The sequence below is a fragment of the Chionomys nivalis genome, chromosome 8, assembly GCF_950005125.1.
Source record: "Chionomys nivalis chromosome 8, mChiNiv1.1, whole genome shotgun sequence".
NCBI lineage: Eukaryota > Metazoa > Chordata > Mammalia > Rodentia > Cricetidae > Chionomys > Chionomys nivalis.
In genome coordinates, this window is record NC_080093.1 from 69,714,419 (window position 1) to 69,951,315 (window position 236,897).

Consider the following 236,897-nt stretch of genomic DNA (forward strand, 5'->3'; position numbering starts at 1 on the left):
TCCTCATCATTGTACATCTTTTTTTTAAAAATATGATTTGATCAAAATTTTGAGCATAAACATAATGTTAAGTTTTATTATTGCATACATATTTAATCATCAACACTGTTTTTTAGGTTTATTTTATGTGAGTGAGTGTTTGGCCTGTGTGTGTATGCAAGGACATCACATGTGTGCTTGATGCCTTTAGACTCTAAAGTTTAAAGGTCAGCAGAGGGCACCACGTCCTCCTGGAGCTGGCCTTACAGATGTTCGTGAGCCACGATGTGGTGCTGGGAACTGAGCACAGGTCTCTGCAAGAACAGCAAGTGTTCTTAACAGCTGAGCCATCTCTCCAGCCCCTAACATATTTATATCACTAAACATTTACATATTTTAGCTAATAATCTATTAACAAGGGAAAAAAGCGAAGCTCTTTCTGTCCAGCTTTTTGTTGTTGCTTTGAGATGAGATCTCACTATATAGACCAAACTGACCCTCCAACTCAGAGACCCTGCCTCTGTTTTCTGGGTGTTGGGATAAAGGTGTGCACTGCCATAGGTAGCTCTCAGACTTTTTAAAAACTTATTTATTTTGTTTTATTTGTATAAGTGTTTGCCTGCATGTATGTAAGTGAACCATGTGGATGACTGGCGCTCTCAGCGGCCAGCAGAGGGCGTCAGATCCCCCAGTAACTGACCATGAGCTGGTATAGGCATGCTAAACTGAATCCAGGTCCTTTTCAAGAGCAGCAAGGGCTCTTAACCTTTGAACCATCTCTCTAACCCTCTAGACTGTTTTTTGTTTTGTTTTGTTTTGGTTTGGTTTGGATTTTCCAGACAGGGTTTCTTTGTGTAACAGCCTTGGCTGTCCTGGAAGTAGTTCAGTAGACCAGGCTGGTTTTGAACTCACAGAGATGCCCTTGCCTCTGCCTGCCACGTGCTGGGATTAAAGGCGTTGTCATCACCGACTGGCTAGATTGGTTTGTTAATTAATACTTTGTTATAATTTGAAAGGTCATACGTTAGCCGTGTGTGATGACATACACCTTCATTTCAGCACCGGGGAGGAAAGGGGAGACAGCAGGACGTGAGCTTGAGGTTAGCCTGGTCTACACAGTGCATTCCAGGCCAGCCTGGTCTACACAGTGCATTCCAGGCCAGCCAGGGCTACACAGTGAGATCCTGATTTGAGAGGGTGGTAGTGGGGATACAATCACTCTAAGCACATTGACCCGATCTATCGACCGCTGCCTCTGACTCCCCTTAGTGCCCCGACCCCATCTCCCTCCAGATCCCAGTCTCTTTCTCCGTTTTTGTTATTCAGTTGGTGCTGCCCCTGTACGCATGGCGTGTGGTGGTCCACGAGGCACGGGAGAGTGACTTTCTCTCCTTCCCTCAGCACCTGTCTATCAACTTCCCTCAGCTCCTTCCATGGGGTGGGGTCCTTCAGTGATGAGAGTTGACTGGCTTGCTCCTCTGCAGACAACCACAGCTTCTGTGACCTCATATGTGCAGCAACCATATCAGGCCCAGACGCTGGCATTTTACAGCTCCCTTCCCTAATCTCTGACTCTTAAAGTCTTTCTACCCTCAACCTCACGGTATTTCCTGAGCCTTGGGTGGTGGTGGTTGGTATAGGTGACCCATCCGCAGCTGAGAAGTCAGGGTTATTTATACCCAGCCTTTGGCCAGCTGCGAGTCTCTGTATCAACCACAATCGGCTGCACAAAGAAACTCCTCTGCCTGAAGTGCCGGGCAGCACAGATCTATGGCTATAACCATAAATATTAAAATCCAGTTTGGCCCCCAGGTGTGGGGGTGCACACCTTTGATCCCAGCACTCAGGAGGCAGAGGCAGGCTGATCTCTGAATTTGAGGTCAGCCTGGTCTACAGAGTGAGTTCTAGGACAGTCAGGGCTACACAGAGAAACCCTGTCTCGAAAAAACAAAAACAAAAGCAAATAAACCAATAAATTATAGGTATATGTTTAAAAAGATAATATATATTATATAAGTATGTTCACATATATATTTAAAAATAACTTTTAAATCAGGGGACTTCCATAGACTTCTTCATACAGTCTTAATTTGGCTAACCACCTCCCTACCCTGTCCAAACCCCTTATCCCCACTTCAGCCCTGAGTTCACCTCCTCTCTCTTTCATGTCAACATTCTTCTGCTGTCTTCACTAATAGCTTTTTCTTGAGTTGGGAGATCGTAGGTTTCCCTGTAACTTTAGCATATACCTTCATTTTGGTTGAACCTTCCAAAACCTAATTCCCACCCCCAGGCCTGAACCTTTCCACCCCCAGTATCTCTCTCTCTACTTTAACTTTACCTGTATTTACTGTCCCCTCCCCTAGGTATCCACCTGGTGGTCCATCTCTGGTTTTCTGGCTCCCACATGTACTCTAGGTTAAACACACACAACAAGAGATAGACAGCGAGGAGCCACGTATGAGTAAGAATGTGTGGCGTGGCTCTGTCTTCTAGAGCCACTGATGTCAGTCTCCATGTCACCCTTACGACCTCATCTAAGTGCCTCCCAAAGACCCCACCTCCCAATACCTCAGCTGTGTAAATTTGGGGGGAAAGTTTTCAACACACTGGCTTTGGAGAGACACATTCAAACTGTGGCTCTCAGGAAGAGGAAGGGAGAATCTGGGGATATTTGTGGGGTTTCTTCTCAGTCCCTCATATACCTTCTTCCTTGACTAGCAAACCACTTTATAGCTAAAAACAAATGAGACACAAGAGAAGGTATTTGAAATTAAGAGAATGGTCTGGATGTGGCGGTGTAAGCCTTAACCTTAGCATAGAGGCAGGAACACAGGCAGGTGGATTTACACAGTGAGACCTTCTCTCGGAGGTCGGGATGGGTGAGAGGAATTGAATTGGGACTTGACTGCAGGTCTACGGCCAGGATTTTCCCAATGCATCACTACCAAGGCCTTCCGACCCAGGAGAGTGGGTCCGGCGACCGTAGCCATGCACTCGGAGGGAACTCCAGCAGGGCTGGAAGTGGGAGAAAACAAGGCCTCTTTGGTGCCAGAGGAATCAGCATTCCTGAAACTCACACCTCTCCCGGACCCTGGGGTACTGCGAGGGTCCCAGAGGAGGACAGGAGGCCTCTCCGGAAGGACTAGCTCAGCTAGGCCCCTCCCCACTCTCTCTGGCAGCCCCACCCCCAGCCTCAGCCTCTGGGAACATCGATCTGAACAGTGGTGGACACACTGACCGGCTGCTCCGAGTCACCATGGACCCTGAAGGTGACCTAAGTCTCGCTGCTTTGTCTCCCTGTCTCCCGTATCCCCTACTGTCTGTCCCTCTCCCGAGTGGACCCTCCCTCTTCTCTAAAAACCCCTTCCCTCTCTGGTCTCTCCTGGACCTTCTCAACCTCACTTCTCTCGAACTTGGTTGAACCCCCAAAGTTCTCCTCTTGCTTCACTGTTCCTTCTGTGTTGAGCCCTAAGGGCAGAACTTGGGGGATGGAACGGAGGAGGGTCGAGGTGCTGGGGGCAAATGGGCTGGTAGTGGGAACCTGAAAAGAGGAGCAGTCTCGGACTCTGCCCCTTGTTAGCCGCCAAGAGAAGCAGAGGCAAAGTCCTGTCTCATCCCCGCAGGGTGGGGGAGGGGATGAAGTCCGAGTCTGTGGTCCGGCCAGAGGAGTCAGGCTTTGGAGTCACAGCACCTGTTCATTGGGCAGACCTCACATCCTCTCCGCCTCCTTTTCTTGCTTCTGTAAAAATGACAATAGCATTGGGGATGGGATGCGGCTCAGTGGTCCAGCTCTTTCTTGCTCCTTGTGCTCAAGGCCCTGTGTCCCATCCTGGCATTTATGTGGCTCTTATTTAGACCCTTTGTGTTTCCTCTCCCTCCCTGGGGTCTCCTTCCCCATCCTCTGCCCTTCATCCTGGTTTGTACCCCTCTGGCTTGACCGTGGAGCCTGCTCTGGATCTAGCTCCGGCTAGCATTCCTGGAGCACCCTGTGTCGATCAGGCTAGCCTTAAACTCACAGAAGTTTGCCTGGCTCTGCCTCTCAAGTACTGGAATCAACACCATGCCCGGTCGAAACTCCGGGAAGTTATTTTACCCCGTCAGATCCTGGGTTTCTGCACCGGGAAGATGTTACAGGGATGCAGGAAAACTCAACCAACTTTGCAGATGTCCGGACCTCTCAGTAGCCTGTTTCTGGGTACCCGGCCCTTTGTGACGGTCTTGAATCAACAGTCCTTTGAGAACTGCTTTTAACTTACCAACAAGGAGACTGACCACAGTGAGATTAAGTATCTAGTCTAGGTGACACAGCGCTCAAGTGGCAGGGATGGGACTTTATGTAGGTCACTCTGAGGTCACCTCTAAGCTTTGTTCTAGGGAGGCCATGGTGATGTCCATGAGCATCTGTGTGTGTGTGTGTGTATGTAGATCAGAGGTTGATAAACTAGTAAACTTCTCTCTCTTTCTCTCTCTCTCTCTCTCTCTCTCTCTCTCTCTCTCTCTCTCTCTCTCTTTTCTTGAGACAGGGTCTTACTATGTCTTACTATGTAGCTCTGGCTGTCTTGGAACTCACTGTGGAGACCAAGATAGCCTCAAACTTACAGAGATCTGCCTGCCTCTGCCTTCTAAATGCTGGGATTAAAGTCGTGGGTCACTGATGTAGGACACCCTTCTGTATGCTGTGGATGTTTTATTATCATTGGTTAATAAAGAAGCTGATTTGGCCAATAGGCAGGCAGAATAGAGCCAAGTAGGAAATGCAAGCAAAGATAAAGAGAAAAAAGGGTGGAGGCAGGGAGATGCCGACAGCTGCTGGAAATGCAAGTGTGAGGTAACAAGCCACGAGCCTCTCGGCCAAGTATAGGCTATTAGAACTGGGTTAACCTAGTTGTGAGAGCTAGATTAATATAAGTAAATTAAATAAGAAAATAAATTAATCATAAGCCTGAGCTAATAGGCCAAACAGTTTGTAATTAATATTAAGCCTGAGAGTGGTTATTTGGGAACCAGCAGGCAGGAGAGAAACCTCCAGGTACAGGGCACTATGCTCGGCTAGTGACCAAATGACATTTCCCTCTCATTCTCCACCTTTTTTCTTTTTAGACTAGGTCTCTCACTGAATGAACCTGGAACTCACAAACTCGCCACTGAGCTAAAGGATCTGCTCCCCCAATACACACACACACACACACACACACACACACACACATTCAGTTTGTGAGAACTGCAGACCACTTTTGTGTGGCTCCTGGGGAGTTGATCAGATCTTTGTTCTGGTGAGCCAAGAAGTTTGCCCACTGAGCTATCTCTCTAGACCCCATCCTTGAATTTTTGAGGTTTTAAATTATTCTGCTTAAGACTTTGGGTCTAAGCCGGGCAGTGGTGGCGCACGCCTTAAATCCCAGCACTTGGGAGGCAGAGGCAGGCGGATCTCTGTGAGTTCGAGACCAGCCTGGTCTACAGAGCTAGTTCCAGGACAGGCTCCAAAACCACAGAGAAACCCTGTCTCGAAAAAGCAAAAAAAAAGAAAAGAAAAAAAAAAGACTTTGGGTCTGGGGCCTGGTGTGGTGCACACACCCGCGATGCCAGCACTCTTTGTTGTTTGAGACAGGATGTCTCTGTGTAGCCCTGTCTGTCCAGGAACTCACTCTATAGACCAGGGTGGCCTCGAACTCACAATCCATCTGCCTCCTGAGAGATTAGGTTCCACTTTTGGAGCTCCGGACTCTCCATCTCCATGTTTGGTGTTCTCCCTTCAGCAGCTCTTCTGATGCTTCTCTTCCTCCTTCGTCATCATCTTGAACGGAGATGGGGGATACCCACCCACTCACTTTATTGCCCTCTCGTATCCAGTGGTTACATCCCCTGGAGTTACTTCCGCAGCATCCCTGGTCGTTTCTTCTTGTTTGCCTCTTCCGAGAATCCTGTCCCCAAGGTTCTGGTACATTGCTGCTCACACATGTGACTCTGGGCTCAGCCAGAAGGTCGGTAAGGGCTAGTGGCCTGCGTGAAATAAGCGAGGAGAGGATAGACGAGGTCCAGGCTGGGGAGCCAGCAAAACAAAGGGGCCAGTCCAGAGCATGGCGGAAGCAGGTGGGAGTCGGGGTTATACCGGGCCAAGTGGTGAGTACCGCTGAGCCCATGCGAGCATCCTAGTGGCCAAGCACTGTCCCTGTGACTTTTTTTTTTGCTTTTTCGAGACAGGGTTTCTCTGTGGTTTTTTGGAGCCTGTCCTGGAACTAGCTCTTGTAGACCAGGCTGGTCTTGAACTCACAGAGCTCCGCCTGCCTCTGCCTCCCAAGTGCTGGGATTAAAGGCGTTCGCCACCACCGCCCGGCTCCCTGTGACCTTGAGAAGCATGCCCTGCTGTCACAGTTCATTCTGGTTCACTGCCTCTTGCCAAAGCCCTTTCCATGGCTTCCTAACCAAGAACCCTCGACACAGTTTAAATGTATGTCTGTGTCCGGGCAAGCATATACCATGGAGTGGAAGGCAGAGGACACCTTCCAGGAGTCAGTTTTCTCCTTCTATCGTGTGGGTTCTGGGATTAAAGTCATCAGACTTGAAGGCAAGCACCTTTGCACACTGACCCATCTCACTGGTCCCTAAATATTGAAATGTCAATCTTCATAGTATTTTCCAGTGAGTTCCTGTTGCTCAGTGAGCAGAACCCGGTTCTGAACTCTCCTCCAAGCCTGGTTCTGCCTGGCTCATTCCTTTTCTCTCGTTCCTTTCCAAGTACCAGAATCGCATCTATTAGTATCTACCACCTCTCCCAGATGCCTGTGGCCTTTCTCTGCCAATCGAACACTCCCTGGTCAAAGTTAACCTAGTCTCAGAGCCAGCCCCTTGCGGCCTCACCTCTGTCCTCACACTTCATTAGCAAATCTTCCTCCGCCCTCAAAGTATTTGTACCATTTCGCACTTGTGATGGGGGCTTTACTGAGCCCTATTGGGAAGTCATTTCTGTTCCCTAACAAGTGAGGGAGCATTGGAAAGAACTTGTCAGGAAGCTGCAGTGTGGACCAGCCTCTGTCTCCACCTGGTGTTCGCTGAATGAATCTACAGAAGCAGAAGGAAGGACAAAGCTGGAGTCTGTGGCTGGTGGCCAGGCCTTGTCTCAGACACAGATGGGAATTGTCCCCTGCCCTGACAACTGTCCCCTGGTGACACTCACTTTCAGAGAGCCCAAGGGAACATGGGGTGGAGTCAGGACTGCAATCCAGATGTTTCTGGCTCATACTTCAGGCCAGGAATAAAACCCTGCAATCTTGGGTGTCCCTTGAAGAACTCTGTATTGATGTGTCATGTGGTCTGGTCCACCAGTTTCTCTTTTCTGACTGGGAAGAAGTGCTCGCCTGAGCAGTCTGGTTCCCTAAGAGGACTGCTCCACTTCTGGGGCAGCCAGTGGCCCCCTGGGAGGGCCATCACCTTGGAGGATCCTTGCTCCAGGCAGCTTGGGTCCTTTGTCTACTGATTCCTATCTTCAGCCCTGTCTTTTCTGGGCTCCAAGGTGACCACAGGCACAACTCAGAGAAAAAGGAGGAACAAAATTGAGCTATATCTGTGACCATCCCTTCTTCGCGGTGGTGGAGTGTGTGAGTGACTCCCTGATATGGCCAGTCAGCTTATCCCCCCAGCCCACACTTCCCAGTTGTATGGCTTACACTGTTTTGTGCCTCCATTTCCTCGCCTGTAAAATGGGTATAGTTGTGGTTGTGAAGATTACATTGCAACCATTCTAGTGAGAATCTTTTTGCATCTGTTTGTTTGCGTGTAAATGTGCATATGCGCATACGTGTGTGGGGTGTGCATGCATGTGAAGATCAGAGGTTAATCGCAGGTGTCTCTGCAGGAGCCATTCACCTTAGTTTGGGTTTCCATGCCTGTTCTGTGCGTTCTGGGACTCTTCACGCTTTTATAGCAAGCGCTTTTGTAACTGGAGGTTTCTCTCCCACCTACCGGTTCCAAAATAATCACTCTGAGGCTCAATATTAATTACAAACTGTTTGACTTGTTAGCTCATGCTTATTATTAACTAGCTCTTACAATTTAACCCATTTCTATTAGTTTATATTCTACCACGAGGCTCATGGCTTGTTACCTCACATCTTGCTTCTCCAGTAGCTGTTGGCATCTCCCTTGACTCCACCCTCTTTCTCCCTCTATTCAGTTTGGCTTTTCCACCTGGCTATATTCTGCCCTGCCATAGGCCAAAACAGCTTTATTTATCAACCAATAAAAGCAATACATATTCACAGTGTACAGAAGGACGTCAGACGTCAGACTTTAACCCTGAGCCATCTCCCAAGGCCAGAATGAAGACACCAGAAGGAGACACTGTGCCTTCTCTTTGGCTGTGACATCAGTGAAATAATCATCTCTAAAAATTAGAATTTCCTGGAAAGCTTATGCCAAAGCTCAGGACTGAGTGTGTCTCCAGGAGGAGGCTGCTCTAGGCTACTGGTCAGGGCACCTTGCAGGAGGAATAGTGATAATGGGCAGGGCCACCCCTGACCAGGACTGCTTAGTTTACACGTTCCTCTCGCCCTGTGTTTAAATCTAAAGGTGGGCCGGGCGGTGGTGGCGCACGCCTTTAATCCCAGCACTTGGGAGGCAGAGGCAGGCGGATCCCTGTGAGTTCGAGACCAGCCTGGTCTACAAGAGCTAGTTCCAGGACAGGCTCCAAAGCTACAGAGAAACCCTGTCTCGAAAAACCAAAAATCAATCAATCATCAAAACCTCACATTAAGATCCCAAAGATGGTCCAGGCTGGCCTTGAACATGAAGTTCTCCTGTCTCATTGTCTATAGTAGCTAGAATTACAGGCTCACACCACCACACCCGAAACACCTTTTTATTTTATTTGTTAATTTCTTCTTTTTAAAGAAAAGGCCTCATATAACCAAGGCTGACTTCAGCTCTCTACATTGTGGAGGGTGACCTTGAACTTCTGATCCTCCTGCCTCTGTCTCAAATGCTGGAATTATAGGTGTGCTAGCGACAGGACCCAGGACTTGCTGCATGTCAGGCAAGCGCTCCACCAACAAATTAGCTGTACCCACCCCTGCCATGTCAATTTCATCAGAGTCTTATTCATTCCAGATAATCAATTAAAAAGGTAGCCCTTGAGAGGTCAGGTTTACTGCTGAGTGAAATTATTGTGGGCAGTGTAGGTGCCAAGGAGGACCGTCCCCGTGGATAACACGGCAAGGACTGCAATCTGTCCCTGGCTGACAGCTGTCCCCACCAGGCAGCTCCCTGCACCAGCCTGGCTCCCCTGGAAGCTCAGCCTCTCTCTGAATTAGTGCCTTCCCCCACAGCTGCCAATTAGGAGAGCCTGGCTATTCAGACCCACTCTGGAGATCCCTTGTGTTGGGAGTGTTAGCCAGTGGGGCTTAAAGAACAGCAGATGTGTTTGTTTATCCCCCCAAGTGGAAACTCTGTGAACAGAGTGCCCTACACCAGGCAGCCAGGTCCGCTCATCTCCCAGCCATCTGTGTGGGCGAAGTCTGGGGGCTGAAGCAGCTGGGTTCTCCTGAAAGCACTCACTGTGGAGAGAGAGAAGAGCCATCGCTGCCTCCTCCCACCTCCTCCCTCTCCCGCTCTGCTCTTTAGGAAGTTTCTCTTTCCCAGCCTCAATTTTCCAACTATAAATACGAAAGCTGCCGTAGTGTGGAGGACTGTGGGCAGGACCTAAGACAGCGCACAGCCAGTGAGTGCACCCGCGCGTGGCGGCCGCTGACCTTTCCAGACTCAGAAGCTCTGCTAGCGATTAGATTCCTGCTGTGCGTTCTACAGGGTACCCTAATTCCACCCCCAACCCCAGCGGGGGCCCAGGGATCAACATTTCTGCACAGCTCTGCACTAATTCTGTTGTGCAAGAGACACAGTGAGTGGAGCTGCAGCTCGGCAGTTAGAGCGCTTGCTGCTCCTGCAGGGGGCTGGGGGTCGCTTCCTAGCAAGCACACAGGGGCTCACAGGCTGCTGTGACTCCAGTTCCAGGGGCGCCAGTAACTTCTGGCCTCCGAGGGTCCATGTGTAGTGAACACACGTACACGGAGGCAAAACACGCATACACGTAAAGCAAATCTTTAAATGTTAGAATGGGAAATTCGCTTTGGTCCCTGCGCATCGTATTCTTGCGAGCCTAAGGCATGGGAGGATCAGAAGAATCTTTTGTTCTCACACTCAGTCTCCGGTGCAGCCCCTTATCCATCTGAATTTCCTGACCTTTTGGGAGGGATCAGCAGAAAGAAGCTGAGACCTTCACTGTTCTCAGCTGTGCTTGGGAAAGGGCCGAGCCTGAAGAATGAGGTCATGAATAACCCGTCAGACCTGTGCAATGAAGTCACTGAAAAAAATCTCTGAAGTAAGGGCCAGGGTGCAGCTTAGTGGTGGGTACTTCCCTGGCAAGCGAGAGGCCTTGGCTCCAGCCCTAGTGGTAAGGAGGTGGCTTCATCTAGACTTCTCGGCTCAGCTCCTTCTGGTCTTCCTCCTCTTTCTCCTCCTTCTCTCTCTTGACAGGGTCTCCCTCAGCAGCCCAGGCTGGCCTCAGGCTCTCTGCTCTCTTCATAGGTCAGCCATTGGGGCGCTGGGGTTTCTTGTTTCCTGAGTGTTGTCTTCCTGCTGCTGTTTGGAGCCACTGTTTCGTGTGGTTGGAGAATGGCTTGTGACATTGGTCACAGCACTGGTTCTTGTTATATAAGTCACGAGTCTCAGCAACTTCACTGAGCTGAACACCTTCATCACCCTAAACTACCCTGGCCATGTTAGTTCAGGCTCAGCTCCCAGCGTGCACTGCTCTGACTTTATCAGTTTGTCTTTCCTGGCGTTTTATATAAGTGGATCAGATGGTATTATATCACACAGCCACCGGGCTTTTAATTTTTTTTTTATATTTTTTAATTGCAATTTTATTTTTATTTTTTGAGACATTGTCTCCCTACATAGTCCTGGCTATTCTGGAACTTGCTATGTAGACCAGGTTGGCTTCAAAGTCATAGAAATTTACCCGCCTCTGTCTCCAGAGGACTGGGATTAAAGGCGTGCACCACCATGCCTGGTTAATATTTTTTAATTTTCAAAGTTACATTTATATATATTTATTTGGGTGTATAGAGTAGGAGTGGGCTTCTCCTTTTATTGTGTAGGGTCCTGGGATGGAACGCAGTTGGTTAAATTTGGTGGTGTGGCAGGCATCTCTCCTGAATGAGCTATTTCGCTGACCCTGGCCTCAAACTTTTTGTTTGTTTGTTGTTGTTTTGTTTTGTTGAGTCAAGGCCTTGTTATGTAGTCCCCATTGGACTGGAACTCACGGAGATCCGCCTGCCTCTGCCTCCCGAGTGCCGAACTAAAGGCGTGCGACACCACCTGGCTTTCTTTGCATAGTTTCTCTCCCTTTTCATTCATGCTTATTAGCATATATTATCTGTAGAAAATAAAGAGTTTCAGACATGACTACGATGCCCTTTGATCTTCGCCCATCACCTTGGCCTCCTCAAGCCTCCAGCTAGTCTGCATCTTCCCCCAGACAGCTTCGTTCAACTTCTGTGGTTTTATTTTTCAATCTAGACTCTGTATCTGGGAGAAAACACGCAGTGTTTGTCTTAACATGATTTCCAGTTCTAACCGTGCTCTGCAGATGGTATAATTTTGTTTTCCTTTGAGGCTAAAGCTTCCCTAAGCAGATATACCATGTTTTCTTTATCCATCCTCCTGTTGATAGGCCCTGGGACTGACTGGATGACTTGGAGATATTTGAGTAGGTGCTGCCGTGAGCAGAGGTTCGAACCTCACCCCTCTGAGCCTGGGATCCGGGCCCAGCCAGGATCTGCAGCAGTGACGTCCCAGTTCCTAATGCTGCTGCTGTATTTTAACATCTGTTCTCTCTCTCTCTCTCTCTCTCTCTCCCTCCCTCTCCCTCACTCCCTCTCCCCTTGGGAGAGTCAGTTTTTCCTTTTCTCCCTGTGGGACGCAGGGATGAGATGCAGGGATGAGACTTAGGCTAGGCGGTAGGCGTCTTTACCCTCCGAGCCATCTCGTGGGCTCTGCCACGCACTGCTTTTAACCTTCATATGCTGGGATGTGGGGGGACTCGGAACACCCAGGTACCTGGGATCCCCCAGCCCAGAATCAGCAGTTGATCTACGAGGAGCCCAGGCAGAGAGTTAAAACAGGCTTTCCAGATGACCCAAGCGAGCTCTGCTGCTCTGGGCCCTTGCTCAGCGCCTGAAGCCAGTGGTTCACAAGCGCCGCCTCCACTTCCTCACCTCACAGCGTAATTTTTGACTGTGACCTTGTGGCTGTTTCCATCACACATTACCCAGACTGCTTTAGCCGAGGCCTCTTAGTCACTAAGTTGCGAAGTCCAATGACCCATTTGCAGCTTCCACTTACCCTGCCCAAGCACTATTTATTGAATCTTCTCCCCACAACCCCCAAACATCCGCTCTTGATTCCTCTCTAGGCGTTGTCAGCCACACCTCTGCCTGCGCCCCCCCATGCTCAGACACCATGCCCACAGTCTCGCTACTCCTCACCCTGGCATCTTCCGGGAACAGACCCATCTACCTACTCTGTCTGGGCACCATCCATGTTTCTTGTGGGCGTCTACGTTAACACCTGCAGAAAACCACCGGTTCTCTCCCCAGCTGTGTGGTAAACAGGGCACCACGGCACCACACCGAGACTCTGAGATTTGGTTTCTTTGCTTTTAGAAATAGGAATGACTGCCCAGCAGTGGTGGCTCACATCTTTAATCCCAGCATTCAGGAGGCAGAGGCAGGTGAATGTCTGTGAGTTTGAGGTCAGCCTGGTCTACAAGAGCTAGTTCCAGGACAGGCTCCAAAACTACAGAGAAACCCTGTCTCAAAAAACAAAATAATGAAAAAAAAAAAGAAAGAAAGAAAAGAAAAGAAAAGAGAAAAAAAAAAAGAAAAAAATAGGAATGACCCCTGTGGGGAGGCTAAGATGAGGCAGCACTCTGTGGTACCCACTTGTCCAGGACTCCCCATGCCTGTCCCACCTTCTCCTGATGTTCCTCTTGCCCAAACTTCTGCTGCGATTGTGTTCAACCACTTGGAACACAAACCCGAGGCTTCGATACATAACAGCTGCCAGTTTAGCAAATTCCATCTCAGAAGTAGCTCTCACACCTGCCCTGCTCTCCCTTCCACTGCTGCCCAAGTTCAGGGCTTTACCACTTTCTGTTGGCTGCCTTGGCCTCCTTTGGGTGGCTGAGGTGACCACACTTCACGTCCAGCTCTGTGGGGGTTCCTGGGATCCACCCCGATTCCCAGGCTAAACGGACTTGGCTCACCTCCCATCTCTCCAGTGTCATTCTCGGCTTTTCAGCTTCAAATCCCTTCGACCTCAGCCACCTCTGCCTGCAAACATGACTCCTCCTTCCCGGGCAGACACTGCCACCTCCTCCAGCACCCACCACACTTGTGGGTTGCTTCTTCAGCCAGCACCTACTGTTTGCCTGACGACGTCCCTCGGAGCTTAGCAACCCATGGTCTCTGCACCATTATCCCTGTTACAGACAATAAAAGGCTGAGACACTGTTGAGACTCAGGTCATGCCCCGGAGTCTTTGAGCTGAGTCACTGCACCAAGTGGCCTCTCTGATGGCATGACTGCCCTGCATATTTGCTATAGCGTATGAACTTGCCAATATTTGGCCATTTTTACAACTTTCTTTCTCTCTCTCTCTCTCTCTCTCTCTCTCTCTCTCTCTCTCTCTCTCTCTCTCTCTCTCTCTCTCTCTCTCTCTCTCTCTCTCTCTCTCTCTCTCTCTCTCTGTCTTTCAACAGGGTTTCCCCCGTATAGTCCTGGCTGTCCTGAAACTCACTCTGTAAACCAGGTTGGCCTTGAACTCAAGTCCTTGAACTGCCTCTGCTTCCCAAGAGCTGGCATTAAAGGTGTGCACCACCACTGCCTGGATCATTTTTGCAAATTCATATAGCTCAGCCCACTGGGCATTTGGTTGCTTTATTATATATTTACTTATTTATTTTTGAGACAGAATTTTACACAATAGCCCAGGCTGTTCTGGACCTGACTGTGCATGTAGCCCAGGCTGCCCTCAGACTTGTTGAAATCCTCCTACCTCTGCCGGGCGGTGGTGGCGCACGCCTTTAATTCCAGCACTCGGGAGGCAGAGGCAGGCGGATCTCTGTGAGTTCGAGACCAGCCTGGTCTACAAGAGCTAGTTCCAGGACAGGCTCCAAAAACCACAGAGGAACCCTGTCTCGAAAAAAAAAAACCAAAAAAAAAAAAAAAAAAAGAAATCCTCCTACCTCCTACCTTACCCTCCCACATGCTGGGATTACAGGCTTGAGCCCCTAAGTGGCCCAGGCAACCAGAATACAGCTGAAGACCAGACAGGAGTGTGGTGCAGATTAGAACCTTTTCACCTAGCAGGGGTCTGTAGAAAGAGAGGAGTACGGTGATTGGGGCGGGGAAGGGGAAGGGCCGATGCTGAGCCAGCTGAGGCTCAGGCCTGAGAGGGGCAGGAAGACCCACCCACCACCATCTCCATGGCAGCTGCTCAGTCAATCGGGAGAGAAAACAACAAGCGGGAAGTGGGGTAAAGAGAAGAGAGAGTGGAAGGAGCAGTGATGGGAACTGGAGTTTCACAGTAGTAGAGCCGTCAACGACAGCAGCAGTGGTGGTGGTGGCGGCGCACGCCTTTATCCCCGCACTCAAGAGGCAGAGGCAGGCGGACCTCGAGGCCAGCCTGGTTCACAGATAGTTCCAGGACAGCCAGGGCTGTTACACAGAGAAACCCTGTCTCGAAAAAAACAAAGAGTGAGCATGAGGCAAGTGATTAGAACCGAATCATCCAGAAATCTGCCTCTAAGACAGGACTCTGAAGACAGTGTGGGCAAGTGGGAATTCACAGCCTAGGAGCACAGCAGGGGCCGATGGTGCAGAATTACTAACAGGAAGTCGTAGGGGTAAAGAGGCATTCTGGCCGCACCAAACTGAACAGAATTCTCAGCAAAACTGCGTTTCAGAGCAAAAGGGAGTCCAAAACTATTTGGGGAACTGGATGTAGGTGGCTCGCACCTGTAATCCCAGCCCGTGGATGCCTGGAGTTCAAAGCCAGTTTGGGTTCCAAAGTGAATTCCAGGACAGCCGGGGTGAAGGAGAGGGGGGTGCGGTGGGGGCGGGAGTCGAGGGAAGCCAATTGCATGAAGGTTGCAGCTCTTTGACCAACCGACAGGTGGCAGTGTTGCATCATGTCTGGGTCTCTCTGCAGTGGCCAGATTCTGAGACTAAAGGCTGCAAGGTCCTTTAGTTGGTGCCTTTGGAAGTGAAAGACCTTAGAGATACCATGCCTCTACCCTGACTCCCAACCACACATAACCGACCTAGTTTGCAGCCACGCTCAGACGTCTAGTTCTGAACCTGCAGCCGCCTTGCTGCCGTGTGCCCTCAGCCCATCTGCCTTTCCTACGTGGTCCTTTGCTGTAAATACCCGAACTTCCAACTTTATAATACCTGGTGTTTGTCTGTGAGTGAGGTTTGGTGATAGGAATACTTTTTAGAAGCTCAAGGCTCTGGTTTAGATCCCCACCATAAATAAAATACTTGGTGTTCCAGAGAAACCTAGGAGGAAAGAGATTCGAGCTCGTGGCCTGCTGGAGGGTTTCAGGGTATAAACAGCTAATCCTTCTGGGCAACACAGATGAATGAGATGGAGGCAGGCAACCTTCGGTGTGCAGAAGTCGGTTGACCTTGCTGTTAAATACAGAGAGCCTTGGTGGTGCATGCCACTAAGGAGGTGGTATGACTGGGAGTCCAGGCTGGCTATCCTGGGCTACCTAAGTAGAGCATGTCTCCAGAGGACAACAGGATATTAAATATCTTATCTGTAAATAAAGAGCTTCGGACCCAACAGCAGGTTTAGTACATAAAATATGAGACACCCAGTTACATTTGAGTTTCAAATAACAGGTCACGATTACTTACAAGCTGTTAAATGTGGAAGATGATCCGAGCGCCTACATACTTGGGTGTCATAACAAAGCAGAAGGGCAGCTGGCGGGAACGGGAAGAGGAGGCAGCTGCTGTTCAGGGTCCAGAGCTTTAATTCTGAAGAGGGAAGGTTATATGAGGTTAGTAAGACCACTGGGCTCAAATGCACTAGGAGGTTTGTCCCATGTTGTTTCTTTAACTATGAGTCAGTTAAAGTTAAAAACAGGATGCATGGCGGGAGATGACTTAGTGGCTGAGAGGGCCTGCTGCCATGCTTGGCAAACTGATTTAGAGTCTAGGACCTACATGCTTTTTTATAAAAGCATAGGCTGGAGAGCTCAGCCATTAAGAGCACTGCCTGTTCTTCCAAAGGTCTTGGTTTAATTCCCAGCAACCATATGGTGGCTCACAACCATCTGTAATGAGATCTGGTGCCCTCTTGAGGACTCAGGTGTCCTCATCAACTTAGACCATGAAACCCAATATGGACAAGTTCAACAGAACCGCCATATATGGGCTGCCCACGCATGCTTCAGCATTGCCAGGGTGTAAATTTCATTTCATTTTCACCTACATGCTTTCGAAAATAGATTTTTGCAAGGTATCTTTTGATCTCCACTCAAGAGCAATGACACCTGCATGTGTGCGCACACACACACACACAATAAATGCAAAAAAGATTTACCAAAAAAGGCATGGTTTGATAGGAAGGAGCAAATGCTCTGCTTCCACATTTCATCATCATCATCATATTATTATTATTTATGTATTTATTTATTTTATTTTAATTTTTTAAAAAATATTTTATTTATTTATTATGCATACAATATTCTGTCTGTGTATATGTCTGCAGGCCAGAAGAGGGCACCAGACCTCATTACAGATGGTTGTGAGCCACCATGTGGTTGCCGGGAATTGAACTCAGGACCCTTGGAAGAGCAGGCAATGCTCTTAACCACTGAGCCATTTCTCCAGCCCCTTTATTTATTTTTTAAGATAGGGTTTCTCTGTAGCTATGGAGCCTGTCCAAGCCTATCCTGGAACTAGCTCTTGTGGACCAGGCTGGCCTCGAACTCACAGAGATCCTCCTGCCTCTGCCTCCTGAGTGCTGGGATTAAAGGTGTGTGCCACCACCGCCCAGCTTCCTTATAAAATTCCTTGATGCTTGCTGAAAGTTTAACTTTAGATAGGTGTGGGCTACTTTTATTTACTCTGACAACCTGATCGGCTCCAGACCTAACCCTCTGCCCCAGCTCAATCTCCACTCTGATTGGCTAGTCCCCCGTTGACCATACTTTTGGACATTTTGCTGTCACCTCTGGCTACAAGGGAGGAAGTACAAGCCTAGTAGCCGTCTCTCTGGTTCCCCGCAGGCCTGAAGCTCCTGCTGCCCTCTACGACCCTAGCAGCCCTGGCGAACAGCTGGCTGCAAGAAGACTGCCCAAGCCTCAATTTTGCAGCCTTGGTCACTGGATCAGGTCCCGCACAGGCAGCGCTGTGGGCCAAATCTCCAGGGGTTCTGGCCGGGCGACCTTTCTTTGATGCCATCTTTACCCAGCTCAACTGCCAAGTGTCCTGGTTCCTCCCAGAGGGATCGAAGCTGGTACCTGTGGTCAAGGTGGCCGAAGTCCGGGGGCCTGCCCACCACCTGCTGCTGGGGGAACGGGTGGCCCTGAACACCCTGGCCCGCTGCAGTGGGATTGCCAGCGTGGCGGCGACAGCTGTGGAGGTGGCCAGGGGCACGGGCTGGAATGGGCATGTGGCGGGCACGAGGAAGACCACTCCGGGGTTCCGATTGGTGGAGAAGTACGGGCTCCTAATCGGCGGGGCTGCAAGCCACCGCTACGACCTGGGAGGACTGATAATGGTGAAAGACAATCACGTAATAGCAGCCGGCGGCGTGGAAAAGGTGAGTGCTTGGTTGAGCCGCCGTTCTCACTAGGGTCCGCTTCTGACCCTCATTCCAGTCCCTCTACCAGAGTCCCAGGGTCAGGGACGCCATCTGTAAATGGGGGAGGCCGACTTCCGTTTTGCGCTCCAGGGTCCAGTGCCAGGCGAGCCAACCTCACCTTTTCTCTGTCGGCCTCGCAGGCGGTGCAGAGGGCCCGGCAGGCAGCCGACTTCGCCCTGAAGGTAGAGGTGGAATGCAGCAGCCTGAAGGAGGCCTTGCAGGCAGCAGAGGCTGGGGCTGATCTGGTCCTGCTGGACAACTTCAAGCCTGAGGTGAGCGGGATCCGACTCCTGGGCAGGGTCTGTGCCGGGGAGGGGGTGGGAAGTTCTCACCTCCTCTCGGCTTGTATCTTACAGGAGCTGCACCCCACAGCGGCTGCCCTGAAAGCCAAGTTCCCCAGCGTGGCTGTGGAAGCCAGTGGGGGCGTCACACTGGGCAACCTCCCCCAGTTCTGCGGGACCCACATTGACATCATCTCGCTGGGGATGCTGACGCAGGCCGCTCCAGCCCTGGATTTCTCCCTCAAGCTGTTTGCTGAAGGTGCTACTCCAGTGCCTCATGCCCGTAGGACCTAAAGCCGGAAAAGACGCCACCAGCAGGCGACACTCTGGCTTGTTGGCCCTCTCAGGTCACACCTCTTTAGGTTCAGAGGCGACCAGACTCACCTGACACCTGAGCTTTCCACTAGCTCCACCAGCCCCGGCTTGTGTGACCTGCCGGGGCCGACTTTGATTTTGCTCGCCTCAGTTTTCTCATCTGTAAGATAGGTCTAATAAACGTTCGACCTTACTGAGCTGTGGACGACAGTTACTGCACACCGAGGGGCCAGTAAATGCTAGAAAGCAGTACTGCTCCCCTACTCTAAGACATAAACTTGTTTTCAAACATGGCCTTCTAGGAAGGTTGCCCCCTTAATAAACGGTGTTTCATAGCAAGACTCTGGCACTCGGCAGCTGACAGCACATGGCCTGTGTGGGCAGCTGGGGACATTTGACAGGAAGCAAGCCACAAGCACAGCCCAAACTCTCTGTCTGCAGTGTTGAGGATGGGGCATGCTCTGGCCTCAGCCCTCTTCTTCCCTCCCTCCTTTCTTCTTTCCTGCTCCCCCCACTCCCACCACGTTGCCGAGGCTGGCCTTGTACTTTAACTGTGTTCTCATGGGTCAGACCATGCCACCACACCTAGCTTAAAGTCTTTCTGCGTGTGAGAACTAGAAGCTGTGAGCAGCAAGAGGACACCGGGGAGAAATGCATGGAGGTTCTCTTTTTTAGACTGGGATCAATATCTTATATTTGAAGGTGGATGGCGTCGGGTTTGCCCCCTAGCTGTGACCCTCCTCCTGGCTGAGGCCTGAGGTGCTACCGTGACCTCACCTAAGCCTAGAATTTCTAAGGCAGTTCTAGGGGGAACACGGCCGTGAGAGGTCCCAGGTGCTGGTGGTCCGTGAGGTGACATTTCCCAGGGGCTCCCTCTGGAGCTTCCTCTGCCTCTCAGAGCACACATGTCTCACCCTTTGCCACAGAAGAGGAAAACTCAGTTCTTTCCCACAAAGGCCTGAGGTTGACTGAGAAATATTTCCTGCCTGGTGTCCCTGTGGGTGTGGAAGGGCAAACACTCAGCTCACTTCAGTCTGAAGCCGACAGATGGAGGCCTGCATCATCCACACCCCTGCCTTCGCTGGGCTGTGTGTCAGGAGGCCCAGAGTTTCTTGGCAGAGATACCAGGCAGAGCTGGCTGCTGTTCTGAGCTGAGGGACCGTTCTCATGGGCACGGCCTGTTCTCATGGGCACAGCCTGGACGTGCCGCATAGCACTGCACCCATTCTCTCTGACCCCCTCCTGGGTTCTGCCCTTCCTCTGGGGGCAGCATAGCCACACTCTTAGCAAGGTGGCCCAACCCCAGAGACCTACCCCAGTGCAGGAAACGTGGTCCCAGGGGTGCTCTATAACCAGAAAGCCCCAAATCTAGAATTCCAGGTGGCATCAGAGCCTGAGAGGGGCAGTGGTGAGGAGCGTGTATTAGGAGACCTAAACCCGTGCTCTAGAATCTAAAATTAGCGAGCGAGCTGGACCAAACAAGGGGTGGACTGTGCCCACGGCCTCGGTACTTCCTGCAATGTCACATCCACAGCCTTGCTGTTTTGTTTTTCTTTTAGGTGCAAGTTCATGTAGCTTATATAACTCATGTAGCCCAGGCTGTCCTGGAACTCACCATGTAGTCAATGCTTGTCTTGAGCTACTGATGCCTAACCCTTCACCTCCCAAGTGAAGCCACTACACTTGGCTAATGTTAAAATTATTATTGTTTTTTTAAAAATTTATTTATTATGTATATAGTGTTCTGGGCACCAGATCTCATTATAGATGGGTGTGAACCATCATGTGGTTGCTGGGAATTGAACTCAGGACCTCCGGAACAGCAGTCAGTTCTCTTAACCTCTGAGCCATCTCTCCAGCCCCATTATTATTGTTTTTAATGAACTCCGCCGTGCTGAATTTTAAGCTCAATTTTGAACTCGGAAATCCCTTCCAGGATTCTCTGAATCTGTGAACTAGGAAGGGATTCCATTACCAAAGGAAAAGAAAACAAAGGATTCCAGACAAGCCAAGCAGAACACACCCTCCTTGCCGGAGAGAGATGGGGGTGTGGGTTTCCAGGCAGAGGCCCAGAGATAGGTAATGGCTTGCAGTGTGTGCTGAAGTGGTCGGAGCTAGCCTTGGAAAGCCAGATGACTAGGGGATGGGCTGGCTCCAGACCACAAAATGGTAGGTCAGAGGCTTTGGACTCTGTCTCAACAACAATCAAGTACAAGCTAGAAAAAGAGACAAGCCTATTTTCAGTGAGGAGTCAGTCCTGCAAAGGAAGATGCCTTTGGAAAGGGGCAGGGTGGCTGCAGGGAGTTGCGGGAAGCGGCCTGGGAAGGCTTGAATGTGGGTCTTGCTGTGGAACAGGCTCCAGTCGAGCGGTGGTTCTCAGCCTTCCTAACGCTGTGACCCTTTAATACAGTTCATTGTGCTGTGGTGACCCCAACCATAAAATTATTCCCCTTGCTACTTCATAACTGTAATGTTGCTACCATTATGAATTGTCATGTAAACATCTGACATGTAGGTTACCCGATATGCAATCTCCAAAGGGGTCGAGACCCACAGATTGAGAAAGCTCTTAGCGGGCTCAGGGGGCAGAGAGGCTGGGTGTGGCTCAGGGGGCTGCAGGAAGGGGAGGGCAGAAGAGGGGTCTCCCGTCCCACTCGGTGGCTGGCTTCCTGGCCAGCCTGGGACTAGGGCTACAGCACTTCTCCAGCCGCCCCGTGCCCAGGGTGAAGCCATTTGACAAATGGCCGAGTTGACTTGCCCCGGCTGTGGCATCATCAGGGCAGGCTGGTAGGTGAGAAGGGAGAAGTGGGACTGAGTGCTCTGACCCAGATGTGCAGGTCCCACCCTCCAGTTGCTAATGAGGAGGTGTGGGCTGTGAGCATCTCCATGCTACCCAGAAAGACACTGAGACTCATGGGGTTGAGAGCGCGCCGTGGAGGGTACATTTCCACACAGTGGCGGGCAGAATTTGAAAGCATTCTTCACCCCTCCCCATGGGTGCTGGGCGCCGTTCTAGATGCTGCGTGTAGAGCAATAAGCAGGCAGAAATGTTTGTCCTTATGCAGGTTGTGTCTGGGCCCGGGGTTGGGGTGGAGTCGGGAAGAACAATGAAAAAGGAAAATTCTTACAAATGCCCTTGTGACCACCAGAGGGCAATGCAACCACACGGTTTGGGGATTCAAAAAGCCTATAGGCGAGTTGGCTAGGGACACTAAATACAGCGGCTATCTGTTCCCCAAGACTGGGCTGGTGATGGAGCATGCCTGTGTTCCCAGCTCTCACCAGACAGAGTCCGGAGGACTGCCTGTTCGAGGCCAGTCAGGTCCCCATAGCCTGTTCTAGTCCAGCTGATTGCAGACTGAGACCCTCTTTCAGAAGAGAAAGGCCTCGTGGCCTGAGCACCTGAGAAACTGAGGCCGGAGAATCACATTTGGAGGCCAAAATGGGCTGCATAGATCTTGTCCCAAAAAAACTGGGAACCAAACAAAAGACCCTTGGGCAGGGAGGGAGTAGAAAGCTGGCGGAATTCTTCCACCTAGCTCAGTCCTGTCACAGATCCTCACCCAACTGTCCAGGGTAGCCTGGAGGCATGTGAGGCCCAAGCTCCGGGGCAATTCACTGGAGCCTGTTGACCGCCCCTCCACTCTTTCACCTGCACGCTTGCCCCTCACACAACCAGTTGGCTTCCATCCACTCACCTGGCTACCCAGTCTGTCTGCCATTTGCCCTCCGGCCTCCCCATCCCACCCCCACGCCCCCGATCACCCAACCCAGTCACTACCTGAGGTTACCTTAGGCCAGAGCGGGAGGCCTTCCGTCAAGGACAAGAGGTCAAACTCAGTCAAGAAGGAACACGTGAGTTTTCACAGTGTTTACGTGCACAGGCCAGTGAAGGGTGGAGGCAACTGAAACCAGCAAGACCTTTTAGCAAACCAGCTTTCACGCTTAGAGACGATCTCCCTGTGGTGTGTTGACAGTCATGCACTGTTTATCGTAAGCCCTCGGCGGAGGTAAAACCTGCACACGTTTCTAGTCTTCCTGCTTTGGTGTCCCGAGTAATTGATCATTTTGGCCGCTCTGCTTTCTGAGGTCCTGAGCAGTGAAGCCAAACTGTGAATTACAGAAAATCTAGTCACTCGACCGTTGGTAAATTTGCACTAATCCCTGTGCACACCAGCTTTCTCCAGGTAGTGCGGACTGTGGACTGCCTTCGACACTTTCTGGCCAGTGAGAACCAGCACAGCCCTTGCAGGAGCTAGGGGATGAAGAGGTCACCCTACACCCCTAGTGTGGTGGGCTCAAGGCAGCGTCCTTCCCTGGGGCAGGAGAGCAACCCCAGGGCTGGAGAGCGACCCCAGGGCTGGAGAGCGACCCAGGCTTAACAAGGCGAATAGGAAGAGGCTGAGGTCCTATGCGTCAAGGCCAGCCTGGAGTGTGTGGAGAGCCGGTCAAAGAAACAAGGACTGGGGAGGTAGCTCTGTGATGGGGTGCATCCTGAAGGACATGAACACCTTTGGTGCACAGACACACATGCAGACAAAATATCCATACATATAAAATAAAATAATTAAAAAAAATAAATAAAACAAACATGAAAGCCTAGTGTTTGGCCTGCATGTATGTACATGAACCATGTGCATACCCGGTGCCGGTGGAAGCCAGATGAAGACATCAGATTCCTTGGAGCTGGAGTTACAGACAGTTGTGGGTGCTGGGAATTGAACCCAGGTCTTCTGGAAGAGCACCCAGCACTCTTAACTGCTGAGCCATCTCTCAAGTTCCTAAAACTGACTTTTTTTTTTAAATTTTATTTCCTTTTTTGATTAAGTCTGCTTTATGATTTCTGCTCTGCATATACACCTACGTACCAGAAGAGGGCGCCAGATCTCATTATAGATGCTGTGAGCCACCATTGGTTGCTGGGAATTGAACTCAGACCTCTGGAATGGCAGCCAGTGTGCTTAACCACTGAGCCATCTCTCCAGCCCAAAGGTGACTTCTTGAGTATAACACAGAGATGAATTTCATGAAAAGTTAGAACAGAGTCACATGATCAGATTTATTAAAATAAGGGATAAGGGTGGGTACAATGGCACAGACCTTTAATCCCAGCACTCAGGAGACCAAGGCAGGGAGATCTCTGCTAGTTTGAGGACAGCCAGGGCTATATAGTAAGACCCTGTCTCAAAAAATAAGATAAAGGAATAAATATGCATTTTGTATATAAACATGAACATTGGGAATGAGAAGGAACGTGCAGAGCAACTTAAGGAAAGACAGTATACACTGAAGTCTTGAGGCCCGAGAGAACTTAGCTTTGGCGGCTTTACAGCGACTCAGAGGGGTTTGTGAGCTTCTAAGTTACAGTTATTCAAAGCTGTCATTTCAAACAAGAATTAAAATCTTCCAACATGGCCAAACTCAGACTGTCAGGCGTGGTGACAAGCACCCTTAGCAAGTGAGTGGTTTTGCTGGTTCCTAGCTTGGTTTTTCTTTTTTTTTCTTTTCTTTTTTTTTTTTTTTTTTTTTTTTTGGTTTTTTGAGACAGGGTTTCTCTGTGGTTTTGGAGTCTGTCCTGGAACTAGCTCTTGTAGACCAGGCTGGTCTCGAACTCACAGAGATCCGCCTGTCTCTGCCTCCCGAGTGCTGGGATTAAAGGCGTGCGCCACCACCGCCCGGCCCTAGCTCGGTTTTTCATTTTGTTTTGTTTGAGACAAATTCTCACTATGTAGCCCTGGCTGACCCAAATCCACTATCCAGAGCCAGCTGGCTTCAAGCTCACAGAGATCCACCTGCCTCTGCCTCCTGAGTGCTGGGATTAAAGGTGTGTGTCACCAGGCCTGGCTAGCTTGTTGTGTTTTTTTTTTTGAGACAGGGTTTCTCTGTATAACAGTCTTGGCTGTCCTGGAACTAGCTCTTGTAGACCAGGCTGGCCTCGAACTCACAGAGATCCACCTGCCTCTGCCTCCCAAGGGCTGGGGTTAAAAGCATGCACTACCACCACCTGGTTTAGCTTGTTGTTTTTAACATCTTCCTTGGAGACTTCTGTAGGAAGATGAACATCTCTGTAACTAATTTTACCCCAAACTCAGGGGCCTCTTTTCCTTCCCATGTCTCTGTAATTTCTGTCCTATTTTGCTTCAGTCTGTACAATGCCAACGATTGAATTAAGATACGTACACATCACCGTCAATATTGACTTCTCCTTTCTCACTCCAATCTTTAACTCCATCCCCACCCCTCCCCAGCCTCCAGTCTTGGAGTCCTCCCTTCTATCTTCCACTCCTGTGAGTCAGGTTGTTTCCAGTGGTTTTACTCTGTGTAAACGAGAGCGTGACTTCTAGCCCTCTGCCTAGGTTCCTTATGCTTTGCAAATATTGACCCCTTTTCAAACACTGCTGGCAAATATTTTCTCCTAAGTCTATATTGTCTCTTTACTCTGTCCCTTTATGCCTGCTAATCTCCTATTGCTTGTCAGATAAACACCAGACCTTTGTATCATCCATAAAATGATGGTCATCTTGATGATGAGGAGTGTTCGGGCACACCTTAGTCATCCCTATCACCGAGGCAAGGCCTTCCTGAATAGCTTACCTTTCCTGAACAGTCTGGTGAATTCTGAGTGTGTCTAATCTGGCTGAGCTGCCCTGGCTTTGAGTCAATCCTGACACTGGTCTGGCTAATCCTGCAGGTGCCTCTTTCCCTGGCCTTGAGTAGCTTGCTTGCGTACACACACACACACACACACACACACACACACACACTTATTGATTCCTTGCTGGGCACTTGAGAGGAACCCTTTGAAGACCGGGGCTCCAGGCTGCTCAGCTCTGTCCTCTGGGGAACCATCTCAAAGCCTCCACGACTGTTCCCTGACCATCAGTTCTGTCTCCCTAGCTCGGAAAGTCCTCTGGGCAACTCCTCATTGGTTCCCTTGTTCCCTTTTTTTCTGGAGATTTCTTGCTCTGGCTATTGCTGATGGTCTGGAGCTTCCTGAATTGTGTCTTCGCTGTGGTGGTGGCAGAAATCCAGCTTCTGATGCTCCCTTCTGCCTGGAAGCCAGAGTCCCAGAATCCGGGAGTGAAATCGCAGAGAGTAGCAGTGTGCTCTCGGGATGAACACTGCAAACACACACTGGCTTTCCAGCCTCCAAAGCTTTTCTCCGTTGAATAGATGCCTCTTTGGTTTTCTCTCCATCTCCAGTCCCTCTACTTTTGCTATTTGGAAATTCTGTCAGGTATATATTGAATGAATTGATCTATCAGCTTTTTGCTTTTGTTTTTGTTTTGAGACATGGTCTCACTTTGTTGTCCTTGGCTGTCCTGGAACTCACTCTGTAGACCAGGCTGGCCTTGGACTCACAGAGATCCACCTGCCTCTGCCTCCTCAGTGCTGGGAATAAAGGTGTGCACCACCACTACCTGTCCATTTCCCGTTTTAAAAATCATTTTGTCGCCGGGCGGTGGTGGCGCACGCCTTTAATCCCAGCACTTGGGAGGCAGAGGCAGGCGGATCTCTGGGAGTTCGAGACCAGCCTGGTCTACAAGAGCTAGTTCCAGGACAGGCTCCAAAACCACAGAGAAACCCTGTCTCGAAAAAAACCCCCCCCAAAAAATCATTTTGTCTTATATCATAAAAAGTATTGAAAAATATTCTTTGCCGGGCAGTGGTGGCACACGCCTTTAATCACAGCACTCAGGAGGCAGAGGCAGGTGGATCTCTGTGAGTTTGAAGCCAACCTACTCTACAAGAGCTAGTTCCAGGACAGACTCCAAACTACAGTGAAACCCTGTCTGTAAAAAAGAAAAATATTCTTCTTGGATTCAATCCCAAATACCAATATTACTATTAAAATTATCATTATTACTTCAGTCTTTGGCGTCTGAGCAGTTGCATGCCGCCCAGGAAGTTTTGTGAACTGGTTAAGCCATTCCACTCAGGTCAGTGGCTCTTGCTCCGTCCCCTACCAAGGGGACATTTGGCATTGTCACCTTGTCACAGCTACTGGCTCTTAGCTGGTAGAGAAGCTTTAAAACACCAAGAAAGTTTGTCGCAAAGAAGAATTATCTGTCTCATCATGTCGCTAGTATGAAAGTGGGGGGCTGTGACCTGAGAGAGCTGCCCCCACTCTTACCACCAAAGGCCCAGACAAGGGGCTCTGCAACCCACTTGTGAAGCCTTTTCAGAAAACTTGTTCAGCTCCATGTGGAACAGACCTCTGGTTACTGTTTGACGTGATCCATATGGCCAAGATATATTTCGTTTGGATCATAGAGGTAAAGATTTATGTACATTAAGAAATTATTCTCTTACCTAATTTTACCTAGAAATCTATTTCTGTCTTTCTCCTAAAAAATCAGGCTGGGCGGTTGTGGCACACACCTTTAATCCCAGCACTTGGGAGGCAGAGGCAGGTGGATCTCTGTGAGTTCAAGACCAACCTGGTCTACAGAGTGAGTTCCAGGACAGCCAGGACTATAGAGAAACCTTGTCTCAAAAAACAAATAAACAAAAGCAAAAACAAAAAACCCAGAAAACAAACAAACCAAGAATTCAGAAAGATGAGCTGGTGCATGTCTATAATCCCAGCACTCGGGGATGGAGACAGCAGGATCAAGAGTTTGAGGCCAGCCTGGATGCCTTGTGAGAAGCAGGAGAAAGGTTTGGAGATTCTCAGGAACATACATTCTGTATGAACAAGGGGACCTGAGTTCAGATCCCTAACATCCACACAAAAGCCGGGTATGGAGGCATGACTCTATAATCCTAGCACTGGGAAGGTGGAGACAGGCCCATCCCCGGAGTTCACGGGCCAGCCAGCCTGGCCAAATTAGAGATTTCCAGGTTCCGTGAGAGTCTTGGTCTCAAAAAATAAAAAGGTGGGAAATGATCAAGAAAGATATCAACCTGTGGCCTATAGACACACATGCACATGCATCTACAAGCATATGCACACACATCTGCACAAGCATGAACATACATCAAAAAACTGAGACCATTTAGGGGGCGAACATTGTTGGTATTCTGTTTTGCGAGGGTTCGTGAAAGGAAAAGGTCCCAGCAGAATGAATTTTAGGTTTAGCCAAAACAGCAGGGGAGCCAGTTTCTGGCTAACTGACTGCCCCTTGCTTCACAAAAACTTTTTTTTTTTTTATTGTTACACAATTTACACCCTTAGCAAGCAATTTCTGCTTACTAAAACCTCTTATCTGGAGTTGTTTGAAGGAACCGTTTTTGCCCAGGCAATTTCCAGTCTAAGACTTCTTGGTTTGCCAACTTCTCTCATAACTAAGTTTTGCAGACTCTGAGCCCTTCAGGAAGAACCCCGGTGAGAATCAAACACCGCCAACAGAAGGTGCAGCAACCGTGAAGGCAGCTCAAAGCCCAGGTGACAACACGGGGGAAGTCAAACCAGAGGCAGTGTTCCCCCGGATCTCATGCTACAGAGCAGGCAGTCAGGCATGGCATGGGAGCCCGAGGCAGAGGGAGACGACCAGGAATGGCGTGGGCTTTGGAAATCTTATCAGCCAGCCCCAGGGACACACTTCCTCCAACAAAGTCATACCTCCTGATCCTTCCTAAACAGTTCCTACTGGGACCTAAACATTCAAATAGAGGGGCCTATGGAGGATGGGAGGGGGTCCCATCCAAACCACTACACTGATGTGGGCTGAATGTGAGCAGCTGCTTCATGTTCCTGAGACCACATTTCCCGGAAGGGACCACAGCCTCCTACTTGGAGATCAAAATGAATCCTTCCTCCCTCAAGTAGTTTATGTCTGGTATTTTGTCACAACCATATGACAAGTGACTAACGCAAGATACACTGTGAAGCCGGGCGATGGTGGCACACGCCTTTAATCCCAGTACTCGGGAGGCAGAGGCAGGCGGATCTCTGTGAGTTCGAGACCAGCCTGGTCTACAGAGCTAGTTCCAGAACAGGCTCCAAAGCCACAGAGAAACCCTGTCTCGAAAAACCAAAAAAAAAAAAAAAAAAAAAAAAAAAAAAAAAAAAGATACACTGTGAAAAACGGAGGGAGACAAGGCGGTAGTTAGGGAAGGAAGTGGGCAGACTAGGGGTGGCTTGCGATGGTGGGGGTGGGGCATGAAGCAAGCTTCTCTGAGTGTGTGTGGGAATAGCAGTACACCTGAGATAACTGTGAGGGAGTGGTTAGGTGTATCTAGGCGACTTGAGTTCAGGAGGGACCTGAGGGTATGATCACTCATGGAAAGGAAAGTGGCTGCAAGAACATGAAGCATTAGTCAAGGCATAGGTTTTACTTCAGGTTACAAAAACCCACGGTGGCAATGATTTATAGAATATAAAATGTTAGTTTTTAACATGCAATAGCACTAAATGGTGTTCCGTAGAACCTCCAGTTCTTTCCCTCTGAGAGTTCAGCTGTTTCTAAGATACTGCCCTCATCTGTGATCTTTTATACTGTGTCCAGATTCTAGAACGTTACATAGCTGTTCTTAGCCGCAATGGAGTCTAGCACAGTTACATAGCCATTCTTAGCTGCAAAGGATTCTAGAACAGTTACATAGCCGTTCTTAGCTGCAATGGAGTCTAGCACAGTTGCATAACTGTTCTTAGCTGCAATGGATTCTCGGAAGTGGAGCCTTTCTTTTGGGCAGCCATGAAGCCCATTACAAACAGTGCTGTTGTTCCTGCAGAATAATGGGAGGACAGATTTAGAGGGGCTCTATCTGCTGCAGCTGGAGGCAGGAACTCCGGGATCATTCAGGCAAGAGCAGCTGAAGTTGGAATCTGTGCGAAGACAGGGAGGGGCTATTCAAGATGAATCTCTAAGAAAGCAGACAGAAGAGGGGGTAGAGGGAGGAGCATACACCATAGGGTCACAAAAGCTGAGGGAAGAGAAGGTCTCAAGCTGAGATCAACACATCTAATGCCAGGCTGAAGAGACGGCTCAGCGAGTGAGGTGGCAGAAGAGTGTGAGCTCAGCCAAGAACCAAAGGTTAGACGAGAGTGATGATGACGCTCAGAGATTGAGAGCACTGAGCGCTCTTCCAGAGGACCCAGGTTCAATTCCCAGCACCTACACAGAGGATCACTGTCCTCGGGGATTTGATGCCCTCTTCTGGCCTCCTTGGGAACTGCACACAGGTAGTACACAGTCGTGCATGCAGGTAGAACACCCATACACATAAAATAAAACTTAAAAAAATAAAGTGGAGAGGGCCAGTGAGATGGATCAGTGGCTAGAGGAACCTGCTGACAGTCCTGATACACTGGAGTTCAATTCCAAGGACTTACAAGGTAGAAAGAGATAACCATCTCCTTCAGGCTGTACTGTGATCTTCACATATGTGGTGTGTGTGTGTGTGTGTGCGTGTGTGTGTAGTCTAGGAAAATAGTTTACATTAACTTCTGGCCTCCACAAGTCACATGCGTGCCTGTAATTCCAACATTTGGGGGAGTGAGGCAGGAGGATTGGTAGTTAAGGGCCAGCCTGGGCTACATAGTAGGACTTTGTCTTAAAAAACAGATAAGGGCTAGAGAGATAGCCCCGCAGGTAGGAGCACTCTCTGTTCTTGCAGAGAAGTCATGTTTAGTTCTCAGTACCCACACGTGGCTCACACCATCTGTAGGCACGCATGTGGTGCGAATTCATAAATACAGGCAAAGCTCTCATACACAACATAAGATAGATAAATCTAAAAAAGAAATTAATTTAAAAAAATACCAAACTGGTATTCTTCCCCTGGAACCTTTCCCACTCTTGGGAGTTCCTTCTCACTTTTATTTAGTAAATCTACGCTCAGTATGATGAAGATAAAGAAAACTCTAACAACTCCTCTCTCCTCTTCAAAGAGAAATTCTTCCAATTCATGTTTTTTTTTCTCATTTGAGAAGGAATTTTTTTTGTTGTTGTTGTTTTTGTTTTTCGAGACAGGGTTTCTCTGTGGTTTTGTTTTTTTTTTTTTTTTAAAGATTATTTATTTATTTATTATGTATACAATGTTCTGTGTGTGTATGTCTGCAGGCCAGAAGAGGGCACCAGACCTCATTCCAGATGGTTGTGAGCCACCATGTGGTTGCTGGGAATTGAACTCAGGACCTTTGGAAGAGCAGGCAATGCTCTTAACCGCTGAGCCATCTCTCCAGCCCCCTTCTCTGTGGTTTTGGAGCCTGTCCTGGAACTAGCTCTTGTAGACCAGGCTGGTCTCGAACTCACAGAGATCCGCCTGCCTCTGCCTCCCAAGTGCTGGGATTAAAGGCGTGCGCCACCACCGCCCGGCTAAGGAATTTTATTATACTGCTCAAACTAGACCTAACCCCTCGGGCCAGCCTGGCGACTAGCCTGGCTAGCTGGAGCTGCGGACCCTGGAGCGTGACTGGTTTCAGGTCTGCTGGATTTAATCCATTGATCAGCTGGCCTCCTCCCTCTGTCACATGCTTTTCCTGCAGAGATGTGGGCAAGAGTCTCTTCCCCTCAGACAGTATGCAGAATCCAGACCAAATAAACAAACTACCCCCCAAGTCCAGCGTGAACCTCTAGATTATTAGGGTTACTCACTGAAGCGGGGGTGGGTGAGAAAACATCTGCAGGCAATGAAAGACCCGCCTCAGCCTGGGGATAACTCGGGGCGCAGCACCGTGGACTGGCAGCTCCAGGAAGGGGTCCCCTCTTTCCACCATTGCTCATTACTGTTCTTGAGCTTCCAGGAGGAAAAGTCTCCACGGAGAGGAAAGAACTGTATGATGCCAGTTGCCTTAGGCCTGCATCTGGGCAGCTGCACATCCTGCTAAAAATGCTTGCAGAGCAACATCACTCACAGAGTGGGAGCCAGACAGTAGAGAGCCCGAAAGGGCCAGGTTACTAACATCTCCGTCCACCCATCCTTCCATCCTTCACTTACAGAACCTTCCCCGCCCGCTTCACAACTGGACACTCCCAATAAAGCACCTGTCCAGCTCTGAACTCCCTTATTGTTCAGTTAGAGTATGAGACAAAAAAAAAAAACAAAAACAAAACCAAAACAACAACAAAAACCCACAGAAACCACTTTTCTGAAGTCTCCAAGCGGATGGTTCCAGGGTCCGGCAGGGTCAGGTCAGGATCCAAGAGGAGGAGCCCTGCCTGGGTTTGCCTTCTACACTGTGATGCCTCTCCTGGGTTCCTACAATGTAGATGGATAGGCTCTAAACCCTGTCCCTTCTGTCTCCCTGGTGAACTGTTCTCTCCTCATACTAGAACCCAAAGCTCAGTCCTGTTTGCTGATGGCGAATGAGAAACAACTGTTCCCCAGCTCATGACTCAGAGTCAGAGCCCCTCCCTTCCGTCCTCCCCACCCCCTCTCATCCTTCCTTTCCTTTGAGACTAAGTAGCCCAGGTTGGCCTTGAACTTGGGACCCTCCTGCCTCTGCCTCCAATGTGCTGGGATTTCAGGCACGTGCCACCTCTTTTCTTTTAACTAGGAGCAGAATCTGAGGTCAATGTCTCCAGTAAGCAACACTGCCTCCTTAGGACTTCATCGTCCACGCTGTGTTTATTTTCATATTCTTGGTTTCGTTTGAGTCATGTCTCAATGCAGCATTAGCTAACCAGGAAATCATAGACCTCCCCCTGCCTCAGCTTCCTGTGTGCTGGGATTAAAGGTGTGCAGTAGCATGCCCGGTTTATTTTCATACTATCTTTTACTTGTGGTGAATAATAATAATTTTCCATTGATAGAGGCCATACCAAAAGAAAAAGATTCCTTTTAAAACAAATTTATTAAGCAAATAGTAAGCCAATTTAAGTAAAATTCTGCATAAAGTAAATAATAAGACAAGAAGTGGTAAACCTGATATGGCAAAATCTTCATATTCTCAACTGAAGTTTGGGAGCTCAGCCTTCCAAGAACTAGCAACTCACCTCCTATTGTTTCCTCGCCTAAAAGGGCAGTCAGTCATGGAGGCCACAGATAACTGGGGCTCCGTTTCCGTGGGATGGGTCATTATAACTAAGTCTGTCTTGTAGCAAGCCTGCCTTGTGGATCCCTTCAGCACGCTGGAGGGAAAGATGGCGGAGGCTGTGTTTGGGGAGTTTCTCTTCTCTGGGACAATCTTCACTTCCATATTGGAAGAAACTCAGTTCTTTTCAGTCCAGGCTTTCCTTAACATGAAAGAATAAAACTCCGTGTTCTAGGATGTATGCAGCCTAAGCCGACGGACAGAGGAACCTGTTGATCCTTTCTGAGTCTGTGTCCTGACTCTAGTCAAGAGATGGCCGCTTCAGCTTGGTTCAGCAAATTCCATGTTGCCATTGAGTGAACAAAGCCAAGGTTTGTATGTAGTCACAGACTCCTTCTGGATCTGGCCTCTGTTTTTTGCTGGAGGGCCTCGCAGTAGTTGGTGAGGATGGCTGGGCACTCTCAGGGGCTGTGTCTCCGGAGAGCAAGATTCCTGCCACCTCCCGCCCACATGATGGACACATAACCACCAGCACGGCACTCAATGTTGGTCCGCGTCCCACATGGGACCTCTTCACTCTAATACGGTGTCTTAGGTAAATTTGTACCCTGGCACGCCATCTTGAAACCTTCTGGCCCACAGTCAACTAGCCTTGCCGCCAATTCTCAGAGTCACAACCTGGGCAGTTTAACCAAAGCTGAACTTTAACGCAAGCCATGGCCTACAGGCTATCTACACTCTAGCCTGCACACCAGGCAGATGTCAAAGAGAAATTTCCACACAAAAGCCCTAGGCTTTAGGCAGGGCCTAGAGAAACATCTGGAGTGAGGTCCAGGCCTGAGTCTGGAGCTGACTCCTTTCAGCCCCTCTGAAGTGGAAGGCTAGTCTTACAGGCTCTGAGGATTCAGAAGCCCACACTGGTCCGGCCTTCCCTCTTCCAGAATGCAGAGATCTGTTCTAGTGTGACCCGAGGCTGGAGACCCCAGTCAGGCTCAAGGCTCCCTTGCCTCGTCCTCCAGGCCTTAGGGCTCCCAATCTGCATTCCAGCCTCTAGCCTTGTCTCGGGCTCAACCCAACTCACTAGGCCTGCGGCATGGAGCCTCTCAGCTTGGGTCTGAGGCCTCCAGAAGGTGCTTTGGGCTGGGACTTCCGGTGGGGTCTGGGGAGCTAAGGAGCTGGGAGCAGACTGTGGGATTGAAGGGGCTGGTGGGGCAGTTGCTCTGCCCTCCAAGGTTCCCCCAGGAGTCGGGGGATCTGGAGCCCTGTCCATCAGCAGGGGAATGGAGGAGCCATACCAGTCTTCAGAGCGCTCCCGGGCACTGTTTGTGGGCTCAATCCACAGCTCTCCTCCAGGGCGCCATACAAGGGTGGGTGCACGCCGACCGGGGTCTGGGTGCGGGCGACGGAACAGGCGTTCGGCCAGTACTGCCGTGGTTATGATGAAGAAGGCTACAAGAGAGGCCAGGCCCAGCATGATGGGAACGCAAGGACCACAGGGCAGTACTGCCCACATGGCCACCTCCTCTGTAGGCTCTGGGAGCCCCTCCGTGTGCCCTGAGGGCTGCCCAGGAGTTGTAGGCATCTGGGAGACTCAGTGGTGCAGAGGGACAACGGGTGAAGCAGGGAATGTCTCTGCTAAGAGAAGGAACGGGGAATCAGTGAGAATCGGGGCCCTGGATTTCAACACAGTTCTAACAACCTGACTACCTCACAGCGAGGCAGTGGGTGGACCACGTCTTGACTGGGACTGCAAATCATTGGCCTTCAGAACCTCAGGGACAGACTCGTGTGTGTGTGTGTGTGTGTGTGTGTGTGTGTGTGTGTGTGTGTGTGTGTTGTAGGGCCCAGTCATGAAAAGCTTCATAGAGTCCTGAGTCTCAGTAGTTTACCCTGGGGCAATACCTGATTCCAATAAAGACCACAAACTGAGACCACCCAGGCACCACCCAGGAACAGACCATCCAACCGCTGTAGATAGGATCATCTGCCAGCACACACTCACCAGGACACCCCTAGACAAATGTCAGCCAATCAGGGGTCCTGAACCTTAGAAACCCCTCACCCACACCTTTGCTGCTATAAAAACTCAACTCTAACTGAGCTCGGGGCTCGTTGATCATTTCTATACATTATACACACGGAGAGACCGTCTGTGTGTGTGTGTGTGTGTGAGAGAGAGAGAGAGAGAGAGAGAGAGAGAGAGAGAGAGAGAGAGAGAGAGAGAGAGAGAGCACGCTGGATCTGTTTGCCCATCTCCCCAGCGTGGCCACATTGAATAAATTTCCCTTTCCAGCTTCCATCAATTCGGCTCTTCTAATTGGCTTATTGAGGATGGTGGCAAGGCTAGAGAGAAGCAAAGGCGACCCAGAGAGGACAAGAATCAGCCAGGGGAGGCTGGAGAAAGAGCCAGCTGAGGCTCCCCTGCACAGGTCTTGCTCCCCTCCCAGGCCCCGCGGTCACAGATCAAGGTCTAGGCTCGGAGTCTTGCTTTAGTCTCAAGAAGTGGGGAGACGGAAATGAGAGAAACCCCCTGGCTGGCCTGCTCCCGCCTATGCGTACCCTCTCCTCCAGCCGCTCTGCTCCCGCCTGTGGGAACCCTCTCTTCCAGCAGCTCTGCTCCTGCCTATGCTATGCGTACCCTCTCTTCCAGCCGCTTTGCCACTTTCCTCGGAGCTGACCCAGCTGTTGGCCCTGCAGTGCTTTCGGCTGTACCAGGTCCGTGGGCTGAGCACCTAACCAACTTGTCCAGCTCTGCCCAGTCACTGACCTGCCTGCCTCCCTCGTTGGTGGTCGCCCACGTCTCTGGCATAAGCCCCCCATTTGCACTTGCTTCTGAACCCCTCACCTCACCTTTCACCTTGAGTCAATCTTGGATTTCTCGGTCTTCAGAGCTGTTAGTCCCAGTGCATGCCGGGAGGGTGTGTGTGACTATCTGAAAGGCCCTGGAGGCGGAAGGGAGGCTACCACCTGTTGCTGGGTGACTGTGCCCCAACTCTTCCTGCCCCCAAAGAGTGTTTCCAAGGCAGCCTGGGGATGTGGTCAGCGTGGTGAAGAAGCACTTCCTGAGTAAGGTGGGGTCAAAATAAGAAGCGGCTCTGCTGATGTCAGTCTCGCCCCAGAGCCGAGCTCAGACCCACCCAGCACAGTCTCCCAGAGGTGGGGAAGACTAGACACTGGGTCGGCTGCCCCCTGAGCACTGCGATGCAGCCTCCTGCCTGCTCCTTGGAGGGTGCACAGTCCCTGTTCCCAGCAGGACCCTCTGCAAGCCTGTCCTGCCTTGGAGCCCCTGCACCGCTCTGGCTTCATCCAGCTGCCTCCACACTTCTTGTTTTGTTTTGAGACAGGGATTCAAGATATAGCCCAGGTTGGCCTTGAATCCTCCTGCTTTAGCCTTCTGAGTGCTGGGATTTCAGTCCTGAGCCACCGTGCCTAGTCTCATCTCCATTACTTCTGATACCTAATAGATACATTGTAAACACTTCGAGAATACTGCCGCCTGCTATTTTGATTCCTGTTTTCCATTGCTTAAGTTAAAAAGATTAGCAATTTTTACGATTTTTAAGAAAGAAAGAAACCATTATTATATGATCCAAAGGTTCCGTGTATACATACATACATACATACATACACACACATACATACATACATATACATACATACATACATACATACATACACACACACACACACACACACACACACACACAAGAATCCGAACTAGTGGATGTTATTGTTGAGGCAGGATCTTTTTTTTTAATTAATTAATTAATTTATTTATTTATTATGTATACAATATTCTGTCTGTGTGTATGCCTGCAGGCCAGAAGAGGGCACCAGACTTCATTCCAGATGGTTGTGAGCCACCATGTGGTTGCTGGGAATTGAACTCAGGACCTTTGGAAGAGCAGGCAATGCTCTTAACCACTGAGCCATCTCTCCAGCCCCTTGAGGCAGGATCTTGCTAGATAGCCCAGGCTAACCTTGAATTCATGATCCTCTTACCTCAGTCTCTTGAGTGATGGGATTCTAGGTGTGTGCCACCATGCCCAGCTGTCCTTCTCTCCTTTACAGGTGTGTGCCACCATGCCCAGCTGTCCTTCTCTCCTTCACAGGTGTATGCCACCATGCCCAGCTGTCCTTCCCTCTCCTTCACAGGTGTGTGCCACTGTGCCCAGCTGTCCTTCTCTCCTTCACAGGTGTGTGCCACCGTGCCCAGCTGTCCTTCCCTCTCCTTCACAGCTGTGTGCCACCGTGCCCAGCTGTCCTTCTCTCTCCTTCACAGGTGTGTGCCACCATGCCTAGCTGTCCTCTCCTTCACAGGTGTGTGCCACCGTGCCCAGCTGTCCTTCTCTCCTTCACAGGTGTGTGCCACCATGCCCAGCTGTCCTTCTCTCCTTCACAGGTGTGTGCCACCATGCCCAGCTGTCCTTCTCTCCTTCACAGGTGTGTGCCACCATGCCCAGCTGTCCTTCCCTCTCCTTCACAGGTGTGTGCCACCGTGCCCAGCTGTCCTTCCCTCTCCTTCACAGGTGTGTGCCACCGTGCCCAGCTGTCCTTCTCTCCTTCACAGGTGTGTGCCACCGTGCCTAGCTGTCCTCTCTCCTTCACAGGTGTGTACCACCGTGCCTAGCTGTCCTTCTTTCTCCTTCTCAGGTGTGTGCAGCCGTGCCTAGCTGCCCTTCTCTCTCCTTCACAGGATTCTGTAGTGTGGGGATTGGAACCTGAGTGCCTTTTTTTTTCTTTTTCTTTTTGGTTTTTCAAGACAGGGTTTCTCTGTGTAGCCCTGGCTATCCTGGAACTCACTCTGTTGACCAGGCTGGCCTCAAGCTCACAGAGATCACAGAGATCTGCCTGCCTCTGTCTCCCAAATGCCAAATTTAGGTGTCTGAACTCACAGACACCCCCCCACACCCAACCATGCAAGTGTTCCCGAAAGGAAACAGGAAGTTACTCAATGAATATCTATCTGCAGCAGTGGCCGCTGGCCACGTGGGAAGTCTGAGCAGAAAGCTGCTCCTGCTGCAGGTTTTCAGGAATGAGCTTGATCAGGCTTAGAACCAACAGGACGAAAAACCTTTTCTCTCCATTGATTAAGGAACTGGTCTTTCACTGAACCTGATAGCAGGCTGGTGACCAAAAAACTCTAGTCACTCTCCTGCCTGTCCCCCAGACACCGAGTTTACAGATGTGTGCAGGCTTGGCTCTTTACATGGGTTCTGGAGGTCTGAGCTCAGGTTGTCCTGCTCACAGCAAGCACTCTTGCTCATGGAAGCACCTTCCCAGCACCCCGTGATATTTGTTGCTTGTTTTCAGCCTACTGTGCTTGCTGACTAAGGCCGGGAGCTTTCATGTCTTTGGCTTGAATCCTACTTCCCCAGTCTGGCCTCCCCTTCCTTTAGAGTCCTCTGCAACTCTAGACAGAAGCTGAAGCTCAGAGGCCCCAGCAGGAAAAACAGCTTTTTGATGCTCCCGGAAGAAGCAATTCACTGAGCATTTGCGGGGGGGTGGGGTGGGGGGGTGGGGGGGTGGGGGGGGCTGCCTACTGCTACCCAGTACGGGTTATTCTTTCCAGGCTTGGGTTTTCAGTGGCCTCTGCCTGACCCTATAACACACACAATGCCATGTATGCAGAAGAGGACTCGGACCGCCACATCTCTCTAGACTCCAGCTGCATGTGACAGCTTGACCAACCCGAGACTCTTCTCCCAATTTTGTTGGAGATGGATGCTCCAAAGAAAACATTATGCTTGGGGCTTGGATAGATAATTCAGTAGTTAAGAGCACTTGATGCTCTTGCAGAAGACACAGCTGTGCTGAGCAACTCACGGTTGCCTGTAATGCCACTTCCAGGAGACTCACCATCTCTGGCCTCTCAGGCACCTGCACACACAGACACACACATACACATAATTAAAAAGAAAGTAAATCTTAGAGAAACTGTAGGCTGGACTGGAGAGATGGCTCAGTCGTTGAGTGGTTACAAGACTTACAACTGCCGTCACTCCAGTCTCAAGGGATCAGATGCCCTTTTCTGGCCTCCTTGGGCACCAAACGCATAAATGGAGCACAGACAAGCATGCAGGCAAAACACTTAGACCCCTAAAATAAAATTAAAATAACAAAAAAAAGGAAAATATAGGTCGGATGTGGTAGCATGCACCTAGCACTTGGGAGGCAGATCCAGGTGGATATTTCAAGGTCAAGGCCAGTCTGATTTACGTAGAGAACTCTAGGCACCAATGAGAGTGACACAGGGAGACACTGTCAAAAAAGAAGAACGAAAGGGAGAAAGGAAAGAAGAAGGAAGGAAGGCTGTGTTGGGGCTGGTGAGGTGGCTCAGTGGGTAGAGGCACCTGCTACCAAGCCTGTCAAGCTGAGTTCCATTCGTGGAACCCACATCATAGAAGAAGAGAACGCACCCATCCAAGCCAACCTCTGAGCTCTACATGTGTACATGCCCCCCACATACAAAATAAATAAACAAAATGCATTTTTTTTTAAAAAGAAAGAACATGCTTAATCCTTCTTGGCAGGTGTGGGGAAAGGACCCAGAAACTGGACTTAAGGATAGCATGTATTTGCTGCTGGACCCTTGCAGGCCCTCCAGGCTTGTCTTCAAGAGGATCTGAGCCAATACAGGGTTCAGAACCTGGGGGTGTCTGAACTGGAGCTGGCCCAGTCCTTTGGACCACACAGCTATGTGACTTGCTGCTGCCAGGGTCCCCAGAAGTGTTCCGCCTGGCCTGACTCAGACTGACTGACTTCTAGGGAGGTTAGAGTTGTCTGAACTGCTTGAGCATGGGGGTGTCTTGGTGAATCTCCTCACATGAGCGCCTTGACTGAGCACTGCAGAGACCAGAGTGCCTCACTCTGACTCCAGACAATAAGCCGAAGGCAGACTTCGTGCAGCCCATTCCAGCTTGTCTCCTTGGAAACCTCTAGACCGGGACTTCTAAAGCTTTGTTTGCTGTTTCAGAGGAATTGTGGTTTGGGGTTAGGGAGTTCTTAGTTCAGGTATGGCGGGGGACAAAGACAGGCAGATTCCTGGAGTCTCTGGCGGTCCAGCCCAGTCTATTCAATGAGACTCGGGCCGGTAAGAACCTGTTTCATTACCTGAGTACACCAGGGGTTCCTCCCTCATCTCTGTGTGTCACGTGTGCACACGCACACATACACAGCTGTTTGGTATTTCCTTATTTTTTTTAAATTGATGTTTGCTTTGTTTTGCTAGTGTTCTGAAGTAGGGTCGTAATACGTAGCCCTGGCTGGTCTTAAACATCATCTCCTGCCTCAACCTCCTCCATGCTAAGATCATGAGTGTGCACCATGCTGACTGGCAACTCTTTTGTTTTGGGGGTTTGGTTGTTGTTTTTTTGGGTTGGGGTTCGAATCCACAAGTCTTTGCAATTAGGTAAGAACTCTATACTGAGCGGCATCTCCAGCCCCACTGACGTGTATAAATTATATATATATATATATATATATATATATATATATATATATATATATTAATAGAGAGCAGCGTATTTTCCTTCATTCATAGGCAGGGTGCCAATCAAGTTCTCTCTCCCTTAACCTCCCTCCCCATCCTTAAGCCTTCCCCACCAAGCAGTTTATTCATTTATTATTTATGTGTATAACTGTTTTGCCTACATGTATGTCTGTACCCCCATATGAGTGCCTGGTGTGTGCAGAGGTCAGAAGAACATGTTAAATCCCCTGGAACTGGAGTGAAGAATGGTTGACCAATTCTGGAAGCTTCACAGGCCTCCCTGACCTCAGACCCCCCGTCCCCCGCTGCTCCTCACCTGGGGACACCACAGATCCCCAGTGTGGTGGCTGTGGACTGTGGTGTGTGCACGTGTGTGTATATATGTATTTGTGATGCATAAAAAAAATGGTTGGCCAAAGGGATCTCATGGAAACCCCAAACATCTCAGGCTATTTCCAAAGGCTCTTGGCTGTTCTCCATAAACTGACGCTAAGGCCCAATTACTGAAGATAACTTTTAAATAGCTCATTAAACACCGAGAAGCCAAGCTGGTGCCTACCTAGAGCCTTCACACCTCCTGACTAGTGTTAATGGTTCTGGAAGGTACACTGTGTGCTACCAGAGGAGAAAGGTAACCATCAACCCAGCTACAAAGCCTGAGACCTGCAACAGTGACCTGCCTGCAAGACATGCGGAGCAATGGTGGCAGAAACGTTGTGGGAGTAACCAAACACTCTCATTGGAACTGAGGTCCACTCTGAGAAACAGAACCCACGCCCGACACTGCTAGATGGTCAAGAACCTGAGACTGGACAGGCTATGGCCTCGGGGAAAACAAAGTACTATTTATTGTTCTTCTAAAGGATCATGGCAGTAAAATGACTCCAAATGGCATTTGCAGCTCACTCAACCATCTCAGAGAAGTTTCTTCTTACAGCAGATGAGAATTATCACAGAAACCCACAGCTGGACAGTGTGCAGAGAATGAGAGACCTTGGAATAATCCATCCTAAATAAATGAGACGTATTCAGCAGACTCCTCCTCTCAGGGCTCAGAGATCAATTCGGGAGAGGAGGTGAAAAGATGGTAAGAGCCAGAAATGATAGATGTTGCCAAGGAAACAGTGGCTTCCAACATGACTGATACACATATGTCCTCACAGACTGTGACATCATATCAGGGTCTGCTCGGGTTTAATCCAGATGAGGTTCCAGTATTGAGAGGGCAAGGGCAGGGGCCCCACCACTAACCAAGACAAAACAATGGCACCATAAGCTTGGTCAAAAGCTCCAGGCTGGAGAGCTCACTGGTCCTATAGGGAGCCTATTGCTGTTGTCTTGCTAAAGGATGTAGTGTCCTCTAAATATTTCTGTTTGTACACAAATTAGTGCTTCCTTCAGTTTGGGTCAGGAAAGCTTTTCCCTGCAGTGGGCAGCAGTTAATGCAGAGACTCATAACCAATCAGAGCACTGAGAATAAGCGACGGTGGAGTGATTGGCCCTAAACAGGACATCTGTACCACACCCTGCTCCCAGGCTCAGGGAACTTGCATGGAGAGAAAAAGTTTAAGATATGGTAGGATGGGGAGACAGGCTATATTCCAGGTGTGACAAGGCTGTTGCCCCCCTGAGCTCAGATCAGCAGCAGTTAACCTGCCTAAGACTGGGGCCATTCACCCCATCATGCATAGGTGGGGTCACGAAGCCCCACCCCTCCCTGAGGAACTAGTAGCCGTTAGTGGTGGCAGGTGAGGGCCGGTTATACTTTCAGTGATGGAACCCACTGGTAAATAGCCCTTGCTTGAGCGAATAATTTCAGCTCCCTCCCCACGTTCATGCAGGCAGTACTAATCAAATGCATCAAGGGATCTGGGTTTGGGGGAAGAAGGGCATAAGAAAGAATAACGGGCCTTACATAGCAGGGCACACCTTTGATCCCAGCACTTGGGAGGCAGAACAGGTGGATCTCTGTACATCTGAGGCCAGCCTGGTCTACATAGAGAGTTCTAGGACAGCCAGAGCTACATAGGGAGACCCTGTCTCAAAAACAAACAAACAAACAAACAAAAAACACAAATAAACAAAAAGGAAGAGTAATGATGTTAGGTGTGTTGGCATACACCTTTAATTTCAACACTCCAAGGCAGGAGCAGACAGACCTCCGTGAGTTCAAGACCAGCCCGGTCTACATAACCAGTTACAGGCCAGCCAGAGATATATAGTGATACCTTGGACACTCTGTCTTCGCTTTCTGCCTCTCTGGATTTGTCTGTGCTGGGTATTTTGTACAATGGAATCATACGATATGTAATCCTTTAACACACTGGCTATTTTTTTATGACAAAATCTTTTCAGGGTTCATTCATTCTGTAGTACGTATGAGCTCTTTCTTCTTCCATTTCTTTCCTTTATTTTTAATTCTCTCTGTTTGTCTTTTTGGGCGTGTACATGTGTGAGTGCATGTATGTGTGCACATGTGTGCATGCCTGTGAGTGCAATACCCACAGAGGCCAGAAGAGGGAGTCAGATCCTCTAGATTTGTAGTTACAGACCTAGTTGTGAACTGCCTGGGTTGGTCTTGGGAACCAAACTCAGGAAGTGCTGTTAACCACTCACTGATCTATTCCTGCAGCCCCATTTTATTTGTTTTTATTTTTATAGAATATTCTATTATACGATATACTCCATCTTGTTTATCCAGTCACTGTTTGATGGACATGTGAGCGGTTTGCTTTTCCTGGTTATCATGAGTCCTGCAGTGAAAATTCCTGTGCATGTCTTGGTGTGGACATACTTTCAATTTACCTTGGTATGCTGGTTTGAAGGAGAACAGCTCCCATTGGCTCATAGATTTGAGTTCTTGGCCCTCGGTTGGTGGAACTGTTTGGGAAGTGTGGACTTGTTGGGGGAGGTGTGTCACTGAGAGTGGACTCTGAGTTTTCCAAAGTCCACACCATTCTTCATTAGCTCTCTGTTTCTGCCTCCCGCTCAGGCATCAGGTGTGAGCTCTCAGCTCCTACTCCAACACCATGCCTGACTGCTGCCATGCTCCTCACTGTGATGGCCATGGGCTCACCCTCTGAAACCATGAACTCCCAACAAGCTCAAAAGCCTCCTTCTTCTCTAAGTTCCCTTGCTTGTGGTTTCTCTTCACAGCAACAGAAAAGTAACTAAGACACTTGGGCGTGTGCCTGGGAGTAGAATTGACTCTATGGTGCCTTGGAGGCCCTGTGAGTGAGCGCATTTATAACAATCAGGATGACCCAGTTCCTGATTTACTCAGAACTCACCCTTCCCATCAACGACAGTTCCCGCATGTCCCCAGTCCCTACACAGAGTGACCCCCAGACTCATGCAAGAGGAGAACTGATAGCGGGTGTGAGAGCAAGGAATCAAGACAACCCTTCATGGAGTCTCTTGTCCTGGCTTGTCCGTGCTTTCCATTAGGGCGAAACCTTGAGCATCTATGTCTCTTTCTTTTCCATCTTTTTCTTCTCTGTCTGTTTGATATTTTAGTTTTGTTTTGTGTATATTTAGGGACGTGGTCTAAGGTAGCCTAGGCTGGTCTTGAACTTGCTAGTCAGCTAGAAATGACCTTGAACTCCTGATCCTCCTCCCTCTACTTCCCAAGTGCTGTGATTGTAAGCGTGCAACACCATGCCTGGATCTGTCCTACAATTTCTTCTCGAACACCCAGCTCCTATCTAGCTCAGTCCACTGGTGAGCATGGTGTGATGTGCCTGGGCCTCGCTGTGCATCCCTGGTGATGAGACACAGAAGCTGTGAGCATAAGGAGAGAGCTTGTGGTTCAGACGGCAACACGAGGAAAGCTGAGACCTTCAAACACAATGGTGGCGAAAGTGCTTTGCATTTCTGTAGACAGAGGAACATGTGGCCAGCCCTGAGTTCTTCCTGTGCAGAAGTCAGTAAGGCCCCCACCCTGGCGTCCTCTGAAAGGTACAACCTGATGGCAAGGAGGAGCAAAGGCAGGCTCACACTAAAGCCAGCAATTCTGTGTCTTATAGTTAGAGACTGAGGCATGGAGGGGTCCAGTGGTCTGTCTGGGAGGAACATTTATCCTGTGTCACCTGCCACTCTTCTGGTTTTAGGATTGAGCCCTCTGCTCTTGAAAAAACAGAAGAACCTAGATCTCATCGCTTCGAATGCCTCCTCTGCTGCTGATTTCCTGTCAGACCTGCCAATCACATGAAACATTTGGGCCTTCAGTAAGAGAGTCCAGGGACCTCCTGTATTTTCTTATCCCTTGCTCTGTAGTAGAGACTAGCCCAGCCAATAACTCCAGCCCCAGCCTGGGTCTTCCTACTGTCCGTGGGAATAAAGCCAGGGCTGAGCTCTGGAGAATTCTGTCACCACACAGGGTCTGCCTTGCTGTCTTCTAGGGTTGTTCCCACTCATGCAGTGGACAGAGCCCTGTCTGGCCCATTGTGTGGACACCCCGTTCTCTTGGAACTCACACACTGGACAGAGCCCTGTCTGGCCCATTGTGCGGACACCCCGTTCTCTTGGAACTCACACACTGGACAGAGCCCTGTCTGGCCCATTGTGCGGACACCCCGTTCCCCTGGAACTCATGCGCTGGAAAGAGCCCTGGCTGGCCCATTGTGTGGACACGCTGCTCCCCTGGAACTCAGGCGATGGACGGAGCCCAGCACGGATGACACTTCTCAGACCCCACTCCGGCTCCTCTAAGGCTGGCCTGACAGAATTACTTCCGTCTCTCACTCGGGCGGCACGCGCCAGCCTTATCTTCCGGCCACACTTTCCTCACACATCCTCTGCCTTGACCCTGGCTCCCATCTTCCTTCCGTCTTGTTGCCAGGTGGGGGCTCCATCTCCGGATGTCCCCACAGCAGGAAGACATGTCACTCTTTGTCCCCAGCACTGGCTTTTCTTACTGCTCACAGCTGGAACCAAGTGTGAGTCCGTGTTCCTAACACATTTCTAGGCACACCTGTATATTTCACTCAGTCCTGTGAAGTAGACTTAATTTCTCTTTTAACCACGGTCTTGTGCACGGTAGGCGAGTGCCACTGAGCCAAAGCCCCAGCCTTTTTCCTTCTTTTACTACCACAAAGCAGGCAGACATTTTCAGTAATTGGTCCAAAGTGACAGGAACGAACTTCAGCCTTCTTTTTTCTATGTCTTGATTTACTCTCATCTGACCCCAAGTGTCCACTCTCCAGGAGACCCTGGGCAGTGAGAAGAGCTGGGCTCCCTTGTGTCAGGAGAGACATGGGGAGGGCAGTAGAACAAAGCCGGCGGCATTACAGAAGCAATCTTTAAAATCCATATAGCTCCCAGAGAAAAGAGGGCCAATGGGTAGGGGCAGCATGGTGAGCAGTCACTGACAGAGACCCCTACACTGAAAGCCCTTACAGGAGCCTATGGTGTCAGCCAAGCAGATTTCCTGGGTGTGCTAACTGGTGGGTTCAGTACAAGTAGGCAAAATTCCAGGAATTACCACAGTGGCTGAGGGAGTCGCTGTGGCATACCTACCTAGACCAAACAGAGTGAGGGTGTCTGTGGGGAGAGTCAAATGGGCACCAAGAGGCAAGTGTCTGGATTAATCCCACCAAGGAACTGGGAGGAAGAGGAGAACAGGGCAGTGCCCGGGCAGAGAGGCCCTGCTTCTAGAAAGAGGGAGTTAAACATACTAATTGGATGGCAAGGCGTGAGAACACAGGAATTTCTGGTATTCTGAATCCTCTCACTCTGCCCTCTGGCACCTGGGTACCCTTCCTGCTCACAGGCAGGGTCAGCCCCGTGCTGTGCATGGCTGTGCCTGAGCAGGTCCCTGTGCTGTGAAGAATTACCCACTTGTGCCTGCCTTCGTGAACCCGTGAACCCTCTGGAGCAGGAGACCCTCAGTTTACACGTCCATCTTCCAAGGGCTCTCAGCCCGTGGAGCTCAGGCTGCCTTTGCCCGTGTGGTCGACTCTGTGGTTTCTAGAGCTTTGGGGCATTGTTCTTTTCTAAAGTGAAACGGTAAAGAGGGGGCCTGGAGAGATGCTCGTCAGTTAAGAGGACACACAGCATAGTGCTGGAGACAGTCTGTTACAGAGTAAAGTGGGGGCGCCTTCAGAAGAGGAGGGTGGACAGCGGCCAAAAGGGCGCAGAAGGGAAAACCGCTCTCACCGTGTTTCACCACGCAGCGTGAAGGGCCTGGACAGAGTGGGGGGGTGCGGGCTATAGCCTGCCTCCTTTGCTAGAACAAACAGGGAGGCAGAGATTGCTGCACAATAGTTTATTTGAGTCCAGGCTTGAGAAAATGCGGTAAAGACCATCTTTTCTGAGGGGCTTTTCCTATCTAGGTGACTGACAGACCTTTTTAGACCTTTTTAGGTGATCTCTCCTCTCTTTCTCTCTCTCTCTGTGCCATACCAACTCCAGTGTCGTCTCTGTGACATGACATATGTCATTATACCAGACGGGAGCTACGTGTCCTATGGGACTAGACTTCCTGGAGGTCAATGGCAGACAGCCTGGTATTGGCCGCCCTTGAGGCACAGACGGGATATGGGGTTTGCACAATCTCTTTTATAATAGTATATATATCTACAAGACAAGGGTTATCTCTTCAGGAACAGCTCTGGGATAAGGAAGCACAGTATGGGAATGTATAAGACTACAGCAGAACCTTTGTCATACACGGGGTGTATGATGAGCAAGGGAATAGATGGGTTAATGTTGATGGACAAAGACTGTTATATTATACTTTGAACTTTATGGATAGGCTTGCTAGATCCCAATCCCCATAGTGTCTGCTGCATAAGAAGGTACTAAAAAGTATATTTCAGCAGGTACAGAGAACTGATTAGGCTTATTTGGTCACTAGATGAAATAAAGGATTAGGAAGAGGAAGGGCCATGATAGTGATAATGAGACAGAAACTTTCTATTCTTAGATAAGATGAAACCACTTGCCTGAGGTTTACATTCCCAAGGACAAGATTTCCTCTTCTAAGGATGCTTTATGTCTAACACCTGTTCCTGATAATATACTTTTCTTAAATATCGCTGATGGGACTAAAAGAAGCTTTCATACTGTGCCAACCAATGACACATGACCTTCTGATTTGCTCTTTGTTTGAATACTATATAATGAAAACATGAATTCAGTAAAATCGCAGCAGATTCCAACCACTCTCTTGTGTGTTGTGTCTGGCTGTCATTCGCTGAACTTGTGCCTTCCTGTTACCAGGACCCTGCTTCTCCCACCGTCTGAGTGGCTCCCCTGAGCTGGTCCGTGGCACGCTCTCTCTCTCTCTCTCTCTCTCTCTCTCTGCTTTTTAAGACAGAGCTTCTCTGTACAGCCCTGGTTGTCGTGAAAATCATTCTGTAGACCAGGCTGGTCTTGAACTCACAGAGATCCACCTGCCTCTGCCTCCCGAGTGTTGGGATTAAAGGCATGCGCCACCACAGCCTGGCAAATGAACTCTTTAAAAAATTGTTCAGGCTTACATGATACCAGGCCTGCACCAGGGAGTTGACAGAATTTGATTGGCCTTGGCTAGAGTATAACTCAGTGGCGGAATGCTTGCCTAGTTTGAGTGATGCCCCAAGTTGTTACTGTAGTTTCCATTACACACACACACACACACACACACACACACACGGTTGGTCTTGTTTGCGCCTGTGTGCAGAAACTAGCACTCCTAAGGTTTTGTAATAGTTAAGAACTGCAGTCCCTGGCTCTTTAGAACACCATTTCCATAAGGTGTTCCTGCCCACTTCCAGCTTGACAGTTTGACCAGAGCCTTGCAATGCAGAGAACGCATTACAAGGAACCTTGAGGAAGAGAGACACAGACACAGACATGGGAAAAGACCAAGGGTGAGGGCTGAGCGAAGTCTCGGTAGTACGTGTTAGCTCAAAGGCCCTGCCTATTCACTCAACAATCACCTATGGCATCGGCTACCCTGGGCCAGATGTGATGCCTTCGTTTATACCGGCAATGCAGAGGTGACTCAGACAGGCCTGATATGAGTTTGGTTTAGTGGAGGAGTCCTCCATGTAAGCAGACAAATTACAGCAGGGCAATCAGAACCACAGCAGAGGAAGGCAGCTGAGGTGTGGGGCTGAGCCGAGAGCGGAGGAGGTGTGTGTGTGTGGGGGGGGGGGGGGTGAACGCTGGAGTGGACTGGAGCCAGGGCGTCTGAGGTAGCTGAGCTTAAAATAAGGGATGAGCAGAAGGTGGAAAACTAGGCTACCACACACCCGAGCTGGGGGGACGAGGAGATGAGAACAGAAGGCACTTTTGCTTGTGAGCCTTGTGTATTTATCGGAGTTGTTGAAGCTGAACGGAAAGGGAGTACTCGGGTTGTCTTTGTGACGAGACTCTTTGCTGTTCTGTGTCCGTCTGCCTGCTGTGTTTAAAAAGGAAGTAGAAAAGGCTTTTCCTAAACAGGAGACAGATCTGCCATCGTTCGGCAATACATTTATTTGGGCATAGTTTGTTTGGGGTTTTGATTTTCAGATAGGGTCTTTCTCTGTCCTGGAACTCCCTTTGTAAACCAGGATGGCCTTAAACACACAGAGATCCATCAGCCCTGCCTCCGAGGGCTGGTGTTAAAGGTGTGAGCCATCACGCTCCCTGCCTCTCCCTTTCGTCACACAGAGCAATAAACACCTTTATTACACGAGCTGCGAAGATGACTAACTTGCCTTTCTGGGATTTGATCTTGTGCACGTAGAACTCCAGCTCCTTGCCCTCTAGCACATAGGCTTCTGCTCTGCCAAACGGGCCCAGCCCTGAGACAAAGATGTCTGCTCTATCACACGGCCCAGTCCTGAGGCAATGACCGCCAGAAGCATGCCCTGCGATGCTCCTCCAGAAGACTGGACAAGGAGAAAACTACTTCCTGCCGAAGGCCTTCTTTTTCCTTTCACTATTTTTTTTTTTGAATTTTCTTTGATCAGTTTGTCTAAAATCTCTTCCTCCTCAGGAGCTCCTTCCTGCGGCCGAGGGGCAGTACACAGTGGGACTGCACCACCGTCAGTATTGTGTGCACCATGCAGTTCTCCACCAGGGTCCTCCCTGGATGCATGTCCATCCTCAACCTCAGTGATCCTTGATTTGTTGGTTCAGCACTCAGAGTCCAGAAGTTCCTACACGCATTCTCAAGGCGCTGGGTACTCCTAAAACTTGGACTGTGTATATGTGCTGTGGGAGCAATCTTAGCGTTGACAACAGGCTATCCCAGCTTACACTCTCTTTCCTGTGGGAGGATTTTTCTTGCCCCCGTCTTGCGGCACTTGTGGCAGTTGTCCTTAGAGATGTCCATTGATTGTCACTGGCTGAAAAGAGCCTCCCTCTTTCTTTTTCGGGAGGCAGAGGCAGGCAGATCTCTGTGAGTTCGAGGCCAGCCTGGTCTACAAGAGCTAGTTCCAGGACAAGAACCAAAAACTACGGAGAAATCCTGTCTCGAAAAATTAAAAAAAAAAAAAGATTTATTTTCATTTATGAGTGTGTGATTGTATGATATGTGGGACTGCCCATGGAGGCCAGAAGGGGGCGTCAGATCCCCTGGACCTGGAGTTGCAGCTGGGAGATGCCTGATGTGAACCAAACTCTGGGTCCCCCAGAAGATACTCTTAGCTGCTGACATGAATCATTAGTTGTTTTAACATTGTTTCTGAAAATTCTCAGAGAAGGCAGAAGAGCCTTTACAAGAGGACTTGGAAGTCAAAATTCTTGACTCTTAGGGGCTGAGAGATGGCTCAGTGGTTAAAGAACACTGGCACAGCCATCTGTGACTCCAGTTCCAGGGGATCTGATGCCCTCATCTGGACTCCAATGGCGCCAGGCACGCATGTGATGCAAAGACATATATGTAGGCAAGACTCTGATTCTAATACTTGATGTGGGATTCCCCTCTGTATGCTGTGAATACCACTGGTTAATAAAGAAACTGTCTTAGGCCTGTGATAGGGTAGAGTAGAGCTAGGCAGGGCAAACTAAACTGAAGGCTGGAAGAAAGGAGGCGGAGTCAGGAAGAAGCCATGGAGCCACCAGATACAGACATGCTGAAACTTTGTTGGAAGCCACAGCCTTGTGGCAATACCCAGATTAATGAAAGTAGGTTAAATTAAGATATAAGAGTTATCCAGAAATACACTTAAGCTATTGGCCAAACAGTATTGCAAATAATATAGTATCTGTGTGGTTATTTCGGGGTTGCGCAGCCAGGAACAAATAATACTTTGTTCTACAACAAATACTAATATTCAAGCTAATACTATACTCATATTCATATTAATACTATTACTATAATAATATTATACTCGTGCTACACTAATACTTATACTACACTAATATTAATACTCATTCTATATATTATTACTAATACTATACCTATACGAATTCTTGTCTCTCGGCCAGTGAGAGCTATAAACCAGAGCCAGGGGAGTGGATTTTTCTTTCCTTGACCATGTCCCTTTAATAAACCTTTTTTCATTTTCCCTCTCTGAGACTTCAATCCTTTAATTGATTAATTAATTAATTGGTTTTATGAGACAGTAGTGCTGGCTTTATGTACTTGACGCAGCTGGAGTCATTTGGGAACTGAGAACCTCAATTGAGAAAATGTCCTCCAACAGATTGGCCTGTGGGCAAGCCTGTGGTGCATTTTTCAGGTTGATGTTTTGTGTGGGAGAGCACAGTTCCCTCTGAGCAGTGCTACCCTGGCCTAGAGGTCCCCGGTCGTCTAAGAGAGCAGGCTGAGCAAGCCATGGGGAGCAAGCCAGCAGGCAGCACTCCATGGCCTCTGCATCAGCTCCTGCCTCCAGGTTCCTGGCTTGAGCTCCTAGCCAGATCTCCCTTGGTGAAAGACACTGACCTGAAATCCTAAAATAAAACAAACCCTTCCTCCCCAAGTTGCTGTTGGTCAAGGTGTTCTTATCACAGCAACAGAAACCTTAACAGAGATAGAAGCAAATGCAGCCAAGTCTCTGACTGGGGTTTCTTGACCCAGTTTGTGGGTTTACCTTTCTACCTTCTTCCAGATGGAAGGCACCAAAAATCATTACGTGGAAAGCCTGTGAAACCTCTTGGCTTCTTAAAACAGAAAAGGCCTTATTGTCATTTTGGGGGACTTGGGGAGTTCAAAATGAGGAATGATCCTTTTAATAAGGCTGGAACAACTTGCTCTGGTATTTCCAGTGGTAGACTAGTCCTCTGCCCACCTTGAGAAAATGATAGCAAACACTTGACTGTATTTGTACCCTTTTCAGGGATCTGAATGAAATCTAACTGCCAGGCTTCTCCCGAGACTGCCCCTCTGCTTTGAACTGCGTAGGATAAGGTGGGGTCTTGGTTGCACACCCTGGGTTTGTTGGAGATGGGGGAGACAGGCTCTTCCCACCTCTCTGATTGTGACTTCCCCTAGAGGAGGCACCAGACTGGTTAACCCCTCTCTTTCCGGGTGTCACGGGTCATGAACTACTTTCGCCATTTTCCCCTGGTCTTCTTGGGGCACCAGAATCTTGTTATGCTTTTCTGGAGCCGTCTTCTGTACCCTCCGCTTCTGCACAGCATGGGCATTTAAAAGTCCGTGTGCAGGGCACTCTACAACCACATTTACCCCACCTCGTGCCGCCCCGACTGTGCTCTACAGCAGGACTTTTACTCAAGGCTGGTTTTGTTGGTTTTGAGCCAGGGCCTCACTATCTGCCCTGCTGGTCTGGAGCCCACCGTGTACAACAGGCTGGGCTCCAAACAGCTTCTCAGACAGGCTTGCTAGAAGACATTTGAATGACTTCCACACAGTGCCGAACGTTCGCATTTGCTTCTGGAAGTAAAATCAAAGATGCTCGGCATCTGACAAACTATTTAGTCTAGTTCAGTTCCATTTAGGCATATGAGTGTTCGTGTATCTGTGTGTGTGTCTGCGCCTCGAGCATGGCCAGTGCCCTCAGAGGCCAGAAGAAGATATCGGACCCCCTGGAACAGGACTTACAAACAGTTGTGAGTCTCTCTGTGGGTGCTGGGGCTTGAACCTGGGTTCTCTGGAAGAACAGCCAGTGCTCTGTGTCTGGAAAGCTTAAAGGATAAACTGTGGGTTTTTTTCCTCAGTGCTTTGGGTTGAACCTGAAACCTTCCACATGCCAGACAAAGCACTGAGACACTGAGCTGTCTCCCCATTCTCTTTATTTTTACCCCTTTCAAATGTGCGAGTATGTGTATGTTTGCATACGTATGCGTGTGTATGTATGTGTATGTGTGTTTGTGTACATTCCTATAGAAGCCAGTGGTCATCCTAGGCCTGGAATTCACCAAGTAGGTTAGGCTGACTGGCCATCCAGCCCGGCGATTCCCCTGTCTCTGCCCCCCGTGCTGGGATTGTAAGTCATCCCATTACACTCGGTTTCCTTATGTGAGTTTAGGGATCAGACCTAGCAGTTTACTGGCCGAGCTATTGCCCAGCCCAGCTGTTTATTTGTTTGATATAGGATTCACTAAGTTGCCTGGGCTCACCTTGAGCTTTTCTTTAGCCTAGGGTAGCTTTGAACTAGTGATCCTCTTGGGTCAGCATCCCTAATATCTGGAATTACATGTAGACATTTCTGGTGGTTTTTGAATGGCAGGTCGCGCAGTGGGGAAGGTGTCTGCTGCCAAACCAATGCCCTGAATTGATCCCTACAACTCACATTGTGGAAAGGGAGAACTGACTCCCAGTGGTTGCCCTCTGACCTCCGCACAGGCCCTTACCACCACTCGTAAATAAATGTAATTTCTAAAAACCTCTTGGGGTTCTAACAAGAGAGCTTGGCCCTCAAATAACAGGTACCCAGTTAGGTTGCAGCACTTGGCTTTAGGAGGCTTTGAACTTGAGGGCTGACCTCTGAGAGTCACTCAGCCAGCGCTGCTCAGTTGCTGCCATGCACAAGCACCACCACCCCGCTTCCCCCCTCCCTGCTACGGATCATAGCTGTCTGGACAGTCAGACTGGAAGTCTGATAATATCCCTGTAACTGTTGGGTAAGGACCCAAAGCCACATCCTATCGTTGTGCTGCAGATTGAGCAAAAGGTCTATCCAAATTGGGAATTCTCCAGGCTAGGGCTGCTACCGGTGAATCTTTAGATTCTGGAAAGCCTGCTACAGCTGTTCACTTATCTCTTACAGGGATTCTGAATATGAGCCTGTGTAAAGTAGCTTAGTTATGAAACCAAACATTGGAATTCATATTTGACAGAATCTTGGCAAGCCTAAAATGGCTCTGAATTGTGTTTTAATTTTGGTTGTTGTAATATTGATTAAATTTGAGATCACCATGGAAACAAACCTCTAGGCATACCTGTGAGGGAGTTTCTAGGTTATACTGAAATGAGAAGACCCATGCTAAATGTAAATTGCACTATTCAGTGGACTGGGGTAGGGGGCTGAACACAAAATAGAAACAGAACCAAGCAGCAACTGGGTTGGGCAAGATGGCGTCTACCACCAATTCTGACAACTCAAGTTTGACTTCCCTGAGGTTCACACTTTAAATGGAGAGAACAAATTCCTATATGCTGTGGCATGCACATGTATGCAAGATAGATAGACAGACAGATAGATGATAGATAGATGATAGATAGATAGATAGATAGATAGATAGATAGATAGATAGATAGATAGATATGTGGGTAGGTAGGTAGGTAGATACGTAGGTAGGTAGATAGGTAGGTAGGTGGATGGATGGATGGGTAGGTACATATAAAAAGAACTAAGCACCAGCATTCATTCATTCATCGCTCTCTGCCTCCTGACTGTGGACACAATATGAACATTCCTACATTCTTACTTTCCCTGCATGAGAGACCTTATCCCCTGGGACTGTAAGCCAAATTACTTCCTCCCTTCTTTATGTTGCTTTTATCTGCTATTTTGTTGCAGCAATGAAACAGGTAACTAATTCAGTAATCCTTTTTTTAAGTTTACATTTGTGTGTGTGTCTGTGTTTGTGTGTGTGCGTGTGTGCGTGTGTGTGTCTGATGAACATGTGAGTAGATGCACATACACAGGTGTCCTTGGAGGCCAGAAGAAGGTATCAGCCCTGGAGCTGGAGTTACAGGAGTTCCCACGTGGGCGCTGGGAAATGAATTTAGACCCCCTGGAAGAGCAGCAAGCACTCTCAACAGCTGAGCCATCTCTCCAGCCCCCACTGGTTCTGCTTTTCAGGTGGTTTCCTTTTTACCACCCATAACCCTGAGTTACAGTCAGCCCTGCCCATTTTACCAACTGTGGGGAAAGTTGAGCCTTCTGTGGAGCTGCTCAGAGGACTACATTTTCTAGAAGGGTTACAATGTTAATTCTACTGATTCCAGAGTGTCATTTGTGGGGCTACAAATCACATCATCTACATACTGAAGCAAACTCTCCTCTTGAAGCTAGAGACCAGTTCTTCAGCTAATGTGTGCAGGTGAGAACAATCTCTAAATCCTAGAGCCAGCATTGTCCTAGTGTGTTGAGAGTTTCCACAGTACCAGGGTTAGTCCATGCACAGTCAAACAGCTATTGAGAGTTAGGATACAATGGGATACAGAGGAAGGCACCCTGTAAGTACGGTAAACCAAGCGCGTTTATGTGGAATCTAAGTTAAAATGCTCTAGGGATTTGGGATTACTTAGCGGGAAGAAGTCACTGGACTCAGGATCCTTAGGTTGGGGGCTAGTTGATTTCTCCATTAAGTGGTAGTGGTGGTGATGGTGGTTTTTCGAGACAGGGTTTCTCTGTGTAGTCCTGGCTGTCCTGGAACTAGCTCTGTAGACCAGACTGGCCTCCGACTCAGAGACTCACCTACCTATGTTTCTAAAACAAAAGGGAAAGAAGAAAAGGGAAACTCAGAAGAAACTCAAGACACCAACATCCTTTCCTCTTCCTCTCTGGACATCCCCGGGGCCAGACTTCTCAGGGTCCAAGCCTGGGTCCTTGCAGCCTGTGAGGTTAGGCTCAGTCATCATCCTCAACTAATGAGGGCTTAGCAGTTAAAATCACTGGCTGCTCTTCCAGAGGACCCAGGTTCAGTTCCCAGCACCCACATAATAGCTCACAAGCATGCAAAACTCCAGTTCTGAGGTATCAGACACCCTCTCCTGACCTCCTCAAGCACCAGGTACTCACATGGTGCGTATTCATACATGCAGGAAAAACACTTGTACATAAATAAACTAAGAATTAGTGTATAAGGGCTGGAGAGATGGCTCAGCGGTTAAGAGCATTGCCTGCTCTTCCAAAGGTCCTGAGTTCAATTCCCAGCAACCACATGGTGGCTCACAACCATCTGTAAGGAGGTCTGGTGCCCTCTTCTGGCCTTCAGGCATACACATAGAAAGAATATTGTATACATAATAAAAATAAATAAATAAATAAATATTTAAAAAAAAAGAATTAGTGTATAAGTAAACTACAACTTTTATAAAAATGAATATGAAGCAAACCACAATATTGAGCAGTGGAGAAAAGAGTTTTATTCTAAGCCAACGTACTGAGAAGAAAAATGAAGAGATGACTTCCTAAGTTCTTCTGGTTTCTAACATCAAATTTAGGTTTACATCAAAGGCAAGAGACGTGCATAACTAGGCAGTCCTGGCCAAGGTGTGGTCTCTTCCGTTGTCATTGTTACCACGGTGTGGGTTCCACTCTCTTGGGTAGGATGGTCTGAATAGCTGAGTGGAACCTCTTTCTGAAGACAAGCTCCTCCTTCTGCTGGCACCAAGCTTCAGTATTTTTTTTTCTCTTTCTCTCAGCTCAAGTGTCCTAGGGAAATTCCAGTTCCTATGGTAGCAGTTTGAATGGTTTGATAATCAGAAGGCGGGGATAAGCATCCCTTTAAAACACCTTCATTGGCCGGGCGGTGGTGGCACACGCCTTTAATCCCAGCACTTGGGAGGCAGAGGCAGGCAGATCTCTGTGAGTTCGAGACCAGCCTGGTCTACAAGAGCTAGTTCCAGGACAGGCTCCAAAACCACAGAGAAACCCTGTCTCGAAAAAGAAAAAAAAAAAAAAAAACCACCTTCATTCCTCCCAGGAGAGCTACATCACTGCCCTGTCTGCTCTGTTCTACCTGGAGAGGCTCTGGGAGTCCCTGAGGCTCCTGTGTGTGGGGACCTCTAAGCAAATGGACCACATCATATCTCTACAGTCATTTTAAAAGACACCCTAGGTCAGGTGTGGTGACTCACATTTTTAACCCACGCACTCAGGAGGCTGAGACTGGGCAGCCAGCCTGATCTACAGAGCTAGTTCCAGGTTAGCCAACGCCATACGGAGAAACCTTCTCTTGAAAAAAACAAAACAAACTGTCTTAGCTTGGGTTTTTATTGCTGTGAAGAAACACCATGACCTTATAAATGAGAACAATTCATTGAGGGAGCTTGACTACAGTTTCAGAGGTTCAGTCATTATCATGGTGGGGACATGGCAGGGAGCAGGCAGATGGGGCACTGGAGCTGAGAGTCCTAGATCTTGACCCAGAGGCAACAGGAAGTCGGCTGTCACTCTGAGGGAAACTTGAACCAAAGAGATCTCAAAGCCCGCCCCCAACAGTGACACACTTCCTCCGACAAGACCACATCTCCTAATAGTGACACTCCCTTTGGGGGCCATTTTCTTTCAAACCACCACGAGAGAGAGAGAGAGAGAGAGAGAGAGAGAGAGAGAGAGAGAGAGAGAGAGAGAGAGAGAGAGAGAGAGAGAAGAAAGGGAGGGAGGGAGGGAGAGAAGAAACAAAGAAAGAAACAAAGCAGCTTAAGACATAGATGGGTGAGTTTTTACAGAGATGTCTTCTCTGACAGCTGTCATTGTTCCATCTAAACCTGGAAGGGATGAAAATCAGTCAGGGGATGCCAGTTTCATCACCCATAGTTTATTAAACACTAGGTGGTCTCTGGAAACAAAACTCAGAATAAACTGGTCAATTAATCAGCAGTCAGAAAAGCTCGCCAACATATTCACAAGGATCCTAGAGAGTATCCCAAAGAAGTTGGGCACAGTGGTGCATGCTCATAAAATCCCCACACCTGGGAATTAGAGATGGGGTGCTAGGGGTTCATGGTCATCCTCATACTGAGTTTGAGACCAGCCTGGTCTCCATGAGACCCTGTCTCAAAAACCCTGAATTTGAAAACTAAAAACAAAATAGAAATCACTGGCAGTGAATGAGATAACTCAACATTGCGAGCTCTGTGTGAAGCCTGACGTTGTCCTCCAAGACCCCTACGCTGGTGTAGTCAGAACCTTGACTTATGCTGCAGGAGACAAGTTCAAGCCAAGTCAGAATGAAGCAAAGTTGGAGTTTTTTAAGCGAAGAGTGCAAGTCCAGAGGACAGAGTACAGGCTTAAAGAGAAGTACACATGTAAATGCCGTAGGAATGACCACAGGAGCTAGGCGTGGGCGTGGCCACATGTGCCTGTAACCAAGAGATGGAAGACAGACACAGACAGATCCTGAAAGCCTGCCTGGCCAGCCAACCTAGCCAAAATGGTGAGCGTCCCGTTCAGTGAGAGACCCTGTCTCAAGGTGACCAAGGCAGAAAGAGAGAAGGAAGACGCTGAATGTCCCATTGTGGAACAATCTCTTTGTGCACTATGAAGATGGGTCGCTCTGACTAGTTTAATAAAAAAAGCTGAATGGTAATAGCTAAGCAGGGTTTCCAGGGCAGAGAGGATGCTGGGAAAAAGAAGACAGAGACGCCGAGGTTGCAGAGTGAACAGCATTGGCAGTACAAAGTAAAAATAACCAAGTCACGTAAAACAACGTAGATTAAAAGATGAGTTAAGTTATAAGAGCTAGTTAGAAACAAAACTAAGCTATCGGCCAAGTTCTTATAATTAATAATAAGTCTTCATGTCTTTGGGGAACCAATGGTCCTGATGGAAAACTCTGGTACAAGGTCCCGCTTCAGTCTCTGCACGAGCCTGTCAGTGCATGTACCACATATATGCACTAGTCAGACAGACAAACAGACACATACAAACACAGTTAAAATATTTAAAAAAAACAAATAAGGGGCTGGAGAGATGGCTCAGAGGGTAAGAGCACTGGCTGCTCTTCCAGAGGTCCTGAGTTCAATTCCCAGCACCCACATGGTGGCTCATAACCATCTGTAGTGAGATCTGGTGCCTTCTTCTGGCATGCAGGCATACATGGAGGCTCAATACTGTGTACATAATAAAAAAAAAAAGAATCTAATTCCTTTAAAAAAAATAAACAGTAGTGGTATTTAGGTTGTATTCTTCAAAGAATATAGTCAAAGAATCCTACTCTACACAGGACATGACTGGTTAGCTGCTATTCTGTTTGTTTCTGGACAGCTGATCTAATGACCCTGTTTGTGGTACTTCTAAGAAAGCGGGTGTGCAGCTCCTAGGAACTTGTGAGATTCGATCAAATGAATCACGATTCTTGACTCTTGGCCAATGAGAAATGTACGGTAGATCCAAGAGTGGGAGGCACTGTTCCCTTTCCCTGATCCCCTCCTCTTTCCCTATCGTCCCATCTCGCCTCAGGCTCCACTCGGTGGACCGCTTCTCCTGTTTGATGAAATGAAGTCTTGCCTGTTCCTTGGATTGCAAATAAAAGCCAATTAACATTTTTGAACTAAATTCACTATTTTTACTTCCGATAGGGTGGGGAGGCAGATCCATACCATGGGGTCTGAGTTTGCACCAAGGGGATGAGGCCCGTTCTCTTGGAGAGACTGCCATCTCTGTGGCAGTTCAGGAGAGGGGAGAGGACTGAGTGAAATGGGAGGGTTATGCCACTTTTCCTATGCACCCCGTTTCTGCCTTTACTTGACCCATTCTGCCTTCCACTTTACCAAAATCCAGAGAGCATTTATTTCTTCACAGTTCCGACTAAAAAGACTCCTCACAGAGCAGCAGCCAAATTCCTAAGCCCTACTTCCCAGGCCTGCACCAGCTGCCACCACTGCACCAGCTGCCACCAGCTGCCACCACTGCACCAGCTGCCACCACTGCACCAGCTGCCACCACTGCACCAGCTGCCACCACTGCACCAGCTGCCACCACTGCACCAGCTGCCACCAGCTGCCACCACTGCACCAGCTGCCACCACTGCACCAGCTGCCACCACTGCACCAGCTGCCACCACTGCACCAGCTGCCACCACTGCACCAGCTGCCACCAGCTGCCACCAGCTGCCGCTGAGACATCACCTCCTGCTGGCTTCCTTTGCAGACTACCCATCATCCCACCCTCCTTGCTCTTCCAGATTCTAACACTCACCACCCAGGGCTTTGACACCCGTCTGGATCAGCAGTCACCCCAATACCTACCTTTCTCTTCCTCATCCCAGTCTTCCCCTTCTCTCGAGCAGAGATGCCTCCCAGGTCTTTGCTTCCCCGCTTCCCTAGTGCCCTCCACACTCTCACTCCGCCTTACAGCGTCATAGCTTTGACATATTTTATGGTAGCATCCATTTGTGCAGTTCCTCTCACTGGGAGAGAAGGTCTCTGAGGTGCGCTCTTGGCGCTCCTGCTACCTCTCCGACAAATGGGGCCTCCAACATAGGTTGAGCGAGTCTTTATCAAGAGGGCAGAGGAAAAGGAGAAATGCCAGTTACCCTGCCGTGGCAAATGGCTTTGGAAGGCATGGGCTATTCATTATGTCTAGGGGAAAGGAAAGACTATAAAGAAAGAACCTCAGAGTAAGAAATGCAGGGAAACATCCAGACATAAGAACTGAGACAGAAACGCAGGGAGCGCGGTGGACATAAGAAAACAATGGGAAGGGAGCCAGTGTTCTGTGCTTATCTTGAACTTGGAAAAAAGGAAAGGAGGGAGAACTGGAATCGTGGTGGCTGTCTGGCTCTGTTCCTGGGAGCCGTCACCCAGCAGCCCTGCCCTATTTCCGGCTCCTCAGGGCAGGACACCTGTGCTATCTGGGATGAGTCTCCAGTCCCAGATGGTAAGCCTGCGAGGAAAGGGGCAGATCGTCTGAATGTCTGACTGCTGCAGGTTGTTAAGGTTGTTGTTACTGCTTATTCTAGCCCCACCTAGGCTCCATCCTCTCTACCGGGATAGTCCTGACGACGCGGAGGGATCAAAGGGCCAGTCTAACAGGGCAAGCACTAGGACTTGTGGTCAGTTCTAGGGACTTTAGATCAAAAGAAATCAGTCCTGGAAGGAAAGAACCTAAAGAGAGGAGAAATCTACAGCATTGGTTCTGGTGCTGTTTCAGGCTGAAGGAGTGGGGCAATTGGCTCTGGTGGTCTACCACCGCGGTACCTAGAGGTCCTGAGGTTCTAAGTCTAGAACTCCTCACAGAGGAGGACTTGTATACTCTCAGCTTCCCAGATGCCCATTGGGCTGACTGTGTCTGGAGGAAGAGATGGGGAACCCACAGATTTAGAGCACACCTACAGCCCCAAGTTTCCCTTCTCAGAGAGAGAAGTCTTGAGAAGGGTCTGGACTAAGGATGGATGGATGTAAGCATAGAGAACAGACAACCCAGCCCAGCAAAATGTTGGCCACGGCAGACTGTGATATAGCTGTTCACTATATAAATGTTTAAACTCTATGAGTGACTTTTTCATAATAAGATGTTAACAAATAGAGAAAAATTGTCAGGCAAATATTTGGCACTGCTCAGTGTTGAAGGTGATTTTGTATTCTGGGAGAAGGTATATTACAAACGACTGAAGAAGGCAACATTTACCCAGCAGAAGGCAGGTCTCAGGCAAGAGCACCGACAGATGGTTTAGGGTAGTGAGAACCTCCCTCCAGGCCTCTTGGATGGCATTCTCATTTGCTTGTGTTTTCAGACAGAGTCTCCAACTGTAGCCCAGCCCAGTCACGATCTTCTTGCCTCAGCCCCACCCCACCCCACCCACCTCCCACCACCCAGCCCAGACCTTGCTCACACGAGCCACCACGTCTGGGTTAATTGCACTCTTGAGGGACGAGCTGCTTTTCCCATCCTTCAGCTGGACTTTAAACAAATTCATTCTGTCTCTTCACAAGTCTTCACTGTATCTAGAGTGGACCCCACCTTGCCATCTGTAACCCTTGGGAGAGGCAGGATAAGATGTTCCAGACCCTGCTTGACACCTGACCCCAAGAGGCTGGTCATGTTTGCTCAGCAGGTGAGGTTCACATGGTAAAGGAGAGGGGGAGGGCCACGACCTGGTATAAAGGCCTGGGAATTTCTAGAAGACCTGCACCTGAAGTTGCTAAGGGAAAGGTGAGTGGGTACAGGGGGTGGGGGGTGGGAATTCAAATCTGAGCTGGAAAACACAATGCAGGGCAGCAGTTCCTGGATGTAAGCTATTTTGGGGTGCAAGGATATCTGGTTTTGGCTAAGGGGGTGGATATGAGCAGATTTAGCTGGTGGAGACCGCTGTGAAACATGGACAAGTTGCCTGGGACCTGTTGTCGGAGCTCGTGCAAGCGCCTCCTGAAACCTCTCAGCCTCTTGGCTCCACCAGGGAGGGCTCATTGGACGCTGGTGTTGGTGCACCGTCTTCTTCTGCCTCCTTTGCTCCGGAGGGGCCACAGAGGCCTCACAGTTGTTCTTTGCCTTCATTTAGGAGTAGGGTGACGCTCGAGATTTAGCCATGCCTCAGCTAGCTCATAAACCATCTGATTTCAGAAAAGTCAGAACAGGGAGAACCAGAAGGATTAGGGGCCTAGAAAAAATATGGAAGGAACGGGACTGTCCATCGGCAGTTTTCTCTAGGCTTGGGGCTAGGTCTGAGGTGAAGCATCAGAACAACATGGCTCTGTATTTCCGGCCAGGGATTCCTGGGCAAATGAGGTTGGAAAGAAAGGAATGAGCCCTCCTTTCCCCTCTTCTTCCCACTGCAGCCTCAGAATGTTGGCCATCATTCTCTTAGCCCTTCTTTGTGCCTCGGCCTCCGGCAATGCCAGTAAGTGAAATGCCCCAGAACTGGCCATGGGACCATGGGAAGGCAGCCTGTGAGCTGCCACACATCAGGGCTGTCAGACACTGGTTGGGGTGGCAGAGGAAATGAGGGTAGCGTCCAGAGTATTTGTCCCTCCAAGCCTTTCTTTCTCCTCTAGTTCAGTCCAGGTCCTCCTCCTACAGTGGGGAATATGGAGGCAAAGGAGGAAAGCGGTTCACCCATTCTGGTAACCAGCTGGACGGCCCCATCACTGCCATCCGTGTCCGATCCAACTCTCTTTACATCACTGGGTGAGCGTCTTCATGTTTCTGTCATGTGGGACTTTACTAGGTTGGGAAAGTCTCATTCACTCTGGATCACACCTGTTTAAATGGGTAAGTCACAATGAAGTGGTGTGGACCCCAAGTCCAAGTCCAGAATGTGCTATTTAGTCCCCTAGTGCACATGATCTTGGCAAGTCACAACCCCGGACCCTCAGGGGCCTCACGTTACCTGGGCTGGATCTACACCTGAGATCTAAACCTCTTTTCAACGTTTCTTTCAAGCAACCTTAATCTTTGCTTGTTGTCTGTCCTGGGATAGTGCCATTCCTTCCTCTAGCTGGAACTTTCCATCACCTGCAGGGACAAATGTATTTCCTTTTAGTCCAAGTTCTGAACTGTGACGCGGTGCTGATTCGCCTGGGACACTTTCCAGTGTCTGAAATCCTCAGGCTTCTTTAAAGTGTGTGATGGGGGTGAGTTCAGACTCGCTGTCGGAGTGACTCTGAGAAATTTACCTTAGTAACTTACCACGAGCCAATTTGCTATCAAAATGAGAAGCTGAGATTCTCTGCGTGGTCTCCTAGAGCTCACACAGTCTTTGTGTCTTGTAGAACATGTCACCAGTTCAAGATACAACATAGAGACTAAGAAGACTTGATCTATATATAAAATGATTATATATAATATATTAAATATATAAATGATATATATATAATATACAATACATTTATTTTATGTTTGTGTGCATGTGTGGAATTGCTCAAGTGTCCCCTTGTACATGTGGAGGCCAGAGGGAATCTTCTGGGAATGGGTTCTCTCCCTCCACCATGTGGACCCAGGAGGTTGAACTTAGGTTGTTAGGCTTGGCAGCGGGCACCTTTACCAGCTGAGCTACCTTACCATCCATCCCAGTCTTGATTGTGATAACCAATGTGTTCCTTCTTCCTTCTCACCCCTGCCCCCAGTATCCAAGTGCGTTATGGCACAGTGTGGAGCGAATACGTGGGTGGCAAACTGGGAGACCTGGAGGAGATCTTTCTGCACCCCGGGGAATCCGTGATCCAGGTGTCTGGCAAATACAGATATTACGTGAAGCAGCTGATCTTCGTGACAGACAAAGGCCGCTACCTGCCTTTTGGAAAAGACTCAGGCACGAGTTTCAATGCTGTTCCCTTGCACCCCAATACCGTCCTCCGCTTCATTAGTGGCCGATCTGGCGCGGCCCTCGATTCCATCAGCCTGCACTGGGATGTCTACCCTAGCCAGTGCAGCACTTGCTGAAGCCCACCTTTCTCTCTGGCGGGGTTCTGTGGTGGGAGTGAGAACTCCCTTATCACCAAGTCCCATGCAAATGTACAAATAGCTTAATAAAAGTTTATGACTGAGACAGTGTTTGTTCATATCTTAATTCTAATAGAATTGTGTGAATCTTCTGAATTTTTTAATAATTTTTTTGAAAATTTGAGGCAGGGGCTGGAAAGATGGCTCAGAGGTCCTGAGTTCAATTCCCAGCAACCACATGGTGGCTCACAACCATCTGTAATGAGGTCTGGTGCCCTCTTCTGGCCTGCAGGCATACACAAGACAGAATATTGTATACATAATAAATAAATAAAAAAAAATTGAGGGGGCTGGAGAGATGGCTCAGCAGTTAAGAGCACTGCCTGCTCTTGCAAAGGTCCTGAGTTCAATTCCCAGCAACCTCATGGTGGCTCACAACCATCTGTAAAGAGGTCTGGTGCCCTCTTCTGGTCTGCAGGCATACACACAGAACATTGTATACATAATAAAATAAATAAATATAAAAAAAATTTGAGACATGATATCTCTACATAGCTCTGGCTGTCCTGGAACGCACTATGTAGACCAGGCTGGACTCACAGAGATCTGACTGTCTCTGCCTCTGGAATGCTGGGACTGACTAAAGGGGGCTGTGACACCACTGCCTCGGTACATCATTGCTCTTGAACATTAATCTGGAAAATGGGAGAACAAGAAAGACAAGTGCTAGAAGCTTTTCTTTACGTGTTATTACAAAATAGGACAAAATTATGCCTGTACCGACTCTTTCCCAGGAAAGCCCCTGAGAATTTTCCCAATAGGAGCTCAGAGGCTACGGTAAGGCTCAGCTATTCCAACTTTCGAAAAACCCACTCTCCAGCTCTCTTCTACTCCTGCCGTGGAAAAGTGCTTTCCTGCCCCAGATGTCACCGTCTTCCATCTACGTGAAGCCACTTGCTGTCCGTGGCAGGAATATTATCCTTTCTTCTTTCTGGAACCCACTTAAGTTCTAAAGTTTGCCATGGACTTCACCCTGTTGCCCTAGCCCAGATCCTCTTAATTTTACTCCCAAGCCTGGGTGTTTCTAACTTAGAGCTCTCAAAATTGAGACTCTTTCCTCAGGAAGCTCACACATTCCCAGTAGTGTGTGAACTCTATCTATGTTCAAAAAAGAAAAACCCCTGGCCTGACATGGCCGGTGACAGCTTTAATGGCAGCACTCAGGAGGCAGAGGCAGGTAGCTGTCTGTTAGTTCCAGGGCTACAGAACAAGACCCTATCTCAAGAAATCAAAAACAAAAGGGGAAATCCTAAGTGAGCCATGGTGGTGCATACCTGTAATCCAGAACTCGAGAGACTAGGCTAGCCTGGTCTACATAGTGAGTTCAAGGCCAACAGTTCTACATAGTAAGACCCTAAGAGGCTTCAGGAGGCAAAAAGATTGCCACAAGTCTAAGGCCAGCCAGGGGAACAGAGTGAATTCCAGGTTAGTGTTAGGATATTTTATTTGTATTTTTATAAATAACGCTTGCCTGAAGATCAGAATGCAAAGCTAGAGGCCAGGAAGTGGTGGCACATACCTTTAATCCCAGGATTTGAGAGACAGAGACAGACAGATCTCTGTGAGTGCAAGACTACCCTGGGCTACACAAGATTGATCCAGAAACAGATCCAGGTGGTGGTGGCTCACACCTTGAATCCCAGGGCTTGGGAGTCACACACCTTTAATCCCAGCACTAGGAAGATGGAGATAGGAACGTTATGGCTGGGCAGAGGGAGGAATATAAAGGGGAAGAGCCAGGACTCAGTGGAGTGTGGAGTCTGAGGATTCAGAGTCGGGATCTCGCACACTCGGTCTGAAGATCTGGTAGAGGCAAAAGGTCTCTCTAGTGAATGGCTGCTTTGCTTTTCTGATCTTCAGCTTGGACCCCAATACCTGTCTCTGGGTTTTTATTATTCGTGCTACAGGTTAATCTTGGATACTTTGAGACACTGTCCCAGAAACCTCAATGCATGAATAAATAGATAAAGGGGCAGGAGGGGAGCTTTCACTGTGGACATTCGTGAATATAAGGGGCTGCTGAGAATACGGGTCACTAGATAAATTCAGCAAAGATAGAACGTTACTTTGAAAATAATTCTTCAGATCCCAGTTCTGAGTTCTACAACACTAACAGGTTTAATGGGTAGCAGCATGGAGCTAATGAAGTCTGGGTTACAGAAGCATGCCACCACTTATATAATACTGTGGCTTCATACATGCTAAGTGGACATTCTATCAAGAGCCATGTCCCCAAACAGTTCTTTCAAACAGTTACATAAAGGAGATTATGCCATTGTCTTTTATTTATATGTAAATTACATAGCATGAAATTCACCCCTTTAAAGTATGCGATGTGGAGTAGGGATACAGTCTATGGTGTATGTGTATGTGTGTGTGTGAGTACATATAATGACATGTAATGAGTATGTGCATATGTGTGATGAGTGTGTGCTCACCTGTGTGGAGGCTAGATGTTGATATCACATGTAATAGATAGATGTTGATATCACATGTAATAGATAGGTGTTGATATCACATGTAATAGATGTTGATATCACGTGTAATAGATGTTGATATCACGTGTAATAGATAGGTGTTGATATCACATGTAATAGATGTTGATATCACATGTAATAGATAGGTGTTGATATCACATGTAATAGATAGGTGTTGATATCACATGTAATAGATGTTGATATCACATGTAATAGATAGATGTTGATATCACATGTAATTGATGTTGATATCACATGTAATAGGTAGGTGTTGATATCACATGTAATAGATAGATGTTGATATCACATGTAATAGATGTTGATATCACATGTAATAGATAGGTGTTGATATCACATGTAATAGATAGGTGTTGATATCACATGTAATAGATGTTGATATCACATGTAATAGATAGATGTTGATATCACAAGTAATAGATAGATGTTGATATCACATGTAATAGATGTTGATATCACATGTAATAGATAGGTGTTGATATCACATGTAATAGATAGATGTTGATATCACATGTAATAGATGTTTATATCACACGTAATGGATGTTGATATCACATGTAATAGATAGATGTTGATATCACATGTAATAGATGTTGATATCACATGTAATAGATAGATGTTGATATCACATGTAATAGAGTTCATATCACATGTAATAGATGTTGATATCACATGTAATAGATGTTGATATCACATGTAATAGATAGGTGTTGATATCACATGTAATAGATAGGTGTTGATATCACATGTAATAGATAGATGTTGATATCACATGTAATAGATGTTGATATCACATGTAATGAATGTTGATATCACATGTAATAGATAGATGTTGATATCACATGTAATAGATGTTGATATCACATGTAATAGATGTTCATATCACATGTAATAGATAGATGTTGATATCACATGTAATAGAGTTCATATCACATGTAATAGATGTTGATATCACATGTAATAGATGTTCATATCACATGTAATAGATAGATGTTGATATCACATATCTTCTGTTGCTCTCCACCATTTTGAATTTTTATTTTCTTCTTTCTTTTTTGTGTGCATTGTGTATGTTCAGATACACACACTTGTGCACATGTGTGCATGGGGAGCTCACAGTCATCATTGTGTCTTCTGTCACATGCCACCTTGTTTTGAGACAGGGTCTCTCGTTGAGCCTGAAGTTCACTATTTTGGCTGGGCTCTCTGCCCAGAGACCTCCCCAGTGCTGAAGCTGCAGGCATTCCAATGGCCACACCTGACTTTATGGAGGAGATTTGACCTCTGACCCTCTCGCTTTCACAACCATTCTTAACTTTTTTTTTTTTTCAAAAGACATGTATTTGAAGAATTTCCATTAGCCAGGTGGTTGTGGTGGCACACGCGTTTAACCCCAGCACTCTGGAGGCAGAGGCAAGAGGATCTCTGTGAGTTTGAGGCCAGCCTGGTCTACAAGAGCTAGTTCTAGGACAAGCACCAAAGTCACAGAAAATCCATGAGAAGAAGGAGGAGGAGGAGGAGGAGGAGAAGCAGGAGGAGGAGCAAGAAGAAGAAGAAGAACAACAACAACAACAATAACAACAACAAGAATTTCCATATATTTTAGAAAAAGAAGTTTTTATCAGTGTTTGGGAGACAGTTTGGAGGGAAGGTGCAGCAGGTTGCTCTTGCAGAGGACCTTGATTCAACTCCCTGTACTCAAAACACTCAACTGGTAGCCCACAATCTTTTCATGGTGTGGGGCAGAGGTGGGGGGGGGGCGTAGAAACAAGGTTTCTCTGTGGAAACAAGGTTTCTCTGTAGAAACAAGGTTTCTCTGTGGAACAGTCCTGGCTGTCCTGGAACTCTCTGTGTAGACCAGGCTGGCCTTGAAATCACAGAGTCCTCCTACCTCTGCCTCCCAAGTGCTGGTATCAAAGGCATGTACCACCACCACTGGCCAACTCAAAATCTTACTTCCAGTTCCAAGAGTTCTGATACCCTCTTCTGGTACACATGTAATGCCCGGACAGACATGTAGGGAAAATATTCATTCACATAAAATAAAATATAATACTTAGCATGGTGGAGATTGTCTTTGATCCCAGGGCTAGAGAGGCATAGTCAGGCAGATATCCATGAATCTGAGGCCAGCCTGGTCTACATAGTGACTTCCAGGACAGCCAATGCCACAATGAGAGACCTTGTCTTTAAAAAAAGCAAGCAACGCCAGGTGGTGGTGGCGCACGCCTTTAATCCCAGCACTTGGGAGGCAGAGGCAGGTGAATCTCTGTGAGTTCGAGACCAGCATGGTCTACAAGAGCTAGTTCCAGGACAGGCTCCAAAGCCACAGAGAAACCCTGTCTCGAAAAACCAAAATAAATAAATAGATAGATAGATAGATAGATAGATAGATAGATAGATAGATAGATAGATAGATTAAAAAGCAAACAACAAAAACACTCTATGCTCTGTGCTGATGCTTGCCCATAACAGGCAAAGTAACTTCATTTACAGTGGTATTGATGATGGTGGACTCATAACTGAGAATCAGAGACATTGAAGGCGTCTGTGAAAATCTCCCACCCCACCCCACCCCACCCCACTTCCAAAAGAAAAAGATAATGTTGTGGAATAATCCTCTTGTAAACTGTAAAGACTTGTCACTCGAATTGGTTTAATAAAACACTGACTGTCCAGTAGCCAGGCAGGAAGTATAGGTGGGACAACCAAACTAAAGATGCTGGGAAGGAGAAGGGTGGAGTCAGGAGATGCCAACCAGATGCAGAAGAAGCAGAGGATCAATGTGCCATGCTAATAAAGGTACCACCGTGTGGAGGAGCATGAATATAGAAATATGGGTTAATTTAAGTGTAAGTTAGCTAGTAACATGCCTGAGCTATTGACAAAGCATTTATAATTCATATTCAGCATCTGAGTCAATTATTTGGGAAGTGGCTGCCAGATATTTGGGAAAAGGCAGTCGGGAGAGAAACATCTGTCTACAAGAAAGTCTAGACAGGAGGTCACTGAAGTAAATCCTTTAAAATGTGATAAAGTGTAGCTCTTTATAACTGATGATTTCTGGTGGGTGGAGCACAAGGGGACAACATGGGACTCAGAAGTGTTCAAGGACTGGCCACTGGGAGTTGACCATGCTCAATGAGTATATGAACAGCACAAACTGGACTTGGTGAATTTAGGACAGGGGTATGGGGATGCGAGGGTGGACCCGGGAGGAAGAGGAAATGAGTGTGATTGGGGTGCACTGCATGAAGTTCTCAAACAATCAATAAAAATATTATGTTGGGGAGGAATAAATAAATAAACCTGTTCTGTTTTGCTTTGTTTTGGTTTTCGAGACAGGGTTTCTCCGTAGCTTTGGTGCCTGTCCCGGAACTAGCTCTTGTAGATCAGGCTGGCTTCAAACTCACAGAGATCTGCCTGCCTCTGCTTCCCAAGTACTGGAATGAAAGGCATGTGCCACCACGGCCCGGCTAATAATATGAATCTCAAGAACATTTTTCAGGGGCCCGTGGCTCTGGGTCTGATTCCCAGCGCTACATAAAGCTGAGTCAGCGCATCATTTCATTCTTGATTCCAGCTGGACTCCCCCATCTCCTCCAGCACACAGCTTAAAACTGGAAGAGTGGCTGTGGGCAAAGTAAATGGGCTGGTGGATGGGACATTCTTCAGAGAAAACCTGCTGGGTAGCAGAGCTGAAGCTGCAGTGTCCAATGTGGTAGTGGTGGGAGGTGGGGTAGGGTAAAGCTGCTGTGTGAAGGTGCAGCCCACCCAAGCTCACAAGCCCTAAGGGGTGCTGCCAAGGCATGGTGGACTGTCTCATGCAGATTCCTCAGACAACAGTTTCTTCAGTTGTCAGTGTGGCAATTTGGCAAATATTGATATTTTCTAAAACAAGCTTCAAATTTTGCTGTTCAAGACAATACATCCATTTCTGGCTAGAGTTAATGAGACCACTCTGGAGCTTTTTGTTGTGTCTTGTTTGTGAACCAGCTGTGGTGGTTCCCATAGCTCATATATTTCAATACATAGTCACCAGAGAGTGGCATTATTTGAAAGGATTAGAAGGATTAAGAGGTATGGCCTTGATGAAGGACGTGTATCATGGGGGTTGGCTTTGAGGTCTCAAAACACTATGCTAACCTCTATCTTTATCTACAGATCAGGATGATAGTTCTCAGCTACTGCTCCAGCATCTGCCTGCCTGCCACCATGCTTCCTGCCATGATGTTAATATGACTAAGCCTCTGGACCTGTAAGCAAGCCTCTGTAGACAGACTTTTCTTTGGGCCACCAACTCACAAAAAATGACAATGACTTTTATAATTAATTATAACAACTCAGCCTATAGTTTAGACTTATCCCACGAGCTCTTAAAACTTAAATTAACCCATTTCTCTTCATCTATGTGTTGCCATGTGATGCATGGCTTTTACCTGTCCTCCTGCACCTCTTGCTTTCTCCACATCTGGCTGGCATCTCCGTTCTTCTTCCCAGTGTCCTCTGTGCCTGGAAAACCTGCCTAGCTATTGGCCATTCAGCTTTTTATTAAGCCAAACAAAGTAACACATCTTCATAGTGTACAAAAAGGCTATTCCACATTTCCCCCTTTTTGTCTAAATAGAAAGGAAAGGTTGGAACTCTAATACAGTAAGAACAATTATCAGGTAAAAATGACATTAACAATGTCCAGTCCATCTGTGGTTGGCAAATTTGGAGAAAGTACACCATTATCCTTTCTTAGTCCAAAGTTATATACCTAAATCATTTTCTATCATAACTTGTATTACCATCTCAAAATTATCTTTTTAGACCTCAAAACATTCTCCTAAGTGAACAATTTAAACTTTTAAGTCTTTCAACCCCATATATCTTATACCCCCTTTGTGACTTTTCTCTGAATTTAGTAACAGAAAACTGTTACTATAACTAACTCATCATTGACTCTATCAGCAATCTGAGAAGGAGATAATATTACCTGAGTAAAAAGAAAATGCAGAGCAAACAACTTCTAAAACTATAGAATGACAGAAAAACCTGACTGCCTGACTCTCTGACATTAGGGCATCCATCTTTGGGCTGCAGGCCTAGCAATCCAATAGACTTTTCTATGAAGCAGGAATTCTGAAGGACTCTCCACTTTGTCTTAACAAAGTTCAGCAGCTGCTTTCTTTTGTGTCCTCCTTGTCCACCTTGGACACCATACTGTCAGCATTTGAGGCAGGGCAGTCTCTGCCCAAATGGCTAGTTTTTGTCACAAAGAAAGCAAACTGCATATGGAGGTTCTTCAATGTCCATTATCCTTTTTGAAGTAAATTGGTGCTGCCAGGAGCAGACGTGTCTCACTGTCATGAAAAGCTGTATGTTATTAAAACACCTTACATGTCATATTTCTGTAGATATCTGAAGTGTTTGAAGACCACCTGTATACATAAATACATCTTTCTGACCTTGGAAACAAACCTAACACAATTATAAGTATAATTGTTATAGGTGAATAACTACTAACCTGCTTTTCATTATTATCCTATATAGTTTGTAATAACTTTCAAGGATTAGAAATTTACATTACATTGTTAAATGAGCTGTATAGGTACAATAACTTAAGCAAGAGTAATATATAGGGGCTGGAGAATGTTTCCATTCGAGAATTCAAAAAAAGTAATAAGCAAGATTCCGAACAGCCTAGTTTCTGTTGCCACAGTAATGCAGTTAACCTAAAGTCAACAGACCATAACCACTCAATTCTTTACTGTGTTAAATGTGGTCCCATCCTGGAACTGTAAATAATGCCAAGCAATATCTTTAAATTGAGCTGGGCATAATGGCACAGAACTTTGATCCTGACTTTAATCCAGCCCTAGGGAGGCAGAGGCAGACCGTCTCTGTGAGTTTGAATTCAGCCTAGTATACATAGTGAGTTTTGGGATGGGCAAGGCTACATAAAGATACTTTGTCTCACAAAATAAAAAATAACCAACACTTTACATTGTAATACTCCTTTGAAAGATGGGCCATAATCTGTAAACCTTGGGTTTTGTTATTAGTTTTGTTTCAGGTCCTGATTTCTCTGTGTACCCTTGGATGCTCTGGAAATCACAGGTGAATAAGACTGGCCTTGAACTCACAGAGACCCGACTGCCTCTGCAACCTGAGTGCTGGGCTTAAAGGTTTCATCTGCTAAGGCTGGGCTTCTGAACCCTGGCCTTTAATACCAGCACTGGGGAAACAGACAGGCAGAACTGAGTCTACAGCCAACCTGGTCTACAGAGTGAGTTTCAGGACAGCCATGACTACACAGTGAAACCTCTTTTTCTTCTCTTCCTCCCACTTCTCCTTCTCCTTTGGTTTTTTGAGACAGGGTTTCTCTGTGTAGCCCTGGCTGTTGTCTTGGAACTCACTTTGTAGACCAGGTTCAGGTGAGCCTTGAACTGAAGAGATCGGGCTTTTTTATTGAAAAACAAAGGCAGAAACAGAAGGCCATGGTGGTGTCATTTAATCTGGCAGAGGCAAAGGCAGGGACATCTTTGTGATTTTGAGGCCAGCCTGTTCTACCTAGTGAGTTCCAGTGTTGCGGGATACAGACCTAAAGACCACCCAGCATGACCAAAATCCAAGTTGACAATCTGTAGTAAGCCGAACTGCAAATGCCTGGAGATAAACTCCTCGTGGAGAAGCCTCAGATGCATTTTTCAGGGAGCTTTTAAGGCTTTTAACCACAGAAAAACGACATCCCGGTTGGCAGTTGCAAGGGAAAGTAAAACAAGCAGTTTAACTGAAGCCAAAAGCACGCAGTTAGCTGGTGCATTTCAACCCCAAATTTCTAGAACAGGATTGGGTAATTTCCCACAGTAGAAAAGGGATGAGTGTGTCAATTTTAGGTTACCGCAGATAAACCTTTGCCCTGTACTCCGGGACAGTCAAGGCTCTATAGAGATCACGTCCGCTCCAAAAGGCAAAACTTGTATATTCAGCGCCGAGAACGTTAAGATAAAAGCAATCAAGGGCTTTCAGATTCGTAGCTGAGGAGGAAAAGTTTGCACTTTGCCAATTCCGTGCCTGTAAATCCAAAATCCTGAAGGTGCAGCACCCTTGGGTGCGCAACACTTAGTGACAGATGGCAGGGCCTATCCTTGGGAAGCATTACTTTCGGGACCCAAAGTGAGCCCAAGAAGGCGGAATTGTAGGGCGATATAACAGAGGCTTTGGGCAGTGAGAAGTCGTGACTGGTCGAATCTGATAGAGGGGTGGGGCCCGGGCAACTCAAAAGAGATGAACCGGTCCCGAAGAAAGGAGTCCTGTGGACGCTGGGGCTAAGGCGAGGCCGAGGCGGCAGGAGATGGCGGCGGCCACTTCAGGTGCGCGGGCCGGGAGGGCGAGGCGTCGCTGTGTGCAGCTTACGGAGTAGCGGTTGTCACGAAGAATCCGTGGGGCCGGGGTGCGGAGCGGAAGGCCGGGGGTGGACGCCGCAAACCCCATTCCTCCACTCCCAGCCTTAAGCCCGGTTGAGATCCGCTGCCCGGGCTCCAGTGCCCGTCTAGCGTCTGCACACTTTGTGCGCTGCCGTTTGCTTCGTCTGTAAAGCCGGGCAGCCGCCCCATCTGTGAGCACTGAGCAGTGAAGAGACCTGGTGTCTGGCTGCCCAGAGATCTCAGGGCATTCGCCTGGGCCGCCTGAAGGCTCTGCTCGGCATCGCTGTGAGTTCCGGCAAAGAGAAATCAAAGACTTGACCTTTCCCTCTATGCGTGGAATTGGATGCTATTTTCATGTTGGAAAGGCTGTCAGGAATTTCAGAATCGTTTCTAAGTGGATTTGCATATGCCTGTCTTTCCTTTCTTTAGACCAAATTCTAGTCTGTAACTGCTGTTTGCTCAGCCTTTGGGGGAGGCAGACTTAAGGAGAACGCCAAGCCCAAGGCACAGCTGCAAGCATTTATAATGAATCCTTTAATGTTTGTACAGAGATCCGAGATGGTAGCTGCTTTCAAGAAAAAGGTTTATTTTTATCTTGTGTGCACCTCCTGTGTGGATGCCCGCAGAGGCCAGAAGAGGGAGTTGGGTCCGCTAGGGCTGGAGTTACAGGTGTTGTGAGCTGCCTGATGTGTGCTGAGAACCAAACCCGGGTCCTCTGGAAGAGCAGTAGACTCTCTTAACCTCTAAGGCTCACCAGCCTCCTGTACTTGGACAAGAGGAAACAGACGTAATGAGCTAAGTAGCTTGTTCAGTCCAAGGTGACACAACTAGCCTGTACTGGGGGGTCTGTCCAGGGCCAGCCTCGACAAAAATACCTTTCTTCCAGAGTGGAGGCGTGAGAATTTAGAAATATAGTTAAAAATACAAAGACGCAAACAAAAATAATAAAATGCAGAAACAATAGGATAGTATCGGGAGGGAATTTCAGTGAGTATTGAAAATTCGCCATGTTTAATTTTCAACTGGTTAATATACCCCTGACTTCAAAAGGTAGGAGTAGAACAAAAGGACTGCATTAACATACAAATTAAAAAATCACAGGGTACCTTCAGCGCTCAAGCCCTTGACTCATGCCCTAGACCAAATACTCTGCAGGCAAACCACTGCCTGGGTGGAATCCCAAGTTATTTCCGTAAAGGGAATTGGAATTTAGTCGGATCCTTAGACTTTTGTTTTAGGTAGCAACCAACTACTTTAATACATCAGGAGCACAAGGTCTGGCAATTTGCTACACCCATTTACAATAGCCTAGAGAGAACAGAACTTTGATTTACAGCTAAGTGGGACCTTTGTTTGAGTTAGAAGCACCATAACCTAGTATAAATTACAAACAAGTTCCAAACTCTCTGACCTTTGGCTTCTTTGAGAATCCACAGGGGTCTAAATTCACACTCAGGCAATGCACTTTCCTTGATTATGCCCAAATACAGGCTGAGAGCCCCTGCGTCTGATACATAGTAAACATTGAAGTGTTTGAATGTAAGCTGCTCCTTTCCTAGAGGTGGCTACGATCATTTTCAAGCATTCTCATAAACTAATGTAATACGATGAAACTTGTAGAAGCTGAAACAAACCCTTAGGTATTTTGAGACGGCTTTTATTTAGATTTGTTTTGTTTGTCTGTTTTTTGAGATAGGGTTTGTCTGTGTAACTTTGGAGCTGTCTTGGAATTTGTTCTGTAGATCAAACTGGCCTCAAACTTACAGAGATCTGCCAGCCTCTGCCTCCTGAGTGCTGGGATTAAAGGCATGTGCCACCACCACCCAGTTTGAGAAGGCTTTCTATTAAAAGAAATGATAGTTCCACAGGCAGTGGTGGCCCACATCTTTATCCCAGCTCTCAGGAGGTACAGGCAGTCTGTAAGGTCTCTAAGTTCAAGGACAGCCTGGTCCACAAAGTGAGTTCCAGGACAGGCAGGCTTACTCAGAGGAAACCTTGTCTTAAAAAACAAAAACAACAATAAAAAGAAACATAGTGATAGTGAGGGCTGCACTTGTTCTTCCAGAGGATCTGGGTTCAGTTCCCAGCACCTCATGGTGGCTCCCGCCTCTCAGTAACTCCAGTTTCAGGGGATACTAGGGCATCAGACATGTACACGGTGGAAATACATACAAGCAGGCCAAACTCTCATACACATTAACAGAGAAATATGAAAATGGTGGTCAAAGCAGGTTTCAAGGTTTGGATAGGATTTACTCAACCTTGAAAAGGACCAAAAGACCTAGTGTTATTTAGATATAAAGAAGGCCAAAATGTTCTTTGATTCATTTTTCTCCTCTTAAAAGAGAGGTGTGGCCTGGGAAGATAGCTTGGTCAGGCAAAGTCCTTATCACAAGTTAGGAACTTTTCCTAACACAAGTTCTCTGCCAAAGCAAAAATCCCAATCAAGCCAAATCACAACAAACCAAATTAATAAATATCCAGGTTTGGGGGCTGGAGAGATGGCTCAGCAGTTAAGAGCATTGCCTGCTCTTCCAAAGGTCCTGAGTTCAATTCCCAGCAACCACATGGTGGCTCACAACCATCTGGAATGAGGTCTGGTGCCCTCTTCAGGCCTGCAGACATACACACAGACAGAATATTGTATACATAATAAATAAATAAATATTTTTTTAAAAAAATACAGGTTTAATGGGATTCCTGTGCTCTCTGGTGGCCTGGCGAACATGAACACGGTGGTGGGGGTGGGGGTACTTACTACGTGTTTCTTCTCTGGGAGCTCACATTAATACTCTCTGAGAGTGGTCCTGACCTGGCATGCTGGGATTTGGAGTCCAGACCAATACAACAAGCGAGGGCCTGGGGGCTATGCTACCAACTTAACATTCCAGACTCTTTGGATAGAGGGATGACAGGAAATTGAAGCAATAATTGTGACCAATAATTTAGGCTCTCTTAGGAAAAAGGGGCGTTGACTCAAGTCTGGCTACTTTCTGTGGGTATAGGGTGATGTGGGGAAGGGGAGAGCTAGGTGTTTATGGGTCCACACTCAGGGAGAGGTGTGGCTGGAAAGGCATCCCATGAACTGTCATCCCGGAGACGCCAGGCATCTGTTCCTTGGGGGAGGTGAGAAAGTAGGTGTCTAGGAAGAAAATATTGTTATTACCAAAGATGAGTGTGCCAGGATGAGGAGCAGGTAGGCCCTTCATTGTGGCATCCTGGAAAACCGGAGGGTGGAAGGTCCTGTCTGCTGGACAGACCAAGTGTCCTGAGTAGGTGCCCACTTGAGCCTGGAGAGATGGTACCAGCATGGGTGTCCCAAGAGCTTGGCAGCTGAGGGGGTGGTGAGGATTACCGTGTGAGGTCCTGTCCATCGAGGCTCGAGAGACCTAGGAGTTAACTGTTTGAGGAGTACTCTGTCCCCTGGGGAGAGCGGGGCAGGTTTAGGGGCATTAGGGTCCACTGGTGTGGGGGCAGGGAGACAACTGTCAGTGTGTGAATGGAGAAAGGATCTTAAAAGGGAGAGGTAGGGTAGGTACCCTGCCAGTGAAGGAGTTTGGACTGGGAGGTGATGGTTAAGGAGAAAGGGCCTGCCATAAAGCAGCTCAAAAGGGCTCAGGCCCAGAGGGGAATATGGGTGAGAGGTCCCGTGGGTATCTGTCTGGCTGACTGGTACAGAGGCTTGGCTGTAATGGAAACGTTAGGGATCCAAGGGCGAAAGAACCCCAACAAACCCAAAAATGAGAGAATCTGAGCCCCTGTGGTTGGAGGCTGTGAATCTCGCAGAGCCTGGACCCTCTCAGAGGTGAGGGTCTTAGACCCCCAACTAAGTTGAACACCTGAATATATCACTGTAGGAGAGCATAGCTGAGCCTTATTTGGTGAAACTTGATATCCCAGGGAACCGAGGAAGTTTCGAAGTGCAGAGGTGGCCTGTTGGGACAGAGACAATGTAGGACTGCAGAGAAGTAGGTTGTCCACGCACTAGAGGAGTGTGCTGGAACCTGTGTCAAAGTTTGAGAGATCTCGAGCCAGAGCTTGGCCAAAGAAATGGAGGCTGTCCTGAAAACCCTGAGGGAGAATAGTCCACATAAGCTCTCTGGAGGACCGGGAGTCAGGGTCCTCCCGGGTGAAGGCAAAGAGGAAGTATGAGTCAGGGTGTAAAGGGACAGTGAAGAAGTCATCTTTTAGGTCTAGAACTGTAAAGTAGGAGGTGGTAGGAAGGACATTAGGCAGGAGATTATAAGGTTGTTAACCACTGGGTAAACTGGAATGAGACAAAGGTCTTGAACCAGGCAGTAAGCACCAGAGGACTTCGGAAAAATTGGAGTGTTGCCAAGGTGAGTCGATAGGAATTAAAAGTCCTTGAGACAGGAAGACAGGTGATGACAGGGGAGGATGACCCAGGGAGAGGTCATGACGTGGCATGCTGGGATTTGGAGTCCAGACCAATACAATTCCCAGGCCTGGGGGGTGAGATGGATGTGAGGGGCTGGGGGCTACACCCCCAATTAACACACAGGACCCATCTTGCAGAACACCAGAGATTGACCTTTGGCCTCTGTGTCTAGATGCATTCCCACAGACACTAAGGGTTAAAGCCCACCACTGGTGTAACCCTAACATTCAGGGGCCGAGGCAGGAGGATTGGGAGCTCAAGGCAGCCACTGTCACAAAACAAAAATAAATATTTAGAAAGATAGAGTGGAGGTTAGGGAGGTGGCTCAGCAGCTAAGAAAATTGTATGCTCTTCAGAGGGTCCTGATTGGGACTGCAGCACCCAATGGGAGCCCACAACCATCTGTAACTCCAGTTCAGACGATCTGATCCCCTCTCCTGGCTTCCACAGGCACCAGGCACATATGGGTTGTCTAGAGTTAGCATTGCTGTGATGAAGCTCCATGACCAAAAGCAAGCTGAGGGAGAAAGGGGTTATTTGGCTTCAGTTCCACACTGTAGCCCATCACTGAGAGAACTCAGGGCAGGAACTCAAGAGGAGCTGCAACCTGGAGACGAGCTGCTGTAGAGGCAGAGGCCTTGGAGAGGTGCTATCTACTGGCTGTTCTTTGTGGCTTGCTCAGCCTGCTTTCTTATAGAACCCAGGACCACCAGTCCAGGGATGGCACCACCCATAATGGGCTGGGTCCTCACTATCAATCACTAAGTAAGAAAATGCCCACAGCTGGATCTTATGGGGGAATTTTCTCAATTGAGGTTCAGATGACTCTAGCTTGTGTCAAGTTGACATAAAACTAGCCACAACAGTGGTATGCAGACATAAGTACTATTATATAAATTTTAAATTAAGAAAAACTGACAGGTATTGATGGTTATGTGGAAGAAAGAAGACAGTTTAAAATTCCTAGTTTGGAGTCTGAGGCCTTAGTGAGGAACCTGTTGCAGAGAGCTAGGTGGGGAAGGTTTAGTGCAGGTGGAATTAGAGGCACCTCAGAACCATCCTAGAGAAGGTAGATGGTAGCTTGGACGAAGGACCTGCAAATTGGAGTCGGCTCTCTGCTATGAAGGGACTAAAGGGCATCATTGGCTTGAAGATGTTCGTTTAAAATGAGAATGAAGGTAATTGGTGTTGAGAGAAGGTGGCTGTTGCCTGTGAAGTGAATCTGAGCTGTCTCATCCAGGGTGACATTTATGCCCCATGAGCATGTGGAAGCGTCTGGAGACATGCTTTGCTTGTTACAACCTGGAGACGAAGACAGAGAATGCTGCTGAGCTCTAGTGGGTGTATGTGGAACAGTCTGCAGTGTGAGCCCCACAACAAAGAATTACACAACTCAAAATGACAGGGTGTAGGACATAGGACAAACATTTAACACCATTAACCTAAGGAATAATCGAAAGCTAGTAAAACAGTCAGGGAAATGGATGGCATAGAAAACAAGGGAAAAGGGTATCTCATAAGTGTGTTGAATCCCGGGGGCTGGAGAGGTGACCCAGAGGTTAAGAGCATTGGTTGCTCTTCCAGATGTCCTGTGTTCAATTTCTAGCAACCACATGGTGGCTCACAACCATCTATAATGAGATCTGGTGCCCTCTTCTTGTGTGTGTATACAAAGAAATAGAGAAGAAGAAAAAAGAGTGTTGAATTCCTTAGGAGGTCAGATAGGGTTCAGGCTGAGACTGAGTGTGCCTGCTGAATCTGGAGTATGAAGTCCCATAGGATCCTGGGTAGAAGCAAGCTGCTGAGATTAAAATCTGTCAAGAAAGAGAATAATAATCATAATAGCAACAACTGACATTGAGACTTGCAGGGCACCATGCTGAATGCTTTATATACATTTTTAGTCTGGATGGGATTTCTGTAATAAATACTGTTATTATTTTGTAGAGAGAAATGAAGTTTGGAGTGGCTAAGTGACTTTATCAGGGTTAGAGAACTGTCAGCCAGCATTGTCTTTGACTCCAAATGTCATCTGTATACACCGAACGGGTCTGGTAATTCGTGTGTGAACTTCAGAATTAGACCTCATTTGAAGCTTTGGCATTAACAAGCAGTTAAAGGAGGGGCAAACTGCCTAAACTGTGCTTCTCCACCTTCCTAATGCTGAGACACTTTAATACAGTTCTTCATGTTGTGGTGACCCACACCATAAAGTTTTTCATTTCTACTTTATAACTGTGATTTTGCTGCTATTATGTGATGCCGTAAAACAGTCCTACACCAGTTCAGAATTATTGATTATAAAAAATGGTTATTTATTTAAAAGGGAAAACTTAACAGATCATCCGTCCTAAACAACAGTCCTCTGAGAGCAAACAGGAAACAGAGTCTAGCAGCCAGAAAGGGAGAGCAAGAAGCAAGAGAGTGGGAACACAGTTCCTGCTGCTTTTTAAAATATAAGAGACCACGCCCAAGTGGGCTGGTATCTTAAAGACTGTTGGCTGAGGAACAGAATATGCTCCCACATCAGTTATGAATAATAATGTTATATCTACATTTCCCGATGGGTTTTTAGAGACTGCCATAAAAGGGTCTTTGACTCCCAAAGGGTCAGGCTCACAGGTTGAGAATCCCTGGCCTAAATCCTTCATTCTGTGCCTTTAAGTGGGAAGTAGGGGCTGTCAATAAAACAAAGCACTTACTAGCCTGTATCTAATACCATGTGCCTGTAATACCAACACTTGAATACTGAGGCAAGATGGTGCAAATTCTAAGCTACCTGGGCTACACAGTGAGTCCCTATCTCAAAAAAAAAAAGGAGGTCTCTGAGCTCACTTCGGAGTTGAGTTCTTGCTGTTCTTACTTTTTTTTTTTAAGATTTATTTAGTTAGTTAGTTTTACATTGTTTTTCTAGACAGGGTTTCTCTGTATAGCCTCTGCTGTCCTGGAACTGGATTTGGAGACCAGACTGGTCTTGAACTCACTGAGATCCACCTGAGTAGGTGACACTAGAGATTTAACTGTGCCTCAGATAGCCCATAAACCATCTGATTTCAGGGTAGTTTGGTTCTTACCATCAGAACAGGGAGAACCAGAGGGATTAGGGGCCTAGAAAAGATATGGAAGGAACGGGACTGTCCATCGGCAGTTTTCTCTAGGCTTGGGGCTAGGTCTGAGGTGAAGCATCAGAACAACATGGCTCTGTATTTCCGGCCAGGGATGCCTGGGCAAATGAGGTTGGAAAGAAAGGAATGAGCCCTCCTTTCCCCCCCCTTCCCACTGCAGCCTCAGAATGTTGGCCATCATTCTCTTAGCCCTTCTTTGTGCCTCGGCCTCCGGCAATGCCAGTAAGTAAAATGCCCCAGAACTGGCCATGGGACCATGGGAAGGCAGCCTGTGAGCTGCCACACATCAGGGCTGTCAGACACTGGTTGGGGTGGCAGAGGAAATGAGGGTAGCGTCCAGAGTATTTGTCCCTCCAAGCCTTTCTTTCTCCTCCAGTTCAGTCCAGGTCCTCTTATAGTGGGGAATATGGAGGCAGAGGAGGAAAGCAGTTCTCCCATTCTGCAAACCAGCTGAACGGTTCCATCACTGCCATCCGTGTCCGATTCAATTCATTTTACATCACTGGGTGAGCATCTTCTTGTTTCTGTGATGTGGGACTTTACTAGGTTGGGAAAGTCTCATTCACTCTGGATCACACCTGTTTAAATGGGTAAGTCACAGTGAAGTGGTGTGGACCCCAAGTCCAAGTCCAGAATGTGCTATTTAGTCCCCTAGTGCACATGATCTTGGCAAGTCACAACCCCGGACCCTCAGGGGCCTCACGTTACCTGGGCTGGATCTACACCTGAGATCTAAACCTCTTTTCAACATTTCTTTCGGGCAACCTAATCTTTGCTTGTTGTCTGTCCTGGGATAGTGCCATTCCTTCCTCTAGCTGGAACTTTCCATCACCTGCAGGGACAAATGCATTTCCTTTTAGTCCAAGTTCTGAACTGTGACGCGGTGCTAATTCGCCTGGGACACTTTCCAGTGTCTGAAATCCTCAGGCTTCTTTAAAGTGTGAAGCAGGGAAGTGGTGGCACAAGCCTTTAATCCCAGCACTCAGGAGGCAGAGGCAGGCGGATCTCTGTGAGATTGAGGCCAGCCTGGTCTTCAAGAGCTCATGCCATGAAAGGCTCCAAAGCTACACAGAGAAACCCTGTCTCGAAAAACCAAAAAAATAAAAAATATACATACAAATGATATTATATATAGTATATATCAAATATATAAATGATATATATAAAATATATAATACATTTATTTTATGTTCGTGTGCATGTGTGGAATTGCTCAAGTGTCCCCTTGTACATGTGGAAGCCAGAGGTAATCTTCTGGGAATGGGTTCTCTACCTTCACCATGTGGACCTAGGGGTTGAACTTAGGTTGTTAGGCTTGGCAGCGGGCACCTTTACCAGCTGAGCTGCCTCACTTTTCATCCCAGTCTTTATTGTGATAACCAATGTGTTCCTTCTTCCTTCTCACCCCTGCCCCCAGTCTCCAAGTGCGTTATGGCACAGTGTGGAGTGAATACGTGGGTGGCCAACAGGGAAACATGGAGGAGATCTTTCTGCACCCCGGGGAATCCGTGATCCAGGTGTCTGGCAAATACAGGATTTACATGAAGCAGCTGATCTTTGTGACAAACATGGGCCGCAAGCTGACTTTTGGAGATGACAAAGGCACCTGTTTCACCGCTGTTCCCTTGCACCCCAACACCTTCCTACGCTTCATTAGTGGCCGATCTGGCATTTTCATCGATGCCATCAGCCTACACTGGGATGTCTAGCCTAGCCAGTGCAGCACTTGCTGAAGCCCACCTTTCTCTCTGGCGGGGTTCTGTGGTGGGAGTGAGAACTCCCTTATCACCAAGCCCCATGCAAATGTGCAAATAGCTTAATAAAAGATTATGACTGAGACAGTGTTTGTTCATATCTTAATTCTAATACAATTGTGTGAAGCTTACTTCTGGATTTTTTTAATAATTTGTTTCAAAAATGTGAGTCATGATCTCTCTACATAGCTCTGACTGTCCTGGAACGCACTATGTAGACCAGGCTGGACTCACAGAGATCTGACTGTCTCTGCCTCTGGAGTGCTGGGATTAAAGTGGGGTGTGCCACCATGCCTTGCTATATATGCTGTTTCCAGATTGAACATTAATCTGGAAAATGGGAGAACAAAGAGAAGTGCTAGAGGCTTTTCTTTACATGTTATTAAAAAAAATAGGACAGGGGCTGGAGAGATGGCTCAGTGGGTTAAGAGCACAGGCTGCTCGTCCAGAGATCCTGAGTTCAAGTCCCAGCAACCATCTGAAATGAGATCTGATGCCCTCTTCTGGCGCGCAGGCATACATGGAGGCAGAATGTTGTATACATAATAAAAATAAATAAATATTTTAAAAAATAGGACAAAATTATTCCTGTACCAACTCTTTCCAAGGATAGCCCCTGAGAATTTTCCCAATAGGAGCTCAGAGGCTACGGTAAGGCTCAGACATTTCAACTTGCCAAAACCCACTCTCCAGTTCTCTTCTCCTTGGCTTGGAAAAGTGCTTTCCTGCCCCAGATGTCACCGTCTTCCATCTACGTGAAGCCACTTGCTGTCCGTGGTGGGAATATTATCCTTTCTTCTTTCTGGAACCCACTTAACTTCTAAAGTCTGCCATGGACTTCACCCTGTTGCCCTAGCCCAGATCCTCTTAATTTTACTCCCAAGCCTGGGTGTTTCCAACTTAGAGCTCTCAAAATTGAGACTCATTCTTCAGAAAGCTCACACATTCCCAGTAGTGTGAACTCTATCTGTGCTCAAAAAAGAAAACCCCCTGGCCTGACATGGTGGGTAGACAGATTTCATGGCATCACTCGGGAGCAAAGGCAGAGGCGGGTAGCTGTCTGTGAGTTTCAGGACAGCCATGTCTACAGAAAAAGACCGTATCTCAAGAAATCAAAAACAAAAGGGGAAATCCTAAGTGAGCCATGGTGGTGCACACCTGTAATCCAGAACTCGAGAGACTAGGCTAGCCTGGGCTACGTAGTGAGTTCAAGGCCAACAGTGCTACATAGTAAGACCCTAAGAGGCTTCAGGAGGCAAAAAGATTGCCACAAGTTTAAGGCCAGCCTGGGGAACAGAGTGAATTCCAGGTTAGTGTTAGGATATTTTATTTGTATTTTTATAAATAACGCTTGCCTGAAGATCAGAATGCAAAGCTAGAGGCCAGGAAGTGGTGGCACATACCTTTAATCCCAGGATTTGAGAGACAGAGACAGACAGATCTCTGTGAGTGCAAGACTACCCTGGGCTACACAAGATTGATCCAGAAACAGATCCAGGTGGTGGTGGCTCATACCTTGAATCCCAGGGCTTGGGAGTCACACACCTTTAATCCCAGCACTAGGAAGATGGAGATAGGAACGTTATGGCTGGGCAGAGGGAGGAATATAAAGGGGAAGAGCCAGGACTCAGTGGAGTGTGGAGTCTGAGGATTCAGAGTCGGGATCTCGCACACTCGGTCTGAAGATCTGGTAGAGGCAAAAGGTCTCTCTAGTGAATGGCTGCTTTGCTTTTCTGATCTTCAGCTTGGACCCCAATACCTGTCTCTGGGTTTTTATTATTCGTGCTACAGGTTAATCTTGGATACTTTGAGACACTGTCCCAGAAACCTCAATGCATGAATAAATAGATAAAGGGGCAGGAGGGGAGCTTTCACTGTGGACATTCGTGAATATAAGGGGCTGCTGAGAATACGGGTCACTAGATAAATTCAGCAAAGATAGAACGTTACTTTGAAAATAATTCTTCAGATCCCAGTTCTGAGTTCTACAACACTAACAGGTTTAATGGGTAGCAGCATGGAGCTAATGAAGTCTGGGTTACAGAAGTACGCCACCACTTATATAATACTGTGGCTTCATACATGCTAGGTGGACATTCTATCAAGAGCCATGTCCCCAAACAGTTCTTTCAAACAGTTACATAAAGGAGATTATGCCATTGTCTTTTATTTATATGTAAATTACATAGCATGAAATTCACCCCTTTAAAGTATGCGATGTGCAGTAGGGATATAGTCTATGGTGTATGTGTGTGTGAGTACATGTAATGACATGTAATGAGTATGTGCATGTGTGATGAGTGTGTACTCACCTGTGTGGAGGCTAGATGTTGATATCACATGTAATAGATAGATGTTGATATCACATGTAATAGATAGATGTTGATATCACATGTAATAGATGTTGATATCACATGTAATAGATAGATGTTGATATCACATGTAATAGATGTTGATATTACATGTAATAGGTAGATGTTGATATCACATATCTTCTGTAACTCTCCACCTTTTTGAATTTTTCTTTTTTCTTTCTTTTTTTTGCATTGTGTATGTTCAGGTACACACACTTGTGCACATGTGTGCATGGGGAGATCACAGTCATCATTGTGTCTTCTGTCACATGCCACCTTGTTCTGAGACAGGGTCTCTCGTTAAGCTTGAAGTTCACTATTTTGGAAAGGCTCTCTGCCCAGAGAGCTCCCCAGTGCTGAAGTTGCAGTCATTCCAATGGCCACACCTGACTCTGTGGAGGAGATTTGACCTCTGACCCTCTCGCTTTCAAACCAGCATTCTTAACCACATTTAGCCCCCCCCCCCTTTTTTTAGCAAAAGACATGTATTTAAAGAATTTCCATTAACCAGGAGGTTTAGCGCATGCCTTTAATCCCAGCACTCTGGAAGCAGAGGCAGGAGAATCTCTGTGAGTTTGAGGCCAGCCTGGTCTACAAAAGCTAGTTCTAGGACAGGCACCAAAGCCACAGAGAAGCCGTGTCTCCAAAAAAAACCCAAAATAATAATAATAATAATAATAATAATAATAATAATAATAATAAGAAGAAGAAGAAGAAGAAGAAGAAGAAGAAGAAGAAGAAGAAATCCATATATTTAAAAAAAGAAGTTTTTATCAGTGTTTGGGAGACAGTTTGGAGGGAAGGTGCATCAGGTTGCTCTTGCAGAGGACCTTGATTCAACTCCCTGTAGTCAAAATACTCAACTGGTAGCCCACAATCTTTTCGTGGTGTGGGGCAGAGGTGGTGGGGGCGTAGAAACAAGGTTTCTCTGTGGAACAGTCCTGGCTGTCCTGGAACTCTCTGTGTAGACCAGGCTGGCCTTGAAATCACAGAGTCCTCCTACCTCTGCCTCCCAAGTGCTGGCATCAAAGGCATGTACCACCACTACTGGCCAACTCACAATCTTACTTCCAGTTCCAAGAGATCTGATACCCTCTTCTGGTACACATGTAATGCCCGGACAGACATGTAGGGAAAATATTCATTCACATAAAATAAAATATAATACTTAGCATGGTGGAGATTGTCTTTAATCCCAGGGTTGGAGAGGCATAGTCAGGCAGATATCTGTTGAAGGAGCTGCGGGCAGCATTCCCACCCAGCTCCTGTCCACCTGGCTAGCTTATGCCCCAAAATAACAACACACAAATTGTATTCTTATAAACACTGCTTGGACCATTATATCTAGCCTCTTCTTGGCTAATCCTCATGTATTAATTTAGCCCATTTCTAATAATCTGTGTAGCACCCCAAAGTGCACTTACCGTGAAGATTCTAGCCTACGTCTATCCTGGGTTGGAGCTTCATCTCGACTGCCCTGGAGAAGAGCAGCATCGCATCTGAGCTCACTTCCTCTTCCTCCCAGCATTCTGGTCTGTTTACTCCGCCTATCTAAATTCTGCCCTATCAGATGGGCCAAGGCAGTTTCTTTATTGACCAATAAAATCCCACAACAGATATCCATGAATCTGAGGCCAGCCTGGTCTACATAGTGACTTCCAGGACAGTCAATGCCACAATGAGAGACCTTGTCTTTACAAAAGCAAACAACAAAAACACTCTATGGTCTGCGCTGATGCTTGCCCATAACAGGCAAAGTAACTTCATTTACAGTGGTATTCATGACTGTGGACTCATAACTGAGAATCAGAGACATTGAAGGCATCTGTGAAAATCTCCCACCTCACCCCACCCCACCCCACTTCTAAAAGAAAAAGATAATGTTGTGGAATAATCCTCTTGTAAACTGTAAAGACTTGTCACTCGAATTGGTTTAATAAAACACTGACTGTCCAGTAGCCAGGCAGGAAGTATAGGTGGGGCAACCAAACTAAAGATGCTGGGAAGGAGAAGGGTGGAGTCAGGAGATGCCAACCAGATGCAGAAGAAGCAGAGGATCAATGTGCCATGCTAATAAAGGTACCACCGTGTGGAGGAGCATGAATATAGAAATATGGGTTAATTTAAGTGTAAGTTAGCTAGTAACATGCCTGAGCTATTGGCAAAGCATTTATAATTCATATTCAGCATCTGAGTCAATTATTTGGGAAGTGGCTGCCAGATATTTGGGAAAAGGCAGTCGGGAGAGAAACATCTGTCTACAAGAAAGTCTAGACAGGAGGTCACTGAAGTAAATCCTTTAAAATGTGATAAAGTGTAGCTCTTTATAACTGATGATTTCTGGTGGGTGGAGCACAAGGGGACAACATGGGACTCAGAAGTGTTCAAGGACTGGCCACTGGGAGTTGACCATGCTCAATGAGTATATGAACAGCACAAACTGGACTTGGTGAATTTAGGACAGGGGTATGGGGATGCGAGGGTGGACCCGGGAGGAAGAGGAAATGAGTGTGATTGGGGTGCACTGCATGAAGTTCTCAAACAATCAATAAAAATATTATGTTGGGGAGGAATAAATAAATAAACCTGTTCTGTTTTGCTTTGTTTTGGTTTTCGAGACAGGGTTTCTCCGTAGCTTTGGTGCCTGTCCCGGAACTAGCTCTTGTAGATCAGGCTGGCTTCAAACTCACAGAGATCTGCCTGCCTCTGCTTCCCAAGTACTGGAATGAAAGGCATGTGCCACCACGGCCCGGCTAATAATATGAATCTCAAGAACATTTTTCAGGGGCCCGTGGCTCTGGGTCTGATTCCCAGCGCTACATAAAGCTGAGTCAGCGCATCATTTCATTCTTGATTCCAGCTGGACTCCCCCATCTCCTCCAGCACACAGCTTAAAACTGAGAAGAGTGGCTGTGGGCAAAGTAAATGGGCTGGTGGATGGGACATTCTTCAGAGAAAACCTGCTGGGTAGCAGAGCTGAAGCTGCAGTGTCCAATGTGGTAGTGGTGGGAGGTGGGGTAGGGTAAAGCTGCTGTGTGAAGGTGCAGCCCACCCAAGCTCACAAGCCCTAAGGGGTGCTGCCAAGGCATGGTGGACTGTCTCATGCAGATTCCTCAGACAACAGTTTTTTCAGTTGTCAGTGTGCAATTTGGCAAATATTGATATTTTCTAAAACAAGCTTCAAATTTTGCTGTTCAAGACAATACATCCATTTCTGGCTAGAGTTAATGAGACCACTCTGGAGCTTTTTGTTGTGTCTTGTTTGTGAACCAGCTGTGGTGGTTCCCATAGCTCATATATTTCAATACATAGTCACCAGAGAGTGGCATTATTTGAAAGGATTAGAAGGATTAAGAGGTATGGCCTTGATGAAGGACGTGTATCATGGGGGTTGGCTTTGAGGTCTCAAAACACTATGCTAACCTCTATCTTTATCTACAGATCAGGATGATAGTTCTCAGCTACTGCTCCAGCATCTGCCTGCCTGCCACCATGCTTCCTGCCATGATGTTAATATGACTAAGCCTCTGGACCTGTAAGCAAGCCTCTGTAGACAGACTTTTCTTTGGGCCACCAACTCACAAAAAATGACAATGACTTTTATAATTAATTATAACAACTCAGCCTATAGTTTAGACTTATCCCACGAGCTCTTAAAACTTAAATTAACCCATTTCTCTTCCTCTACGTGTTACCATGTGACGCATGGCTTTTACCTGTCCTCCTGCACCTCTTGCTTTCTCCACATCTGGCTGGCATCTCCGTTCTTCTTCCCAGTGTCCTCTGTGCCTGGAAACCCTGCCTAGCTATTGGCCATTCAGCTTTTTATTAAGCCAAACAAAGTAACACATCTTCATAGTGTACAAAAAGGCTATTCCACATTTCCCCCTTTTTGTCTAAATAGAAAGGAAAGGTTGGAACTCTAATACAGTAAGAACAATTATCAGGTAAAAATGACATTAACAATGTCCAGTCCATCTGTGGTTGGCAAATTTGGAGAAAGTACACCATTATCTATCCTTTCTTAGTCCAAAGTTATATACCTAAATCATTTTCTATCATAACTTGTATTACCATCTCAAAATTATCTTTTTAGACCTCAAAACATTCTCCTAAGTGAACAATTTAAACTTTTAAGTCTTTCAACCCCATATATCTTATACCCCCTTTGTGACTTTTCTCTGAATTTAGTAACAGAAAACTGTTACTATAACTAACTCATCATTGACTCCATCAGCAATCTGAGAAGGAGATAATATTACCTGAGTAAAAAGAAAATGCAGAGCAAACAACTTCTAAAACTATAGAATGACAGAAAAACCTGACTGCCTGACTCTCTGACATTAGGGCATCCATCTTTGGGCTGCAGGCCTAGCAATCCAATAGACTTTTCTATGAAGCAGGAATTCTGAAGGACTCTCCACTTTGTCTTAACAAAGTTCAGCAGCTGCTTTCTTTTGTGTCCTCCTTGTCCACCTTGGACACCATACTGTCAGCATTTGAGGCAGGGCAGTCTCTGCCCAAATGGCTAGTTTTTGCCACAAAGAAAGCAAACTGCATATGGAGGTTCTTCAATGTCCATTATCCTTTTTGAAGTAAATTGGTGCTGCCAGGAGCAGACGTGTCTCACTGTCATGAAAAGCTGTATGTTATTAAAACACCTTACATGTCATATTTCTGTAGATATCTGAAGTGTTTGAAGATCACCTGTATACATAAATACATCTGTTTAACCTTGAAAACATGCTTAACACAACTACAAGATTAATTGTTATAGGTGAATAACTACTAACCTGCTTTTCATTATTATCCTATATTGTTTGTAATAATAACTTTCAAGGATTAGAAATTTACATTACATTGTTAAATGAGCTGTATAGGTACAATACCTTAAGCAAGATTTATATATATATATATATATATATATATATATATATATATATAATGTTAAACAAAAACAACCTCAAATTTTTATCAATATACAAAAATTCATACCATTGTAAAATATTTAAGACTAGTAGTAGTTGCTTTTTTAGTTTACAAGTAGATTCAATAATCTATCCTTTTATCCTGTCATTTCTCTATCCCCTTTTTTCTTTACAAAATGAAATCCCTGAATCTAATTTCCTCTGTTTAGCTTTTTTCCTTAGCATTACTAATAACAACTTTTAACCAACCCCATAAATGATGACAAACATCCATAACCCACTGATTGACCAAAAGCCACCTACCCTACTTCTTGGGAATGGGGGTGTTGTGTTCTCTAGACTGCTTCCTGTTTCTGGGGGCATTGGTTGGGACACCCTGACAAAATTAGTATAACGGTCAAGTCCTGGGTAGAATAGTCTGTGAGCTGAACCATGTCAGCCATGAAACTCCCAACTCCCACCAGGTTTAACCATGCCTTTAACCCCAGCATTCAGGAGGCAGAGGCAGGTGGATCCCTGTGAGTTCGAGGCCAGCCTGGTCTACAGTTAGTTCCAAAAAAGGCTCCAAAGCCACAGAGAAACCCTGTCTCTAATCCCCCCCCCAAAAAAAAAATAAAAGAAAAGAAAGAAACTCCCAACTCCCTTGCCTTCCTTTTTGAATAAGGTCACATGTACTTCAGGTGAACCTGGAGCTCCCTCTGGAGCTGAGAAGGATCTTAAACTTCTGGATCATTCTGCTTCCACCTTTCAAAGTGCTGGAATTACAAGTATGTGCCACCATACTCGGTATACACAGTACTGGGAACCAACCACAGATGATAGCCTTGCTTCTCCGCATCACTGGGTCCCTCCATCTTAACCTGGTGTGATTGGTGGTCCCTCCCCTTTCCCTCCCCTGGCTATTTCTTGAGTGATGACTTGCCTCTCAAGTGTGGCTCCAAAGAGCCTGGACAGTGAAGTGAAATGGTTGGATACTCCAGGGATGTGGCCAACACCCCAGCTTTCCCAGGTCCCGCAAAGATGAATGATTCCCCCAGGTCAGCAGGAAGCATCCTCATCCCTGCCTCACCTGCTACCCCTTTCAATGCCTCACCTTTTATAATAAAAAGGGAGGGGTTAGTATTCAGGCACCTGCACTGGCCTGCCCTTAGGGTCCTGACAGAATACATCCCCAGCTGCAGCCACTAAGAGCAGCTCCTCTGCACATTCACTAGGGCCCTGCCCACCTCCTGTCTCTGTTTCCTGCTCTGCTTCTGTCAGGTTCTCCTTCTCTCCCTCCTTTCCCCAGAGGCCGGTCTCCCCTGTCTCTGTCCCCCTTTCTCCATCCCCTTCCCCCTAATAAAAACCCCTTCACATCTGCTCTGCCGCATGGCATCTTTCTCTCTCGCTGGTTTTTAAATTATAACACTGGGTATAGTGGCACACGCCTTCAAGCCCAGCACTCAGAAAGCAGAAGCAGGCAGATATCTCTGTGAGTCTGAGGCTACCCTGGTCTTTATAGACAGTTCCAGGACAGTCAGAACAACATAGTGAGACCCTGTCTTGAAGTAAACAAACAAACAAAACACCCACAAAAAAAGCGTTTTTATATTGAAAGATACAAATTATACATGCAGTACAGCGTAATGCTTTGATATATACTTACAATATGGAATGATTAAGAAAGCAAATCTGGGGGCTGGAGAGATGGCTCAGTGGTTGAGAGCACTGGCTGCTCTTCCAGAGGTCCTGAGTTCAATTCTCAGCACCCACATGGTGGCTCACAGCCATCTGTAATGAGATCTGGCGCTCTCTTCTGGTCTGTAGGCAAACATACAGACAGAACAATCTATATATAATAAATCTATTAAAAACAAAAGAAAAAAAAGAAAGCAAATCTATGCTTGCATACTGTATGTGTGGTGAAAACATTTAAAATCTTTTCTTTTGCCAGGTGTGATGGCTCGAACCTGCAATCCTAGCATTGAAAGGCTAAGGCAGGAGGGTTGTTTAGAGTGTGAAGCAAATCTGGCCTACATAGTAAGATACAATTCAGCCTGAGGTACTGAGTGAGACCCTGACCCATTAAAAAAGAAGAAGAAGGAGAAGGAGGAGGAGGAGGAGGAGGAGGAAGAGGAGGAGGAGGAGGATGAGGAGGAGGAGGAGGAGAAGAAGAAGAAGAAGAAGAAGAAGAAGAAGAAGAAGAAGAAGAAGAAGAAGAAGAAGAAGAAGAAGAAGAAGAAGAAGAGAGAAAGGAAGAAAGAAAGAAGCCCAGACCTCGCAGTTCATACCTTTAAGCCCAGCACTCAACACGGAGTTAACTGGGTCTCTGTGAGTTCAGCCTGGGACAAAGAAAAAGCTTGTCTCAAAAAACAAAAACAAAACAAACAATAACAACAACAAAAAATTCAGAATGATGGAAAGTTTTTACAACATCAAACAGAAAGTTTCCATTCGAGAATTCAAAAAAAGTAATAAGCAAGATTCCGAACAGCCCAGCTTCCGTTGCCACGGTAATGCAGTTAACCTAAAGTCCACAGACCATACATAACCAATCAGTTCTTTACTGTGTGGAATGTGGTCCCATTCTAGAACTGTAAATAATGCCAAGCAATATCTTTAAATTGAGCTGGGCATGGTGGCATAGAACTTTGATCCTGGCTTTAATCCAGCCCTAGGGAGGCAGAGGCAGAGGCAGACTGGTCTCTGTGAGTTTGAGTTCAGCCTAGTATACATAGTGAATTCTGGTACAGGAAAGGCTACATAAAGATACTTTGTCTCACAAAATAAAAAATAGCCAACACTTTACATTGTAATACCCCTTTGTGGACAATAAATCTAAACCTTGGCTTTTGTTATTCATTTTTGTTTCAAGACTGAATTTCTCTGTGTATCCGTGGATGCTCTGGAACTCACTGTTGGACCAGGCTGACATAGGACTCAAAGAGTCTCGAGTGCTGGGATTAAAGCTATGAGTTGCTAGGCTGGGCTTCTAAACCCTGGCCAGGCAATGGTGGTGCACACCTTTAATCCCAGCACTGGGGAGGCAGAGACAGTCAGAACTGAGTCTACAGCCAACCTGGTCTACAGAGTGAGTTTCAGGACAGCCATGACTACACAGTGAAACCTTTTTTCTTCTCCCCCTCCCACTCCTTTCTTTTTTTTTTTCTTTTTCTTTTTCTCTTTCTTTCTGTCACAGGGTGTCTCTGTGTAGCCCTGACTGTTGTCTTAGAACTCACTTTGTAGACCAGGTTCAGGTTAGTCTTGAACTGAAGAGATCGGGCTTTTTTCTTGAAAAACAAAGGCAGAAACAGAAGGCCATGGTGGTGTCATTTAATCTGGCAGAGGCAAAGGCAGGGACATCTTTGTGATTTTGAGGCCAGCCTCTTCTACCTAGTGAGTTCCAGTGTTGCGGGATACAGACCTAAAGACCACCCAGCATGACCAAAATCCGAGTTGACAATCTGTAGTAAGCCGATCTGCAAATGCCTGGAGATAAACTCCTCGTGGAGAAGCCTCAGATGCATTTTTCAGGGAGCTTTTAAGGCTTTTAACCACAGAAAAACGACATCCCGGTTGGCAGTTGCAAGGAAAAGTAAAACAAGCAGTTTAAGCCAAAAGCATGCAGTTAGCTGGCGCATTTCAACCCCAAATTTCTAGAACAGGGTCGGATAATTTCCCACAGTAGAAAAGGGATGAGCTTGTCAATTTCAGGTTACCACAGAGTAACCTTTGCCCTGTCACTCCGGGACAGCCAGGGCTCTATAGAGATCACGTCCGCTCCAAAAGGCAAAACTTGTATATTCAGCGCCGAGAACGTTAAGATAAAAGCAATCAAGGGCTTTCAGATTCGTAGCTGAGGAGGAAAAGTTAGCACTTTGTCAATTCCGTGCCCTGGAAATCCAAAGTCCTGAAGGTGCCCTCGGGAGCGCACCAAGGTGACAGATGGCAGGGCCTATCGCTGGGAAGCGTTGTTTTCGGGACCGGAAGTGAGCCCGAGAAGGCGGAATTGTAGTACGTTATAACAGAGGCTTCCGGTAGTGAGAAGTCGTGACTGGTCGAATCTGAAGGAGAGGCGGGACCCGGGCAATTCAAAAGAGAGAAGCGGGTCCCGAAGAAGGGAGGCGTATGGACGCTGGGGCTAAGGCGAAGCCGAGGCGGCGGGAGATGGCGGCGGCCACTTCAGGTGCGCGGGCCGGGAGGGCGAGGCGGTGCAGCTTACGGAGTAGCGGTTGTCGCGAAGAATCCGGGGGGCCGGGGCGCGGGGCGGAAGTGCGGGGGTGGACGCCGCAAGCCCCTGCCCTCCACTCCCCGCCTTAAGCCCGGTTGAGAAACGCTCCCCGGGCTCCAGTGCCCGTCTAGCGTCTGCACACTTTGTGCGCTGCCGTTTGCTTCGTCTGTAAAGCCGGGCTGCCGCCCCATCTGTGAGCACTGAGCAGTGAAGAGACCTGGTGTCTGGCTGCCCAGAGATCTCAGGGCATTCGCCGGGCCGACTGAAGGCTCTGCTCGGCATCGCTGTGAGTTCCGGCAAAGAGAAATCAAAGACTTGACCTTTCCCTCTATGCGTGGAATTGGATGCTATTTTCATGTTGGAAAGGCTGTCAGGAATTTCAGAATCGTTTCTAAGTGGATTTGCATATGCCTGTCTTTCCGTTCTTTAGACCGAATTCTGGTCTGTAACTGCTGTTTGCTCAGCCTTTGGGGGAGGCAGACATATGGAGAACGCCACGCCCCAGGCACAGCTGCAAGCATTTATAATGAATCCTTTAATGTTTGTACAGAGATCCGAGATGGTAGCTGCTTTTTTAAAAAAAGGTTTATTTTTATCTTGTGTGCACCTCCTGTGTGTGGATGCCCGCAGAGGCCAGAAGAGGGAGTTGGGTCCGCTAGGGCTGGAGTTACAGGTGTTGTGAGCTACCTGATGTGTGCTGAGAACCAAACCCGGGTCCTCTGGAAGAGCAGTAGACTCTCTTAACCTCTAAGGCTCACCAGCCTCCTGTACTTGGACAAGAGGAAACAGACGTAATGAGCTAAGTAGCTTGTTCAGTCCAAGGTGACACAACTAGCCAGTACTGGGGGGTAGCGTGGGGGTTTAAATTCACACTCCAACAATGCACTTCCTTTGATTATGCCCAAATACAGGCTAAGACCCCCTGCGTCTGATACATAGTAAACATTGAAGTGTTTGAATGTAAGCTGCTCCTTTCCTAGAAGTGGCTACGATCATGTTCAAGCATTCTCATAAACTAATGTAATACGATGAAACTTGTAGAAGCTGAAACAAACCCTTCGGTATTTTGAGAAAGCTTTTATTTATAGTTTAGCTTTGTTTCGTTTTGGTTGTTTTTTGAGATAGGGTTTGTCTGTGTAACTTTGGAGCTGTCTTGGAATTTGTTCTGTAGATCAAACTGACCTCAAACTCACAGAGACCTGCCAGCCTCTGCCTCCTGAGTGCTGGGATTAAAGGCATGCGCCACCACCGCCCAGTTTGAGAAGGCTTTCTATTAAAAGAAATGATAGTTCCACAGGCAGTGGTGGCCCACATCTTTATCCCAGCTCTCAGGAGGTACAGGCAGTCTGTAAGGTCTCTAAGTTCAAGGACAGCCTGGTCCACAAAGTGAGTTCCAGGACAGGCAGGCTTACTCAGAGGAAACCTTGTCTTAAAAAACAAAAACAACAATAAAAAGAAACAGTGATAGTTAGGGCTGCACTTGTTCTTCCAGAGGATCTGGGTTCAGTTCCCAGCACCTCATGGCGCCTCCCACCTCTCAGTAACTCCGGTTCCAGGGGATACTAGGGCATCAGGCATGTATACGGTGGAAATACATACAAGCAGGCCAAACTCTCATACACATTAACAGAGAAATATGAAAATGGTGGTCAAAGCAGTTTTCAAGGTTTGGATAGGATTTACTCAACCTTGAAAAGGACCAAAAGACCTAGTGTTTTTAGACATAAAAAGGGCCAGAATTCTTTGATTCATTTTTCTCCTCTTAAAAGAGAGGTGTGGCCTGGGAAGATAGCTTGGTTGGGCAAAGTCCTTCTCACAGGACCTAAGTTTCATCCCACCTTGGGGAACACCAGAGGCTGACCTTTGACCTCCATGCCTCCATGCATTCCCACAGACATGTAGGGTCCACACACTTGAAGATGAGTTAGAGCCCACCACTGGTGTAACCCTAACATTCAGGGTCTGAGGCAGGGGGATTGGGAGCTCAAGGCAGCCACTCTCACAAAACAAAAATAGATATTTAGAAAGATAGAGTGGAGGCTAGGGTGGTGGCTCAGCAGCTAAGAAAATTGTATGCTCTTCAGAGGGTCCTGATTGGGTCCGCAACACCCAATGGGAGCCCACAACCATCTGTAACTCCAGTTCAGACGATCTGATCCCCTCTCCTGGCTTCCACAGGCACCAGGCACATATGGGTTGTCTAGAGTTAGCATTGCTGTGATGAAGCTCCATGACCAAAAGCAAGCTGAGGGAGAAAGGGGTTATTTGGCTTCAGTTCCACACTGTAGCCCATCACTGAGAGAACTCAGGGCAGGAACTCAAGAGGAGCTGCAACCTGGAGACGAGCTGCTGTAGAGGCAGAGGCCTTGGAGAGGTGCTATCTACTGGCTGTTCTTTGTGGCTTGCTCAGCCTGCTTTCTTGTAGGACCCAGGACCACCACTCCAGGGATGGCGCCACCCATAATGGGCTGGGTCCTGCCTATCAATCACTAATTAAGAAAATGCCCACAGGGGCTGGAGAGATGGCTCAGAGGTTAAGAGCAATGCCTGCTCTTCCAAAGGCCCTGAGTTCAATTCCCAGCAAGCACATGGTGGCTCACAACCATCTGGAATGAGGTCTGTGCCCTCTTCTGGCCTGCAGGCATACACACAGACAGAATATTGTATACATAATAAATAAATAAATATTAAAAAAGAAAATGCCCACAGCTGGATCTTATGGAGGCTTTTGTTTGTTTGTTTGTTTTTTGAGACAGGGTTTCTCTGTTGCTTTGGAGCCTGACCTGGAACTAGCTCTTGTAGACCAGGCTGGCCTCGAACTCAGAGATCCGCCTGCCTCTGCCTCCCATGTGCTTGGATTAAAGGCCTTTGCCACCACTGCTTGGAGGAATTTTCTCAATTGAGGTCCCCTCCTTTCAGATGTCTCTAGCTTGTGTCTAGTTGACATAAAACTAGCCACAACAGTGGTACGCAGACATACATAATATTAAATATTAAATAAATTTTAAATTAAGAGAAACTGACAGGTATTGATGATCATTTGGAAGAAAGAAGACAGTTTAAAATTCCTAGTTTGGAGTCTGAGGCCTTAGTGAGGAACCTGTTGCAGAGAGCTAGGTGGGGAAGGTTTAGTGCAGGTGGAATTAGAGGCACCTCAGAACCATCCTAGAGAAGGTAGATGGTAGCTTGGACGGAGGACCTGCAAATTGGAGTCGGCTCTCTGCTATGAAGGGGCTAAAGGGCATCATTGGCTTGAAGATGTTCGTTTAAAATGAGAATGAAGGTAATTGGTGTTGAGAGAAGGTGGCTGTTGCCTGTGAAGTGAATCTGAGCTGTCTCATCCGGGGTGACATTTATGCCCCATGAGCATGTGGAAGCGTCTGGAGATGAAGACAGAGAATGCTGCTGAGCTCTAGTGGGTGTATGTGGAACAGTTTGCAGTGTGAGCTCCACAACAAAGAATTACACAACTCAAAATGCTAATAGTACAGAAGCTGACAGGGTGTAGGACATAGGACAAACATTTAACACCATTAACCTAAGGAATAATCGACAGCTAGTAAAACAGTCAGGGAAATGGATGGCATAGAAAACAAGGGAAAAGGGTATCTCATAAGTGAGTTGAATCCCGGGGGCTGGAGAGGTGACCCAGAGGTTAAGAGCATTGGTTGCTCTTCCAGAGGTCCTGTGTTCAATTCCTAGCAACCACATGATGGCTCACAACCATCTATAATGAGATCTGGTGCCCTCTTCTTGTGTGTATATACAAAGTAACAGAGAAGAAGAAAAAAGAGTGTTGAATTCCTTAGGAGGTCAGATAGGGTTCAGGCTGAGACTGAGTGTGCCTGCTGAATCTGGAGTATGAAGTCCCATAGGATCCTGGGTAGAAGCAAGCTGCTGAGATTAAAATCTGTCAAGAAAGAGAATAATAATCATAATATCAACAACTGACATTGAGACTTGCAGGGCACCATGCTGAATGCTTTATATACATTTTTAGTCTGGATGGGATTTCTGTAATAAATACTGTTATTATTTTGTAGAGAGAAATGAAGTTTGGAGTGGCTAAGTGACTTTATCGGGGTCAGAGAACTGCCAGCCAGCATTGTCTTTGACTCCAAATGTCATCTGTATACACCGAAGGGGTCTGGTAATTCGTGTGTGGACTTCAGAATTAGACCTCATTTGAAGCTTTGGCATTAACAAGCAATTAAAGGAGGGGCAAACTGCCTAAACTGTGCTTCTCCACCTTCCTAATGCTGAGACACTTTAATACAGTTCTTCATGTTGTGGTGACCCAAACCATAAAGTTGTTTCATTTCTACTTTATAACTGATTTTGCTACTGTTATGAATAATAATGTTAATATCTATGTTTCCCGATGGGTTTTTAGAGACTGCCGTAAAAGGGTCCTTTGACTCCCAAAGGGTCGAGGCTCACAGGTTGAGAATCCCTAGCCTAAATCCTTCATTCTGTGCCTTTAAGTAGGAAGTAGGGGACGTCAATAAAACAAAGCACTTACTAGCCTGGATCTAATACCATGTGCCTGCAATACCAGCACTTGAATACTGAGGCAAGATGGTGCAAATTCTAAGCTACCTGGGCTACACAGTGGATCCCTATCTCAAAAAGAAGGGGCTAGAGAGCTCACTTCAGGGTCGCGCTCTTGCTGTTCTTCCTTTTTTTTTTTTTTTTTTTTTTTTGGTTTTTTGAGACAGGGTTTCTCTGTGGCTTTGGAGCCTGTCCTGGAACTAGCTCTGTAGACCAGGCTGGTCTCGAACTCACAGAGATCCGCCTGCCTCTGCCTCCCGAGTGCTGGGATTAAAGGCGTGCACCACCATCGCCCGGCTTTTTTTTTTTTAATTTATTTATTTATTTATTTTTTTATTTTTGAGGCAGGGTTTCTCTGTAGCTTTGGTTCCTGTCGAACTAGCTCTTGTAGACCAGGCTGGCCTCGAACTCACAGAGATCCGCCTGCCTCTGCATCCCGAGTGCTGGAATTAAAGGCGTGCACCACCACCGCCCGGCACTTTTTTTTTTTTTTTAAGATTTATTTAATTAGTTTTGCTTTGTTTTTCTAGACAGGGTTTCTCTGTATAGCCCCCTGCTGTCCTAAACTGGATTTGGAGACCAGACTGGTCTTAAACTCACTGGGATCTACCTGCCTCTGCCTCCCAAGTGCTGGGGATTAAAGGCGTGCGCCACTACCACCTGGCTGTTTTAGATCTACTTATTTTGTTATTTTTATGTGCATGAGTGTGTTTACCTGTATATATGTATCTGCACCACAAGAGTGCCTAGTGTTTGTGGGGTCAAAAGAGGGCATCAGATTCTCCTGGACTGGACTTAATAGACAGCTGTGAGCTGCCACATAGGTGCTGGGAATAGAACCCTGAGACCTCCGCGAGACCGTTAAGTGCTCTTAACTGCTGAGTCGACTCTCCAGTCCCACTTGCTGTTCTTACAGAGGACCTGGGTTCAATGCCCAGCTTCCATGTGGAGATGGTGGCTTATAAACCACCTGTTGGCACATATACCGTGCATATACATCCACACACTCAAAATACTCATAAAATAAATAAATCGAAAATAATTCAAAACAACCCACCAAATAAATAAAACTGGATTTCTTTTTAAATCAAGTACCAGAAGATAAGCACTTTTATGTGAATTACATTTATTACAACAACCCCAATGAGTAGGTTTTTTGTTTTGTTTTGTTTATGTTTTTGAAGACAGGATTTCTCTGTGTAGCCAGGCTGTCCTGGAACTTCTCTGTAGCCCAGGCTGGCCTCCCGAGTGCTGGGCTAGAGGTGGTGGCACCTGTGCCTCTGTACATTTTCGCCTGTGTCCTCCGCTTTCAAGCTGTCATACGTCGGATGCACAGAGCGTAACGTTTGTCAGATGAAGGGCAGAGGCCTGAATTCGAAATAGCTCACCTGCTTGTATCTATCTTATTGTTTCCCTTCCCTTTAAGAGGCATCCCTGGGCCTCCCGGCAAAGTTGGCTCCCGTTTCTCTGTGCTTCCACCAAAATTTAACACTGAAAACTGGTCTCTTCCAGGAGCTGGTCGCTGCTTAAGCAAAGGAGGGACTAGCCGGCGCCCACCTCCAGCTCGAGTAAGGGTGGCTGTACGACTGCGGCCATTTATGGATGAAGAAACAAAAGCAAGCGAACCCTCCTGTGTACGAGGCATAGACAGCTGCTCTCTTGAGGTAGCCAACTGGAAGAAATACCAGGAGACACTCAAATATCAGTAAGGTTCAAGCTACTCCTCTATCTAGGCCTGCTCACTTTATCACTTTCCCAGTTCCTGAGATCTGTCTCTCAGGATCCTACTCCTTGCTAGGCCAATCTTTGTTCCCCAAACCTTCATTTGATGATTTAGGTGCTCGTGGTATACAGGTGAATACTGAAGACAAAGACCAGAGGTTGAACTGGATGTCAGTCTTGGGGAAAAGGGAGGAAGGAGCAGGTGTAGCCCCAAACAGGTTCTAGAAAATACATAGAAAGGGTAGGAAAACAGATGTGGTAGCCAATCCAGAGAAGACCATGCAGATTTGGGAATGGCACCCATGAGAGCAACTCCTTAAGGGAGTCCATGGGATTTTAAAGTTTAAACTTGGCCTGTAGTCTGGCAAACCACAGCCCACAGGTCAAGTTCAGTCAGGAGTCCTTTATTTTTTGTTTGTTTGTTTTAAACAAGGTCTCATAAAACACAGGCTGAGCAGGGTGGTGGTGGCGCACACCTTTAATCCCAATACTCAGGTGGCAGAGGCAGGTGATCTCTGAGTTCGAGGCCAGTCTAGTCTACAGAGTGAGTTCTAGGACAGCTAGAACTGTTAAACAGAGAAATCTTGTCACAGAAAAACCAAAGACAAACCACAGACTGGCCTTGACCTCCCAGTTTTCTTGCCTGAGGCACCTTCTGAGTGCTGGGAGCTCAGGTGGTGTGGCCTGGCCTCTCAGACTTTTCTATAAATAAAGTTTATCATTTATTACACAATAGAGCTGTTTGACTAGTAGCCTTAGAGTTAAGTGATTTTGAAAGGTCCACGTGGTCATGAAGCCTAAAATATTTGTTGTCTGGTTCTTTATAAAAGGGTAGTTTGCTCCAGTTGTAGGTCCTTAATAGCTTGGCTTCCTTCCTTCCTTTCCAGCCTTCTCTTGCCATGGTGTAGTGAACAAGCTGTGTTTGAATCTCGACTGGCCTTTTATCTGCCCTGTTAAAGTGCCACCTAAGAGAAAGGTTGAGAGGCCGTTTCACACCGTGTTATGACTCTATTACTGGGGATATATAAACAAATGTCTACTCACCCCAGAATGGGAACCAACCACAGACCAAAGTAAGGACGCCAGCAACGTCCAACTCGGTGATCCAGTGCGTTGTATTGGGTTTCCTTACAGGAATAAGTAAGTTACTACAGGAGCACAAGTGACTCAAAGATAGCTGCATCACCAAAGCTCAGCCCAGGATAGCTGACAGCTCACACAAGCTAGGGACCTGGAGATCACTGTGCAGCCTGCAGGCAGTGAGCCTCTTCCAAGCTGCTCTGCTAGTCTGAGAGTGACTCTCAGCAGCCCTTACTGCTGTACATGCTTGGGGAGGGAGGTGCCTCGTTTACCTGGTCATTCTTAGGACTTCCTGAACTTAGGCTTCCCTCCAAAATGGAAATTGCTGCACAAAGCACCATGTCTTGTTTCTGTATTCTTCTGCTTGGCAGCGCTTCCTTGCCCAGCAAAATCATTTATTCCTTCTAGTGTGTTCTTATCTTCGTCTCCTGAATCGTTGCAAAGTATGGGTATCTGATTGCAATGTGAAATTAATTTTTGTTTCCTATTATCAGCACAGTGACTGGAACACAGTAGATTTTCCAGGAACACTTTCTAGGTCTTTGTTCAAGAAATGGAGCAGAAGCCGGGCGGTGGTGGCGCACGCCTTTAATCCCAGCACTGGGGAGGCAGAGGCAGGCGGATCTCTGGGAGTTCGAGACCAGCCTGGTCTACAAGAGCTAGTTCCAGGACAGGCTCCAAAACCACAGAGAAACCCTGTCTCGAAAAACCAAAAAAAAAAAAAAAAAAAAAAAAAAAAAAGAACTAGTTCCAGGACAGGAACCAAAAAGCTGAGGAGAAACCCTGTCTCAAAAATAAAAAAAATAAAAAAAAGAAATGGAGCAGCACCTTCAAAGCCAGCATCATCTAGGTTTAGGGTGTCAACCTAACACCCTACTAATGCCCTGCTTTTTCTGCCTGCAGGTTCGATGCCTTCTATGGGGAGAAGAGCACTCAGCAGGACATCTATGTCGGCTCAGTACAGCCTATCCTAAGGCACTTGCTGGAAGGGCAGAATGCCAGTGTGCTTGCCTATGGACCTACTGGGGCAGGTGAGAAGCCAGAAGAGAACTATACATGAGAAGGAGCCAGGGAAACTGAGAGGAAAACCTCACAGCTTCCTCTGTTCATTCCCTAGGGAAGACACACACGATGCTGGGCAGCCCAGAACAACCTGGAGTAATTCCCAGGGCTCTCATGGACCTCCTGCAGCTCACAAGGGAAGAAAGTGCAGAGGGCCGGCCATGGGACCTTTCCGTCACTATGTCCTATTTAGAGATTTACCAGGAGAAGGTGAGGAGAAACCCTGTCTCAAAAATAAAATAAAAAAAAAAAAAAAAAAGAAATGGAGCAGCGCCTTTAAAGCCGGCATCATCTAGGAGTGCCTTCCAGAGCATGAAGCTGCACTCTAGATATGTAGGTATCTAAGGAGGTATATGTAGTGAGAGCTGGCAAGGTGGAGTGGGCTATCAGATGGAAGAGCTCTGACAGTCCAGTAGAGACAAGAACCCTAATCCCTGTGAAGCAAGCACCCTCCTCATGGAGAAATGGCCTTCCTATCACTGCTCAAATAGGTATTAGACCTCCTGGATCCTGCATCAGGAGACCTAGTGATCCGAGAGGACTGTCGAGGGAACATCCTGATTCCTGGCCTCACACAGAAGCCAATCGCTAGCTTCTCTGACTTTGAGCAGCACTTCCTGCCAGCCAGTAGAAATCGCTCTGTGGGAGCCACCCGGCTCAACCAGCGCTCTTCCCGCAGTCATGCGGTACTCCTGGTCAAGGTAAGGCCACTCCAGGAAGAAGGGCCCGCCCTGGGAAGCCCCAAAGCCTAAGCTCAGTCTGGGCCTCTTGCTCTTCCCCTAGGTGGATCAGCGGGAACGTTTGGCTCCATTTCGCCAGCGGGAAGGAAAACTCTATCTTATTGATTTGGCTGGTTCAGAGGACAACCGTCGCACAGGCAACCAGGGCATTCGGCTAAAAGAGAGTGGAGCCATCAACTCCTCCCTCTTTGTACTAGGCAAAGTGGTGGATGCATTAAGTCAGGGTCTCCCTCGTATACCATACCGGGACAGCAAGCTCACTCGCTTATTGCAGGTCATGTCTACCCATATTGGGCCAAAGGGGACTAAAGGCGTTAGGGTAGTGGGGACTGTCGACAAGGAATAAGAAGGCTGGGAGTCTGAACCATACTCCAATTCTTACCCCGTAGGACTCTCTGGGCGGCTCAGCTCATAGCATCATCATTGCCAACATTGCTCCTGAAAGACGTTTCTACCAGGATACAATCTCAGCGTTAAACTTCACCGCTAGGTCCAAGGAAGTGATTAACCGGCCTTTCACCAATGAGAGTCTACAGCCTCATGGTGAGGACAATTGGAGTTTCCCCAGACTGCTGAGCACCAGCACTGAGGGACCATTCTGACCCTCCTTACTATCCCTCCAATCTTCTCAGCTTTGGCACCTGTTAAGCCGTCTCAGAAAGAACTGCCAGGCCCATCAGAGGCAAAGAAAGCCAAAGGCCCTGAAGAAGAATCAACTGGGAGCCCTGCATCTGTAGCAGCTCCAGCCCCTGCCTCCGAGAAACTGAGGTGAGAGTCAGGTCTTCCCTGCTGCATCTCTATAGCTGTAGGCTAACAGGAGGTTTAGCCTGCCAAATCCTTGAACCTTTCCCCCAGTGAATTCACTCTAAGACCTAAACTCGCCAAAGGGCCAAATTGTCACCCTGGATAAGAGCAAGCTCTGAAATGGGGCTCATCAAACTTAGACCCTGACCTTGAAGATTCTCTTTTAGGAAATGGGGAGCCTGAGTTTATAAAAAAAAGCCAGGTAGATAATACAGAAGAGAATGGCACCAGGCAGTTAATCCCTTATCTTTAATTCCAGCAGTCAGTAGGCAGAGGCAAACAGATCTCTGAGTTCTAGGCCAGCCTGGTTACAGACCAAGTTCTAGGATAGCCAAAGCTATGCAGAGGAACCCTGTCTCTAAAAACAAAACAAACAAACAAACATACAGAATGGCTTGTTCTGTGGAACTTGGGAGGAAAAAATTACTTGTGCTGTTTACCTACACTTTCTGCTGCCGTTCTTCTGTGACTTGTGTGTAAAGAACAGGACATGACCCATCCCGTGTCTTTAAGGAGCTAGTTCGGTGTAGCACAGATAATCTAACTAGGCATTATGGGAAAGACAGTTTTCACCAGGGGTGAGGGTGAAGATTTCAGACAGAACAAAGATGGCTAGAAGTTACTGTGCTCAGATAGCCAGGACTGCTGGAACAAGACTCTTGTTTATACAGCCCACTGGACAAAGGCTTCTTATGCTAAGTCTCTAGTAGCTGTCGTATACCTGCTAACGAGGACCTCTTCTGTGGAGCTTCCCCCACTTGTTTCCAAATGGCTAATTGCTCAGCTCTTACTCTTTAGTTCTTCTTCATGTGTACATGTTTGTGGCATTCATGTATGTGTGTACACACACGTGGAGGCTGGAGGTCGATGCTGAGAATCTTCAATCACTCTTGTACCTTATTCTTTGAGAACTCCCTGTTGTGACAAGTATCCCTAGCCTGCTTGCGCTTGGGGCATCCCGAGTCTGCACTTGGCATTTATGTGGACTCTACAGATCCAACTTTAGACCCCTTGCTTGCAAAGCAAGTATATTAATTGCTGAGTTAGCTCCCTAGCTCTTTTTTCTTTATCACACACAAGTGCTTCCTAGACAGAGCAGAATGCTAGGTCCCTAATGTGTGGCATCCAGTGCTTATTAGCTGCTTTTAACCTAATATTCTGGTATCCCTGAGAGTTATACTCAGAGGCTAGTTAACTGTTCCCAACAGATGACACCAAGTTAAGGTGTGACAAAGGTAGTCCTGCTCTGCTGGAGGTGATGAGAGAGGAGGGAGGTGTGTGAGCAGTCCTTTTTCCTACTCAGCCTCTTAGGGAAGCTACGCAGTATGGACCCAGCCACGTTGGAGAGCCTCCTGAGTTTGGATCGTTTGCTGGGCTCCCAGGGGAGCCATGGGACACCTCTGCTGAACACTCCAAAGCGAGAGCGGATGGCGCTCATTAAGACAGTGGAGGAGAAGAACCTGGAGATTGAGGTACCTGTTCAGAAGCTGACCTAGTATTCTAACCAGCTTAGAAATGCATTACTTATGGCTAGAGAAATGGCTTAGTAGTTAAGAGCACATTGTTCTTGCAGAGGACCAGAGTTCGATGTCAGGCAGCTCACAACTGCCTAGAACTTCCAGCTTCAGAGAGTCTACATCTCTCTGACGTCTTTGGGCACATACACAGACACAAGTACATACACATAATTACCTGTGACTTAGCAGTTAAGAACACTGGCTCGCTGGGGGTGGTGGCGGGTGCACGCCTTTAATCCCGCCACTTGGGAAGCAGAGGAAGGCGGATCTCTGAGTTCAAGGCTAGCATGGTCCACAAAGTGAGTTCAGGACAGGCTCCAAAGCTACAGAAAAACCCTGTCTTGAAAAACAAGAAAAACAACAAAAAAAAAGACTGGCTTACTTTCTAGCGACCACATGACAGCTCCCGACTGCCTATAATAACTCCAGTTCCAAGGGATCCAACCCTGTCTACTGACCCACAAGGGCACCAGGCATACATATAGTTCACAAATATATGTGCAGGCAAAATACCCACACACATAAAAATATATAATCTGCCTAGAGGCAGGCGGCTCTTTGTGAGTTTGAGGTTGGCCTGATCTACATACCAATTTCCAGGCCTGCCATGGCTACATAGTGAGACATTGTCTCAGAAACAAACAAACAAAACCCTCCATTTCACAAGACTTCCTTGCTTGAAGACTTATTCTGTCTCTAAGTAGCCCCCTGATCATATTAGAATACCCTTAGTTATTTTGAACTCTGTCTCCTCATTGGTTCTCCTACTGGTCCTACATCTATCCTCTTGGACCTCAGAGCTCTGCCTGCCCACCTTCCTAATCCGCTGCTTTGGGACTGGAGCTGAGTCATATATTCCCATGATCCTTCCCAACAGAGGCTTAAGATGAAGCAAAAGGAACTGGAGGCCAAGGTGCTAGCCCAGGAAGTGCAGGATTCAAAGGATAAAGAGAACACTCCGACAGTTCTCCAGCCCCTTTCCTCTTGTACAGACACAGTGGCGAAGCCCCTGAGAAAGGCTGTGGTGATGCCCCTGCAGCTGGGTAAGTTTAGTCCCAGGGTCTGGGCTGACACAGCTACCTCAGAAGTGAAGAGATGTAAAGAGCAGCTATCCTCTTGTCACTCACACCCTCCCCCTGGGTCTGAAGAAGCCCTGGGTGCTTGTCATGCCAGTTAAAGACAGCAGGGTCTTGGCTGAATATGGTGGCACACACCTGTGATCCCAGCACTCAGAAGGGTGAGGCAGAATGGTTGTTCTAAATCCTAGGTTAGCCTTGGTTATAGAGTGAGACCCTGTCTCACTTGGAAACAACAAAACCTCAAGGTTGGAGAAATGGGAGGGAGGGAGGGAGGAGGTTGCCTGTGCCCTGACCAGTTCCTAATCCTGCTTTCAGTTCAGAAACAGGCAGAGTCAAAGATCCATATTCTGAAGAGAGGCCACAAAAGAAAGGTGAGCCCCACCCCGCGTTTCCACTTGGGGACGTTTTACATGCAGTGATGGATAAAATGTGTATCTCAGAGTGGGTATCCATCATTTGTGAGTTTCCTTTGTTTGATGCCCCTTGCACTTGGACTTGCTACTGAATTAGATCTAGTATGTAGTCTAGCTTCCACTCTCTCTAAGCTGTAAGAAATTTAGGGAAAATGGCAGGCATTTAAGAATCTCTTAAGCAGAATGGTCTTCACACAAAATGAACACTAGTTGAACTGCCCCAAAACTGACAAGCTGGGGATATTAATTTTTTTCTCCTGTACTGGACATTCAAGAACAGTAGGCACTTCCGGTGCTCTACTGCTGAACTGTGGGCTCCTCCGAGTTACTTGATGTGTGCATTCATAGTCATCGAATCTTCACAGCAACCGAGAATTATACCAGTCCTGCAAAATTAGTACGGGGTGGGGGGAAGGTGATGAGGTGTTCGCAGTCATCCACAGACCTTTGCTGTCATTTCTGTTATGTTACCTCATAGCTGGAGCCATCAATTGCGTCCAAGCCTGTGGAAAAGGTTGAGGACTGCTGGGAGCTCCAGATTAGCCCAGAGTTACTGGCACATGGGCGCAAAAAATTATTGGATCTGCTGAATGAAGGCTCAGTTCGGGATCTGCGCAGCCTGCATCTCATTGGCCAGAAGAAGGCCCAACTCATCATGGGCTGGAGGGAGCTCCATGGCCCCTTTAGCAAGGTAACAACCTAGGAAGGCAGGTGGAGAGGGGTGCCCCTGCTCTCTGTCCACCTCCTTCCTACTGACGCTGTCCCACTAGGTGGAGGACTTGGAACAGGTAGAAGGCATCTCTGGAAAGCAGGTGGAGTCTTTCCTGAAGGTAAGAGCATCTCTGCCCTTCTCTACCAGCCTGCAGGCTGTGCCCCGCCCCACCCCGCCCTAGCCCAGCTGCTACACTGACGCATTTATGCTTCCTTTGCAGGCGAACCTCTTGGGCTTGGCTGCAGGCCAGAACTGTGACACCTCCTGACTACCAGCTCTTCACACTCCCTTTTCCTTTTAAAACCCTTGTATAATGATGTTTTTATTGTAAATACAGTTTTTATTCCATGCTTGAGCCTGGTTTTTAGGGATGGCAGGGCTGGGGAGGGAGCCACAATTGGCCTTGGGATCAGGATCACGCTCTGCGGGGATACTTATCTGGGCGCCATCTTTGGGAAATCCCGAACTAGTCCAAGATTGTAAATAAACCACTGGAATTGGAAGGGGACGGTGGCCTAGATGAATCAAAAAGCTGAAGCGAAAGCCTAAGAACAACGACCGTTAGGCGGGCACGCGCTTCTAGCTTAGCCCCGCCCCACTGTAACTCCCTGGGCGCGCTCCCCATTCTGCACAGAACGACGTCGGTGTTGTGTGCGCGTGCGCGCGGAATAACGGCTGCTGGCAGAGGGAAGTGGGGGGTGGAAACGTTGAAGCGGGGGAAGAGAAGCCGCCTAGTCTCCCGCGCGCCCACCACCTGCACCACCGCCAACCAATCAGCAGCCGTCTCGAGGGTCTCGCGCTCGGGGCGACTCGGGCTGCTGGGTGGCTCCCCCCGTCCCTCCTCCCTCCAGAGTCCCTCCCGTGCCTCCCCCTCCCGCTGGCCCCGCGCGCACCCGCGCTCGCGCCCGCTCCAGCCTCTTGTGTGTCCTCGCGCCCCCCGCCCGCCCTCCGGCGCGCAGTGTGCTCCGCTCCCCCACCCTCTTCCCCCCTCCCTCCCTGCGAGCCTCCTCCCCGGGTCCCCCTCCCCCCCCCCCACCGCCTCCTCCCGCCCCAGGGTGAGCGCGAGCCACCTCCCTCCTCCCTCCGCCATGGATCCCAGCAACTGGAGCAGCTTCATCTTCCAGGTAACAACCCCCGCCCCCCCCCCGCCCCTGCCCCCCTCCCACACCCCCTCCTGCCCGCCCTCCCGTCCCACCCCCCCCTCCGCGCGCCCGGTGCGCGCGCAGCTGTCCCCCTCCCTCCCTCGCGCCCTCCCCCGCCCTCCCTGAGGCGCCGGCTGGGCGCGCGCGCGCGGCGGGGGCCGAAGCTGCTCCCTCGCTCCCCCCACCCCGCCCCGCCAGGCTCCAACTGCCGCCACCGCCGCCGCCGCCGCCGCCCGGGCCCCCCGCCCCCGGCCCCGGCCCTCGGCCCCGCGGGGCCTCTCGCCCCCACCCAGGGGGCGTCACCGCCGCCGCCGCGCTCCGCGCCCCACAAGACGCCCTCCTTCCCTCCCTCCCGCCGGCCGGGGTGCGCGGGCGGCGGGGCGGCCCTCGGGCCATGCGTTCGGCTCGGCCCAACCCGGCCGGCCGGGGGCGGCGCCCCGAGCCCGGGCCCCGCGCGGCCCGTGCCCCCGGCTCCCGCTGAGCTCCGGGGGCCCCACTGTGGCCGAGGCCATGTTCCCCGTGTTCCCTTGCACGCTGCTGGCCCCCCCCTTCCCCGTGCTGGGCCTGGACTCCCGGGGGGTGGGCGGCCTCATGAACTCCTTCCCGCCACCTCAGGGTCACGCCCAGAACCCCCTGCAGGTCGGGGCTGAGCTCCAGTCCCGCTTCTTTGCCTCCCAGGGCTGCGCCCAGAGTCCATTCCAGGTGAGTAGGGGCCGGGCCGGGCGGGCAGGCGCCGACCAGCGACCGCGGCCCACACGGCGCCTTGTCTCTGCAGGCCGCACCGGCGCCCCCACCCACGCCCCAGGCCCCGGCGGCCGAGCCCCTCCAAGTGGACTTGCTCCCGGTTCTCGCCGCTGCGCAGGAATCGGCCGCGGCGGCTGCAGCCGCGGCGGCGGCGGCCGCTGCAGTAGTTACTGCACCCCCAGCCCCTGCTGCCGCCTCCACCGTGGACACAGCGGCCCTGAAGCAGCCTCCGGCGCCTCCTCCGCCACCCCCTGCCGTCTCCGCACCAGCCGCCGAAGCCGCGCCCCCTGCCGCGGCCGCCACCATCGCCGCTGCCGCCGCGGCAGCCACCGCTGTTGTCGCCCCAACCTCTACAGTCGCTGTGGCCCCTGTTGCATCTGTCTTGGAGAAGAAGACAAAGAGCAAGGGGCCCTACATTTGCGCCCTGTGCGCCAAGGAGTTCAAGAACGGCTACAACCTCCGGAGGCACGAAGCCATCCACACAGGAGCCAAGGCTGGCCGGGTCCCTTCGGGTGCTATGAAGATGCCCACCATGGTGCCCCTGAGCCTCTTGAGCGTGCCCCAGCTGAGCGGGGCCAGCGGGGGAGGGGGAGAAGCCGGGGCTGGCGGAGGCACAGCCGCCGTGGCGCCCGGTGGCGTTGTGACCACGACTGCCTCTGGAAAGCGCATCCGGAAGAATCACGCCTGCGAGATGTGCGGCAAGGCCTTCCGCGACGTCTACCACCTGAACCGACATAAGCTGTCGCACTCGGACGAGAAGCCCTACCAGTGCCCTGTGTGCCAGCAGCGCTTCAAGCGCAAGGACCGCATGAGTTACCACGTGCGCTCACATGACGGCGCTGTGCACAAGCCCTACAACTGCTCCCACTGTGGCAAGAGCTTCTCCCGGTGTGCAGGGGCCTCGGCTGCCCACTAGGCCGATGGTGGGGGGAGGGCAACGAGGGGGCCTGTCTTTGCCTAGTGGGGAGGCGGCTCCCGATGCTGGGGACGGGAACCACTCCCAGGGAGGAGGGAAGTGAGCCTCGTGGTTACTGGGAGCAGGGGGTGGTACTTTAGAGGAGGTGGGTCCTTGAGCTGAAGGAAAGCTGCCTCCGGGCCGAGATGGAATCCCGGCTTGAGGGATTTCCTGCCTAAGGACTGAAGCTCTAGGGGAAAACGCTGGGGCTTTTGGAAAGGCACTTTGGAGGAAGCTAGGCAGATTTGAGGCACACCTCACCTTGGAACCTTAGCCCTAACCCCCCTCCCCCACCTCAACATATCCCTAGGCCGGATCACCTCAACAGTCACGTCAGACAAGTGCACTCAACAGAGCGGCCCTTCAAATGTGAGGTAGGAAGGCCGCTGCCTCCTGTCCTGGTGTTCATGATTTTGATCCTCACTGTAGCTGTCTGAGTTCAACCTCTCAGACCCCCTTTTTCTCTCTCTTTTTGCCTTTTCACTCCATTTTCGCATTTCTCCTTCAAGGCCTGGTCATCTCACGCCCATTTCCTACAGATCAAAGACCCCCAAGGCTCTGATCCCTTTATCTTGCTCCCTTCTCTCTACTCCCCGAAGCTTTAACTCTCCTGTGACCCCCCCACGCCCTCCCCCCCAGAAATGTGAGGCAGCTTTTGCTACGAAGGATCGACTCCGGGCGCACACAGTACGACACGAGGAGAAGGTGCCATGTCATGTGTGTGGCAAGATGCTGAGCTCGGCTTATATTTCGGACCACATGAAGGTGCACAGCCAAGGCCCTCACCATGTCTGTGAGCTCTGCAACAAAGGTACATGCTAAGGGATGGCAGGAGAGCAGGGACAAAGTGGGGTGGGTGGGCACGAAGCTGGTGTGGTCACGGGTGGGGGTTAAGGGCGCTGTAGCCAAGAGCTCGTGGCATGTAGCAGAGCCCTTTAAGAACTAATGGAACTCACTAAATTCTGTGCCCAGAGTCCATCTCCTGGGTGCGCCTGGGGAGAATGAAGTGGGACATGGTTGATTTGTGAAAGGAGGGCTCAAGAAAACCCGTTCCCAGGGTTTCAACTTCGCAGCCACAAGTTCTTGTCTCCAGCTCCTGGGGCAGGTGGAGCATGCAGCACGGGTGTAGCAAGCACACACCCTGCCCAGTAGCAGAGAGAGCTGTTCTCAGTGTGGGTGGTTCACTAAATGAGCTGAGACCGGGGCACTGGAGAGGGGGACACAGCCGTCTCTACTGAGAGTCAACCCTTCAAAAAGCTAGGCAACAGTGTCCTGTCGAATGGGAGGTCTCCCGGCTATGGGAGAGGATCTCTGTAGAATACTGTTAAGGATCAAAGAACAGGCACCGTTTAAACCAGGCCCCAAGCTCAGGGAAGGGCTATGTCCCAGTGGAGTAGTTGGCCCCAGCCTACCAAGGATGTGGTGGGAGGAGGACAGTGCCATGTGAGGAGGGTGTCCCCAGCCTAGGAGAACAGCCCTGTCTCTGGGGTCTCCACCAGGCTGACCCCCACCCCCCATCCCAATCCACCCCCCATAGGCTTCACCACAGCAGCATACCTGCGCATCCACGCGGTGAAGGACCATGGGCTCCAGGCCCCGCGGGCTGACCGCATCCTGTGCAAACTGTGCAGCGTGCACTGCAAGACCCCTGCCCAGCTGGCCGGCCACATGCAGACCCATCTGGGGGGGGCCGCCCCTCCTATCCCGGGAGATGCCCCCCAGCCACAGCCTACCTGCTGAGGGGGACCCCTGCACCCACCAGGCAAGGCGTGGGACATGGCTGGGGGGGCAGGATGGGATGTGTGGGACAAGGGAGTTCAAAGGGCCCAATAGGGGATCTCAGGAAGGCCAGGGATGCCAATCTGTCACTCAGCTTAGGGAGACTTGGGGTCCAGAGAGGGCAGTACAGAATTGCTATCGGGGTAAGCAGGCAGGCCAAAGCCTCTGGGGGCCAGATAGGAAATGAGTAACGGCTGTGTCCCAGGGGAAGTAGGGAAATAGTTGGAAAGTCTGGGATATGGAGTATGTTTCTTGCCATTCAGGTTGTGCTGTGATCCTTGGTGTTTCTCACTGTAGGTACTGGTGAGGTTTGTCCAATGGCGGCAGCGGCGGCAGCAGCGGCAGCAGTGGCAGCCCCTCCTACAGCTGTGGGCTCCCTCTCTGGGGCAGAGGGGGTACCAGTGAGCTCTCAGCCGCTTCCCTCCCAGCCCTGGTGAGCTCCAGGTTGATGGGGAAGAGGGGAAGAGTGGAGGAAAGCTCTTCTTGGTACAGTCTCCTCTTCCCACCAACTCACTGCTCTCCGTCAGCCACGGAGCCTCCAGACAGAGGAGGAAGAAGGAATTCACTAGGTTTTAACAATGTTTCTCCTGCTCCTTTCTTCTCCCTATCAGAGCTGACCCTACAAACACCTGTCCCCTAAGTTGTGTTGAAGTCCCTTGGACAGTGAGCAGGGGTGGCAGAGGACAGCAGCAGCCACTGCCCTCAACCTTTAACCCCTTGCCTTTCCTCCCAGGGATTTGTGAGCCTTTCCCTAGAAGGTCCTGTGCTCTCCTCCTTGAGTCCCCTCTCCTACTGTCTGCTGCCCCTTCCTGGGGAGTTGGTGCTTTCTTTTTTTGTTGTTGTTTTTTTCCCAGGGGGAGGGAGGAGAGAGAGGAGGGGGATTAAGATTCTGTCCCAAAGGAAGGATACAGTGGTATTGAGGAGCAGAACCAGGGAAGGCAGAGGGATACTTTCAGCAAGGTGGAGTGACTAAACCCTAACATCTACTGGAGTATCTCCAGGGAAAAGCCAAGGGGAGCATCAGAAGGAGCCACTAGGGCCAGAGGCAGAACAAGAGAGATGGAATCTTAGGGGGCCAGGGTAAAGGAGGAGAGCCAGGGACAAGAGGTGCTTCCTGGGGGTGGGGGAATGCAGCCACGGTGTCTCCCCCTTCCCTCTTCCACCCCAGCTCCAGCCCTGGTCTTTTCTCCTCTTTCCCACAACAGAAGCTGTGGCCCTGGCCATGTCATCGTGTTCCTGTGTCCCTTGCATGTTTCCCCCCTTCCCCTCCCTCCTTTTGCGCAGACCCCATTACAATAAATTTTAAATAAAAATTTGTCTCTGGGTTCCTAAGTTATCTTCACCATGCCCCCCCCCCCATTGTATGTGCACCTCACCTCTTGTAGGGAGAAGAGGGAGCTCTTTGCTGGCTTTCATCTTTTCTCAACTTTTCTTGCCCTGCAAAATGCTGACTCCGCTCCTGAGGTACAGCCTCTAGATAGCACCGATTTAGGGTGGACCCAAGAATCCTGAGGCTGTGGGGAGCAATTTCCAGGTCTCTAGGGAATACCCACTGAAGATTTGTGATGCCCAAGCTGGCTATTCATGCTATCCTCCCTTCCAAAACCCAGCAGCAGGCTGTATAGAGCCCCGCCAAATGCCTGCACATTTAGATCCCAGAGGCCATGGTTGGCGCAGATGCAGAAGCCATTGGATAAACTATTCAGTTCTACCATGGTGGTCATGGACTGCTTGCCCTACCCATTCCAGTGTGGCCCAGCGCATCTGCCTAGCTTGCTGGAATTTCTTTCTGGGTTTTGTTCAGACCTTTCCATAAACCCTCCCTTAAGCTTTTCATCAGGCATTGCTGTTGCTTTCCTGGAGTAGCAAGGCTTCAGTTCTGCAGGCTCCCCTCTCTTGAAACCCGACGCGGTACCCCTGCAGCCGCCCCAGACTTAGAGCTGTCTCCTTAACCCATCTTTGCTGCTCAGGGTGTCTCCTCCCAGTCTTCACTGGTCGGCCTCCTCACAAACCCAGGTCTCTGCCAGGATCCCCCGGTGACCGTTGGCGGGAGGGGCCGAGGACTTGGGAAGGGGGTGCCCCACCAGGAGATGCGCGTGAGAAAGGGCAGGGAGGGGGCTCGAGTGGTCCCCGGGCTGGTTACCCAGGTAACACAGAGCTGGCACGAGGCTCCCTTGTGCTGTCCGGGAGGGGCAGGAGGCGTGCTAGGGGCGGGGGCGGCGCGGCAGCAGTGCAGCTTAGGGGAGGGGACCAGAGAAGAAGGGCCGAGCAAACCCGGAGGAGAGAGGAGGGGAGATCCGCCACCTCCCTTCATTGCTCACAGACTTGTTCCCTCCCGGTCTGCGGCTGCTGCAGCAGCAGTGGCGGCGGGACGCAGGAGCAGTCCCGAGGTTGGCAGCGGATGAGACTGGGACGAACTGAGGCCGCTGGTAGGAGTGGACGACAGACAGCTGGGTGGCATGGGAATGCAGGTGCCAGGCGAACTAGAGGGTGGTGCTGGGTGCGCCATGCCATCGGGAGAAGATCCCCTCCCCCTCGGCCTCTCTGAAGGCAGCAAGGGAACCCCTAAAAGAAGGGCTGAGAAGGGACGGACAAGATGCTAGGTCTCTCTAGAAAGGGGCGGGGAGGAGGTGTGTGGGGGGATATTTGAGCCCAAATGCGCAGCAGGAAAACCCTGCACTGCTCAGGTGGCGCCCAGAAAGGAGGGAAGGGCACAAAAGGAACAGAATGTGTGGGGTTCTCTGTCTGCCTGTTGGAGTGTCGGTTATATGCACAGATTTTGATGAGCTGGGGTACCTTCGAGGTGGGATTGGAGAGTCTGGGTCTTGTTGGCTATGTTGGATGGATTCAGGAACAGACCTAGGGCGGTTCTGTTTAAAAGGGGATTGTCTTCCCGGGACTCTCCAAGCAGACTTTAGGTAGAACACTTCTCCACTAAGGGTGTCCCACCTCAAAGCAAAGGGAACTCCAACTTTTCCTCCTCTCCATAAGGACAGTACAGGCTAGCCTTGGCCCTTGGTGATGAGAGCCCTCTTCCTCCTCACCAAACCTGTCTCCTCCTCTTCCAGGATTTGCCACTGTCACTGCTGTTTCCTCTTCCCCACGGGCCCTCTCCTATCTCCCTTCTCTAAGATGGCAGCCAGCAGCTCTGAGGTCCCTGAAATGAAGGGGGTAGAAGATAGTTCCAAGACCCAGAGAGAAGAACCTGATCATTCTGAAACTGGACTAGGTCCTGCCCAGGTTGTAGCAGAGATTCCAGACCAGCCAGAGGCCCTTCAGCCAGGCCCAGGTATCACTGCAGCCCCTGTGGACTCAGGGCCTAAGGCTGAGCTGGCCCCAGAAACCAGAGAGACCCCAGTTGAGGCCCCCGAAACAGCCCAGGTCACAGACCTCAGTTTAAACCCAAGAGAAGAATCCAAGGCCAGCCCCAGCCCCAGCGAGGCATGCCAAGAGCCAGCACCCAAGCCAGATGCGAGGAAAGAAGCCGCAGCAGAGCAGGGGTCTGAGCCGCAGTCTGCAGCCCCTCCTGAGTCAGTCTCAGAGCCTGCTTTCCAGTCAGACCCTCAGCCAGCTCCCCAGCCTTCTCCTAAACTACCCCTTCAGCCAGAGGCCCCCACCCAAGAGGACCCTACCCCTGAGATCCTGACGGAAAGTATAGGGGAAAAGCAAGAAAATGGAGCAGTGGTTCCCCTTCAGGCTGGTGATGGGGAAGAGGGTCCAGCCCCCGAGCCTCACTCGCCACCCTCAACTAAAACACCACCAGCCAATGGGGCTCCCCCTCGTGTGCTGCAGAAGCTGGTCGAGGAGGACAGAATAGGAAGGGCTCATAGTGGGCACCCAGGATCTCCACGAGGTAGCCTGAGCCGCCATCCCAGCTCCCAGCTGGCAGGGCCTGGGGTGGAAGGGGGTGATGGCACCCAGAAACCCCGGGACTACATCATCCTTGCCATCCTGTCCTGCTTCTGCCCCATGTGGCCTGTCAACATTGTGGCCTTCGCTTATGCCGTCATGGTGAGCCCCAAGGGACCCTGGCCCCAGGGATACTGTGGCTCCCAACTTCCTGCCAGTGCCAGAAGAGAGCCCCGATAATGACACCTTCCCTCACCTCTCTCTGCATGGATCCCACTTTCTGGGCCTTTGCTTGCCTCTCCCCAGGACCTAACCTTCCAAGCCGCTCCTGCTCTGCCCCTTCAAGCGAGGGAGGGGGACTAGAAAGATGTTTCCTATAACCTTGCTGACCTGTGCCCTCTTCCTCCTGCATTCCCAATCCTTCCTTTCTTAACCCCACGGGGCTGACCTCCTTCCTCTGGACTCTCACCTGATCCCTGCTGGGCCGGCTCCTGCTGACCTGGGCCATGATACCTCCAAACCCCTCACCCTCACCCTAGTCCCGGAACAGCCTGCAACAGGGGGACGTGGATGGGGCTCAACGTCTGGGCCGAGTAGCCAAGCTCTTAAGCATCGTGGCGCTGGTGGGGGGGGTCCTCATCATCATCGCCTCCTGCGTCATCAACTTGGGCGGTGAGTGGGGGTCGGGGACAGGAAAGGGAGGAGTGGAAGGGTTGACAAGGGCAGCTTTACTAACCCCTGGCCCTGCTCTCTCCTGTCTGTTCTCCCTATTCCTTTGTCTCTTCCTGTCTCTTTCCCTGTCTGTCTTTCCCTCTCCTCTCCCACAGTGTATAAGTGAGGGGCTCTGCCCTGCCTTCCAAGACTTTTCTTCCTGTTGGGAGCTGTCTTGGGTCCATCCCTATCCTGGGGGATGCCCAGTCCATGGCCCTGGCCCCCATCCCTAGGGACCAAGGGAGCCTGAGCAGCCTTGTTTACAGCTTATGTCCTGTTCCTGCATCCTGCCAGGCTCCACTGCCAGCCATTGGCTTCCTTTCTCCCTGCACTTTTGCCTGCGGATCTCCCCTCCTGCCTCTTGGCCTCCCTAACCCTGCACTCTGAAAAACCTCTCTGCACTTCTGGAAGCCTCCTGAACATCCAAATTGTACTCCGCACCTCTGCATCCCCCTCCCCCCAACACTTGTTCCTGCCTCTGGAATCCTCTGCACTTTTAATTAACCTTGACCTCCTAACTTTCATTGTCTTGGTATCTAACCCATTCTTCCCTTCCCTTCCTTAACACCTTTTCCCCTTGCCACATCCCCTGACCCCTTCTGCCTTCTCATCTCCCCATCTTCAACCCTCCTGCCACCATTTAGTCTGCAAAAACTGCAGTACTTAGGTCAGGCTGAGGGAGGAAGGACGGTGTGGGAAGCGGACTGCCTAACTAGGGGCTCTGACTGTTCTCTGCTGGGGACCCCCCGGGCCCAGACCATACATACCCTGACCCCAATCCCTAAGGTGCCTATTGGGTCGCAAAGTTGGCCAACCAGGCCTCTCCTGGGGGACTTGCACCAGAGTGGAAGTCCTTATTCTGAACATCCAGGGGAGATATGAGTGCCGCAGTGGCTGAAGGGTCATCCTGAGTTGACATGCCCATTTGGGCTTAATTATAACCTGAGTTTCCTGTTTGAAGGTCTGAGGGGTTTGGGCCATTCACTTGCTTTGTAAACAGGCGTATTTGAAAAGAAAAAGAAAAGGACCAAAGTTCCCAGCTACAGGGAGCGAGGGAGGGGTGGAGGAGCTCTGTGATTATTCTCTAAGAGGATGAGGGAGGTTTGTTGCACGTGACAGCCCTCTGAGGAGGCAGGGAGCCAGCTGCGATGCATTTCGGAGTTGGTGGGGGTTTTTGTTTCTTTAAAAAAAGTTGGGGGAAACTAAAATTCCTTTTAAAAACAATTAAACTGAGTCTCCCTTTTTGTATGCTGAATGCTGCATGAGTTTTAAAACCAATAAACAGAGAATGCATGAGACTCGCCTCAGTTGGTCCCTGTGTTCGTTTGCAGAGCCAAGGCACTGCTTTCTGGCAGGCACTAGTGAACGAAATACGCATGCGCTGCCGCAGTGGCCATCTTTAGTGTGGGCCGAAGCTAGTGATGCCTACGGGCCTACCGCACATGCGCAAGCTTTCTCTTTCCTCTTTCGAGTAGCTTTGAGTGGAGTCTCCGCGCGCCATTTCTCTGCGCCTGCGTGCTGCGACCCTGCGCAGCCTGGGAGGCGGGTTTTAGCTCCAGGTTTGTACGGCCGCTGAGTTGACGCGAACTAGGTCTGCGAGGTCCAAGGAAATGACTCCCGTCCCGGTGTTGGAGAGGGCGATGTGAAAGCGAGAAAACAGACCCTTCCCTTTCCAGCTCCGAGCGTGGTTTCTGCGGGTCCCCGGGAACGGCAGGATTCTGGATTTGGATCCGTGGGGTGGGGTCTGTCCTTGCCGGGATCTGAGCGCCCCCTCCTGGGGACGGTGCTCTGGCCGCAGTCAGTGTTGGACTGACTGCTTGCAGATTTCGTAAAACCCAGTGGGATCGCAATCCTTTTGGGGAGGCACCCTGGTTTGGTACTCCAGACTCTCCTATATTGCTGGGCTTCCCTAGTGCTCTATGTCCTTGGGCCATGGAACCATTGCAGGCAGCACAGCGGCGCCTCTGTCTGAAGAAGGGGAAGTGACTTCCGGCCTCCAGGCTCTGGCGGTGGAGGACACCGGAGGTCCCTCCGTCTCGGCTAGTAAGGCCGAGGAAGAGGGGCAAGGAGGTCAGGAGGAGCCCGGGCGTAAGGGATCCAGGGCTGAGGAGGCACTAGAAGCTCCCGGCGCTGCGGACGACGAGCGCGCCGAGGGAGAATCCGAAGACTGGTGCGTGCCCTGCAGCGATGAGGAGGTGGAGCTGCCGGCCAATGGGCAGTCCTGGATGCCCCCACCCTCCGAAATCCAGCGACTCTATGAACTGCTGGCAGCCCAAGGTACTCTGGAACTTCAAGCAGAGATCCTGCCCCGCCGGCCCCCTACTCCTGAAGCCCAGAGTGAAGAGGAGAGATCAGATGAGGAGCCGGAGGCCAAAGAGGAGGAGGAGGAAAAGTGAGGCCATAACTTTAAACGCTGTCCCTGGGACCACTCTCCTAAGCACAGAAACTGGAGGGAGGGGAGAGCGGTAAAGGACGAGCCAGCAGGCGGGGGTGTACCTGTAGGTGTTTGGGAGGGCCTCCCTCACCCTCGTTCTCTGTTCACCCTGTCTCAGGCCGCACATGCCTACAGAATTTGACTTTGACGATGAGCCCATGACACCGAAGGACTCCCTGATTGACAGGAGACGTACGCCAGGTACGAGTAAGAGGGAAGAATTGAGGGGAGGTAAGGGGCTTCTGCGTACCCCAGAGTGGTACACCAGCTGCAGGAAGGAGCAGACACGGTGGCAGGGTCGCTGGCTTAGGTCAGTGCTTACTTCCCTGGAAGAGACCCACAGACCTTCCCACCAGATTTCCTGTTCCTTTCGTCTTCCCAGAAATCCAAAGTCCCCTGGTCATTATTGCCCAGAACACAATTATGTAGTGCTGTGTCCATCACCAGCACTGACCCACTATCCCAGCTCATGTGCCTTCCTAGAATTTACTCTCAGAGTCATTAAGTTCTCTCCCAACTGGTCCAGCCAGCGGCAAGTTCCATTATTAGCTCCACTTCTACAGATCTACCTCTAACACCATCGCTCCCTTGCTCCACAGTGTCCACAGTCTCCCTGCTTCTGGCTCCGCTGCCAGAGTAGTCCCTTTAGGTGAAGTCCTGTCATTTCTCTGCTTATAGTTCTCCAGACGATTCCACTGTAGGGAGGACGAGCATGTCCAGGGAGAGTCTGTCTGTCCGCTCTCCACCCCAGTGCCCCAGGACCTTTGCACACACCCCCCAGCCTCCCCTGCTAGGTATGTCCCCTAGGCATCGCATTATGGGGGTCAGTCATCTGTGTTTGGCCTAGCCTGAAGCATTAGCTCCTCTGTGCAGAGGCCTAACATAAATGTGCCCAACAAAGTCTCTACGAGTGGGGGCAGGGAGGTGCTCACTGCCTCAATCTTGTCCTGTTTTTCCTACCTTCTTAGGGAGCGCAGCCCGGAGCCAGAAACGCGAGGCCCGCCTGGATAAGGTCCTCTCCGACATGAAGCGGCATAAGAAACTAGAGGAACAGATCCTTCGGACTGGGAGAGACCTCTTCAGCCTAGACTCAGAGGGTCCCAGCCCTGCCAGCCCTCCACTCCGATCCTCGGGGAGCAGTCTCTTCCCCAGACAGCGGAAGTACTGACTGTTGGCTGCCATGGCCTGCAGGTGCAGACCTTTACTGCTGGGTGTGGCCAGCCTTTCCCAGCCCAGACTCTGGGAAACTTGTCACCGAGGAAAGCCTCAAGCTCCCAGTGCAGTGCCTTGAGGGAGAGTGTGTTCTGTTGAATGTCTCCCTGCAGTTCTAAGCTGGGTTTGCTGAGTCTTAATAAAAGATACAGAATGGTCTTTTCTTAGCAGAGACTTCCACTGGACCCAGGCAATTGTTCTCACTTGGGCGGAAACAGCTGTATTCCTCCACACTGGGATATTGAAGTCAGATAGGGCAACAGTGTACCCAGCCATCACCATAGCGACCTCCGCTTAGGTCCTCCGACCCTTCTCAGTCTCAGTCCAGTCCCACCAGATGGTACTGAGGCAGAAATTGCTGCTGAGTGTGGACCCAGCCCTAGTGTCTTCAGAAGCAGCCTGGTGGGGGAAAGGATCCAGTTGCAGGGCCCTTTAAATCTAAGCTCCACCCCTGCCTGTCCAGCCCTATGGGGAAGTCATCCCCAGAGTTGGTGAGGGAAATTCCAGCGGGCAGCAGCCAGCTAGCTACACAGCTAAATGTGAGTATGGGATTGCCCGCCCCGGGCAGGACCCCCAGAGTAGGTGTTTGGCCCATGACTCTCTAATGCTCCTGCTCTCCAGTGCCTTTGGGGGGGGGGGGGGGCAGAACCCCTTAGTTACAAAGGGCAGGAAGGAGGGTGTTGGCAGCTCTGCCTTGGGAGGTTTCACTTTCTAGTACTGTTCTGGGTTTTGAAACGCCCTGCCAATATCATCCCCCCAAACCTTAAGCCTCCCTGATTGGAGGTGAGGGGTACTTTGGTCAGGCCCAGCTGCACACATGTATAAGCGACCTGCTCAGGAGGCTGAAGCAGAAGGATGCCTTGAGGCCAGAAGCTCCAAGCCTCATGTGGGAGGCCCCCACCTTTTTGTTTCTGGTTTGTGTCGTTGGCTTTTATTTTTATGAGAAAGGGTCTCCTGTTTCCTAAGTGGTCCTGAACTCTCTCTGTAGCCCAGGATGACCTTGAACATCTGATCCTCTTGCCTCCACCTCTTGAATGAATGCTGACAGAGATGTCTGCTACCACTACCAGTTTTGTTCGGTGCGGGGCCTCAGACTTAGGGCTTCATGCATTTTAGGCAAGGACTCTACAAACTGGTGGATGGGGTGTAACTCAGCTTCACTACATAATCACATACCCAAGACCCTGTTTTTAGCCCTGAGCACACTTTTTTTAACAAAGAAAGAAAGAAAGAAAGAAAGAAAGAAAGAAAGAAAGAAAGAAAGAAAGAAAAGAAAGAAAAGAAAGAGAAAAAGAAAAAGCAAACGGGAGAACCTTGCCAGACACAGTTCACGCCTCTAATCCCAGCACTTGAGTTGCTGAAGTAAGGGTCTCCAGAGGTTTGTGGCCAGGCTGAGTTACATAGTGCTACCCAGCCTGAGCTACAGTGTAAGATCCTGTCTCAAATAACAAAAGCCAATTAGAAAAAGTTACAGCTTCCATTCAGACTCCATCTTTGATCTTACTTCCCTGCCCTCACTCCCTGAGGACTCAGGCTCTGCTTTCTCTTCTTGAATGACTGACATGTGACTTGACCCTCTCGGTTCCCTTCTCTACCAGTTGTAGAAGCTTTCCTGCTGCCCTGTGCAGGGCTGTGCCAACAGAACCGGCCTTGGCCAGTCACTTGAGCACTGGCTAGCAGGACCATCAGAAGGGTAGCTTGATTTCCAGAAGGTACAGAGTTTAGTGAGGACAAGTGTCTCTGGGAAAGAGAAAGTGAGAACAGTAAGCTCAGTTAGACAACCAGCCTGTGATTCTGGGGCCTTGGGATCTCTGATTGGAGCCCAACTCTGGTAGGAGATGGTAATTGAGGCAGCTAGCTGTTCTCAGCTTCCTACCTGATGACCCTTGGGGCAGAGAAAAGGGCTGGCCATCACAGGAGCACTGGATGGCTCTCCCGGAAACTGTCTTCTTTATGCCTTTGGTATATATCTACCCTGCCCTGAGGTGGGGCCGTTGGGCAGGACAGCTATTACCTTCTGTGCCTAGGTGCTGGTTGCTCAGTCCTCCTGTGGTGAATGCCCCACTCCCAGCTTCTCGTGTAGCCAGGGCACTAGTTCAGGCTATGGAAAATGCTTTTACCTTTGAATGTCTATTGGTGTTGTTTCCTGAACAGCAACAACCCCACCCATATTCTCTGCGTCCCATGGCCTCACAAGCCATACTGCCTCTAGTGATGGTGACACGGACGCCTGCCTGGTCAACCTTCCAGAGCAGAATGACTGAGTTAGACCCTGATGGCTCAGGTTACAATGAATCAGTCAAAGATGTTTAACCCGTGGTGGGTTGGGTTACTCCAAGTAGGAGTTGGTTATGCCTCAGATCCAAGTTCCAGTAAAGCCTGGGAGACAGTGTGGATAGGCTTAAATGTCAGCCAGAAGCCAGATATGGGGGAGCATGTGAACCCCTAGTCTCATCTACTTGGGAAACAAAGGCATGAAGATTGTTTTATCCCAAGTTCAAGGCCAGCCTACCAGCAAAATAAGACTCTTAAAAGGGGCTGGAGAGATGGCTCAGTGGTTAAGAATTATTCAGTTTTCTTTTAATTTTTCTCTATATGTTGGTTTTCATGTATGAATTTAAAACTGTTTTTTTTTTTTTTTTTTTTTTTTTTTTGGTTTTTCGAGACAGGCTTTCTCTGTGGTTTTGGAGCCTGTCCTGGAACTAGCTCTTGTAGACCAGGCTGGTCTCGAACTCACAGAGATTCGCCTGCCTCTGCCTCCCGAGTGCTGGGATTAAAAGCTTGCGCCACCACCGCCCTGGCTCAATGGTTAAGAGCATTGCCTGCTCTTCCAAAGGTCCTGAGTTCAATTCCCGGCAACCACATGGTGGCTCACAACCATCTGTAATGAGGTCTGGTGCCCTCTTCTGGCCTGCAGACATACACACAGACAGAATATTGTATGCATAATAAATATATATATATATATATATATAAAGACTCCTTAAAAAAAAAAGACTCTTAAAAAACAGAGTATTTGTGTTGGTGGGGGGGGGGCAGTGGCTAGAGAGATGGCTCTGGGGTTAGGAGCACTGTTCTTTCAGAGGTCCTGAGTTCAATTCTCAGCATCCACATGGTGGTTTACAATTGCTTTAACTCTGAGGGATTGGATGTCCTCTTCTGACTTCCACAGCCACCTGTTCCTCATATGTACACTCACAGACTGAAAAGTTAAAAAGAAAAAAAGAAAAAGAAGAAAGTCCCAGGCAAGAGTTGTCCGGGAGAGAAAACTTGGCCCTAGATAAGAAGTTCTGAGCCCATTCTACTCTACACACTCACCTTTGGTGATTGGCATTTATTTGTAACATCTTGGGGGCAAAGTTCTGGGCTGGCAGAGCACCTTGGCACATGATGAGGCCACCAAGCTGTCCCCCTACCACGAAGTGACCTAGTGAACTTTGGTAGCGTTAGCTTAAACTAGGAAGTGCAGGGCAATTGGAACTATTATCCACAGGAGGGAGGCTATTCAAACTGGAATGTCACAGGGCGGGTATGAGGATTCAGGTCATTGTCAATGAGCCTCACAGTTGGCTCAGTGCTACCCTGGATCAGATAGCCCCAAAGAAGGGAGGAAAAATCTCTGCACTCCAGATGCCGTCTGGCTTGTTGAGCTTGGTGTGCTTAGGATGGATGCTCCCCCAACAGGTGATGGCTGTGCGCACCTTCGGAGGCAGAGGCCGTCTGATCTCCGTGAGTTTGAGACCAGCTTGATAAACAGAGCAAGTTCCAGGACAGCCAGGGCTACACAGAGAGACATCCTATCTCAGAAAACAAATAAACAAAAAGATGGGTTTCTCCACCACCACCCCTCTGGCCACAAACCTGTAGCTTCAGGACAGCCATTTTTCAGTCCTGCAGAAGTTCCGTTGCCAGTCGTTCAGAGCCACGGTAGCTATGACAGAACCCTGATAGACATTTCCTGCTGCTGAGGTTTTGTTTTGGTTCTTAGAGACAGGGTTTCCCTGTGTAGCCCTGGCTGCTCTGAAACTTTCTTCCTTCACCAGGCTGGCCTCCAACTCAGAGATCCACCTACCTGAGCCTCCCAAGCTCTGGAATTAAAGGTGTGAGCCACCACACCTGGTTCTGGTGTGTTTTTAAGATAGAAGCTTTGAGTACACTCAGCTAACTGAAACTTGCTACCTGGCTCAGTCCTTCAAACTGTAGTCTCTGCCTACTTCCTGAGTGCTGGGATGACAGGTCTGAACCCCTAGGCCCAGCTTCCCCCACACCCTGACATCTGTGTAAACCAGGCTAGCCTGGACTAGTGGGGTCACCTTCACCTCCAGAGTGGCTCTCAGTCTTTGAGACATTGTAAAGAATGTTTAAAAATATTGGTGCTCAGACCCTACCCTCTACCAAAAAAATCCAAATCCCCAGATTTATAGGGCTTTAAGAATCTCCGGGGGACATAGCTTGGCTGCTAAGGGCCTGCTCCTGCTGAGGACCCAAGCTAACTCCGGGCACTCGCATGTATATAACCACACACAGATGCATCCAAGGGTCCTTAACCCTGGCTTATTATTTATTTTGAGTCAAGGTCTCATTATGTAGTCCTGTTTGACCTGCAACTCACCCTGTAGACCAGGCTGGCCTCCACCTCAGAGCCAGGTATATTGTCTCCAGAATATTGAGGTTAAAGTCAAGTGCTACCACGCCCAGCATACCGCTGTCTTTTGAGGGCCGTGACTTAACGGAAATAAAAACCTGGAACTGTACATATTATCCAGTAAGCCACTAGAGTCTGCGCCTGGTCACGAATCCCGTGCTGGGGACATAAGGGCTGTGTGGGCTCCGAGGGACTTGACTGGTGGTCTTCGCGGAAGACGCAACTGTGGGGCGTGGCAGGGGCGTGGACAGGGGGATGAAATGGGATCCTTTTACTGAAGCAAGGGCTTGGCTTCAGAACAAAGCCTGAACCTAGCCTGATTAACTTTGAGGGAGGCTCTTGCTGAGTCACCGAGCTGGGAGAGGCTCTCAGGCCCCCTGACTGTTCCCAGCTGGGGTGACAGATGGTGGAGAGGCCTCAGTCTTGGGGAGTGGAGCATTGTACAACGAGGAGCCAATAGCGGCTGTGCCTGGAGCTGACCCCCACCTCAGAGGACTTTCTACAGCGCCCTTCTTCCAGGTGGGGCCTCCGAACCCTGCTGGTATCCCAGGCCCTTCCTCTTGTCCCATCTGGTTTCCTGGCGAAACCTTTCCAGTGTCCCTGCAGAGGAGCCCCTGGAGAGTCGCTCTGCATTGCTGTGCCCCTAGGGCTTGGTTAGGCTGGCAGTGCAAGGCTAACCAACCTCCTTCCTCACCAACAGACAAGCGAGGGTTGAGCCCTAATGCCAGGTGGGGAAGGAGGCCCCAACCACACCCCTCTCTGGGTTAGGAAAACCGGGCCTTGAGCCATGTGTCTATTCTCAGTAATAAACACAGCACTGGTGAAAAGCCAGACTTGGCTCTGAGTGCTTTCTGTACAAACACGCAATCACAGTGCCGGGAAAAGACTGCCGGTCAGGACAATTTTGTCATTGAGGAGGCAGATAGAAGAGCAAAAGCCTTGTCTAAGGTCGCCCACTGGAATGTGGTGGCGCACGCCTTTAATTCCAGCACTTGGGAGGCAGAGGCAGGCGGATCTCTGTGAGTTCGAGGCCAGCCTGGTCTACATAGTGAGTTCCAGGTTAGAGAAAGCTATTCAGAGAGAGAGAGAGAGAAAAAAAGTTAGAGTCACAGTTTTTGTGGCCCCAACCTTCCAAAGCCTTGAGCGTTGCTCCCCTAGAACAGGGCTCCATTTCATGTCCTGGAGCAGCTTTCTAGAAAAGAGGCCAAGCACAGCTGAGGGCTCGAGGCAGAGGGATGAGAGTGGGCACAGAATCCGGAAGACGGAAGGCAAGCACTGAAACCGGAACAACTACTCCAGAGAATTAAGAAACTTGGCCTCCTATGAAAAGGGAGCCTAGGAAAACATCTGGGTCAAATCCCAACACGGCTGCAAGGTTAAAGAAGGAGGCAGTGTGTTAGTTACTGTATGTGTTGCAAAATCCCCACCAAAGCAGCTTCTGGAAGGACTTGATTTTTTTCACCATTTGAGGTTAAGCAACACAGCATCCCTCTTGCGTGAGAAGCATAGCAGAAAAGCTTGGAATGGAAACTATAACCCTGGGCCAGGGAAGGACTCAGTTTAAAGTGCTTGTCCTTTAAGTGAAAGGTTCCGAATTTAGTCCCCAGCACCTAAGTAAAAGCTAAACTCTGTGACTACAAAGTGAAGACAGACAAATCCCTGGAGCTTGGTGGTCGGCTAGCCCGCTGGAACTGGCAGCCTCGGATCTTCCCAAGAGGTGTTTTGGTTTGTTTTGTTGTCTCAGAAGAACCAAGGTGAGACAGGAGAGATGAGGTGAAGGTCCTTCCTGCTAAGCATGATAAATTGAGTTTGAGCCACGCGGTGGAGGTGTTGTGTGGTGTTTTACGCTTTTGGCTTTTTGGGGGGACCCACCACCGAGCTCCCAAAATAAATCACACATGGAGGCTTATTAATAATTATAAATAAATGCCCAGGCTTAGCTTGGCTTATTTCTAGCCAGCTTTCCTTAGCTTAAATTATCCCGCCTCCCTTTTGCCTCTAGGCTTTTTCCTTTTCTTGTTTCTGCACATCTTACTCCTTGGCTGACTGTGGCTGGCCCTGACATCCTCTTCTCCTTGTTCTCTCCTTGTTCCTCCTTGGTTTTTCTCCTATTTGTCCTCTCTGCTTGCCAGCCCCGCCCATCCTTGCACCTGTCTCTCACTATTGGCTGTTCAGCTCTTTATTATTAGACCATCAGGTGTTTAGACAGGCAAAGAATTACAGCTTCAGAGTTAAACAAATGCAGCATAAACAAAAGCAACACAGCTTTACATCATTAACCAAATGTTCCACAGCATAAACAAAACTAATACATTTTTTTAAAAAAATTTTATTGATTTTTATTGAGTTCTACATTTTTCTCTGCTCCCCTCCCTGCCTCTCCCCTCCCCTTCAACCTTCTCCCATGGTCCCCATGCTCCCAACTTGCTCAGGAGATCTTGTCTTTTTCTATTTCCCATGTAGGTTAGATCTATGTAAGTCTCTCTTAGTGTCCTCATTGTTGTCTAAGTTCTCTGCGATTGTGGTTTGTAGGCTGGCTTTCTTTGCTTTATTTTTATTTTTATTTTTTTATTTTTTGAGACAGGGTTTCTCCGTAGTTTTTGGTTCCTGTCCTGGAACTAGCTCTTGTAGACCAGGCTGGCCTCGAACTCACAGCAATCCACCTGCCTCTGCCTCCCGAGTGCTGGGATTAAAGGCGTGCGCCACCACCGCCCGGCATCTTTGCTTTATGTTTAAAAACCACCTATGAGTGAGTACATGCGATAATTGTCTTTCTGGATCTGGGTTACCTCACTCAAAATAATGTTTTCTAGCTCCATCCATTTTCCTGCAAAATTCAAGATGTCGTTATTTTTTTCTGCTATGTAGTACTCCATCGTGTAAATGTACCACATTTTCCTTATCCATTCTTCAGTCGAGGGGCATTTAGGTTGTTTCCAGGTTCTGGCTATGACAAACAAAGCTGCTCTGAACATAGCTGAACACATGTCCTCGTGGTACAATTGAGCATCCTTGGGATATATACTCAAAAGTGGTATTGCTGGGTCTTGAGGAAGGCTGTTTCCTAATTTTCTGAGAAATAACCACACTGACATCCAAAGGGGCTGTACCAGCTTGCATTCCCACCAGCAATGCAGAAGTGTTCCCTTTACCCCACAACCTCTCCAGCATAAATTGTCATCAGTATTTTTGATTTTGGCCATTTTTACAGGTGTAAGATGGAATCTCAGAGTTGTTTTGATTTGCATTTCTCCAATGACTAAGAATGTTGAGCATTTCCTTAAGTGTCTTTCAGCCATTTTAGATTCCTCTGTTGAGAGTTCTCTGTTTAGGTCTATACTCCATTTTTTATTGGATTAATTTTTTTTTGATGACCAATTTCTTGAGTTCTTTGTATATTTTGGAGATCAGACCTCTGTCTGATGTGGGGTTGGTGAAGATCTTTCCCCATTCTGTAGGCTGTTGTTTTTTCTTGTTGACCATGTTCTTTGCTTTACAGAAGCTTTTCAGATTCAGGAGGTCCCATTTATTAATTGCTTCTCTCAGTGTCTGTGCTATTAGGGTTATATTTAGGAAGTGATCTCCTATGCCAATGCATTCAAGTGTACTTCCCACTTTCTCTTCTGTGAGGTTCAGTGTGGCTGGCTTTATGTTGAGGTCTTTGATCTATTTGAATTTGAGTTTTGTACATGGTGATAGATATGGGTCTATTTTCATTCTTCTACATGTTGATATCCAGTTATGCCAGCTCCATTGTTAAATATGCTTTCTTTTTCCATTTGATATTTTTTGCTTCTTTGTAAAAAATCAGGTGTTCGAAGGTGTGTGGATTAATATCCGGGTTTCTTTCAGTTCCATCAGTCCTCCTGTCGGTTTTTATGCCAATACCAGGCTGTTTTCAGTACTTTAGCTCTGTAGTAGAGTTTGAAGTCAGGGGTTGTGATGCCTCCAGAAGTTCTTTTATTGTACAGGATTGCAAAACTAATACACCTTAAAAATAATTTTCAAAAAAAAAAATAATAATTTTCCATGACAGGAAGGAAAGAACCAACTTTACTTTCATAAGTTCTCCCGTGACTGTCACATGTGCACAATGGCACACACACCCACGAAATAAAATTTAAGAAATTTCAAAAAAAAAAAAAAAGGTAGTAGCCATCACCTGAAGATAACACCCAAGGCTGACCTGTAGTCTCCAATGCACCTGTACACACCCCAAACAACAAACAAAAACACTTCGTCCTGTATGGTTTTCTGTTGCTGTTTTGTCTTTTTTGTCTTTTTGCCTTGAGATAGGGTCTCATGAACCCCAGGCTGGCCTCAAACTTGCTGTGTAACTAAAGCTAACTTTAGACTCCTGATCTCCTTCTGAGTGCAGGGACTGCAGAGGGAAGCCACGTGCCAGTCTCTGTGGTGCTGAAAATTGAACCCAGGGCTTCAGGCATCATAGGCAACCACTCTACTGACTGAGCCATGTCCCTGGTCCAACCCAAGTCTTCTGAATCCAGGTCCCTAAGCAATGTTGCCAGTGTTTCTAACTACCTTTAAAGAAAAAAAAAAGACCAGCCTGGGATGTAGCTCAGTGCCAGAAAGAGAATTTGTCTAGCATTTGTGAAAATCAATCCTCAATTCTGTCAGAACAATTAAAAATAGTAACAACAATAATACAATTTTTTTAAAAAAAGAATCAGTCATTGCCTCAGAGCTCTGGTTCCGATAACAGCACATCTTGTGCGACCCCGAGTGACTCATAGTCTCTGAGTCACAACTACTGAGCGCTACAGTATCCAAATGGCAACACGGCATCAAACAGTCACAATGGCCTGTTTAAATTAGCTTTTTTGTTTTGTTTTGTTTTCAAGACAAGGTTTCTCTGTGTATAGTTTTGGAGCCTGTCCTGGAACTCATTCTGTAGACCAGGCTGGCCTTAAACTCAAAGAAATCCTCCTGCCTCCGCCTTCCCAAGTGCTGAGATTAAAGGCGTTGTACCACCACAGCCCGACTCAACACTAGTAGCTTGTGTTAAATTGACAAAAGATTAACCAGGACAGGAAGTAGTGAAGCTCAGTGCCCAGCTTGTGCAAACAAGTCATAGGTTACATTCTCAACTCTGCAGAAGCAAAAATGCTTTGCCCAAGCATGGTGGAGCATGCGTGTAACTCCAGCACTCAGGAGGCTTAAGCCGGGAGATGGAGACTTTAAAACCAGCCTAGGCTAAATGACAAGATTCAAAATCTTATCAAAATGAATGGGAAAAAAATCCACTTTATTTTCTCAGATGCACTAACCACATTCCAGATGTTCAATAGAAGCACATATGGCTAGTCCAGAGACAGAAGACAGAATATTTCCAGGCACAGGAGAGATGGCTCAGCAGTTCAGAGCACTTGCTACTCCCGCAGGGAACAGGAGTTTGTTCCCAGCACTGATATTAAGCAGTCCACAACTGCCTGTGTCTCTAGCACCAGGAAATCCAAAGCTCTCTTGTATTCTCTGCAGCCACTGCACACACACGCATGCACACGCATACACACGCACTTGGAAGAAAGGAAGGAGAAAGAGTTCAGGTATAGTTTCTGGATGAAGGCTCTGTATTGCCTCGCAAACTTAATTGCCTTAATTGTCCAAAGTCCAAGGGGTGCTGGGTATAAAGATGGGCAGTGGTAAGGGTGTGTGACATTCACAAATAAGCCAAGCACTGAATGAAACCACCTGGGATTCAGAGGTAAAAAAAAAAAAATGGAGTGGGAATCATGTAGTGGTGGTGCACACCTTTAATCCCAGCACCTGGGAGCCAGAAGCAGGTGGATCTCTGTGAGTTCGAGGCCAGCCTGGTCTACAGAGTGAGTGCCAGGACAGCCAGGACTGTTACACAAAGAAACCCTGTCTCGGAAAAAAAAGGGGGGGGGTAGTGGAGTGGGTAGATACCGACTGCCACCATTGCCTTCTTTTTTTATATATGGTGGATTACATTGACGGATTTTTGTATATTGAACCATCCCTGCATCTGTGGGATGAAGCCAACTTGATCATGGTGGATGATGGTTCTGATGTGTTCTTAGATTCGATTTACCAGTATTTTATTTAGTATTTTTGCATCAATGTTCATGAGTGAGATTGGTCTGTAATTCTCTTTCTTAGTAATGCCTTTCTGTGGTTTGAGCATCAGGGTAATTGTAGCCTCATAAAAAGAGTTTGGCAATGAATGTTCCTTCTGTTTTTATTTTGTGGAATAATTTGAGGAGTATTGGTATTAGTTCTTCTTTGAAATTCTTGTAGAATTCTGAGCTGAAACCATCTGGTCCTGGACTTTTTTTGGTTGGGAGACTTTTGATGACTGTTTCTATTTCTTCAGCAGTTATGAGTATCTGGTCTTGATTTAATTTTGGGAAGTGATATTTATCCAAAAAGTTGTTCATTTCCTTTAAGTTTTCCAATTTTGTGAAGTACAGATTTTTGAAATATGACCTGATGATCCTCTGTATTTCCTCTGTGTCTGTTGTTATGTCCCCCTTTTCATTTCTGATTTTGTTAATTAAGATTCTCTCTCTGCCTTTTGGTTAGTTTGGATAAAGGTTTGTCTATTTTGTTGATTTTCTCAAAGAACTAACTCTTTGTCTCATTGATTCTTTGTATTGTTTTCTTTGTTTCTATTTTGTTGGTTTCAGCTCTCAATTTGATTGTTTCCTGCCATCTAGTTCTCTTAGGTGAGTTTGCTTCTTTTTGTTCTAAAGTTTTCAAATGTTCTGTTAATTCACTAGTGTGGGATTTTTCTTTATGTAGGCGTTTAGTGCTATGAACTTTCCTCTTTACACTGCTTTCATTGTGTCCCATAAATTTGGGTATGTTTTGTGGTCATTTTCATTTAATTTTAGGAAGTTTTTAATTTCTCCCTTTATTTCTTCCTTAACCCATTGATGATTCAGGTGAGCATTGTTTAATTTCCATGTGTTTGTGGATTTTCTGGAATTAGTGTTTCTGTTGACTTCTAGTTTTAAAGCATGGTGATCTGATAAGGTACATTGGGTTATTCCAATTTTTTTGTATTTGTTGAGGTTTGTTTTGTTACTGAGCATGTGGTCAATTTTTTGAGAAGGTTCCATGAGGTGCTGAGAAGAAGGTATATTCTTTTCTGTTTGGATGGAATATTCTATAGATGTCTGTTAAGTCCATTTAAGTCATAACATCTGTTAGTTCCCTTATTTCTCTGTTCATTTTTTGTCTGATGACCTGTCCAGTGGTGAGAGGGGAGCGTTGACGTCTCCCACTATTAGTGTGTGGGTTTTTTTTTTTTGTTTTTTTTTTTTTTTTGGTTTTTCAAGACAGGGTTTCTCTGTGGCTTTGGAGCCTGTCCTGGAACTAGCTCTGTAGACCAGGCTGGTCTCGAACTCACAGAGATCTGCCTGCCTCTGCCTCCCGAGTGCTGGGATTAAAGGCATGTGCCACCATCGCCCAGCTAGTGTGTGGGTTTTAATGTATGATTTAAGGTTTAGAAGTGTTTCTTTGACATATGAGGGTGCCCTTGTATTTGGGGCATAGATGTTCAGTATTGAAATTTTCTCTTGATGGATTTTTCCTGTGACTAATATGAAATGACCTTCTTTGTCTTTTTTGACTGATTTTAGTTTGATTTTAGTAGGATAGCTACACCCGCTTGTTTCTTAGGTCCATTTGATTGGTATATTTTTTTCCCAACCTAACTTTACTCTGAGATGTCTGTCTTTGAGGTTGAGATGTGTTTCTTGCACGCAGAAGACATTTGCCTTCTTTTCCTCTCCTCCCCAACTCCTACTGTGGCAGCCTGACAGTGGGAGCTGGGGCATCCACAGACCGGAGAGCCAAAGAGGGTGAGACTAGAGAGGGCTTTGCCACTGCATTATGAATCCACCAGCTGCATGGGAGTGGCACTTGGGTCTTTTCTGTGATGGGGGCCACTTCTGAAAGGTTCACCTCAGGGCTCCTTAGAGCACAGGAAGGGGGAGGGGTGCGGATAAACATCTGAACACAGCCAGGACAAAAAGCTGCTTGATGCTGGAGAAACCAGCAAGCTTCACAGAGTCATGGCTCCCTAGCGTGTGCTGGACAAGGCTGCATAGTCCCAGCCTGATCGGCTTGCCCAGCTTGGCCTGCTGCACCTCAGGAACTGGGAACCTTTGATCCACAGGTAGTGTGTGGGGAGTGGCCTGGACTGAGGGAAAGGTGGCAGTACCTCTGGGGTAACTGAAGCAAGCAGAGGTGAGGTCCAGGGTGGGGCAAAGAAGAGGAGAAGCAGGTGTGGCAGAGCCTACCTTTCCTTCCAAGACACTGAGACAGGAAGACCATGAGCTCAGAGTCAGCCTAGGCTATAGAGTCCGACTACCTCAGAAGTGGGGCAAGGCAGGAAGAGGGCGTAGGAGGAGCAGCAGCAGCGCTGAAAGTCGGCTCAGAGGCGAAGAGTGCGTGCAGGGAACTCAAGTTTGCGTCCTAGCACCCACATTGGATGGCTCACAGTTACCCTAACTCCAACTCCAGGGGATGTGACACCCCTCTTCTGACCCCTGTAGGGCACCAGGTACACATACATACATGCAAGTAAAACATTCATACACATAAAATAAATCATATATACGTATGTATATATATACATATATATATAAAAATTAGGAAAAAAAGAGGGGCTAGAGAAACGGCTCACTTGAGCACTTACTGCTCTTGTAGAGGACCCAAATTCAGTTCCCAGCACCCATGTGGTGGCTCACAACCACCGTTAATTCTAATTCCAGAGGATCTGGCTTCTGGGGCTTCTGCATACAAACACGCGGTGCACATAAACTCATGTAAGCAAATACACATGACATGAAATAAAATATTTTATTTTTTAAAAAACAGAAGAGGAGGAAGTAGGAGTGAATTGCCCTGCCTTGTCCCAAATGCCCTGTGTTTATCTTTTGTCTTCTTCACCTGTCCTGCTCCATGCTGCAATCAGGTTTGGCCGGGGCTTGGGATTCACCATGGCAACTGAAGAGGCCATCATCCGCATCCCTCCATATCACTATATCCATGTGCTGGACCAAAACAGCAATGTGTCCCGTGTGGAGGTTGGACCAAAGACATACATCCGGCAGGACAATGAAAGGTTGGTGCGGAGCTGTCCCAGTTAAGGAGAGCCTGGCTGGCAGGAATGACCCTTGCCTGGGTGGCTGAGAGGCTTCTCTTGCTTTTGCTGCCTCCATTGGAACAGCATCCTGGGTCCTCACATCCCTTCTTACATCACAACAGGGTACTGTTTGCCCCAGTGCGCATGGTGACAGTTCCCCCACGCCACTACTGCATAGTGGCCAACCCTGTGTCCCGGGACGCCCAGAACTTGGTGCTGTTTGATACCACAGGGCAGGTTCGACTTCGCCATGCTGACCAGGAGATCCGACTGGCCCAGGACCCCTTTCCTCTGTACCCAGGGGAAGTGTTGGAAAAGGTACTTGGCTTTCCTCCCTTGAGCCAAACTCTATCTGCTCTGCCCCTGCTCCTAGGGCTCCTCACTGCCTTCTGATGGGAAAACAAAGGGCCTGAGCCACCATCACAGCCAGACCCTCGTCCACGTTGTCCTCAGGCCTGAGCCCCCGAGCAGGGGAATCTGCTGAAATTTCTTTAATAGTTCTCTCTTTACCTTCTTGGTTTATTTTTATTTTTTTTTAATTTTTTTTTTTATTTTTCGAGACAGGGTTTCTCTGTAGCTTTTGGTTCCCATCCTGGAACTACCTCTTATAGACTAGGCTGGCCTCGAACTCACAGAGATCCACCTGCCTCTGCCTCCTGAGTGCTGGGATTAAAGACGTGCGCCACCACCGCCCAGCTGCCTGCTTGGTATTTTATACCTTTAAACTGATTTTCTACAGACATGTGCCTTTTATACTACCATTATATTTTACTTACTTATTTACTGGGTGTGCATGCATGCTGTCGATTGCATGTGGAGGTCAGAGGATAACTTGCAGGAGTCAGTTCTCTCCCTCTGTCATGTGGGTCCTGGGGTTGAACTCAGGTCGTCAGGCTTGGCAGCAAGTGCCTTCACCCCTGAGCAATCTAGCCAGCTCCCTTTTAAACTGTTCCCTTTTTACAGTGCTAAGGATAGAACTTAGGGCATTGCGTATGCTAGACAAGTGCTTTCTGTCCACAAGCCCTAATCAGTGCCTTTCGCTCTTGAGTGCCTAATGGCAGGACTCCGGGAGAGCGCAGAGATACACACAGCTAGGGGGAAGGACAACACAGGGAAATAATGAGGGGTCAGGGGGATGTCACAGCAGGTAGAAGCATTTGCTGCACTTGCCTGTTAACCTGAGATCCACTCCCCACAGCCGTGCTGGGAAGAGATCCGCCTCCTGTAAGTTATCCCCAGACTTCTGAACCTGCATGATCATTCGTGCACATCAACACTCACATGCACGCGTACACAGAGAGAAATAAATACAATAAAAAATTCAATGAAACTAAAAATAATGAGGAATGGTTAAGACAGCAATCCTTAAAGAATCCGAGTGAAGTTTAGCAGTGGTGGCGCACGCCTTGGCCAGCCTGGTCTACAGAGTAAGTCCAGGACAGCCAGAGCTACATAGTGAGACACTGCCTAGAAAAACAAAAAACAAACAGAAAATCTATTCCCTTGTCTTAACTCCGACTAGTCAAGTCCCGGTCTAGGTGAGGGGAGCTTGAAGCAGTAGGTGCAGAAGCCCTGTGCTTAGTAAGAAGTGCTAAGTTCATTACCTAAGCCCTGGAGTGAGGAGCAGAGCTTTCCATCCCTGCCTCACTTTAACCGCTCCCCCCCCACACTCAGACCGGGAGGGCTGGGGTGTCACAGAGAAGGGTCGTCCCATCTTGAATCAATATTCAGCCTTCCATGGTGCCACCTTCTTTGAGGCTGGCAGCATTTGCTGATGGCATGAGAGACATTTTCTGATTCAACCTCCTCCTCTTTTGCTGTGACCATGACAGCTGCTTGGCCTTTGCTTTTTGTTTTGTTTTGTTTGTTTGTTTGTTCTTGGTTTTGTTTTGTTTTTGAGAGAGTCTTACTTTACCGTGTAACCCTGGCTTGCCTAGAACTCTCTGTAGACCACACTAGCCTTGAACTTGTGGCAATTCTCATGCCACGGGCTCCCAGATTACAGGTCTATATAGCACCATCTCCAACTCCAGGTAATTTTTTTTTTAAAGAACAGGATATTTTATTATTATTATGATGGTGGTGGTGGTGATGGTGGTGGTGGTGTGTGTGTGTATGTGTGTGTGTGTGTGCACATGAGCACACACTGATAGAGTACATGTGCAGGTCAGAGAATAACTTGCAAGAGTTTGTTCTCTTCTCCACCATGTGGGTCCTGGGGATCAAACTTGGGCGGTCAGACTTAGCAGCTTACACTCTGAGTTACACACTGAGCTACCTTTTCAGTTCCCTCAGATTTTTGTTTTATTTTGAGATAGTAATCCTGGCTAGACAGAAGGCAAAGATTCACCTGTCCAATGGTTTCCAAGTGTTGGGATTAAAGGAGCATGCCACCACACCTGGCCTCCCCCAGATTTTTAGAATCTAATGAGACTTGTCAGGTTGGAGGGGTGCATCCTCTTCCTTCCTTCCTTCCTTCCTTCCTTCCTTCCTTCCTTCCTTCCTTCCTTCCTCCCTCCCTCCCTCCCTCCCTCCCTCCCTCCCTCCCTCCCTCCCTCCCTTCCTTCCTTCCTCCCTCCCTCCCTCCCTCCCTCCCTCCCTCCTTCCTTCCTTCCTTTCTTTTTTTAGGTTTTTCAAGACAGGGTTTCCCAGTAGCTATGAAGCCAGTCCTAAACTTGCTCTTGTAGATCAGGCTGGTCTTGAACTCACAGAGATCCACCTGCCTCTGCCTCCTGAGTGCTGGGATTAAAGGCATGCGCCACCACCGCCCTGCCACATTAGTTCTTTGTAGGCTTTTACTAATGACCCTGTGAGTCTATTTCTAGCTGTCTATGGCTTTCTCTCTCCTGTCTACTCTTTCTTAGCAACCTGTACTTGATGTCTCTAAGTTACTCCTTCACAAACCCCTCTGGCCCCACATCCCACCTGCACTGAACTCCTAGGACAAGCCCGGCATGGTGGTGCCTGCATGTCATCCCAGCATTTGGGAGGCTGAAGCAGGAGTTCTAGGCCAGCCTTGTGTCTGCTGTGTCCCTATCTCTGCTGCTTTTACATTCTGTCCTGACCTCCTGTGCACCCTTAACTACTCAGGGCTGACTTGTAGCACTCCTGGCTGAATCTTCTACAACAGCCTATTTTCAACATCTGAACCCAGCTACTTCCTGCCCTTAGTTCTCATCCTCCATACCCTCAGTATCACAGCGTAACCATGTGCCTAAACTAGACACCTGTGGGGGAATGGGGGACAAACTGGAAAGAGATGGTGGGGGCAGCCAGTGGACTGTTAGGAAGATGTTACTGCTATCCCAGTGGTTGACAGAGGGAACATGGCAGGGAGTCACCATGGCTTTGCCATGCTGCAGACAGGAAGTGACAGTGAGCTGTGCTGGCACGTGCCTTGGAGAGCAGAGGCAGGATGTGGTGACTTTGAAGACAGCCGAGGCTAGACAGAAGCTGTCAGGGGGTCTGCCTTTCTCAAGCCCGATGTGAGGCCAGGGGTGAAGTGACCTCTGACCTCCTGCAGCCCGGCCAGTCTGTCATAGGGACATGTGCATTTCTGGGGCTCATGTCTTCACTCCATTCTTTAACAGCTGTGAGGGCTTGCCCCACCCCCAAACGTGTCTGCACCTTCTTCTTGCCTGCCTCTTTTAGAATATTTCCAAAGACAAAATCAAGCCATATTTATAGAGACATGTCTACAAACTTTAAGCTTAGCCGGTTTTTTGTAAGGCCTCCCCTTCCTGCTGGAGGGGATCCTGTGAGCATTAGGTCACCCTGAAAGCGAAGCCACAGGATTAAAACCTGCTTTGTATTGCACTTACTATAGTCTTACTTTCTTTTTCTGTTTGTTTTTGAGAGAAGGTCTCGTGTAGTCCCAGCTGACTAGAACCTGCTGTGTAACTAAGGATGATCTTGAACTTCCGCTTCCTTTGTTGGCATTTCAGGCGCTGTGATTATAGGCATGTGCCACTATGCCCAGCTTTATGTTTGTACTTTCAGATTCTCTCTAGAGCAGTGGTTCTCAACCTTCCCAACGCTGCGACCCGTTAAGACAGTTCCTTGTGTGGCGGTGACCCCCAGCCATAAGATTATTTCATTGCTGCTTCGTAACTGTAATTTTGCTACTGTTATGAATTGTAATGTAAATGTCTGATATGCAGCCCCGAGGGGTCACGACCCACAGGTTGAGAATTGCTGTTCTAGAGCATCAGGTCCTGCAGTTGCCATGGTTCAGCATCCGAGCCGTCTTCCCAATCTTTTACTGGTTCTTCTCCTTACTCTTGTCCTCGGTAGACTTGAGAACTCTTTTTTTTTTTTTAAAGATTTATTTATTTATTATGTATAAAGTATTCTTAGTATTCTGCATGTATGTCTGCAGGCCAGAAGAGGGCGCCAGATCTCATTACAGATGGCTGTGAGCCACCATGTGGTTGCTGGGAATTGAACTCAGGACCTTTGGAAGAGCAGGCAGTGCTCTTAACCACTGAGCCATCTTTCAGCCCCAGACTTGAGAACTCTTGCTCATCAGTGCTGACATCCTCGTCAGATCTTTAGGTCGGGTGGCCTAGGGTCCACCCCACCTTGTATATTCCACTATGGCTTTAATGGAGATGCACAAAGATACGCTGTGGGGGTCCGATGTGTAGCTCAGCGACAGAGCCCTTGTTCAGCGTCCTCAAGGCCCTGGTTTCCATCCACAGCGCTGCGGACCTCCCAGCGGCTGAGGCCGTGGGCTCTGATCTCCAGAGTATCAGCACAGCCCGAACACCCCAACTTTTTTCCCTGTAGGACATCACCCCGCTGCAGGTGGTCCTGCCCAACACTGCCCTGCATCTTAAGGCCTTACTGGACTTTGAGGATGAGAATGGAGACAAAATCATGGCGGGCGATGAGTGGCTGTTTGAGGGGCCTGGTGAGTTACAGCTCCGTCTTGTGGACTTTGTCTGGGCCAGAACTTCCTGCCTTCCTACCGTAACCCCAACATCTTTGACTGCCAACATCGGCTTTCTCCTCCTTCCCCAGGCACCTACATCCCCCAGAAGGAAGTGGAGGTCCTGGAAATCATTCAGGCCACGGTCATCAAACAGAACCAGGCGTTGCGGCTGCGGGCCCGGAAGGAATGCTTTGACCGCGACGGCAAGCAGAGGGTGACAGGTGAGGCCAACAAAGGGCATAGCTGGCAAGTGGGCAGGAAGAGCTCCCTGCAGGGAAGCAAGAAAAATAGTGTGAAGTCAAGCCAGGGTTCTCCCTGGTGTCTGTCTGTCTGTATGTCTCTATCTGTGGGGATTTTTTTGGTTTTGGTTTTTTGGGTTTTTTAGACAGGATTTCTCTGTAGAGCAGGCTGGCCTAGAACTCAGAGATCTGCCTACCTCTGCCTCCCGAGTGCTGGGATTAAAGGCGTGCACCACCACCCAGCCTGTCTCTGTCTTTCACTGTTTGTTTTTATTGTTGATTTTAAAAAACTATACCATTGGGCTGGAGAGATGTCTCAGTGGTTAAGAGCATTGCCTGCTCTTCCAAAGGTCCTGAGTTCAATTCCCGGCAACCACATGGTGGCTCACAACCGTCTGTAATGAGGTCTGGTGCCCTCTTCTGGCCTGCAGACATACACACAGACAGAATATTGTATACATAATAAATAAATAAATAAATAAATGAACTATACCATTACTCTATTATTTATTTATTTATTTATTTATTTATTTATTTATTTATTATGTATACAATATTCTTTCTGTTTGTATGCCTGAAGGCCGGAAGAGGGCACCAGGCCTCATTACAGATGGTTGTGAGCCACCATGTGGTTGCTGGGAATTGAACTCAGGACCTTTGGAAGAGCAGGCAATGCTCTTAAGCGCTGAGCCATCTCTCCAGCCCCCCATTACTCTGTTTTTATGTGTATGAGTGTTTTGTCTGCATGCATGTATGTCTGTGTACCACTTTATGTCTGGTGCCCACGGAGACCAGAAAAGGGTGTCAGATCCCCTGACACTGGAGTTACAGACAGTTGTGAGGTACCATTTGGGAGCTGGGAATTGAACCCAGGTCCTCTGGAAGAAGACCCAGAGCTCTTATCCATAGAGTCAGCTAAGAGGTTGCCCAGGCCTATTGTTTTTGAGACGGTATCCCATGTATCCCCAACTGACCTGGTAGTCATCCTGTAGTCCAGGATGGCTTCAAACTCATGGCAATCCTTCTGCCTCGGCCTCCTGAGTGATGGGATTATAAGTGCACCACCACGCCTGGCTTTTTGTGGTGTCTCTTGAGCTGGTGAGTCTGCCTGTTGCTTCTTTACACCTGCTTCCAGGCTACCTCTGCCCTAGCCCTGATCCTGCAGTCACACCATGATCAGACAAGATCGGGCACATTCAGGGTGGTATGGCTGTAGACATATCACATCATGATAACAGTCTTACCCGCCCCCATTTTTTGTTGTTGTTGTCGTTTTTGGTCTTTTTGTTTGTTTGTTTTGTTTTGTTTTTTCCAAGACGGGTTTTCTCTGTGTAACAGCCCTGGCTATCCTGAAACTACCTGTGTAGACCAGGCTGGCCTCGAACTCACAGAGACCCACCTGTCTCTGCCTCCTGAGTGCTGGGATTAAAGGAGCGTGCCACCACACCTGGCTATCCTCCCCACTCTTTACCCCAAACTGTGAGCAGTAGCCACCTCTTACCTGGTTCTAGATCGAAAAGTGAGATGTTCAAATACATTGACCCGATATTGGGTCAAAATGATAGATGGTGTTTTATTGAACTCCCTGACAGCTGCGGGAGTCTGCTGGTCCCATTTTCTCCATGGCAAGACTGAGGCACTTGCCTAGGGTATGTGGCCAGGCAGGGGGAGACTTTGACTTGCTGCTGGGCATGCTTGCTGCCCCAATAAACAAAATGACATTCACAGACCTAGTAGGGGCCCTTCTGCCCATTGCAGGAGAATGGAAAACCAAGTCTTTGGTGCTTAGAGACAGCGTCACAGGGTGTAGCTGTAGCAATGACTTGATATTCTAGAACAGCCTCTGTGGTTTTTTGGTTTTGGTCTTTTGAGATGGGTCTCCCTATGTGGCCTAAATTGCCCCCAAACTCCTAATCCTCTCACCTTGACCTCATGAGTGCTGGGATTATGGGTATGTGCCAGCCTCTAAAAGGTTTTTGTGGTTGTTGTTGTTTTAATTCTTCTGGGATAGAAGTTCGTTTCCCTCTGGTCCCATAGAAAACACTGGCAGCAAGGACCTGGGGTTGGTGGCACATTTTTGTCCTGTCGCCTAGGCTGTGTTGAGAAGCCATGGTGAAGGCTAGTTGTGCTGACTCCTTCCTGCTCACCACCTAGGTGAAGAGTGGCTGGTCAGGTCTGTGGGTGCTTACCTCCCGGCTGTGTTCGAAGAGGTGCTGGATCTGGTGGACGCTGTGATCCTTACAGAGAAGGTCTGTGCTCTGGGTGTGGGTGAGGGAGTTGGCTAGGTGGTGCTCAGAGAGGCAGACAGTGTGCAAGGAAGGGAGAAGCAGCATTCTTTAGGTCACAGGGGGGAAAAAAAGATCAGGTCTCCAGAGGACAGCCCTGGAGTACCCTTCAGTGGTAGGAATTGTCCCTGGGAACTGGGATCAGTTAGCAGCCTGTGGTGTTCCCAGATCCACAAATACCCTGTGTTTCCTCCTGCAGACAGCCCTGCACCTCCGGGCCAGGCAGAACTTCAAAGACCTTCGGGGAGTGGCCCACCGTACTGGGGAGGAGTGGTTAGTGACAGTCCAGGACACAGAAGCCCATGTGCCAGATGTCCATGAGGAGGTGCTGGGGGTCGTACCTATCACCACTCTAGGACCTCGACATTACTGTGTCATCCTTGACCCAATGGGACCAGATGGCAAGAACCAGCTGGGACAGAAGCGTGTTGTCAAGGTAAGCGACAAGACCCTCGAGCGACAAGAGGCCTTCTCATCCGCCTCCCTTCACTTCTCCTGAACAGCACACACTTCTAGAAACACCTTTGTTGTAAGGAGGCTGCTTGTTCATTTCCTGGCCATCCAGACTCCTGAAATAATCATACAGAAAACTATAGTATTTAAGTTGCTGCTTGGCCAATCACTTAAGTGTATTGCTAACTAGCGCTTTCATCTTAATTTAACCCATTTCCATTATTTTATATTTTACGACGAGACTCATGGCCAACCAGCTGGCAGCTCGCATCTTTCCCCTCTTGTGGCTACATGGTGTCCATCTTCTTTCTCCCAGCATTCAGTTTAGTCCCCCCCCATCTCTATTCTGCCCTGTGCAGGCCCAGGACAGCTTCTTTATTCATTAACCAATAAAAGCAGCACACAGACAGAAGGACCTCCCACACCACAGCTTCAGTGCTTTTGTACGCTTGGTTAATATTCCTGACTTACTGTCCTATTTGGTTCCCCTAGTGACCTGGGTTTCCTCTCCAGACCTTATGTACCTGTTACTGTTTCTGGGAACTTCTGCCCTGCCTGAAGTTCCTGGAATTTGCTCCTCAATGTTCCAGAACTTTTGTCTTCTGTATAGGACAAATCTCACAACTTCCCCACTCTCTGCCCTCCTCTCCATTCCTCTCCTCTCCCCTGTCCTCCCCTTCCTTGCCCTCCCCTCCCCTCCTCTCTCTTGTCCTCCCCTTCCCTCCCCTCCCCTCTCCTGCCCTCCCCTGCCTCCTGCGGGAGCTTAACTGGCTACCTCTCTCTGCAAAGGCAGGGACTTAGACAGTTCAGGGCTATGTGGATGAGATTTCTGCAGAAGTTACTCAACTAGACTATTGTCACAGCGCCTTGGAGATAATATGAAAGCAAAGCCAGAAACTAGTTGTGTTTCGATGGACTGGGGGGCAGGCGGTTAAGGCAGAAGGATCAGGAGTTCAAGACCCATCCTGGGTCACCCTAGATACATGAGAAAATGTCTTAAAAAAGAAAGAAAGGAAGGGAGGGAGGGAGGGAGGGAGGGAGGGAGGGAGGGAGGGAGGGAGGGAGGGAGGGACAGGGGAGGTAGTGGAAGTCAAAACAACCGTTGTGGAACATGGTGGTACACACTCTTAATCCCAGCACTCGGGAGGCAGAGACAGGCCAGTCTCTGTGAAAACAGCCCAATGCCTATCACTGATGGATGGACTTTTAAAAGGTGGCGTATCAATATGGTGGAATGTTAAAAGAAGTAGTTCTTTATACCACAACAGACAAAGACTGAAGACACAGCTAAGTGAAAGAAAGCAGATGCGAAAGACTAGCTACTGTATTATTCTATATATGTGAACTGTCCAGAGCATGTAAATCCAGAGGCTCAGGCAGTAGATTGGGGGTTGGTGGAGTGGTTTCTTCCCAAGGTGATATAAATATTCTAGACAGGGCTGGAGAGATGGCTCAATGGTTAAGAGCACTGACTGCTCTTCCAAAGGTCCTGAGTTCAATTCCCAGCACCCACATGGTGGCTCACAACCATCTGTAATGAGATTTGGTGCCCTCTTCTGGCCTGCAAGCAGATATGCAGGCAAAACACTGTATACATAATAAATAAATAAATCTTTAAAAAAAAATATTCTAGACGGATGCAGTCGAGACAGGCGAGTGATTCTGAATCTCCTCACGTGAACTGCTTACTCTCAATACTTAAACTTGTGGATTATATTGCAATAGAAACACAGCTCAGCTGGTAACCTGCTTGCCGTGCAAACATGAGGACCCGAGTTCAGTGCCTACTTCCCATGTTTTAAAAAGCTGGGTATAGTGGCATGCACTTATCGCAGGGCTGGGGCTTAGAGCCAGGAGACCTGTGAGGCTTGCTGCCCAGCCAGCCTGGTCTAGTCGTTGAACTGCAGGTTCCAGTGAGGGACCCTGTCTCAGAAAACCAGGTGAGGCTGGCTGCAAGGGAGGTCAGTGGGTAAAGATGCCTCCAGCCGAGACTAATGATTCAAGTTCATTTCCCACAACCCGTTTGATAGACTGGGAAAACTGACTCCTGCAAACTGAACTTTGACCTCTATGTGTGTGCCATTGTATGCAGGTGTACATGTGTGTGCACACACACATACAAAATATTATTAATGGGGATAAAGTAATTTAAACATCAATTTTTTAAAAAATTAACTGGCTTCTGAGGAGTGGCATCTAAGGTTGACCTCTGACCTTCACTCATAGCCACGCACCCACACCCACACATACATATACCCACCTACACACACACACACACAACACAGTGTTCTTTATCCACAAGCCCCACATCTACAATTAAACCAACAGCAGATCAAATTTTTTTAAGAAAAATGGCATCTGAACAGAAAATATGTAGCTTTTATTATTTTTCCTAGTACAGCCTTTACATGGTATTTTGTATTACCAGTAATCTACTTATGATTTATGACTTAAAGCTCACAGGAGGTTGTCTGGGCTACATCCATAAGGGACTTAAGTACCAATTTGGGGTTTTTAGGTGACAAGTTCTAGAACCCATTATCCCAAGACAAAGAGAGAAGTCTAAATATTTCTTTAAAATATAAGCTGAACCAGGTGGTGGCGGCACACGCCTTTAATCCCAGCACTCAGGAGACAGGATCTGTGAGCTCAAGGCCAACCTGATCTACAAGAGCTAGTTCCAGGACAGCCAGAGCTACACAGCTAAACCCTGTCAAACCCTGTCTCAAAAAACAAAAAGAAAAAAAAAAAAAAAAAACCATATATATATATATGATGAGTCAGGTGTGGCACACACCTGTAACACTCAAGAAGCTGAGGCAGGAGAACTGTGAATTTGAGGCCAACCCGACCTACACAGCAAGACCCCGTCTCAAAGAAGGGGAGAGAAAAAGGCTAGTGAAGTGTGTATCTGCTGTCCCACCCCTTTGGGAGCCTGATACAAGAGTCTAGAAGTCCAAAGCCAGTCTGGGAAACATGGCTAGGTCCCACATCACTGACACCACCACCAAACACCATAGGTGGCAGGTCAGATTTGACCCTATGACCAAAGTTTTCCTACCTTCAAATTCCACCATATCAAGAAAACAGACCATGGAGAAATGAAAAGCAGCAGTAGGCTAAATATATATCATTTCTTTGCGGACATTTTATATTCTTCGGGGATTTTTTGGTTTGGCTTTTGTGACAGGGCTCTTGCTTTGTCACCCAGACTGGCCTTGGATTCAGGATGATCCTTCTTTACTTTCCCAAGTGTGGAGATTACAGACGTGGGCACTGCGCTCAGTTTAGGGAAAAATCTCATCTGTTTAACCCGAGGACCTAGGTCTCGACTGTCTACAGATTTGACCAGGTGATCTGCCGGCATTCATCCGGACAGACAAACAGACAGGGACTATGATGGGGTTGTGCTTTGCACTTCTGTCTTCAACACAAGCCCGACACAGCATGTGGGAGCTAGTGCCACCAGAAGACCTGGCTCAAAGTCGTGCAGAGGTGGCAAGCCAGAAGACCGTATCAAAGCAGCGTGGTTCTGCTATAGCCGGAATGCACCATGTCCTAACCTCCCCTCTCTCCCACTAGGGAGAGAAGTCCTTTTTCCTGCAGCCAGGGGAGAGGCTGGAAAGAGGCATCCAGGACGTGTATGTGCTGTCAGAGCAACAGGGGCTGCTGCTGAGGGCACTGCAGCCCCTGGAGGAGGAGGAGGACGAGGAGAAGGTCTCCCACCAAGCCGGAGACCGCTGGCTCATCCGCGGGCCCCTGGAGTATGTGCCCTCTGCGAAAGTGGAGGTGGTGGAGGAGCGCCAGGCCATCCCTCTGGACCTAAATGAGGGCATCTATGTGCAAGATGTCAAGACCGGGAAGGTACCAGCTGGGGGATGGGAGGTGCCAGCTGTGTGCCTTCCTCGGGGCCAGCAGGTGCCGCTGATGGGAAGAGGCAGGTTGGGGGAAGGCGCCACGGCACACGCAGCAGCTGCCAGGTGGCTGTCTGGCAGATGCCAGGCCTTTTCATGCTCCATTTGCCATCTCTGTGCTAAATATCTAGTTCTACATTTCAGAGCCTCCAGCTGGGAGAATGAACTAGGCTTTAGGACCAGGGTTCCGCCCTCCTACAGATGTGGACCTAGCACAGAATTCTCACTGAAACATGGCCCACGTCTCGGTAGACTCTCCTTTTGCTGCTTCACCTAAAACTTTGACCTCAGTTTGGCTGAGGACTACATTGCCAGCCTCTTTCCCTGAGAATCTAACGAGGAACAATTCAGCGGCCAAGCCGGTGTTAGTGTGTATGAGGTGCTCCCTAGGGTCCCATCTGTGACCGTGATGCCCACCATCCTGCTCCATTAAGGAAAATCCTAGAAATAATATCAAGCACTTACTACATACCAAGTGCTGTTCTTTGAACTGGCCTTGTGGACCCTCCTCATTGTCTATCCCCCAGATGGCCCATTATGCAGATGAGGAAAGTAAAGCATGGGCAGAGCTTGAGAAAACACCCAGCAGATGGCAACCAAGCCTGTAGAGACCGCCTTTAGCCAGGATACAGTGCTGCCCCTGGGCAGGATCCGCTCAGGACAGCTAGGGGTGACGTTCTCTCTCCTATCCTCTCTGAAAACACCTTCCCTAGGTGCGGGCTGTGATTGGAAGCACCTACATGCTGACCCAGGACGAAGTCCTATGGGAAAAGGAGCTGCCTCCCGGGGTGGAGGAGCTGCTGAACTTGGGGCATGACCCTCTGGCAGACAGGGGTCAGAAGGCCACAGGCAAGACCCTTAAGCCCTCCGCTCCAAGGAACAAGACCCGAGTGGTCAGCTACCGTGTCCCACACAATGCAGCCGTGCAGGTGTACGACTACAGAGCCAAGAGAGCCCGGTGAGCCAGTGGAAGGCCTCTGCGGGGTCCTCCGGGATGCTCTCGGGGAGTCTGACCTCCGCCTCTCTCTGCAGCGTGGTCTTTGGGCCTGAGCTAGTGTCCCTGGATCCCGAGGAGCAGTTCACAGTGTTGTCCCTGTCTGCCGGGCGGCCCAAGCGTCCCCACGCTCGCCGCGCTCTCTGCTTGCTGCTGGGACCCGACTTCTTCACTGACGTCATCACCATTGAGACAGCGGATCATGCCCGGCTGCAGCTGCAACTTGCCTACAACTGGTGAGACCGCGGACCCAGGGGGCAGCCTCAGGAACAGGGAGGGACAGAAGGCAGCCCTTGATGCCCTAGGACCAGAAGGAAGCTGGGAGTTTCGAAAATATGGGGAGCATATGGCCTACCCTTCTAGATGAAGACTTCAGGGCCCCAGTAAAGGGGAACTACCCAACCACACCTCTATCTTTTATCAGTGCAAGCTGTTTTTTGATTCTGTCTATCTATGTATCTATCTATCTATCCATCCATCCATCCATCCATCCATCCATCCATCCATCTTTGAGACAAGGTTTCTCTATCCTGGAACTCATAAATAGAAATAGACCAGGGTGGCTTCAAACTAACAGAGATCGGCCTGCCTCTGCCTCCCTGGGGCTGGGACTCAAATCATGCATCACCACTCCCAACTTCTGCAAGATTTTTTAAAAGAATAGTTTTTTTTGTTTTTGTTTTTTAAAACAACCAATGGATGTGAGCAGTGTGAACATGTAGCCAGAACACACTCAGGAGGCAGAAGCAGGGGATCGGGTATTCCAGGCCAGTGTCAGTGAAAGAGCTCAAAGCCACCCTGCGTCTCCTGTGTGAGGGCCTGTCACCGGAAGTCACCTGGAGAAATGGTGTTCTCCAGTGTCTGGTGAACAGCTAGCACCGTGACCAAGGCAGATAGGATGCCTGCCTAGTGACAGTTAAGAGCACAGATCCTAGAGCTATCCTGCATGATAAAAGTTTTGGCTTGCTACTTATGGTGTGACCTTGAATTTAATACCTCTAACCCTTCACTTGCTCTTCTGTAAAATGGGAGAGCAGACGTCTCCACTGTAGGGACTCTGAGGATTTAGCAGGAGCATAGGTGCTTGCTGGGCACAAACTCACATCTCCCTTGTAGGAGCTGCTGCTGTTCAGCCCCAGAGGATGGGTGCTGAAACCCTGCTCAGAAAGGGTATCATTTCTTGTGGGATAATAGCTTCCCCTCTCTGGGTCTCCTTGTTCACAGGCACTTTGAGCTGAAGGACCGGAATGACCCTGTAGAGACAGCGAAGCTTTTCTCCGTGCCTGACTTTGTGGGTGACGCGTGCAAGGCCATTGCATCCCGAGTCCGAGGGGCTGTAGCTTCTGTCACCTTTGATGACTTCCATAAGAACTCAGCTCGCATCATTCGCATGGCTGTTTTTGGCTTTGAGACATCCGAAGACACGGGTCCTGATGGCACCCTCCTGCCCCGCGCTCGTGACCGGGCGGTCTTTCCCCAGAACGGGCTGGTGGTCAGCAGTGTGGATGTGCAGTCTGTGGAGCCAGTGGACCAGAGGACGCGGGACGCCCTTCAGCGCAGTGTCCAGCTGGCCATTGAAATCACCACCAACTCCCAGGAGGCAGCAGCCAAGTGAGTGGTGCAGGGAGCCAGGGGAAACATCTCACTGGTGCCGTGACCCGAATACGGTGGCATTCACAATGGTCTGCTTGCTGCCATCTGTCCCCAAGGGTCTATTCTCTCCTCAGCATAACTATTAAAACAGGAAGACATTCCTGCTCCTATGGCGTCCCACTCTTTCCAGGGCCCTCCAGGCTCTCCAGGAGAATTTGGCCTCCCTGTCCTCAGCCTTCAGCTTGGTCCCTCCTTGGACCTTTGGAACTTCTTTCTGAGTGTACTTTTTCAGCCCCAAGGTCACCTCCTTGGAGAGCCCCTACTTTCTCTTGCAACTATTTTAGTGGCCTCTTTCTCCACTCATCCACTTGCTCATCACTGTCTGAGGGCATCCTCGCCTGTTTTCTTCCTATGGGAGAGTCCTTCCAGGGGAAGCAGAAGCATCAGGCAGGCCTGTCTTCCGCAGGCCTAGAGCCACACCATGGCCACTTGCCGTTTGCTCATTGTTCTGGGCCCAGGTGCATGTTGGGTGCTGGGGAAGGGGAAAGGTCAGTCTCCACGCCAGGTGCTCCTTTCTCAGCTCTGGCCCCGCATTAGCATCTCATCTGCTCCTCTTCTTACCCAGGCATGAGGCTCAGAGACTGGAGCAGGAAGCCCGTGGCCGGCTTGAGAGGCAGAAGATCCTGGACCAGTCAGAAGCTGAAAAAGCCCGCAAGGAACTCTTGGAGCTTGAGGCTATGAGGTGGGTGGAGAAACAGAAGTGGAAAGACTGAGCAGTCTGAGGGTCTTGGCAAAGCTGCCGGCTCAGAGGTGGGAGAGAGAGGCAGGCAGAGCATGCCTCCAGGCAGAAATCAAGACTCCAGAAGGGCGGAGGATATGGCTTAGTGGTAGAGCCCTTGCCTGTCACGTACAAAGCCCTGGGCTTCATCCCCCGTACTGGAAGAAAATTGAAACATATGGTCAGCAGGACGACACACTGGGTAAAGGCACCTGCTGCCAAGTCTGAGGACCTGGGTTCCCGGGACCCTCATAGTGGACGGACAGAACTGATTCTCACAAGTTGTCCTCTGACCTTCATACCTGTGTCATGAGGTCCCCCTCAAGTCCCTGAGTGGGTGGGCTTCTCTTCTAGACCTTCCCCAACTCTTCCCCCTGCAGCATGGCTGTGGAAAGCACGGGAAATGCCAAGGCAGAGGCCGAGTCCCGTGCGGAGGCTGCCCGGATCGAAGGAGAAGGTTCTGTGCTGCAGGCCAAGCTAAAGGCAGAGGCGTTAGCCATTGAGACTGTGAGTTCAGGCTGCTGTTGGAAGGGTGCCATTGGGCCTGGAAGAGGCCAGTTCATCAAAGGCCCTGAAACCCAGTGGGATACTGAGTAGGTAGCCGGACACAAAGCGGGCGGCCCAAGCCTCCAGTGGTCTGCAGGGACTTCTGCCCTGTAGCTGTGTGCATTCCCAGAAGGGGATTACAACCATTCCACAGACAGCGCTGAATGCTGCCCTTTGTTGTGTGTTTTACATCCATGACCTCATTTCATGCTTGAGGTACATGTCACCTCCATTTTACCCTGAGGCTTGACTTCGGGGAGTCCTTCCTAAGAGTCATTAGCTAAACAGTGGCATGACTGAGGTTTGCACCTGCCATTCCCTTCTGCCTCGGTTCCCTCCGGACTGGGGCTTGGGGGACTTGCTGGACAGTTCCTGGGCTACATGACCTCAAGCTAGCCTGGTCTCCCCCTTCCAGGAAGCTGAGCTGGAGCGAGTAAAGAAAGTACGAGAGCTGGAATTGGTCTACGCCCGGGCCCAGCTGGAACTGGAAGTGAGCAAGGCGCAGCAGCTGGCAGATGTGGAGGCAAAGAAGTTCAAGGAGATGACGGGGGCTCTGGGCCCCAGCACCATCAAGGACCTGGCTGTGGCTGGGCCAGAGATGCAGGTGAGAACAGAGACACAGGAGGGGGTGGGTGTTTGCCTTGGAGCCGAGAAGGCAAAAGACAAGCACATTTGGGGTAATGTTGGTGGACGGAAAGGGGTTTGTTTGGGAGCGAGCTGTTCCTGTCACCTGTCACTGACACTGAGTGCCATTCCATCACCAGGCACTGTCCTGGACCCTGCAGAGCTAGCATTGTGAAGGGGACAGTACAGGGTGAGACTTCAGATCCTCAGAGAACGTCAAGGAGGGTGATGCAATGAAGGGGATGGTGGCTCTTCAAAAACTACTTGGTTCACAAGGGCCGCTCTGAAGGCTGGCCCCCTAGGGAGGAGGCAGCTGAGATAAAGAGCCAGTTTCTGAGGTGTCTTCGTGCCTGACTTTCTCCTCCCACCCCGCAGGTGAAACTTCTTCAGTCGCTGGGCCTGAAATCCACTCTCATCACAGACGGCTCTTCTCCCATCAACCTCTTCAACACAGCCTTTGGGCTGCTGGGGCTGGGGTCTGATGGTCAGCCACCAGCGCAAAAGTGACGTGGCATGCAGGCCCAGCTGGAGAAGGCTGCCCCTTGCCAGGCCCTCCTGCTCCAGGCCCTTTGAAGCAGCCACACTGTGCCTTAGGTCAACACTAACTGTCCCAACAATGGATAAAATAAAATGATCATTTTGGAAATTATTTTTTCTATCACCTCTAGCCTGGGCGATAAGGGAGCTTACTGGCCAAGAGAAGATGCCCCTCAAATCTTGATATAATTACCGGAGACTGTGCTGGTCTCCAAGGAAACAGGGGGAAAACTAGCCTGAAGCTACAATGTTAAGGATGCAACCCCAAAGCCTTCCAAGCCTGCTGTCCACAGACTGTAGACCACGGCTTTCTAGAACCCAGGTAGGGGAGGGTGGTGCTGTGTAGGAGAATTCTGTCGGACCAGGACAAACTGGGACCACTCCTGCACATGTACCCGTTTGCAGTGGTCCTTCCACGAATCCTGGCCATTCACTGAGTCTCCCTCGGGCTGCAGAGCCTGCCTCGGGCGCAGAGCCTGCCCAGCCTGCCCCTGGAGACTCTCCTTTGGCGCCACCTGCCGGCCTCACCTTGTAGCGCCTGTAGCGCCGGCAGATGTGCCAGGCTACACCAGGCATCTGTGTACTTGTTCCCGCCTAGATACGGCTATTAAACAGGGGAAGAGGACCCCGCTACAGACAACAGGGTCTAGAGCACACTCTGAAGCCTCTGGTCTGGGCTCTTAAGGAGCGTTAGGGTGCCCTCTTTCCTATCTGCCCCCCAAACTTTATCTAAACTTGTGAAGGGCTTTTATTTGGTGAAGCGATGTGGGCTCTGTTTGGAAATACCAGTGGGGGCTCCAGGCGTGCCGGTTTTATGCCAGGTGGGGTTTTAGATGTCAGGCCTGCCCCGTCACCACTGTGGAAGTCAAATGATCCGAGAGTAGAGAGAAAACTTTGTCCCCATTTCCTGTGTGGCTCTGAAGGGGACTCAGCCTCTCTCATCTCCTCCCACTTGTGAAATGGGCCCGTGGTTTCCCAGTTAAGCAAGGTTAGCGGTATTGTTTTTGTTCCTTTTTCCTCACAGAGCCTCCTCTCACGAGTCTTGCTTCTTCCCCAGGTGGCTTCTGAGGTGCATTTGTGTGGTTAGTATCTCTGTTAAAGCCTGAAGTTGATGAGGCCAAGGGTCTGTCTGTAATAACCCTAGCTCTGGGCCATTCTGGCTTGGCTGTGTGTGAATCCCTAGCCCCGCCCTCCCCAAGCTTTTCCTCAGAACTAATTAATTTAAGGTTCTTCAGCTGGTACCTGCTGTCTGTTCCGTGTTGTGTGTTACCGCGGGCTTCCGGGGATTACCACGGGCCTCCGGGGACCAGTGAGCTTGTACACGGCAGTGTTTCTTCAGGCCTCAGCTATCGGCTCCCAAAGCTGTCCTTTGAATGTGCAGCACCTTGGAGAACTTCACCTGTTCATTGCCTCTGTCCCTCCAAGTCACCAATCAAAATCTGTGACTCCCTTCTCTTCCCCGCCCTTGTGATGTTTATGGGAAAAGACCCTCTGTACCTTCTCCCCATGGTAGAGTGTTAGGAAGGACCCTCACTGCAAATGCACCATCGCTAAATGATACCCCAGCATTTCCTTCCTCCTTTCCCTTCCTCGATCCCTTTCTCTCCCCACCATCCTGCCCCCCTCTCCTTTTTTTTTTTTTGTTTGTTCATTTTTTGTTTTGTTTTGTTTTTCGAGACAGGGTTTCTCTGTGTATTTTTGGCTGTACTGGAACTCACTCTGTAGATCAGGTTGGCCTCACAGAGATCTGCCTGCCTCTGCCACCATCACCTGGCTCCTTTCTTTCTTTGAGACAGGGTCTGACCATGAACTCACAGTCCTCCAGTCTCACTGTCCAGAGTGTTAAGATCACTGGCATGTGTCACCTGCTGTCCCCCAGCTCCCCCTTCCCTGTGTAACCCCGGATCAGAGGCTTGCTGCTGAGGGAGACCCCCGCACGTGACCATTCCCATTTTAGACTGCAGTCACAGCCCCCAGGGAGGCCTGTCCCCCATCCCCAACTATCTTCTCCTAGCTGCCGTCCCTTCAGAACAACTATTCATGCCTCCTCTTCTCACCTCCTCCTCCCCTGCCCACTCTTTCTCACCTCTCTGAAGAAAATAGAAGCAAACTGGACAGGAAGGCTCTCCCTCCCAGCAGCAGACTGAACAGCTGAGCTGCCCGTGCTCACCATGGTGCCCACCAGGGATCCTCACCTCGGGCCCTAGACCCTACCCATCTTGTCCTGAGAGTTGACTCTTAGGCCCATCATCTCCTGCCTCGGCAACCAGCAATTCTTCCTCTTTTGGGCCCCCATTATCAGCCTTGAAATCCTTCAACTCTATGACACATAAAACAGGTAGAAGTCATTCCTTGTTAAGAGCATATGAGTCTGAGTTTGGATTTCAAGTACCCACAAAAAATAAAGTAAAGGGCTGGAGAGATGGCTCAGCGGTTAAGAGCAGTGACTGTTCTTCCGGAGGTCCTGAGTTCAATTCCCAGCAACCACATGGTGGCTCACAACCATCTGTAATGAGATCTGGCGCCCTCGGGCCTGCAGGCATCCATGGAGGCAGAATGTTGTATACATAATAAATAAATAAAATCTTTAAAAAAAAAATAAAGTAAAATGAAATAAAATAAAATACCACTGTGGTCGTGTTGCAAGGCTGTAACCCCAACCCTGAGAGTCGGAGACAGGATTGCTGGGGTTAGCGTAGCCACAAAACTGCAGGCTGTAGACCCTGTCTCAAGGGAATACGATGGGGTTGTCTTCCTCTGACCTCCACACACGTGTGCATGCATCACGCGCATGCACCCCACAAAAAACAGAAGTGCTCCCCGAGTCCTACACCCCTTCCTGTCTACCTCTCCTCTTTTTCTTCCCAGCAGATTTCCCCACTCCTCACTGGTTTTACAGACTGTCCTCAATAGTGCATCTCCACTTGTTTGTTTTTCAAATTAGAGTTTTTCTGTATAGCTCTGGCTGTCCTGGAACTCACTCTGTAGAACAGGCTGGCCTTGAACTCCCAGAGATCCACCTGATCTGCCTCCTGAGTACTGGGATTAAAGGTATGTGCCACCACCACCCAGCCTCTCCACCTTTTTTTTTTTTTTTTTTTTTTTTTTTGGTTTTTCGAGACAGGGTTTCTCTGTGGTTTTGGAGCCTGTCCTGGAACTAGCTCTTGTAGACCAGGCTGGTCTAGAACTCACAGAGATCCACCTGCCTCTGCCTCCCAAGTGCTGGGATTAAAGGCGTGCGCCACCACTTCTTTATAAACATATACACACACATATACACACAATTTATTTATTTACTTATTGAGATAGGGTTTCTCCGTATAACAGCCTTGGTTGTCCTGGAACTAGCTCTGTAGACCAGGCTGGCCTCAAACTCACTGAGATCTACCTCTCTGTCTTCCAAGTGCTGGAATTAAAGGTGTGAACCACCACATCTGGCTAAAACAAAAACAAAGAAACCACCTTTTATTTCTGTCCGTGTGTGTCTGTGTATGCTGAGCATGGGTGCCTGGGAGGCACTGGGTTCTTTGGAGCTGCAGTTATACATGGCTGTGAGCTGCCTGGTATGGATGGGGGCCAGGACTGGGTGCCGATCCTCTGTAAGAACAGCAAGGACTTCTCCTTGCTAAGCCATCTCTCCAGCACTCAGGGTGGTTTCTAACTGCAGCATGAAATGGAGACTTGAGCACCCAGAGGATCAGCAGACTGGGAATAGCCATTGCCTTCCCTCTCCAAGACAAGGCCGTTGCATGGAATGCGCCTCTGCTTACATGAGGTTATTTATTCAGCCTGAATGAACATAGCTGATTTCTAGGAAACTATTACTATCATCCTTCTGTACCCAACATGGAACCCAAGATCTGTGTCCACCCATAAAAATACCAGTGTAGTATTTGTGTATAACCTACATAATGCTCACACACACTTCAGATCAGCCCTACATTCCTGCAGTGTCTCATCATGCAGATGCTACGGAGCTAGCTGGTATACCGTGTCATACGGGAAGAATGACAGAAATAGTGTCTGGACGCAGCCAGAAGACACGGAGTTTCTTTCCCAAATATTTTTCATTCAAAGTTGGTCAAATTCCTGGGGAATCCCTCATATCTTGAGGGCTGGCTAAATTGCACACACGTGACTCCACTCTATTCCCTAGACCAAGTATAGACCCGAGGACTAAACTCCAGACTCCACCCCCTCCAGATCAAGGGCCACTATGTTCTAGGCTTAAATGCCGGCCCTGTGCCTTGCAGGTTCTTCCAGAGTTCAGTCCAACCACTGAATGGAAGACCAAAGGTCCCACACTGACTTCAGGCTCAAGAGACACAGGGGCCCGCTCTTCTGTGCAGTGATAGCCCTGTCAGGCTCCATCCTGCAACAGGGCATCCACCCTCTCCTTCCCATTCCCCGTGAGGAGTGCAGTTAGCTGTGCTCCATACGGCAAGGCTCCTAGTGTCACCATAAATGGTTAGAGCCAGAGCCCTAGAGCTAGATGGGGCTGTGGGAGAAAGGACTGCGGGACTCCGAAGACCCACTGGGTGGAAGCGACGGCTACCTCCAGGAGGACCCCCTCACCCGATCTCCCGCCTCCACCAGAGCAGGCCTGATGGGGTCACTAGACCACGTGAAATGAGATCAGCTTTGTGTGGGTCAGCATTCTCTCCAGTCGGTCCAAGAGCATCCTGCACGCCCCCAAAGATGAGAAGAGCTACCAGCGCTGGCATTCAGTCATGGCAGGACCTGGTCACATCAGGAAGCGGACAGTCCATGTCTTAGAAGCCTGATGACGTGAAACAGCAAAGAGGGCAGGCTCTGAAGCCAAACCGGCTTCTTCACCCCCCTCCGCACCGCCCCCCAAAGACGAACACATCCACAGTAGCCATCTCATTCAGAGAAGCGTGGTTGGAAGATGAAGCGCGCATGGAAACAGCACTGTGAAGTGGTAGCCCACACACGAAATGAATCTTCACAGAAGAAAATAGAAAGGCCTGATGTCCGACTGAGCTCCTCAGGTTGCTCAGCTGGCTGTTGGGGCCTCAACTCTCACCAGCTCCCCTACATCCCAGCACTTAGTGTTCCAGACACGTGGATCAAGATCTATTTCAATCTCTCGTGATCTCTGGACGCCTGCCTCTGGGCTGTTTATTCTGCCAAGAGCAATCACTACCCCCGCCCCATCCCCCACCGATTCTCACCAGCTATCTACTTAAAATATCAACACCCCATCCTAATGGATGTAGTGGCACATGCCCAAATTGAAAAATCTAAAGTCAGGAAGGTTTTGAATTTGAGGTGAGCCTGGGCTGTATTAAAAACTTCAAAATCACACCTGAATGTCAGCTTCCCCAAACACAAGCTGGGTGAAACAGCCAAGCTATGAAGAGGAAGGAACAGGCAATGCCTGACAACCCCAACCTGGGGTCTCACACTACACGCCCAATAGACTTAAAAAAGGAAGTGTGACAGGCTTACTGGTGCCTGCACGTAGTAATCTTAGTAGGTGGGAGGTGGAGGCAGGAAGATCAGGAGTTCAGGGTCATCTCAGCTTCCCAGAGCAATTGAGACCAGCCTGGGCTACAGGAGACCTTGTCTCAAAAACCCAAAACAAAGCAATCTGGTGCCAGGTAGTGACACCCGTAGATCTGGTGACTGAGGCAGGAGACTCATTTGAACCTAGGAATTGTGCCAAAGCCAGCTAGGATACAGCAATACTGTTTCAAAAAATTCAGTGGGTATGGTGGCACATTCCAGCACTCAGGAGGCAGAAGAAAAGAATTAGGAACTCAAGGTTAGTGTGGGCTACAGTGAGAACCCACAGCCGGGCGGTAGTGGCGCACGCCTTTAATCCCAGCACTCGGGAGGCAGAGGCAGGCGGATCTCTGTGAGTTCGAGACCAGCCTGGTCTACAAGAGCTAGTTTGGGATAGGCACCAAAGCTACAGAGAAACCCTGTCTCGAAAAAAAAAAAAAAAAAGAGTGTAAACCCAGGACCTATGGGCCAAAGCAGAAGACCAGGAGTTCCCGAAAGCACGATGGGGGTGGGGGTCTATGCTATAGGTGGCCTAAGGACCATGCTGAGAAGACCATCCATCCATCTTTCCATGAGTATTTATTAAGCAGCTACCATATGCCAGGCTAGTTTTCACTCTAGACAGAGACAAGAAAGACGTACGTCTACCCTCAGGAAGTTTACATTCTTGTGAGGGTAGAAAACACCAAGGTTACAATGAAAGTGGCCAGCCAGGGACATAGAGCAAGGGGGCAGAGACACTGTTATAAACGTGAAGAGCCAGCAGGGCTTCTCTAAGGTCACTGGGATGACAGGGAGGAGCCAGCCACCTTCTTTGGGAAAAGCATCCAGAAGGATCTTTTATACCCAGTTCCTTTAACCCTAGGCCCTCATCTAAGAATGTCTCAAAGTAAACAAGTCCAAAAAGTGTGAAGGTCCCCCCTTTATTATGGAGGCTTCCAAAGCAAGAGGACAGGATAGAGGAGTCTGCCTCAGGGAGGATCTAGCTGGCCCCTGGCCCCTTCCCTCCCGGGCCTGGTACCCCAGGCTTCCTTGGCCCAACGGCATCAGTCTGATTCTTCTGCCTTTTGGGAAACCTGGGACCCATACGTCTCTCTCCCTCACGTGTCCCCAAAATCTCAGGCCAGGCCAGACCCCAGGGCTGAGCCAGCGGGATGTGTGGCAATACCCAATCCTCAGACAGGCGTCCTGGAGCGCCAGCGGGATGGGCGGGGCCTCCTGAGCACTCTTCCTGCTTTGCAGAGCTGGGTCCTTGGGGTCACAGGCATGGGTCTGGTCCTCAGGATTAAAGACAGTGACAACACCCAGCCGAGGCTGACCCCCATCCCAGGAGGTTAGGGAACACACGAGAAAGACATGACGCTAGGACCTCTTAGGAGGAGGAAAGGAGCCGTGTGGCACAGCTGATGCCCAGGGCAGGCGGGCAGCAGGGGCGGGCGTGGATCATTTCTTCTTGGCACGGTCTGCCGCATCCAGAGCAGCCATGTTTCGCGCAGCTGTGACGAGGTGGATGACACTAATGGTGGACTTGAGCAGGGCGATGGGAGCCGTGATCCAGAGGCCCATTCGGAAGAGCCCCACAGAGCCAACTGTGGGAGACAAAGAACAGTAGCAGGGGAGATCGAAGCCTTTCTCCCCAGGCAGGGCAAGGTGGAACCTCACCGCCACCCCCTTTTCCTACCTAGCGGTCCCTCGGAGAAATTGAACAGGTACAGGAGGCAGTAGAAGAGCTCATTTCCAGCACACAGGGTGAACAGAGCAGGCTGCACATAATACAATACAAGGCTGCCTAAGATGCAGGGCCATGTCCCTACGGTAACCCACAGGGACTTCTGCCAGACAGGAGAATCTCAGCCAGCTGCACACTCCACCCTCCTGCAGACATCTTCAGCCTCTCTCCCTCTCTCCCTCTCCCTCTCTCTCTCTCTCCCTCTCTCTCCCTCTCTCCCTCTCTCTCCCTCTCTCCCTCTCTCCCTCCCCCCCCCCTCTCTGTCTCGTCTCATTCTCTCTGACGCCAGGAGCCCTCCCTCCAGTTCTCCTTCACCATGCCTCAGCCCAAGGACCACTGCCACTTAGGCTTAGACGGCTGTGTCAGCTCTCCTGACTGCCGCCCAGCCTAAGGCTCTCCGTTTCCACATCAGGTAGGGGAGGGGCAGGAAGTGCTCACCCTAGAAGTGTAGTAAATGCGAAGCACAGGGTTCCCAGAGAGGTCGATCATCTTGTGGCTCTCACTGCCTCTTACCACAGAACTAGGGGAGAATATCGCCAAGACTTCATGAGCTCTCACTGCCACTACATCCATCCATCCATCCATCCATCCCACCTACTGCCTCTACTGTCCGGCCGAGCCCTATCATTCCCCAGGTGGCAGTCAGGATTAAATGTCCCACCATAAGCACCCATGCTGCTCTCCACCTTTGGAGCCAGGCCAATGCTAGAAATTGCTTGGACCACCTGTACAACAAGCCCACTCAGAAATAGCCCTCACCCAGGGACCTTTCACAAAGCAAAAATTGAAAAAGAGGCCTCCGCTAAGGACAGAGGCATGCTGGTAAACAATTCTAGCACTCAGGAAGCAGGAGTGGGAAGACTGCCATGAATTTGAGGCCTGCCTGGGCACACACTAAATTCTAAGCAAGCCTTGGGCTGCTCTCACAAGAGGCAAAGAAAAAGGAAGACACCTCCCAGGGAGCCCGAATCATCCCCCCTCTCCCTCCCACTGTAATATCTTCCCCCCCATCAGCATCTCCAGCTTCAAAGCAGACCTGTGCAGATGCAGCCAGTGGCTGGCCACGTCTAGGCTCATGCTGAGCTGGAAGAGAAGAGTGGCCCGAGGGTACAGCAGGGCCAGGTTGACCAAGAGACACATGGTGGAACAACGGTCTGTCAGCATGTCAAGCATGGCCCCGAACCGGGTTCCTGACAAATAATTAAGTTGAAAATATTAAGTTGGAAGGGACTGTTTGGTCTATCACTCAGGGTCAAATATGAAAGGAATTTTAAAATGTCTACCATCTACTGCTTGAGAAGGAAGGTAGGCTGCTGTCAAGAGATCTCGGAGAGGCCAGAAGGACGGGATATGAGGACAAGGAATGAGGAGGCCATGGCTGTGGCAGGAAAGCTGTTGGCGGAGCCAGAGAAGCCCCATCCTCAACTCCTCTAACCCAGAACCAAGCCCCCCAAAAAGGCAAGCAGACCTCAAGCCTCGGGGGCAGTTTTAGAGGTGGCTCTGGAGAACATATTAATGAATTAGTCAGCAATCCAAACACCACCTGCTTCCCCCACCCAGCTCCAACCCCTTCCGGTGTCCCTACTGTCTGTGACTAGCACATAGTAGTCCCTAGTAAACACTCGAAGAATAGAATTTTATTTTCTTATTTATCTTTTGTTTTATGGTATGAGTCTTTGCCTTCATATATGCATGTACACCTGTGTGCCTGATACCCACAGAGGCCAGAGACAACACTGGACCCCTGAAGCTGGAGTTATAGGTGGTTGTAAGCCACCATGTGGATTCTGAGAACTAAATCCAGGTCCTGTACAAGAGCAGCTAACATTCTTTTTGTTTGTTTGTTTGTTTTGAGACAGGGTTCACTGTGTAACAGAACTGGAACTCTACTTGTAGGCCAGGCTGGCCTTGAACTCACGGAGATCCACCTGCCTCTGCCTCCCAAGAGCTGGAAATTACAGGCCTGTGCCACCACCCAGCCAAGCAATAAGCATACTTAATTTATCCTCTGAGTCATCTCTCCAGCCCCAATGACTTTTATTTTTGTAGGATTTTGCTGTGTACCCCTGGTTCACCTGGTACTTAATATGCAGTCTAGTCTAAGAGAACTTTTGACTTGGAGCAATCTTTCTGTCTGCCTCTCCAGGGCTGGAATTACAGGCATGAGTCACCACGCCTGACCCGAAGGGAATTTATCCAGAGAGACCTCTTCCATTTACACCACTATGCCCAGTTTAGGTCACACTCTTCATAAACCGTGAACAGCCCTCAAGAGCAGGCTTAAGTTCCCCCTGCAAATCCCTGTCTTGTTTTCTTAGAGACGGGTATGGAATACTTCTGAGGTCCTGGGAAAGCAGGAAAAGGGAAGGGGGCTGTTGGGTCCCCAAGCAGCGGTAGTGGTAGAATTCTGTCACCTTGATTAAGGGCTCGAGCTGCGTGTCCATCGAAGGCGTCCAGAAGTCCACTGAGCAGATAGAAGGAGGAGGCCGTGAAGGGGCAGCAGGGCATGAAGTAGAAGGAAATGATGGCGAAGACAATCCTGGCATAACCTTGGCATGGGAAGGGAGAGGGACAGGTTGTGATCGGGGAGCCAGCTCATGGTCCCTCGCCCTCCGCTGGTGCTGGGGCCGCAGAGAGCACTCACCGATGAGGTTAGGCACAAACAGGAAGATATTTTCCTCTGGCATCTTGGCGGCTCCCCTTGTCGTCCTGGTCCAGCTCTGGAGGTGCAAGGACTTGTCCCAGTCTCACCAGTGCGGCCTCACCTTTCAGCCCGGGACATCAGCCGCTCCACCTGAGCCCTGGGCCCAGTTTCCCCGCGCGATCCCAGCTGTTAGAGCCCGCAGGGTGCCAGGGCGCGGGACACCCCTGGGCGCAGTTCCCGCACACCTGGTCTTCCAATGGGCAGGAGCTGCCGTCTCCAGCAGCTGGCCCCGTTGCTGGCTGCGCAACTAAGCTTACTCTTCTGTCGGGGACGTTAAGAGCATCGGAGGAAGGAGAGAACGGCTTTTAAATATAAATAAATTAATTAAATAAATAGTAGCTGGGCCCCTTTAAGGCTGGCCTGCTTCCTTTTCCTGCCGGCGTCCTTTGGCTTTGGCACGTACCAACCAACGCACCGAGAGAGGGGTGGGTGCCGAGAGCCATCCGCCAAGGAAGGAACTGCCAAGGGAGAGGCAGAAGAGACCTGAAAGGGAACCTGCATTCTGCATTTTACAGAGGGCACAAGCTCCTGGAGGCAAAGGTACGGCGGTGAGATCCCGACGTTCCGACTCTGAGCCTCCCCGAGAGACGGCGTGACTTAGTACAGCCCACATCGCTTCCCCCGCCCGCTACGGCCGCGGCCGCGGTTGCTTTCCCGGACCCAGGCTGGGAAGAGGTGGCTAGAGAGGCTCGGGGCGCGCCTGCCGCTTGCTTCTAGCGCCGCCCTGGTGGTGGGAGGGTTAGAGCCCAGGTTCCGCCCTACGTCATCTCGCAAATGCCTAGAAATAACGCTGGGGTCACCACCTCCAAGGAGGAACCTGGAGAGCAGCCGTGGTACCCTAGGAAAATGTCTTTAGTTCTAGAACCACTAGTCTCCTAGCAACGGAACTATAGAACCTCCGCAAACATTTAGGTCTTTATAGCAACCCGGAGCAGCGTTTCCCTGGCTCTCCCTCTTTCCAACTTTCCTCCCCAACTCCAACTCCCTATCCCCTGAGGCCCAACATAGGGTCTCTCCTTAGACCTCTCCGTATCCCCTCCCGCCGAGTAGCCCAAGATTTCATCAGCCAGGTCGGGGGGCTGCATGTTGGCTGCCTTGCCTTAGGAAGGGCCTTGGCAGAAAAGAAGAAGGAAGGGCGTTGGATGGAATGGGGGAGAGAGTTATTCTGAGAGCCCTTCCCCTCAAAGTTGTAGGCAAAACAACCAACTTTTTCAAGGACAGGACTGAGACGGTGTTCGAGTTATAGGCGTGGACTAAACCTGGGCCCAGGGAATGGTGTGAGATGGGGTCTGGGAGGAAGTGGGCTGGTTCCTCAGTCTTAACAGAAACTTTGTTTCCAGGGTGATGGCATCCACATCTGCCAGGAACAACGGAGAAAAAAAGGACAGCTGGCCATCTCAAGCTGCAGCCGCCTTAGGTGGAGGGCAGGTGAACAACCATGGGATGTGAAGGAGGAGAAGGGAAGCTAGGCAGGTACTCTGGTTCCTAACCACGTGCCTTTGTCCTTAATCCCGAAACCCCACAGACTGCGTCCAGGGTCCAGGGCCTTCCATCTCAACCCGCTAATACCAGATTTCTCAACCGCAGGCCAGCAGCCTGGAAGACACCAGACCTGTGGGAGTTTGCAGACTCAGTTCTAACTTCCTTTCCAGAAAGTCTCATTATCCCGGTCTGAAGAATTCCTGAGCCAGATCAGCGCAGAACTTACAGATGAAGCACTATTTATTGCTCGCTCCCAGGTGAACTCTGCGCCCACCAAGGAAATGCAAACAAAAGACCAAGGGACTCAGATATCATCTAAACACGGTGAGCTCTCTCTTCATCTAGGGACCAGTTCCTGACCTCCCAGGGAATCTGCCCATTTTTTCCACCTCAATGCCAGTCCTAGGCACAGTGCCCCCTTACCCTCTACTCATTCTTGCTAGCCAGCGGCCCCCTTATCCCCATCCACTCTAGTCCCAACTCCTTCTAACCATGGGGAAAGTCACTTCTCTGACTGGGGCCTCTCTTTCCAGTGGTCTTCACCAAGACCCGCGGCACAGACACCCGGTGAGTGACGCTCTGCCCAGGGAGGACGGTGAGGGTGAGGAGCCTGCAGGGGTGGGGTGGGTGGGGGTGGGGGGCAGGAAGAGCAAGGGTTTATAACATCTCAGCAGGGCAGGGGGGGTTTTGAGCCATGCTGATCTGTTCTGTTTCTTCCTGATCCTGCATTTTGTGATTCTCAGCCTTCTTTTTTCTTCTGCTGCCTCCAGCTCTGACAGAAATCGCAGCCGCACCAAGGCACACCTTCTGCCATCTCCTCGTGAAAAGGTTTGTGTGAGGTCATTCAGTTACAGAATTTCCAGTGTCCACTGTGTGCTGCTCCCTGTGTTTGGAGTCTGGGACACAGAATGCACAGGATAGTCTCAGCCCTTGAAGAATTCAGGGCTTTGTTGGTTTGTTTTTGTTTGTCTTACTATGTAGTTTAGTTGGCCTGAAATTTGCTACATAGGCCAGGCTGGCCTTGAACTCACTAAGTTCCACCAGCCTCTGACTCGTGCTAGGATTAAAGGCGTGCGCCACCATTCCCAGCAGAATTCAGTTTAGAATGAGGCCAGGCCAAACTAATGGCTGATGACAACATAATATGGAATGCTACCACCTAAGAAGAGAAACCAGTAAGACTGTGCCTCATCCTCAGGTAGGCTAGGAAGGAAGGTATGGAGCTGCCCGAAGTAGGAATTTACCTAAAGAAGAATTTGCCAGGGAGGCAGCCCTAATATAAGTATTCTAAGCAGCAGGGATTGTGTGACCCAAGGCATAGATAGGTATCTTAGTGAGATTGTAGCAGCTTGTATGCTCTAGGGCCTGCCAGGCTTGGTGGCACGCGCCCTCAGTCTCAGCACTCTGGAGGAGGAGAGGTTGATCTTGTGAGTTCAAGGACACCTTGGTCTGCATAGTTAGTTCCTGTACACTCAGGGCTACAGAGAAAGACCTTGTCTTAAAATAAACAAATTTAGAAATTTAGAAATTATATATATGTAACATACAATACATGAGAGATAATAGAAATATACAATATATAATAGAAATGTATGGGGAAACAGATTTTTTTTATTTGATTTTTCGAGACAGGATTTCTCTGTAGCTTTGGAGCCTGTTCTGGAACTAGCTCTTGTAGACCAGGCTGATCTCGAACTCACAGAGATCCACCTGCCTCTGCCTCCTGGGTGCTGGGATTAAAGGTGTGTACCACCACCACCCGGCTGGGGAAACAGAAATTTAAAAATTTAAAAACAGACAAAGAGGCTGGAGAGATGTGGCTCAACAGTTAAGAGCATTTGTTGATTCCCCAGAGGACCCAGGTTCAATTCCCAGCACCCATACCCATATAATGGCTCACTACTGTCCCTAACTCCAGTTTAGGAGATCTGATGCCCTCTTCTGGTCTCCACAGGGACCAGGCACAAAAGTGGTACTCAGATCTATCTGCAGGCAATTTAAAAACCATTTAAAGCCTGGTGTGGCTCACACCTTTAATTCCAACATCCAGGAGGTAGAGGCAGGGGGATCTCTGTGAGTTCCAGGTCAGCCTGGTCTACACAGTGAGTTTCAGGTCAGCCAGGGTTATATAAACCCTGTCTCAAAAAATAAGTAGATAAATAATAAATAAAACTTCAATATAAAAAGTAGACAAACCAGTCAGTGGTGGCACAGACCTTTAATCCCAGCACTCGGGAGGCATAGGCAGGCAGACTCTTTAAGTTCGAGGCCAGCCTGATCTACAAGAGCTAGTTCCAGGACAGGCTCCCAAGCTACAAAAAAACCCTGTCTTGAAAAAAACCAACCAACCAACCAAACAGCAGACAGATGTAGGATGGAAGTGGATGGACGAGCTGAAGGAGCAGCAGGCACATGTTGAGTGGGAGAATGGCTCTGTTGACTGAGCATGTGCTAAGCACCTGCTGGATGGCAGGAAGCACTGTCCTGGGGTGCAGCACTGAGCAAAACAGAGCCCCCGCTCTCCAGAAGTGGGAGAGGAAAGATAAGTAGGGGGAGACAGGTGAGTAATGAATGCGGAGCAGGTGGATGGACCTGAAGGATGGGGAAGGAGCGATGGATAGATTTGACATGCATGGACGGAAGGAGGATGTCGGTGGGTGTGTGCGTGGAGAACTGGAGCATGGTGCTCTATTCCGGATGGTCTGTGGTTTTGGATGGCTGTGCGAAGGAAGGGGAGACAGACTCCTTGAGTGTGGAAAGCCGACAGCTCTCCCTCTCTTCCAGGGAGTGCTCCCCAATAGCCTGACGACTGGAGGATGAGTTCCGCCCTCCCCAGTGCTGCTCTCTTGGCCTCGCCCTCCCCCACTTTGCCCCTCAGTGAAAGCCTCAAAGCCCCTCCTTTGCAACTGGCTAAACACCTCATCTCGGGAGGAACTCCTGCTCACCAGCAATGCCACCTTTGAAACCAACCAAGTCCTCTGGACCAGCTGCAGGACTCTCCATCTTCCATGGGCAATCATACTACTGAGGAAAAAAAGTTTTAATAAAAGAGCCAGGGACCCTCCCTTCCCCTCCAACATCAGGAGTGTTCTGGATGGCTTCTGGAGGGGGCGTGCTTTCTTCCAGAGGGCCATGGTGCATGTCAGCGTATTCCTGGAATCCAGTTGTTGGCCACCTGCTGGACCTAAATCTGTTCTCTAGCACCTTGTGGCTAGCTAGCTACCGCATGCAGGGAGTCACTCTGCTGCCAAAGGAGGGCCTTCGCTGTCACTTTGGGTTCTGAGGACCAGGCTCTGCTTCTTCCTCTGAGCTTTTGGGAGTCTCATGTCTATGAGAACATGCTGACTTGTTGCCAGACAGAAGGTGAGGTAGAAGGCCGGAAGAAGCTTGGCCACTTCTTTGGCCGTCTGAGAAAGTCCATTCACCTTTCTCAATCTAAATAGAAAACTGAGTGGCCTGGCAGTGATGGTACATGCCTTTAACGCCAGCACTTAGGAGGCAAAGACAGGTAGATCTCTGTGAGTTCGAGGCCAGCCTGGCCTATAAGAGTTAGTTCCAGGACAGCCAGAGATAGATAGTAAGACCCTGTTCCAAACAAAACAAAACAAAAAAAACAAGCCTGTGCTGTAGCAAGACCATCTAAAAACAATAACAACAAAGGCAACACTCCACAGAAGATCAGCAGGAGAAAGAACAACACAGAATACATGAATGAAGCCAGGCGGTGGTGGCGCACGCCTTTAGTCCCAGCACTTGGGAGGCAGAGGCATGCAGATTTCTGTGAGTTCGAGGCCAGCCTGGCCAGCAAGAGCTAGTTCCAAGACAGGCTCCAAAGCTACAGAGAAACCCTGTCTTGAAAAGCCAAACAACCAAAACCAAGAACACATAAATGTATACAAACATTTTCAAAAGGGGAAACTGCTCATGGAGTGAACGGAAGGCTCACTGCTCCCTGGGTCTGTGAAAAGGTGTGGACAGTACGACTCTTCTAACTGGGGGAACCTAGCAAGAACTAGCGGAGAGGTCAGTTGTGCCAGCCAGCTCGCTACAGGGGCTGAGCCTCAAGCCGGGCTTGTTTTGAGACAGGGTCTCACTATGTAGTTCTTGCTGGCTTGGAACTCGCTATGTAGGCCGGGTCAAAATCTGCCTGCCTCTGCCTCCCAAGAGCTGGGACTATCAGTGCTTACCATCATCCCTTTGGACTCCGGGCCAGCACGTGGGACACTGCCCAGTTTTGGATTTGCATTTTCCTCCAGAGAGCTTCCGTTTCCCCAAACCCACTCTAAGAGGGCTCCCCAACACTTGCCCCAACACTTTCCCAGACTCACCAGCTCAGTTACAAGTGGCAACTTTCTGTTTATTGCTCAAAAACGAACTCAGAAGCAAAGAAAGGTGGAGAGAGAGTGGGCGGGGAGACACAGGGAAGGGATGGGACTTGGCCCACCCCTTCCTCCATCCTCACCCTCGAGGCCCAGCAGTGGCCGGACATCTGGGGGTAGGGAGCCTTCATGGCCATGGGGATGGTAGTACTAGGGGACAGTTCTTGAGTGGGGCCCTGGGCTGGAGAGGCCCCAGGAATTGCAAGGGGCTGAGTTCCCTTCCCTGGGTCCAGAAGTCAGTAGGATCAGGGGGACAGAAGGCCCCTTGTTTGGCAACTAAGAAGAGGCGGCTTTGGGCGGCAGGATGCTGGTTTGTTTACTGTAGGGTCTCCAGGGCCATCAAAGCCCCCTCATGGGACGGGAAGACTATTTACACAGCAGGGGGAGGGAGCCAGAGACCAGGTCCTATGCTCCTCACTGCCCATAATGGCAAGAGAATGGGGCAGTCCTGGGTCCTGCAGACTTAGACTCGGGGTTCAGATGGAGACTTCGTACTCCCGTGTATCCTGAAGACAGAAAAACAGATAAACTGGAGTGAGTGGGAGGTAAAGAGGCACCCACAAGGAGGGGCAAGACATATCTGAGCTGAGACTGGTGGTACCAACCTGTAATTCCAGCTACTAGGGAGATGGAGGCAAGAAGAGGACAATTCAAGGCAGGCCTGAGCTACAGCAGTTCCAGGTTAGACTGGATAACTTAAACTCTTTCTCAGAAATCAGAGAGGATTGGAGAGCTCGGCATGATGATACATGCATTTAATCCCAGTACTTGGAGGTAGAGACGGGGGGTGGTGTCTGAATTTGAGGCCAGCCTGGTCTACATAGAGTTCCAGATTTGCCAGGGCTTCATAGAGAGACCCTTGCCTCAGAATAAAAGAGGGTGAGACACTAGAGACGCCACCCAATGCCTAGAGCCTGCCGACAGCTCACAGGGCGCTAATCTCCAGTACCACACACACAGAAAGACCATGTTATTCTGAGACAGGGTGTCTCTGTATAATCCTGGATGTCTCGGAACTCTCGAGGTAGAACAGGTTGGCTCCAAACTCAGAGATCTGCCTGCTTCTGCCTCTAGATTAAAGTCGTTGAGCCACCGTGTCCAGCAAGACATTCATATTTAAATTAATATGGGGATCTGGAGAGATGGCTACTTTTTCAGAGGACCTAGGTTGGGTCCACAGCATTCACATGGTGGCTCACAACTGTCTGCAACTCCTGTTCCGTGGGGTCTGATGCCCTCTAGACTCTGAGGGCACTTCATGTACTTGCTATAGACAGGCAAGCATAAAACAATTTTGTTTTTGTTTTTTTGGTATAGGGTTTCTCTGTGTAGCTCTAACTGTCTCAGAATTCACTCTGTAGACCAGGCTGACTTTGAACTCACAGAGACCTACCTGCCTCTGCCTCCCAAGTTCTGGGATTAAAGGTGTATGCCACCACTACTGGCTACAATTTAAAATTTTTTAGATTTTTTCTTTTTTTCCCCTTTATTTATTAGTTTTTTTTTTTTTTTTTTGAGACAAAATGTCTCTGTGTGTAGCTCTGGCAATCCTGGAACTCACTTTGTAGACCAGTAGACCAGGCTGGCCTCAAACTCAGAGAGCTCTCCCTGCCTCTGTCCAAGTGCTGGAATTAAAGGCGCGTGCCACCGCAGCCCAGCCAGAAAATGTTTTCTAGTAAAGATTCCAAGTCAGGCTTGGTGGTGCACATTTTAATCTCAGTACTCAGGGCATAGAGACAGGCAGATCTCTAACTGTTCCAGGCCAGTCAGGGCTACATAGAACCCTGTCTCCTAACCCCCAAAAAGAGAGAATCCTGGGTTGAATCTAGCTAATAGATATGTTCGGTTTCTCCAATAGTACCGTACCATGTTAGAAAGGCATTTCTGAAATGCCTTGAATGGGGGAGGATTTGGAGACTGGACCTAAGTGCCCACTATGGATTTGAGCTGCATCCTGTAGACGGGCTCTGGTCCTCCACTTAGCTTCAGACATCACCGTCCCCTATGGCCCCCACACAGCTTGCTTTGACTGTCGTCATGACTTCTGTAGGCAACTGAGTTTGAAATTTCCCAAAGAGATCACGGAGACTTTGGGAGAAGATTATAAAGTCCTGGGGGGAGATGGAGCTGTAGCTGTCTCAGCAGATGGGAGGGACTCACCCCAGCTTCATATAGTGGGTTGCTAAAGTCTGACTCCACGGTGATGGGACTGTAGGAGTGGGAACCAGAGAAACCAAAAAGCGATTTTCCTTGCAGCCTGGGAAAGGGAGAGGACAGCGGGCTTATGGTGTGAGTCCATGAACTCCTTTCCCTGACTCCCAGGTACGACCCCTGCCCTGGCCAAAGGTCAGGGTCAAAGGTAGGGTACTTACTTGGTGTAGTAGATGTAAACGCCACTGCCAAGGACAATGACCAAACCTAGGGGCAACAGGATGGCCAGAGCAAGGTTCCCACCCTCCAGCTGCCGTGATGGGTCTGTAGTCTGGGTCACTGGGGAGGGAGGAAGAGTAGCGAATGAGGGAAGGCTAAACCCACTCCTGGGCTCTCCCAGCCTCCTGCCCTGGGTCCTGAACCCTCTGGGGCCTGGCCTCCTGCCCCCAGCCTCGACCTTGCCCTCCCAACCTGGCCAGGCCTGGTCTCCACCTGCGCCCTCACTGACCTTCCAGTTTTCGGTTGTCCAGGAGCTCCTCATAGGCCACTGCAGGGAGAGGAGGGGGAGGGGGGACGGGGTCTGAGCCAGGGAGGGAAGGAGACTGGGGAGAGGGCCGAAGCCCGGTGCGGCTGGGCTGCACAGCCTGGGTCTCTACCCTCTGTTTGGTCTATACTTGTCTTTCCCTGTGTGTGTAGAGGCCATGGCGGTTGGTGGGCCAGAGCCTGTCCTCCTCTTCCAAACCTACTCAAGATTCAAGGTTCCTGGAGAGTCTATTTCTCACTGATAGCAGAACCGAGGCCTTTGTGGAGAGGCAAAGGGGCTTCTATACCAAGGCCCCCCGCTACATCCCTCAGATCTCCCCGGGGTTTTCCAGTCCTGGCTGTGAGAATGAGCCCACACATTAGGGCACTCGGCAGTCAGCCATTGGTCTTGAGTTTCTACCCAACTCTTCTATCTTATGCCACTCCCCAGATACCGATATGCCCCTTCTGCCCTGTTTGCCCAGGCACCTTTGCAGAGGGGGGGCTGGCTGGTCCACTGAGAGGGGTGACCGGGCACACAGGTGATGGTGACCTCGCCGATAAGCTCAAAGCCCTCGTAACAGAAGAAACGCAGAGACTCGCCGGCCTGGTAGTGATGCTTGTACAGTGTCTGGTAGCCGTTCTCGGGGACACCGGGGTTCAGGCACGGCTCGTACTTTACTGCAGGGAGTACCGGGCCACACGGCTGCTTAGAAACTGGGCAGGGCCAGTCTGGGTTCCCCGGTCTTCCCTTCCTGGGGTGCCCCCCAAACTTACAGGCGCATTTGGGGACTCGATCGCTCCACTTGGGTGTTCCTGTGTCCCGGCTGTAGCAGGTGAGCACAGCTGCCCCTTCCAGGCTGTACCCTGGTAGACAGCGATACTGGACGTGGGAGCCGACTGGGAAACCGGCATCTGAGGCCGTCCGGTGGCCATTGGTGATCTCGCCAGGGTCAGCACAAGTCATAACTGGTAATAGAAGGGAAAGGTTAGGGGAAGCAAGGGTCTTAGGGCATTGCCTGGAAATGGGGTTGATAGAGGCCCAAGCTTCCAGCCATCTCCTCAGGACTGTCTTGTCCTCCTCCCACCAATTCCTTAGTGTGAGTCAGAAGACTTCAGAGTCAATGGATTTGCCAAATTGATGGTGCAATGCTCTAATTCCAGCACTCTGGGACTAAAGGAAGGAATATGAACTCCAAACCTGCCTGGCCTAAACAAGTTCCAGAACAGGATACCCTTGGCTACAAAATGAGATTGGGGTAGGGGTGCGATCAGTGTGTTTTTTTTTTTTTAAATATTTATTTATTTATTATGTGTACAATATTGTGTCTGTGTATGCCTGCAGGCCAGAAGAGGGCACCAGACCTCATTACAGATGGTTGTGAGCCACCATGTGGTTGCTGGGGATTGAACTCAGGACCCTTGGAAGAGCAGGCAATGCTCTTAACCTCTGAGCCATCTCTCCAGCCCCGCGATCAGTGTGTTTTATATTTCTTTTCTTTTCTTTCTTTTTTTTTTTATTTTTCGAGACAGGGCTTTTCAGACAGGGATAGCTTTAAACTCATAATTATTCCGCCTCAGCTTCCCCAGTGTGAGGATTACAAGTGTGTGCCACTATGCCCAGCCTTTCTAAAAGATAAATAAACAAAGCCTCCAAGCTCCTGCAAAGATCATACCAAAATAATAGTAATAATACTCCTCTGAAGTAAATCTGTCTCATTCCTGGGTGAATGAAGCCATAATCTTGCTACAAAGCTGCTGCATGCGCATGCTCAGGCGCTGTGTGAAATGCTGCCTCTGCCCTGTACAGTCCCCTGCTCCCACCTCATTCACAGGAGAGCCGAAGCTCAGAGATGTTAAGCACTCTACCCCAGGCCGTGCCCTAGTTACCACTGTGTAACAAGCCTAGCTGCTATGTATCTCTCTCCTCCCAGGTCTGAGACCCTTCAGGGTAGGAAAGAGGAAGGAACTGGTCCTATAACCACAACCCAGCTAGGCTTCGACGACTGCATTAAAGCAGATCAAATCCACTGACAAGCCTTGGTTCTAACAGTGAGAGTTTGGGGGTGTCTAGAGGAGAGCTAAGAGTTGATGGGACAGAACCAGGGGGCAATTTGGTGAAACCTGGTAGGGGTGGAAGGGGCTTGGGCCATGATGAAAAGTGAATTGAGCACAGGATGAAAGCAGTCTGAACTAAAGGGTATGTATGAGCGTGCGTGCGTGCGTGCGTGTGTGTGTGTGTGTGTGCGCGCGTGCGTGCGTGCGTGTGTGTTTGTGTGTGTGTGTGTGCGTGCGTGCGTAGCAATTTCAAGGCACTGAATGTGATGGGACCTAAAGGACATGGGGGTTAGGGCTAAAGACCCAGGCAGGATTCAGGGCGAAGGGATGGCATTCAGTAGGAACAGGGAGGAGCCAAGTCTGAGCGGAAGGATTGGCTTGGGGAGGGGCTCTACTCACTCTTTTGGCAGGCAGGTGGAGCGGCGCTCCAGGATAGATCCCATTGGCAAGTGAGGATGTCTGATCCCAGGAGTTCGTAGCCAGGTTCGCACTGGTAAGTGAGCACTGTGCCCCGGATAAGGTCCCCGTGGGATGCCGTCCTCCAACCCCACTCAGGAGGTGGCAGCTCGGGACACGTATCGTTCCTTGGGACTTCTGCAGTGAAGATGGAGTGCACTTCCAGTCTCCGAGGGCCTCCGCCGGTGGCCCCTTCCTGCCAGACCCCTGGCCATCCAGAGCCCTCGCCTTCCATACCTTTGAAATGTAATACGAAGCCCTGGCCTAGACCCGGATTTGGGGGCCCAGGGGGCGCCTGAAACTGCAGAGTGAGATCGGGTCCGGAGGAGAGGAGGCGGCGGCGCGGTTGAGGTCCCCGCAGCTGGGCCAGGACTCGAGCGCTGGGACCGTCCCCATCAAACAGTGTCAGCATATCCCCTTCGCGAACATTCAAACTGCAGTGAGGGAGGGGTCAGAGAATTAGGTGAACTACGACTCGCCCATCTCATCCCGTTCTGCCCAATCTCCAACTCGCTCTTAACCAGCCCGCCTCTGAATTCCTCGCTCTCTCAATGTTGACCAGTTTAGGGTTCCCTACAGGTTCCAGAGGTGAGTTGAGTTATTCTCCAAGTCCCTTGAACCCGGGTCTCCCACCTCTGTCCTACACCCACTTGATGTCTTCTTTCTGAACCCCAATGTACCCACAGAGTTTTGTATGAACTCAGACGAGCCAGTTGGGCTCCGAGTGCATTGTCTCACACATCAGATGGAGCCCAGCACCCATCGCCCAAGCTACATGGCCCTAACATACATTTCAACTTGGAGCAAGATGCGCTTCTCTTCCTGGACGTGCAGGCCCCACACGCAGTCCTGGCCAGGGCTATAACTCTGGGGCCAGTCGGGAGAGAGGACCACACCAGCCGGCTCGGACAGCTCTCCTCCACACATGGCTAGGGAAGAGGTGTCAGGTTCAGGACCCACACGGGCATGCGACCTCCATTCGCCACAGTCCCCATGGGGCTCAGTGCGTCACCTCAACAGGCTTTTTGCTGTGAAGATTTCTTGTCATATCTAGGTTTTACTACTACCGTTTTTACAGCCCTGCCCTTAATTAACCCTGTCCACTTTCCAGCTTACTCGCCCAACTGCGACTCAACCCAATCCAGTTCTAGCTCTAGAAGCCTTTTGGGTCTGAGCCTGAATTCATAATAAGCCCAGCAATTGCTTCCCCCAAGAAAGCAGCCTCTGAAGGGCGGAGCTTTGCCCAGGCTTTGGGTTTGGTTTTTGTTTCTTAACTGTTATTTTCCAACTTATTTATTTATTTATTTTATCGGTGTTTTGCCTGTAGGTTTGTCTGTGTGAGGGTGTTGGCTCCTGTAGTCACAGACAGCTGTGAGCTGCCATGTGGGTGCTAGGAATTGAACCCAGGTCCTCTGGAAGAGCAGTCAGTGCTCTTAACCACTGAGCCATCTCCCCAGTCCGCCTTTGGATTTATTAGGTCTTAATGTTCACTCAGATCTCCTTCACAATTGCCTTCCAGAGGTCCCAACTTCAGGGGCAGGCAGTCTGTAGGCTGAAGGACTCTGAAATGTAGAAGACTCACCCTTACAGGCTGGCTCTGTGTCATTCCAGTGGGGTTCTGTGGGATCCACACATTCAATGGCATTGGGGGGCCCTGGCGGCTCCAGAGCATATCCTGGGAGGCATGAGAAGGTGGCCAGTGCCCCCGGGCGGTACTCGGGGTCTGTGGTAGTCACATTGCCATGTGCCAGGAAAGGGGCGAAGCAGCGATCCTCCTCAAAAGCTAGAGAGGAATTGGTCACGAAAGGTAAGCATTAGGACAGGCTCAGGGACCTCATGTTGGGCACTTGGGCTGAATTTGGGTGTTGGTCAGCCCTACATGGACTTTTCTTGAAGTGGTGGTCTCACTATATAGCTCAGGCTGACCTTGACTTTGAGATTGTCCTGCCTCAGCCTTCCAGGTGGCTAGGACCATGCACCCACCATTCCACAGATCAGGACATCGTCAGACAAAAAGCCACCAGCCCAAGGTCACCAGGAGGCAACCACAAGAGCCAAGTTATAATCCTGAAGGGTTAGTTCTCATCCACAGACATCTGGCTTTGGAAACAGCAAGGTGCCTGCGGAGGGGTGTTTCTGGAGAACTGGCTTGCGTGGGTGTGTTCTAGCCTCAGAAATAACAGTTGGATTGCGATCATGCACAGTGTCGCTAGAATCCCAAACTGCAGCTAGTGCAGAAGCTGCTCAACTATTCCTGAGGACCAAATCGGACAAATGAACATCTCTAGAGCACTTTTTTCTGCCCGTGCGATTGTGTCTTATCTACAAAACCACCTACGATGCGGGGGTGGGGTGGGGGAGAGAAACTAAAGCTCACAGCACAGCAGTGCCCTCCCCCCCAGGGAGGTAGATTGGGATTCTCACCAAAGGCAGAGAGCTCTTAGCACTTCCAGACCCAATCAGGGGCTGGGGGTCTACAGATTCACTGTTATATTTCCTAACTTGACGAGGTATCATGTGTTAATCCTGCCCACCTATTGGGGCCCAGTGCCAATTCCACTTACTGGTAACCCATTCAAAATCATGCCCTTCAAATCTGTGAGCATTTCCTTCCCATTGCCCCTCCTTCTCTCTGTCTTCCCAAGATGTGGTTTCTCTATGTAGCCCTGGCTCTCCTGGAACTCACTCTGTAGACCAGGCTGGCCCTGAGCTCAGATATCTGACTGTCTCTGCCTCCCAAGTGCTGGGATTAATTAAAGACGTGCACCACAGCCGGGCGGTGGTGACACACGCCTTTAATCCCAGCACTCGGGAGGCAGAGGCAGGTGGATCTCTGTGAGTTCGAGGCTAGCCTGGTCCACAAGAGCTAGTTCCAGGACAGGCACCAAAGCTACAGAGAAACCTTGTCTCAAAAAACCAAAAAAAAAAAAAAAAAAAAAAAAAAAAGATGTGCACCACCACTGCCCTCTGGTCCATTGCCTGCCTATTGCTATTGCTTTTATAAATACTCAGTCACGCTGTTTCTCAAATGCATCATTGCCCCTTCCCCCGAGCTGTTCTCCACCTTCTTCTCTCTAGTCATCTGCTTAACCTCCATCCTGGAAGGCCACACCCAATGCCTCTTCTCCTATCATCACCGATTCCTTCTCATCCGTCCAACACCATTCTTCTTCCTTCTGGTCACAGCTTATTTCCTCTCTCTCTCTCTCTCTCTCTCTCTCTCTCTCTCTCTCTCTCTCTCTCTGTCTTTGAGACAGGGTTTCTCTGTAGTTTTGGAGCCTGTCCTAGAACTCACTCTGTAGACCAGGCTGGCCTCGAACTCACAGAGATCCGCCTGCCTCTGCCTCCCGAGTGCTGGGATTAAAGGCGTGCGCCACACCGCCCCGCAACTGCTCTCCTACTTTTATTAGTGCCTTGCCTACTTCGAGTACACGAGGCTTAGTTGGAACTAAGCAGAGATAGCCATGCTATGCAGACCTGCCATAGTATTCCCTGACTTAGTTGAACTTAATCAAGTTGATAAGAACCTTTTCTGGAATTGTTGCCAAAGCTCTCCTGAGCATTTCCTCTCTCTGGTGGCGTTAATAGTCTCTAAGTCTGTAGTCAGATTCACCACACTGGGAAAGCCTGCATGGGAATGAATTCACTGAACAGTAAAGAACTGAGAGACAGGTAATTGTTGGCCTGGCTGTATGCTCGACCCAGCCATATCTGAAACTTAACCAGAGGAGACTACTTGGAATGAGCCGGTGTCCCTGTGAAGGGATCCCTATCGGGTGTCGGGAACCAAACACAGAGGCGAGTGAGCATGGAGGGAGGATGTGCTGACTATTCCTAGTGGGTCCTAGTGTGAGGGAGAGGGAAAGGTGTGGGGGTTGGGCACGGCCAGGAAATGAGACCTTTACCTTCATATCGGAGGCTGAGCAGCAGGGGATTGGCTGGTGTCTCTGAAAGCAGTTCAACATAGAGGGACTGGGCATCACTGATGAGACCACGCTCAGGGACATCATCCATGTCAGAGTCATAAATCACGGGGGACAGGGGACTTCCCCCTGAGCGCACCATCAGCCTGGGATGAACAGAAGGACGGTAGGTGCTTTTCTGCCCCTGAAGCCGCCATCCTGCCCGCCCTCCCGGCTACCTTTAAGCTGTTGTTATGTTAGCATATGCTGACCCACGCCACGCGTTCTGCTAAGCCCCAGCACATTTTATCTTGTTTGATTCTTACAAGGACTCTGAGCAGACGCCATTGTTACCCCTCCCTTTATAGATGAGCTACAAAGACACAGAAAGACTTGGTGCTCAGCCTGACAGCACACACTAAAGCAGCAGAGAAGACTGAGGAAAATGACAGCACACACTTTTATAGCACTTATCATGCCCTAGAACCACTTCAATTATTTTACATATCTTAATGCGTTTATTAATTAAGCCTTTGGAAGGGGGCTCTTATCTCCTTCTACCAATGAGAGAGAACTGAGGTTCAGTGAGGTGCCCTGACCCATCTAAAGCTGCATAAAGTTGCACACTCTGGAGTTGACACAAGGATCCATCCAATGTCACCTGACTCTCTGCTGTCCCAGCTTTTCAATGCAGCGACCTCCAGCCCAAAGCCCAGATCCTCACCGGTCATTGTCCTCATCCAGAGAGACTCTCTCGAAATGCAGGTGTAGCCGGCGTCCCTCAGCTGCTTCAATGACCCAGCGGCAGGTAAGGTTGGGCCCTGCGGCTCCCCCAGGCTCAGGGGATACAATGCGACCCAGTGTGGCATTGTGGATGGTGCCCCCACAAGATGCTGTGGACAGAGAAGGAGTAGGAAAGCTTCAGTCCTCTTCTCAGGCTCAATGCTAGAGCCTGGGGGCTACTGGCCAGGGATGGCCTTTGTCCCGTGCATTTAGCAGAGGGACAGGACCTTCTCCAACTACTGTCTAACCTGAAATAGAACCCTATGCGTGGAAATCCTGATAAAATGAAGCCTCCCAAAAGGTGGGCACTTTGAGACAGGGAGCCTCAAAACTGAAACTCTCAGACGAGAAGTTAGAAATCCCCAGATGGAGTGCATTTCACGCTTGGTGGAGGGCCACAGGATGAAGACTTAAGGACCAAGATCTGCCAACCAGGGACCCAAACACGATCCACTGGAGTGGAGTCTCCAAAGGCAGGGCATCGAGAGTGGTAACAGGATGGCAAGCACCAACTGGGCATTTCAAGATGAAGCCCAGGCCGGGCGATGGTGGCGCACGCCTTTAATGCCAGCACTCGGGAGGCAGAGGCAGGCGGATCTCTGTGAGTTCGAGACCAGCCTGGTCTACAGAGCTAGTTCCAGGACAGGCTCCAAAGCCACAGAGAAACCCTGTCTTGAAAAAAACCAAAAAAAAAAAAAAAAAAAAAAAAAAAGATGAAGCCCAGACTAGACTGGAGATTCCCTAAGGATGGAGACCCTCATGGTAGAGCACTCTAGGGAAGACACCCTGACGGGACTCTGCATCTAGAAACTTCTTCAGTATGGCTTCTCCCCAGAGACGGAGACTCTCCAGCTCAGTCCCCCTCCCCCAGGACAGAAGTGTGCACAAGACTCACCTATGCAGCTCGGGGGTTCACCAGTCCAGGCTGGCCGTGTACCATTGAGGCAGATAAGCATCTCCTCACCCTGCAGCTGGTATCCCGAGTCACAGTGGAAGGTGGCAGTGCCCCCGGGATGCAGATCCGTCACACTCACATCCCCGTGGGCTGGCCGGGGTGGGAAGCCGCAGCTCAGAAGGTATGCTGCATGGGTCAAGGAAGAGGCAGAGGGGCTGCGGTCTCACAGCCATTCCCTGGTGCTCTACAAACCCTCTCCTGCTCCCAGGGGCAAACAGGCTCATTGCCGGGTGCACGCTGGGGCAAACAAACTGCTGACACTGGCTCCCTGCCTCAGGAAAACCAACAGTGCTCACTCTGGTCTTTGTAATTTGCCCCCTTTGGTCCTTCTTTTTATAGGTAAACATTATTTTAGAAACTAGTCTTACTGGCTGTTTGACCTCAAGCAAATCAACTGACCACCCTGAAACACTACCAGCACTAATAATAAACGGCATCTGCGAGATGGTTCAAGTCCCGAGTCAACTTACACAGTTTTAGAGGTTGGCAGAGAGGGCATGACCCACTTTCTTTCTTGTTTGCTTGTTTGTTTTTCGAGACAGGGTTTCTTTGTGTAACTTTGGAGCCTGTCCTGAAACTCACACTATAGACCAGGCTGGCCTCGAACTCCAGAGATCCACCTGCCTCTGCCTCCTGAGTGCTGGGATTAAAGGCGTGCGCCACCATGGCCCAGCCATGACCCGCTTTCTAGGAGAGGATGCTGAGCCCCCCGCCCCCCGCTTATGCTCTGTGCTGTTTTCTTTCACAAACCTTCTTGTATGGAGGTGCAGCCAGTTTTCAGTCAGGCCAGCCCCTGACTGACCCCGCTGATGGAGCATTGACTCTGTCTCCTTGAGAAGCTGATGTGTCTCTTGCACTGAGAACTGTGGAACTTCCTTTTCTGCACCTACTTCCTTGTACCTCAAGTTAGGACAACAATGACCTGCTCGTCCACATGCAGGTCACTCCGCCCTCTCATAATCTCTCCCTGGTGTCGCGTCCCCTCTCCATATCCTTCACAGGTATATTGCTTGCTTTTCTCTCAAAGCCTCTTAAGGTTATTTTTGGGGCCTGGGTGGGGTTGGTTTGGTTTTGAAACAAGATCTTGTTGTGTAGCCCAGGTTAACTTCAGTTTCTCAGTCTTGCTATCTCTGCACCACCATGCAAGGCCGTGCCTTGGAGGTGCAGTCCGGCTCTACTCAGCAGAAGGCTTTGGTTTCCCTGACTGTGAAGCCTTCAGTGATTCTGTCAGAGACTTATCCCTTCCATATTCCAAAAGTCTTCAAGCATTTACCTGGCTGGGCTGTGGGGCAGACAGGAGTAAAACGAAACACAAAACAAACCCATACCTTACCTTTCCATGGACCCTAGACTGCTAAGATGAGCACATATAAAACATCCATCCAAAACCCAGCAAGTTCGCTAAATGCCAGCCCTCTGTGGCCAACAGAGCCAACTCCGAATGCTCTAGCTTGATATTCCAGTCCCTTCCCCTGCCAGGTCAAGCCCAGTCCTTAAGTTAGTGCTCGGCTCCTGAGCCCAAATGTCCTACAGGATGGCCGGGCTTACTATTGCACGCAGTCTGCCCCCCTTTCCTTCTGGTGATGCTAGAGAAATGTTCCACCATGAACTATACCCCCAGCCCTTGGGATTTTTGTTTTGTTTTTGAGAGAGGGACTGATTATGTAGCCCTGGCTAACCTGGAACTCTCGACATAGACCAGGCTGATCTTGAATTCACAGAGACCTATCTGCCTCCGCCTCCTAAGTGCAGGGATTAAAGGCGTGCACCACCGACACCTAGCTACCCTTTGATTTTTTTTTTTTTTTTGAGACAAGATCTCACTATGTAGTCTAGGCTAGCATTCAGAGCGCTAGAATTACATGTATGTACCACCACAGACAGATGACCTCCATATTTTTTTGCTCACCCTTGTGCTTATACATGCAAGGATTTCTGGCCTCTCTTTGATCTTTCAAAGAGTAACTTGAGTAGCACGCCTTCTGGGAAGCCTTCATGACTTTCCCTGCTCCTATAAGGTCTTGCCTGTGTTCAAGTCTACATATGTAATTTTCTTCACTTTTCTTTCCTTTTCTTTTCTTTTCTTTTCTTTTGAGACAGGGTTTCTCCTGAGTTTTGAAGACTGTCCTGGAACTAGCTCTTATAGACCAGGTTGGCTCCAAACTCAGAGATCCGCCTGCCTCTGCCTCCTGTGTGCTGGAATTAAAGGCATGTGCCATCACAGCCCGGAGATATGTATTTTCTTATCACGTTACCTATTTTCTGTTATCACTATGAGACAGAAGCAATGCTTGAGCAGATTGATCTCACACGGGAAGGGGTGTCACCCACCAATAATAATAATTCTCATCAGTAAGGATTGGCCTGAAATCTAAACAAAAACTTTAAAAGCAGGGTTGGGGATGTAACTTATTTGGTAACACCTAGCTCTGAATTAACGAGGCCTATAACCCCAGCCCTGGGGAGGTAAAGGTAGGAGAATCAAAAGTTTGAGGCTATCCTTGGCTACATAGTGAGTTCCAGGCCAGCCTAAGTTACCCATGACTCAGTCTCAAAACAAATAAAACAAAACGTGCAAAGGACCCCACCCAAGGGCACTCACACAGTTGTCCCTACCCTCGTTTTAGGAAGGAGCGTAGGGCAGGGACTTGGGCAGCTGATTTCTGACTCTGCCAGCTGTCTCAGAAAGCCCTGTGACCTCAAATCTTTTCCCTCCCCTGAGAGATGGAGCTGACTTGGTCCTCTCTGGGTTACTGTGAAGAGCAGTGGTTGGGGGAGGACTTTGCACACGGGCAAGCTTGCTGGGCTCTGCTGGCCCTCTGCACGTGAAGCCACAGTGAGAGCAGGTTGAGAAAGGCTTAAGTAGTGCCTGTGTCTTAAAGATGCCTGCAGGAGCTGCAAATAAGGGAAGACCAGGGCAGGTAATGAAGTCCCTTTACGCAATAGCCCTGCTCCCCTCCATGTTCCACTTAGCCTGAGAGTCCTAGTTTTGATGCCCTAGGGAAATGACTGCTTAAAGGAGCCAGTGAGTAGCTGTTTTTCCCCATCTGATGTCCAGTCCTTGACTCCCAAGGCAGACGTGGCTTTGCCTCCAACAACCAGGTCCCTGGCACCAAGTACAAACGCCAGCTCACTGGTCTCTCCAATAGGTCTAATGGTGGGAGCTTCTGCCTGGCACAATTTACCCTCAGAGCCTGAGGAAGGGGTATATACTGCAACCTGGATAATACACACAAGGAATCTGGGAAAGAGGAGGAAGTACATGAAACCAAGTGGCTGTGGCTCCTGTCTCTGAAGAGCACACGGAGGGACCTTAGAGAAGACAGCCGTGTCTGGAATGGGGACATTGGCTGAGTTCCTTAGGTCATGCTCATATATGTGTGCTAGAATGTGCATGTGCACTGTGAGAGGGTTCCCACACACGCACACACAGGATAGCACAGGTACATGTATAGCTTGTCTGTGTCTGGAAGCATGAAACACCCTCCCCGCTTCCTGCCCTAGAAATTGGGAGTTACCAAAATTACAAACCTAAGAGTGTCCCTTTTCTGCTGGTGCTGTTTCCACTGTCCACCTCTCCCCTGCAGAGGACACCCTGCCTGTCTCCCTTCATTGCCATCTCTGCTTTGACTGTGGTGGCACTGGCTGACATCTCTGAGAGTTGACTGTGTTCCAGACACTGTTTTAAATGCTCCACAGGTACTAACTCATTTGCTCTTCCTAGTAACCCTTTATGCTAAGTATTACAGCTTCTGGTTTTCAGATGAAGCCTCGAGGCACAGAAAGGTAAAGAAACTAGCCCAGGCCACACAGTGCAGACAATTCTACCTTCCATGCTGAAGTGCTTCACCCTTCAAAGGGTCACATTTCTCTCCTCTCTGGGACTCAGAATGTGAGTCTCCATCCATTAGACAGTTGCTTCTTTCTCTTCCTTCCTCCCACCCTTTCCCTGGCCAGCTCACCCTGGAGGTCTCCTCTTAGTCATCGCCTCCCCCAAGAAGCCATTCCTACATTCCCCAGAAAAAGCTCGGTCCCTTTTGATACCTGCTCCTCTTGCCTGAGTTTCTTCATAATCCTCATCTCTGACACAACCATTCCGATTATTTATGTTTCTACCCAGATCCTCAGCTCCTTAAAAACAGACTTATTCATTCTGCTCCCCAAGGCTAAAGCAGAGCCTGGTATGAAGTAGGCACTCAGTAAAAAGTCATTGAACCAAATAAATAAATTGCTGCTTGGATGCATTCACACCTATCTACAGATCCATGAGTGTGTGAGAAAATAGACATGCATGCCTTTTGAGGGTCCCGCCCACATAGGATCCCGAGCAGGAGCAAGATGCTCTCAGTCCCCTGAGTTAGAAGGGCCCTGGAGATGCCTTCTCTACCCTATGTGGCTCTAGTCCCTCTAGTGGCACTTCAGACTCCTCACCCTGATAGTGAATCCTGAAGCCATTGCCCCTTGGGACCCGGGGACTCTGGAAATGCAGAAGCAGCCGGTTTGTTGGGCTCCGAAGGACTTGTCCTTCTCCCAGCATGGAGGAATTAGCCAAGAGTCTGGGGGCCAGGCCTGGGGATCCCCCACCGGCTAGCACCAGGAGCTCCTCCTCTTGAGACAGGTTGAGTGTCTGCACCTAAAGAAGCCAGATACAGGCAGGCCAGGGCAAGTTAGCAGGGGAGGGGTTAGCATGACAGCCTAAGCCCCCATCCTCTGGGAAAACCAGCCATGTTGCAGAACTCTAGAAGAGTTTTCGAGATAATCTAGCTCAGAAAACAGCTTCACAGTCCCCAGGCCAGACTTAGGCACACTCAGTGGGCAGACACCAAAGAAAATTACCTGAATCTCAATGCCATAGCCAGGGTAGACATGGATACTGTAGGTGCAGTCTAGGGGTTCCATAGAGCGGCTGGCACTGCTCCCCAAGTCCGGAGACTCCACGAACCCTTCCCCCTCAGAGATGTTGTTATTGCACAGAACTAGAGAGAGAGAAGTGGCTTGGACTGAGAAGTCCTGCGTACTTGCCCTCCTGGGGGGCTAACCATCTTCAGTGGTCGCCTGTATCCCCCAGCATCTGTCTCCATCCTTACCCAGTGCTTGCTTGCTACCCTCACTGAGACTTTCCTTCCCCCACTACAGTACAGACAGATGGAAGCCCATGAGCCCATGGACATTAATACTGGCCTTTTGTCATCACTAACCACAAGCCCTTTCCTACTGGTACCTAAAGCTCCTTCTCCCACACAGTCCCCCCATCCATCCCCACATGGGGGCTTCCATGCCCTTTCCATTGCCTCACCTGGGCTAGTGACAGTAGTGGTGACAGTTGTTGTGGTGATGATGGTGGTGGTGGTTTCCTCCTCTCCTCCCTCGCGCCTGAGGGGTGGGACTGAGGAGGCGGGGCCGGGCGGGGGCGGGGCTGTAGTTCCAGGGGGCGGGGTCAGCAGTTCTGGCGCGGTGGGGCCTGCCCCCCTGACCCCCTTAGGGGTGACAGCTGTCGTCAGAGGCCCTGTCCCTGGCTCAGTGGCACGTGGCAGGGAGGGTGCTGCAAGAGTCTGGCCGACTGGAGGGGTGGCTAGTGTGGGGTCTGGGTCAGATCCTGAGATAGTTTGAGGGTAGTCAGAGCACAGGAGCAGCAAATTGGCCCATGGGGGTGGGGAAATGGCTTAGAATGAAATGGAAACCCCAAAGCCTCCCCACAAGGTAAAGGCCCCCATTTATTCCTTACCCACCCAGGCTCCCCACATTCTCTCAAGATTTTGCAAAGCTCCCTTTCTTTTTCCACCACAGCCTCGACAGTCCCCTTGAGCATCTCCCCACCCCCAGATCTGGCTCTCTCCTGCCTACCCCTTCCTCTCATCTCCGTCTTTTTCTCTCTGGAGCCTTCTTCTGCTTAGTATTCTTATTGCTTTCTGCTTTTATGAGCGATCCTCAATCAATTGCTGGTTGTACATTGCTCTTTTTCTCCCTATTTTTGTGACTCTGGCTCTCTGAACTCACATATCTCTACACATACATGACCTTCTCTTAACTGTCTGTTCATCATTCTGTTCCTGTCTCTGGATCTGTCTAGGGACAGTTTTGACTCTTTCTTCTCTTGTCTGCCCCTGAATTTCATTGGCTTCCTAGGGGGTCTTTCTCTCTCTGAACTCTCTGCCTGACTTTCCTCTGACAGGCACCCCATCTGCCGAGGCATCGTCTCTCCTTCTACTTTTATGCCACTTTGGAGGTCTCACCCGGCAAGAGGCCAATCTCTGGGCCCTTCCGCAGCAAAGCTCCATGGAGCAGCTCAGCCAGGTCCTCAGAGGCCACAGTGGGAGTCTCACTTCCAGGTTCTGGGATCATCTCATCCTCCTTCAGGGGCAGACCTAGGAGGTGAAGTCTTATGAGTCTCTCTCTCCATTCCCTTACATCCCCCTTTCTCTGTAGAGATATTTCCCAGAGCACTTCTTAGTGGACACTCAAAGGGTCTTAGACTGGGCTGAGAGCCAAGATCAGAAGAGATGCTCTAATCTGCCCTCTCCCTCATACAGCCCCTGCTCCCAGTCTCTGGGTCTTCAGTAGGAGCCTTAGTTACTACTAACCCTGGACAGCTCTAGCTGAACGTGGGAGCCCGGCCTTTGGGACTGCTCCCTATTCTCCCCAGTGAAGCATTCCCCAATCCCAGAACTCGGAGGAGAGTCTGATAGCACCTCCCAGACCTTCTCTCCGCAGTGCCAGCTTTCTCTCTGGGTTTCTGCCTCTGCAGACCTCCCCCCCCCCCCCGCCCGTCTCTGTTGCCTTCTCTAGAGTCGGGTTGGGGGATCACAGTGCAGTCAGGGATTGAATATCCCTGCTTGTGTTCATCTTTGTCCATATGTCCAAGAACATTTGTGTGTGCATCGCCTGGCATCTCTCCCAGCACCTCCATCTCCCACCCAGGTACCCTGGCTGCTTCTACCGCCTCCGCAGACATCCACCCAACTTCCCCTAGCTCTTCTTCCTGAATTTAACCCCTAAGATACAACTAAAAGCTCTCCTTATTCATTCTCCCACCTCCTTAATATTAGGAGTTCAAGGGCTCCATGTACCAGTCAGAAAGCCTCGGCTTGCCCCTTCCGAGTCAACTGTGCCCCTCCCCTCCCCCACAAGATCTGAAGACTCAGTATGTTCAGAGAAAGGTGGAGGACCCCTCAGGGCCTTCACAGGGCCCACCCCCACATGTTCTTACCCTCAATCCAGGCACAGCTCAGCAGAATTAGGAACAGCAGCTGGGAAGGCGGTGGGTGCTGGGCCTTGGGAGTCCCCATAGCGACTCACCCTAATCTCTTTCCTCTGTAGCTCTTCTGAATAATCTAGTTGTCACTTTCCTTCCGCGTCCTTTTATCTTTCCCTTTAATTTTGTTTTCCTGCTAAGGGGTAGCAAAGGAAGACAATTTTTCTCCCTTTGGGATGGAGGAGCAGAATTGGCCTAGGGGTTGCCTGGAGTCCGCCCCCTTTAGCTCAATCTTTATCCTTGGCTCTCCGATCTATGGCAAAGGGGGGCGCGGCTCCCGCTGCGGGGGGTGGGGCCGAGAGGGCCGAAGGTTATCCCCTTGTTCGGGCGCTTGGGTCCATCGGGATGGATAGATAGCCAGCTGGGGGAAGTGGGAAGGGAAAGGCAGCTTCCGGAGGCCCAGGGTGGGCTTGAGGATCCAGAGGGTCCTTACGGGGTTCTAACGGGTCTTGTCGGGGAGAGGAAGAGGGAAGGGGTTGCGGAACCAGGGAAGCCAAAGCTCGGCCACTGGAGCTGCGGGAGGGAGAAGCTGAGAAAGGTGTCAAGCCCACGTCAGATCCTGGGGACGGGCGAAGGGAGGGGCCTGGGATTTATTCGCCGATGAGGGAGGAGGAGGAAGTGCAGATGGAGGAAGGAAGGATCCCGAGCCAGGACCGTAATCTGCACTCCGAGGCCCCTAGGGGAGCAAAAGGAAACTCTGGTCCCAGTAGTAATTAGGTTCTCTCCCGGCGCCATTCCAGCACATCTGGAATCTGCACCTGGTCTTCCCAGGGAGCCGAGGGGGGCAGCAGCTTGGTTCGCGCCTTCCTGGCCTGTCCAGTATGTCCTCTGTTCACACCCGGACCTCCCCGAGGGCCTTCACTGTGTCCTTTATAGAAACTCAGGTGGGATGGGCTCGCCCCTCCCCCAGGGAAAAGAGGAGGATCTACATTGTAAGGAGTCTGAGGGGTACGGATTGAGGGCCCTCCTCCTGCACACGACTTGACAGCGGCCTGTGGCCCGGTTCCTGCCACTCGCGATCTCCCGGCTCTGCCTCGCAGCCAGCGGGCGCCCTTTCAGCACCACGGCGCGCGGACAGCTCCTCGGCCCCGCCTGCGCGGGCGAGCCTCGAGGCCGGTGATTGGCTGAAGCGGCTTTCCCGATCCCGCGTCCCGCTCGGTGCTGGCTCTGGCGAAGCCAAGCCCTGGGTAAGGGGAGTCACAGGCCGACCTCTCCAGGGACCCGCAGGCCTACGGCCCACCTCGCAGTCCGGGAGCACCGGCCTCGCGGCGGGTCAGCGTCCTCGCCCCGCCCCCGAGCCTGCCCCGCCCTTCTTTTCGCATTGCGGGGCCGCTGGAGGTTGGCACTGTGCCCCTGTACCCCACGTGGCGCTCGGTCAGGGCTGGGGGTGGGGGTCTAGAGAGGCCAATCTAGAGAGAAGTCTCCCCTCCCCCCCAGGGCTGTGCTGCGGCTGCCTCTGGGAGGGGTCGTGGGTAGCTAAGCAGAGAGGGCTGCGGGAAGGAGTGACGTCAGGGTGAGTGGGCGCCCAGGAAGGGGTGTGTAGGAGACCGGGAACCAGAGAGGACGGACCGGAGCAGGTCGAGGGGGAAGACAGGACAAGGAGGAGGAAAGAGGAAGGAGAAAGAAGCCGCTACGGAGTGGGGTTGCAGGTCTGGTTGGAGTAGGGACTGCTGTTGCCAGGGGAACTAGAGAAAAAAGACGGGGTAGATTAGGGAAAAGGGGGGGCAGGAGTGCAGTGGAGGGAGGAGCGGTGAGGGGGAGATAGAGGGTGGAGAGAGAGGAGAAGCAGAGGGAGAGGAGACAGAGAAGGAGAAAGAAGAGAGGGGTCATAGAAGAGGACTAGAGCCACCTCAGAGTGGAGACAGTCAAATAGAGAAAGAAAAGGAAGAGGAGAAAGGGAGAACTAGAGGGAAGTGAGGGAACCGGCTGTTGAGTGGCCTGCAGGAGGAGAGAGGGAGCAGGAGTAGGGATGTGGAAGGGCAGGAACCAGGAAGCAGTCATCGAGGGGACAAGGGAAGAACTGGGGGGACCCGGGAGCTGGGGTCTAGAAGATGCAGGCCCCTTGGCCAGGGCCTCTTTGCCTATCGTGTTTCCATGGCCACTGCCTCTAGGTTCCTCAGCTCTTACGGTGCTCCTGGGAGCCCTCACTTCTCTGTTCCTTTGGTACTGCTACCGTCTGGGTTCCCAAGACATGCAGGCCCTGGGGGCTGGGAGCCAAGCTGGAGGTGTTAATGGTGGGCCTGAGGTATGCTCTCAGATGGGCCCAAGGGGCTCTGGGGATCCTGGGGAAGGACCCAGGGCAGAAGGTCTAGTTAGCCGGCGACTTCGGGCCTATGCCAGGCGCTACTCCTGGGCTGGGATGGGCAGAGTGAGACGGGCAGCTCATGGAGGTTCTGGCCTGGCAGGAGGGACAGGGCTCCTGGGCATTCAGCGCCCAGGCCTACTTTTTCTACCAGACCTGCCTTCGTCCCCCTTTGTGCCACGTGATGCCCAGAGGCATGACGTGGAACTCCTACAGAGCAGCTTCCCCGCCATTTTGCGGGACTTTGGGGCTGTGAGTTGGGACTTCTCAGGGACTACCCCTCCGCCTCGGGGCTGGTCCCAATCCCTGGCCCCCGGGTGCTACCAGCTCCTGCTGTACCAAGCAGGCCGGTGCCAACCCAGCAACTGCCGGAGGTGCCCAGGAGCCTATCGCGCACTGAGGGGGCTGCGGAGCTTCATGAGTGCCAATACCTTCGGCAATGCTGGCTTTTCCGTTCTCCTGCCTGGGGCCCGGCTTGAGGGCCGCTGTGGACCCACCAATGCTCGGGTTAGATGCCATCTGGGTGAGTATATCCTGTCCACAATCCTTGCCTTCGCATTTTCTCCTTCCCTACCCTTTTCTCTGGCCATTGGATCTTTTTGCACTATGGTTCCCATCATGCCTTTCTTCTCAGAATCTTCCCCAACCGGATCTCCTGAGTTCCACTTCCATACAAGCTATCCTGTCAGTGACGACTTGCAGTGTGTTCCACACTGATTCTCACTCTTCCCCACCCCATTTTCTTTCATTGAAAAGAAATCCTCATTGTAAGTGGTCACTCTCAGAAACCCAAATTTAAACTATAAGGAGAAAGCCTTGAGGAAGGAGCAGTGGTGCACACCTGTAATCTCAGCACCTGGGAGACTGAGGCAAGCCTGGGTCTGGACATTCTTTATTGACTTAGTTTTAGGGAGTACAGTGAGACACTCTAGCCCCTCCCCCATCCCGATTTGTTTTTTGAGATAAAGGCTCTTACTATATAGTTCTGACTGGCCCCAAACTCACCAAGATCGTCCGTCGTCTACCTCCTGAGTGCAGGGATTGAAGGTGTTCACCATTACATTTGGCCTACTTTATCTAGGCTTCTTCACTGATAAGTAACAATGTTAGTGAGACATTAGGTAGACAGACCTGAAATTTTCTTTTTAACGTTCTGGCTCGCCCTGAATCTCTGTTGTGCATCAGATAGATGTGTCTTATGCTTTGGGGCACCCTGGCCTCACAATCAAGTCCAGATTCCCCTCCCCCACTCACAAAGGCTTTCTGGGTGCTCCCTGAAGACACCATGAACACGTTAGACTTTTATCTTAGTAATGTTGAGAACACTACTCAGTCTTAAGGACTTTTCCAAATGCCACCTCTGGAATGCCTTGTTTGCTGTCAGAGTTGGCTCAGTTTTCTCAGCACACTTGACTGAGGTCAGGCTGGAGCCAGTGGTTATACCACCTGGGAGAAGGTTCTGGAGCTGAACTGACAGAAAGTCCAGGAGACTGCTCAGAGGAGCTTTTTTCCAAATGTCATGTGGCTTTTTTTTTTTTTTTTTTTTTTTTTTTTTTTTTTTTGGTTTTTCGAGACAGGGTTTCTCTGTGGTTTTGGAGCCTGTCCTGGAACTAGCTCTTGTAAACCAGGCTGGTCTCGAACTCACAGAGATCCGCCTGCCTCTGCCTCCCAAGTGCTGGGATTAAAGGCGTGCGCCAACACCGCCCGGCGGCTTTTGTTTTTTTAAGACAGGGTTTCTCTGTAGCTTTGAAACCTATCCTGGAACTAGCTCTTGTAGACCAGGCTGGCCTCAAACTCATGGAGATCCGCCTGCCTCTGCCTCCCGAGTGCTGGGATTAAAGGCATGCGCCACCACCGCCTGGCTGCCACGTGGTTCTTTCAGCAGCACTTCAGTCTTAGCATCCTGCAGACAGGGCTGTGTCGTCAATGTACCCCTGGCACTTTTGAGGACCACAGCCCCTTCCTGTAAGGCCCACTGAGTAGGTAGGCTTCCTGAACACAGCCCCTTCCTGGAAGGCCCACTGAGTAGGTAGGCTTCCTGAACACAGCCCCTTCCTGGAAGGCCCACTGAGTAGGTAGGCTTCCTGAACACAGCCCCTTCCTGGAAGGCCCACTGAGTAGGTAGGCTTCCTGAACACAGCCCCTTCCTGGAAGGCCCACTGAGTAGGTAGGCTTCCTGAACACAGGCAGGAGAGGTAGATGCCATTCTCTTCTCACAGGCCTGAAGATCCCCCCTGGCTGCGAGCTGGTTGTTGGTGGAGAGCCTCAGTGCTGGGCTGAAGGGCACTGTCTCCTGGTGGACGACTCCTTCCTGCACACAGTGGCTCATAATGGTAATGGGACTCATTCTGCTGGGTTGGGGCTAAGGGACCAAAGAGCTGAGGAGTTCCAGTCAACCTTGACTCAGTGGTACCATTTTGGTGCTATATAGCCTTGGGCAAATCATAGCTTCTCTAATCACCTATGGGGCATCTGCCTTCCTTACCAAGTGATTGTATATGGCTATCAGCACAGGACTATGAGCTACTGTCTGTGTTCCTGTCCAACTCTTGCTGTGGGACCGCAGGCATTCACCTAACCTTATGTCTCAGTTAGCTGGTATACAGTGTGCCCATTTTAGGCACAGAGTTACCAATAGAAAGTTCTAACCTGGTATTAGAATGCTGGCACTTACCTGCAAACTCAGCACCTGCACTTAGGAGGCTGAACCAGAACAGTGAGTTCAAGGGCTGGGCTACGATGAGACCCTGCCTTAAATGAACTAAATAGTGGCCAGGGCCTGGCACTGTACTGCTTTCCTCAGTGTCTGATAGGAATGCCTTGGCAGAGCATACTTGCTATCAGCTGCTGTCTCCATCCCTATGTGCCCTAGGGTCCCCTGAAGATGGGCCTCGAGTGGTCTTCATTGTGGATCTCTGGCACCCCAATGTGGCTGGGGCTGAACGCCAAGCTCTTGACTTTGTCTTCGCGCCAGACCCTTGAGAGAAGTGGCTCCCTTCCAGCACCTGAGCTGGATGCTGCTGCACCCAAGGACGGCTTGCGTGGTGGTCAGGACCTCCTTTCCACTAGGAGGGGGCAGCAGGGTGTGACTTACTCTGCCAACACTGAAATACAAATCTGGAATCCTCTCCACCTCCCGCCTCCTTCCTTCCCAGTTACCAGTCCCAGATTAGGGCTCAGGGCTGGGGCTCCTGTTTCTGCCATGCTAACAGCCAGACATCTTCCTTAACGCAAGCCATCTTCTCAGCCCTCACCCAAGAGTCAGCAGCAGACCTTCAGCTCAACTTTATTCCAATAATTTAATAGAAAATTAAAATAATAAATAATATGAACCAGATCAAGACAGCCGAGCTGGTACAGGTCCAGGCCAGCCTAGTACAAAGTTAAGGAGGTAGGGGATGGTGAGACAGGAGGGTGGGGGCTGCTCTGTGCAAGGGCAGAAAGCAGCTTGGAATGTGGCTGATGGTCCTCAGGTCTCTACATGTGTTTTCAATGTATTAACAAAAGAGAAGGGGGATTCTGCGTCATTCTAAACCAAATGGTAAGAGAAAGACAGCAGAACAAGAATGTGGAAAAGGGGTGGACGCTGGCTTTCCGAAGAGCCCCACCTGAGGGGATGCTGGAATGTACCACGTTGTCAGCAGCGAGTGGCAATGACTGGAAAGAGCCTCACTGAACATAGCATGCAATGAAGGGAAGAGGGAAGACCCGCGACTTGGCCAGCAGAGCCGGGGCAAAGGGAGAGAGGGACTGGGTCCCAGAAGCAAGAGGAAGGCAGGAGAAAGATCAAAGATCAGTCCTTGAAGACAATCTGTTGGCCATGAGGACGCTCATCGTGGGTGATATGGCGGCGGACATGAATCCTCCGGACACGGTGCTCTCGGTTCTCTTCATCATCCCCTCGGCCTGCCCCACCACCTCCAGCTGCACCCCCTGTGGCCTCCAGGAGAGCTAGATCTGGGCCACGGGGAGTCTCATAAATCAAGATGTTCAGTGTCTCCTCGAAGATCCGAGCCTCGGGGAACTCCACCTGCAAAAGGCCAGCAACCTGTAGCTCCTACCCTCTGGCCCAGTCCCACAACCCTTCCCCAGCAGCTCCTCTGTGGTCCCCTCCAGGCCTGAAGGCAGGCAGTTATCCTTCACTGCCCAGTCTCTTGGAATGCTCTTTCATGTATCAAGTCCTGAGTACTGCCACTATCCCGGGGGCTGCTCTGAGCATCAGGAATACAGCAGGGATAACAAATGCTTGTTCTCAGCAGCCCAAAAGTCTAGGGGAAGACACACACACTTCCTAAAATATACATTAAGTCAGATGATGACATTAAAAAAAAGAAAAGAAGGAAAAAGGGATGAGAATGGCCTTTCCCAGGAGTGTTTCATCTTTCAAGAGAGTTCAGGCAAGGCCTTGCGGAAAATGTGGTGTTTGACCACCTTGAGAGGGAGGAAGGAGACAGAGAAAATACACTGAGGAGCAGCAAGGAGGGTAAGGGTTTGGTCAGGAATTTGTCTCAAATGTCAAGACAAAGCGATGAAGAAAAGCATGGGAATGAAGTATGAAAAGAGGCATTTTACTGGGCAGTCTTGGAAGGAAGGATATAATGAATACAGCTTGCCTTTCCTTCTTTGCAGTATTGAGGACTGAACCCAGAGGCTCAAGAATACCGAACCAGTTCTACTGCTGAGCTATACCCATACCTGTATTTGTTTAATCCTGAATTAATTAAGATAGAGTCTCACTAGGTTGCTCAAGATGATCTTAAACTTGCAGTCCTCTTGCACAAGGCCAGCCAGTATAACTGAGTAAAACTGCCTCTCAGTTGAGTGAACTCACAGGGGTACCCACCATGCCTTTCCCTTAAAATACATTCTATCCGCTTGTATCTTCCTAATTGCGGGGGGTGGGGGGGGACTTCTTGAAGCTGAGGTACCTATTTCATTCCTTTGATCAATGTTTCTTAGTACTTCCACTAAGTCACAGGTACCAGGCTAACAGTAGCTAGGGGGCATCAGAAAGGAAAAGCTGCAACACTGCTCTGCAGCCATTGTCCTACACTACACTACAACACTGTGTCAACTAAAAAGGGAGTTGACCAGCTTTGTCTGGGGCAATTATATTGAAATCTCATGAGCAAAGGTGTCCAGAGAGAAATGATGCTTGGCTTGGGTCTGAAAGCCTAAGTTCACTAGCTGTCAGGGAAAAGGGAAGGATTCTCATCACATCCTACTGAGGACGGACTTGCACTGTTCAACATGCCCTGTCTGTGGTTTGAAGTCTGGGGCAGTGCCTAACACAGATTGGGTACTGGCTGGTCAGTGGTGGCACATGCCTTTAATCCCAGTAGAGAGGCAGGAGGCTCTGTGAGTTCTAGGCCAGCCTGGTCTACAGAGTGAGTTCCAGGACAGCCTTGGTTACAGAGAGAAGCCCTATCTTAAAAAACAAAATAAAAACAAACAAAATCAACAACAACAAAAACCAATCATGCTCTATCTAAACAAGGCCAGGGGCTCAATCCTAGCACCAAAACCAAAGCAAAAAAGAGTGGGGCTCTAATCTCAGCCTTATTTCATGGGCAGAAAAATAGAGGTCACTGAAGTGAGACTTACCAAGCTATACAGCCCTGGTCCTAGAACTCTGGTCCTTGATGCCCACCAAAGATCCTGCCCTTGCCTGACCCACTGATTTGCCTCTGTCCCAGGTCCTACCTCCCACCCCTCCCTGATCCCCTCTGACCTTGGTTTGCTTCTTCTCCGTAGCATAGACTATGGAGGTGCAGCACACTTCAGCGATTTTTCGGCCCTGCCCATAGAAAGACCAGCAGCAAATCTCATCCCCCAGGACATCCTTGAGGAAGAGCAGCCGGCCGTGGAAGCGCAGGGCCAGTTTGTCAAACAGCTCGATGTTCTTCAGTAAGTTGTCATCTGAAGTGCTAAGGAGCAGGGTCCATCAGGCCTTAGGTGACTGGCTGTCTTCCCTCCCTCAACTCCCACAGAGGGGCCCAGATTCCCAGCACTCCAGCCCTGCCCTGCAGGGGACTTCCAACTGTGTAGGCCTCTCTGAAGGGAAGCATCTGCCAAGAAAATCACCACATGGCAGAGGCTCTGGTGTGGGTCTTCAACCAGGCTGTCAGCTTTGCTACATTCTAACTGAGCAACATTAAGCAGGTTATTTTGTCCCTTAGTGCCACAGTATCATCTCTACATGGAGATCAACACTTCCTCAGAGCATTGGGAGAGTGATAGTCAACAGATACACTGAGACCAATCCCGTTGGAAAATAAGGAGCTAACTTATGCCAGCCATTATCATAGTCTTGGCCTAACCCTCCTTTACTGATGGCAGGTGGCACAGCTGGAATGGGGCATTCAAAAGGCAGGCATTCTGTGGTCTCTTCATGTAACCATAATCCTCTAGGAGACAGAAGCAGAGCCTGCTCAACCCTAGGATTCTGCCCAGTGCATGGACACACGCAGATGCACCCATGTCTCTGCCCATTGTGTGGACACATGCAGACACACCCACGTCTCTGCCCAGTGCATGGACACATGCAGATGCACCTATGTCTCTGTTCATTGCGTGGACACATGCAGACACACCCATGTCTCTGCCCAGTGCATGGACACATGCAGACACACCCACGTCTCCCAGCTCTCACCTGGTATAGGAGTACTTGTTGTTACTGCGGTTGTGCAGAAGTTTCACCACAGGCTACAGGGGAAAGCCGAAGGAGAGTGGAGTCAAGAGAGAACAGCAACCTTCAGTCCCCCTCCCCCCTTCACGACAGGGCTCCAGGGCCTCACCTTGGAGGTGCTGGCCAGGAGCTGCTGCTCTTCCCGGGGAGATGTCACTGTGGGGATGAGGCACAGTGGGGACAGGTTCTCCCGTTTTTGCTGAGGAGGAAGTAGAAGGTGATTAGTGGTACAACACGCGTTCACTCACTCCACTTAAATAAAGGCCTTCTGAAGCTGCGTGGGGGTTGAACATGCTCTTAAGTGTCTCTAAGGCTCACAGGGATGTGACCACTACAGTTTTAGCTCTGCAGTTCCCTGTACTGGCTGGGCTTTGGTGCCCTACCCACAATTGTACCCTTACCCTGCCAACTTGCTGTTCCTTAGCCACCCAGCTGTGCCCTCCCGACTCTGCACTGGCTGGCCTGCCTGGGGCATGCTTCACTGACCCGTGTGTAAAGCTGGCTAACCCTTCAGTTCTCAGCTCAGCATGCTGACCCCACGGGGCCAGCCCCACCCCAGCGCCTCACTACCATAGCTTCCTTGGGCTCAGATTATTGGTTCCTTTTCTTCACAGCACTTAAGTCTGCAGCTGTTTTTATATTTATGGTCTGTCTTCCTGAGGACTGTCCTGGTGATGATCAGCATACATTTGCTGAATGAATAAGTCTGGCTGAATACAATGAGGCTGTTTTTGCAGTGCTGGGTGTTGAACCCAGGACCACGAGGGAATACCAAGCAAGTATTCTATCATCACTGACCTATACCCTTCACCCTTTTCTTAAAAAAAAGATTCATTTATTTATTTATTTATTTATTTATTTATTTATTTATTTATTTATTATGTACACAGTCTTGTCTGCACATATGCCTTCAGGCCAGAAGAGGGCGCCAGATCTCATTAGAGATGGTTGTGAACCACCATGTGGTTGCTGGGAATTGAACTCAGGACCTCTGGAAGAGCAGTCAGTGCTTTTAATTGCTGAGCAATCTCTCCAGTCCTCCCTTCACCCTTTTTAAAAATTAAAATTTAATTTAAAATTTAAAATCTTGAGACAGCCTTGCTAAATTGCTCAGGCTGGCCTTGAATTTACAATCTCTTGCCTTAGCCTTCCAATAGTGGAACATACACCTTCAATCCCAGCACTCGAGAGGCAGATGCAGATACATATCTGTGAATGAGACCAGTCTGATCTACATAATGAAAGTCTGTCTCAAAAACAAGAAAACAAACAAACAAACAAAACCCTAAACAACCCTTCTGCCTCAGCTTCCTAAATGTTGGACATGTCTGTTCTAAAGCTATAAATTCTGAGATGAATTACAGAAATATTATTATTATTATTACTATTAGCTTTTCAAGACAGAGTTTCTCCATGTAGCCCTGGAACTCACTCGTTTTTGTTTGTTTGTTTGGTTTGGTTTTTTTTTTTAAAGATTTATTTATTTATTTATTATGTATACAATGTTCTGTCTCCATGTATGCCCACACGCCAGAGGAAGGCGCCAGATCTCATTACAGATGGTTGTAAGCCACCATGTGGTTGTTGGGAATTGAACTCAGGACCTCTGGAAGAGCAGCCAGTGCTCTTAACCACTGAGCCATCTCTCCAGCCCTAGTTTGTTTTTTTGAGACAGGTTTCTCTGTAGTTTTAAAGTCTGTCATGAAACTAGCTCTTGTAGACATGGCTGACCTCAAACTCACAGAGATCCACATGCCTCTGCCTCCCGAGTGCTGGGATTAAAGGCATGCGCCACCTCCGCCCGGCCCTACCTGTTTCTTTCTCTCTTTTTTTTTCTCCTACCTGTTTCTTAAGGGTTCTGTTTGCTCGTTCATTCATCATCTGTTTTGAGACAGGGTCTCTCTATAGTTCTGGCTGGCCTCAAATTCACTACGTGGACCAGTTTGCCCTCGAACTTAGAGATCCACCTATCTCTGCTTCCTGAGTGCTGGGATAAAAGGTGTGTACCACCGTGTCCACCTAAGAGGTATTTTTTTTTATTCCTTTGTTTTTTGATGTGTGTATAAAATTAACATGGAAAGACAAGCATGGCAACAGGTGCCTTAAGGCCAGCTACAAAGAGGCTGAAGTGGGAGGGCTGCTTAAACATGGGACCATGAGAGCAGCCTAGACAACATACCCAGACCTCACTCTCAAAGAAATTAGATGAAATCAGTACACCCATAACCCCAGAAGACAGATGTTGAGCACAGCCACAAACACAAGGCTAGCTTGGTCTACATTAGAGAATTTGAGGCTACCCAGGACTTTGCATCAATATTGTTTCAAAACAAACAAACAATAAAAAAACAACGAAAAGCCAGGAATGTGTACACCTGTAATCAAAACACTTGGGAGGCAGAGGCAAATGGTTATCAAGTTTGAAACCAGCTTGGCCTACTTAATAAAACTATCTCAAACACAAGAATAAAAAATAAACAACAGAGGCATAAAAGTCTGCCATTACTAAGTCAATTTTGAAGCACCAACTCTGTAAGACATAAAGATACACTATGGAGGCAAAATAATGAAAACAGTAGTTTTGGTGCAGAGACGAAACTCACAATGAAGCACACAGAACCTGGAAAGAAATGAGTATGCACATCTGAGAACCGCGGAGGAAGCAGAGTGCACACACAAGGATTATCTATCACTGTTAACAAAAGGCCCAAACATCATAGCTTAAATTAACAAAAGGTATCTATGATTTCCTTTTCCCGTGGTCAGGAATTCCTTCGGGAGTGGCTGGGCCCCCTGGCACAGGTTTTCCCATGAAGGATGCACGGCAGGGGCTGCAGGCATCTGGAAGCATGGCTGCCTCTTGAGGATCACTGGCTGAGAAACACGGCTGCTATATTCACACGGCTGATGCACTGCCACCTGGACCTCTCTGTGGGTCTGCTTGAGTATCTGAATAACAGTTTCTCTACAGAAAACAATGCAAAAGATGGATGTCTCACTGTCCTTTATGACGAGTTTCATCTGCCTTAAGTCTCAAGGTTGGCTCCGTTGTCACGTCCATGGATTCACATGTTTTTTTTTTTTTTTTTTTTTTAAAGATTTATTTATTTATTATGTATACAACATTCTGCCTCCATATATGTCCGCATGCCAGAGGAGGGCGCCAGATCTCATTATAGATGGTTGTGAGCCACCATGTGGTTGCTGGGAATTGAACTCAGGACCTCTGGAAGAACAGCCAGTGCTCTTAACCTCTGAGCCATCTCTCCAGCCCCCTATGGATTCACATGTTAAAAACAAAAACACTCCTAGGATTCTCCAAGTCTCATCCATTACATCGGCAGTTCAAAGCACAGAAAATCTAAACCAGGTCCAGGTTGGGATGAGGCCATCTGGGTACAGTCCACCAACTCTGGCTCATGAAGGGCATTTTTGCTTTCTACCTGAACAGCTGTGAACTACAGGCACGTAGTCTCCTCCACTCACCTACTAGGAACATCCTTGTTCAAAGGGGTGGGACAAGACAAACCATAGAAGCCACTGGTCCTACAGTTTGCAAATCACCAGGACAAACGCTTGAGAACCCACTGATGCCCACCCTAACCAGTCCCCATGCACACGGTCCTGATGCCCAGAGGTATCACTCTTTCCCCAGGAGCTGGCAGAGCCTTGGTTTCCTTGGCCTGCTTCTCACATGCACAAGTTTCCCTGTCCAAAGCCCTCCCTCACTTCAGCCTCCCACCCTTTTCAGTCCAGGCAGGTGATGTCCCTGCCAACGTCCTAGTTACTTGCTGTCTTCTAAGCCTTGGGGCTCATGTTATAAGACAAAAACCACACCTATAACCTCTACAAAAAAGAGCTTTTGACTACTTTGGGCTTGTAAACAGGCTGCTGAGAGGTACACCATAAGTTGTTTTTTAAAATTTTTTATTTTTTTTAGGTTCGATCTCATTGTAGGGCCTCTGCCTGTGAGTGCAGGGATTAAAGGTGTACCCATCAGGACATTGTAATCTTAAAAGTCTTAGAAGAGCTGTCCTTAGATGAATAGCACATTCCTGCAGAAGTTCTTAGAAGGCTGAGGCAGGAGGCTCATGAGTTCAGCTTGTGCTACAAAAGAAGGTCCTGACTGGGTGGGGCACACCTTTAATCCCACAGTACTCGGGAGGCAGAGGTAGGCGGATCTCTGTGAGTTTTAGGACAGGCTCCAAAGCTACACAGAAAAACCCTGTCTCAAAAAACAAAACAAAGCAGAGAGAGAGAGACAGACAGACAGACAGAGACAGACAGAAACCAGTAAGACAGAAAACAAAACAAAACAAAAACCATGGAGTCTGTTCTGTTCTTGGACGGTGCCTTGCAGTGTGGTTGACACCCAGTGACACCCTCCGGAGAGCACTGACTCCCCCTTTCCCCAAAGGTACCCACTGCAAATAGATTCTTGGTTGGGGTGGGTCTTTCTATCTACTTCCCCTTCTCAGTGCTGGAAGTTGTCTGGTTTGGACCTGTACTGGGCGTAGTTTGAGTTCATGTGTGTCAATCCTGTTGTGTCTGGAAGCAACAGCACAATCTGTTACAAACATAGCAGCCCACACAACAACCATTTATTATTGCCTTCTTAAATTTCCAAGGGTCAGAACTTCAGACTGGCCCATGGTCTCTCAGGAACTACAGTCTAGATAACGGCCACAATTGGCTATAGTGGCACACGCTGTAATACCAGTCTTTGAGAGGTGAGAAAAGGAAGATCTTAGTTCAGGATTAGTCTGGGATAAGAGGACCTTGTCTCAAAATAATACAAAAAAGATGCTGGCCAGGAGTGCATCCTCTCAATACTTGACGACCTAGAGGATCTGCTTCCAATAAAGCTGGCCCACATAGTCGGAGTCTCTTGACAGCAAGCTCCAGTTTCTCACCTGCACGACTTCCCAAGGGCTGTTGGGTTCCTCATATAATGGCTTGCTTACTAGAGTGAATGCCTCTTATGAGCTTCAAAAGTCACACCTCAGAGCTGCGTGTGGTGCTGTATACCTGAAAGCTTGGCATTTAGGAGGTGGATAGAAAGATCATGAGTTCAAAGTCAGTCAGCTGGCAACTACTTGAGACCCTGTCTTTGCAGTTAAACTATGTACCCCTACAACATGGCTGCATGCATCAATCCTATTCCGTGTGAGAGGGGATCAAATGAGACCCTGAATCCCAGGGAGGCAAAAATCACTGGTGGTCATGTTGGATACTAGCTATCAAAAACCACTTAATAGATGGTACCTGGAAAACTAACTTACTCTATGTAGAAGAAAAAAAACAAAAAAGGAGTTAAAAAGCAGAGCAGTGGTGGCACACACATTTGTTCATTCATTTATGCTTTTTCAAGACAAGTTTCTCTGTAACAGTCCTGGCTGTCCTCGAACTCAGAGATCCATCTGCCTATGCCTCCCAACTGCTGGGATTAAAGGCTTGGTGCACATGCCTTTAATCTGCACACTGGGGAGACAGAGGCAGGCAGATCTCTGGGAGTTCGAGGACAGCCTGGTTTACAAAGTGAGATGCACGATAGCTAGAGTTACAGAGAAACCTTGTCTTGAAAAACCACACACACATGCACGCACACACACACACACACACACGTTAAGTCCCTTCATAATTTACATTTACAAAAGTGAGTTTCACTGAGATTAAAATGTTGGAGAGATAGCTCAGGAGTTAAGAACACTTTGTTCTTGCAGAGGATCCAAGTTCAGTTTCCTGCACCCACATGGTGGCTCACAACCATCCTTAACTTCAGTTCCAGTTCCTGGGGATCCAATACACCAGGCATGAATGTGGTTCACATACACACGATGCAGAGAAAATATACATAGACTCTTTTTTAAAGTCTATATAGCCGGGCAGTGGTGGTGCACGCCTTTAATCCCAGCACTTGGAAGGCAGAGGCAGGCGAATCTCTGTGAGTTCAAGGCCAGCCTGGTCTACAAGAGCTAGTTCCAGGACAGGCCCCAAAGCTACAGAGAAACCTTGTCTCAAAAAAACAAAACAAAACAAAAAGTCTATATATAAAACATCTGTATATAAAATTATAAAGCTAATAAAAAAAGTAGAATAGGGGAAAAAACCTAAGTAACCCTCCTGCCCCCTCAGCAAGGGATACATACACCACTGGAGAAAATGATGTTTGACTATAGTAATGTCAAGAATTGCTCAGTTGATAGTGCAAAGCACAACGTTGTACATTACCCCATGGAACAACACTGAAGAAATGCTAACCCTGTAGTTATCCCATAACCCTAATGAATTGACTGGCTCAGGGGAGGAACAGCAATTGGTATGTTGTCGACAGACAACTGACACTTGCACAACACCCAAATTAGTATCACACAGATGAATTTATAGTTGCAACAAGGAAATGTAACTACAGAAGAGGACTCAACTTATCATCTGAATTTAGGGACCAAGTGTGAGCACATCAGTCATATTAGCCACATCATGGGTGTCTTGATGGAATACAGTATGAAATAATATCGCACTCCTAGGATGTACTCTATCCAAAATGCTGACATCAAACCTTTAAATTATGGTATAATTTACAGGAAATTCAGGATATATCAGGGTTTGTACAAATGATACCAGGACTGATCAGGCAAATTTGGTAAGCAGACCATTGTACAGGCAGTGTCTTTAACAACTCAGCTTTATCAGAAAAATAAGAAACAAACAAAAAACCAGGCCGGTCCAGGTGGGAAGAGACTTAGAGGACGTCAGCAGACACAACGTGAAGCTTGACTACAGGTCTTGCTTTAAATGAACTGCTTACCACATTTCAGGCAGAACTGGAGAAACGGGATGTTAGATTAAAACTTTATTGACATACAAAGTTATCAATTATTAACAATGTCAAAAGAAATAAAAGCAGTATACAAAACAGTACATACAATATGGCCACATTAGTAAACAGACATACACATGTGCATACAGACAAAAAAACTAAAAAAAATTTGGTGCTTTATTTTTTGGTGATCCATTTCCCAAATTTCTATAGTTGATAATACTGATAATAATACTGCTTTAAAAATAATAGGTATTGGGGATGGAGAGATGCTTCAGTCAGTAAGTACCTGTCAGACAACCCTGAGCACTGAGTTCAGAGTCCTAGTATCCACTAGACAGCCCCTGACAAACATCTGTGACTCCACAGCCGAGCAGTGGAGACAGGCAAGTCCCTAAAGCTCACTGGCCAGAAAACCTCGCCAAGTCAGTGAATCCAGCTTCCATGAGATCCTGTCTTAGAGTAAGTAAGATATCCTGGCATTGAGGAGCCAGAAGCAGATCTCTGGAGTTTGAGGCCAGACCAGCTTACACAGCAAGTTCCAGGGCAAGAACAATAGCAAAGTAAGACCCTGCCTCAAATTAAAGGAAAAAAAAAAAAGGCCAGAGGGTGGTGGCACACGCCTTTAATTCCAGCACTTGGTAGGCAGAGGCAGGCAGATCTCTGTGAGTTCCAGGCCAGTCCAATCTACAAGAGCTAGTTCCAGGATGGCTAGGACTATTATATAGAGAAACGGTGCCTCAAAAAAATAATAATAATAAACAAACAAACAAACAAACATATAAATCAGAGATAATAATGTGGAAGGTGACCAAGGAAGAAACTTGATGTGTGATGTCCTTCTCTGTGGGTGTTGCTTTTATTGGTTGATGACTAAAGCGTTTTTGTCCAATGGCTTAGCAGAGTAAAGCCAGGTGGGAAATCTTAACAGAGATGGAGAGAGTGGAGTTGAAGGAGACGCCATGAAGCCGCTGAAGGAGTAACATGCCACACCAGTAAGCCACAGCCTTGTGGCATAGATGAATAGAAATGGGTTAATTTAACATGTAAGAGCTAGCTAGGAATACGCCCAAGTCACTGACCAAAACAGCTTTATTCATTAACCAATAAAAGCAACACATATACAGGACTTCCCATATCAGATACTTGATGTTAACGTCTGGTCTCCACACTCATATGCACACATGTGTACACATTCACACAAACACACATGTATATAACACACACACACATACACAAATATATGGCTATTTGTAATTTTAAAATTCAAGAATTTCGGGCTAGCAAATGGCTCGGCATATAAAGATGCAGCTCACCGAGCCTGACAGCCTGAGTCTGGTCCCGAGGCCACACATGCTGAAAGGAGAGAACTGACTCTAAAAGTTGCTCTTTGACCTCCCACATGCACACTGTGGTACACGCAGACCCACACACCAAACTGAATAAAATTTAATAAACACACACACACATATACCTCTGCTTTACAGATAAATGACATTCTAAGAGAAAATACTGACAATATCTAAATCCAACCCTTGAAAGCCAAAAAAAATTGGAAGTTTTTTTTGTTTGTTTGTTTGTTTTTCTGGTTTTTGAAACAGGGTTTCTCTGTGTAGTCCTGGCTGTCCTGAAACTCGCTCCGTAGACCAGGCTGGCCTCAAACTAGAGATGTGTCTGCCTTTGCCTCCTGAGTGCTGGGACTAAAGGCATGTGCCACCACCAGCCTTGTTATTTTTTTTTTGGCATGGGGTTACCCTATGTAACTCTTAAAAAAAAAAGATAGCGTTTCTTTGTGTAGCCCTGGCTGTCCTGTCCTGAAATTCAGAGATCTGTTGGCCTGACTCTCCAGTGCTGAGATTAAAGGTGTGTACCACTATGCCCACCTCCTATATAACTCTTGCTGGTCGCCTTGAGTGTACAATCCTACTACCTTTGCCTCCTGACTGCTAGGATTACAGGCATGCTCCACCATGACTGGCAATTGAAGTATCTTCTGGTTCAGGGCATAGTAGGTATACAGTATCACTGGTGCTTAAGAGAAAAGCCAACTTTTTCATATGAATTATGCTTTAGAGGATAGGTAATACATGCTCTTATGTCTATGACTTAATTAAAATAGTCAAGGATCTCCCTTTAAGCAACAAGACAAGAAACTGGGAAGAACAGCGGGTAAATATGTAAAGCAATCGCAGAAGGGGACTCTAAAAAGGTGAGTGAGCCGGGCGGTGGTAGCGCATGCCTTTAATCCCAGCACTCGGGAGGCAGAGGCAGGCGGATCTCTGTGAGTTCGAGACCAGCCTGGTCTACAAGAGCTAGTTCCAGGACAGGTTCCAAAACCACAGAGAAACCCTGTCTCAAAAAACCAAAAAAAAATTTAAAAATAATAAATAAATAAATAAAATAAAAAGGCGAGTGAGTATGTATGAGAAAGATATTCAAACTCATTAGTAAGGAGAAGCTCGCGAAGTCCAATGAGATCACTCCACACCTATCAGTGTGGTAAAATTAGAAAGGGGGAGGATGCCAAGGATTACTGAGAATTGCCGGAATGAGGTTTCTTAGGTATTGCCTGTCAGGACAAAGCAATGGAACCATCTGAGAAAACTGAAATCTGGCTTGCATGTGTCCTGTGACCTAGTAATTCTCTAGCTATAATTTTAAGAAATTCGAATAGGACCAGGAGGACACAGAAGGATGCCCAGGTGGCACTGTTTGTGGGACAGGAAAGAGAAAGCAAGCTCCAAACTCAGGAGAATGTATGACTACAGTGAGCAGTCAGCATAGAGTCCTGTGCACCATAGTGTGACTAGATCCTGAGAAGCGGTTGAGTGAGAAACAGTAACAACTAAGCGATATTTATGTAAACAAATACACACTAAAAGTATATATACACAAATGCTTTAGTTTTTCAAAGTTAGAGATATAATCCAAGCATATGTATCTGCACATTAGGATCTGACAGGGGTAGGAGTGGGGGAAATGGACAAAGGATTGGGCATGAACGGAGGGGGACAAAACTGAAAGAGAAAAGATTTGCCTAGACCAGTGACGCTCTGGCACGCCCCGAGGACCAGTGACGCTCTGGCACGCCCCGAGGACCAGTGACGCTCTGGCACGCCCCGAGGACCAGTGACGCTCTGGCACGCCCCGAGGACCAGTGACGCTCTGGCATGCCCCGAGGACCAGTGACGCTCTGGCATGCCCCGAGGACCAGTGACGCTCTGGCACGCCCCGAGGACCAGTGACGCTCTGGCACGCCCCGAGGACCAGTGACGCTCTGGCACGCCCCGAGGACCAGTGACGCTCTGGCATGCCCCGAGGACCAGTGACGCTCTGGCATGCCCCGAGGACCAGTGACACTCTGGCATGCCCCGAGGACCAGTGGAGCTGGGGGGATGGGTGGGAAGGAAGTACCACACTTGGGAGTCAGATAACCTGGAGCTGAACTGAACACACTGGCTTTGAATGCATTCCTAATGTTTCTTTGTATCTACCTGTGTAGGGTAACTAAGGGCACAAGATGTACCAACAAGTAGACAGCAAAATCCCTCCCAACACAGCAGCTGTGCAATGACATTAGCTCAACTTCAATTCAGAGCGGAGCTAAGCATGCACACCTGTCACCCCAGGACTCTGGAGACTGAAGCAGGAGGATCCTCAGATCAAGGACAACCTGAGCTACACAGTTAGACTCTGTCTTTAAAATGTAAGATAAAATGACTGAGCAGAACTGTACTTCCAAGATATAGGTCAGTGCCAGCCAGGTGGCTCAGAGGGGAAAGGAGGCAGACTCTGACAACCTGAATTTGACCTTCCCCTCCCTGGGTCCCACAACATAGAAGAGAATCCATTCTCCAAGCTGGCCTCTAGCCTCTATACTTTAGGTGTGGCACATGCCACTCCCAAAAAACTATATTTTAAAAAAATCCAATTCAGTATTTTTCAAATTTCTACATGGTAACTCTTTAATGGTTTAATGGTCATAAAATAAGTATAATAGGACTCAAACATAAGAGAGATGGGGGCTAGTGAAGGAAGCGATATATTAAGGGACATTTTATTAACAGCGCTCCTTCACAAAAAGCTTTGAATTATAGCTCAGTCTCCATTTTTTAATTTGCAACTGGCATTCAAGACATACAATGTACAATCTACTTCTGTAATTATTACAAAAAGATCTGGACAATACAAAAACTCGATTAAAACTTACTACATTGTATTTATTGTTCTTACTTATCTTTTGGAACATGAGAACAGAATGCAAAAGGCAGGAACTGACAGGCTCAAGGTTACTAGGCATGGCAGAGATGGCCGGGATCCCAAGGGGATCCCAAGAACCTGCAGAAGTGAAACAGAGCGGGTGGGGAGGGCCTGGAATCCCCAGCCCTGTTTATGGACTATGGCTCCACTGCTGTGACACTTCATTTGAGGAAAAAATTTCACCACTGAAAAAACAAATAAATAAAGAAGCCCTGAAGGGTTGAAAGAAACAGGGTGGGGTGGGCTGCCTCCTAGGGCAGGACCAGGTCACGGAGGTTACTGCATTCTAACTTAAACTGAGATGTGGTGGGAGCCGGCTGGTGAAAAGGTTCAGTGGCCAAACCTGATGACCAGTACTCCACCCCTGAATGCACACTGTGAAAAAGGAGAACACGGGCAGGCAGCTGCCCTGTGACTGACCTCCACGAGCACGCCAACTGTGGTGCACACACACACTAAGAAATCAAAATTTTAAATTATATAAATTGAGGAACCCCCCCCACACACACACACACAGAACTACTCAAGACTTCAGAGCAAAGGAGAGGACAAACTGGGGTTGTGTTTAATGACGTCACTCAGGTGGTAGCACAACTGGGTAGAGCAGCTGCAAGCACAGAGCAGGTATTTCTAAGGACAACCGCCCTGACAGCAGGCGTATTGTCGCCCTGCCTCAAGCAGCAGGGATGCTTGGGAAGACTGTACCCCAAATCCCAAAAGCCTGGGGTTTATGTCCCGTCCGAGCCAGGTCCCTCTGTTGTAATAGCTAACTAGTGGCTAGCTCTCTCAAGAACAGGGGTACAAGGACTCAGAAGGTGGGGGTGGCTCTCACCTGCAGTGCCAGCTGGCAGTCTTCAATCAGGCCCTGCACCAGGTAGTATCGAGCTTCACCTAGCAGCTCCCCGAGTTCTCTGGTACTCTCAGGCAGTGGGACCGACCCATCCCTCAGGTAGTTGAGAATTGTACCAAAGTGACGACCACTCCGGTCAATCAGCACCCAACCTGGTGGAGTGGGAAAAGGCAAAAGAAAGGATGGATTGGTGGGGGATTGAAGATAATAGTTTTTTTTTTTTTTTTTTTTAGAAAACCAATCCCAAAGCCAAAAGAAAACCTAAATACTTATCTGTTTCAAAACTCTGCCACATCCAAGAACTCTTTCAAACATCTCCAGTGAGTTATACACACGCCTGTCACAGAGTACCTCCCTCCCAAGTCGGCTGGACAATCAGGAAGCTCTCACCATGGGCAAGTCTTTTGTTTTTCAAGACAGGATTTCTCTGTGAAGTTTTGGCTGTCCTGTACTCACTCTGTAGACCAGGCTGGCCTCGAACTCAGAGATCCACCTGCCTCCTGATGTTGAGATTAAAGGTGCCGGTTGGGAAGTTGTTTTCAAGGCTACTCTGTAGCCCAGACTGAGGGCTAGCATTATAGGCACGTGTCACCAAGCCCAGTTTACCATGGAAAATTCTTACAGAATTACCTATCAATAAACTTAACCCTTTCTATTAATTTTAACCACTCACTTAATGAAAATGTCCACCTCAACCCTCCAGTTCACCAGAATAATAAAATAATCACATTATTCAAAGAACTTACTCTCTGTGATTACCTGTGGTTTTCTTGCTTCCTGGTCATTCCCACTCAATGCCCTCCCTGAATACCCCGAGGGGGTTAACTCCTCAAGACTCATCAGATCCCTTTACCAACCCTTCTCTAGCACTAACTGGCACTTCACAAATACTTATCAAATAAGTGATTTTTTCATCTTTAGTATTTAAAGGCTGAACTTCACCTCCTAAGCGTTTGCTTTCATAATCTTTGTTAACTCTTCCCTTTATGGTTATACTACAGCAAGTGGGTCCCAAATTTAAAGGCAACACTCCGAGAAGGTTAAGGTTCACCTGCCAAGGAGAGCTGCACCCTTCACTCTGGTCCCCGGTAAACCTAAAGCAGCTCTTCTCCTTCTACAATCTACATTTACGGATGATTCCTAGAGTGTGTCAGGGGCATGTGTTAGAGACAAGATCGTTCGGTTCTCCAGGGTGCCTGGTGGCGGTTCGAGGGCAGGGAGGCAAACAAAAGGCTGGGCGGTAGGAAGAAAGTGGTAAAGGTTGTCTGGGGGCTGGTTTCCAGGCTTTATGAACTAGGGGGCGACGAGAAGATAATCGGCAATGGAGTGTTTGGCAGAGGTCACTCCTGGAAGGAAAGGATTGGGGAAGGAGGGAGACTTTGAACAAGGAAAAGGTAAGATGGGACGGGGGAGCCGGGAACGAACCGGGGGCTGGAAGGCAGCACGTGTACCGGCGACACGCATACCTCCGGCATCTGTGAGCACCTCCACGCGGCCGCTGAACATGGCCTTGAGCATGGTGTCCTGCCCAGTGAGGGTGCGCAGCGTGGTGTAGTGCAGCGAGCCGCCCACGTTCAGCTTCACATACTTGCTGTTCGGGGTCAGGGGCTTCAGACTGTACGAGGGGGAGCCGGGCTCCACACCCGAGGGCATAGGGGACTCCAGGCATTCGGCCGCAGCCGCCTCCGGGCCAGAGGCCTCGGCCGACATGCCAGTGAGCGGACGCGGGTGGCGGTCGCAGGCTCTCTCCGCGTCCCGGACCGGCTCTCAGAGACCCCACGACTCCAGCGCGGGCGCCAGACCGCTCGGCGCACACGCCCACTCGCCGCGGCTACTCTGCGACGCCCACCCTCCGCCCCATCGCGCGCGTACTCTACACCCGGAAGCCGGCGCGGGCAGCTGCGCAGGCGCGGCCAGGCCGGGGGCGGGGCCAAGAGCTGGAGCAAGCGCAGTCTGCAGGTGCCTTTGCGGTCTGGAGTGCGGGCGCAGGAAAAGTCGTTCTAGGGGACTCAGGAGCCTAGAGGGAGAAAGCGCCCGCTCCCTTTGCTCCTTATGCATGTGAATAGAGAAGATCGCAGCCCGTGACGGTCTCAGCTCTCGGAGCGCTTCATTCACGTGAAAGGAAGGAGGACGATATGCATGATATTTTCCCTACTCCAGCACAGTGCATTTGACAGACTGTGGGAAGAACAGTCAACAAAAACCAAGAAAATTCTCCAATGAGGCCATAAGGCTCCCAGAGGAAGTGAAACTAGGAGCCTAGGTTGGAAGGCCAAACAGAGAAGCGATGATGGAAAGAAGCGTCTGCGATAAAGACAGTTCCAGGCAGAGAAGAAGGGTAAATAGAAACCTGAGCCAAGTGTGACTGTAATTTCAGCCCTGGAGGCTGAGGCAGGAAGATAGTGAGTTCCAGGCCAGACTGGGCTGCATATTGGTACCTATCTCAAAAGGAACATGGAAATCGGAAGCATGACCGGACAGGCTAGTGAAGATCTTAGAATCCCAGCTGTCATGAGACCTACCACTGAGCCCAAAAGAGAAGAAAGAAGTGGAGTGCACTGTGGACAAGAGGTTTTTGTTTTAAAAGCTTTTTAAAAGTTTTTGGTTTTTTTTAGAATCTGGTACCTCAGATTTTAACAGCCTGCCCTAATGTCTGGAAGGAGGCTTTGCTGGATGGAAAACCCAAGTCAGCATCCTAGTTTCCACCCTGTCACCCCGGAAGATCTGGGCAAAGCTCCTCTCTCTGGGTCTAGTTGGCTCCTTTACCTGCTTAGTGTGGGTGCAAACCTAAGTGTTTGCCGTGGACAGGGAGAGGTGCGGAGAAGCCAGGTGGATCTGTTAGAAGGCAGTAGAAGTGTAATTGAGGGGACTTCGTGTTCTGACACAAAGGGGTTGCCAATTCTATCTCACCCTCGAGTGTGGCAGTGAAAAGGGAAAGGCAGTTCCTAGCATCCGGCTTGCACATTCCTTCCTGAAGTCTTGGTGTTGCGGGAAACCAGTGTGGCGTCAATAGTGAGGCTGTGGTGTTGTCGTCCGGTTTAGCACAATTTCACGAAACACCAATTTCAGATAAAGTCACACTCTGTGGATAAAAAAGACTATCACATCTGAACACAAACACAACCTTCCTCTACGTTGTTTCTGCCGACTTTACCATAGGCAGCAGTTCTCAATCTTTGGGTCTCAACCCCTTTCACAGGCGTCACCTAAGACCATCGGAAAACACAAATATTTACATTATGATTCATAACAGCAGCAAAATTGCAGCTATGAAATAACAATTATTGAATTTTATGGTCAGAGGTCACCACAACATGAGGAACTGTATTAAAGGGTCATAGCAATGAGAAGTTTGAGAACCACTGCACTAAGGGAACCTGGAACATTAACACGCAGGGCTGTTCCCTCAAGGGAAGAAATGCTACACCTGTTACCTGCCCAGAAGGCTGGAAGCAGGCGTGTTTATTAGCCCGGTGACACTGGCTCCATCTGTTTTACTAGAGACTTGCCTCCACCCTCCAAGAGAGTTGTAAATTTGTTTTTCTCAGTCTTTAGAACCCATCTTTATGGACTTCATGGAGTGTCAGTGTAAACATTCTGTGTTTAGCTTACTTTGTTCCTCAAGGAAATTTATGTGTGCTTTGTTGTGTACACAGGATTGCAGAATTGGGTTAATTATGAGCAGAATAAATTTTCACCAAATTGCACTGTGCCTAAATATGTTTAAAACAAACTCCTTGGGGTCAAACTTTAAGTTTGAACCCACACTGGCTACTGAGCCATGCTGAACTGAACAGCTGTCTTGCCTCCCTTGGACGTCTCTCTACAGGACTGTGAAGGTCTCAGAGCCCCCTGCACTTTACAAATGCTATGTTAGCCCTGATTCATTCCCCCTAACTGTAGATGAGATTGAGGGTGGAGGGAGTTGCCCGCCTGTCCCAGGCTAGCTTCAAACTTGACAGACAGCCAAGGTTGACCCTGAACTCCTGCCCTCACCTCCCAAGTGATAAGAATACAGGCTACCTCACCCAGTTTATGTTGTTCTGGGGATCAAATCCAGGGGTCTGGACTATGCTACTCAAGCACTCTACAAACTAAGCTGCACCCCTGGCCTACATAAGAATTACTAAGCTAACCAAAATCAATTATTTCCACTTCTAAGGCTAGAGGGGTGGCTCAGAAATAAAACACATGGGTGCTCGGCTAGCGGAGCAGGATCCAGCTCATAGCATCAACATGGCAGTTCAGGACGGTCTGTGACTCCAGTTCCAGGGGATCCAACTCATTCTTCTGGTACCCACATGTGTAGGCAAATACAGGCGAATCCCACAACAGCCTGTTCAAATGGATATCAGGGATTTATTAGGAAATCACTCACAGGAAATAGCTGCTGAGGTCTTCTGCTCTGTCTGGGGATGAATGGAACCAGCAGTCTGATCTCTTACCACCACGTGAGAGTGTGAGAGCCTGCCCCCTCTTTCTTTTTTTTTTTTTTTTTTTTTTTTGGTTTTTTGAGACAGGGTTTCTCTGTGGTTTTGGAGCCTGTCCTGGAACTAGCTCTTGTAGACCAGGCTGGTCTCAAACTCACAAAGATCCGCCTGCCTCTGCCTCCCAAGTGCTGGGATTAAAGGCATGCGCCACCACCGCCCAGCCCCCTCTTTCTTTTAAAGCAGTTACATCAGCAGACAAGAAACTCCACCTCTATTGGGCCAAAGAGCCCAAGGTCATGGACAGGGCAAATATCCACTACCCTTCCCCTTTTTGTCTAAATAAGAAACTTCTAAACAAAACTATATACAATAAGAACAATTACTAAGTTTTGTCCAGGAAAGGGTAATAACATACATAAAAATAGAACTGCAACCAGCAAGAGCAACATCAAGAAAGAAACACTTGCTAAATGTCTAGTCTAGGGGCTGGAGAAATGGCTCAGCAGGTTCAATTCCCATCACCTACATGGCAGCTCACAACTATCTGAAAATCCAGTTCCAGGGGATCTGACACCTTCACACCAATGCACATAAAATAAAGATAAATAAATCATAAATTTTTTTAAATGTCTAGTCTATAGGTAATTGGCAAATTACAGATTATTCCAACAGCTGTGGCACCATTCTTAAGATTAGAAGTTAAGGGGCTGGAGAGATGGCTCAGAGGTTAAGAGCGCTGGCTGCTCTTCCAGAGGTTCTGAGTTCAATTCCCAGCAACCACATGGTGGCTCACAACCATCTGGTACCCTCTTCTGGCCAGCAGGCATACACACAGACAGAATATTGTATACATAATAAAAATAAATAAATATTTAAAAAAAAAGATTAGAAGTTAAGTTTTTACTAAATTGAACTTTGATATTTTGTCAGAATCCATAAACAAAATGTATCTTTTATTTTTGCTCTTGTCTCTTGGAATAAGGTCTCCCTGAGCCTTTTGGTTTTTATCAGATTTTCATCTTTCCTTGGTGAGATTACCCTCTGGGCTTCCGTGCCAGTTCCTAATGGCTGTCTTCTTGCTGTTCACATGTAAGGCATTCAGGTGTGGCTAAAAGCATCATAAGTGCTTTCTCTATGGTGACTGAACTGTACTTCTCCCTCCAAGAAGTTGAAGACGGTCCAGACATGGTGGTACATGACTATAACCCCAGATCCCAGGTACTTGGGAGTCTGAGCCAGGGGATGTAACTGACTCTCTTGGACTGCCAACCCCCAAATCATGACACAGAGACTTATTAATTATTAATGCTCGGCCTTAGTTTAGGCTTGTTTCTAGCTAGCATTTTTTTTTTAACTTAACCCATTTCCATTCATCTGTTCGCTGCCCCAAGGCTAGTTTACCTCATCGACTGTCCTGCTTTCCTGCTTCCTCTGTGTCTGGCTGTCGGGCTCCCCTTTTCTCTCTGCCTGCCAGCCCTGCCCATCCCTCCTCTGCCTAGTGATTGGCTAGTCAGCTTTTTATTAGACCAATCAGGTGCCTTAGGAAGGCAAGGTGCCTAAGCCTATACACCTCTATATAGTTAAACAAATGCAGCATAAACAATAGTAACACATCTTCACATAGTTAAACAAATGCAATACATATTTACACAGCTAAACAATTATTCTACAACACAAATGCAACACATCTTTACATAGTTAAACAAATATTCTAGGCCAGGCGGTGGTGGCGCATGCCTTTAATCCCAGCACTCGGGAGGCAGAGACAGGCGGATCTCTGTGAGTTCGAGGCCAGCTTGGTCTACAAAGGAAGTTCCAGGACAGGCTCCAAAGCTACAGAGAAACCCTGTCTCGAAAAAAAAAACAAAAAAAAACAAATATTTTATTTCACAAGGGTGGGGGGGCTTGTCTCAAACTCAAAGCCTGCCTGGGCTTTACACAGTGAACTCAAGGCTGACCTGATCAATTTTGGGAGACTTAGTCTCAAAAATAAAAATGAAAATGAAAATGCAGATTTCTCTCAGGGTTATAACACTTGCTTGAAATATTCAAGGCCTTGAGTTCAATCCCTAGTACTGCAAAAAGTTGGACACACCGCCTTCACTGGAAATAGACAGCTGGGTAACATCTCAGAAACACACACACGAGAGAGAGAGAGAGAGAGAGAGAGAGAGAGAGAGAGAGAGAGAGAGAGAGAGACTAGTGTTCTATAGCTATGAAGAGGATGTGACCAAGGCAGCTTAGAGAAGAATTAATTGGGGATGTGGTTACAGTTTCAGAGGGTGGGGAGCAGGTGGCAGGCACACAGGCAGGATGGTGCTGGAGAAGTAACTGAGAGCTCTACATGCCGATCCACTGGCAGCGGGCAGAGAGCCCCTCAAAGCCTACTCCCAGTGACACACTCCTCTAACAAGGCCACACTCCCGATCCTTCCACACAGTTCATCAACTGGGCACTAAGCATGTAAATATATGAGCTTATGGGAACTATTTCTATTCAAATTGCCATATACGATATGTGTGTATATATAATTGTATGTGTGTTTTGTCTGCATGTCTATATGTGTACCACATGCATGCAGTGCCTATGGAGGCCAGAAAAGGGCATCAGATCCTCTAGACCTGGAGTTACAGACTACCATGTGGATTCTGGGACTTGAACCTGGGTCCCTGGAAGAGCAGCAGTGCTCTTTTTTTTAACTTTATTTTATGTGCATTTAGTATGAAGGTGTCAGATTTCTTGGAACTGGCATTATAAGCAGATGTGAGCTGCCATGTGGGTGCTGGGAATCGAACCCTGGTCCTCTGAAAGAGCAGTCAGAGCTTTTAACTGCTGAGCCATCTCTCCAGCCCCATGATTCTGAGTCTTTAACCAGGTCGTGAAAGTGCAAGGTTTGACACCATCTTCATGGGTCCTCATCTCACATAAAGGTGGCCAGGACCTGTTCCTGCAGGCTGTTGCTGTCTTCCCTTTTGTTCTTTGTACTAATATCTCAGATGGGCTAGGTAAGGGCTCTATCTTTGGGCTCAATCCACAACTCCACTTTATATTTCTGAACTCACTCTAGGCAGACCGTGAACTTTTGATCCTCCTGCCTTATCCTCCAAAGAAGATGGGACTTCAGGCTTCTGCATCGAGCCCAGTGATCTGCACATTTCTCACGGTTATATATTTTTTATTTATTTATTATGTATACAATATTCTGTCTGTGGGTATGCCTGAAGGCCAGAAGAGGGCACCAGACCTCATTACAGATGGCTGTGAGCCACCATGTGGTTGCTGGGAATTGAACTCAGGACCTTTGGAAGAGCAGGCAATGCTCTTAACCGCTGAGCCATCTCTCCAGCCCCCTCTCACGGTTATATTAACATGTGTCCTAATCTCTCTAAGTACAGAGTTGCACCAGGGACAATTTGTAATTCCAGTGGCCACTTGGGGGAACTTTTAATAATAATACGATAATTTACATTGACAGATACCCCAAAACCAAAATGGAAGGGATCTAAGGATATTGTCTTTTTTTGTTTTGTTTTGTTTTGTTTTTTGTTTTTCGAGACAGGGTTTCTCTGTGGTTTTGGTTCCTGTCCTGGAACTAGCTCTTGTAGACCAGGCTGGTCTCGAACTCACAGAGATCCGCCTGCCTCTGCCTCCCAAGTGCTGGGATTAAAGGCAGGATATTGTCTTGATTGTCAAAAACAGAGATACTTTGTTTAACATGGTTAAATTTTCATTTGAACATTAATAAGTTCTGGCTTCTTTTATGTTTTGCATTTTGGATTTTGAAAAAGGGCTTTGTGTAATCCAGGCTGGCTTTGAATTCAGCATGTGGCTGACACTAACCTTGCTCTCCTGATGTCTGCTTCCACTTGGCAAGTGCTGGGGTTTTAGGCCTGCAGCACTGTGCCTGGCATAACAGTCCCTTCTCAATCTGGGTCTTCATTAAATGTTAAGTATCCGAGTTACTGTTTGGTTTGGTTTTGTGGTGCCGAGGAAAGAATCCTGGGTGTCACACATGCTAAGCAGTTGCCCTAGCACTGAGCTACCCCCAGGGGGCAGAGACTTGTTTAGCGTGTTCTAGCCCAGCATCACAAAAATAAATAAATGCTACATCATGTTATTATATACTGTAATAGTAATACAGTGTCACTCGGTTTGGGGGGAGGAGAGGTTTTTCTTTCTTTTTTTTTTTCAATTCAAATTGGTGTCCTCTCGTTGAAGAGGGAGGGAGATGGTTTTAGCCTTTTGGGATGATAGCCTCGTCTTCCCTGAAGTGTCTGCCTCTCTCTTCTCTGCCCTCATCCTCTCCTTGAAAGCTTTCAAAACAAACTAATAAAAAAGTGTTCAGTTGGATACGACTGCTCTGGGAAATCTAGTCCAATTAAACAGTCAAGGATGCCTAAAGGAAATAAACGATACATTTCCAGATGTGTCCTCCGTGGGCCTAGCGTAGCTTTTGTTATTCTAGCTACAAAATGAGAAAGGCCTACCCTGTTGAGGCAGACAAGATAGTTCTCGGCATTATCTAGTTCTTTCGGGTTTATTCTATTTTTTGAGGCCAGCTGGCCTGGAACTTGCTATGTAGATCAGGCTAGGCCTTGAACTTGAAGGAATCCTCTGTCTTTGTTCTCCATGAGCTGGGATTGCAGATTCGTACCATGCCTGGTAATAATTTGGGTTTTTTTTCCAATTTCAATCACATATAAAAATAATATCAGTACAATATCTTTATATAACATCAAAATTTATTTTCCATTTTTTTAATTTTTGTATCTTTGGGGGGGTGGGAGGAGTCTTACTCTGTAGCCTCTGGTAGCTGGCATCACAGACCCACCTGTCTCCCAAGTGCTGGGATTAAAGGCATTCACAAAGGCTTACGAAACAATCAGCCTTCAAGGACAGATTTCTGACACCACTTGAGCACAAAAGCTCAATTCTCCTGAGCAGAGGTGAGTTTGGCCCCTCCTCCCTCTCCTGCCCTCCCATCAGAGGACGATAGAATGACAAGGCCTAGTCCAAATGCCAGCTCCTTCTCCAGAATGGTGAGAAATACATCTCTTTTCATTATAAATTACCTAGGTTGTATGCTTTTATAGCAACGCAAAATGAATTAAGACACATAGCTTTTATATATTGCTTATATTAAAGAAAAACGTATATATTTGTATACTCCTAAAAAAATAATAATGCGTGCCATTTTTTGGTTTAGGGCAAATGTGTATATACATGTCCTATACATGTTTGTATGTATGTGTATTTGCATGTGTGAGTACAGGGTATATATGTGAATGAAGGCCAGAAGTTAATATCTGTAGTCTTTCTCAATTTCTTTTATTGAGGCACAGTTTCTTGGTTTTTGTGGTTGTTGGTTATTGTTTTTGTTTTTTTTTTGGTTTTTTTTTTTTTTTTTTTGGTTTTTCGAGACAGGGTTTCTCTGTAGCTTTGGTGCCTGTCCTGGAACTAGCTCTTGTAGACCAGGCTGGCCTCGAACTCACAGAGATCCGCCTGCCTCTGCCTCCGAGTGCTGGGATTAAAGGCGTGTGCCACCACCGCCCAGCTGTTTTTTGTTTTTTTTGAGACAGGGTTTCTCTGTGGTTTTGGAGCCTGTCCCGGAACTAGCTCTTGTAGACCAGGCTGTTCTCAAACTCACAGAGATCCGCCTGCCTCTGCCTCCGAGTGCTGGGATTAAAGGCGTGCACCACCACTGCCTGACCAGTTTCTTGTTTTATTGTTGTTATTATTGGTTTTTGATAGTTTGTTTATATATATATATATATATATATATATATATATATATATATATATACATACATGTTTGTGCACATACAGATACATATTCTTTAATGCTGGGGATACAGATCGGTAGTAGAATGTGTGTATAGCATGTAGAAGCCCTGAGGTTCAATCTTCAACACTGGAAGAAGAAAAAAGAAAAAAAAAAAAGAATGAAATTTGAATAAACATGTCTACTACAGAGTTTGAATCAATAATAAAAACTCTCCCTGGACTTGATGTCTTCATTGGTGAATTCTACCAATAGTTTTCAAACTTAAAAAAAAATTTTTTTTTGAAGGATGCGGGAGGTACTCAGTGTTAGTCTTGCCAAGTATGTATGAGACCCCAGGATTTAATCTCCAACACCATAAAACAAAATAAAAACCTTAAGCAGGCCAAGGTGGCGTGAGACTGTTCTCAATGCTAGTGAGGCGGAGAGAGGAGGGTCAGTGCAAGTCTAAGGCCAGCCTGGGCTACCTAATGAGTTCTAGGCCAGCCAGGGGTACATATTAAAACTCTGTCTAAAACTGTGTCGTGGTGGCGCACGCCTTTAATCTCAACACTCAGGAGGCAGAGGCAGGCAGATCTCTGTGAGTTTGAGGCCAGCCTGGTCTACAGAGTGAGTTCCAGGACAAGCTCCAAAGCTACACAGAGAAACCCTGTGTTGAAAAACCAAAAAGAACAGCTAGAAAGATGGCTCAGTGGTTGAGACTGCCCCTCCAGAGGATCCAGGTTCAATTCCCAGCACCCACATGGCTCACAGCTGTCTGTAATTCTAAGATCTGACACCCTCGCACAGACACAGATACAGACAAAACACCACTGCAAGTAAAAATAAATAAATTTAAAAAAACAAAAAATAATACATGTGCTGGCTAGCCAACTCGACACACAAACTAGAGTCCTCTGAAAGGAGAAAACTGAGGACGTGCCACCGTCAGATCCGGCTCTAAGGCATTTTCTTAATTACTAACTAATGTGGAAAGCGGGGAGTGGGGGGGGGGAGCAGCCCATGTGGGTGGAGTCATCCCTGGCCTGGTGGCCCTGGGTTCTGTCAGAAAGGCTGAGCAAACCTTGGGGAGAAGCCAGTAAGCAGCACCCTTCCTCTGCATCAGCTCCTGTCTCCAGGATCCTGCCCTGTTTGAGTTCCTGTCCTGACTTCTTCAATGATGAACAACGATATGGAAGTGAAAGTCAAATAAACCCTTTTCTCTCCAACTTGCTTTTTGGTCGCAGCAAGAGAAACCTTAATTAAGACAATAACACTAGTATAGGGTTGGAGAGATGGCTCAGTGGTTAAGAGCATTGCCTGCTTTTCTAAAGGTCTTGAGTTCAATTCCCAGCAACCACATGGTGGTTTAAGACCATCGATATACACAATAAATGAATAAATCTTTATAAAAAGTTCTATCTGTCCTGGAACTCTCTCTGGCCTTAAACTCAGAGATCTGCCTGTCTCTGCCTCCCAAATCCTGGGATTAAAAATGTATATATATTGCCATACCAAGCCCAGGCTAGATTTTATGAGTAGGGTTATAAAGATCTCAGCAGAAGCATTTTTGCTCAGGTCCAATTTTTACAATACCAAAGCTTGGAATTAAATGCCCAAAGAAAACTTAAGAAGGGACCTATGGCAGGGCTCTATCTTCTGAAGCATTTGAAGCTATTAGATTGCTTGCCAGCAGGATTAGGAGATGGGGGCAGGGCAACAGAGAAGCAGCTAAGGTCTGAAAAGTCTACACTAGTGGTATTTTTTTTTAAGCTTTGGTGCCTGTCCTGGAACTAGCGCTTGTAGACCAGGCTGGCCTCGAACTCAGAGATCCGCCTGCCTCTGCCTCCCAAGTGCTGGGATTAAAGGCGTGCGCCACCACCATTCAACCCAGTTTAGCCTCTTAAGGTTAGGATTAGGATGTATTATACCAAGCCAGACTTCAGTCCCCATGTGGGGGACGTAACTTTGAACACGGAATGTGTCCACTGCAAAAGATGAGAACTGCCCATGCCTTTTGTGGCTGAGTGACACCTAGACCCCCTCCCCACTGGAACCTATGCCCTACCTGGTCCTACTTGTTGGCAGACATCAGGCTCCTCTCTTTCCTGCTACATGTGAACTTGTATGTTTGTGGTGGTTGGAAGAATCTTTTTAAGTGACCTCCTTTCCAGTGGGTCATGTTTTCATGAAAACGATACCCGGAAATCTCTAAAATGAGGCAAGAGGCTACTCATACTGTCTCCCAGGGAGGGAGACTGAGTCCCTCATCATGCACAGTGTGTGGGCTAACCTTCTCCAGGTAGAAATGACGCTGGAAAAAGGTGATGCAAAACTCATCTCTAGCTCAGCGGGCAGCACAGAGAATAGACCTTTTATTCCGAAGCTCAAAACCAATTTCCACTTACATCCGTTGAGCAAAGGAAAGGCACACTGCAGCTGATGCTCCCTACTGTGCCTGCATTCAGCTCAGGCAGAAGAGTCCACGGCTTCACTGACAGAGACAGTCAGAGCTGGAGCGCTGGCTCAGTGGGGAAGGGAGTTCACTGCCTGACACCCACCCGAGGTGGGTGGTTCAAAACCGTCTCTAACTCCAGCTCCAGAGGTTTTAAAGCTCTCCTCTGGCCTCCAAGGGACCCCAAACACACATATGCATACACAAAAATAATAAATTAAAAAAAGAAAGAAAATACAACAATCACTTGGAGCTTTTAAAAAGATGGACCCGGGACTAGGGCGGCAGCAGTGTTCCAGGGCTTACCCCACGGGAGAAGCCCATTCAACTCCTAGCTCCTGCACAAGAGAAACAGACAAACTGGCTTTGGGACCCTGTTTTGCTCTTGCTGTGTTCTGTTTTTTGAAACAGGGTTTCTATGTGTAATGGCCCTGGCTGTCCTGAAACTCAATGTGTAGACCAGGCTGGCCTCCAGCTCTCAGAGATCCACCTGCCTCTGCCTCCCGAGTGCTGGGATTACAGCTATGCACCACCATGCCCATCAGGGGGCCTGTTTTTAGAATTCCTAACTATTGTTATTTCTTTTTTTAAGATTTATTTATTTATTTTATGCACACAAGTGCTCTACCCATATCTGATGTACACCTGCATACCATAAGAAGGCACCAGATCCCACTATAGATGGCTGTGAGCCACCATGTGGTTGCTGGGACTTGAACTCAGGACCTCTAGAAGAGCAGCCAGTGCTCTTAACCCCTGAACCATCTCTCTCTCCAGCCCCTATTTTTATTTCTTGAGACTATGCACATTGTCGTTTGATATTCTCTGACCAGTGCTAAACACAACAGAACAACCTTTGTCATGCCTAAGGGTAATCTACAAAAGAAGGGGAGGACAGTAATCTTAGTCCAACTACAAATATTAGCTTGACATTTCTGATTAGCAAAATCTTGGAGATGGGGCTGAGAGATGAGGTCCTGGCTCCATCCGCCTGACCCAGAGGAGAGACTGACAGCCTGGTATGGCCTGCCGCTCTTCTCTCAGATAGAAAGTGTTCAGTGACCGGCAGCTAGAGGTGGCGCACGCCTTTAATCCCAGCACTCGGGAGGCAGTGGCAGGTAGATGTCTGTGAGTTCAAGGCCAGTCTGGTCTACAGAGAGAGTTCCAGGACAGCCAGGACTATACAAAGAAACCCCATCTCAAAAAAACAAAAACCAAGCTACCTTAAGCATAAAATTGTTCCTGCTTTCTGACAGCCCCCTAAGCAGAGCAAAACCTTTGCAAATCTCTCCTCGAAACCCAATACAAGTGAGTCCCCATTGTGAGTTTTCCTTGCCCTCTGATGCGCCCCACAGTTTCTTAGATTATGTGCTTTCCTTTCTTAGGCGGCACAGACACTACTTCCTTTGTTCAACGTTTGGTGTGTTCCATGTGGCCCTCCACAAGACAGCGTGAACAGTGGAAACTGGGTTTTTGTTCTTTAGTGAATTATACTGAATTTTATTCGTTTTTTTTGTTGTTGTTGTTTACTGAGACCAGGTCTCACATAGCTTAGGCTAGCCTCAAACTAACTATGTAGCCGAGGATAACCTTGAACTTCTAATCCCCCCATCTCTTTCTCCTGTGTGTGAGTGTGTGTGTGTGTGTGTGTGTGTGTATGCATACATTGTATGAAGTATGAGGATCACAAGAACAACTTTTGGGTGTTGGTTTTCTCCTGTTTTTCTACTGATCTATGTCACTGACCCAAAATGCAGATAAGAAAAAGAAAAAAAAAAAAAACCTTGGTCCACAACATTTTTTTTAAACTCGGGGTCTCACTATATCACCCTGGCTAGCATAGAATGCTTTATGTGACCAAGAACTCATAATGATCCACCTGCCTCCCTAGTGCTAGAATTAAAGGTATGCACCACCATCCTTGGCTCCCAAAACAAATTCTTAATTACTGTTACTAAAATGAGTTAGATAAAAAAAAAAAAAAATGGACTGGAGAGATGGCTCAGTGGTTAAGAACATTGCCTGCTCCTCCAAAGGTCCTGAGTTCAATTCCCAGCAACCACATGGTGGCTCACAACCATCTGTAATGAGATCTGGTGGCCTCTTCAGGCATACATATAGACAGAACATTGTATACATAATAAATAAATAAATTTTTTTTTGTTTTGTTTTGTTTTTTCGAGACAGGGTTTCTCTGTGGTTTTGGAGCCTGTCCTGGAACTAGCTCTGTACACCAGGCTGGTCTCGAACTCACAGAGATCCGCCTGCCTCTGCCTCCCGAGTGCTGGGATTAAAGGCGTGCGCCACCACCGCCCGGCTAAATAAATAAATTTTAAAAAAGAAAGAAAGAGTTAGATTTGACCGCTGGCTATTACTAGACAGCCTCTCAGTTGAACGGTCCACTACCCATATGCGGAAATTAATCTTCTGATGGAGGACTCAAAGCTTTCATGCACCTTGGTAAACCAGGGATAGAACCCATACTTCCTCATGTATATTCTATAGTGTTCTTTCCGACTGTCATTCCGAACTCTCTGAACTCTCTTCCAGCTCGGCCATTTGCAAGAGTTCCTGCTGTGTGCTTGACTATAAATGAGGTCAGATTCCTATTTTACAGAAACCACTGGGGTATACCCATTCCCTTCTCCCTGTGAGCTTGTAGCCATGGGAACTGCAGTCAAGAACACAATAACACCTCCATGCACAAATCCATAGGGAACAAAGATCATTTTAATACAGCTGGCCTGAGCGCAGCGGAATCGGGGAGACTCTCCAGACTTGGTGGCATTGTGCAGTCTCTGGAGGAGGAGGACATGGATCTATCTCAGGTAGGGCCTCTCCCTGGGAACTGGGGCTTGGGTCAGGCATGTAGGGAGAGTTCTTTAGGGCTTGCTCTTCCTGGGGAGAGCAACAGAGGGACCTTGTGTACCAGGTACCGGGTATTTAAGAGCTCTGCTGGTCTGCGAATATGTAGACCAGTCTGGATGCTAGAAGCATTTCTACCACTACCAAAAGTATTGGCTAGAACATCTATATAGGGATCATCCAGCCCTGCAGCCAGGAGCGAGGACACCAGTTCTCTGTTGTTTTGGGTGCTGAGTTGAACCCACCCGAGGCCTTGCCTCTACTAGGCAAGTGCCCCACCACTAAGAACACCCCCAGTTCTGTGATGGCTGCTTAGGCCTGTGGAGTCAGGAAGGAACAGAAAGGCTTCAAGCTAGGTGATGCATCTCCTGCTCACCAAGTCACTTTTCTGCATCCCTGATGATATATCCTCCACTCTGTTCTCCAAAACCTCCCTGAACTTTGCCTTCTTCTGAGTACCTAAAGGTGAGTCCTGAAACTTCCCCTTTCTTCTGCTCTGTGGGCCCAGCCTAACACCCCAGTTTCTTTAGGGCTGGGGATGGTCCTGGCTCACAGTGCCAGGCTGGGCCCTGCTGAAAGAAAGAGCTTACTCAGAACCACCATTGGGAACAGAGTTAGTCTCAGGGTCACAGGCTGCCACCAACACACTGTGTGAATCTTGTTTGCGTCTATGTTTGAGAAAGCATGTCATGGAGGCCAGCCTCACACATAGCTGAGGATGAGGTTGATCCTCCTGCTCCCACCTCTCAAGTGCTGGGATTACAGGCCACGCCCAGAAAATGACATGTCTATATATTGAAGAGTTAGGGATTGAAGTCAGGGTCCTGCCCACTCTGGGCAAGCACTTTTCACTGAGCGAAGTCTTCAACCATCCACGTGGCTCTTAATGACACTTCTAATCAAGTTTCTCTGAACATAGTCCATTGGACCATGGCCACATGTCCACAAAGAGGATCACGGTCTATGATGATCTGCCAGCTGCTAAGGAATTGATGAGTCTCCGTTTTGGGATTCAACAGAACCAGGGGACTATAGATGATACTGCAAAGAGTCACTTGCTGGGCTTTGCAGAAGGTTCTGTTTTGTTTTTTAAGATTTATTTATTATGTATACAGTGTTCTGCCTGCATGTATGCTTAGACGCCAGAAGAGGGCATCAGATCTCATTACAGATGGTTGTGAGCCACCATGTGGTTGCTGGGAATTGAACTCAGGACCTCTGGAAAAGCAGCCACTGTTCTTAACCGCTGAGCCATCTCTCCAGCCCCTTTGCTTGAAGATTCATTCCTCCCAGGGAAGTAAACAAAGTTCTGCTGAAACAGGGTTCACACAGCAGGATGGTGTAAGAATGTGGGCTACACTTTGCCCATCCAAACACATCTCCAGCCTGACTTCTACTGCTTAGCTGTTGTTTTGTTCATTTGTTTCTGAGACAGGATGTCACTATGTAGCCCTAGAATTCACTGTGTAAACCAGGCTGATCTCAAACTGCTGGGTTAAATGCTCTGCTGGAATTAAAGGTGTGTACCACCATACCTGGCTTCTTTTATTGCTTAAAAATTTTAGTAATTGTTGAAAATATTAAGAAAGAATAAGGTCTTCCCCACTTTCTACCCTAATAGTCCATTTTATCCTCTCCATAGGCAACCAGTGATCAGAATTTCTCTAAAGCATTCTACATATATATAGGTATCTACTTATATTTAATCTCATTTTTTTTCAACACAAATGCTGGCAGACAGTGTAGGTTTCTTTATGCTGTGTTGATTCTACTTGCTGTGTCTCCAGTTTATTTCACCTTTGAATATGCAGATGTGTCTCATCCTATTGCATGACTGCATGGTGCCCTGTTGTGGATATATTGTGGATATACCATAGAAGGCTCCACTGAGAGATCGGCTAGGCTCTTTCAGGTCTGTTGTACACACATCTTTGTCATACTTCTAACACGTGAGTGGGTTTGCAGAGACACTCCTAATGGTGGGGGGTGCCTCTCGGGGGTAGAATGCTTGTCTATATTTTCAGGCCTTGGCTCCCATCCTCTGCTAAAAAAGGAAAAGAGAAACCCCTAAGAGGAGAATTGCTGAGTCAAAGCTTACATCTAGCTTCAGTGACTCTCAGTCTGTCCTTAGGCAAGCATGAGCCATTTTAAACTGTCGAGGTTGTCAGTGGATTGTCCTGCTCTCGCCAACACCATGAAGAGTGACATTAATACTTGTTTCTGCTCTTACCAACACTATTTCCAGGCCTTTCATCTTGATGTGATTTCGTTTTTGTTTTTCCCATCAAAACAGTCATACATCTGTAACATATCCAGTGTGGTGGCGCACGCCTTTAATCCCAGCACTCAGGAGGCAGAGGCAGAGGCAGACAGATCTCTGTGAGTTCTAGGCCAGCCAGGGCTACCGAGTGAGACCTTGTCTCATGTGTCCCCCTCCCAATTTATTATATATCAGACAGTAGAAATATTGATGTAGAAATGTAGCAGGCAGATCCAGTCTTATCTTTTTCTTCTTATTTTGTATGTGCATATGATGTAGGTGGGTAGTTCTGCATGCCAAGTGCGTGTGTGGAGATCAGAGGATGCCTTTGTAGAATCACACGCAAAATAAATAAAGAGTAAAAAAAAATCTATGATATGATAAGCTTCAGGGCTCTGTTTGTCATCCATGTGGAGATGCCAAGGAGCTGTGAACTATGTGACGGTGGTCTTTGAGAAGAGGAACAAATTGAGCCTGAGAACGATAAGGAGTTTGCCAGGCATGCCCAGGAGTGATCGACCTGGGCACAGGTCAGACCGCAACTCAGGCTTGGGGAGTCAGTGCTGAGCTCAAAGCCAAGGAGGACACAGAGTGCACACTGCAGAGGGGAAGGAATAGGTCCCTGGGACCTGTCGGAGCTCACGTGACAGCCACACTTGCTGTGAAAGTGGCCAAGTTTAACATGATCTTCCTGCCACTGAGAGAAGAAATTCAGGGAAGTAAGTTTGGGGTGATTTCAACACCCAAACAAGAAAGATGTTGAACCCTGGCACTTCGGTGTGCATCCATAATCCCAGAGACTGAGGCTGGAGGACTGCAAGTTCAAGGCCAGCTGGGCATGGTACTTAATGTCTGTGGAATGTGGAAGCAGGAGGGTAAAGAAGTCAAGGCCCCCCCAAAAAAGAAGAAGTCAAGGCCATCCTTGGCTACTTGGCAAGTTCAAGACCAACCTAGGTGACAAGAGACTGGCTCTCCAAAAGGAGAAAAAAGAGGAAGAAAAAAAAAGTTGGGGGCTAGCCTGGTTATATAGCAAGACTAGTTTCAGTAGATAGATAGATAGATAGATAGATAGATAGATAGATAGATAGATAGATAGATAGATAGATAGACAGATAAAAACTGGATGGCCCACAGGTAAGGGAAGTAGAGGATAGAGATTTGAGAAATGTCTGTGAGACAGAAGGTGGTTTGGAGACAGATTCCGTCTAAGGGGCGGAGGGAAGAAGCAGCAAGGGTGAGCCCTAAGTTATGACTGGATGAGTGCAGATAGTGGTGTCATGCAAGGTGGGGAACAGCAGGACAGAGGGAGCAGAAGCACAGTGTCAAACAACAGCACTTGCGCAAGCCTTGCTCTCGGGATCTGAGCTATGAATGCTGGCGGAGCCGCCACAGAGTTGGGAAAATGGGCATGTTCCTGCAAGGTGCATGTTTGTGGTACTGGGAATCAGGGGATAGTTAAGACCATGGGTGTAGGTGTGCTTGGGCAGAGGGAAAGGAAGCCGCAGAAGAGTCTGGTTTCTCCTTGCCATTCCCATGTCCTTCTGGTTCTGCCTCCATGAGGTATGTTGGTTCATCCAGTGTCTCTAACGCCACTGTGATGACGCTAGGCTCCCCATCGCATTGTCTCTGTCTCCTGAAAGTTGGTCTTAATTACTTTTCCCTCTCATACTTTGGTCCCTTGTAACCCACTTTTCACATTACAACTAGAGTGTTTTTGTTTTTATTTTAATATAAGGTTTCATATAGCCCAGGCTAGCTTCAAACTCACTGTTAGCTGAGACTGGCCTTGAATGTCTGATCTTTTTGTCTCTGGTTCCTGAATTCTTTTTTTGGTTTTTTTTTTTTTTTTTTTTTTTTTTTTTTGGTTTTTCGAGACAGGGTTTCTCTGTGGTTTTGGAGCCTGTCCTGGAACTAGCTCTTGTAGACCAGGCTGGTCTCGAACTCACAGAGATCCGCCTGCCTCTGCCTCCCAAGTGCTGGGATTAAAGGCATGCGCCACCACCGCCCGGATGGTTCCTGAATTCTGGGATAACAAGTGTGAACCACCGAAGTTGGCTCTAGAGTAACTTTTTAAAAAAATGTTTATTGAGCTCTACAGTTTTCTCTGCTCCCCTCCTTGCCTCTCCTTCCCCTCTGCCCCAAGGTCTCCATGCTCCCAATTTACTCAGGAGATCTTGTCTTTTTCTACTTCCCATGTAGATTAGATCTATGTAAGTCTCTCTTAGTGTCCTCATTGTTGTCTAAATTCTCTGGGATTGTGGTTTGTAGGCTGGCTTTCTTTGCTTTATGTTTAAAAACCACCTATGAGTCAGTACATGTGATAATGTGATAATTGTCTTTCTGTGTCTGGGTTACCTCACTCAAAATAATACTTTCTACCTCCATCCATTTTCCTGCAAAATTCAAGATGTCGTTATTTTTTTCTGCTATATAGTACTCCATTGAATAAATGTACCACATTTTCCTTATCCATTTTTCGGTCGAGGGGCATTTAGGTTGTTTCCAGGTCCTGGCTATGACAAACAAAGCTGCCATGAACATAGTTGAGCACATGTCCTTGTGGCACAATTGAGCATCCTTTGGATATACACCCAAAAGTGGTATTGCTGGGTCTTGAAGAACTCTGTTTCCTAATTTTCTTAGAAATTGCCACACTGACATCCAAAGGGGTTGTATCAGCTTGCATTCCCACCAGCAATGCAGAAGTGTTCCCTTTTCCCCACAACCTCTCCAGCATAAGTTGTCATCAGTGTTTTTGATTTTGGCTATTGTTACAGGTGTAAGATGGAATCTCAGAGTTGTTTTGATTTGCATTTCTCTGATGACTAAGAATGTTGAACATTTCCTTAAGTGTCTTTCAGCCATTTTAGATTCCTCTGTTGAGAGTTCTCTGTTTAGGTCTGTACTCCATTTTTTTTATTGGATTATGTGATCTTTTGGTGTCCAATTTCTTGAGTTCTTTGTATAATTTGGAGATCACACCTCTGTCTGATGTGGGGTTAGTGAAGATCTTTTCCCATTCTGTAGGCTGTTGTTTTGTCTTGTTGACCATGTCCTTTGCTTTACAGAAGCTTTTCAGTTTCAGGAGGTCCCATTTATTGTTTCTCTCAGTGTCTGTGCTGCTGGGGTTCTATTTAGGAAGTGGTCTCCTGCGTCAATGCGTTCAAGTGTACTTCCCACTTTCTATTCTGTAAGGTTCAGTGGCTGGCTTTATGTTGAGATCTTTGATCTATTTGGACTTGAGTTTTTTTTTTTTTTTTTTTTTTTGGGTTTTTCGAGACAGGGTTTCTCTGTGGTTTTGGAGCCTGTCCTGGAACTAGCTCTTGTAGACCAGGCTGGTCTCGAACTCACAGAGATCTGCCTGCCTCTGCCTCCCGAGTGCTGGGATTAAAGGCGTGCGCCACCACCGCCCGGCTGGACTTGAGTTTTGTGCATAGTGATAGATATGGGTCTATTTTCATTCTTCTACATGTTGATATCCAGTTATGCCAGCACCACTTGTTAAATATGCTTTTTTTCAATTTGATATTTTTTTGCTTCTTTATCAAAAATTAGGTGTTTGAAGATGTGTGGATTGATATCCGAGTCTTCTATTTAGTTCCATTGGTCCTTCTGTCTGTTCTTATGCCAAAACCAGGCTGTTTTCAGTACTGTAGCTCTGTAGTAGAGTTTGAAGTAAGGGATTGTGATGCCACCAGAAATTCTTTTATTGTACATGATTGTTTTGGCTATCTTGGGCTTTTTGCTTTTCCATATGAAGTTGAATACCATTCTTTCGAGGTCTTTGAAGAATTTTGTTGGGATTTTGATGGGCATTGCGTTGAATCTGTGAGCAACTTTTTTTTTAAAGACGAGAATTTTACTATTAGCCCAAGCTGGCCTCAAACACAAAATCATCCTGCCCCAGCTTGCCAAATTGTGCACTCCTAGACTTTTTGTTGGTTTGTTTGTTTTTTGAGATAGTGTTTCTCTGTGTAGCACTGGTTGTCCTGGAACTATCTTTGTAGACCAGGCTGACCTTGAACTCACAGAGATCTGCCAGCCTCTGCCTCCCCAGTACTGGGAGTAAAGGCGTGCGCCACCACTGCTTGGCTCTGGGCATACCTTTTTTTTTTTTTTTAATATTTATTCATTTATTGTGTATACAGTATTCTGCCTGCATATATGCCTGCAGGCCAGAAGAGGGCACCAGAGCTCAATACAGATGGTTGTGAGCCACCATGTGGTTGCTGGGAATTGCACTCAGGACCTCTGGAAGAGCAGTCAGTGCTCTTAACTGTTGAGCCATCTCCCCCCCCCCTTTTTTTTTTTTTTTTTGGTTTTTCGAGACAGGGTTTCTCTGTGGCTTTGGAGCCTGTCCTGGAACTAGCTCTGTAGACCAGGCTGGTCTCGAACTCACAGAGATCCGCCTGCCTCTGCCTCCTGAGTGCTGGGATTAAAGGCGTGCGCCACCATCGCCCGGCTCCCCTCCCCCCTTTTTATTAAATGTGAAATTGGACTGAGATGTCTCAACAGGTCAAATGTTTGCTGATCCCCAAAACCCTTGGGAAATACTAGGTGTAACCAGGCCTATAACTCACACTTAGCAGATGGAGACAGGTAGATTCCCAAGAGTTCAAGGCCAGCCTGGTCTACACACCGAGTTCTTGGCCCACCAGAAATACACAGGGAAACTCTGCCTCAAACAAAGCAAACAAAAAAATCTGGGTGTGGTGGCAAACACGTGTAATCCTAGTACTGAGGCAGTAGAGGCAGGAGGATTCCTGGAGCTCACTAGCCAATCAGTCTAGGTTCAGTGAGAAACCTTTTCTCATAAGATAAGACAGAGTGTGACAAGGGAAGGCCTAAAGATACTGATCTCTGCTCTGGATTTAAGTCACACGTACCCATATATAGATATTTATATCCTTGTACCTATGTATGCATACAAACACACATACCTCACACACATACCACACCCCACACACACCACACATATGCACAAACACACACACCACAAAATTTTAAAAGCATATCTTAGGTTATTTTTTCTCTTTTTTTCTTTTTGAGATAGGATCTCATATAGCCCAGACTTACCTGAAGTTCACAGTATAGTTAAGATGACCTTGAACTCCTGATTTCCTGCTTCTGCCTCCCAAATTCTGGGACTACAGGCACACAGGCACACAGCCATGTCCAGCTTTATTTTCCTCTTAAAAAAAAAAAAAAAACAAAGCCAGGCGGTGGTGGCGCACGCCTTTAATTCCAGCACTCGGGAGGCAGAGGCAGGCGGATCTCTGTGAGTTCGAGGCCAGCCTGGTCTACAAGAGCTAGTTCCAGGACAGACTCCAAAGCTACAGAGAAACCCTGTCTCGAAAAAAACCAACCAACCAAACAAACAAACAAAAAACAAAAAAACTGGAGAGATGGCTCTGTTCTTCCAAAGGAGCCACATGGTGGTTCACAGCCACCTGTAACTCCAGTTCCAGGGAGTCAGACACTGTCTTCTGAACTCTGCGGTCACCAGGCAGGTACAGGGACACTTATATTGTCTCCCCATGGTTTGTTAGTAGGCTTCAGCCACAGACTTGTGACCTAGCCTCTTCCCCAGCCCCAGGCAGAGCCCCAGGCACCTGCCCAGGAAACCACTCTCGCCTCTGCTGTTCCTTCTATCTGAATCTTGGCCTCACAGACCCGAGTGCCCGAGTGTATTCCTGGGCATAGGAATCAGCTCAGACCGCACAGGGAAACCATCCTTGGCTTCGCTATTTAAGGCGCCCTGACTCTAAAGGTCTGCAAACCTCATACTCATTTCCCTCATATACATTTCAAAAATCTCGTTAATCCTCTTTCACAGATAAACAGAGGCTAACTCATTTCTCAAGATTCTCTAACTCATTTCTCATGGTAATCCCGGCACCTAGCCAGCTAGAGTTGCTCCGTAAATACTCGTAAACGAATGAAGGTGGAAAAAGAGCGAAAGCTGCCTGGAGACGCAGCACAGACAAGAGGGAAAAGTGCCCTAGCGTGCTGAAGGGATCAGCCTTGCCAGAAGGGCTCTGCAGAGGTCCTTAGCAAAAGCAGCCTAGCCTTGACATTGTTCTTTTAGGGAAAGGACGCGGAAGGAGGTGAAGAGGAATGGCGGGAACGATGTGGAATGGGGTTGGGGGGAGCTCGAGGCACAGCAGAGGGTGAGGCACAGCTGCAGCAGGAGATAGTGAGAGCCTGGAATAAGTGGTGCCAGGTGCAAGGGGTGGGGGAGGCTCCAGATCCACTCTGATGACAGACGTGATGCGTGGGAGAGCGGTAGGGGGCGCAGTCAAGGTTGACTAAGGGTTCCGGCTTGGGAGACAGGGTGGGGTGGAGATGCCTACGGTGGACGTGGTTCCTACTCTTTTTCCTTGTTTCCACTTTCTATTTGGCAAAACACACACAGAATAAAATTTGCTATTTTAGCTATGTTTGAATGCATAGCCCAGAGGCAGCCACCCTCCATCCATCCCTAGCACTTATTTCATCTTCTCAATTTGAAGCAAATTAAGCTTTTCCCCTCCTCCCAGGCCCAGGCAACCACTATGCATTCTACTTTCTGAGTCTAGGAGTTGGACTCCTTTGGATGTCTGCAATAAGTGGGGGCAGAGTGTTCGGTTTCTTGTGCCTGGTGTATCTCTCACTTAAAATCGCATCCACAAAGCCTCTTCAGGCTCCAACGCGCCACCCAGCCTCCTTTATTTTTATTGTTTTAAAGATTTATTTATTTTATGTATATGAATGCTCTGTCTACATGTATGACTACATTTACCCCAGAAGAGAGCATCAGCTCCCACTATAGATGTGAGCCACCCTGTGGTTGCTGGGAATTGAACTCAGGACCTCAGGAAGAGCAGCCAGTGCTCTTAACTTCTGAGCCATCTCTCCAGCCCCTTATTTTTATGTATAAATGTGTGCATTTGTGTGAATTTACACCACATGCGTGTGGGTGGGAAGGGGTGTCTTTGTGAGAAACCTCATCTCCTGCAGCTGGAGTTGCAGTAGATTTTAGCCCCACCCATATGGGTGCTGGGAACTGAACCCCTGATCTTTTGGAAGAGCAGCCAGTGCTCTCAATTCTCCAACTCCCCAGACTCCACATTTCCTTTCTTAAGGGCTGAAGGACACAGTGCTGGATGGTATCGCGCACCTTGTTTGTCCCCTCATTTACTGGGGGCACAGGGTTCGTTCTCCTTTTCACCGTTACAGGGTCGGCCTCCTGTGCCAGCACACAAGCTCTTTCCTTTGAACACCTCTTTCCAAATCTGATGTTGTGTGCCCAGCAGTGGAGTTGCTGGATCATCTAATAATGTTATGGTTAAGTTATCAAGGAGCTGGCGATCTGCTTTCCATAGCACGTGCAACTGTAGGCAAGAGCTCTCAATTCTCCACCAACTTATCAACACCTACCTGCCTTTAAAAAGTATTCCATAAAGCCGGGCGGTGGTGGCGCATGCCTTTAATCCCAGCACTCGGGAGGCAGAGGCAGGCGGATCTCTGTGAGTTCGAGGCCAGCCTGGTCTACAAGAGGTAGTTCCAGGACAGGAACCAAAAACTACGGAGAAACCCTGTCTCGAAGAAAAAAAAAAAAGTATTCCATAGTGAGTTCCAGGCTTGCCTGTTCTACAGAATGAAACCCTGACTAAAAGACAGACAACAACAAAACTCTAATAACCAACAATAAACTAGACACCATACAAAAATTAGTGTGTGTGTGTGTGATATGTATGTATATGTGCAGCCACATCCGGACATACCTGTAGACGCCACAGTCAACCCTGGAAGTCAGCCCATGCCTTCGGGGTCTTTGTTTACTGTGGCAGGTACCAGGGTAGCTGGACCGTGAGTTTGTAAAGATTCGTGTCTGTCTCGTCTTGCCATGGGAGACTGGGACTGCAGGCTGGGCCGTCTCCCCTGGCTGTGTGTGGGTCCCGGAGGTTGAGCTCAGGCCCCTGTGTTTTCACAAGCATTTTATCCACTAGGCCATGTCCCCAGCCCTAACCGCATGTTTATTTCTGACAGGCTCTCTGCTTTTTTTTTTCTTTTTTTTTCGAGACAGGGTTTCTCTGTGGTTTTGGAGCCTGTCCTGGAACTAGCTCTTGCCTCTGCCTCCCAAGTGCTGGGATTAAAGGAGTGCGCCACCACTGCCCAGCTTGCTTTCTTTCCTTCATTCCTTTCTTTCTTTCTTCCTTTCTTTCTTTCCTTTTTATTTTTCAAGACAGGGTTTCTCTGTGTAGTTTTGGAGCCTGTACTGGAACTCACTCTGTAGACCAGACTGGCCATGAACTCACAGAGATCTGCCTGCCTCTGCCTCCCGAGTGCTGGGATTCAAGGTGTGCGCCACCACTGCCCGGCCAATCATCTGCTGTTTTCCATTGCTTACAGGTGCAATTATTTCCTATTGTCTCTGCATCTCATAGAGGTGGAATCATCTGCTGTTTTCTTTTTTTTTTTTTTAATCTGTATTTTTTTTTTTATTTTTTTATTTTTATTTTTTTTGGTTTTTCGAGACAGGGTTTCTCTGTGGCTTTGGAGCCTGTCCTGGAACTAGCTCTGTAGACCAGGCTGGTCTCGAACTCACAGAGATCCGCCTGCCTCTGCCTCCCGAGTGCTGGGATTAAAGGCGTGCGCCACCATCGCCCGGCCATCTGCTGTTTTCTTGTGCATCTCCTTTTGTTGCAATTATTTACTATTGCCTTGTGCATATCATATAGGTGGAACCATACGCTATCATCTTACGCAGTTCGTGCCCAGAGAATCATAGGCTGTCATATTGTGGATCTCAGATAGGTGGAATCATTACATTATTGTCTTCTGCATTTCATAGAGGTGGAATACCTTGGTGCATTTCATTTTGCTAGAATATGCTATTGTCTTATTTACTTCACACAGGTGGAATCACGTTATTTTCCTGTGCATCTCCTTTAGCTGGATCATTGGGGGGGTTGTCAGGTGGGAAGGAACAGCCACTCAGGCAAAATGGTGGCATGGGTGCTAGCACCAGTCTGGGGCTCTGAGCCAGGATTTCAAGACTGTCAGCTGGAGGTGGGCGATATCAGTTGGCCAATTTACTCTTTTTCTTGGGACATTTTCTCTTGTTGATCCATCCAGTGTTTCACTTCTGATGTTTCACTTGTCCAGTGGCCTCTGGATTCCTTAGTTGGATGCTTTTATTCTCCTTGAAAGATAGGAGCAAAACTCTGCCCCAACCCTAACTATGGGAGGTTCCATTTTTGGCAATTATATTTTTACTAGGGCAAAATGTATTTCGGCAACAGGAAAGTAGTATCCTTCAATTAAAAAATTCTTAACCTAGTATGTTTGAATAAATAAACCTATAGTTTCCCTCCACGCTTCCCTCCCCTCCCCGCTCTTACTCTCGCCCGCCCTGAGTCTCTGGATTGCACTATTTTGGGTGAGTCAGTCCTACTTCTATTTTTGTGTGTGTTTTATATGTGTGCATACACACACTCTCTTTCTTGATTTGTTGTATCTATATAAAATCCTAGAACCTCAAATAGGAGAAAACACATATTTATCTTTCTAAGGCTGACTTAATTCACTAAATATGGTTATTACTAGCTGTACTTGTTTTCCTGCAAATATCACAACTTTGTTATTTTCTTTCTTAAATCTTTAGAGTGTGTGTGTGTGCGTGTACACATGCACATGCGCATGCAGGTGCATGTGTGCTCTGGAGGTTGGAGGACAATTCTCACAGGTCTGTGCTCTCCTTCCAGCATGGGTTCTGGGGACAGCACTCTGGTCATCAAGCTTGTACTTTTAACTGTTGAGTTACCTCAGTAGCAATTTTTATTTATTTTTTGATGGGCTTTTGAGACATGACGTTGTGTAGCTTGAACTGACTTCAAATTAGTTATGAGGTTGGTCTTGAACTCTTGATTTTCCTGTCTCTGCTTCCCGAGTGCTGGGATTAGAGAGGGATGTGCTACCAAGGGACGGCAATGTTCTAAAGGTTTATTTTTATTTTTTGTGTATTAGTGCTTTGCCTGTCTGGGTATGTGTACCACGTGTGTGCCTGGCCCCTGTGGAGTTCAGAGAAGACATCAGAGCCCTTGTACTGGAATCACCCTGGTTGTGAGCCGGAGTGTAAGTGCTACAAGCTGAACTTGGATCCTCCGCAAGAGCAGCAAGCGCTCTTAGTTGTAAACTATCTCTCCCACACTTTTTTAAAAAATATTTATTTATTTATTATGAATACAATATTCTGTCTGTGCGTATGCCTGCAGGCCAGAAGAGGGCACCAGATCTCATTACAGATGGTTGTGAGCCACCATGTGGTTGCTGGGAATTGAACTCAGGACCTTTGGAAGAGCAGGCAATGCTCTTAACCACTGAGCCATCTCTCCAGTCCCCCCCCCCCCCTTTTTTTAAGATAGTCTCATTGTGGAGCTCTGACTGGCTTGGCACTTACTGTGTTCTAGACTTGTTTTTGTTTGTTTCTGTTTTTTCTTCTTTTTTCATTATTTTTATTGAACTCTACATTTTTCTCTGCTCCCCTCTCTGCCTCTCCCCTCCCCCCTTCAACCCTCTCCCAAGGTCCCCATGCTCCCAATTTACTCAGGAGATCTTGTCTTTTTCTATTTTTTTTTTTTTTTTTTTTTTTGAGACAGGGTTTCTCTGTGATTTTGGAGCCTGTCCTGGAACTAGTTCTTGTAGACCAGGCTGGTCTCGAACTCAGAGATCCTCCTGCCTCTGCCTCCCGAGTGCTGGGATTAAAGGCGTGCGCCACCAGATCTTGTCTTTTTCTACTTTTTACTTCCCATGTAGATTAGATCTATGTAGGTCTCTCTTAGGGTCCTCATTGTTGTCTAGATTCTCTGGGATTGTGATTTGTAGGCTGGTTTTCTTTGCTTTATGTTTAAAAACCATCTACGAGTGAGTACATGTGATAACTGTCTTTCTGGGTCTCGGTTACCTCACTCAAAATGATATTTTCTAGCTCCATCCATTTTCCTGCAAAATTCAAGATGTCGTTATTTTTTTCTGCTATATAGTACTCCATGTGTAAATGTACCACATTTTCCTTATCCATTCTTCGGTCGAGGGGCATTTAGGTTGTTTCCAGGTCCTGGCTATGACAAACAAAGCTGCTATGAACATAGTTAAGCACATGTCCTTGTGGCACGATTGAGCATCCTTTGGATATATACTCAAAAGTGGTATTACTGGGTCTTGAGGAAGGTTGTTTCCTAATTTTCTTAGAAATTGCCACACTGACATCCCAAGGGGTTGTACCAGCTTGCATTCCCACCAGCAATGCAGAAGTGTTCCCTTTTCCCCACAACCTCTCTAGCATAAGTTGTCATCAGTGTTTTTGATGTTTTGGCCATTCTTACAGGTGTTAGATGGAATCTCAGAGTTGTTTTGATTTGCATTTCTCTGATGACTAAGAATGTTGAACATTTCCTTAAGTGTCTTTCAGCCATTTTAGATTCCTCTGTTGAGAGTTCTCTGTTTAGGTCTGTACTCCATTTTTTTTATTGGATTATTTGTTCTTTTGATGACCACTTTCTTGAGTTCTTTGTATATTTTGGAGATCAGTCCTCTGTCTGATGTGGGGTTAGTGAAGATCTTTTCCCATTTTGTAAGCTGTCGTTTTGTCTTGTTGACCATATCCTTTGCTTTACAGAAGCTTTTCAGTTTCAGGAGGTCCCATTTATTAGTTGTTTCTCTCAGTGTCTGTGCTCTTGGGGTTCTATTTTTTTTTCAGCAACTGGCAAATGTATTTATTATTACCAAACAGCGTATCTCTTAAGAACTACTTATCCTGAATACAAAAAAAAAAAAAAAAAAAAAGCAACAAGAAAAGCAATGTAGAACACATATTTCCAGGACAGAGGATTTTAGAATCAAACAGACCTTCCACAAATTGTTACCATGGTCTTCAGGAATATATTATCTCTAAAATCATCTTCCCCATCAAAGAACAGAGAGAATGAGCTATCAAAGCAAAGATAATATATGTCAAGCACATGTGGAACATTCAACTCAAGACTAAGGTATAATACAGTCAATACGACATAAGATGCAGATAATATGATGGACTGGCTTGGTATTGTTGAGACTGACTAGAAGTGTTTTGCTTTTTTTTGTTGTTTTTTTATTAATTTATTTATTTATTAAAGATTTCTGTCTCTTCCCCGCCACCGCCTCCCATATCCCTCCCCGTCCCCCAATCAACTCCTCTTGGGGTTCTATTTATGAAGTGGTCTCCTGTGTCAAGGCGTTCAAGTGGACTTCCCACTCTCTGTGTGAACTTTCAGATTCAGTGTGGCTGACTTTATGCTGAGGTTAGACTCGTTCTGAGCTCATAGATCTGCCTGCCTCTGCTTCCCAAGTGTTGGGATTCAAGATTTGTTCCAAAACATCCAACTGGAATAACTGGACTTTATGGCTGAAAAAAATCCCACTGTATATATACATTGTTTTACACATTTCTCTGTCCATGAATATAGCACAAATAATAAAAATCTAGAGACAGACATTGGGGTTCAGCCTGAAAAACAGAAAAGCAAAGCAGCCAAGCCACTAGAGAGCTCTTACCTCTATGAAATCTTCAGATTGAAAAAGAGTGAGTTCCTGACTCCTCCAGCCTTGTATTCACCTCCAGGGCTGGGATTAAAGGCATGCACCACCGCCGGCCTCTATGGCTAACTTGTGTGGTTGCTGGGATTAAAGATGTGAGCCACCACTGCCTGGCCCGTATGGCTGATTTATGTGGATGTTTTGCATTCTGGTCTTCAGGCAAGCTTTATTAAAATACAAATGAAATATCACTACAGATGAACCTCTAGGTTGTGAATAGTGCTGTAATAAATGAAGACTAATGTGTGAATATTTCATCTATGTTTACCTGTAGTATTTTGATACTCAGGACTGATATAGCCAGGCCATGCTAGGTTTATATATACTTTTTGTAGAACCTATATATTGACATCCATAATATCTAGACTAGCTTACATTCCCAGTATCCGTACATAAGGGTTCTTTT

At 48.7% G+C, this 236,897-nt stretch overlaps 14 protein-coding genes across 26 annotated transcripts; 10 read left to right on the forward strand and 4 right to left on the reverse strand.

Annotated features, from left to right (window-relative positions):
* Positions 1-3,200: 3,200 nt before the first annotated feature.
* Qprt (quinolinate phosphoribosyltransferase) lies at positions 3,201-18,820 on the forward strand. Its single transcript, XM_057779338.1, has 4 exons — positions 3,201-3,251; positions 17,339-17,874; positions 18,057-18,188; positions 18,273-18,820. The coding sequence occupies exons 1-4, from the start codon at positions 3,239-3,241 to the stop codon at positions 18,489-18,491; spliced, it is 900 nt and encodes a 299-aa protein (XP_057635321.1). The 5' UTR covers positions 3,201-3,238; the 3' UTR covers positions 18,492-18,820.
* A 13,454-nt stretch (positions 18,821-32,274) lies between these two features.
* Positions 32,275-59,293, reverse strand: C8H16orf54 (chromosome 8 C16orf54 homolog). Of its 2 annotated transcripts, none has more exons than XM_057778914.1 (2): positions 59,226-59,293; positions 32,275-34,068 (listed from the first exon to the last, which is right to left on the reverse strand). In XM_057778914.1, the coding sequence occupies exon 2, from the start codon at positions 34,013-34,015 to the stop codon at positions 33,338-33,340; it is 678 nt and encodes a 225-aa protein (XP_057634897.1). In that variant the 5' UTR covers positions 34,016-34,068; positions 59,226-59,293; the 3' UTR covers positions 32,275-33,337. The 2 variants fall into 2 exon arrangements, with proteins under 2 accessions (XP_057634897.1, XP_057634896.1); XM_057778913.1 differs by lacking the exon at positions 59,226-59,293 and adding an exon at positions 35,284-35,403.
* Positions 59,294-60,857: 1,564 nt separating this feature from the next.
* On the forward strand, positions 60,858-63,358 carry Zg16 (zymogen granule protein 16). Its single transcript, XM_057779672.1, has 4 exons — positions 60,858-61,033; positions 61,755-61,816; positions 61,971-62,103; positions 63,042-63,358. Exons 2-4 carry the CDS (start codon positions 61,762-61,764, stop codon positions 63,355-63,357), a joined length of 504 nt encoding a protein of 167 aa, XP_057635655.1. The 5' UTR covers positions 60,858-61,033; positions 61,755-61,761; the 3' UTR covers position 63,358.
* A 9,669-nt stretch (positions 63,359-73,027) lies between these two features.
* Positions 73,028-82,654, forward strand: LOC130880419 (zymogen granule membrane protein 16-like). 2 transcript variants are annotated; one of them, XM_057779436.1, is made up of 4 exons: positions 73,028-73,273; positions 81,012-81,073; positions 81,228-81,357; positions 82,269-82,654. In XM_057779436.1, exons 2-4 carry the CDS (start codon positions 81,019-81,021, stop codon positions 82,558-82,560), a joined length of 477 nt encoding a protein of 158 aa, XP_057635419.1. In that variant the 5' UTR covers positions 73,028-73,273; positions 81,012-81,018; the 3' UTR covers positions 82,561-82,654. The 2 variants fall into 2 exon arrangements, with proteins under 2 accessions (XP_057635419.1, XP_057635420.1); XM_057779437.1 differs by lacking the exon at positions 81,012-81,073.
* An 11,322-nt stretch (positions 82,655-93,976) lies between these two features.
* Positions 93,977-108,127, forward strand: Kif22 (kinesin family member 22). Its single transcript, XM_057778186.1, has 14 exons — positions 93,977-94,052; positions 100,161-100,353; positions 102,354-102,481; positions 102,568-102,722; positions 103,004-103,213; positions 103,296-103,526; positions 103,642-103,795; positions 103,885-104,020; positions 105,360-105,528; positions 106,451-106,616; positions 106,968-107,023; positions 107,544-107,756; positions 107,836-107,895; positions 107,998-108,127. The coding sequence occupies exons 1-14, from the start codon at positions 93,995-93,997 to the stop codon at positions 108,043-108,045; spliced, it is 1,977 nt and encodes a 658-aa protein (XP_057634169.1). The 5' UTR covers positions 93,977-93,994; the 3' UTR covers positions 108,046-108,127.
* A 324-nt stretch (positions 108,128-108,451) lies between these two features.
* On the forward strand, positions 108,452-113,704 carry Maz (MYC associated zinc finger protein). Of its 5 annotated transcripts, XM_057778189.1 has the most exons (7): positions 108,452-108,901; positions 109,535-109,621; positions 109,695-110,551; positions 110,929-110,992; positions 111,258-111,429; positions 112,156-112,380; positions 112,695-112,831. In XM_057778189.1, the coding sequence occupies exons 1-6, from the start codon at positions 108,866-108,868 to the stop codon at positions 112,356-112,358; spliced, it is 1,419 nt and encodes a 472-aa protein (XP_057634172.1). In that variant the 5' UTR covers positions 108,452-108,865; the 3' UTR covers positions 112,359-112,380; positions 112,695-112,831. The 5 variants fall into 5 exon arrangements, with proteins under 5 accessions (XP_057634172.1, XP_057634173.1, XP_057634174.1 ...); XM_057778190.1 differs by lacking the exon at positions 112,156-112,380 and having other exon boundaries at positions 112,695-113,704; XM_057778187.1 differs by lacking the exon at positions 108,452-108,901 and having other exon boundaries at positions 109,048-109,621.
* Positions 113,705-114,654: 950 nt separating this feature from the next.
* Prrt2 (proline rich transmembrane protein 2) lies at positions 114,655-118,260 on the forward strand. Its single transcript, XM_057779658.1, has 4 exons — positions 114,655-114,826; positions 115,466-116,408; positions 116,786-116,918; positions 117,074-118,260. Exons 2-4 carry the CDS (start codon positions 115,530-115,532, stop codon positions 117,082-117,084), a joined length of 1,023 nt encoding a protein of 340 aa, XP_057635641.1. The 5' UTR covers positions 114,655-114,826; positions 115,466-115,529; the 3' UTR covers positions 117,085-118,260.
* A 148-nt stretch (positions 118,261-118,408) lies between these two features.
* Pagr1 (PAXIP1 associated glutamate rich protein 1) lies at positions 118,409-120,789 on the forward strand. Its single transcript, XM_057779659.1, has 3 exons — positions 118,409-119,349; positions 119,510-119,592; positions 120,360-120,789. Exons 1-3 carry the CDS (start codon positions 118,877-118,879, stop codon positions 120,557-120,559), a joined length of 756 nt encoding a protein of 251 aa, XP_057635642.1. The 5' UTR covers positions 118,409-118,876; the 3' UTR covers positions 120,560-120,789.
* Positions 120,790-121,062: 273 nt separating this feature from the next.
* Mvp (major vault protein) lies at positions 121,063-151,351 on the forward strand. Of its 2 annotated transcripts, none has more exons than XM_057779674.1 (15): positions 121,063-121,142; positions 134,214-134,363; positions 134,507-134,702; positions 139,173-139,296; positions 139,407-139,538; positions 141,711-141,805; positions 142,041-142,277; positions 145,877-146,158; positions 146,922-147,166; positions 147,241-147,438; positions 148,427-148,813; positions 149,421-149,537; positions 149,954-150,080; positions 150,535-150,723; positions 151,119-151,351. In XM_057779674.1, coding segments are annotated over exons 1-15 (2,613 nt in total). In that variant the 5' UTR covers positions 121,063-121,140; the 3' UTR covers positions 151,251-151,351. The 2 variants fall into 2 exon arrangements, with proteins under 2 accessions (XP_057635657.1, XP_057635658.1); XM_057779675.1 differs by lacking the exon at positions 121,063-121,142 and adding an exon at positions 131,941-131,955.
* Positions 151,352-157,369: 6,018 nt separating this feature from the next.
* On the reverse strand, positions 157,370-161,608 carry Cdipt (CDP-diacylglycerol--inositol 3-phosphatidyltransferase). Its single transcript, XM_057779844.1, has 6 exons — positions 161,183-161,608; positions 160,953-161,087; positions 159,575-159,728; positions 158,977-159,058; positions 158,491-158,572; positions 157,370-158,398 (listed from the first exon to the last, which is right to left on the reverse strand). The coding sequence occupies exons 1-6, from the start codon at positions 161,223-161,225 to the stop codon at positions 158,253-158,255; spliced, it is 642 nt and encodes a 213-aa protein (XP_057635827.1). The 5' UTR covers positions 161,226-161,608; the 3' UTR covers positions 157,370-158,252.
* Positions 161,609-161,676: 68 nt separating this feature from the next.
* On the forward strand, positions 161,677-165,767 carry LOC130880688 (putative protein T-ENOL). 2 transcript variants are annotated; one of them, XM_057779846.1, is made up of 6 exons: positions 161,677-161,782; positions 162,583-162,670; positions 162,895-163,048; positions 163,258-163,291; positions 163,495-163,552; positions 165,509-165,767. In XM_057779846.1, the coding sequence occupies exons 2-6, from the start codon at positions 162,587-162,589 to the stop codon at positions 165,542-165,544; spliced, it is 366 nt and encodes a 121-aa protein (XP_057635829.1). In that variant the 5' UTR covers positions 161,677-161,782; positions 162,583-162,586; the 3' UTR covers positions 165,545-165,767. The 2 variants fall into 2 exon arrangements, with proteins under 2 accessions (XP_057635829.1, XP_057635828.1); XM_057779845.1 differs by lacking the exon at positions 161,677-161,782 and adding an exon at positions 162,028-162,154.
* A 1,293-nt stretch (positions 165,768-167,060) lies between these two features.
* Positions 167,061-185,694, reverse strand: Sez6l2 (seizure related 6 homolog like 2). Of its 2 annotated transcripts, XM_057777205.1 has the most exons (18): positions 185,138-185,694; positions 184,164-184,295; positions 183,227-183,526; positions 182,767-182,906; positions 182,362-182,563; positions 177,871-178,056; positions 176,917-177,085; positions 176,196-176,359; positions 173,873-174,073; positions 173,081-173,219; positions 172,528-172,724; positions 172,234-172,428; positions 170,554-170,745; positions 170,266-170,457; positions 169,763-169,801; positions 169,476-169,593; positions 169,264-169,360; positions 167,061-167,609 (listed from the first exon to the last, which is right to left on the reverse strand). In XM_057777205.1, exons 1-18 carry the CDS (start codon positions 185,214-185,216, stop codon positions 167,580-167,582), a joined length of 2,772 nt encoding a protein of 923 aa, XP_057633188.1. In that variant the 5' UTR covers positions 185,217-185,694; the 3' UTR covers positions 167,061-167,579. The 2 variants fall into 2 exon arrangements, with proteins under 2 accessions (XP_057633188.1, XP_057633189.1); XM_057777206.1 differs by lacking the exon at positions 169,763-169,801.
* Positions 185,695-185,871: 177 nt separating this feature from the next.
* Positions 185,872-190,618, forward strand: Asphd1 (aspartate beta-hydroxylase domain containing 1). Of its 4 annotated transcripts, none has more exons than XM_057777209.1 (4): positions 185,872-186,369; positions 187,831-188,007; positions 189,704-189,817; positions 190,357-190,618. In XM_057777209.1, the coding sequence occupies exons 2-4, from the start codon at positions 187,902-187,904 to the stop codon at positions 190,464-190,466; spliced, it is 330 nt and encodes a 109-aa protein (XP_057633192.1). In that variant the 5' UTR covers positions 185,872-186,369; positions 187,831-187,901; the 3' UTR covers positions 190,467-190,618. The 4 variants fall into 4 exon arrangements, with proteins under 4 accessions (XP_057633192.1, XP_057633191.1, XP_057633190.1 ...); XM_057777208.1 differs by lacking the exon at positions 185,872-186,369 and adding an exon at positions 186,376-186,831; XM_057777210.1 differs by lacking the exon at positions 185,872-186,369 and adding an exon at positions 187,292-187,427.
* Positions 190,619-190,764: 146 nt separating this feature from the next.
* Kctd13 (potassium channel tetramerization domain containing 13) lies at positions 190,765-207,998 on the reverse strand. Its single transcript, XM_057777212.1, has 6 exons — positions 207,569-207,998; positions 206,085-206,254; positions 194,282-194,371; positions 194,137-194,189; positions 193,216-193,411; positions 190,765-191,514 (listed from the first exon to the last, which is right to left on the reverse strand). The coding sequence occupies exons 1-6, from the start codon at positions 207,810-207,812 to the stop codon at positions 191,278-191,280; spliced, it is 990 nt and encodes a 329-aa protein (XP_057633195.1). The 5' UTR covers positions 207,813-207,998; the 3' UTR covers positions 190,765-191,277.
* Positions 207,999-236,897: the final 28,899 nt, after the last annotated feature.

Bases quoted from the DNA above. Each gene is read 5' to 3' on its own strand.
- Qprt (XM_057779338.1), top strand. The intron at 17,875-18,056 runs GTGAGTGCTTGG...TCGGCCTCGCAG, and splicing joins CAGCCGGCGGCGTGGAAAAG to GCGGTGCAGAGGGCCCGGCA. The intron at 18,189-18,272 runs GTGAGCGGGATC...TGTATCTTACAG, and splicing joins TGGACAACTTCAAGCCTGAG to GAGCTGCACCCCACAGCGGC.
- C8H16orf54 (XM_057778914.1), bottom strand. From the start codon at position 34,015: ATGCCTACAACTCCTGGGCAGCCCTCAGGGCACACGGAGGGGCTCCCA.
- Zg16 (XM_057779672.1), top strand. From the start codon at position 61,762: ATGTTGGCCATCATTCTCTTAGCCCTTCTTTGTGCCTCGGCCTCCGGC. The intron at 61,817-61,970 runs GTAAGTGAAATG...TTTCTCCTCTAG, and splicing joins CTCGGCCTCCGGCAATGCCA to TTCAGTCCAGGTCCTCCTCC. The intron at 62,104-63,041 runs GTGAGCGTCTTC...CCCTGCCCCCAG, and splicing joins AACTCTCTTTACATCACTGG to TATCCAAGTGCGTTATGGCA.
- LOC130880419 (XM_057779436.1), top strand. From the start codon at position 81,019: ATGTTGGCCATCATTCTCTTAGCCCTTCTTTGTGCCTCGGCCTCCGGC. The intron at 81,074-81,227 runs GTAAGTAAAATG...TTTCTCCTCCAG, and splicing joins CTCGGCCTCCGGCAATGCCA to TTCAGTCCAGGTCCTCTTAT. The intron at 81,358-82,268 runs GTGAGCATCTTC...CCCTGCCCCCAG, and splicing joins AATTCATTTTACATCACTGG to TCTCCAAGTGCGTTATGGCA.
- Kif22 (XM_057778186.1), top strand. From the start codon at position 93,995: ATGGACGCTGGGGCTAAGGCGAAGCCGAGGCGGCGGGAGATGGCGGCG. The intron at 104,021-105,359 runs GTGAGAGTCAGG...TTTCCTACTCAG, and splicing joins CCTGCCTCCGAGAAACTGAG to CCTCTTAGGGAAGCTACGCA. The intron at 105,529-106,450 runs GTACCTGTTCAG...CCTTCCCAACAG, and splicing joins AGAAGAACCTGGAGATTGAG to AGGCTTAAGATGAAGCAAAA.
- Maz (XM_057778187.1), top strand. From the start codon at position 109,430: ATGTTCCCCGTGTTCCCTTGCACGCTGCTGGCCCCCCCCTTCCCCGTG. The intron at 109,622-109,694 runs GTGAGTAGGGGC...TTGTCTCTGCAG, and splicing joins GCGCCCAGAGTCCATTCCAG to GCCGCACCGGCGCCCCCACC. The intron at 110,552-110,928 runs GTGTGCAGGGGC...ACATATCCCTAG, and splicing joins TGTGGCAAGAGCTTCTCCCG to GCCGGATCACCTCAACAGTC.
- Prrt2 (XM_057779658.1), top strand. From the start codon at position 115,530: ATGGCAGCCAGCAGCTCTGAGGTCCCTGAAATGAAGGGGGTAGAAGAT. The intron at 116,409-116,785 runs GTGAGCCCCAAG...CCCTCACCCTAG, and splicing joins CCTTCGCTTATGCCGTCATG to TCCCGGAACAGCCTGCAACA.
- Pagr1 (XM_057779659.1), top strand. From the start codon at position 118,877: ATGTCCTTGGGCCATGGAACCATTGCAGGCAGCACAGCGGCGCCTCTG. The intron at 119,350-119,509 runs GTGAGGCCATAA...ACCCTGTCTCAG, and splicing joins AAAGAGGAGGAGGAGGAAAA to GCCGCACATGCCTACAGAAT. The intron at 119,593-120,359 runs GTACGAGTAAGA...CTACCTTCTTAG, and splicing joins TGACAGGAGACGTACGCCAG to GGAGCGCAGCCCGGAGCCAG.
- Mvp (XM_057779674.1), top strand. The intron at 134,703-139,172 runs GTACTTGGCTTT...TTTTCCCTGTAG, and splicing joins CAGGGGAAGTGTTGGAAAAG to GACATCACCCCGCTGCAGGT. The intron at 147,167-147,240 runs GTGAGCCAGTGG...CTCTCTCTGCAG, and splicing joins TACAGAGCCAAGAGAGCCCG to CGTGGTCTTTGGGCCTGAGC.
- Cdipt (XM_057779844.1), bottom strand. From the start codon at position 161,225: ATGCCAGAGGAAAATATCTTCCTGTTTGTGCCTAACCTCATCG. The intron at 159,729-160,952 runs GTGACAGAATTC...ATTATTTGTCAG, and splicing joins AGCTCGAGCCCTTAATCAAG to GAACCCGGTTCGGGGCCATG. The intron at 158,573-158,976 runs GTGAGCACTTCC...TATTATGTGCAG, and splicing joins GCATTTACTACACTTCTAGG to CCTGCTCTGTTCACCCTGTG.
- LOC130880688 (XM_057779846.1), top strand. From the start codon at position 162,587: ATGGCATCCACATCTGCCAGGAACAACGGAGAAAAAAAGGACAGCTGG. The intron at 162,671-162,894 runs GTGAACAACCAT...CTTCCTTTCCAG, and splicing joins CCGCCTTAGGTGGAGGGCAG to AAAGTCTCATTATCCCGGTC. The intron at 163,049-163,257 runs GTGAGCTCTCTC...CTCTCTTTCCAG, and splicing joins TCAGATATCATCTAAACACG to TGGTCTTCACCAAGACCCGC.
- Sez6l2 (XM_057777205.1), bottom strand. From the start codon at position 185,216: ATGGGGACTCCCAAGGCCCAGCACCCACCGCCTTCCCAGCTGCTGTTC. The intron at 176,360-176,916 runs GTGAGGATCTGG...TGTTCATCCCAG, and splicing joins CTGGATGAGGACAATGACCG to GCTGATGGTGCGCTCAGGGG. The intron at 173,220-173,872 runs GTGAGTCTTCTA...CCTCTTCCCTAG, and splicing joins CACAGAGCCAGCCTGTAAGG to CCATGTGTGGAGGAGAGCTG.
- Asphd1 (XM_057777207.1), top strand. From the start codon at position 187,152: ATGTGGAAGGGCAGGAACCAGGAAGCAGTCATCGAGGGGACAAGGGAA. The intron at 188,008-189,703 runs GTGAGTATATCC...CTCTTCTCACAG, and splicing joins TCGGGTTAGATGCCATCTGG to GCCTGAAGATCCCCCCTGGC. The intron at 189,818-190,356 runs GTAATGGGACTC...TATGTGCCCTAG, and splicing joins GCACACAGTGGCTCATAATG to GGTCCCCTGAAGATGGGCCT.
- Kctd13 (XM_057777212.1), bottom strand. From the start codon at position 207,812: ATGTCGGCCGAGGCCTCTGGCCCGGAGGCGGCTGCGGCCGAATGCCTG. The intron at 194,372-206,084 runs GTGAGAGCCACC...CTTCCTCCTCAG, and splicing joins ACTGCCAGCTGGCACTGCAG to CAAAAACGGGAGAACCTGTC. The intron at 193,412-194,136 runs GTGAGAGCTGGG...CCTGCTCCTTAG, and splicing joins AACAAGTACTCCTATACCAG to CACTTCAGATGACAACTTAC.